This window comes from Scleropages formosus, chromosome 10 (assembly GCF_900964775.1).
Source record: "Scleropages formosus chromosome 10, fSclFor1.1, whole genome shotgun sequence".
Taxonomy (NCBI): Eukaryota; Metazoa; Chordata; class Actinopteri; order Osteoglossiformes; family Osteoglossidae; genus Scleropages; species Scleropages formosus.
Window position 1 is genome coordinate 17066123 of NC_041815.1, and position 267416 is coordinate 17333538.

The following is a 267416-nucleotide window of genomic DNA, read 5'->3' on the forward strand; positions in this document are numbered from 1 at the left end:
GGAGCCTAACCCGGCAACACAGGGCGTAAAGCCAGAGGAGGAGAGGACACACCCAGGATGGGATGCCAGTCCATCGCAAGGCACCCCAAGGCACCCCAGACCCACCAGAGAGCAGGACCCGGTTCAACCCACCGTGCCCCCGCGTCCCCGCATCCCCACGCCCCCCACTGTGTAAACCATAGTCATTCATTTTATAGGTTTGAGATTTACATTTTATAAGTTTATGCAAAAATAATGACTGCCCCTATAGGGTTCACATACTTGCAGGCAGCACTACATACAGACTGACTCTCACACACACTGACACCTGCTACATAAACACTAACACTTCAGCTATTATGCAGTTATTAGGCACTTGTCTTTTATCATGCAGCAATGCAAAAAATATCATAGATCTGGATGGCTTGTTCTGATTTGTAACAGAATGCAGGCTCTTGCCATTGATGCCTACCTGGCTGTGTCCAGCTCATTTCATAAGTCAGAACTGGGAAATGGACCGGTCCTTAAATAGAGCCCTGCTTAGTGATGCCAGTGTCAGTCACAATAAAGAGCCTCATAGCACCCCACCCTTTGTACCCCAAGGCATTCACTCCCGTAATGCAAAAATAGTCCGCTAGAATCCAAGCAATCCTACTCACAAAGACCATTGGGTTACTAAGCTTATTCAAGTTCCCAAAGACAGTTCTGAGTTTCTCCTTGACAAATTTCTACAGGGCATTTTTTTGTTAGATAACAATCACTTTTTTTCATTGAAGATATTTATGCCCAACAGTGGAATTAGTCCATCACGCATTCAGCGATGAAAGGTGGGGCCTTTTAGTTTTGATTTTCAAAAGTTGTGTGTAGTTTTATATTACACACAGAGTTACACAACAAATTTTAGGGAATAACAGATGAGCAGTTCTCTTTTAATACAACAAAACTGTCATTCAGAATTGTTTAATCGCAAAGCCACAGAATAAGCAAAATAGGAAAATTAAACTCATTTTTCAAGTCAAGTGCCTAACAGCAATGTGTATGAATGACAATGATCCAGGAACTGAGATCAGAGGGATTCCACTCCTCCAGTCCTTTTTTTAATGATGGTAAGTCAAAAAGTGTCTGTAATATTTTTAAAAAAGTTACATTGTTGGAAATACTTTTTGACTTACCCTCGTATTTACATTTGTTAGCGGTCGCTACTGAGCAATGATTTCAAAAGCTAACATAAGGTCATCAAAAATGTTAACTGATGTGAACAGGAAGAATAACCTGATTGCATGTCATATTGAGTGGGTGTACTTTCTTGCATTAAGTCATTAAAAGAAGCTGTTGCAGACAGTTGGTAGTGTAGTGGTTAGAGACCCAAATTTGCACGTTTGAACCCCCCCCCCCCTCTGGCTCTCATACCCTTGAGCAAGGTAGATACTCTAAATAGCTCCAGTAAAATGATTCAGCTGTACAACTGGGTAAATAATTGTATGTTGTTCTGGAGATTCTGAAATATTGACAGAACATGGTAATCTAAACAGTCTCTGAAGTGGCAAAGACCCAAGACCTGAAGAAGAAACCCTATTCTGTGGGAAATAAACTTGCACTGCTAACATGGTGTCATGTCCCATAAGGTGTGACATTTGGAGGACAAAAGAATTGTGTGTGCTCCTTATATGCCCTTTTCAGCTGTGTTTATTACATTTGCATGTATATTTATTCATTTAGAGGATGCTTTTCTCCAAAGCAACATAGAATGGATACTATGTAGTGTTTTCCAGCCCACACACCTTATTCACCAAGCTGACTTACACTGCTAGATACACTATTTACACTGGGTCACTCATCCATATATCAGTGAAACACACTCTCTCTGTGTCACTCACACACTTTGGGGGAACCTGAACAGCATGTCTTTGGACTGTGGGCTAACAGTTAAGACGGGAATCTAGTACTACTGTTAGCCCTAGGCTTTGGCTAGGCTTTGACTGAGGATGGTCAGTGTATAAGCAAAAAGCTTGCAGGCTTATTAATTCCAAATTTAAATTGGTTACGTTACATGGCGTGTCATCTGGCTCTGGTTATTGCAACTCATCTCAACAGAAGCCTTGCATTAGTACAATAAAAAGTCCATTTCAACCCATTCCTATAGTTGTGGATTCCAGTGAGGCTGACAGCAGTTTTGAGATACTCTGCAAATTAAGTTTAGGGTTACATAAGTGTGTACCCAAGAAATACAGTATAGTAATAATTCTAAGAATATGAAAATCTTGATCTGGTTCCTAAACTGCTGCAGCATTTGTTGCTCGGAAATAGTCATTTGATTGTTCAAGGAGTCTTTGCTTTAAATCCAATTACCAGTTGTTTTGAGAATCAGATGGCAAAACACTGTCTTCACAGCAAGTCTAAGACCACCACCTTACATCATGCATTTAAAAATGCAGTTTACTTAACGGGGCCAAAGAACACCGAAGCAACGGATTTGTAGTCAAAACCCAGGGAATTATATCTGAAGGATAAACACTACAATGACTCACATTGCTAACTGTTCAATAGCTCAAGAGCACCTTTCCATGACCAAAAATGCAAGGTGGAACTTGATCACACCAAGAAATTAGACTAGTCACTGTTTATCACATGTAGGGGTGGGGAAAAAAATTTTTCCTTTGAAACTTGGAGACAATGTGACACAATATCCATTCAAATAACTCTATACTCAGAGGATTACATAAATTCCCTCCTACTAAAAACCATTACAAGACCTGGGGACAAGTTGGCAACCAAACACACTGCAAGATACTGATTCATGTTTTGAACAGTATTAAGTTGATATGAGAAATTATTCACGCCAAAACAACATGCGGGCTTCAGGTTGCATGTTTCCACTTTGCCTTGGAGAAATAAGTAACCTTTCTTCAGAATTTAGGGGTGTGACATAGGAGTAAGTGTCAAAGGATACTCATTTTCATTGAAGAAAGGCACAAATCAGTGTTTTCCACAGAAATCCTACCTGTTCACACTGAAACACACAAGCTGAGAGAAAGTTAAGCGTTATGTATCCAGTTTAATGTTTATGCACTATAACTTGATCATCCTCGGATAAACTATTACGCAGCTACTCCTGTAATGTAACGTAAATGTTTGTATGTATCTTTAAAAAAATAATTACAGTGTAACCCAATTATAACATGATCGTTAGGGTCCATAAAAATGTCATCGCGCTGAATCGGGGTTCAAGAAAATAAGTGCTCAAACTGACCAGCTGTTGACCGAACATCCTAAAATAAATCACCCCTATTTTATTTTCTCCCTGTTTGACCCGTTTTTTTACACATTTACTTCCTGGATAGTATATTACCTTTGAATAAAAAAATTCTGCAAATTAATGATTTTTACAGTAGAAATTAAAACAAATTATTAAATCATTTTACTTAAAACAATTTACAAAAAGTTCTTCGGGCCTAAAGTCACGTTTACATTCAAGTTATAAAAATTCGTTTTGCTCTCATTCTACTCAGTTTGATAAGAAAAACATTCAAGAACACATGTAGTACTGTATGTGTGAACACTAACTACTATGGTGTCGTATCAGCAATCATTACAGTTTTTTAAAAAAGCAATCGAGTGTTCCTTGCTTGGACGTAGCATGTCGCTGGCTGGACGTTTTAAAAAAGTTGTTTGATATCAGTTTAGAAGTCTTTGAGATTAACATAAAAGTGTGGTAAGTGTGATTTGCCGACAATGAACTGATGGCGTGTACCAGACCGCTGAAAGACTACAAGGTATTTCAGCATTTCTAACCCACTCGCGCTGTAACATGGTTTGTTATGTTTCTACACTTTGCCAACTTTTGAAATTGTCAAGGTAGTTTCGCGCAAAAGAGGTGGAATAACCCATCACGTTATACATACATACACACACACAGTCTGAACCACTTGTTCCATACAGGGTCGTGTGGAGCCAGAGCCTAACCCGGCAACACAGAGTGGAAGGCTGGAGGGGGAGGGGACACACCCAGGATGGGATGCCAGTCCGTCACAAGACACCCCAAGCGGGACTCGAACCCCAGGCCCACCGGGGAGCAGGACCCGGTGCAACCCACTGCACCACCGTGCCCCCCATCACGTTATAGTGCTGTGGAAAAAGTATTTGCCCCCATCCTGATTTTTTTGTGTTTTTGCATATAGCTCATATTAATAGTTTCAGATCTTCAAACAAAATAGAACAGAAAACAAAGGCAACCTCAGGAAACACAGAATACAGTTTCAATTTTTTTTTTTTTTATTGAACCAAAAAAAGGTTATCCAACATCTATCACTCATGTGAAAAACTAATTGCCACCTTTAGCAGCAATAACTGCAAGCAAATACTCCCAATGACTGGAGATCAGTCTTTCACAGTGCTGTGGTGGAGTTTTGGCCCACTCTTTTTTTTTCAGAATTCCTTTAGTTCAGCCACATTGGAGGGTTTTTGAGCATGAACTGTCCGTTTAAGGTCCTGCCATAGCATCTCAATTGGGTTCAAGTCAGGACTTTGACTAGGCCACTCCAAAACTTCAATTTTGCTTTTTTTGAGCTATTCAGAGGTGGATTTACTTCTATACTTTGGATCATCGTCTTGCTGCATAATCCAGTTGTGCTTGAGTTTCAGCTTACGGACTGAAGACCAGACATTGTCCTTTAGGATTTCTGGTAGACAGCAGAATTCATATTTCCCTCAATTATTGCAAGTTGCCCAGGCCCTGAAGCAGCAAAGCATCCCCACACCATCACACTTCCACCACCATGCTTGACCGTAGGTCATGTTCTGGGTTAGCAATGGTTTTCGCCTCAGCACTCTTCCATAGATGCCATTTTTTCCCCAGTATCTTTCTGATAATGGAGTCATGAAGAGTGACCTTTATTGATGCAGGAATTCCTTCAATGTTGTCCTTGGCTCTTTTGTGACTTCCTGGATGAGTCATTGTGCTCATGGTGGAACTTTGGAAGATTGACCACTTCTAGGAAGGTTCACTAGTGTGCCAAGTTTTTTCCATTTGGAGATAATGGCTCTCACTGCAGCTCTGGAGTCCCAGAGCCTTTGAAACAGCTTTGTAACTCTTCCCATACCCATGGGTTTCAATCACCTTATTCCTCATTTCCAGAATTTCAGCTTTACGGCAATTTTGGCATAGCGTGTTACTGGGTAAGACTTTATGCTGTTGACAAAGTTCCAGTTAAGTGTTGATTTGATTGAACAGGGCTGGCAGTAATCAGGCCTAGTTGCAGCTAATCCAGCTGAACCCCATTATGAACACAGATTTGGGGAAACTATGGGAACAAATACTTTCACACAGCAGGCCCCATTGGTAGGTGAAGCTGTTTTCCTTCAATAAAGATCATTTGTAAACTTGTTTTCTTGGGTTGCCTTTGTTTTAATTTCTGAAAAAATTTAGTATGAGATAAAAATGGAAGAAAGCAGGATGGTGCAAATGTTTCTCACAGCATTGTTTATCCAAATTCACAGTAAGTCTGTTTACTGGGAGATAATATTCTGGAGAATTTTTATGCAACCATTCTTGAATATTGGTGCATAGGGGCAAAAGAAACTACTCAAGAATCACATCTGCAGCTATGTCTTTTGCCTCATGTACACATTTTCTCTGAAATGTAGATCACTTTGACAAGAAGGGTCTGCAAAATAAATGTGCAAATTGTGTCCAAGTGCTTGCTGCCATCTGTTGGTCACCAATGGACTTGACCTCAAATTTTAAAAATTCACTTTTATTTTTCAAATCTCTTTTCAGGGTCACATTTATAAAAGTTTAGACAACATAAAAACGAAGTTTAATAAAACTTGATTTAAAAAAAGCACGTAAACAGCAGTCTTAAATTCCATAAATAAGCATTTAGAAGTGACATTTCCATAGATGATCTATGGGGCCCAAAAGTACAAGACAGGTGAATGGGGGAAATTTACTATGAACGGTTCTTGCTGACCCAGTGGTATCGGTCAACACGAGGCCCAGCAAAGACAAAGGAGGGACGATAGTTCTTAAAGCTTTTGCTCTGCGAGTAGTACCCGCTAGAAGGCTGATGTTGCTGGTAACCATCGCCATGGTAGGCCTTCCTCTTCTGGTACTGGGCCCAGGGCTGCATGGCTGGGGCTGCGAACTCACTCACCTGTGGTCAGAGTGGAAGGATTGAGCTATGCTGCAAGTAGCTTTTGATACCACCAAAGAGTAGTAAAGTCCTCCAGATTTGTGTGTTTATTGCATTCAACAACTGCACTATCATCATGTTTCAAAATCATGATTTGCCACCACAAACTCTGCTCGAAAACCCGCACCAAGCCACAGGGGTCCCGCTCACCTGGTACACGCTGTTCGGGTTGCTCACGGTGGGGATGCTCTTGGGCTCTGGAGCCGAACTGCCGCTGCTCAGGCTGCTATTGGCGCTGCTGCTACTACTGCTGCTGCTGCTGCTACCGCCGCCGATGCCGGACTCCTCGTCCGAGGAGGCACCCGATAGGTAGTCCGAGGAGGCCCTGTCCACGGCGCTCGCGATCCGGCGCGAGAACTCGCCGTGGTCGCGCCGCTCCTCCAGCGGAGCCACGCAGAACGGGCTGCTCTTCTCTCCGTACCTGCACGAGAGAGAGAGTTTCAGGAACTCGCCGAAGGGAATGCGGCTGGATTCGCGGGGAGCGGCGCACGTGCGCGCTCACCTGCATGACACCTCCAGGGGGTCCACCCAGATGGTCATCTCCCTGGGCAGCCCCAGCTCCTCGTACTCGATCTCGCTGCGCCGGCATGCGCGCTCCAGCACCGGGTCCCTGCTCTGTGCCTTGTTCATCCTCAGACACCTGCAACACACGGACACGCACAGACTCGGCGTCAGGAGCGCGAGCACGCACAGCCGCCTACTCGCGCCAGCCGAGACGAGGTCAGTCCGCGCTCAGTGACGCGCGAGAGTACTGGGGCCGGAGGCAGGTAGCTCACCGAAAGGCCTGACCCCTGCTGGGCTCCCCGGGGTACCAGTGGCTCTTGTAGCGCTCGAAGAGAAGCGCCGTGAGCTCCACGGCGAACCTCTCGCGCCGGCGGCGGTCCAACTTCCCGCGCTTCTTGGCGAGGCACGTGATGAAGAAAACGGCGGCAGCGATCTCCTCCTTCATGGCGGCTTCGGTCCCGCACTAAACGCCTATCACGCTAAAGTTTAATACGCCAGTAATTAAAAACAATCCCTCATAAGTTTATACCGACAAGTTACCCCTCCTAATAAATAATATTGATTCCTATACTCACTGGTACTGCTCTAACCACCCACCCAGCTGCCCTCCTGCAGCCCCTCGGTGCCATCTCTGATATAGGAGTTCAGGCAAACATGGGTCTGCTGGTCACACTCACAACAGGTGGCACCAATAATAGGGTGTACCACCTGCATGCTTTTACTCTATCCATGTACAAGCATTGTTATCAAGTACATTTTGGCCCAGCTATTCTGCTTTCCAAATATATGACCCTGTGGTTCAGCAACTGTGCTCTCTAGGCCTTGTCTGTGTTTATGTGTATGACGTGTGGTGTGTTTGTTTCCACAGATTGTGCCTATTTCTTTAATTTGATGAAATGTAACTGGGAATAACTCTAGAGTAACATTCCAGTGGTTTTGGAGCCAAGAACAAACAAATACGATGAGGAAAATTCCTTCATTTCCATGTTATTGAACCATCAACTAAGTTTCTACGGGGTGTAGATTTGGGCTGTGTTTGTTATACCAGGCACTTGAGAGCAGGTCATTTAGTGCTAAAAATGTTTTTTTTTTTTTCATTTATTTTTTAAGGTCCTAGAGTCACAAACAGGGATCAGTAGGTTTGTAAGCTAACTTTAGTGTAATGCAACTGAGTCATGACAGTGGCTTGCCTTCACACATTGTTTTTCTCCGCACCATTGTGTCTTCTATGCAGAGCTAACCTGCTCTAAGTAGCCTAAGTGGAAAAACAACTTATAAATGTTCTTGTATTTTACCTTAACTGCTGCAAAGACCTCTTTGGACAGTTTGAAATACAGCTATTTACCCATAGCTATCTCTGTTTAATCATAATGAAGACCACAATATCTATTATCACATCTAGGCAACATATCCCTGCTTGTAGTTACATTATAACTTGTCCTCAAATATGACTGCAAAAAGTGTCATGGAAAATCAGTTCTTATGTATACCGTTTCTGTTTTGTTACTTTTTCTAGAAGGTTTTTTTTTTTTTTTAACATTTTCTGTGAGGCATAGACAACATATGCATATCTTTATAAAAAGATATTCATGTATATTTGGGCCGACTGCAAAAACCAAAGTTGGATTGCTTATGGTAATTGGACTTGTGTCCAGCTTAGCAATATTGCTTAACCCTGATTGGGAATGTTTGACCTGTTGGACATAGCTAGCATAAAGAAATGTTGAACATGCTTTGTAGTATCCCCCAAAATAACAGCGAAAACACTCATATGTACACATGTAAAAGGTAACAAATCTGGGTGGAACTGATAACAAGAAACAGTCAGAACAAAAGGGAAATCTGAGCTCGGATGGTTGCGTGACAAGGAGGCCATTGCATGTAGTGACTCGTGTCCATAAAGAAGAATCAAAATTCCTACATTCCAGGCTGAAACACACAGAAGCCTGACCCCAGGCTATTTGCTCTCACAGATACCCCGCACGTCCGAACTCTCAGTTAGAAAACACAGGCTGGTTTGTCTGACTTCTTTGCCTTTTCCAGGAAACAAGCTTCTCAGCTTCTTAACATCTGGTGATTACAGTAAAAAATGCCTCTCTGATAAGCTCTTACATCTGCCTTACATCTTAACATCTGCCTAATTTTAGCCACTTTTTATTTTGGAACACTCATGGTATTGTACTTGTTAAATAAAATGAAATAATACTCTGAAAAGTTACATTATGTTGACACTGAATCTGCCTCTAGGGCTTTATATTCTCACACCAGCCAACCTGCACTGAATCCTGTGCATAACCGATGTGGTTATTCACTTTACTTTTCTGTGCAAAATTGAATTTATTGAAAATGGGAAACAATCGGGGGTCAAAGACCTAGAAACAGAATGCTGGCCTCCCCCTTGTCTTTGTGCTTTCTCTTCACTGCGAAAAAAGGGCACTGAGGTGTTGAAACCAAAGACTGTATCAAGACTGTGCCAAGACTTTTCTCTCCAAGGCAATGTTACACTGTGTGCAATGGTGCCAATCTCTCTTCTAACAGCTAGATAAAGAAAGTCAAAGGTGTTTAGTTAGGAGTAGGGGCAGTGGTGTAGTGAGTTTGGCCAGGTCCTGCTCTCTGGTGGGTCTAGGGTTCGAGTCCTGCTGGGGGTACCTTGTGATGGACTGGTGTCCCATCCTGGGTGTGTCCCCTCTTCCGCCAACTTTATGCCCTGTGTTGCTGAGTTAGGCTCCGGCTCCCTGCGACCCCACTTTGGGCAAGCAGCTTCAGCCAATGTGTGTGCATGTTTAGTTAGAACATATTTTGTTCACTCTCATATTTAAGTGCTCAGTGGGAATACAGACCTACACATAGTTTATCATCCATTGGCAGAGAGCAACCCAAAGGCTACACGAGCTAAACTGGTCTGAAACAGTCTAATCCTGGCATCCATTGAGCTCTCTGCTTGTGCAGAGAACAAAACTGCAGTGGTACCTGTGATTAAATGAAATTTGGAAAGTCAATCTTTAAAGAAGGATGAAATTATATCAGGTGGTAAACTGCACAATCAGTTTTTATTTAAACAAACAAATTAAATTAAAAAGTAACTGTAAAACAAGTGTAACATGAATTATGGTAAATGGGCTACTCATATTTCTTTGCACATGCAAAACCAGCGACTGACAATGTTGATATGCCAGTTTTGATCCCATTGTAACACATACAACCAATATGTGCGCTTAAATGTCCCAAATATGCAGACATAAAAAGTGGAAAAAATATTCTTAATATTCTTGTTCAATGTTTTAACAGAGATCATACTGGAAGGTAATAAATGACTTATGAAGGAGTGATTTTGTTTCACAAAAAAATGCAATAAGTTTGGATCGTTGTACAGAATGGCAAATTAGTCCACTTAAATGAGCTGTCTCCTTTCTAAAATGTTCTTTCAATCCTCTTTTTAGAAATATATTAACCAGTACACCGAGTGCTTGATTTTTCCCCCACACACCATTGCTCTCAAAGGTGTACTGTTTATGAAATGTAACACTTGCCTTTTCTTAGAACTTGCTCCAAATGAATGTAACACTTTTTAATTCTAAGCCAATAATAACATTATTAAAACTTTTAACATACAATGTTCCTTAAAAGTATGCAAACCCTATGGGAATGCTTATGATTCTTGTTTAAAATATTACAATACACTTATAATAAAATATAAAGATAAAATCTTTAATCTTAAAAAGACTTATAAAATGAATAAATGATTATGATTTACATAGTTGATTCTACTTACCTACTTAGTTTTACCAATGCCTCTTGGAGTTTACTTATTTTTGCACCTGATTACATCTGTTTTTCTACTACACACGATTTCCTCTAATCCAACATATAGAATTGGTCATTACACAACTATTATGTCAGATGAGAAATAATGGTTAAATAACGATTTTGGGCTAAGTCTAAGGGGCACAAGTGCCTCACATAGTTTCAAGCATTGCTGTAATTACTGAAATAATTTTTGTTTTTATTTTTTTAAATTTGTGTGTTAATATGAATTTGTGTACGTGCTGTTAACATGCAATTAATTGTATTTGCCAAATGTATATAAGCACCAACAGTAATACAGAGCTATCACTTAAGTTCTCTCAGCTTTTCTATTATGGTCACAGGAGTATAAATTATTGTGTAATTAATTATCTTAAGAAAAAGGTTAAAGATTCACTTAATTGTCATTCCACACATACAAATGTCCAAGAGAAAACAAAATAAACTTCTTTAGCCAATACAGAAACAGACAACAATCAGTGCCATTCACAAACTTTTGGAATCACTCAAAATGATTCCAGTCCCTATATTTGCTTTCTCTGGTACAGAGCAGAAAGGTCACATAACTTGTCAGATGACAGAGATGGACAGGAAGGGCCTGTTCCCTCCCCAGGAGCCATGTTTCCTGTTCCCCTCAAAGCTTAGTGCCAACACAGAGTGTCCTCCAAACAAGCAGGCATTTGAAAAGGCCTCCATGGCCTGCAGTGCATGTGATCCCTGTGTACTCTGTGCCCACAGATCTGTTGCTTTTCTACACTGACCTCACCCAGGCATGATTTAAACACGGCAAATTAACTATTTAAAGCTAAGGTAAATAACCCTTCATCTCGATTTCTTCCCTGTAAACTGTGACTCGGGGCCGGTCCTCGTTTAAGGAGATCTCACACACATTTTGGAATGTGAATGATGTCTTGTAATTGAAATGACTTTGCATGAAAAGGCCTGGCAGCTGGGTTCAGAGTGACACTGCTCCTTCCTTAAGGCTGTTGAAGCACCCTTGGAGTAGTTGATCGTGCTAATATCTTACAGTGTGGAGGTTGTTGGTTCAAGTCTCACTCCTGCTATAATACTGCTGTTGAAGGTATTTAACATGAATTTATACAGTAAGAATATCCTGCTAGATACGGTAAATCATTGTAAGTGGTTTTGTATAAAGATGTCAACTAAATGAATAATGATAATAAAGTACTTTTTTTCACAGAGAGCAGATAAGCTACTCTCCAGGGTGGGCTATGTCCTGCTGCTGTTTTGTTTCCTGCGGACATCCCTCATTTCTCCCGACACCCACTTCCTTGGATCCTTGTTTTCTCTGTAAGCAGGAGGAGTTCTGTTCCTGGAAGACTAAATATGTCGCTTACAGTAACCACTGTGCAGAATTTCACTGTGGCTCACATGGTCACTGCTGGAGATGCAAGTGAAGGACTTTTCAATAAGTGTTTGACAATCAGTACAGACATTAAAAGACACTTTCATCACAGTTTGAAAGGCTTAAATTTCCCTAGTGATTTTCATGGTTTCTTTTTATGGTGAAGTCTGCAACTGGTATGGCACTCCACTCAATACTCGTATGTCCAACAGCCTCTATTTTTATTAAAATTCATACCGATAAATCCTGTCCTGGCACCATTTCTTTAAGCCCAAACAATCCCGAGACTGATAGTAGAGGTCATACACGAGCCAGCAGGTGGCGCAGTGGTTTGAGCACCCGCTTGCACAAAGACCAAGGTTCGAATCCCACCTTCTGTTGCAGTACCCTCGATCAAGGTATTTACCTGAGTCGATAGAGTGACATTTTACCAAGCGGAACAGTTGCGTAAATAGTTGTAAGGCAGCACTATAGGTCGCACTGAAGAAAAAGAGTCAGACGACTGATTTTATAATCCATCACAGTGTGGGTAGGAAGCACTTTTGGGAAGAACATTTCAGCTCTTCTGTCACTCAACACAAGAGTAAACTACATTTACACGTATTCATTTAGCAGACACTTTTCTCCAAATACATTAACAGAAAGAGTTAGTTTGTTACTTTCCACCTGAACCAATCACACGAGTAGCTGCATAAAACGTTATCCGAATATATCGGCTATTCCTTCCTAATTTTTTTATATGTATGTATAAACATTTACATTACATACAGGAGTAGTTGCGTGAAGGTTTATCCATTGTTTGACAGCATGATGATCTCAAAGTAGAGCATGAACAACACTACTACATGATCATGAATAGATATCATGGGCGAAGATATATATTGACACACTTCACTCTTATTCATTATTACACAGATTTTCACTTGAGGATGCTGAAAATACTTTAATGATCATCCGTGTTTGAGCTTTGTTATTTAAACATGTACTGCTTGGTTACTTTGACAACGATAGAAAGAAAGATTTTTTTAACAAAAAAAAATTACCCGATGTTCTCCTTTTACTTTTGCTAAGGTTTTGGCCAAGTCGGGGCGCTCGAGAGCCTATTTCTGAATCACGGGTAGGGGGGTTAGCCACACACACAACGGGCAGTTTAGCGTCACCAGCTCACAAGAACTGCGTATCCTTGGACTGTGGGAAGAAACCGGAGCGGGACTGGGGATTCTGGGGATTCCCACGCAGACACAGGCGGAGCCGGATTCGAACCTACGCCCGAACGGTCATTCGCTGTGGCGACAGCGCCACCACGTTGCCCAAAATGTCATATCCGCAAAAGTGTCTTTGTTGCGTTTATGGTGATATTAAGCAATATGCCAATACTGTCCAATCTTGTTCTGATTTTGAGGCTCTTATTTCGAGTATTTTTGTTCCACTGGCATTTGATTTGTTCCGTTTCGTTTTAATTATTTTATTGTTCATTATGCTTAGTGTTGTTGGTGACGGTTTAATTTGGGAAAACATGAAAAACATGTTACCGTGAAGCAGAAGTACATGTAAAAAAGCGCACAGTCCTGAGGGGGCGCGCAAACACACACACACACACACACACACACACACGCAGAGTGAGCTCAGAATTCAATCCCTCCTCCGCTCCGCTGAGATGGACTTGGTGAAGCTGCTGACAGCTCTGTTCTGCGTCTCCTTGGGCTCCAGCTGTGCGTCGCGACTTCTCGGCGGTGAGCGAAAAAGCGCGACAACGCGGACGGGACAGTAAAGTGACCAAGAGCTAGAGTAGCGTGTGTGCGAGCTGAACATTGCGCGTCACGTGTCGCTTCTGCTCAGTAGAGGTGGGATTAATTGCTTCCAGCACGGAAAAAGTTACACACATTGATTGCAATGTTGCTGTGTGTATTTTCCAGAAGAGGGTCTCCTCTCTCTCTTTCTAGTGCGTGTGTCAGGGAGCAGTCCTAATCTCAGCCGCCTCCGCAAATGCAGCAGCCGCAGCGTCTCCTTGTTTCTTCACTGTTTTCCTCCAAACGGACTCACTTTTCGTTGGGCGCTGCGCTCAGAGGAAAGAGCAAATCATTGAGAGCTTTGCAAAAGAAACGTTCCTGCCAGCCTGTAGGGTGTAAGTTGACAAAGGGTGCTTAATTGTCATTGGTCAGTTCTTGATTGAAGCTGGAATTTGTTAACGGGCTGCACTGGATCTAAGGCGGGCTTTTGGCGCGGGAGCAAAAAAGGATCCGCCGAGAAATTGTGACACGAACTGCTGTTCTTAATAAACTCTTCTTTTGTGAACTCAAAGCGTTCCAGTGCCGTGTTTCTGTAGCGCCTCTAAAGAACGTTGTACCTTCCTTTCGGACACCACACCAGTATATTGCTGCTTGAAGGGAAAAGCAGCAGGTCTGTTTAGGGAGAGAGTGTGAACACGTCGAGTGGTGAAACGAGTTTAAATCTGTTCCGTTACATGATGCATTTCTTCAAAGTGAGTTCATTTACATTTATTCATTCAGCTGAAGCTTTTCTTTCTCCAAAGCAACACTTACAACTATTTATCTAAGAGAGCTAGGTAATTTACCTTGCTAGGGGACTACAGGCAAAAGTGGGGATTGAACCTGCAACCTTTGGAGCCAAAGGCAGTAGTTTTAACCACTACACCACCAGCTGCCCTCTATTATAGTGCCTCTAATTCTTTGCCTTGAAATTTATAGTCTTGAACACACCTGGAGCCCATGCACTTGGACTGTGGGAGGAAACCCACATGAGCATAGGGAGAACATATGCAAACTCCACACAGACTGAGCTGGATTTGAACCCATGTCTGCCAGCCCACACAGTTGTACAGCATACTATACACATGAAACCAGTAGCCTGCGCTGGCTCAGGATGCAGTTGTTTGTGATTTCAAGAGCAGCTATTGGCTTTTTGGATTTTACATAAAAAGGTTTTGTGTTTTTGGGGCAGCTGGTAGCGTAGTGTTGGAGTTGCTGTCTTTGGACCCAAAGGTTGCAGGTTTGAATCCCACCTCTAGCTGTAGTACCCTTGAGAAAGGTCCTTACTCTAAATTGCTCCAATAGAATTACCTGGCTGTAGAAAGAAGCAAGTAATTGTAAGTAGCTTAATGCTGTAAGTCCTTTTGGAGAAAGGAGTCAGCTAAATGAATAGATTCAAGTGTGGCTGACAATCACAGGCCCTTCATGTTCAGACAGATGCAGACACCGGGGTGCAGTTCTTCTGGGCATCCCCTCACTGGAGAGCCCTCAGGCTGCGATGTGACCTCCCTCCTTCCCTCCCTCCTGTCAGGTCAGCGTATTTGCCGGAGGGGCACAGACCTGCCATGCTACAAGATCGCCTACTTCCAGGATGGGGGACACAGGCTGACTTTCGACGAGGCTAGAAATGCATGCCGCAGTGACAGAGGCGAGCTCCTCAGTGTCGAGACAGAGAACGAACAGCATCTGATCGAGCGGTTTGTGCAGCAGCTGCAGGCCACCCACGGGGACTTCTGGATCGGTTTTCGCAGGAGCCACGGGTACCTGGAGTCACGCAGCAACTGCTCTTGGCAGTACCGTTGGCTGGATGGTAGCCTGGCAACCTTCAGGTATGGAGTCAGGAACAGGTGACCTCCTGGTTAGTACACTGGACCAGCTACAGCTGGCGTGCTCAGATCCAACAGAGGGGACCTGCTTTTGTATCCTTGAGAAAGGCGGTTAAACCGTTTGACCTAATTCTTTCTCTCCTTGTCGCATTCACCTGTCTGCCGGTTGATTCGTAGCCATCCCGTTCAATGTGTTTGCTGCCACTGTGACTGTCTGACACCTGTGTTCCAGGATGTGGCACACAGGTGAGCCGTCCTGCGGCACTCAGGTGTGTGTGGCGATGGGCAGCCAGTTATCGCGACCCTCTGATGGCTTGCGCACACTTCCGTGGAATGACGACGACTGCGGCACCAGGAATAATTTCATCTGCAAGTACTCCCAAGGTGAAACTGGCAACTGAAGAAAGCTTTCAGATATGACATAGTTCTAAATTGTTTTGGATGAAATGAAGCACCAGGGCGTAAAAACACAGCGAATTCTCTTTAACATGTTTCAGAACTGCCACGGGTGCCTGCTGAAAGATCTGTACCACAGCCAGGTAAACACACAGTAAAGTAACAGCAAGCTACGCGAGACACCTGATCCATTCAGATGTTGTCCGCTGCCCTGTATTAACACTAATTTCACAAATAAATCGGAAGGTTTGGATGCACAAACTGCAAGTAAGTCCTCAAGCATTCATGCAAACACAGTAAATGTGGTGAGCATCTACAGGCTCCATCATGTGTCATTATCCTCTTTACTCTCATTAGTGTCAAATCAGGTTGCATGATCACCCTTCTCATTTAGAAGTACATAAAGATGCTGTTGCCCAGCATTGGAAATTAATGTTCTTCTCTTGTTTTTGCAGAGGGAATTAGATGCACTATGCCACTAATATGGGAGGTGGTGTCCTTTGCTCACCTAATAGAATTAACTTCCAGCCCTTTTCCACTCTTGTGTTTTGTCAACGCAAGTGTCCTCAGATTGCCTGCTTCCCTCCCCCACAGGAACGTTCAGGCTTTTACACAGCCCTCTAACAGTTTCCATTCGCCAGGCTTTATACATGATGTATGGCGTAAGGGGGGGTGGAAAAAAACACAGCACGAAAAGTGAGTTTAACTTGGAAGTAACCAAATGACGATTGCAAACACAAAGGTGAATCATATGAGGTTGATTGCCGATGAGCAGTATGTCTCAGCTGTAAAAGTCTGACATTACCACATTGATATGAGGTATAAAAAAAGTATTATATTCTAATGAATCATCTTTCACTGTATTTCCTACGTCCGGACAAGTTTGTTTGGACGATGCCAAAGGATACCTTTTAATCAGCAATGTCTTGCTAACTGTTAAACATGGCGAAAGGTCCGTGATGGTATGGGCAGCCGTCGCGTGGGAGTCATTAGGCCCAATGATTGTTCTGCATGATCGTGTCACGGCCAAGCAATACGAGGGCCGTTTTACAGATTCAGGTGCCCCCTGTGGTGCAAACACTGTTTCGTCAAGATGCCCCAATGCACACTGCTTAACAGATTCAAGAGTGGATTCATGAACACCAGGATGAAGTCAAATGCCTTCCGTGGCCTCCATATTACCAGATCTGAACATCACTGAATCTTTGTGGGAATTCATGGAGGGCTGAGTACAGGGTAGATTCCTACCTCCTTCCTCCCTCAAGGAACTGGAGGCTTTTCTTTTTCAAAAATGGTGCAGTATCCCACTACACACAGTCCAGGACTTCTATAACAGCTTTCCAAGGAGGGTTGAAGCTGTTTTCAAGGCAACTGGTACCGCTACACCTTATTACCTCCTAGATATTAATACATTATGTGTTTGTTATTTTGTCCACTCCCTGTATACCATTTTTACATAAACAGTAGTGGAAAATTTGCCTTGTTGAAATTATCAGCCTGTGGGGCCCTGAAGTATGATCATGTAGTCCGTTCTTCCTGTCTGCTCTGTCCTCAGATGCTCCCATCATCCCTACACCATCAAGGAACCCACCAGTCACACTGAGCGACGAGGAAGGTAAAGTAAATCAGTGTGAATCAACAGGGATCTCACTCAATGTTCTTATTCAATTCAATTTTAATTTGATCCCATTTATTAAGTCTATAACTATTCTATACTGTATTATATAACTAAGCTCTCAGCTGAATGTGCCGACTGTTATGCACTGGTATTACAAAAGTGATAGAAAGTAAACCCAAAGACAGTATTTTGCCAACAGTAACTAAGTGGCAATAGTGCCGGAAATGAATGTAAAGTAAGTAGTGCCATTTTGCTTATACGTCATATGTTTGTCCTTGCTAATATAGTTTTGCTGAGTTTCACCATCTCCTTCTGCCCCAGGCAGTCACCTGAATGTGGTCTACATCATCTTCCCCATTGGCTCTCTCCTGCTGCTCCTGCTGCTGGCTTCAGGGATCATCTGCTGCAGGGCTCTCACCAGAGGGTAAGAGTTGTCTGCTTACACACAGTCCAGCCTGCGCATGTCTATGTTTTGTGTGTGGAGTGTGAAATTTGTGTCTGTGTGCACAGGTGGAAGGAACGAGCGCCGCAAGCCGCAGAGGGGTGTGGCAGGACCTTGGGTCAAAATGTTCACAGGGACATCTACAAGCACCGTGATCCCAACCTGTTAGCGACGTACCGTCCCTTCTCAGGCGACTACGAGAACCTGCCAAAGAGGGACCTGGACAGTGGCTTTGTCACCAACATCATATACGAGACATGTCAAGGCCAAGGGCGATCGTGTCGTGATGCTGGCTGGGTGGAGAATGAGATCTATGGCTAGTGGAGGCAGTAGATTTTCTTTGTGCCACATCCATCTCTGCTGTCCACTGTGGGCCAGTCCAGACTTGGAGTCATATTCCCCTTGGGTGGAGCCCCCGTCATACTGGCGGCTGTGGGACTGGTTTATCTGGAATGGCAAAGCTAATATAAAGGGGCAGTCACACTCAGGTGCTCTCCGTTGCCCTTATGGAAGTGGACATCTTAGTATCCATCCCAAAGGGGACTGTGTTAACCTTAGTGCATGAGCGCTGGATGAGTTCCTAGGACATTAACCACTTTCTTGAACATCCTCTGAAACAATGACAAGTTCTTCTGTAAAAGAGGCCCTTACGTTCCCTTTGGTGGGACCAGCTGGTCAGGGTGCACCATCTCAGCTTTGCCTTGCACTGCAGTGTGGTGCATGACGGGCACATGCTGTTATGTGGTTTTGCAGTAGATCATGCCAATGAACTCATGGCATGTTCTCCATGACCAACCCATGAACATGCAGCACTAATAAAGCTGCAAAGTGAAATACAAGTCATGACTAGTGCTTTTGTCCATCATTACAAACTATACGAAATTAATACAGCAAATACAACAGTCATTTGCAAAGACTTCAGTGCATGAGGCGAAGACCATTTAGATGAGAATCCCAAAAGACGGGGGGCTACTGATACAGTATCGACTTTTTTAGCAGTGAAGTATTTCCAAATGATAGGTGTGGAAGACAATGTTTGGCTGATGTTTCGGTGATACCCAGGAGGTGTGCTCTTACAGTCTTCGGGAATGTTTCTATTTTGCAAACTCTCTGATCGATAATCCATGGGTGTGGTTCCATATCACACCCAGAGGACTGCTGATATTAAAGGAAGTATGCGTATCATAATACGCAACCCTTATTATAATAGAGGAAAAGGGTGGAGTGCTGTATAGTTGGAACGTGAAATGCTGGTCTTGCAGGAAAGTTGACATACGACAATATTCAAGTTCCCTACAGGACTAAGTGCTGAATTGCTTGTTGTGACACATTCACTGTTGACAGACAAAATATCAATACAATATTAGGAGAAAAAATAAAAGAGAAAAGGAAATGCTGCATGTTTGAAATGAATGAAAACATGGTAATGTGTAGGATGTGCTGTAGATCAAATCTCTGCTTTGCAGGGTACAGAGTAGGGAAGGTGACAGAAGCTCAGCCATCACTGCTCGAAGTGATTTACTTAGGTTTTATACTCTGTGTGTGTGTGTGTGTGTGTGTGTGTGTGTGTGCCTAATATTAGCCCATGCTGCCTTTTGGACAGTAACCGAGCTCAATCAATGTGCCAATCAATTTGTGTCGTTTTTGTTTGTTTATGCAATGCCAACTTCAGCCGATGGGGGGCGCTGTGTATTCAGTGAAGGTGGCAGAACAACAGGAAATATGTGAAAAGGCCTTGGAGTCTGGTGGTGTTCTGATTATCACGTGGGGGATGGTTTCTGGGGGAAACGTTTGATTTATCGTTATTATTTCTTAAATAGTTTCTCAGCTGAACGTGCAGCAACACCTAATGAATGCACGGAGACAGAACTGCGGACGGTCTATGCTGTACTTTGCTCAGAACAGCCGTGCAGTTTTCAATAAGTCTCATTGCATTACTAGAGCGGCGTGAAGCAAGTATTCTTCCAGAGGAGAGGCCGCACAATCAGACACTGTACTGTGCGTCCATCATGAACTTAGTGAGAGAGAGAGAGAGAGAGAGAGAGAGTGAGAGTGTGTGTGTGTGTGTGTGTGAGGCCCAGAGAGCCGCTGTGGGCCTCACGCACTCACTCAGTGACCATGAAGTTTTGTGGGTTGTTGTTTAGGCTGCAGGAAGCCAGATACACTAATAAATGTCGTACCGTCTCCGCAGAGTGTACATGATGGTACAGTACAAGCGGATGCCGGACCGGACTCGGAAACAGAGACGAGGAAAGGAGCCTCGCTTATTATTAACCTCTGTTGACATTTCGCTGTTAAATGTTCGGCTGTCCAAGGTGGCTTACAGTGTTAGACATTAACCTGAGTATCATTCACACAGCTGCAGGGTGTTTGTATCAGGGTACCATAGCGGGGCTCGAACCTGCAAGCTTAAGCAGGGCTTTTCCTGCTGGGGAAGAAAAAAAAAAAAAGAGAAACGTGCTGCGATTCAGTATGCGCGTAGTTGTGACAAGTTTGAAGTGCAGCTATTAAAAAACTGAACCGAAAAGCCCTGCTTTTATTAGAAGCGCAAAATACGTCAACGTTTATTTCAACTGTTGGAATTTTTTTGTGCCTCTCTTCATTTACAAAATCACACTCACACAGGAAGAGTTTTGAAGTGTCTCGAGCCCGCCCCCACCACCGGGGCCCTGTCCCCTGTCCCGTGTCCTCGGCTCGCGCGGACCTCGAGGACACGCGCGCTGACAGCTCGCGGCACAGCTGTACTGGTGGCGCTTTGACGTAAGAGGCGGGTCCCGTTGCCCCGGAGACGGATTGGCACCGGAGCGAGCGGTCGCTTCGAAAGCCCCGCCCCCCGTACAAATACCTCGGTCGACTCTGACGTCAATGCGCGTCAGCCCGAGAACACGATGCCTCCCGCGAGTCGGCTCGCGGACACCTCGCGAGCTCGGCTGAAACGTTATAGCCCGCTTTTGTATGGGAAAGAGGGGCTCGCGTGACGGACCGCGGCGCCCGCTGATGTCTGGCGCTCACGCGGCCGGAGCGAGCGCGCGGCCAGCCGGCATTCGACACACTTTGTTTGTCCGCGTTTAACACACACACTCTCTCTCCCGAGCTCGCTACCCTGAAGCTTGTGTGTGTGTGTCCGTGTCCCCTCTCTCAGCTCGTCTCTCTCGAACCCCGAACTCCAGCAGGCAGCAGGGCAGCCCAGGACAGCATGGTCATGGCGGACTGTCACCAGAGAGCGACGCTCCGGGGTCCCGTCCGGGTGGGCTTCTATGACATCGAGCGCACTTTGGGAAAGGGCAACTTTGCCGTGGTGAAGCTCGCGAGACACCGCATCACCAAGAGCGAGGTGAGCGCAGCCCGCGAGGAGGACCTCCTGTCTCACTTTGAGTTTACCCTACTCTGTCCGTGTGTGTATATACTCATACTGTGTCTCGCTATACCACTGTCTCACTGTACCTACTGTGTCTCCCTCACTGTGTGTCTTACTTTACCCTACTGACACTTTACCCTCTGTCTTACCTTGTCTCACGGTACCTGTCTCACTCACACTGTGTGTCACTTTACCCTGCTGTGTCTTACCTTGTTTCACTGTATCCTGCTGTGTCTCACTGTATAATAGTCTGTCTCGCTGTCTGTGTTTCACTTTGCCCCCTACTGTGTCCTCCCGTGTGTCTTTGTTTGTGTCCGGCTGTGTCTGCATCTCTGTGTCTCACTGTGTCTTTCCGCACTCTGTCTCCGCGTGTCCTCGCACTACCCTCCCTGCGACGCGGTGTACCTGCTACGTCTCGTGGCAGCCAGGTGAAGGCTGCCCGCTGCGCTGTCCCCGGTACCTCAGGCTGTGCGCTCAGGACAAGTGGTCGCTAAGTGGACGGGTGTAGGGCACCCCTCCCTGGCTCAGGTGTCCGCCGAGAGGTTCCTTCGACCCCATCCGCGCTCCGAACGCTCCGATCTCGTGCTGTCGCCGGTGCGGTGGACCGGACTGCGGGGCCGGGACCCGAGGAGTCGACGCACGACCCTGGGAATACAGATCACGCCGTGACACGCGCCGCTGCTCGGTTTACGCTCGTGTTTTCACACGTTTTTAGGTCGGGTGCATTTCTCCAAAACAACTTAAAATCTTGAGCCGCTTAAAATAATTCACCCATTTATACAGCTGGGTAGTTTCTACTGAAGCAGTACAGGGTGAGTAGTACCTTGTTCAAGGGTGCTGCAGCACAAGGTGGGACTCGAACCCTTGCAGCGAAAGGCGGTGGTTTCGACCGCTACGCTACCCGCTGCTGCTTACGTGTAGTATAAAATTCGAAAATGTTAACTGTGTGCCGTTTTGCAGAATTTCACGGCGCTGACTTTCGGACACGCCATCGGTGATGCTCCGCACGGGTGGCACTTGCCGGGTTCTTGACGCGCCGAGCTCCAGCGCCGTCCACGTGTAGGACGGGGAGCAGCTGCTGCCAGCGCAGTGGGGGTTTATGTAACCACGCCAGAACAACGTGACTTTGGTGTTGGACCTTGGTCCTCCTCTGGAGGACGACGGCATCGCTGCCGCACAGCCTGGCTGCGGCGTCACGGGCCGCGCTCCGCGTCACCTTGGGTTCATGGCGGATGAGCGTTTTGCAGGAGACGAAGGGTTTTAAAGTTGAATGCGGGCCGGCTTCGTTTTGAGACGTCCTCGTAATTTCCCGAATGCGTTGGTAGACGTGTTTCGGAAGTACTGCGCACCTCTTCCAGACTAAAACGTACTTTTACATTAGATTACAGTGACAGGTGAGCATCTTTACACTGATTTAACCCAATTCATATTGCAGGATATTCCTGCTATATCAGCTCAAGGAAGTGCCTTGATCCAGCAGGCTGCAGCAGGAGAGGGATTTGAACCCAACAACTGAAATGTTACAAAGAGACGGCCTTAATGCTGCCTCTGTCAAACGTGCTCGTTTTGGGTGACAATGTGGTAAACGCACAAAACAAAGTAAAATTAAGGCACTGCTGCCGGTGTGATAAAAAGACAGTTTCAAAAGTGCTGCACTGTGAGACGAGGGCCCTTTAGAGCAGGGGCCACAGTCACCTTCAATGCAGTAGGCCTTTGGACCTTTTCATCGCTGTCCTCCGGGAATTATTTTGGAAAGTGTAAAAATTACAAATATGAAAATGGGAGATGAGCCGCAGGACCGGTGCTACAGAGTCACACACGTCTTGGTTTTATTGTATAAAATATTTTATTTTGTTGTCAGTGTTTTTTTTTTTTTTTTTTTTTGGCACCTGGACCAGTGGGCTGTGCAGTATTTAGAGATGTCAGCTTGTAATCCTAAGGTCCCAGGTTCGAAGCCCACTTTTGCAGTACTAACATCGATCGGGGTCCTTTCCATGAGCTGATAGCAGTAGGAATACCCTGCTGTATAATGGATAAATCGATGTAAAGTTGATTATCCAACACTAAGTAACCCCGGGCAAAGGTTTTGAAATAGTTTAGTAATAATATTGGGACCTAGACTGCGGAGAAGAACTTTATGTTGTGTTTAAAAAAAAAAAAACGGGGGGGGGGATGAATCTGCATTCATTAGAGGTAGTGGTGGGACTGGGGGATTTTGCTGATTTCCCAGGGGTCACCGGATGAGGCAATGTGTGATTACCCAGTGTGCCTCCTGCTGCTTACCTGCGCCGGTCTGCTGAGATACCGTGTCTCCATTAAGTGCTGAATGGAGTGTACAGCACTGCCTTCTGTAAGGGCGTTTTAGGTCACGCTTTGAGCCAGTCTCTCTTTCTCTTTCTCACGGGCTAAAGTGGGGGGAGAGAGAGAGAGAGAGGATGTCAGAAAGCAGCAGCAGCAGCAGTGTCAGGCTGCTGCACGTGTGGTTTAGCACATGGTGCCTTTCGGTGTGAGATGTATGTTCCCACACTGTGTGTCTGCCGTTGCCCTTTGGAGAGCTCGTGCTCTCTGCGGGTCCATTCTGAAGAGCGCATAGCGGGGCTCCTGTGACCCGCCTCATCGAAAACCTCTCGCGTTTCGGGTGTTTTGACCTCATTTTTCCCATCCCTTTTATTCAGTTTTGGGAGCAGCGCGGGGGGGCCGGCGCGGTGATATGGCGGGTAGTGCTGACATCTCGCAGCACCTAGGATGTTTGGACGTAGGTTCAATTCCAGCTCGGTTTGCGTGGAGTTTGCACGCTGCTCTCGTCTGTGTGGGTTTCCTTCAGGTGCTCTGGTTTCCTCCCACAGGCCAAAAACATGTAATTCAGGTGAATTGGCCACTCTACATCGTCTGTAGCGTGTGACTGTGTGTGCGCACGTGGCTACTCCACGATGGGCTGGCACACCGTCCAGTGCGTATCTCCCCCGCTTTGGCCCAGCGATTCCAGGATAGGCTCTGGACTACCGCAACCCTGAAGGGGGCAAGCGTTTAGCGAAAGCGATTGAGTGAATGGCGCAGTGTCACAGATAGACGTGAGTACGTAGAGCAAGTGTTCAAGGTCAGAAGGTTACAGTACATCACGGATACGATCACATACCAGGGAGATGTCCAGACAGAAGGTGTCCAGAATTCTTTAGAACAGTCAAGCAGCTCTTATCCATTTTTGACAGCTTGTTTTGTGATAGCCTTGGAATCTGCAAATCCAGCGATTTCCCCATTTACGCAGCGGGTTTATTTTCGCTGTATGGATTCAGGGTAAGTACCTTCAGGAACGGTACGACAGCAGGAAGCGGGCTGCAAACCCAGCTCTTTCAGCTGCACGGCAACAGCTCCAACCGCTATGCCACCTGTGGCCTATCGGTCGGTTTGCACGAGGTGAAGCCGCACATCGAGCGAGCGTTTCAAGTTTTCGACACTTCCTCGACCCTATTTTATCTCCCGGCTGTTTGATCGAGGCGACGCACCGCGCTACCTGGCGCTGTACAGGGTGCGAGGGCGGCCGCCTGCACCTATACGTGGCAACAGGTGTGCCTAATGGAGACGTGCCGAAGGGACCCCGGCAGGCGCGCGAATAGCGGTGGAGCCGTGGGGGTGGGGCTGCAGATGCAGCCTCTCACATCAGAGCACTTGGAGCAGTAGGGAAACGGTTTGTGACCTTCACACTTCCTAACACTGTGCCGCCCCTCCCCCCGGCCGCCCATCGCCCGGCTGACAGACACTTGAAAGTGTTTTGTTGCTGCGGTGGTGAAAGGGCACCTGTCACAGCGATAGGGATCACATGTCCTGGGTGGGGCTACATGTGCGAAGGGGCCAGCTTCCTTTATCGGTCCCAGCCTGCCACGTGCGGCGTCCTCGATGCACTCGGCCATGATCCCGGTGACTGGCACGGCGTGGGCGTGCGGTGTGGACATTGTCTTCTGGTTGCGCAAAGCTGGGCAGCGAGCGGAATCTCGCCTGCGGTACACGTTTGGAGAGCGGGAAGCCAAGTGGCCGCGCAGCGGAGTCGGTTGAGCTGCTGTCCTCTGTAGCGGAAAGGAGAAGTGCGGCGCTGCACAATAGCTGCTCAGCCGTGACCTCCGGCTCGGGCCGCACCGGCGCAACACGTGTCCCTTGACAAAGCATCCAGAGCAGCTGTGTTTTCAAGTCAAAAAAATTAACCGCTCGGGTTCCAGCCTTCGTAGAGGAAGCGCTCTCGTGCTGGTCCTTGCGACGGATCCGGTGAAACATGCAGTCGCGCACACGCGCGTAACTCTCTTGTGGATGCACGCGTTTGCCGAGAGGACGAATAATTGCAGAAAAACACCTCTACCTTCTTCGTAACGCTGTATTCTTAGTGCGAGTTGCCAAGACTTGAGCGACGAGGTGCGAAGGGAACGGTCCTCGCCTTACGTAGGTAGGCTTGCGTGTTCGGAGTGATGTCATACTTGGCCGATCTCAAACAGCACATTAATATGAACCTTTATTCAATGCAACTGGCAGCATTATATGACTAACTTTAGGGTGACGTACGCGCGCATTTATGCAGCAGGGTGTTCTTGCTGCCTATTTAGGGTAAGAACCGTAATCGAGGATACGGCGGCAGGAGAGGGATTCGAACCGACAACCTTCAGACTGCAAGGCAACAGCTCCAACCCTTCGTACCCTTAGGTACTCACGCTGGTGAATGCTGTAAACCGTATGTGCGCCTGTCGCGACCGCAGTCTCACCGTGTTCCCCGACCTGCAGGTCGCCATCAAGATCATCGACAAGACTCAGCTCGACGCCGTGAACCTGGAGAAGGTTTACCGAGAGGTGCAGATCATGAAGATGCTGGACCATCCGCATATCATCAAGCTGTACCAGGTAAACGGGCTTCGGCACGTTCTGTAGCGAGAGCAAAGGGCCCGGTTTCCCTGCAAGTCTCGCTGGGTCCACGACCGTGAAGCGCATTCATATTTAGGGATGATTGTTCTTCCAAGAACAAGTGGCACTGTGCTGCAGTACATGCTGGGTTCATCAGCTGTACAAATGGGGCCTCCCATACCCTGGAGCTGGAGTCTGCACGCTGCAGGCCTGAATTAATGGCTAACAGCCCTCCCCCCTCGCTTGGCGGAGAGCCAGCCAGCCCTCAGGACAGAGCCGGCGATCATTCGCACCAGGCTGACGGGCTCCGGCAGAGAACTGGCCCGTGGGCTGCCCCGGAGACCCCCCATCCCAGGCGCCTGCTCCATGTGGGGTCTTCACTGCATTATATAAGCCTTTAGGTCACTCTGGTCGTGAGGAATGTGGACAGTAGTTGGTCATTACGCAACCGGATGGCATCGGTCCGAGCGGCGCTGTGTAATAGCTGTGCAATCACAGTTTCCAGAGGCTCCCGCACTCAGTCCCTGGGCCGGTTACTCATTTCCTCTCTGGCCTCGTAAACAGAGGGCAACTCTGAAAGGCGTACACCCACACTGGTTCTTCTCAGCCGGGCCAAAGCCACTACCTCAGTTCCTCCACCCGACAGTCCCTCTGCAGTCCCTCCCATTTAGGGGGAGGGGCATAATTTCAGGCTCCTCCCACAATCCCCGCAGCTCAGTGCCTGACGCTCCTCCCAGAGTCCCGAAGGTGGATGAACTTTCAAGGCTGCTCGGAAACACCGTGTTCTTGCAGACGCTTTCATTCAGAGTACTGAGCCTGCGTGCATTTGTGTTTACACAGCGCCCTCTCGGTGCCCACGCAAACACATGGGCCGCGCCGTTGACAGTAGGCGCGCGGCAAATGAGTCGAAATGTACCGAAACTTGCAGCGAATCATTCGTGAGTCATTTTAACGGAACGTAAGTTTCCGATTTATTCGTGCGGCGCCAGTCAAAAGTTTGAGTACACTTGCTGAAATACCAGCGCCCCCCCCCCCCCAGTTTGAGCAAGAAATGAGTCGATTTCTTCTGCTGAGTCGAAATGAGTCGATTTCAGCTGTTCTGCAGCAATCCCCAGAGGTGTAGGACACTTGTGGTTTGCTTTCTTCTGTCCAGTCTGTCCCATGGAAGTACCGGTACAATTATATTTACTTTTTTTTTTTTTTTTTTTTTTGCTGGCGCCTCTCTCTAAAGCAACTTGGCGCTCAGCTACTTACAGTTATCTACCACCAAGAGTTTTTACCGTATTAGTTCAGGGTGAGTACCTTGCTCAAGGATACTACAGCAGGAGGTGGGATTGGAACCTGCATCCTTCGAGTTCAGCTTCTCCCAGCTGCGCTCAAAATTTGGACTGGTACTGTATGCAAAAGAAAGAAGAAAAAAAAAAAAAAAAAAAGACTTGCATTGTACATATTGAGGTGATGAGTGCAGGATTTAATTCGCATTCATGCGGACAGAAAGCGGAGTCCTCGTGGGGCTGCACGGCCCTCTGTGTCGCCACTCAGGTTTTCTTAACTTGTCGAGTTGGTTTTCTCTTCTGAGGTCTTGATGGGTTTGGGGAAGTCTGTGTGCGTTTTCCAGTGATGTAAGGTGCTAGAAACTGTACAGCTGGACTTTGATGCAATGTTTACTGTGGCCGTGTACCTTTGCGGTAGCTAACAACCCAAAACACAAGTAGGGCAGCACTCAGCTGTACATACTGCAGTGTGAGGCTTTTGCGCATTGACTGACTGAAACCGCTTGTCCCAGCGGGGTCGCGGCGAGCCGGAGCCTAACCCGGGGCGCAAGGCCAGAGGGGGAGGGGACGCACCCAGGACGGGACGCCAGTCCGTCACAAGGCACCCCAAGCGGGACTCGAACCCCAGACCGACCAGAGAGCAGGACCCGGCCAAACCCGCTGCGCCACCGCACCCCCCCCTTTGCGCACCTACAAGTTATATATCGCAGTAAAAACATCTACATCCGTGAGTGCCGTCCGTGTGTTTTGTATGCCACGGTTGTTCTGTGAGGATTCGCCACTTGTCGCAATATTCTTTCGGCTGGTTCGGTTTCCTTTCCTGCCTCTTTTCTTTAGATGACGACCCAAACAAGCTCCGCTACACATTTCCCCATTTGCTGTCCTTTGGTTATTTGATGCGTGGCACCTTGCGGGGCAGATTTTCCCCAGTATCGCAGTTTTCCCTTCCCCTAGTTGGCACCGGTAGGATTTAACCCCGGGACGGTGTGAATTTGAATATGGCTCTATGAGGCTACTCGGGACGGGCCATTTGCATATTCGACAGGGTAGCGCGAGGGAATTGGGAGGAGTGCCGGAGTGCAGCTGGCGTGCCGTGAGAGAAGCCCCGAACAAAGCGCCTCTGTGCTGACGAGGTTTTGAGAAGCGCCGCAAAGGTAACGCGACGCGGCAGCGACGGTCGGCGGATGGGACGCGTGCTGCCGAGCCGAGAGGCTCCGCCGCGAGAGGAGTCTGTCTCTCGCGGCTCTTGACAAACGCCAGGTACCGCGGTCTGTGATTCGCCTGCTTTCCTCCTCAAATACGTACGCTATAATTTTTGACGGGAAGACACCGAAGCTGTTGTCAGCTGCGTGGCGAAATAAACAACCTGTCTGCGTGAAAGCAGCGATGTAAGGACGCACGCGAGGCGTACCGTGTCCTCGTTTTGATGGTTTTGGTCATGTGCTGGCTGACGGGATGAGGGATTTCGTTTGCGTCACGCTCCCTTTCGCTCTTTTCACCTCCGCGTTCTCCGGCGCCTCCCGGCCTTAAGGTGCGCCGTCAGGCCCCGGCTGCAAAACGTGACCTTCTCGAGGGGGACTGAAGGCTGGCGGCATAAATATGTTGGTCGTCCCTGTATAATCTTGCAAGAAAGTGGCACTTACTGCGAAATCATACTTTCTGGGTGCACCAATTCTCTCCCTCTGTTTTTGTGACCCGCTTGTGTTCTGTTTTCATTATCAATTTAAAAAAAAAAATAAAACACAAACAGAAATGTGACTAGGCACTGAGGGAAGTAATGATCTTTTCTCTGAAAGCGTACATCAATACCAAGATCTGGCACTGTTGTTTGTTCTCCTCAGGTCATGGAAACCAAGAACATGCTCTACCTTGTGACGGAGTACGCCAAAAGCGGGGAGATTTTTGGTGAGTGCCTCACGCTCGTGCTCATCTGCATCACGCGACCGGTGCTGCGTTCAGTTCGGTTCCCCCGGGCTTCTGTGCGCGTGTGTGCAGCTGTCACCGAAAAGCGCGCTTTTACACACTGGCCACTTGCTGTTGCCCATTTAAAAAAAGAAAAAAATGCATGTTAAATGAACAGCCATGATTGTTCTGGAGACTTTTCTGCCTCCTTTGCAGCTGGAAGATGAGCGAGGTCACAGCTTTAGTGATTTTAACGAAGAATAAAAATATACACAGGCTGCCCTCTTGTTTAAATGTGTTACTGCACAGACATTCTGTCCCTTACAGTTAAGTGTGTGTGTGTGTGTGTGTGTGTGTGTGTGTGTGTGTGTGTGTGTGTGTGTGTGTGTGTGTGTGGGGTTGCTGGTCACATGAAGGTGTGAAAGGAGAAGTCAGAGTCATATGGCCCTTTGCACAAGGAACAGAGATACGCAAAGGGCATTTTCTCACACTCTCTCCTTAAGGTTTTTCATGTTCTCCAAACTCTTGACACTGGGGCAGAACAAAACTGAAAAATTAACAAACATGGGGGAAAAAAAGTAGTTCTTAGAACTTGGGCTGCCGCGAATTTTCTTTTCTCAGAAGCAGGTTTTAACGAGAAGCATTATTAGATTTAAATAAAGCCGCGTACAACTTTTTTTTTTTTTTTTTAAGTCTGTCCAACACCATATGCTCGCATACACCTTGTGCGTGTGTGTGGAGGTCTGCTGTCCATCGAAGCCCCGTCACCCATCTCCAGATGCCCAAGGAGTATCACAGTCCATTTATTCCCATTGATCACACGACGTGAAGGAGGTTAGACCTCAGCAGGAGTGTGAAGTGCTTGACCTTGTCCTCTTAAGGTGACGGACGGTTTCCTACAAGGAGCCGTTTTGGCCGTGCAGCTGTTTGCCATGGGACGTTTTAAATCAGGCCGCTGTCCCCCCGCGGCGACTCTCTTTATGTCACTTAGACATGGTGATGATATGCCTTCATAATTGGAACAGACTGAGACCTGCATTGTCTCCCGGACTGTATCTATATCTAGGTGTTGGACGAGAAATAGGGGCGGATTGTTAGATGTCCTGTTCACCTGGGGCAACTGGGAGTATAGGGTTAGAGCTTCGGACCCAAAGTTTGCAGGTTCAAAACCCACCTCCCTCTGTAGTACCCTTGAGCAAGGTACTCACTCTAGTTAACGTTACCCAACTGTATAAATGGGTAAAAAACTAACTTCAAATTGTAAGTTGTTTTGGAGAAAAGCATCAGCTAAATGAATGAACGTAAATGTAAAAAAGTAAGCAGTCTGGTAAGTTTTGATGGGTCTCCAGTCTCTCACACACAAACACACACACGCTGTCTGAAACCGCTTGTCCCGTATGGGGTCGTGGGGAACCGGAGCCCAACCCGGCAACGCAGGGCATAAGGCCGGAGGGGGAGGGGACACACTCAGGACGGGACGCCAGTCCGTCGCAAGGCACCCCAAGCGGGACTCGAACCCCAGACCCACCGGAGAGCAGGACCCGGTCCAACCCACTGTGCCACCGTACCCCCCATGGTCTCCAACTCATACAGGTATATAGATCTCCATATCATCTGCCAGATTTCAGCACCTTTACAGTCCAATTATAACTGGCCTCAGAGTTCAGGTCCATAACAAGTAGGGACCCAGTGGTTAAGGACACGTACTTGTTGCATGTTGACAAGGAGATTTGGAATTTACCCTGGAGCACGGTACTTCGCTTCCATCTGGGTACACAGGCAGCAGTTGCTGTGGGAGTTGCTTCTAGTAGGTGACAGCTTAGCAAATAAATTTAAATGAAGCTAATGCATATTGACAGGTGACGGCTCCTGTTTCTGCCTGGCACAGGGGATGGGAGGGGCCGGCGGGGGCGCCGTGTCTCGCGGCAGCAGACAGGGAAACTGGGTCAGCAGCGGGTAAGGAGGTTAGAAGAACAGCAGTAGAAGGGCAGTGAAGGGTGTTGCTTTGGTGTGGCTGCAGCGTGTGCCAACTCGCTTGTGCCGTACGCTGCGCGGACCGGGACGGCCAGGATCAAAGATCTGAAAAGAAGAGGCGCTTGGTGCACGGACCGCAGGAGATCCGTGAGAAGAAGAGGTGGCGCCCCGTCCCTCCGTCCCCTGGACCCGGGCCACTCGGAGTGCGTCGCCGGCTCTCCCGTTGGCAGCACCGCTGAAACGCAAGCGGCCGACCAGAGATTAGGATCCTTTACACGGGAGCTTCTTGTTAACATGCTCGCTGTGTTCCTTACCCCCACAGCTGTCTTCCACGTACACCTCTGCGCAGGTGTGCTCTGCTTGGTGTGCTGTGCTGAGCGAGTCCCCCGGTCGGTCAGGGAAGCTCTCGCGTACCAAGGACGGGTGCGAAAGGGTCAAGCGCAATTGACGGAAAAGTCTCGAGAAGAAGCCAAGGCTGCTGCCGCGCTGAGCCTTTGCGGCACGTGGGTCTCTGACTTGTGCCTCTGCGTATACTCTGTTCATTCGCGCTACAGCGATCCGCGTGTGGCTTTTAAACGCCGCAGCTGTATCACTGTAAAGGAATAATGCATCACGTTTAGCCAGCAGACCCCAAGGTCTTTCTCTCCCTCAGCACTGAACGAAGCCCCACCTGCTGCCCGACAGCCCGCTACATATGAGGAATTGAAAACGAAGAGCAATGCAATACGCACGCAGTTCAGAGAGATCAGTTTGCCCGAAACGCACTGTGAGGGGAAGCCCAAGTGAACGCGGGGAGAATGTGCGCGCTCCACAGACGGAGCCAGATTCGATCCCACGTCCAAACCCGCAGCCCAAAAGCTGCGAGGCACCGGCGCGACCTACTGTGCCACCTGGTATAGGCTGCATCGTTTTTCCAGGAGTTCGCAGCGCTTTGTAGGTGGACAACCCTCCCAGGTTTGTACATTCAATGTTCCTGCTGAAATAGAGATTAGCGAGCGGTCGGGGTTAGCTAAATAACGGTGTGTTAACTTTGGCTCGGCTCACGATGCTGTGAGGTCATTGACTTCACGCCGAGTGAAAGACCCATTTACAGTTTGAGCGGCGGAGAGTGGGTGACTACGCTGTTGCTCACGCTGCCCTGCGCTGGTGCCACCTTGCTGAAATGTCCCAGACGTCTCCAAAGTACTGGCAGCATCTCGTCCGGTAGTGCTGAGCATGGGTTTGGTCCGGAGTCCAGCGATGTCCCGGGGTTGGGGTTCAGGGGTTGGGGAGTTGTGGGGGTTGGGCGGCCTGCTGAAGGGACTCTGCCACACGGTCCTGAATGCACAGCACTGTGACACATTCCCACAACCCTCTGTGGTTTTACATTAGCATTACCACACAAGGGCGGTCATCCAGAGGGGTTTGGAGAGGAATGAGACACCTGTTGTGTAACCATTGCTGTGTGTCTTCTGTCTGTAAACTGTCCACTGGAGAGTGTGTGTATACACACACACACACACACAGCCCTATGGAGGAATGGTAGTGAATTATTATAGGACTTCACCCCTCCTCCACACTTCTGTGGAATATTTCTTCCTTCTTCTCTTCTTCGTCACTTCATTTCCATTGCTCACACACACACACACATATACGCATGCCTGCCTTTTTTTTTTCTTTTTCTTTTCCTCTTCACCAAAGTCTGATGATGCGTGTGCTTTCCACAGTTATACATAGTCCCGGAACCTGAGCGTCCCTGCCTCACCCTCGGCGGTGTCGCTGCAAGTTGGCAGGGTGCCTGACGATGATGCGTTCCTCATTATTCATCTTCCCCTGTCCTCATGTGAGCGGAGACTGACTGGGACGCCGGGTTCCGCACGCCAAAAGCACATTTCCTACCGAGCCTTGAAATCTAGGGCAAAATTCTGGCTGTTTTTATCGCGCAACAGCTCTGAGATTGATGTCTTCGGTGGAGGGTGCGAGTCGCACCGTGTGTTTGCCTAGACTTTTCGCAGAGGTTGTGAAGGTACAGAGGTGTAGCGGCATTCCTGGGAGTCGGCACAGCACGGAGTGGCGTGCGGCCAGCGGGTGGCGTGGTGGCGAAGGACCGCGGGTGTGAAAGATACCTGCCGGTCCGCTTGTGTCCAGGGGATTCGGGCGATTAACCTGAATTCGCGTCGGTCACTTGTCGCTCCGAGGGCAAAGCATGTGCAAACAAAAGCATGTGAAGAATGTGTTACGTATGGTGAGAAGACACCGGAGCTGCCGTGACCTCGGTTTCCACTCTGAATGGGTGTGGCCTTACCGCACCGGTTGACATACACGCCTGGAGGCTAATCGCTGCTAATCAGGCCTACGGGTGTTTGCATGAGGACCCAGCGTGGCCATGGAGACAGGTCCCTTCCGGTGATCCTGCGGAGGCGCTGGCCAGCTGGGCTCTAATAGGGCAGCGAAAGCAAACGGCGTCTGGAAGATTCCGCTGTTGCTCATCGCACACTTCGTAGACCCGTTGCCTGTTTTACGTCTTTCCCCATTTGTACAACTGCAAGTGACCTAGTTACAGCGCAGCGGCTCCGGAGGGATGAGAGTGCGTGACGCTGCAGTTCGTCACTCGCGCATTTCGCGCTAACTTTTGTGCTCCAGGGCGCAAAACCCACTGAATGCAGCGCTTGTTTCTTAACCGCTGTTTGAGTTGGAGGGCCGTGATTTTTGCCGTTACGCACCAGCCGTGTGAGTTGGACGCTTTAGAGAGAGGGTTGTGATGCATTTAGATACATTTTTTTTTTTTTTTTTTTTTTTTTAAATCTATTGATCCTGAAGGAATTTGCACTTTTATTCAGATTGGGGAACATTACCAGTGTTTCCTACTTTATCTTGCACATTGTGCACAGGTGGATGAAACAAGCGCCCTGCAGTATGGGGGCAGAACGCGCACAACTTGGATATTGGTTGGCACTGACCTGCCCTAAGTGTTTCTGCATGAATTTCTAGTCCATATCTGGTCATTCCGTGGTGCTGTTTCAGGGAGCGGTTCGGGACAGAGATGTATCCCTGTCGGTCGTGCTCTGATTTACCGACGGCGTCCGTGCTCGGAGGCGCAGAGGCGATTTCAGCCATCTAAAGATCACATCCGCCAGCACTTTGCTGTACATTCGATACGTCTCGAAATGACCTACTTGCAGCGCCGCGATTCTGGCACGGTGAACAAGGTGGAGAAACAGAAGCCTGGAGCATCCAGGCAAACCGGAGTGTGATCACGTGAGGACAGCACGCCGCGAACGGGGGCCGGGATCGGTCGTGATCCTGCCCCTTTCTGGTAACGGGGTGCGACGGGGTGCGCTGGTCCTTTTAGCACCGCACTGCCCCTTTCTGGTCATGGGGGATAGGGTACGCTGGGTATACTCAGTCCCTCGTCATGTTGCTTAGTCATCCTTGCAGCCTTTGGCCGACGCCGCGCTACCTAAGACGTCTTTGACAGGGTTAGATTAGTGGGATTTTACAGAATGACTCACACTGACCCGGCTGTCAGATCCACACGGATTATGGAATATTCTTCATTATACAGTAGCGGTGAAAAGTCTGCGTGCGCTTGCTGGAGTCCGGTCAGGAAACGAGCCGACGTGTCTTCCCAGCTATCCTGGAGTGCTTCCCACAGACGTAGGGCGCTTGTAGGTTGCTTTGATTTCGCTCTTCTGTCCAGTTTCCGTAGCCAAGTATTTCCCAAATTGTCCACGTGCGCTCAAACTACTGACCGGTACTGTACGCCCGGGACAAGCGCGAAAAGCCAGGAAGCGCAAGTTGAGGTTCCGAAGTACGATTTTGAGATCGAGCTCTACTTTGGCTTCCTGCCATCTTCTTGCCAGCCTGTGTTTTGTTGTGTTCATGCGCCAATAAATCAAAACCTTTTTGAAGCTGGCAGAGCAGCGCTAAGTGAAACTGAGAGAAGAGGAACGCAAAGCCCCCTCTCCAGCAAATTGACTTCTCTGGCCACAAATGGCCAGGTGAAGCTGCGCAGGTCTGCGTTTATATCCCAGGGGACGGACTCCTGTCTCCGTGTCCTGTTTACACGATTCCGGAAATAGGGGCTGTGCTCTTCAGGTGGTGGACTTTGCTTGAAACGAGGAGCCGATGCCGTCAGTCAAAATACCGCATAAGATTTTCCTGGTGGTCTGGACCATGTGCCCTGTGACTGATATCCATTTGCCTGTACTGCGTAGTGCTCGTCATCTGGTTTTAACCCAAACCTCCCCACATCTGTGCAGACTACTTGGCCAGCCATGGGCGTCTGAGCGAGACGGAGGCGCGGAGGAAGTTCTGGCAGATCCTCTCGGCTGTGGAGTACTGCCACAACCGTCACATCGTCCACCGCGACCTGAAGGCCGAGAACCTGCTGTTGGACGGACACATGAACATCAAGATTGCAGGTAACGGAGCAAGAGCGGTGGCCTGATCCCGACATTTGTGCGGAGAGCAGCTTGAAGCAGATGAATCGGTGTGGGGTGCAGCTTGGCGGGGAGGAGATCTGGGGCTGACGCGGTGCACTCGTGGTGCGGATGGTGTGGAGAAACCTGCAGGATTTGTTGGTGCAACTCTTGGCACTGTGACGCCCATTCCCCACAATGTCCACAGTGCAGACTACAGAGCCTTTAAAAAAGATCCTGCACGTGACTGCCGTTTATGCGGTGTGGGCTTTAGCGCGGTTTTTTGGGATGCTTTGACTTCTACAATGGGGGTGCGGTAGCGCAGTGGGTTGGACCACAGTCCTGCTCTCCGGTGAGTCTGGGGTTCGAGTCCCGCTTGGGGTGCCTTGTGACGGACTGGCGTCCCGTCCTGGGTGTGTCCCCTCCCCCTCCGGCCTTATGCCCTGTGTTGCTGGGTAGGCTCCGGTTCCCTGTGACCCTGTATGGGACAAGCGGTTCTGAAAGTGTGTGTGTGTGTGTGTGTGTGTGTGGCCTTTACACCAGTGGACTTCAAAGTCCTGCGGAACCGTCTGACCGCTGGTTGTGACAGCAGACCCCGAAAACCTGCAACCTCTTCATCTCCGCAGCCAAAAAAAAAAAGGCCTTTGAAAGGCTCTGTTCCTGGATCTGATCTGGGATCAGGTTCTTGACCAGCTCTGGGTGACACCACTCCTGTATTGCAGCATGTTTTGCGAGTTAACTCTGAGTGTAGATGAGACAATGACGTTTAAAAACATCCTGTTCCTTCAAACAACTACTTTCGGGCCAAGGAGTCTTCCCTGCGGATGGCACCCTCAACACTCCGCCATTCTCGAAATGAACTCCTTGTCTGCGGGGAGACGTCCGGCTTCTGACGGCGAGGGACTTCGGCAGAAAGACATGTCTGAAATGCGTCAGAGGCCCAGAGCCATTGCCCTCCTGCCTGGAGATAAGATTCCATCAGCACCGAGGAGTGCTTTCTCACTGCAGCACACACACACACACACACACACACACACCTTTACAAACATGTCTTATACTGCCTGTCAGACCTTGATTTCGCACTGATTACAGCAATTCAGTCAGTGATAAAAGTGCTCAGAAGATGAGATGATTACATGGTGGTTCATGCAGAGGAGGCCAAGAGATTTTTTATTTTTTTTTTTAATTTTTAAATTTTTCAGTTTACCAGAAGGTGCTTTTCCTTGCACAGTTCGTAAGCATAAGTTATTTGATGCCCACAGAAGCTGTAGAAGTGTTGTGGAGCTCCATTAGTAGCTGCGGAACTGAGAGCAATAGCAGGAGATGAAACAAACCCGTCAACAGCATAAAGCCTATGTACAGTAATGATTGCTACCTGCAAATATTACGGGATCGGGTGAGACACCACGTCAGCTTCTTAAACACGTCATGCAGATAAGTGTCTATTGTTTGTCTTTCACCTTTGGTTTTGCTAAAGCCACCATTTGCCTTTCTCCTGCCCTTTTGCCCCCCTTCCCCTCTGCTGTCCTGAACTGCTCGTGCTCTTTGCCCTCTACCAGTTCCTTGTGGAAACGCTTTTTAGACACACCACTTCAGACACTGCCTTCTACGTGAGCTTGTCTTCATTTTGTAATTAACTGTGTCCCCTTTGACAAATCTTACAGAGATTGCACATCAGCATTTGAGAGTTGTGTGTGTGTGTGAACGAGATCCAGAATATGAGCAGGGATCAGCACTGTGGTCGAGGTCTCTTCCCTCAGCTACTGGAATGTTGTGTTGTCTGGTTGCTGCTGGCATTGCTGGCTAGAACATTCCTGTGGTCCACGCTGGGAGGCAGGCCTTGTCCATAGGCACACAGGGACAGACGGACACACTTGCATGCGCAGATGTGGAGCAACTCTGCCCTCAAATGAGCCCTGACCCCCCTACCCCACCCCGATGAGCAGCTCTTCGATACACAAGTACAGAAACATGTCTAATAACGGAGACACCCATGAAGAGGGTGATGCAGTCAATGGTGAGAAGGGAAGGCAGCGCTCTGACTGCTGGAGCCTCTAGTGCCCCTCTACCTAAACCGTATGATTACAGCATCTGCCACAGGCCTTATGCAAAGCAGGGTTTGGGTGCCATTGCTGTCCTCCTTTTCCCCAAAGCAACTTGCAATTATTTACCATTTACACAGCGGGGTAATTTTACTGGAGCAATCTGGGGTAAGTACCTTGCTCAAGGGTACTACAGTTGGAGGTGGGCTTTGAACCTGCAACCTTTGGGTCCAAAGGCTCTACCTGCTACACTACAGCTGCCTCTTTAACCTCTGGTGACCCTTGACTTCATACCCCCAGAGGAACAGCAAACATTCATAAGGCAACTGCATTTGGAAGCATTTTAGGGCACAAGGGTACAAGTCCAAGAGATGCAGAGCGAGAGCGAAGCGAGGCAGACGTGAGCCGACCGACATGACTAACTAGCGGTAGATGTGACCACCCAGGCGCATCCTGTGTTAAAATCGCCCGGTGTGACAGGCCAGCTGCAGCTCTGGCCTCAAATTGTTACGATTACGATCATGTACGTGGCTGGAGTGGAGTACTCGGTGCAGATAAGCACACAATCATGTCATTACCGAATTTCGCTCTCAAGTGAGCTGAGATCATGTGTATTTTGTGCGCTGTTTACTGCAGGCTGCTCGTCACAGTTGAGAGGAAAGGAGGGAGAGGAGGGAGAGTGCACCGCCTCCTCACGACCAGTTTGGAGCCTCTGGGTAATAATGACAACTTTCCTCCCCCAAACCCTCAACTTTTACAGACTTTGGCTTCGGGAACTTCTTCAAGCCCGGGGAGCCCCTGGCCACGTGGTGCGGCAGCCCCCCCTATGCCGCCCCCGAGGTATTCGAAGGACAGCAGTACGAGGGTCCTCAGCTGGACATCTGGGTAAGATGACAGGCAGCGTGGCGCAGAGCTTGGGGGACGACAGGGACTCTGACCGAGCGCATCTGCTTTTCATTACGCATTCGCAAGCTCCCCGATATCTTTCTGCTGCTCTTCAGCTGTAATGAACATCCCTGGTGGCGGGGTGCTAGGACTGAGAAAACATGTTTTTGGCATTCTCGCCTCTGGGTGTCAGAGGGGGGGTGCGTGCGTGCGTGCGTGCGTGCGTTTAATGTTCCAATCCTTCCCCTTCCTCCCAGAGCATGGGCGTGGTGCTGTATGTGCTGGTGTGCGGTGCTCTCCCGTTCGACGGGCCCTCGTTGCCCGTCCTGCGCCAACGAGTCCTGGAGGGGCGCTTCCGCATCCCTTACTTCATGACGGAAGGTAAGGCCCGTAGCTGATCAGAGGTCAAAGGCCAAATGCATATGCCTGCCTTGTGCCTCGGTGTCTCCTGCAGTGCTGCCTTTGTGCGACACATTTCTCACACGGTAATGCTGTGTTGCTACCGTGAAAAACACCCAAAACTGTTGGAACAAAAGTCAGAAGGCCGGCAGCAGGAGAGGGGTACGAATTCCTTTCCGAGGGCACAGTGCCAGGTTTTGCAGGATCCAAAGAGGAGCAAGGGTATGTTTGATGCAAGAGTCAGGATGTCAGCTGAGTTTGCGCCTGAGAGCTGCTCGCAGAGATTAACACTGAGCCTCGAGTGTTAGCAAGCGGGGAACAGGGTCAGGGGTGCAGGTCGGCACCTTTATGCAACATCTCAACAATAGGTGGAGAGGAGCGTCGCTCGGGCTCCCAGCAAGGCCTTGATGTCATAACCAGAAGGAACGGCGTGTGCAGATTTTTCCCTTTGCTTTCTCTCTCCTCGCGTTGCCACCACGCGCCTGGCCCCAGTGCAAGGCGTTCGCTCGCTGTCGTTCCACGGCCCCGAGAATCCAATTCGAACAGGTCATCGTCCGCGACTGACCGCACTCGCCTGCAGTCAGCGCTATTCAGTGATGGGTTTTTTTTTTTTTTTTGCCCCAGACCACATGGCCAGAATGCAGCGATAACTTCAAGGAAAGGAGAAGTTGTAGATCCTTACAAATTCGAGCAACCGGGTTGCGACCAGTTCTAGTCAAGCCAGGCTTACAAAAAGAACACGCTTGGTCACATGTTCTCGCTCCTATCACTTCTCCTGTGTGTGTCTCCCAGTGGAGGTGTTCGAAGCTGGAGTGGCGAGCAGTCTGGCTGGCCGGCGAGAAAGCTGCCGAAGCCCATGCTGGCAAACCGAAGGAAGTCAGGAGACGTAGCCCAGTATGCGTTACTGTAGAGGTAGACGGGAGGTGAATGGCTCTTGTTTGAGGGGTCAAGGGTTCGGGGCTCAAGGGCATACTTCTCAGATAAAGGCCCGGTACTTTCCAGCATGAAGTCATCTGTTTGACTTTCCTCACGTAAGCACTCAGCAGCCAGGGTGGGGATGTGGAAGGGACACTTGTGAGCGTAGAGGGTTTCAGCTTCCCACACCCCCAGGGCCAGGAGGAATGCTCCGTCATGAAGCCGCTCTGCGCCACTAGGCCATGCGCCCCCCCGGGGGGTGCCTCCTGAATTACTCGGACTGTCTTCAGCCTTTTCACTAACCACAGCGAAAGGTGTGTCCATGGCATCTGATTTTGGATCCAGAATGTTAGCTGAGCTGCCTCTTGAAGAGGTGGAATAACAGCATTTGTTACTTTACATCAACACTTACCGTACAATGTTTGATATAATGTGCAGCGACGAGACGATCTTGAGCCTTGCTATAATGTAAAAATCTAAACTTCTAATGCTGTCACAAGTATTAGTGATAATTATTGACTGAAACTTGTTATAAGTTTAATTTTTTTTGTTTATACAAAACTCCAAAGCCTCAATGTGCATATAGGCCAGCCAAAAAATGTATTAATTTGCGCAGAAGCAAACGGGTACTGGTTAGTGAGCCGTAAATTCAGCATTGCAGAATCTCTTTGGTGCTCATTTCTCTATTTGATTTTTGCAAATATCTATGTTAACTTCCCATATAATGTCTTCATTTTAGCAAGCATGAGAAAGGTTACATTTTCCTTCATTTAGCTGATGCTTTTCTCCAAAGAGAAAAAAAAGATGTTAAGATGAGTTATTACATGCTTACAATCATTTACACAGCTGGGTAATTTTACAGGAGCAATTTAGGGTAAGTACCTTCCTCAAAGGTACTACAGTTGGAGGTGGGATTTGAACCTACGACCTTTGGGTCCAAAGGCAGTGACTCTAACCACTATGCTACCAGCTGTCCCACAATATCTTTAAATTGTTTATAATCCTGCATCTGCCAGAATGGTCAGCAAGTGGCCCTCTCCCTTGCCAGCCCACTGTCTGAAAACAACTTTGAAAATTTTATTCTATGTATAGTGTGCACCTAGATGTAAAAAAAATGGGTAGACTGTGCGTTAATTTCAAGATTTATCAGTATGCTGAATGACCAGTGACCATAGCGCTACCTCGGTTCTACATTTGTGAGCGTATGGCATGTCTCCACCCCCAGACTGTGAGCACCTGATCCGGCGCATGCTGGTTCTAGACCCTTCCAAGCGGCTCTCGGTGGCCCAGATCAAGGAGCACAGATGGATGGCGATGGAGGTGCCCGTACAGCGCCCCCTTCTGTACCATCAGGGCACAACTGTTGAGGGTGAGGCCAGCATGGGCATGGCCAGTCTGGGCGGGTACAGTGAGCAGGTGCTGCGTCTCATGCACAGCCTTGGCATCGATCAGCATAAAACCATCGAGGTGAGACTTTCCTCTTTCGGCGGCTACGCTGAGCTGTGCCCAGTGGGCCCGAATGCACTACGATTAAAGTACTGGGGAGGACCGAAAGAGGGTACGTTTGAGGCTGGGCGGGTGCCTTACCTGCCTCGGCCTTTCTCGCACAGTCCCTGCAGAACAAGAGCTACAACCACTTTGCTGCGATCTACTTTCTGTTGCTGGAGCGGCTCAAGGCTCACCGCTGCAGCTTCCCGGCCGAGCAGCGGTTGGACCCCCGCCAGCGCCGGCCCAGCACCATTGCCGAGCAGACCCTCGTCAAGGTAACCTGCTCTTCCGCGTCCGTCCTGTTCGTGTTATAACGAGGAAGAAGCAAAGGGCACGTGTTCTCCGTATGGCTTCCTTGTTGACCGCTGGACTATAGTGCAAATGTAACTGAAATGTAATTTAAATGTGTTTAGTTGTGACAAATGTACAGCTTTACATGCAGGACAAGTCGAACTTGCACCGTTTGCTTTTTTCGATCAAGTCCTTTACAAAGAGAGAGGGCCCTTACCTTTTCCCTTCTCTTGGCCTTCTTATCCAGAGTATGCGCCTGCTTCGAACCCCTGGCCCTCCTCAGCCTCCAGCAGACACCTATGCCTTCCCGCAATCCCCCTGTCCGCCTGAGCTCGGCCTGATGGAGGAGGACGTGGGCACGCCCAAGGTGGGTGGGCGACTTCTGCTCGGGGGGCGTCCCGGACCGTTGCCGCGCTCAGACATTATGTAAGGATCCATCAGACGCTGGCAGCGTGAGCAGCCGAGCCAATCCGCTGACTAATTAGAAGGACGTATTTTTTCATTATTAAATGAATAACTGTGATTTACTCTAAGATTAGTTGAGTATTTTGGCAACATAGGAAATAAAGTACGCGTGCTAGTTGCAAGAGCCTTTTAGACAGACGTGAGGGTATGCAGCGAGTTGGGTAACGGAACAGGCCTTCAGCTCGCCTGGTGCCTGGTCTTCACTGGAGACCCAGCGGTCGTCTTTCTAACCCAGGACTGGAGCTTTGTGGTCATTACTGCCGCTGGTTACCCTAGTGCTGCAGAGTAACTAACCACTTCTTCTACAGATAGGTACCGTTTTGCCGCTAGTTAGAGCGTTGCTTATTGGATCGCCATTTCCCCCTTAAGGACTTCACGCTCACCAACAAAATACAAAGGAGAGAGATAAGACTGTTTCAGAGAAAGGAGGGTGGAGGTTTACTGTAGATTCCGGGCTCAGTGCCTCTCTCTGGAGAGGCCAGCACACCACATGCCTTTGTAGGATCAGAGCCCAGCCTGGTGAATCTGTAACGTGACAGATCTGCCTCTAAGCCCTGGGCAGCGAGTGGTTCGGTTTGAAATAAAGGTACCCTTTGCTCCCTGCTCTCTGGTCTGCTGCAGCAAGTTTGCTTGCTTAACACCCTCAGCGCAGACCTGTCAGCCACCCAGACACATATCTGAGCTGGCAACTCTCCAGGCAGCAGACTCCGCAGTCGCTTCGAGACCCCCGGACACCCGGCTCTAACCTGAATAGAGACCGGAGATTGTCAGTGGTCACCAGTGAGCTTCAGCATGGTGCAGTGATGTGAAGCCTCTTGGTCAGTGTGGTAATATAGTGAAAATCAGTACTGCCTTTACCGCTTGTCCTGAGCTGTGTAGTTGTGGTTGGTGAATAACGGCTCCCATCCGAACTGGGTAGTGCACCGCCGGTCCTGACCCCTGGTGAAACCTCCAGAAGGCTTGTGGCTGCACTGGTACATGCGTGTGTGTGTGTGTGTGTGTGTGTGTGTGTGTTTGACAATGTATGTCTGTTTCCTGGTGCTTACGTGGCTCTGTGTGTTTGTCCGTACGAGCCCAAAGCCACCCTCTCTGCCAAAAAACACTTCCTGTCCCTGCATTCCAGACTTCCTCCTCCCTCTCTCACAGGGTCGACAGAGCAAGGGAGACTGCTCACGCTTGTTCGCTCGCTCAGAACAGCTCCGTTTCGCTGAAACAGTGGACGGGCCTCCCCAGGGAGATGCCGTGTACTTAAGTGGGCCATCCACTTTCGATCTGTGCAGCACAGGCCACGTGGGTCTCACTGGATGCCAAAGGGTCCAGTCCAGAATTTGCTTTTTCTGTGTCCCCAGGTCACCGGCTGCCTCCTGGACCCCTTGCCCCCTCCGGTGCTCCTGCGAAAGTCCAGCGCCTCGTCTCCAAGCAGCATGATAGAGACCTCGATCGACGAGGGCATCGAGGCCGAAGGGCCCGATGCCGAGGATGACAGCACCCACGTCTTTGCAGCGTTCCAAACCGCCCGATTCGGCCACCGGAGACACACTTTGTCTGAGGTCACCAACCAGCCAGGTGTGGTCTCCAGCGCAGGTACATACTGGTGTGGCTCTCTACAGCAACAAGGTGATACTGTCAGATGCAGCTGCACGTTCGGCTGCTAAGTTTGAGCTTCTCTATGTGCGCCCCTTCTGCAGCAAGGCTGGCGAGTCTGGCCCACAACCCCTCCCTGGGCAGCATGGACTCGGAGTATGACGCGGGCTCCGTGCACAGCGACCTAGGGCTCCTGGAGGACCAACTGTCGCTCGGCGACGTGCCGCAAGCCGACATCCCTTTCACGAGGAAGGCCTGCATGGACGTCGAGCCCCCCGACCCCTCCGTTCCAGCGCTGAGTTTGCAGTGGAGGGAAGCCCACAATCGCTCTCCTGTGTGCTTCCGGGAAGGCCGGCGCGCCTCAGACACCTCCCTCACACAAGGTGCCCCCTACATTTGCCCTTATGAGACCAGTCACGTATCCAGTGAGTTTTGCACGGGATCGGTTGCGCTGCAATCCGATACCCGTGAGGCTCCAGTCTGTATTCTTCGCCCTGATGCCTGTTTCAGGTTCTTGTTTCCAATTACGGCAACACATTTTCTCCTGCTGCAGCTCGTTCGCACCCACGCAGATCCTAATTTGCAAGCCCAGAAACAGCTTCTTTGCGATGATTCATTGCGTGACTCTGCTTCTGCTTTCGGGAGTCATCCCACGTAGTCCTGTTTTATTTACCCCCCCTTTTGCTGTGCAATTACTTTGTCACTAGAAACCTTAAAATAAGAGGAGGTATTTGGAGCAGGCCGTCATGTCTGTGCACGACGAGTACACGATGACGTGTTCTCCCGCGTGTTTCTTGGACGGCCGTGTCTGCGCTCTGCCGAATGCCTCCGCCTTACTTGCTCTTCGGATAGTTTCATTGCGGGGAAGATTTAAATACACAAAAGAGGGATGAATCACAGCTCTTGTCAGGGGGTGATGGTGTAACTGCAAGGGATTGACTGACTGTCATACACACACAGATCCCAGACGTGCGAGATGTCCACAGTGGGAGTATCCAGCTAGGAATTAGAGTGAGACTGCTGTTATGAGGACAGAGGAAGGCAGGATTGTTGTTGTTGTTATAATTAGTATTATTTTGCCACTTCTGCACAGTTGGGGGTTCTTTGTTTTCCTCTCCTCAGCAGACAGCTGACTTGTCCTAATATTTAATTATAGTCAGTGCCTTTATCGGCTGTATCTCACCCTGTAACTTTGTTCAGTGCTCTGTGTGGCCCCGATGACAAGAGCACTAAATAATAAAACTATTCAGTTTATTCTTACAGTCATTCATTCTCTCATTCATTTAGCTGAGCCCTTTCTCCAGGCTGCCTTTGTGTTAAGCTGTTACGTATGGTAATTCACCCAATTTTAAAGCTGGGTAATTTTTTTTTTTTCTCCCGCTGTGTGTAAACTTGTACCTGAGATTCTCTCGGTGTCTCCGGTTGCTCTCGTGTTCATTACCTTGGACCCCTCGTTGTCCAGGGCTCGTGGCGTTCCGGCAGCACCTGCAGAACCTGGCTCGGACCAAAGGGATTCTGGAGCTCAACAAGGTTCAGATGCTGTACCAGCAGATGGGTTCCGGAGAGGACCCCCTCGCCCACCCCCAGGGCCTTCACTTGCAGGAGTTCCTGGACCCCATGCTGCAGGTCAGTCCTGGCTGGGAAGCCTGTGGCAGTGGGACAAAACTGTGCTCCCCATCCCCCAACCTCCTGACCCCTGTCTCCTGACTCCACCAGCGGTGTGCCAGCAAATCGCAGACACGGCCCGTTATGTAACCCCAGAAGAAGTGGCCGATTGTGTGCTGTTTACTGTCTGAATGCCGCCATTGTAGGGGCAGCAGTGTCTGTATGCGCCCGGCGGAGCCATCGCAGCAGTTGCCTTCACACACGCACACGTGTTGTTTGTGTGCGCTGGTCTCACTGTCCCGTGTCTGCGTTTGCCAGAGTGACACATCCCAGCAGCTGGACAGCGTAGCCATGTTCAATGCCGGAGTCCCACCGTCACTGCTGTCCCGCAGACAGAGCCTGGAGACGCAGTACCTGGCCCATCGGCTGCAGGTAAAGAGCTGCGCTCGATAACAACCCGTGGCTCACGTCCCGAAACGAACCGCTCTCTCACGTTTGCGTAGTCCTTCGAGCGAGTCTCCCACCTCTCTGGTCCCAACAGAAAGCCAACGTTATGGTGAGCGGCCCCAGCAACTGCCAGATGTTCTGCAAAGAGGCACCACGGAGTCTGGAGCAGCAGCTACAGGAGCACAGGTACACTTCACCAAGCCTACCCAGTCTCTGTGCCCCTTTAATACACCTGCTGCGTGCATGAATTTATGAATTTTCAAATGTTTTCTGGTTTTGTACATTTGTTTTTAATGGCATTTTCTAAAAAGTATGCTGTGGAACAAAAGCGATAATTTTCCGGCCCAGGCTGCATGGGTTAGTAAAACACGATAGACTGTTTAATACAGTTTTATGAAGTTTTTACAGAACCTGGCTTGCAAATAAACTGAGGGGGATCTTTATTATGGAACTTCCATCGGTGGCGACGGAGTGGGGAAAGCGACTTCGGATTTACGAAGAAACGGGAGCCGACTCGTGGCCCCAGCGCGCGTACTAGTTGCGTGTCTCGTTTCATCAAACTTTGGTCCTGCTTCTCCCCAGGCTGCATCAGAAGAGACTCCACCTCCAGAAACAGTCCCAGTTGCAGAGCTACTTCAACCAGATGCAGATAGAGGAGGGCTCTTACCCCACGTGCCCTGCTGTGGTGCCTCAGGAGCCTGCCCCCCCACCACAACAGCACACGCCCATTGTGGCTCTCGGCCCCCTAATGGAGCCCGGCACGGAGACCCCGAACTACGATTGCTACGTGGGGCAATACGCGCAGTTCTGCCCCCCACCGCTGCACCCAGGCGCGGTCGAGCCGCTGGACTACAGCTACGCCCCCTGCGAGGTGCCGCTGCTGGCGGCCGATCCGCTGTATGCCAGATCGCTTCAGTACCCGCTTGAGCCTGGGCAGCCTCCCCCACCCCCACCGGCCCCACCCTGTGCTGATCTCCACAGCCCCTACCAGGGTGCTGAGATGATGGAAACGGCGGACTCGCAGCAAGGGTTTGTCCTGGTTAACTAGGTGAAAGCTCCCGCACCCGAAAACGGGGGGATGGCAGGTTGGGGGAGGGGTGACGGACATTGGTGCGGTGTCTGTGTTGCTAATACTACTCTGGATATTGTGTACCTCAGAACCTGTTTTTACCAAAATTCCCCCTTACCTCACCGTGTTGAACCCCAATGCTCCGTGATGGCCCAGTCCCTGATGGAGGCTGGGGGCACGGGAGAGCCTCGCTTAAGAGGGCTCGAGTGAGCGTCAAGAGCGATATTCTTCTTCGTGTGGCCGAGCGTAGCGAGGGTTTCGTGGCATGCGCTCCGTGGAGGCTCGGCTCCTCAGCCAAAAGCACAAAGCGCCACCATGTCTGGGGGTGACGCAGGACAAGCACTTTGTGTTGAAGTGACTTTTCACACCAACGCAGGTAACAATGAGCACAACGCAGGTGCAGCGACAGTGGAAATTTTTTTTTTTTAGGTTGTCCAGCAATATTTGAGCAATATTTTTCTCTCGAAGTGAATGAAGCCTTAATACTCTCTAGGTTTCAGAAGGAATGTCCTTATTCTAATGACCTGCGGCATTTGTAACGGTTAGAGGACACAAACCTAAGTCACTTGGCACTGGATTGAGATGAGAAGCCTCATCACAGCTGATTTTCAACAACCTTCAAGTGGAAGTCCCCCCCCCCCCTCCTTTTCACACTTATTAAATCTACTTGAAACAGAAATTACTGACTGCACAAACACTACTTTTCTGGAGAAACAGGATGGCAGACATATGTCAATATTTGCAGCGAAAGCCACACTATAATAGACTGGGAAGAATAAAGATGCACTTTGAAGGACATAAAAAGGAAACGTGGAGGAAGAGGTTAGCATGAGCTGATGAGGGATGCTCTGGACCAAACGGTCTCTCTCGTCTTTTTCTCACGCACACACTTTCTCGAAATGACAGCGAACAATTCAGTTGGTTTGTACACATTAGGGTAGATTCCTGAACTCAGAAATTCACGAGTGATGTATTCATTGTACTAGTGCTGTGCCTTTTTCTTTGAAGAACTAAGTAATTGTTTGGCTCCTCTTTGTTGTTTTTTGTTATCCTTTATGGAAAAGAAGATTTGACTTTATACAAAGGTACAAAACCAAAGTTCTTGCTGGAGTTTCCCTCTGTAGCCCACTATGTGGAGTTCGGGGCTTCGTAGTTTGATTCTACCCAGTGCTGTTCTGATCAGTATAAGCCGTACAGAAGTATTATAGCAATATTTATGAATAATAGTATGATGAAAATAGGGGTAGTGAATGTGTTACAGTATCCCTTTGTACCATATCTACTGAAGTACCATCCTTTAGAGGTCTACTTTCACATTTACCTTCATTGATGTTGACCACATATAAGCTAATTTAAAGAGAGGTTTATCTGAGCAAATGCCATGTGTGCACGAGTCTCTTTACTTTCTGCATGCAGCGTCCTACCTACGTGTCCCAGTAGCCAGAAGAGCGAGGTCCCTGTGACTGCAGGAACAGGTGAGGCAGCCTCGCCTGCTTCTCGTGTATCGTTTATGGTCAATTACTGGTGTTTAATAGCTCTCTTGCAGTCAGCAACGATTTACTTTTGGGACACTGAGGTCACTTCCTGCTCTGGTAATATTAGAGTGGAAGGAGAGGAATCCCATTAGTCTCTCCCTCTGAGCAGGTGTAGAACACACCTCTACAGGCTCCAGCGGGAGTGGATATCCGTCCTGGAGGACCTAAACGCAGGAACTGGATGAAAGCACGGCACAGCTCAAACGCATGTCTTACTACCCCTGCTGATTCAGTCCTCAGGAAGATATTTATAAAGCCTCTTTGGAGTACGCCCTTGACAGTTAATGTAAAAATAGGTGCAGTACACCTCCGGTTTAGGTAATCAAAACTATGCTCGAACCATCTCATTGTATTTCCTGAGCCACTTAGTGATTAAGGGAACAAACCTTGGCTTGTGACGAATTTTACTTTAGCGCTCTATAGGGTTCAGCGTTTAAGATTCTCCCCCCACTTGCACTAATACATTCAGTCTAACTGCATTGGGTGCCCAACTCACTGTGGATTCCTCTTGGAAAGGATTTAATATTGTATGCTAATAAAATGCTGCCTCAAGAGGTGCTATGAAACAGCAGTTCATTGCTCTTAAATTGTTTAAAAAGTTGTTATACCTTGTTTGAGCTCTACAGTAAGAGCAGGCAGAGCTTCTAGGCTCCTCTGTCAAAGTGAATCTGAGAGCGACCCTTCCATCAGAATTCTTCACCCAGTTGGACTGCACGTGGCTCCCGCCAGCAGCGTGGGGGGCATGGACCCTACCCCTCAGGACTCCCTGCTGCCAAAACAAGCCCAAGCTCCACCTCCACTGCCGTTGCATAATACTGGAACATGAACCGCAACATCTGAGAACAATCAGCCAGAGTGGCTCTCCCCTCTCCTCTGCTCCCCTCCCCCAGCAGACAGGATGTAGCTGGGCTGACCACTGGAGAGGCAAGGGGAAGAAGACGTGCCCCACAGCACGAACTCACCACATGTTGGTACACAGCGCCACTATCCCACACATTCCTTCGAGGCCTTTTTCTTATCATAGCTTCAGAGCCATTGCATAACAAGGAGGAGCAGCACTAAGTAGCACCATCTCTCAGACATTGATGCGCCAGGCTGGTGGAATACAGTTCACACACTAACTACACATAAGCTCCAAACATGACTCCGATTAAGATCCAACACTGCATGGTTCCCAAAGTAATGCCAATCTGTCTTGCCACAATCATCTCTGAGGTACCACACAGTAAGAACTCATTGTATTTTTACACCATTTTATTAAGTTTGTGTGGGAAGCTATAGCGAAGTGCCTTCCTCCCTTTCTGTAGGGAAGCATAGGAGAACTGAATGACACAAAATCAGAGCACAGAGCAAAAAACAAAGACACAAAGAGTGGCCCAAGTCTAGAACTAGACAGAAGGGGTGAACAGCTGTAAACCGAGTCGTATGTTAGCTTACATTCTACGTTATATGCAGGCTCGGCTCTCTGCAGCAGCGGAAAGACACCCCAAATGCCTGGCTTCCTACTCTTAGATTCTTACACAATGAACCTCTCTACCGAGATGCTGTTGCACAGGGCCAAGGCATGCTAAAAAAAAAAAAAATTGATACAATTGATTCGTCTGTTGGACGGATTTAACCAATCTCCTAGTCTGAAGGTCTCTAGTTCAAAGGCCCCAACCTGACCATTGTCTCCACACTCACGGACTTGTGCAGAGTCCTCAGGAGCAGATGAATGAGAACGACTTTAGTGTTATAAATATAGAAACTATGGTGTGCAAAAGGCACAGTGTGATCAACAGTTTCCTCCTCAGAGCAACTGCAGAGAGCAGAGAACAGGAACACCCTGACAGAGGTCTCAGAAATGTGCTTAGAGTGGTGTGTCCTGGGTGTGTGCAGAAAAGAACCTCTGACTGATGAAGGGGTATGTGATGCTTCACTGTACACTGATGGAAAGGGTCCCTGGAGGCCGAGTGAATTGTTGGTATGTGGAAAGTTGGCAGGGGGACAGTTTGAGTCAGTACACCAGGCACACCGTGCACTAAATACAGGGGCGTAACAAGTGTGGCTATTAAGGACCTGCACTTCCTTTCAAATGGAGGGAAGACCATTTTAACTATTTGAGTCTCTCTCTGGATGTTGTCAGCAGTTCCTGGGTATCAATAAATAGATTTCCAAGCCTTGTAGGGCAGTCATTCCGCAATGGCTGAACATGGGTCTGTTAGGATAAAGCAAGAACTGTGGAGAGAAACATGAGCCATAATCAGAAAGTGATCACGGCTGAAACCCTACATCCCACCAAACAGCTTACTGGTCTTAATAGCATACAATTCTACATTTATGAATACTGATGTTTCACTAAATAAGTGCATTTTTTCAGACCTGATCCTGCATCTTTGTAGGCTCATGTCCACAGTTATAATCTATAGTGATTTCAGGCAGCACATTCATAGGAAGACATACCATTCATGGCTTCCTGGGCAAAATATCTGACATCTATGTCTTGATCAGCAACCAGTTTCTCCAGGACTGGTTTCACCTCAGTCTGTAGAGTACTGGAACACACACACACACACACACACACACACACACACACACACACACACGTCAGCAGCCAACCGCAGCACAACCACTAGAGCCAAACAGCAGTACTACTAATGCAATCACCAAAATAGACAGTCACACCCAATGAAGTCTTATTTGGCAGTGTTACCTACAAACCGTTGTGTTTATGTAGCCCTACATGCTTTTTAAATGGAGAACAAAAGTAATAGTTTGACAATTTTTTGTCCACCTAAATGCTGAAATCCAGTGTCTTATGCTTCTAAGTCGTAACATCTGTAGCGATCATGTACAACCAAGAGTACACAGATGAGAATGCCTCTACTGTCTGTGATGGATGTGAATGGTGAAGGAACATACTTGTTGTCTAGGACTGGGCCAACTTTCTGCAAGGTCTTGGCCACGTTGAAGCGCACATTGGCCACCTGGTCATTGGACATTGTGAGGACCACAGGCAGCATGTGCTTACACGTGATCTCCTGTCCACAGGGCTCTGACAGAGCCTAAGTTGGACATGACAACAGAGAAATACTCAACATCCTGTCTGACAAATCTTGGGTATGGAAAATACAAAGTGAATCAACAATTTTACATTAAAATCTTTATATGTCTATATTTTGACTAACAAAAACATTTTGTGTCGAGGGGGAACTGCACTTACACTGATGCAGAAGAGGGTAGTCATCCTATGCAGGTAGTTAGGATCATTGGACATGGCCAGCACCTTGGGCACAATGGTTGTCTGAGCCCAATCTGCACCAAATTTCTCTACCAGCTTCATGAGGTTATTGGTGGCGGCTTCACGGATGGCATACACTGTGGGCAGCAAACACCACGATTACTGACTGTCCTGCAGCTTATACATAGCATGCGCTTACCATGGAGCACAAAAACACCTGAACATGAACTACAGACCTCCCCAGGTCTCCCTGGTCTTTTCTACATTCATGTGGTATTTTGAAAAAGCTACAAACAGTAGATTAAGGTTCTAGGAAGTGTCTGGCAGTCATGGGGGGTAAAGCATTTTTTTCTGGAAATGGAGTTCATTGCAAGGACCGCAGTGCATCTGCCTTTCTGTAAATGTGTATGCATGAGTGAATGCATTTGTGTGCATGTGCGTATGTGTGGGGTGTGAGAAAGTGCGAATGTGTAAACACATCCTGAGAGAGCCTGCCCATGTAACCATAAGACAACACCATTCATGGAAAACACTACTACCCCCCCCCCTCCTGCTGTCGCCATGTGGGGTTATATAAGGGGCTTCCTAGACACCAGCTGGGCAGCATGAACATTCAATGATGTAACCCCCAAACCCCAAACCTCTGGCTGGGTGCCAGCACACGCCACACTGGCTGACTGCAAGCTGCAGAACGCACCGTGGTCCACGAGCCAGGCCATGCACAGGGAGTTCAGTTTCTCGTCGAAGAACTCCACACCCTGCCATAAGTGGGACATATTAGTGCTCTAGTGCAAATCTATACTGCATTAGGGGTTGATTTGAAATTAAACATTTTAACATTACCTGATATGCATGTGAAAAATTTCACTGTTACAATTACATTTGTATGCCATCAAAAACAATGGGTCATAAAACTTGTTCCTGAAATGCTATGCCTCACTGCATTTGGTCAAAGCCATCCCCATGTTCACATGGTGTGCAATCAAAGCCACCCCCATGCCGCACCCTGACAGGTCCCTCACCAGCTGTCCCGCCAGAAGGGGCATGTACTCGATGATGGCCAGGCGAACCCTCCACTTGGCATCCTCAGCCAGCTCCACGATGGCAGGGAGCAGCGACTGGGACAGCTGCCTGATGCCGATGACCTCATTTACGCAGTCCAGGTTGGAGATGATGTTGAGCCGTACCTCTGGACACTGGGAGGGGGGGAATTCATTCATTCACTCGTCTGATGCTTTTTTCTAAAGCAGCTTAAAATGTTTGGTTGTGTATGAAGCTACTTACAATAACATCCATTTACAGAGCCGAGCAGTTCTTATTGTAACAATTCAGGGCTAAGCACCTTGTTTAGGGACACTGCAGCAGACATGGAGATTCAAACCCAGGTCCCTTGACTGCAAGGCCACAGCTCGAACCACTATGCTACTTGCTGCCTCACACTCAAGACTGCAGAATGTGAAACCTTCAGGAAATTGTCATGCAAGTTCAAATTTAGATCTGTCCAGAACATCTTACAGTATCTCTCAGTGACCAAAACAATATTAAAAATGCAAAAAAAGCCTGAACCAACAAGAAGGGCTGTTTTAGCCAAAGCTTGACAAACTCTTCTGTTGCTAGGATGCCTCTGATGTGTCCTGCTCAAACAAAAAACTCAACTGAAATCAAGGACTTTTGCAAGACTGTCTCAGTGAGTGACATATGGTTCTATCTCCAGATGCTGATCACAGCGTTAAAAAAAACAATCCCCTAGGAACAGAGTCGTACTTCAGCTTTCTTTACTTTGCCAACCGATGAAACAAGTCCAGGATGTTGAGAAAACAAAGCAGAGACCAGGAACAGCTGCTGCAGGCACGCTGATGCAGTCGTCTGCAGAATAATTTACTGCCATTTCCTGTGAACGTTCTCCAGGCTAACGTCGGACACTCAGCATGTCGCCAGCAGAAGTGGAGAAGAAGTGAGCCAGGGCCGTCTGGCACAGAGAGAGACGCAGCAGTCCAAGAGAATTTGGAAACTGCTCCCTCCTTCTGTATAGACCACAGGGTCCCACAGGGAATGGCTACCAGACGACCACCTCTCCCTAGGTTCTACTGCATTGCAGATGCACACAAGCAGCTTGTGTATGGCAAGTGTAACCATCTGCCCCACAGTGGGACACATTACTAAAGCACTTGAGTAGTACTCAGGGTGCATTCTTTTGGCAAGACCTGTGACTTTCCACACCAGCAGACCCAAGACCAAGCACCAGAAGGGAGCCCTCATCCCTCACCTCGTCCTTCAGTTGGGCCAGAAACAGTGGCAGCAAGTGCTCAATGGTGTTGTCTTTGCCCAGGATTGTGGACAGGCCCATAATGACTGATGCCAATGCTGACTTCACATGCTGGTTGGTATCAGTCACCAGCTCCTAAAAAAGATGGAAAGGAGTGCATCCTTTTCTCAGGCTAGGGAACCACACAGAGACATAGCTGCCAGCATAAAACACTCCTAAGCTATACACTGACTGCAGGGTGTTAATTGACTTCCAGCTCCTCACCTTCACACAGGACAGAATATGGCTCATGATGATGTTCTCCCTGCTGTCTTCTGGCAAATTCTCACAGAACTCTGCAGCACCAAAGGTACCAGTTAGCAAAACAGGAACAAACAGAGAAAGATGCAGTAAACGTGCCCTGTCAGGTCTGCTAGTATAGGATACAAAACATATTTGCTGGATGTTATACATTTAGGACTTTCCATCTCACTAACCTTTGACCTTGTTGGCTGCAGCAGCCCGCACCTCAGCCTCACAATCCTTCAGAAGGTTCTGGAAGGCTGGTACGAGATCTGCTTTAGTAATCTCTGGGCCCACTGCTTTCTGGAGCTAAAAGAAGAAATAGACCGGAAGAAGGCATCAGAATTAGCTGTGTGAATTTAGCATTATTAAGCCATACTAGGGGAGAGAGAAAGAGAAAAAAAAAAAAAAAAAAAAAACCACACACACACACACACAACATTGTGATACCGGTTCTCTACTTTAGAAACACGGCAGTCAGACCCACAGACTAAAAGGGGAGCGCAAAACGCAAAGATATACGGTATGACTGGAACAAAGGAGCCACTTCTTGCACTTTTGAGATCACCAACAAACAGGGAGAGTAATACTGACAACGTAACCAACAGCGCAGTCACCTGACTTCGCTCACCTCAGAAAACTTATCGGCCACCATGTAGCGCACCCTCCAGGACTTGTCCTCTGTAGCTTGACGTAGGGTGGGCATCACCAAGGCCTCAACATCTGGTTGGGGCAGAAGGGTGGCGATGCTGACGCATGCCTCCACAGCCAGCAGACGCACCGAGTCCTGTGGGGAGAAAAGCTGCTGCAAATACCCTTCCCCACAAACCCTGCTCCTAACCCCTGTCCATAACACACTTGCAGCCAAACAGATTCTCCTTCCACATGTCTACCAGAGATGCTCAGATGCTGACAGCAGAAGTTCTGTACCTGTTCATCAGAAGCCAATGCAGTAAAGAGGGGGATGATGTCACCCTTGACATGTTCCAGCTCCAGGACCTTGGCAAACTCTCCCAGCTTGGCTGCAGCTGCACGCCGCACCATGGGGGTGTCATCGGAGCAGAGTGTGCGGAACAGCCTGTGGACAACAGCACAGTTGTCACTCCACACACTGAACTACCCTCCTGTCCTATTTATTCAAGCAAAGGTTCTTTTGCATTTGACAGTGATGCGGTACACTTACTGGCGAATCTCTGCCTTGGTGGCGCTGGATACACGGGGGTAGCAGACACTGAAGAGCCCACAGGCAGAGGTGCGAGACGTGAACCAGTCCCCGCTGGCCAAACGTTTCACAAGGGGATGGAAGTGTAGTTCCAGATCGGCCGAGGAGTGCTCCTGGGAGATGCGCCGCAGTGACTCCACTGCCTTGTCACGCACCACTGTTTCCTCCACAGTGGCCAGGCTCTCCAGGGGAGGCTGGGTGTGAAGAAAGGCAGACAATTTAGGCCACTAGCATGGGGCAGCTATGTCTCTGCTGGTAGGTGGGTGGGTAGGTGAGTGTGTAGTTGTCTTACCAGGAGGCAGTGGACATGTTCAGGTCCACCAACCAGCACGGTGAAGTTACCCAGCTGCTCTGCAAGGGCCAGAAGAACCTCATCCTCATCGTAGATGGTGTCTGAGGAGAAAGTTGTAAGAGAAGTTAATAGCCCAAGTCACTGACCAACATTACTGAAATCACTTAAGGAGAATGGTCAGAGATTAGACATACCGGTGAGGAAGGGAAGGAGTTCAGTGCGAGTCCTCTCGACCCCCAGGGCCAAGGCAATAGTGGAGAGCTTCTTGATGCTGTTCAGACGCAACTGGGTGGCAGAGGCGCGCGCACACACACACAGGTCATTTTGCATTTTGTAAACCAACACATTTTCTACAGAACAATGGATTCACATAAACAGAAGAGAATCAGCATCATTAAAACAATTCTTATTTAGGAAGACCAAGATGCATGCTGTGATGACAGCTCAGCTTTAATTTGTGTAATTACATTACAAACAACAAGTGAATAACTATTAGTAAGTTATATCCTGCTAACTTTTTTTCTGTTTTTGAAGTTGACAACTAGCTGCTGACAAACACCTGCAAAAAACCCACACAACATAGATGCTGATACATCATGTGCATCTAAATGTGAATAAATATTAAAATTTAATAAACAAATTTTTTTAGTCCCATAAATTTTAGTAACTTCAACAAGGGCAGTTCTTTGAATTATTCTGACCTGCGCAGGTGTCCCTCAATAACCACTACATGCTACATGGGTGGGAGTACGAAAAAACACAGCTGGGTGCTCTGAGCTCTCTCACTCACTGTCACTTGACTTGAGCGACAACAAGACGAGTATTTTCTCTCTCTCTCACACACACACGTTCACGGGGACTGCAACAACTGAACTCGCCCGTACCGGCGTCTTTCTGCTCTCGTATCCACTAGACAGCGAAATAAAAGCAAAGAGCAGGGCGTTTGAGGTGCCGCTCTGTGTCAGAGCGCCCATCCACTTTCGCGCCGACTTCCTCTTTGTACCTTTAGCGAGCAGCCGGCGAGCGGCGCCACTTCCTCCTTCCGCCTCGCTCAACATCCCCTGTCCGCGCGCGGTAACTCCTGTTTAAACCGCCTCGCGCAATAACTACCGTCATTGGGACGCGTCGCGCGCTCGGACACTGCAGAGCTCGGATTCGCGGCACGGGTGACGAAGCAGCGCCGGGCGGGTACCGCAAAGCCAGGCCCCGGGCCCGGTGGTTGGCCTGTGTTGGTCGGGCACGAAAAGAAAGCGCCCCTTTAATTCAGTAGGATAGAGTACGTTCGCGGAACCGAGGCGTTTTGGAGCCTCGGAAAAGGCGCTCACCTGCACGTCTTCATTACGCAGCTCGTCTATGAGCACGGCGATGGGGTACAGAGAATCGTCTCCGTCCGCTCCCGCCATGTTGAGCGACCGACCCGTTCACGGCTTCTTCCGCCTACTTCCGGCTACGGGGTTTCTACCGCAGGGGCCGATAGAGGCAGAAGCGGGCTGTCAGTCATCGATTACGTACCGAAAAGTTTAAATACAGTCAAGAGCTGCAACATGTGTATTGCACAAAGCCGAAACTGTATTTAACAGGGCATTGATATAGGGAGAAGAGAAAATAGAATTATGAACAGTTACTTTTTATGCCGTTTACGTTGTTTTTACGTATCTAACAGCCACAGTCGGGAGACTAAATGAAAAACTAATATGAAAAACTAGTATCATGTGTCGATGTTCACAAAGGTCAAACATTCATCTAGTAAGTGTTGCATATACAGCAATATATCTGGAACGTCCTGTGAATTTATTATGCTTTACGACACGAAGTACAGAGCAAAATGTGCAAAAAAATAATTTACACAGTTTGGCGCTTTAGGCCATCCCCCCCATGTCTTCATTATGAAATGTTCTAGAGAATTGTCCTGGAAACCAGTCCAGCCGGTAATATTGCTCCAAAACAGCTGCAGAAGCATTTTCATAAACCCATATATCGTGAGTATATATATATATATTATATGCGAGTAGCGCTGCTGTCTCACACCACCTGGGTGGTGCAAGAGGACATGGGTTCGATCCCCGCTCAATCTGTGTGGAGTTGGCATGTTCTCCCCCATGTCTGCGTGGGTTTCCTCCGGGTGCTCTGGTTTCCTCCCACAGTCCAAAGACATGCTGTTCAGGTTCATCCATAGTGTATACCTGACACAGAGAGAGTGTGTTCCACTGATGTATGGATGAGTGACCCAGTGTAAGTAGTGTATCTAGCAGTGTAAGTTACATGGTGAATAAGGTGTGTAGGCTGATAACACTACATAGTTCATTGGAAGTTGCTCTGGAAAAAAAGCATCTGCTAAATAAATAAATGTAATATAAATGTGATGATATTTAACTGATGCAAGTTTAATGAAAGGATTGATTGCATTTTATTAGGGTTCGAATGTACTTACTATAATGGGTAGAAATAAGATACTGCATACCTGAGAACTTCTCAGAATTAATCTTAGTAGACCTTACAGCTCAAATAAGTCTGAATTCATGCCTTAGTGCTGCCATAAGGTTTATTGTCAGTCAGCAAAGGCATTCTTTTCTGGAGCTGGAGGAAAAACAAGTCAGCTAAAAGGTGATGGGAAAGGTTAAAAATGAAAAAGGCTAAATACTGTGGAAATGAGAAATTATTTAATCTGTAGCTATTTTTTAAAATTGAAACCGAGTCAGTCTTTAAAAAGCCACTACATGAGAAGAATGAAGTTATGGAAGGGGCAAGGAGCAGTCACCTGATATTAATCAAGTAGCTGGAGGCCACAGCAAATGACGTCAAACATTCCTTGCTCACAACAGGCTGTCTCTGATCTACGCCTGCTTGAAATTGACCGTATGCCCGTTCCCCTTAGACAGCCCTCTCACATTTTCCACCGCTGGCCTTATTAAATGTTAGACCATTTTTTAGTCCCCTCCCCCCAAGTCCTCTGTTCTGTGCTCCTTGCCTGCCTTTCAACTCCTTCCCCGGTGTTTTGTGAATAACAGCTTTCCTGGGATTTGCTAAGGCTTGGCACCTGGAGAGATGGCTGTAGAGAAGACAATTAGACGCCTGCTGTGGACAAACTGCCCCAGAAGCAGGCAAGACACTTGATGATGCACCATGCCTTTCCCCCCTGAACTCAGAGTAAGCATGAAATAATTTTAACAGCTGGTGCCTGCATTTTTCAGGTCACTATGTATTAAGCAAGGTGTGCCAGATAATTAATCAGGATAACATAATTGTTTAAGAGCTCTGAGGCTTATTAATTTATATAGATAAACAATGAGGACAGATGTCTTGGACCATACCTTTCGGCTTTTTTCTTTTTAACACAAGCTTTCCAAACACCGTTAATAGCTCAAAACAGGTAGTTCTAGTTTGTGCATTTCATCCATATATGCTGATTTCTGAACATACCACATTATATCACAACTGATGTTTGATAGGCATTGATTCAAAGTAGTCCACCCAGCCAGCAGTTTTAAGCTGTGATTTCACATTAAACTGACCTTTTCCACCCAAACAAATATAACATAAGAGTACATGAAGTGAGATTATCACATGATTTTACGATATGTATTCCAACAGGTGGAGATTTCTGTAGAAAAAGGTCCTTTCAACTGAATGACTTTTGGAGCTCAAGCGCCTAAATTTAATTAGCGCGAACACTCCCATGCTGCCCTCTAATGTTCACACTTATGCATTGCGTGGAGGCGACTTAAGGGCTTTCTGGGAAATGTAGTTCAGATCATTGCCGACAAGGGACCCTCCTTTTCTCTGCTTAGGACGTGATGTATCACGGCAGGTTCCTCTAGCACACAACAAAGAGATCATAGAATATAACCTAAAAATATATCACCAATGCCTGGATTGTTTGTGGAATATCTATCAGTTTAAACTGTTCAGGGGTGGAAAAAATCATTTTTTAGGTGTATTTTTAAGACCGCTGATTGAACAGCTTCTGCTTTTGGACTCAGGTCCCAGATTTGAACTACTGCTTTTGTACCCTTTGAGTAAGGTACTTTCCCTAAATTGCTCCAGTAAAAATGATCCACCTGTATGAATGAGTATACATGCATGCATTTATTTATTTAGCAGATGCTTTTCTCCAAAGCGACTTACAATGAACTCTATGTAGTGTTATCAGCCCACACACCTTGTTCACCAAGGTGACTTACACTGCTAGATACACTAGTTACAATGGGTCACTTATCCATATATCAGTGGAACACACTCTTTCTGTCACTCACACACTGTGGTTGAAGCAGAACCTGTCTGGACTGTGGGAGGAAAATGGAAGAAACCCACACAGACACGGGGAGAACATATAAACTCCACACAGACTGAGAGGGGATCGAACCCATGTCCTCTCACACCAGCACTACTTGTATAAGTTGCTTAACACTGTCACTTTGAAGAAAAGCATCAGGTAAATGTATTAATATGCAACACTCAATCACCTGATCATTGAGGAAATCTGGCTTTATTTTTGAAAACACTGGCTACTAATAATTTATAAAAGTTAAATATATGTAAAAAATAAAAAATGGGACATATAGATCTCACCATTTGCATCAGTGTCTATAAAATATCAATGACCATACACAAGTCATTAATAGGTACAAGTTCCAAATCTTTCTAATTGTTGTAGTTTATTTAAAAGTCTCACAGGGAGGAAGAACCCTGGTCTAGTTTTGGTGGAGATATAGTTGCAAACCCAGTATTGGTTTAAAAAAAAAAAAAAAAAATCCTGATATTGCAGTTTGCACCCATGAATACCAGTTTACTTCAACAGTATTCATGTACCTGGTTTGAAATTATTTCCAGACACGAGGAGCTCATGAACCTCTGACCATAATCGAGTAGACACACATGAAGTGAGTGCGAACTCCGGCGTTCTGGCTCCTCCAGCAGCACTGCTGCGGTGCACTTCAGCTCTCCAGGTTTGAAGACTGACAGAAGCAGGAGCCATCACTGGCACGAATGCCTCTGTAGTCAGTCCTCAGAGCTGTCCTCTGACTTCTCCTCATTAGTCACTTTCCAGTTTCTCCGCTTCCTCTGCGGCTGTCCGACAGGCTCAGGGCTGCCTGTAGCCTCCTTTGCTCGTTTCCTGGGTATACAGATCTGTTTCTCTTTGCCTTCCTCTGAGTCACTGTCTGCAGTGCTGCCATTGTCTTTCCTCTCTCTTTGCTTCTCTCTTTTCTTCCTCCTATGCTTGGCCTTTCCGCTGCTTCGTTTCCGCCGCTTGGGCTTGTGGCCCTCCTCCTCACTACTGCTCCCATCAACTTCTGACCCTCCAGCCCGTTTCCTTTTCTTCTTTTTTTTCTTCTTCTTCCTGGAGGACTTCTTGGAGTGCTTATGTTTGTCTGACGATTCCAGGCTGGCCTTGCCCTTTCTCTTTTGGTGCTGCACATTCTCATCATCGCTGCATTCTTTCTCTCTGGAAAAAGGAAAAAACCATCAGGTTAAAGGAAAAGAGAAAAAATATGAAAAAACAAAAAGGACCAAACTGCCTGACTCACTTGAAACACTTGGCTAAGTCTTAAAATAGGATATTCTGCACAAGTATTAACAGCATAACACCATGGATGATGTACTGCACTCTGTGTATCACACTTGCTCAGTTACACTTACAACATATCGTACTAGAGGAATACAAGTGGATGTATTTTTCCCCCCAGTTCCCAGAAATGGAAGGTTATATGGTACTTTATTCTGCTAACATAAACATTTATCAAGAATCCCACTGATTTCTCTGATTGCAAATAAAAAAAAAGATGTTGCAGTTATGACGGGAGCAGTGATTTTAATGTGACCTTACCCATCTGTCTGAAATTCCTCAGGGTAGAGTTCCTTAAAACCACTATGCCCCCACCTGAAACAGGCAAAGTAATACCATTCAGCATCTGCCTTACTCTTACCACATGAGATCACGTTAAGATGTTATGTGACAAGCACCTGTCAGGATCATTGGCCTCAAATTCATATAGTTTACGTGTCCAGTAGCGTGCCTCCCGCTCTTCTCTCTCAGAGACGTGTCCAAGCCGGTCACGTGCAGACACTGGCCCCTCCTCCAGCACTCGGTCACAGTGCATGCTTCCTCTGGGTACACATGACATTCAGTCACATATGTCTCACAGTAAAATATACCACACATACAGAGGGGCCTACCCCACCTGGCCAGGTGTGCATCGTAGGTTCTTCCATGAATTGAGTGTTCCTGGGCCTGCTTCTCCATATCGCGTAGTTTCCACATCTCCGACTCTTCCTGAATCTTAGTCCAAAACACAGGCACAACACAAACATAACACGATAGAGATTTTGGCTATTTATGCAATTCACCAGTAAAGGCCCCTCCAGCCACATTTAGTATACAGCTTGTATGGAAGCAAGGCATTAATTAGCAGCATAAGTGAATACAAACCTTATTGTGTGCATCTGTGTGTCGAATCACATTTCGTAGTAAAACCTTACCCATGGGCATTCGGGACATGATGACCCCTAAACAGAGAAAGATGTACACATAAAGATATGCACAATATGTATAGATTGGCTGACCAACCCTGATCCTCAAAGGCCATAGTATACTCTTGTTACACTGGTTTTTGCTTTACCTCATTTAACAGCTTTACTGGTGTATCTCTTTATAAGAGAAGTCTTGTCATCTGAAATTTCAGGTGTAAATATACCCTTATATATATACACACACACATTTTCTGAACCTCTTGTCCCATGCGGGGTCGCGGGGGGCCGGAGCCTACCCGGCAACACATATACCCTTATATATAAATACATATTTTAATATATATTTGCAGCTCTTAAGGAGCAGGGCTGGGGTAGACCATGAAACAGAAAAAGGCCTCCGCACAGCAGGATCCCAATTATTACATCTGTGCGTTTCATTTTTGGTGCCAAACCGCAACCAATTCCAGTATTCTATATACTACCAATAAAGAGTTCAGAATTCTGTAGTGTTTCACCGCATACAGTAATTGCAGCTGAAAACCTTCAGCATTTGTCCACAGCAGCTTACAATGAATGAGTGACTTTACAGTAATTTATCTACAAAAACAGCAGCATGTTCTAACTATGTTTCCATTCACGTTCATTCATTAGCAGATGCTTTTCTCCACACAAACTGCATAGACTGAATCCATGTCAAACTGTATAGCCCAGGTCACCTGGCAGGTGCTGCGGGACACTAGTGCTGCACGCTGGGCCACATATAAGGCGACATCTCTAACCACTTCGCCACCTGGTGTCTTTAGAAATTAAGAAAGAAATATTCTGTAAAATCTGTTGAAACACAGCATACAGTGCAGTTAATTAGACTAACTGGATAAGAAGACAATCAGTAAGAGGGTAATAATAGATGAGGAAGACCCCTGTTACTAAATACATGGTATATTATGGATATAAAGTATGAAAGCAGTTCACAGACTTCAGCTACGTTCAGAACCGTTCCAGTTCCTAGTTTAGTACCGGTAATGTCAGTTGTTATACAATAATATTATTGTCACAATCATCATGTCAGTAGTGAGATGATTACGTGGACGACAAGTATGATATGTTTACAGGGGGAAAAAAGTTACGTCCCACGGCCTGTTCACTGTGTTTTCGAGCACAACACAAGTCATTTTTTTAAGTGTTCAAGGTTTAACTAAACTAAAGTAGTAAGTAACGGACAAGCTGCTTAGCCCTAGGCTAACAGCAAACGTCCAAGACTACTTCCCCTTACTTGGAAACGTTCTGGTGCGTTTTCTCACCTTTTAAATGTACTCGCATCCATGGAGTGACTAATTTTGATTATAAATTTAAAGAATGTGATATATATAAATAAGTCTTACCCTCTGATCAGACTAATGTTTACAGGTAGGTATCCAGTAACAGAACAAGACCACACTTCCTCTCGGCTTGAACGTTGCGGAACCACGTGTCAGGCATTGCCCCGCCTACCGGGAGTTCATTGGGCACCGAATATTTGTTTTCTTATTGGGCAAAGCTGGTGTCAATCAAATTCCTTTGGGCAGTACCCACAAGAAATGATGGAGGAAAATTAAAATATCCGTATAAAGAGTACGTGTGAGAATGTGATGGCAGACTGTAGTTCCTCGGTGTCAAAAACAGTGTGAGATTTACAGAACTAAACGCACAATTTATAATATATTGTAATGTTTTAGAGGGGGTGCGGTAGCGCAGTGGGTTGGACCACGGTCCTGCTCTCCGGTGGGTCTGGGGTTCGAGTCCCGCTTGGGGTGCCTTGTGACGGACTGGCGTCCCCTCCTGGGTGTGTCCCCTCCCCCTCCGGCCTTACGCCCTGTGTTGCCGGGTAGGCTCCGGTTCCCCGCGACCCCGTGTGGGACAAGCCGGTTCTGAAAATGTGTGCGTGTGTAACGTTTTATGGAGACAAAGCAGAATACAAGGTCGATTTGCTGACATTGTTTATACACAGTAATTAACATTACTTATTAGCAGATGCTTTTTCCAAAGAGACTTCCAATGAGCTGTGTGTTCTCAGCCCATACACCTTGTTCACCAAGGTGACTTACATTGCTAGATACACTGTGTCACTCATCCATACATCAGTGGAACACACTCTCTCTGTCACACACTATTGGTGAAGCTGAACAACATGTGTTTGGACTGTGGGAGGAAACCCACACAGACACAGGGAGAACATGCAAACTCCACCCAGACTGAGTAGAGATTGAACCCACATCCTCTCACACCACCCAGGCATTGTGAGACAGCAGCACTACTCACTGTGCCATCATGGCACCTGTCACTACATGATTAGCAATTAACAATGGGCAACACCTTGAATCCCATAGGAGCACCAAAGTATGAACATTTTAGATGGGAAGACCATTCCTCATGTGAGCTTCTTGTCTTCCATGTGGTTGTAAGGACCACTTATGGTCACCGCAGTGTCTTCTTCCACTGTTCGTAAGAGTGAGTCACTGAGCGACTGGGTCTTTTGCATTACTCTGTAACCCACTGCATTCTACAATAATATTTACAGTATCTGGGATTGCATGGTCCCACCAGCATGGGGAACTTCTCTATAACCTCTTTACAGAAGTTATTTAACATTTTACACACAGTAGATAGCAGTAGCAGCTATAGTGTAGTACGGTACAATACAGTGATATTGTAGCAACTACGTTTGTTATAACTCTAGTTGTAACAGATAATAATACTTTTACCTGAAAATGAAATTTCAGTGGATGCAGTTTTCAACAAAGTATGCAAAACATTTTTATTTATAAGCATTTTTATTTGCACATGGGTAAGTCCCTATAACTGGCTTGATGTTAACCCAGTTTTAAGTTTTAAGACAGAGAATAAGAGAAGACAATGAGCTGTGAATTATAATAAAATACTACAGAGTCACTTCTTTTTTTTTTCCTTTACTCTTAGTGATTATTCTGTAGCATTTGCCAACAAGAGGAAAGAGGAAAGGAGCAGAGAAGGGTGTCATTGCTGGTGGAGGCTACTCTGCACAGAGCCAGCAGAGTGATCACAGCACAGGCATAGACACAAACAACGTCTGTTTCTTCTTCTTGAAAATGGCAGTGGCTTCTTCCTCCTTCACCACCACTGGGAGAGGTAAGTGAAAGTGATACAGGTCCTCTACCTCCACCACAACGTCATCCTGAACACAAGAGTAAGGGTTATCTGGTTACACCCACAGTATGGATCCGTACTGGATAGAGCACAAAACAGTCAAGGGCTGCTTAGCTTATACCAAGAAACACCAGCTGTGACCTAATGTTTGTTTCAGAAAAGCACTTAAGTGCTGAAATGAAGCAAAAACACCCCTCCAGGACCAAGGCTGACCACACCTTACATAAACACTACAAGGTAACACTATAAATGTAGCAGCACAAGATCACGAAGAAATGTACTGAGCCTCATTGTGTAATGCAACAGAGAGGCAAGACATCAACACATGCCTGGTTGCTATGACTCTAGAACACACCTCTGCATGTACATTACTCTACACATACATATGCTCTGCATCTAGTTGCTCTGCACATGCGTCTGGGTGTCCAGATACCATGACTCCCGATTACCTGCTTAAGCCCTCTGTGCTCTAACAAGTAAACCCAACATTTTACTTCAACAATCTTGAATCCAAGTGTCACTGTGGGTGAAGAATCAGGAAAGTGTCAAATACAGTACAGGCATCCCTCAAATTACGAAATTAATCTGTTCCTGAAAACGATGCAGATATTGTGAACAACTTTCTAAAACTGTACACTGCTGCAAAAATACATACATAACCCAAAAAAATGGCAACTAAACTTTTCCTGCTAATTGCTCTGCTGTCTCCACAGTCATTCAATTAAATAACACAGTCAATATAGCCAACAGACACAACTTCAGATTTCATACACTCCCCATTATGCCCTACTCTCTTAAAGCAACGATCCGACATTCCTAATATACCAACAGACAGATGTGGATGCAGATATGTGAGCTACAGTACATTATTGCACCTTCTCTTCATTCATGCAGCTTTTAAAATGTTTTGGACAAGTGTGAGACAAATTTCGTTACACTGATTTTTCTTCCATAAACTGAAATTTGGGTATCAAAAGCTAAGAGCTGTTATGCTTAAATTTTGGACAAAAGGATTTAGTAAATCCAGGGATGCCTGCAGATCAAAGAGATGATGTAAACCTACATACTATGTAAGCTACTTTTATTTACAGCTACTGGTATATGACTAGGGGGGTGTGGTGGCGCAGTGGGTTTGACCGGGTCTTGCTCTCTGGTGAGTCTGGGGGTCGAGTCCCGTTTGGGGCGCCTTGTGACGGACTGGCGTCCCGTCCTGGGTGCGTCCCCTCCCCCTCCGGCCTTACGCCCTTGGTTGCCGGGTTACGCTCTGGTTTGCCGCAACCCCGCTTGAGATAAGCGGCTTCAGCTTATACCTCTACTGCACAGTTATTATGTAAGTACTTGTATTGTATAGTTAACTGTTTATAGTATATGTATATTTGCACTAATTTCAGATTATCGACTTAGTAAATTAGTTATGTAGGTCTAAAAGCTGTCCTTAGGTCTAGTGTTGCATGTTTATATTTATGCTTATTTTACACAGCACCGTGGTCCTGCGAGACACGACATTTCGTCCCACTGTATGTCCACACATGTAGTGGAATGACAATAAAGCTTGACTTGACTTGACTTGACTTCAGACAATGTGTGTGGGTATATGACTAAACCATGGAACATAAACTGGGAATCCTTTAAATGCATTGCTACTTTTTGATGATGGTGTTGATGTAATACAGTCGTAATTTTCTCTGAGATGTATGCCACTTTGGAGAAAAGTGTCTGCTAAATGAATAAATGTATAATGTAAATAAGTGAGGGTGAGCACCTGGGAAATACTGAGCTGGCACTCAGATACAGAGTGAACACCAGGTAGGTGTACGGTCAAGTGAACACGCATTGGTGACCCATCTGGACCAGCCACTAGGGTGAGCTCATGGTCCGGCTGTCGAGGCTGTGTAGTCTCCGTGCTGGAGATAACTTGAATCAGAGCTTTTCCCTTCAGCCTGTCCTGTTGTTGGGCTGTCAGGGCTACAGCAAAGTCATCGCCGTTCTCCGTCTGCCTTCCTCGCAGGGTTGAGATCTGCTGGAGGAGGGTAGGACCTGGAGAGTGGCCGTGTGGTAAAGATCCTTCTGGTTTGAAACAAGACCATAAACTTTCATTACTTTCAATTCCACAGTTTTAATGTGCTTTTGTTCTTATGAATCATGCATTTAATCATGGAATTTAAGAGATACATTTGAGTCAAACCTGAAAGAATGACTTCTTTCAATTAAATCAATTCTTTTTTCATTCACCTTAGTCAGGGTCCCATCAGTCCAGAGCCTATTTCATTACAGGGAGCCACACACACACAAAGTTTCTCAGACATTCACACACTACTGAATATTTCGACTCACCAAGCCACCTGAAACACGTCTTGTCAGAAAAAAAGAGTAACTGGAGGAAACCCACACAAACACAGGGTAAATATACAAACTCCACGCAGACTAAGCATGGCTCAAACCTACATCATCCCTTTGAGACCGTGAGGCATCCACTGTACCACTGGACCACCGTGCTGCCTCAGTTCAGTTCAGTTCAATTAGTTTTTATAGAGCACTCTCATGAACACAGTGACACAGAGCATGGAAATTCAGGTTCTAGTCTAACTGAAAGAGCTCTGATCTTTGGAAATCTGAAACTTGCAGTGGTCACACATGGAGGCACATCATACCTGGGTCAGTGGGCTTCTGAAGGAAGGTCAGGCGGTGCCATAAGCTTTTCAAGCTGCCCTTCAGGCTGGCACTGTCAAGTGTGTAGTGCTCGGACAAACGTAATTTGTGCTGCTGCTGGGCATAACTCAGAGCCAGCTGGGGAAGCTGACCATCCTCTCCATCCTCCACTGCTTCGTGTATAACCTCAGGGTTGAAGGCGACATCCAGCACGTGGTATGTATCTGAGGAAGGGAGTTGAAGCTGGAAACTGCATGACTCAACAAACAATATTGACATTGGCAAGGAACTGGGAGCAGATTTGTGGCCCACAGAGATCCCAGAAGATCCCTGAAATCAGTGTCTTTACAATGTGTTGTTTATGTATTTCTAGAGATAGGAAAAGTCATACCCTGGCCTTCAGTGACAGTCTCTAGCCTTCCTCCAAACAAAGGGACTGGGTGTGATGGAGACTGTGGTGGAGGGACCCGCCTCCAGCCACACACATTAATGTACAGCCACCCCTCCTCCGGTTCCTGTTAAACACAGAAAGGATTTGTTACCCTCTGCCCCACAAGCGGGCCAGTCACAGACTTCCAAAGCCACAGGGCAAGCTCGTCTTTGTTTTGTCTGACTGAAAATTAGGGAATGGTGGGTTACTGAGACAGGTGTGATTTACCTGTCTTGCTTTTCCATGGGAGGTAAGTTTGTGTGTAGTACTGTACCAGTATCCTAGTCCGCAGGCAGTAGTTTGGTTGAGGAGGTGAGTAGAGATCCGCTCCCTCCTTCAGCTGGTGCTGGATGAAGGTACGGTAGCTCTCTGGGTCGCTCTGCAACATGTCATCCAGCATGGCCCACAGCTGCTCTACCTGTTGCAGGGTGGCTTCTTGGCACTGGGCTGCCATTTTAATTATGCTGGATAAGGATGCAGGTGCAAACTGAACTGATGCTTGTCTTGTATATAGTGCTGCTTGAAAGTATATGAATCCTTTGTGTCCCTTAGTTTTAACCAGCAAATGTTATTTAATCAGAAGCAGTCTGTCCCATCTGACATAATAGGTGCGTAATGAGCAATTTCATTTGTTGGATTAGAGGAAATCGTGTGTAGTAGAGAAACGGAAGTAGTGCAGGTGCAAAAATAAGTGAACCACAAGTTGCACTAGTTAAACCAAGTCGGTATGTACAATCAGGTGTGTAAACGATAACTATATATTCATTTTATAAGTTTATTTTAATATTTAAGATTTAGATGTTATAAGTCGCGGCCGCGACCCGGCCCCGGATAAGCGGAGGAAGATGGATGGATGGATGTTATAAGTTTTTTTTTTTAATATTTTACACGAGAATAATGACCATCCCTACAGGATTCACATACTTTGAAGCAACACTGTAATTACATTAATTCAATACTGTCACAACTACATTACTAGTATGTTAATAGTAACCTTTATATAAAAGACTGCATTGCTTAAGGTGACATATATAATCACTTTAGCAATTATTAACCTATTTACTGTACTGTAGTAATTAAGGGAAACTACCTTCATGAAGTTAACAGAGCAGGACCCCCCCCCCCCCGCCCCCCCATGACACCTTTAACTTTACAGTTGTTGGCGCTTCTTGTTTCACTCACTGATCAGCTGAAAATGAAAACACATTCTTGCTCAGCAGGTAGATACTATGTCAACTAGTCCTCATAGTCAGGAATTTTTTAGGAATTCCTCCAGACCAGCCAGGTAACGCGCACGTACGTAACCGGTAACTTACGACGTGTCCGCCGAAGGAATGAATCTGCGTTTGCGCGCGCGGTGCATCAAACTGGCAACTAAAGCAGCCGCTGCATCTGCATCGACACGATATTACACATTAAACCACGAATTTCCGCTTACGCTTATTCGTCGAATAATGTTCACAACTCTTACCTTTAACACGTCTCCTACGCGGGCTCTGCCGTGTGTTTCACGTTTCCATGGAAACGAGCAAGCGGAGGGGAATGAGGCTGCGCGAGGGACACGTGTCCCCTTAGTACTGTGGGCATGTCCGTGGTTTTAATCATGTTTATCAAAATAATGATAATTTCGTGGAAAATGGATTGGTGGTGCATATTATGCGTTTCTTCAGCATTTTTTCTGCTGTTCCCTTGTTTTATACATCTGTTAATTTTGACGGAAGACAACATGATTGGGAGTGCGAAGAACATTGTAAAAACCGGTTTAATTGCCAAATTGGTCTCGCAAAAATCAAAAATGTACCATGATACATACACACAGTATTTCTAAATATTCTCATAGCTGATAACGTTTATAATAAGAAAATAAACTGGATACTACTTTAAAAATCTGTATTTCCACAGTTAAAACTGTCTTAGAATATAAAAAACAGACTTTGATGATAAATAAAATGGCATGATCATGTATTGTAAATGTACAATTCTTGTTTGAATATAAATATAAAATACTATTACATTGTATATACATACAGCAGTTAAAGTCCAGCTTTCACCACAACCAATGAGCACTTTAATTATCCGAGGTACATTTAAAAATGAAACCGAGTGCCTTATGTCTGCTTTGTGCTTAGTATACTTGATACGTTTCCATAGGTATTTTGCCCAAAATTTTATAAAGCATGAATATTCAAAATGATATTTACTCTGTTTACCATTAGCTGTCTGCCACTTTGGAGAAAAGTATGTGCTAAATGCATAAATGTACATGTAGATGTAATGAGACCACTGTATGTTGGAGGAAACAGCCCAGGAGCAGTGTAGAACATGTCTGAGACCACTTCTTCATCCCAGCAACTGATGTCACTATAGGTAGCAGTGGAGTCCCGTTGGCTCAGTGAGGTCTCCCGTAGTTCCCTCTCTCCTCCTTCTCTCTTTAGTGACTCTGACATCAGGACCGAAAAAGCAACATGCATCACGGCATATCATCCTGCAGCAAAAGGCATATCAGATGTCAAATGAAGCAGATAAGTAAAATCTAGATAGCTGGAGAAAAACTGAGGATAAAGCTATTCAGCTGTTGATGAAAGGCAGTTAGCCCAGGCTTTACCTGAGCCCGAACCACAATAATTACATTTATTTACATTTACTCATTTAGCAGACTCTTTTCTCCAAAGCGATATACATCTAAGAGAAAAGTATGATTGGTTATGGAAATGTGTTTTACCTCGATCATATCATATATCCAGCCCAGGAACTCAGCCACCTTGGTGTATACGCCAGGGTGATTGGGCTCAGCACAGCCTGTCCCCCAGCTAACCACACCGACAAGCCTCCACACATTTTCATCTTGACATACCAGGGGTCCACCACTGTCTCCCTGGAAATGGCACACAAACCCACACTCATCTTCAACCTTAACAATAGCCTGTGGTCCACTTAGATCCAAGTGAACCTGCTCTTTCACTGAGAGGTTAAAAACATGTTTTTTTAAATTTCCGTTTTGTATTCAGTATTCACAGGGAAAAGGTTGCCTTAGACAAAAGTGGCAACCACACAGATGGGGAAAAAAAATAAATAAATAATCACAGAAACAGACTAAATACAGTATGATGACCATTTATGCTTTCATTGAAAAGCAGACTTTAGAAAAATTCCACTGTTGTCCTGACGGACGTTGGAGAGAACTCGCCTGGCACGCATCCATCTTTCCTTCAGTGTACCCAGCGCAAAGCATCCTGGCAGTTATCTCACCATTGTACATGCAGGAACTATTGCATTTCTTTGTGCTTATCAGTGGCACCGGAGCCTCCCTGAGCGTGTCAGGAATATGAACTGCAGAGAGGGACAAACAAGAGAAATTAACACAGATGGACCCTCTTCCTCATTTGGCTCTTAGCGTCAAGGCTGAGCAAAACTTTAACACTATGATAACATTTAGTCAATGTGTTATACATTTATTTTCATACCCAGTGACATTTGTCTCATTGCAGACTTGAAAAAGAGCATATAATAAATAAAAATCATACCGAGGTAGCCAAAATAGCATAGCAAATACATAAGGCCCCCTCCAAGCACTCACACATACACACAAAAGTCTGTGACCAACCATCATCTGGGCTGGTGTAGCCCCAGCCCGAGATCCAGCACTGTGTGCCCCCTGGGAGGTCCCGCGAGTACTTTGGCAGGCACACTGGCTTCACCGCATCTGCCGGACATGTGAGGGAACACTGTTTCACTGTCACCTAACCATGTAAATTGCTCAACTCAAATGAAGCGTGCCGTGCATCATTTGGTGTCGTTTATATTCTCACGAAGTGACCAAACCCAGCTAGAGAGACGCCTGTACAGCGGCACATCCACAGAAGCCCTCTGACCTGTGAAATTCAGCGGGGTCTTAAGCTTCATCAAGGCAATGTCATTGTCGTGGGTCTTGTGGTTGTAGTTTTTGTTGTAGACGATCTTCTCCACCACATGTCCACTGTGTTGGGCTACTTTAGCTGAACTTCGGGTCACAATACCAGCGTACACAACCCAGCTGGAAACCTGAGGCAGCCTGTAACTTCAGAGAAAAAGACACCTGGATTGGACAGGCGCTGTACCTGTAGACCTTGCACGAGTCACAAGCACCTAAGATGCCAAACCATGTTTTGAAGAGCATCCCCTTACTTGTGCACGCAGTGTGCAGCGGTGACCACCCACCGACTGGTGATCAGGGCGCCTCCGCAGGTGTGTCGATTGCTGTAGTAGAGGCTCACCTGCCAGGGCCACCTTCCCAGGCGGGCTTCATCTCCCCCAATGATCCTGGGCAGCTTGGCACGTGTCCCACACTCTCGGGAGATAGAAAAACAAGCACAGAGTCACCATGTCGCCAGTGCGCGAGTCTTCGTGTATAGTCTGTGTGCCCGAGGACTGCGTTTGCTGTAAAAACTTAATTTTCCCTCCCCAGCTGTTCTATTTTTTTTTTCAATACTCCCACTTACCAAAACATTTCAAAGCTATAACTTTTCCCGTAATGCAACTTCCCCTAAAGAAAAAAAGCAAACAATTTAAGATTAAAGTATTTAAATGAACCGTTAATTTCATTTAAACACTCCTTTTGTGGAGTAACTACAAAAAGGTACCTGAACTGCCATATATTCTCCAGACTTCTTTGGTGCTCAGGGGTGATCTGAAGGAAACCATCTGTGTAATTGGGCCCAATGTCCCTCAGGTGAACACCTTTGTGTTTGGTTAGTCTGCAAAGAACCGGGTCTTTCATTTAATCGGCCAGCAGCGGCAATAAGAACACACGGGTGTATCAGTTAGCTCACCTGCGTACTTGAGCTCACCTTAGGTAGCCCAGCTGCCGACACACCAGCGTCCCCAGGGAGGAGTTCCAGTGCTCATAGCACACTGGCAGCCATGTCTGGAGTTTCTCCAGCTGGATCTCCAGGAGCGAGTTCTCTGGGCTGATTCTGTAAAACACTGAAAGGCAGCAGCTGAAGATCCCTTCCTACAGCAGCGGTGTTCTTCTGCTCGAGTAACAGTACAGATGACAGCATCGTGAATGGGAAAAACTGAAAGCAAAGAAGTTTTGATTTATTTTCCATCAATGCTTAGTTGCTTCTCCTGGCAGTTCCACGAAATGATCTGTTAGGGCCCATATTGACATTAATAGGGGCTCCTCATGTTACAAATGTTTGAGCTACAAATTTTAAAAGATATAATTTTTTCCATATTATTAATTCATTTTTATTAGCATTTTCTTCACTTATCTGTTTTCCAAAACTTTTGCGTGGAGTGAAAGTAAACTGCGTTTCCGCAGACCGCCATTAGTTGGCAGTAAAACGTAAACCGGAGCAGGAATGTAGAAGCGCATTCATTCAACTCCCTTTCACAGTGTTTACTGTCTGATTACTGTATGTGTAACTGACTGTGGTCAACAAAAAGGTGAGGAACATTAATCACGTTAATGAAACTAAGTCAACCTGCTTTATATAAGTTTTTTTGGCCAACGTATTTTTCATTTTAAATCAATTCAAATTTATCTTCATTTTAAAGCATTCCGAAATTAACAGAAATGTTTCTAGAAAAAGTATAGCGTTATCCAAAACTTTTACAGAACATAACCCCCTTATTGTGCAAATGACAGCTTTTTATTTTTCTGTAATTTTTAATTCGTTTTCATTTTAATTAGCTAATTAAAATAACGTTATATGTTTTACCAAGATTTTTTTATTTAAGGTTTTATCCAAGGTTTTTTCAAAACCAAACCAGCAAATAAACTGAGGGATGACATTTTATTAAGTTTTTATCGATTGTGACTTAGTGGTAAAAGTGACTTTGAATTTATAAACAAATTGAGTTATGAATGGACTTCTAGTCCCAAGTGTGTTTGTAAGTTCAACGGCCAGTGTATAGGGTATGTATGCATCCATTATTAATAACCACTTAGTCTGTGCAGCTTCATGGTGGTCTAGAATGATCCTAAAAGCATAAAGTGTGAGGCAGGCATACACTCTGGACAGGATGTCACTCCATAACAGGGCAATCCCTCACACACTCATGCACACTCACAAACACACACTACGGGCAGTTTAGTTTCACCAGTTGACCTGAAACACACGTCTTTGGACCATGGAAGGAATCAGAGCCCCTGAAGGAAACCTCTTGTGAACACAGGGGTGAAATGTAAACTCAGCACAGACAGAGCCTGATTCAAACCCACAGTTCAGGAGCAGTGAAGCACCAATGCCACCTGCTGTGCCACTGTGCCACCCTACATATGGGATGCATAGTAAAGCATCACGTGCTGTTAATTGATCAGGATTGGTGTTGCAACACAGCATGCAGCACTTTTTGTGGCTGAGAAAGGAAAAGCCCACTGACCTTTCCTGTGGTCTGCAACAGAGATCTCCTCTGTCACGTTGCAGAAGGACGTCTCCTTTGTCTCTCCTAGTCCAGCCGCACTTTGTGTTGGGATGGGCTGCGCAAGGACCTTCACTGGTGGCAGAATAACAGCTTTAGCTGTTGTACCGGTTTCTGTGCGTTCCTCCTTTTAGCATCTCTTACTTTTGTATCCTGCTATAGTGCTTACTCCTATCTGCATTGCCATTAATGTATGTGAATGAGTCGTGTCCTATGTTTAGAATCCAAATTAAAACATCACCATCTATGAAAAAATTTACATAGACATTTACTGCTCATTTATACGTATGGAAATAGTTTCTTACCTACAAACCAGAGACCCACAGCTACACCAGTTAGCAGTGTGACCACACACACTGCAGCCAGTGCCCTGGAAAGCCCATGGGCCGTCACTTTGGCACAACCTGTGGTCAGATGGGCACAACATGAAGTCCACTACTGTCGACAGTGAGCGGCTAGCTGTGTAGCCGGGACCTCAGGATCCCTTTGGGTTTGATTTACCAGACCACATGCCACTAAAGTTCCACCCCATGTTATTGCTATAAGACACCTGCCTTGGTCTGGCGCTGGGGACTCTCTCAGCCAAGCCGGGTCTTCTCGGGCCGTCCTGGTCTGGTCCGGTCCAGTACGATCCACGCTGATAGGAACCCGGAGAGCTGCTGGGTTCTCAATCACGGACAGAATGTCCTCCATTCTCTGACGGACAAAGACAACCGCTCTGCTGGCTCTCAGTCTATATTTCCAGCTTGCTGTGTAATCAGACTAGTTTAATTAAGGTCATCCTGGACCCTGATGAAAATCGGTCTGTCATTCACCGAGGGAGTCCGTTCACAACAGGCGCGATGGCCTGTCAGTGAGGCTCTTCCATAGGCCGCTTCTCTTCAGATGCACTGGAACGGGGTTTAAACCGGCACAATAACGTTCTGTTTTGTCGGTGACAGGTGACGGCTCTGACATTTGCTTCTGCAAAACTCACATGCGCCGCTCGACAACCTGTAACCGAAAGGTGACTCAGCCACATCCAGAGCCTACAGCAGCATGTCTTCTTTCAACCAGACGTACTCACATGGAACGAACAATACAGAGGGCCACTCTTACGCTTACCAGGCCCAGCACCTGCTCACAATCCGATATGTGTTACGCAGGAAGGAACAAAGGTAGAACTGCAGCACATCTGAACAAACGGAAAAGCAGCCCTATGATACATCTAAAGCCAGAATAGACAGAATGCCTCATTTTCATAGTGGTCTTAACAAATCTGGCTTTTTATAATGATTTGGTTGACGTCTGTGCTGTTTTTTTTTACTGATTCTTTCAAAATAATATTCTTGTAGAATATTGCTCAAAATCAAATATATGGACAGTGGAAATAGTGGAAACCAACACATTTATAACTGACAAGTGAAACAGATGTGTAAGCTGCACGGAGTGAGTAAATGAAGAAAGCCTTTCAAAGGATGGAAGTGTAACCCCGGTGTCCAACGTTTGTCCTAAAAACAATGGTAAACACTCAAGTTTTTAGATGCGAGTAGACACACGGGGGTGGAGAACCGAGGGACGCCGGTGCCGACTCACCGTCCTGTCGTCCCCGTGCCTGGGGCCTCCTCGGCGCTCATCGACGGGCTCTGCGAGGGGACGAGGTGCTCCGTGTTCCCAGCTGTCTGCCGCTCTGCCATTGAGCAGAATGCAACGCTGGATTTTCACTTCACAAAGGGACAATGAGGTCAGCAGTGGAGTGCAGAATGAACCTGTTGTTTTGCCAAGAGGTCACGGGGGCCTATCAAGGCACGCTGAACGAGTTCTTTGTAAGAGGCAAACATCTCCAAAGATGCTCCGCCTGTCAGTTGTAGGATCTGTTGGGAAACTGAAACGCCCCTACCTGCAACAGAGAGCGCACTCTGTGTGAGAAATTGAACAGCTGACAATTTGTTGGTTTTGAGAAAAGGTCGTAATTGCACATTGCTGAAAAGGCCCAACTCACATCATTCAAAATCTCTGCAAATCACCTAGCATCATCTGGCCAATAAAAGAGCTCAAAGAACAAAATAAACATTTTTCAGCTCACCCGCTGACAGATGCGCACAGACTTTTTTTCCTTTTTACAGAAAAAGTTCAGCTCTAACCATCACACCACCTGCTGCCCCTAATGCTAAATGACAGCGGTTTCACGATATGAACACTGTGACCATCCTTCATTCCTTTGCACATTTTTCAGTCTTCACCTTCAGTTCTGTGCTCACTTTTCCTACAGAGTGTTTCTCACCCCACTCATGCCTTACAGACAGTGAGATTAGTGGTTTACAGAAGCCCTTATTTGTTCTTTTTGGAAAAAAAAGTGTTCATGACTTAAAGAGCAATCAGATTCTGTCTCCCTCTTGGCAACATATGTACGATATGGCATCAGGCAGGTGAAGAAGGGAACCAGGTAAGGGAAGATTATTCCAGAAACACATCTGTTATGCGTGCTACTTTTGGAAATCTGCTCTTTCTCCCAGTAAGTGAACAGGAAGGAGGAAACGTTGACACTGCGTATAAAACACAAGTGCTCCCTCCAGTGGCTCTTTCACATTTGAAAATCATGCAGTAAAGGAGGTGGGGTTTCTTTCGCCTTTTTCATGTTTGACTTCCCCGTTTCAGTGCAATCATCACACTCCACTTTGGGGGTTCTGTCCATACCCGTTCACATTCGTGCAATAAGTCACTATGTTTTCTGCCTCCATCATGCGTAATTCATAGTGTCTTTTTTCCTTACAGTTAATTACAGCAAATTTTAGCTGAGATGCTCGTAACTGAGCACTCCCCTCAATGAACAGGAACCATTCAAACGATTTTAAATTAAAAACTCTAGACTAATTGTTGTGATTTGTATTAGTCTTGAAATACCTCTAAGAGAAACAAAATAGCTGCATATACTGGTTTAAATATACACACACACACACACACACACACACACACACACACACAGCATATATAGTACATAGAATAAATATATTCTATCTGCATTTTTGCCTACACTGGATGCCAGTCCATCTCAGGGCAATCACACACAAACTCATACACTAAAGTACTAAATACACACACACTAAAGGCAGTTTATAGTCACCAATTCACCTGAAACATATGTCTTTGAACTTTCTTCAGCACTACTTATATTTTACACAGATGACAACCAGTGCAGTTGCTTTCAATTTGAATCAAATATACTGTATATTGAACACTCAACATAACTTTCATTAAAAGATCAATTCACTGCATTCATATGTAGATTTATTAATTTGAATGACGTTTTACTTCAAAGTCACGTACAATTCAGATGAAATGAAAGTGCATTCAACAACAGATGGAGACCTTTAGATACTGACATATTAAAGCACAGATTGACACCATTTTCCTGCATAGATATTCAAGCAGTTGTGTAACAAGTAACATACACACAGAAAAATATATCTAAATATGTAGATACAAATAACAGATGATGAAATACTAATTTACATTAAAAAATTTAAAATTAAAATTTAAAATTAATTAATTTAAAATTTAGCCCCACAACTGTCACTGGCTTCTTCCACTTTTAAAAAAAATGAGATTCGTTGCAGAAAAGTGCAGGATCTACAACTAATAGTAAAAATAATACCCACTTCAGTAATGGGAATTTTTGTTTTTGGGGCAGCATGCAGTGCAGTATGTAGAGATCTTGTCTTGGAATCTGGAAGCTCCTGGTTTGAATCTCATTCCTGCTGCGGTCCCCTTGATCTAGGTACTTACTTTGAAACGATACAATAAGGATAGCCTGCTTTCTAAATGGGCAAATCATTGCAAAATTAACACTGTAAGTTTCCTTGGACAAGGGCTTGAGATAATGTAAGATTAATAACAGTACTAAATACAAGCCCCAATTTCAATTCATAATATATTATTTGATGGAGGCTGTACAATGTATCAAAACACAAATCTAAGAGCATGTACAGGAAAATTAGTTATCTCTTTCATAATCTTCCAACACACTGTAACTTAATTTAGTCTGAGTTCACTTCTCTTCCCAGTACTGAAACACCACTTTATGCAATTACATTCTTTGGCCTTATCAATAACATTAATGGATGATATTGTGAGGGATGGATCTCATGCACTTAAGATAACAAATGGTTTTTGTGGGAGCGACATGCTGAAATTTTTTTTAACAGATCTGTTTGTGTACTTCCCTCTTTTAGTCTCAAAACGAAAGAGTGAAAAGACTATCCACAAAACATGTTGTTGATTTAAATATTGCTAAAAGATGGTTCAGGAAAAGTGAAAATGTGAGTACTTGGGTAGAACGGGAAACTGTCTGTTAATAATGTTACTGATTTAAAGTTAATCAATGTTCGCCAACTCCTCTCAATAAGGCAACTTACACACACACACACACACACACACACACACACACAGCCTGAAACTGCTTGTCCCAAGTGTGGTCGTGCTGAACCAGAGCCTAACCCAACAACACAGGGCGCCAAGCTGGAGGGAGAGGAAGGACCCACCCAGGACGGGACACCAATCCATCACAAGGCACCCCAAGTGGGATTCGAACCCCAGACCCACCAGAGAGCGGGACCCAGCCAAACCCACCGTGCCCCCGCAAGGCAGTGTTAAATAATCAAATTCACAATTATGTACCCATCTATACTGCGGGGCATTCTTACCATATTTATGCAAGTTAAGGGTTTTGATCAAGGAACCACAGCAGGTCTGACTTTTGAAGAGGGACCTTCCAGCTGCAAAGTGGCAGACCTCACCACAATGCCACCTCCTGCATTGGTTCATTTGATCGAGCCATCCAGATGCACTTCTCGGCTCTGAAGGGTAGGCTGCTCTGGAATGCCGTTTCCTTTTTTACGGTAGCTCAATGAACCACAGCACCGGGGTAATGAACCAGCATATGAGTGGCAAACGCATCAGAGACCCCCAAGCCCACAGTGTCTGCAACCTGTTCAGACGGGGGGATCGGATCATGCGTGATAACAGGGAAGCTGGCATTCAATACATGAAATGAACAACACTGAGGTTTTCTAGTATTTCTAGAGATTGAAGAGAATATTTACATAGAGTGCAGAGGATATGATCTTCTGCATTAAATGTAATGACAAACACGCAGAAGCCATACCTCCACGCAGAACAGAGAGACAGGGTTTCGCTCCGGATAACATTTCAGCTAATGGATCAAATGAAAATTTTATCTCGTGTTTGAATTGCAAATACTGTGCATAACCTTAATGTCCAATTACTGGAAGTATAACCTAATTTGAAATCAACCTTGCGTCCACTGCACAGGAAAACCAAATGAAACTAAATGCTTAAATGGAGGCAAAATATCCATTATACTGTTACACAAACAAACCTCAATAAAATTTGACTTGTGATATTTTTAACCTCATTTGCCTTGACTGAATCCCATGTAAACAGTAAACAGGGTATTCCCATGTGTCTCACAGATGAAGACGAAAGTGAAATATAGGAATATTGGGTTGTTACATATTATTAGAAGCCAGTGTTCAGAGAATGAAAAATTGAAGTGGCTTCTAATGGGTGATAAATCACTGCAAAGACATTTGCTAATAAGTTTGCGGGTTTTGTGCTTTTAAACCACTGTGGCACTGATGAGATCAATAAACATGTCTATGCAAAGGCTTAAGTTGGAAAATGTGCCTGCGATTTGTGAGCGCACGGTTTGCTCTTATTACCTTTGAGACCCTGGACAGGTAAAACTTATTGTGGAGACACTGAAAGTTTCAAGTTTATTCAAACAGCTTTGGAGACATAGAGGTTAGAGTGGTCAGAAGAGTACTGTAAGAGTGAGAATAGCTTTCCAGAGCAATATATCCTTCAGATCCAACAGGTGAGTCTCAGTGGCTTGGTCTATGTACTGTGGGGCACTGAACCAAGTACAGTAGGTAAGACAGTGGTTAGGGCTTGATCAAGATATTTGCCTTGGATTGTTCCAGTAGGGATACAATGCTGTATAAATAAATAAATAAATCATTGTAATACTGGGTATCTAACATTGTAATTTGCCTTAAACAAACATGTCAACTAAATACATTTTTAAAGGAAAATATTTAAAAATGCTGCAGGTCATCAGATTGGCAAATGACTGGAAATTTGCCAAGATTTTCTAGATGGAAAACACAGAACCACAGGAAACTGCTGCATGTCCAGTGAGATAGATACATAACTGAACTACACAGAAGTGCTGTTTGTCACCCATTCCAACAGTGCAATGTTTGGAAAGTGATCTTTCTGAAAAGGTTTTTACTCAGATCTCTGATAACATACAGCCAGTGTGTGAATTTGTCTGTATTAATGTATCTACAAAAATGAATCCTTGATCCCATCCATCCATCCATCCATCCATAATGCCCTCCACTGCAATTCACCTGTATCCAATCAACCAACCAATCAACCAATTTAAAGAACTGCTTGTTCCAAGGGGCGTCGTGGCGAGCCGGAGCCTATCCCGGAGGCATTGCGCACAAGGCTGAAGTTGTGGGGGGCACACCCTGGATGGGACCAGTTCATTGCACCTGTATTCATTGATCTCAGTATCACCTGGACATAATAATACCCTCCTCTGCAAATCGCTTATATCCCTTAATTTTAATGTCATCTGGATAGGATAATACCCTTCACTGTAAATCACCTGCATTCACTGATCTTAGTATCTCCTGGACATGTTAATCTGCTCTGGTGTTCCTCTCCTGTTCACGCTGTTCCAATCATCTGATTGTTCAGTGAATGCAAGCGATTAATTTGTAGCGAATACAGTTGGATACCTGAAGTTTTAAAAGAGGAATGAAAAATGTATTTTAGTAATCATGGCCGATGAAAGAGTCACCGCATTTGGCCGACCTTGTATTGTTTTATTTCAGTACAGCTGACATTTTTGTCCAAGGTACTTCTGATATTGTACAGTGAGCATTACAACAGTTTACCACCGGCTCCGAAGGTTCGCCCTCCGGATGGGTACCTGGATCTGGGGTACTAATTGCGGCAGTGGGATTCGAACCAACAGACTTCATACTTTAGACCAGCAGCCTCAAGCATGACCTGCAGGCCCGTTATTTGGCAGAGGTGAAAATGTAAGTTTTAACAGGCATTCTCTCCATAATGGCACTGTTGTGTGCGAGAGACAGATGAGCCGCACATCCCTCCCAAAAGCCCCAGGGCCCTGGGTTCTTCGGACACGCTGATCCATCACCACTTATTAGAGCTCCGTACGCGTCCCCTCAATTCAATTAATGATCGCATCCCACCGAGCTCCTTACCTCCTGCTCGTCACACGTCGAGCTCGAGTCGCGCTGCTCCCCGAGGCGGTGGAGACGCGCGCGGCAGGGTTCGACCGCACGCACTGGCAACGCGGCACACCCTGTGACACCGTGCGGCCCCCGAACCCCCGACGCGACTGTCATCGCACAGTCATGACATCAGTGTGGGCAACCCGGACTCGGCGCGCTCCTATAACTACTTGATCGGCCTTCGAACAAGTCTCGGAAAGTCAGTGGAAGGAAGGAAGGAAGGAAAGAGGCTCATCATCTCTCAGTCAGTCTGAGTCTCTCTCTCTCTCTGTCTGTCTGTCTGTGTCTGTCTGTCTCCGCTCCCACCCACACAGAAGGCAGCCCCGGCTCCACGGACACCTGCGGTGCGCGTCGCGTCGCGTCGCGCCCAGCCAGGCCAGGGCAGGGGCAGGGCAGGCAGGGGGTGGAAATGAGGCTCGCAGCACCACTGTGGACAGCGCTCGGCGTCGTCGGACTGCTGCTGGGCGACTCGCGCGTCTCCTCCTCGGGCCGCTGCGCTTCCCGTGAGTGGAAGAACTCCGCTCCGCTCGGCTCCTTCGCTCCCGGCGAACTCGCTTTCTTTTCCATCCTTCCCATTATTAGGTGCGAACCGAGGCGCGGGATCATCATGGATGGGACGGGGACGAGCGGCGCTGGACTGGGCGTGTCCCGTGTCCCGTGTGTCGCCCCGCCACGGCGCGCTGCGTGTTTCTTCAACAGTTCTTCTTGTTCTTCCACGCCGCGAAACACCAGCGATGCGAGCGGCGTTTTCCTCACTTAGTTTGCGCGTTTTCTTCTTGTGCCGCTTCTCTTGCCAATTCCGCTTTTCTTGTCGTTGCTGCCCTTCTTCCTGTGTGATTTGAGCTGTCCGTGATGCTGCTCTTACTGTAACACGAGCACTATGACTATTCGTACTGTTACTGTGCCTGACCGACTGACTGCTTTCGTTCAGACCCGCACTGTTCCTTCACACCATGATTATTATAACATTCACCACAGCTGAGGTTTGTGTCTGAGACCTATTTATTATATTTTATTTGCATTGATTTATGTACATTTTATTATATAAAAATGTGCATCTGCAGAAGCTTTCTTGAGACCTTCCCTTTGGTTTGAGTCCAAGTGAAAGGTTGCGCGTTGCTAAAATGAAAATTCTTTGCACGTGGAGTGATGGAGTGCCCTTTGTGTCCCAGCCAGCAGAAAAGAAGCAGGCCGTTTCTCCAACGCAACCCTGGTCCGACTCTCGGACTACCTGACCGAAGGATACAGGAAAGGGGTTCGACCGGTGCGGAACTGGACCCGGTCCACCACGGTGGCTATTGACCTCATGGTATACGCCATTCTCAGCGTGGTATGTAAGCCTGCTCGCGTGTGTCAGCTCTCAAGTCACGATCAGCAGCGCTGCATATACATTTTATTCATATTTTTTACATCACTTATGCCTTTCTTTTATTTATTCTGTCATGCAGGACGAGAAGAACCAGGTTCTGACAACATACATATGGTACAGGCAGGTAAGAGAGACCCTCAGCTTCATGCTATGCCTGTAGCATATTGGATTTCTGCACCGGATCAGATTTACCCTCCGGATAGTTGCTTTATATGTCTGCTAAGAGGGACTGTGCATCAGCACTCCCAGGCTCTCATTAGAGCATTAAAGTGAGTTACACGGCTGACGTGAGTGCGGATGCCAGGTGTGAAATATACTGTGGCGCACTCTGAAGGAGCAACCTGGCACTGAGTGTGCACTCTGCTCCGTGGGTCTTCAAGGAAATGCCGGGAAATAGATGTCCGGGATGCTGCAGACGCTCTTTTTTTTCCCTCTCTCTGATCTTCCCCTTTAATGCAAGCAATGGACAGATGAATTCCTTTTTTGGAACCCAGAGGATTTCGATAATGTAAAGCAAGTGTCCGTGCCCATCAGCAATGTTTGGATGCCAGATATTCTCATCAATGAGTTGTAAGTAGAGCACTTCAGTGCGATTTGCTTGCACAGGTGACCTTTTCCTCTAAAAACTGCTAATGTATATTTCTTTGAAACTCTTTCGGAATGTCAGCGTGGATGTAGGGAAATCTCCAGAGATTCCCTATGTTTATGTTGGGTTCGACGGGGTGGTGCAGAACTACAAGCCCATCCAGGTGATGACTGCATGCAGCTTGAACATCTACAACTTCCCCTTCGATGTACAGAACTGCAGCTTGACGTTCCAGAGCTGGCTTCACACCAGTAAGGGCTCTCACATACTAAAAGATCATACTTCTAACATACTTTTAACTGTACAGTAGATGCACTAAGTTGGAGACCTGCTGTCAAGGCCAAAACATTGTTAGCTGACGTTCCAGGATGCAGCCTTAAGGAAGAATATTTCCGAAGGAATTTCACATAAATATCCAGATGTACAAATTGGTAAATTTTAAAACAGAAGTCTGCGTAGCCTTGGAAAAAAGACAGATAAGCGATTAAATGCTAGATAGAGAAATTCATCATATGTCCTGCAGTTAAAGACATCAACATCTCCCTGCTGAGGACTCCTGAAGAGGTGAAGGTGGATAAGAGTGTTTTCATGAATCAGGGAGAGTGGGAACTTCTTCACATTCTGTCCAAGTACAACACCTTCAGCATCGACGAGGAGGACTACTATGCTGAAATCAAGTTTAATGTAAGTTTCCGTCATCTGGTTTTTTATGAATATCCTTAGAGCTGTGCAAGTAATCAGTATATAAAATCTAATTTTAAAAAGACAAAAAGCTTTAAGTTTCACTAGAAGCTTTTAATATTGTAATATTTTGTAATATAATATGGAATGTACATTGTTAGAGGATTGGGGAAGAGGTTTACTGTGAAAATCAAGACAAAATGTACTGTATCACATTACCGTATCAATGTACTGGAGATAGTGTTCCACATGGCACTTCATCTTGTAACAAGAAAATGTTTCAGGTCACAAATTTTTATTTACACGTAGTTGTGGTTGGTGAGATCAGGTATCTTGTCTTGGCAGGGGCCATGGTTGATTACCTTTGTTTAAAGGTGTATTATGATTACATGTTTGGTGCGTTGTTGCACATCCATGGGGTTTGGTTTTTCCAGGTGGTGATCCGCAGAAGGCCGCTGTTCTACACGGTCAGCCTGCTCTTGCCCAGCATCTTTCTCATGGTGATGGACATTGTAGGCTTCTACCTCCCCCCTGACAGTGGAGAGAGGGTGTCCTTTAAGATCACGCTGCTGCTGGGCTACTCAGTCTTCCTCATCATTGTCTCGGATACGCTCCCTGCCACCGCGATCGGAACACCGCTCATTGGTGAACAACAGCACTGCATTTCAACACTGAACATCAAAGCTTCAATTATATTGCGCCAATTAATTATATTGCACCAGTTCCGCCTGCATGACAAGAGCTCACGTTACAAGAACTCACACTTATGGGTTCATGTGATGTACACCTTAAAATTCCCATAACAAACTATCAATTCAAATTTAATATAGAAAACCTTCATTACACAAGCCCAGTTGACGTTGAGCACCACACAGGATGAACAGGATCCCATGTCTGGAATGTCTTCTCCTGCACATCTGATTTGTCTTGTAGCTTTCTGCTCCTCACAAGCAACTCACGGAAATCTTCTGACTTTCTAGAATATTATAAAACTACCCTCTGTCATAATGAGCCCTGAACAAAAAACTATTTGAAAAGAAAGTGCTAAAAGAAGTTGGAAAGGCAAAGGAAAGCCTAACCTATCAGTTTAAAATATGTCGTGTAAAAAAGCTTAGACGTAAAAGGCAAAATCACTGCAAACGACTTTAAAATAAAGGCAGGAATTTTGCATGCTCATTGAAAAAAATTTCTGTGTTTTGAGGCTCTTGAAGGAATTATTTATTTTTCCTATTCAAATGAATAGTAAACAAGTGTCTGTTTTATCGGAATTCACCTTCTGAGCAGACCTTCACCAATGAAATGCACTTGTTATGCGAGAGAAACTTTTTCACTCAGAAATTTAAAGCAACTCACCGTTGACAAAAGTTAACGCAAAACCAGCATTTCAGAACTCACATGTTGCTCATGACTCGTATTTCAGCAGTCAGTTCACACTTGGCACTTACGTGTGACCTCTGACACGGGAATACTTTGAACTGTTACCACAGGAGTCTACTTTGTGGTGTGCATGGCTCTACTGGTCATCAGCCTCACTGAGACGGTTCTCATCGTACGGCTGGTGCACAAGCAGGATCTCCAGCCCCACGTCCCAGACTGGGTGAAGCGGCTGGTGCTGGAGAAGGCTACGGCGTTACTCTGTGTTCGGAACCGGCACAAGTTCGATCCCATATCACCCAAAGGGCACGATCTGCTGCACGTGAAAGGGAATGGCATGAACACGGGTAGGCACTATTACTAGAGGCACAGTGCCAATCCCTGTGTAAAAGGTGTAAAAGCATGGAAGAGGCTCATGCTTTCCATTGCTGTCTCCTACAGCTCAATGCAGCCACCAGAACAGCGAGGTGAAGATGGATGCGGGGAGCAGAGTAGGGGCATCTTCGGGCACGAAGGGCTGTGAAGCAGTCTTGGACACCCTTCTGGCAGAGATTTCGTCCATCCGGCAGTTCCTGGAGAAGCGTGAGGAATACCGCGGGATCGCTCGGGAGTGGCTGCAGGTGGGCTACGTGCTGGACGTGCTGCTCTTCCGCATCTACCTGACGACCATGCTGGCCTACAGCGTCACGCTTGGCATCCTGTGGTCCGTGTGGCAATACGCCTGAGCGCTGGGCCAGAGAGTCGGTGGAGCGTGTAAGGAGACGCTCTGCAGCTGAGGAGATGGGAAAGAACAAATCTGTATAGTAGAGGGAAGAATGAGACACAACTATAACTCACTTAACTGGAAAAACTATGGACAAAAAAGCCACAGTGCAACATGGAAAATCCTATAAAAATCTCCTCTCCATATTAAAAAATGTTGTTGAACACAACTGAAAGAGTCAGTCGTCAATACCATAAAACCATTTTTATTTAGACGGTAGAAAATTAGTCCCATCTCCAGTGCTGTTGTAAGATTGCACTACAAGTGGTAATGCCAATAATACAGAATTTTGCTTTCTGCAAAATAATATGGGCAGTGTAGGTAGCAGGAATTTCGTGTTGCTTTGGCGTCTCATGTTACTGTAAGGAAGACAAGTGCGCTCTAGAGATAGATGCTAACGTGGCCATTCTCTGCAGTACTTGCTCCGCTACGTATATAGTGTTTAAAATTTTAGAGACGACGAAGTGGCTCTGTCACTAACGTGTGTGAAGTATATAGAGCAAGTTTATTGATATCATAATTTGCGGTTATTCTTGTAGAAAAACAGCTCTGGAGTCAAGCTGTATCCATTGCATTATTTTATTATATTAAAATGTGTCTTTAAAACCCTCTAGTCTGTTGTGACCTGTTTTTTCAAAACCATTTTCGTTTGACTTCCACCTTTCTGACACACAGACAAGCAGTGTCAAACTTGCGTTTCGTATTAGAAGCCCGTTTTGCTGTTGTTCCGGCGATGTTTGTTAAATCCTCGTCGTCTTCTGGCTCGCACAGAAAATCCACTGAACCGGGAAGGAATGACCAGAGAGAGCGTTACCATAGAATGTAAAGAGAGGAAACAAATTGGATATTGAGGGTTTTGCTCATCTCAGTGCGATGAGTGACACCGTGAAGCGAAGGCTGCGGCCTCTCTGGTCTTTCCTTTCATTCTCAGCTATACTCTTGAATCATCACTTCAGGGCCTCCGAATTGGAGTCCCATTAGCTGTTTTATTCGATTAGTTTCTCGCAGCTTTATTAAGCTATTGTCTTCCACCTTTGTTCACACTGCGTTACATTGAATAGGGTTTCCCAGTCCTGCTCCGTGCTCGTTTTTTCCTCCCCAAAATGACTCCGCAATTAATTAGTCTTTATTGAAAGATTCATTCATTGAACAGTGCAGTTCATCCAGAGAACAGGGTTAATCAGGGTTAAGTAACTGTGAGCTCATAAAGCAGGGGAAGGATTAGGATGCACTGATTTATTGAAATTACCCTTAACTCTGCATGGTAACTGAATAGATAGATTCTGAGCACACTTGGCACAGCATTTAACACATCTGAATGCTCTCATGCCCGTGTGCACATTTGTGAAGAAAGCCAGGGAGCTTTGGGGGCAGGTGAGCAACAGAACATGCATTGGATCCGTTCTGAACTGCGCAATAGGCACTGTGTCCCCTGCACACTGGGACCAGGGGCTATGTGTGGGTTACTTTGCAGCCTACAGTGCTGCTTGAAAGTATGTGAACCTTATAGGGATGGTCATTATTTTTGTGTAAAATATGAAAATAAACTTATAAAATCTAGGTCTTAAATTATACACATAAAATGAATGAATGATTATGATTTATGCACCTGATTCTACTTACCTACTTGGTTTAACCAGCGCAGCTTGGGATTCACCTATTTTGCACCTGTACTCTTTCCAGTTACTAGTTTATTACTCACACACACACACACACACACACTGGCTGAAACCACTTGTCCCAGGAACGGTCGCGGTGAACTGGAGCCTAAACTGGCAATACAGGGCGGAAGGATGGAGGGGGGGACACACACCCAGGACGGGACGCCAGTCCATTGCAAGGTACCCCAAGCAGGACTCAACCCCAGACCCGCAAGAGAGCAGGACCTGGCTAAACCCACTGCGCCACTGCACCCCCGTGCCCCCAACTAGATTATTACTGGTAATTCTAATTAAACAAATACATGGGCAATTGTATGAAAAACATGAATTGTATTCAAAACTGTTTTTCTACTACACACATGATTTCCTCTAAACCAACATATGGAACAAGTCACTACACACCTATTATGTCAGATGACAAAAGACTGGTTCTCATTAAATAAGGATTCTGTGGTAAAATTAAGCGACGCAAGGGGTTCACGTACATTCATGCAGCACTGATACATAGAGCCCATGTAGGACCTCCTGCGCAGTCCAGTGTAGCTGAATTTGATAGAAAATAGATAACTTTCCATTCCTCTCCGCCTGGTAGCAATGCAACTTCCTTACCTGATAACAGAAGAAATCAATTTGCTGTGGAACAATTTAGCTGGAAATTCAATAATGAAAAATGTGAGCATAGGAGCAAGAGTAAAAAAAAAAAAAAGAGTGATGGTGCTAACAATCCTTATATTTAGGGGGATGGCTGTGTAATTAAACCGTACGAGACAAAAATAATTACACTTTGTCATACGTTGTTAAACGTTGTCTTGACCTATATTTTCAATATTTCTCTATGAAGTCACATTATGACAAATTTAATTATAACTCTACAGACAATAAAATCACAATCCGGAATTTACAGCGTTGCGCTGACGGAAAACTGGACCACACTAGTCAGACTTTAGTAGACTCTCCGTGAACTGTTTGCTATAATGGGCTTTAAAGTTAGACTACCTTCCTGAATAAGAGTGGACAGTAACTGCCACTGATGTAGTGATGATTCTGAAATTGTCACAATTAAAATATTTCAATCGACAGCCATTCTATGTAGTTCCGCAAGGGGGCGACATTTTCAGCAAACTAATTTTACTTTTGCAGTATGTACAGAGATGGGCAATAATTTTCAGGTAAGCAGAGGTGGATTAGTGGTCAAAATACTCAAGTAAATGTACTTTTACTTTCAAAAAATTACCCAAGCAAAAGTAGTCATCCAGAAGTATAACTGAGCAAAAAGCATGAGGTAAGAAAAGTAAAGTATAAGTTATGTTGAATCATATTAGACATTTTAATATTGTGAACCAGTAGAAATATTAACAGCTTCAATGTAGTTTTGACCCATACAAAAATACATTTACATATTTACTTTTCTATAAATTGTCTGCTGCTGTAAATATAATCACATCTTGTCAATAAGACTTGTTTACTTAAGAATCACAGGTCTGCGACTATGTCTCCTTCTCCTAATGTAATGCACAAATTTGTATTTTCTCTGACACGTATGTCACTTTGGAGAAAAGCATCTGTTAAATGAATAAACGTAAATGTAAATACACACACACACACACACACACACACAGAGAGAGACAGATAAAACTTCAAAATAGCCTTCTGTTCATTGGGTGTAAAAATATCCTCCTCTTCCATAGATGGTACCGTACACAGTTCACTGTAAGACAAACAAGAAGAAAACTTGCAGCAATTTCAATCACTTTTATTTCTTTATTTTGTCCACATGAAGGAGAACACTGGAAGCTACACAGAGCTGTGCTGGAAATGACACTCAGTGGGAAACAAGGGCCCAGTCACTGGTGCTGGACGCCAGCAGCATCGACATCCTAAGGCAAATGAGTTCAGTGCTAGAAAGCTACGATGGACATGATGTTTATAGTGATGACCAAGGGCACACTGAAGATCATCGCTTGGGCACCCTCCACGGCTAGCCGATGAAGAAGCGCTGAGGTAGACGTAACTATGGCATCCGTCAAAAAAATACATCTTCATTACACAAAATAGCGACCAGCACTTGTGCTGTCTTGTAAGTACCAAAAACAAGCCAGAAATGGAAAACAAAACAAAACCTACTGACATTTAGTCTGCAGGAGATAATAGATTCCAGAGATAATGTCAGACGAAAGAGTCTTCTGGCAACCGATCAGATTCTCTTCTGTGGAACACATGCACGGCAGCACTGCATGAAACAGGTACTCATTCTAGAAATTTCTACAACGTCCCAATAGAACACAGTGACCTTGGCAAAAACATATGCCACGAAACCTGAAATTACTCTCATCTGCATCTCAAAATATCCTCAAATCAAAAATATCTCCAAAACTGCAAGAAAATGAGAGAAAACTCACTATATATTTACAATCCTCAAAGCCTTTCATCCAAATGTAACTTTCCAGCAAAGGTGAAAGCCAATGAAGCTCGAATGCTTTTTTTTTTACAAAAGAAAACAGTAATTTCACATCAGGGAAAAATCTTCTTGAGATTTAATCAATTATCAGGTAATTAATTTCCAAAAAAGCTTAGTAGTTTGTTTTGCCCTTTTTAAAATAAAAATCGAACACCAATTCAATTCTCTTTAATGGAATGTCAACACAAATGGGAATGAGCAGGTTAAACTGCCCTCGCTGGTCATTCAAGAACAGCCATAGATCCAACGATTCATTTTAATTTAATGAATTAAAACACATTTTTATGCATCTAGCCCAAGATCTCTTCAGCTGCAAGTTTTCATTAACACACTTATATAATCACAAATGACATATTGTGTGCAGCCATCTTTAATAGACTGCAGTAAAAATATCAGCTGACATTTACTATATCATTTGAGGCACAGTGATGCAGCTTAAGTCAACTGAAGTGAAACAAATGTGCGCAGCCAGGATGCTTACAGGAGCCTTTAAAGTGACTTCCCACCCTCTCGTCTCCACCATGACCTACGTCTCTTCCCTCCAGGAGGTACATCACCAGTTCACAGTGTTGTCACCATTATGAGGGGGTCCAGAAAGCCAGCTGTCCTCACCCCTCAGAATGTGTTGCAATCCCTTCTTTGTAATTATTTCAAGTAGAAAGCTCTTGCTGTTTCGTAAACAGTCGATCACTGTCAGTTCCTTCTTAAACATTCACTAGACGTTTCAGGGCACGTAGACTGAAAGCGAAAAAACGGAGACCTTCACCGACGAAGCTCGGGATCTATCACAACTATTAATGTCTACAAACGCAACGGAGGCGCTGAGCAAAACAAGCAAAGAAATGAAAAGTACAGAAATACAAAATATGGATTACAGAAATAACTAACAACCTCTGTGGGCTTTTATTCAAGAATAAATGTTAATCATAGCCTTTACTTCTTTGGATTGCTGGAGCCGAACTGTCCACCGACAGTAACACTGCATTACTTGATATGTGACTGACTGTTACAGAAAACACTGTCATGTTATAAAAGATAATTCACACATTTTCTTAGTGTAATTCTTTACTTGGATTATTGTTCAGCTAAAGACACAGGCTGCTCCAGCTATTCGTCAGGCCTCACGGTCTTTGCCGTTTCTCTTGTAAGATGGGGAGGGGAAGCAGAGAACTTAAATTTTAATATTTCTTTAACTTGTAACCTTTCTCATCTTTAACACAAAAAAGCAAAAATTACTCTTGAAGATGAATCATTAGATGAAGTTGCTACGATGCCACAATGATAAAAATTTCTTAGTAAAGAACAAAGAACGCGTATAAGCATAAAAAGAGAGGTAGCTTTCAGAACAATAAGCAACCTTTAAAAGGTGATGTTAATACAAATACCAGTTTTGGTAATAACACCACACTGCCATACATTAAGGTTTTAATCTGAACATGAAATCACACCTGAACTGCACAGCATCTCACACTTTCTTCCTTATCCAGACACATGGAAGGGGATCTAGGCGAAGGTCATTCAAGTACAATGTGCTGCAACACACCAGCACACACAGGCCATGCAGACAAGAGTAAGAAATGATGTTGAACACAAGAAATGAAACGGATGCAGTGGCAGCTGTCTGGGAACAAAGGTGATTCTCCAGAAACTGAATAAAACACAGTCCTCAGAATGTGACTTTTCTTCTGCTGCAAACTGAAACTGTGATGCGATTTTCATTTAATCAGCATGAAGGAATCTTCTGACTTTTTAACAGGATTTTCATGTAGAAACTTAATAAAGCTAGCATGATGCTTAGCTGAGAAATCAACATGAAAATGTGGATGATATTCCTCCTTATTACCAAGGAGTCGTACAACGTTTATGTAATTCCGGACAGCATGAAACACAGACATTACATTGCAACAGTTGTTTGCATGTTTCTAATATGCAGCTGAGCAAGCAACTGTAAATTACTGTGAACTTTACCAGGGTATCATTACACATGAAGACCCCAGCAGTCCCACAGAAAGATCAAAGTCCTCTGAATTCAACTGCCAAAGAGGCTATAGATGATAAATCTGTAGAAACAGAAAGAATCTGAGACCAGTAATACTTGGTAATTACTTTTTTACGTTATACTCAAGAAATGTTCGGGTGTAAAATGATTAGTTTTTTGTGTCCTATTCCATGAATGTCCCTTACTTCCCTTAATCAGAGGAATCTTTTTAATTTACAAATCATATATCACTGCTGAATTTCAACTTATTTTTGCTGACTTCTTGGTGTCATGTTTTTAATTTACCTCGTTCATTTCTAGTTGAAGAACTATCACTACTTGGATTCTTGTTCTTATTCTAACGCTGCCGAATTCTGAATTCAGAGTGGGGTCCCCTCCATATGAGATGTGATCGCTAGTTTCTGAATCCATTATCAGAAGCCATCCGTAAGGATGGAGGAACCCGTCGTCTGTGTAGGTGATCAGTCAGTCAAGTGCCACTGGAAAAGAGGCTGATCGTAGTAAAGTCTGCTGGGGTCAAGCCCTGGGAGCTCCAAGGAAGACACTGAAACAGCAAAGATAATGCGTGACAAACAGATGACACCACAGGGTGTCAAACTGGTATCGCACCACCGACGAGACGGAAAAGGCAACTGTCACTCAAGTGCCACAGAAGAGCTGCACATGTGCCACAGAGAAGACATATTCCATGTTAGAAACTGGACAATCTGTGATTCCGTTAAAAGAGACATGTGGAGACATTCTCTGTAAAGCCTGTATTACACACACTGTAAAAATGAAGATAAAAGACCCTAATGTTGCTCTCCTTTCCCCACTGGCCTTTCTCATCCTGTCTCCCATTCATCCTCTTGTTCATTCCTCTTCTTGTCTGGTAGGCCTGCTGGGTGTTTGTGTGCTCTGTCTCACTGCCTGGCCCCCTTTACACGTAGCACAGGTACAGGTAACTCTTCTCTATCCTCCAGTCTGCAGGAATGTCCTCAGGCCTATGGCTCTTCATGTGCTTCTGCATGGCGGAGAGGCTGGGGCAGTACTCAAGGCAGACAGTGCACTGGTAGGGTGAGGCGCCATTGTGTGTGCGAAGATGCTTGATCATGGCTGAATAGTCCCGAGACCGCTGGTGGCACAGCTTGCACTCAAAAGGCTTTTCACCTGTGTAAGGTCACAAAAATGAGGGGAGTAGAACACACTTGAAGTCTTTGCTGAATTGGTGCTTATTATAAGAATACATACAAAAAATACTCTGGGTTCTCAGCTTTTGAACATAATTGGGACTGGAAGTCTGTTCATAATTCAATTTGTTCATGACTCCATGTGCAAGACTTTTAGCCTTAAAAATGATCAAGGCTAACATTGCAGATATCTCTCAATTTATTCAGAAACTGCAGTAGCGGTCAAACAATTGGCCATGTGCTGTTAACCACACAAGGCTTTCGTTAATATATTTGAGGATGAAAACAACTGACATGTCTTCCCAGCTCTGCTGCACCTATTCCCAGAGATGCAGGACACCTGTGGGTTGCTTTGATTTCACTGTTCTGTCCAGTTCATCCCAGAAACACGTGCATTGTTCCTCAACAAGTTATTGATCGCTAACAGTCATGATCGCCGGACATGAGCTGCAAACACTGTGGAGGTAAGTCAGTTAAGGTGGTTCTACACTCCTATGTGGTAAAGCAGGTTTAAGTCCCAGTCTGTGCCCCACCGTTGTCCCCCTTGGACAGCTTTGAGGGCTTTGTCTCACCTGTATGAACACGGTAATGGGTCTCCAGCTGGTGCTTGAGACTGAACTTCTTTCCACAGCCATTGCATTCGTAAGGCTTCTCGCCGGTATGGATGCGCTTGTGGGTCTTCAGAGTGGTCTCATCACGGAAGCAGCTCCCACAGAACTCACACTCAAATGGATGGTCACCTGTGAGACCACAGTGAGGTTCACAAGGCATGAAGTAGTGAGAAAACAGAGTTATACTGCTCTTGTATCTCAACAGTTTACTGATATAGCCACAGGTACACATGTGTGCAAGCATTCTTAATTAGGTAACAAGCTTTCGGCAACATTTGAGGGCTGTGGAGCAACATCAGCTGAGCAAATTAAGAGCATCACACGGGCCGACCAGACCTAAGGGGTAGATGTGTATGAAGACAAAGGAAGGATAACAGGCAGTGAATAATGTTTATAACACGGCAAGGGGACGGGAAGCTGCAGTTCATTTTCACCCCATAAACTCTTCATTTATGGAGCAGCGTTTATGGTTCCAAGGGGTGACTGTACTTTATTCTCTACACAGTCAGGAACACAGAGGTGACCTTTCCAATACTGTTGGAGTCCGTGAATATAGTGTGCGCAATGGCCAAGACAATGAGTGACAGCACAGTACATGAGCCACGAAGCCAGGTCCCTCTCTGCCTCTCCACTCCACTGCACCACTTTTTCAAGCTTTTATTTCAGCTCAGAATATCGATTAACTCTGATATTGTGACCGCTGTTTAAGGTCATGGGCTGTAAGTTGAATCCTAATGAGCCAATAAGGTTCTTTTTCTTCTTCTCTATCCTTGGGGGGGGTAGAACTCATGGTGAGAAACTGTCAGGAGAGCACCTCTACTTTTGGCCACTGGCTTCCTTTGGAGTTTCCTTCTGCATAATCTTACTATGGTACCAGCAAAATCAATGAAGCTGTCACTCTGATGACCACTTATAGATGGGCACCAATGACTAACGGGCAGCCCCAATAACCGAAACGGTTTGTGAATGAATTTGTTCTGCAACAGAAACTTGTAACATGACTTCAAACATGACATCTGCACCCCCTGAAGTTTGAGCTCATGTCTAACTCCTACACGAACACAAAGCATCACTGCTGACTTGTACATAATCTGCAGCCACTGAAGCACAGAAGACTGGCATGGCATCTGAGTGGCTAGATAACATCCTGCAGGTGGGAAGAGTGAGGGATGAGCAAAGGGGCAGGGTCTCACCTGTGTGCGAGCGCAGGTGGCGTCGGAGCGCTGTGTGGCTGGGAAAGGTGCGCTCGCACTCGCTGCAGGTGTAGCTGTGCACATCGGCGTGGACCTCCATGTGCTGCTGCAGGGACGTCTGAGTTTGGAACCGTTTGCCACACAGTAGGCAGAAGACAGCCATATCCGGGCCTGCAGACACACACATATAAAGACACAGAGTTTTTAAATATCTGTGCGATTAGAGCTCAGCTCCAATTACAGCAGTCATTACGGCATCAAACCGTCACATTTAAAAATCCATGACATGCCATTATGCTCATATGTTCACAGAGAACCAGAGGTACCCTCCCTCCTGTACCAGTTGGAACACACCTACATACCAGGAAAAATGCCAAAAATGAGTCACTCATTATTGGTAACCAATCCAATCCAGCTTCCATCAAAAGCCAGCGCCAGGCTGTTTCCTCGTTGCTTTCATTATGATAGATTATTCATTGCCGGTCTAGGCCCTCTCCTGGAAGAGTAGAGCAGTACGCTATACAGGGTACCCCCACTGTATGGCATGCCAGTCCATCACAGGGAAGCAACACACACAACACAATTTAAACTCCCCAGATAGCCTGAAACGCATGAGGAGAACATGCAAACTCCAGACAGACTGAGCTGCACTTACTGTGCCACATGGCCCCTCATTACAAAACTCTCAATAGATAATAAGACAGTCAGTGTTTGCTGGTATAAATAAGGTGCAGGTAGTTTATAGTTCAAGATACTTGAGGTCAGATGGTTGTAGTTCCAGGTCTAGGATGTGTCCAGCTGCTATACCCTTAAACACTGATGCAACACATCTTAAAAAATGTTTTACAATCCAGGCTCCCTTGATCAGAAATTATTTGCTGAAAGAAACAACTGCTCGCCGTTCAGTATACCACAAACTCCCTTCAAAAGATCGGTTTATCTGCGTAGCTCTGTGACGTGAAAGGAGTCATTTGGAATCAGAGCATTCTCATGGCCACACTGACCTCCAGGCATGTTGTGAATCCCATTTGAAATGCTGCTGGGTGAACTTCAGGAAACCAAAGCATTTTCATTGATGATGAACATGAGAGTTTGACCCTGGAAAGGGCTGTAAGGTTCAGCATACGACTAGAACTCATTAAATCCATAGGGTAAACAACGAAGGCCAACAAAGTCTTCATGAAGGACACCAGAGTCAGTGGTGCCCACCAAAAGACCACCAGACCCCAATGAAGTTTTCAGGAAGACCACTGGGGCCCAGTGAACTCCACAGGATGACCAAAAGAGCCCAATGAGTACCAGGGGATTACTTTTTTATCCCATCCTGCTGCACTCATGACCCAAGATCAGCAGATCCTGGTTAAGCAGGACCCAGTGCTCAGGATAAGAAGGAGCCCATGTTATGTGAACACAAGCAATCATTAGAGGGCTTTGCAGACAACAAGCCATATTTTAATGAAAATACACTTACAGTTGTTGTGAGACTGTGGCATGTAATAGTGACTACATGACTGGGTGTGCATTTGCATGAGAGAGACAGGAAGGGAGAAATGTGCCCAGACTGATATCTTCTTGTCTAACTCCTCACAAGCTGCCATCTCCATTGAGGTGCGCTGCTTAGCTCACAATGTTTAATATGTGGTTAATATGGGTTCCACTTCTTGACATTTGCAGCTGATGGGATGAAAAAATCTATGTACAGTACCAGCCTAAAACTACGTGTGGGCCATGTGGGTAATAGCTGTATGGGACAAAATAAACGAAAGAGTGAAAGCAAAGCAACCCACACATGTCTTACACCTCTGAAAACTGCTGCAAAAGAGCTGACGACATGGTGTCTGATTTTCTACTCAAACCCTTTAACCAAACGTTTCGTTTCCACCAAGGGTCCTCACACTTTCCACTGGTAATGTATAGATCACCTACCTCTGAACCACACGGTCAGATCGAGTGACTAAAGTGTGTATCTCAGTCAGCTTCCTGCTAAAGTGAATTGACATGGCTTGGTTTGTTTGGGCAAGAACAGCATCGTCCACAGGCATTCTTAGTACCACAAACAGCCTGTAGCCTCACATGTAGCGATAAAAAGATGCAATCGTTTGTGTAGAGTAAATGATCCCTGTCTAATACGATGATATTGTATAAACACTGTGACATAGTCGGAGCATTTCTGCCATCTGTACTTCCAAACAACTGACAGTGCAACTGTGGCACTGGCAAAATACCTGCATAATGGAACGACCCACACGGGGGAGAAATAAATCAATACGCGCTATACATTGCATGAGGGACTGAAATGGTTTATCTTGAAAATGCTAAAATGATCACTCCACCCCCCACCCCACTATTCTACCCTCTGCTGGATGCTGCTGTGTTCTGTCCTCAATTCTGAAGCGCCATTGCCTCCCACCCAATACCCCTTCTGGGAATTCATCTCTGGAAAAAAATCAGATGTGTATCTACAGTCCTTGATGCAGTCCCAGCATCAGGTGCTCTATCACTCGCTCCCCTTAACAACAAGAAACAAAAGAACAAATTTAATGACTCATGAAAGTTTCACTGTTGCTTTTTTAGACTCAGACATTCTTCTTCCGTCAAAAGCCAGCTTTTTTTTCTTGTTGCTTTCATTGTTATAGATTATTCGGTCTGCAAATTCTTTTAGACAAAGTGTCAACATTTTACACTTCACACGGTTGGATATTTACTGATGCACTCTAGGTTAAGTAGCCATCTCAAGCTGCTCAACCGTTTCGAAACATTTTTTCATTACATTAAACACGAAGCTACTTGTGACCCGCCAGGCTCTGCTGTAAAAAAGGTTTCCTGATCCACGATGGTCACTGAATCGTCCAGGTGCATCACAACAGATACTGTATGTAACAAGTGCTGCCTGCCATGATCTGTTGTATTTTTGTACAGGTCTGGGCAGCTGCCCCCTCAGAATAATAATTTGTCAGTGAAAAAGGGATGGGATCGCTTTAATGTCTTGTCTATTCTTGAGAACATAAAGAGAGGAAAGTCACGGGGCATTAAGTGGCAGGAAGTGAGTCTTCACACGTCTACAGCTTTATCGCTGACAGGTTGTCTCTAGCGGCCAAGAGACAGAGCTTGTCACCGTGGACAGTTGTGGCAGTTTTTCAACCATCATCAGTCACAAGAAACCACTTCAGTCCCTTTCATCTTTTATTTAAATTCGATGCAGAGGTTGGCAACAAAAGAACGCTGAAATGTTAAAAAAAGACTAGAAGTTAATGACTGAACTCCCAAAGCACAGTGGTCTCCTTTCTGAAATCCCACTGAAAAGAGAAGCTACCTGAACACAAAACACCCTAAAAATCCAAGTTACAAGATGCAATAGTGCACAGCGGCCAGCAGGGGGTAGCTCCCTATTGTGGTGACCTGTCCCTACCACACACACACACAAGAACATTGGGGTTTTGCAGGGTGAGCACGACAAACAATAGCATGGAGAAGACCTGGCTCATACGCTCATCTCCTAAATTCACACTCCAAGTCTGATCTCAAGGCTATTATACTTATTATTTCTCAACATGGCTTTCTTTTCTTTTTCAGCTGCTCCATAAGGAGACACTTTCAACCCAAAATCGTGTGTCATGTCATCTAACCATAACATAACGGTACCTTTCTAGCTTACTGTAAAATGTAAAGGCAGTGGTGGGGAGTAATGCTGAGGGTTACCAAATGGCCTCTGACACTGGGGATCACCAAGGAGCCAGGACATCCCTCAGTCCATCACAGTCCATGACAGTTGCAGAGGTTGGGGAACCATGACTGGCAAGAGTTATTACTACTGTAGAACACAGCACACCATGTTCACCCAAACACTGGAGACACTACTTCACAGAACAGGACAACAGCATGATCTCGCCTCCCCATTTCAGGACAGAGACATTGAGGGTTATCCATAACTGGACTCTTGAGTTAATGGACACTGGGTCCTCCCCGTGACTACAATGGACAGAAATGGTATCACTAGGCAACCAGACCGATCACGCCATTGTCCAGGCTGAAAGCTTCGATACAAGTAACCTTAACCCTAACCCTGCGTTCTCCAAGTAAGAGGAGATTATTTTCTTTTCTTCTTTTAAGTGAAGACAAATAGATTCCCTCAGTGTAAAAAAAAGCAGCGTTTGCACAGTAAATTAAATGAAGAGCGGGAATCTGTGCTTAACTCACATCTCTGCTGTGGCTTGGCTAAACAGCTGGGAAACCTAATTATGGGCGATTTATTTCGACTGGTCTTTGGACAAAGGGCCCCTCCCACTGTGATGTGCTCCTGAGAGTCCCGAGAGCCTTAACCCCAACCCCAACCCCCCCACACACACACACACACGTCCAGGTTGTGCCAGGTCTTGAGTTTCCACGCACAGGGGGTCAGGGACTGGGGGTGGGGAGCCAGATGGCCTCCAGGAGCGCACAGCTCTGCACGGAGCCCCACACAGGCAGAGGGCAGCTGTGCTCTTGAAGAGAGACCTGCACAGTAAAAAAAAGCCTCCATCCACAGGGAGACCTCAGCTGCCGTCCTACCCCTCCAGCTTGGGACGGCGCTAAAGTAGGTCAGGGCGGAGGCGGTGACAGCACTGCTGCGGACTGTAAACAAGAGCGCATGATGTTGTTTTTCTGGGAGTCCTGGCACTGAACGCCGCCAGACACCCCCTTCGCAGAGACCGCACTTCCGCGGCCAGATTACACAATCCACCTCCTGACATTTTCACAGGACCAAAATCCTCGGCAATTATGGTCAGCTTGTAACAGAAAATGACTCTCTCTCTGTCGTGGAGGAAAGCAGCTCCGGCTTGGCCTGGCAAAAGGCATTCAGCAAAGATGAGCGGCTCAGCCACAGACGATAAAGTTTTTTAATCTGAAGAGCAAAAATATAACCGGCCTGTCATGTTTCACGCTGAGTTAATCAGTGGTTTATTATGCACAGCATGTGGAGGGAATGTGTTATAAATACCCTGTTAGTGCCAATCTACATACTCAGTTTTGGGTTCCAAAATAACAGCAAACTTCTCGGCTTTAAGGAACTCCCACATTGATCTGTTAATGTAGATGCATGATAGAAGGAGAAATACTTATATTTACAAATTACAGAACTCCAACAAAGCTGGGCCAGTAGATGCTTATAAAAACATAATTTCTTACTCGCATCTGGTTCGGGTCATGTTCACATGCAGCTCGGTTGCAAGCAGACGAGCACATTCCCCCGTGCTCATCACCACTACAGATGATCATTCGCAGAGTACAGCTCGCTGGATGTAACTGCTGTTCCTTCACAGCATTTCCGCAGGTTTGTATGATTGACGGCTTACGCACCTACTTTGGTGACCTGCTGCTGAAGCCGGGCCCCATTCAGCATGTGCGAAGGACTGACACGTGCATGGATTCACGGTCAATAGGAAAGAATTAAAAAAACTAATACTTTGCAATCTTGAGCAAGACTCCGTAGAGGCAGGATAAACACATCTCATTAAATGGGAATACCGTAAGTCCAATATAAAACTAATTTAAATAAAAACGAAAAGATGAACAAACAAAGAATTCCTATCAGTTCTTTACAATTAAGAATAACTAGCTGATGAACTATGTCTGTCACGGATGCTATGGTGGCGGAGGCAGATAACATTCCATCGTCCAGCTGCCTTACCTGGGTGTGTCCACCTATGGGACTCCAGTGCCTCCTCCTTTGCGAACTGGGCTCCGCACTGCTGACACTCAAAGGGCTTTGAACAGGCTGCAACAGATGAAACAGGAATACAGCCTCTGGGTTAAAGTCTAAACTGTAAAGGCTCTGAGGAATGCTTGCGGAACACAAATAAATACGACACGATACCAGTTAGGCACATGCGTATGAAGGGGAAGTTATTATGATAATGCAGCGCTTCCGTACGTGTTATGATTGCTATGCCGGTAAACTTAATTGTATACACCACAGCAGATAATAATAATAATAATAATAACAATAATACTGAAGGACTACATTGCAGTGCAGTCCCAGTGGTCCTGGCAACTTAAGTGGTGCCAGATAAAGTGCTCCAAAGCTCTTCTGCATACCACGATGCACGACTGTATGTACATTTAGGAAGGCCATAAAACTGTGGCACTGAGCCAAAGCCTGGAAGGCCAAACGCGAAATCACTGGCAGCGGGGGGAGCTGCTCCGCACTGAGCTCAACATGCTCGCTGTCACCTGCTGTTCTTCGAAAACTAAACGTCTGACATCTTCTCGGTAGCATTACACAAGATTACACCAGCCCCAGCCGGCAAAACAGGAAGTTGCTCTTAACACGGTGCCGTGGGCTTGACAGAAAAAACACTCAGACTCAGTAAACCTCAGAAGTGCGACCAAAAAAAAAAAAAAAAAAAAAAAAACCCCTGACAAATAAGAGAATACACGCAACTAAAAGTATTAGCACGCTACACTCAAACACACAGACAAGAGGGCACAAAAACCCTGGTTATCCGCTACATTAAACGTTAACGCTGACACATAAGACACTGCGGCTGCTTTTACAGAAAAGGAGTTAATGGAATAAACATATGTACTATAATTTTATCACGAGATCCCAAACAAAGAAAGCAGATCTCTCTCTCTCTCTCTCTCTCTCTCTCTCTCTCTCTCTCTCTCTCTCTCTCTCTCTCTCTCACACACACACACACACACACACACACGTAGATTTCCCGTCTACAAGAACTTTGGGGTGGGGGGGGGGCTGCATACTTTTGCTTTATATCAACACCCTCCCATTCCAAAGTGCAAAAATGATCCCAGAGCGACAGGCAGGAGACACATTAAAGGAGCAGATGGTGAGCCTGGCCAGCGCTCATGTGCCAAGTGCAGTTTCACTTCTCTCAAAGTACAACAAAAAGAACACGGTGTTCACAATAGCCTGGAGATGTGCAGCATCATCACTTTTATTTGCCCTCTCTCACACATCACGTGAGCGCAAGTATGCACGCAAGCACATGTGGGCTCATACGGACCCACAGACACACGCACGCGTGCACGCACGCACACACACCTATCTGAAACGCACAGATCTTAATTCTGAAACATGGGATGGTTTTCAGCTCTGACAGCAGCTCCATTCATGGTCGCTTCTCTGCACAGCATCTCTCCTTTGGGCAGTTTAAAATAAACAGCAATCAAGTGAAAGCTGACAAATTTAACTGCACATCATTCGCTAATGGATTCATGATTTTAGTGCTTCTCTCTCAGAAGTAACTTGTGCTGTGCTTTGCGATAGTTTCATGCACAATTTTAATGAAAGGTGTCACGTTACGTGAAATTGCACCCATTTAGCGCGTTGCGTCGGTTTCGGCTTTTTCATTCCCGACGGCACAAATAACGACAGAAACAAAACCACGTCCACGGCTTAACAGAGTACACCGAGTGCCAGAAACAGAGTGATACGTGCGGGGGCAGCGTCAGCACCGTGGGTGCAGTGGGGCAGACTCCAGGCCGCTCTTCCCTGCGCTAACAGGCTGTGCCGTATGGTGTTATTTACAGTGTCCTTATCAGCCACAGGGCAACGGTGAGTGCCAGTGGAGCTCACCAGGCTGGGACTGGATGTTCCCTTTCCTCGTCTCACCACACCACATCTCCACGCCTAACCCCCCTCCCTCCCTCCCTCGTTCTGCCTTGCTCGCCCTCTCTCTGAAGCAGGCACGAACCGCAGAGAAATTCACACGACTCCCCCGACTCCCCCTCCTCACGGATGACACAGGAGAACAGGCCCGTGCCGCCTCAGGCTCTCGCCCCACCCATTTTCTGCTCAGCCGCCTTTAAATGAAGTTATTATGACTCATTAAAATGCCCGCAAGCCTGTGGAAGTCAGCCAATGGCCACTTAAATTTAGCCTTCTGCTCCCTCCATCCTCCCTCTCTGCACCGACATCATGCTGCCACTGTCCCTCCCATCACAAGCGAAACTCATGAAGACAGACAGACAGAGGGACAGACAGAGGGACAGACAAACAAACACTGAGGACTTCCTTCCCATGGGAGCAGGACTGCAGGCCCTCACTGAGCTGATGAGACACTGCAGTATGACATACAGCCTTGATCTTCTGTTGCTGTAATTGGAAGCAGTTCTCTAGATGGACTAATTACTTAATGATGTAGAAAATCGACATTCTGCATTCTGTTGGCAGGGCCTAAATGAGCAGGTCTTGTATTAGCTGTTTGTTTTAATTGGCAATGACCGCACAAACAGTCTCGGCATAAGCAGTCTTGTTATCCGCTGCTTTTCAGCGCGCTGGTGTGTAACCAAACGGGGAAACAGTACAGGAAGTGTCACATCACATTTTGCGTGCATGTTTCTCATTTCTTCTTGTTCTGTAGTGTGCTGTCCAGGGCCTCTCACACATTATGATGAGCCTCATGGGCAGAACTCTCAGTACAGGGTAGGTACTTGCTTTTCTTGTCTGATGAACAACGTGTTTCTCGAAAACTTCTCTCCATCTCCCTCCCCTAATGTGGTATGTAATAATGTTCTATTAACACCAACCAGCAAGGCAGTGGAACAAACTGTATTTCACCGCATCTGTTCAGGCCTGCTAGGAACAAGCAAGGAATTGAATTTTTTTACCCCTGAACAAAAAGAAAATTTTGTCCCTTCTCCAGATGTGCATGTGGGTACTTTCATCAGCTGCCCTTTTGATGCGTCCCTACTACCCGTCGCACAAAGAAATCGACACGCTGCCAGCGCACATTGCCCATTTGGCAACATCAGCTCAGAGAAAGCAGTAACTCCACCACAGGTCTGGCAACACGCCGCTTCATTGAGCGCATGGTGGCCCGTCCAGACCGGAGATGTCTCAGCAGTCTCCAGACATGGCCTCGATCAACTGCCCTCACGCAGAAGGAAGGTCACGCAAAGCTCAACCCTGAATCAGTGTGTGGGAAAGGACGGTGCTCACTACTAAGTGCCTATAGTGTCTAGGAGGAACACAACCTGAGGCCGGAGGAACGGGACTGAGACCTTTTGTGAGGAACTAAAGCCAGCATTCTGTTCCACTGTAAACACAAGCATGACAAGGCTCAAGAGCAGCCCGAAAGAGATAAATAAACAGATGAAACCGATGCCCTAAAATAAGCCATTCTCAAGATGTGACTCAGTGTGTTATTTTTGGTGGGTGGCTGGGGGGGCAGCTGTCATAAATCATTTAAAATCAGCGACTGAAGCAGCGGTGTATTATAGCACGGGCTGCGATGCTTGCCAAGCAAATGGCTGTCATTAGGACTCCATCTTTCTGATCTTCTGCTCATTCTCTCATGTCTGCATTCTTGGCCATGTGGCTGAACAGAAGCTCAGGTCATTCTGGATGCTGTGCCCAGCATGCCATTGGTGGGTGCTGAAAGAACTGGAATTAGGAGTGGAATTTTGCATCTTTCATCTACTGTAAAACGGTAAAATGGAACCGGACAGCAGGTTAACACCCCGGAACCTGTCCCCGGACCCGCCCCTGCCCACGCTGCTCTATTTTGGAAAATACAACCTGCGAAGTGGTCAGGTCTCAGTAATTTTGGGTTTGGGTACAGTGTGTTCCCGGACACACATCTGTGAGGGATCATAAGCGGAACGCTCCGAAATGCTGGCAGAACATTCAGACCCGCCGATGATGTCATCACTCCGGGTGCCGGGGAGGTGGGGGGGTGGTAGGAGGGCAGCCAAGCGATCTGTAAGCTCTGCTCCAGCAGGCCCCGGGACAGGGACCAAAACGCTGAAATGCCTCAAAGTGGGGTGATCGGCTGCCACGGAGCTCTGTATTACTGCACACCATACACAGGCCAGTATACACTTTGTGCTGTTTATCTGCTTGGCGGTTGCAATTTCAAAGTACCACCAGCAGAACACAGTATCTAAACTTTATCCTTTATATCGGGACAGCTGGTAGCATAGTAGTTAGAGCTGCTATCTTTGGACCCAAAGGTCACAGGTTTGACTCTCACCTACAGCTGTAGTACCCTTGAGCGAGGTACTTAACTTATTCTGCTCCAGTAAACTTCCCCAGCTGTGTAAATGGGTAAATCATTGTAAGTTGCTCTGGAGAAAAAAAAAAAAAAAAAAAAATCAGCTAAATGTTATATTGTGTGTGCTGCACAAGTATTGCGTCTCTGCACAACTGCTTTAACCATGGATTGCAAATCCAAGGTCTGAACTCCATCTCACAGCAGTGAGCCAAAATCACAATGAAACTATTACTTTGAAAAATTAATCTGTCAAGTTTAAGTATACTTTGTTCAAGACAACAACAGCAGTCCTCTTTCTGGGAAGCGAACGCGCAAATTTTTGGTGACAAGCTCAAATCTTTGTTCTCTGTGTCTCCTGATGCCTTTCGGGGGTAAGGTGGAAAGCAGCGGGCCAGACAGCTTTGAACAGTTTCGCTTCCTGGCCCGGTTCGAGCACACAACAGAGTGACGGATTCTGGAGGAATGGTAATAACTTCCCCTTCCTCCCCTTCCTACAGTGTTGTTTACAGCACTTTCACAAGGTCAGTGCCCCCGGGATGTGACTGACTCCGCTTGCCACCACAGCCGGCCCAGTCGGATGATAAGGGACTGGCGCAAGCCTCACTGTACATACTGTACCCAGAGCGATGGCAGGCTGCCAGCTTGGGCTCACCGCCAACGCCACAGCCAGACCCACGGGGAGCAGCGGCCAGCAGGTCCGAAACGCTGTGTACGGACCCGATGTGTCCGAACACATCTGTTGCACGCAGACGTTCTGAACTCTCACAAGAACCCCACGCTGGAAGAAATCAAACATCAAATTAAAAAACTGGGAACAAAAAGTGTACTCAATTGAGCTTACCACGTGCACCTGTTTCTCTCGCTTTACTGTCCTTGTTTCCGTCTGTCTCGCTCCCCCTTTATAATGTGCAATCACGCTTCTTTCCAAAGAGGGCGCACGGTTAATTCGAACACGCGACAAAGCCGCGTACGTTGCGAGTGTCGATTTCTGCGTTTACCTGAATGGGAGAGGCGGTGCATCCGCAGACGAAGGCTGTCCAGGAACCGCTTCCCACAGAACTCGCAGCCGTAGGTCTTCACCCCACTGTGAGGCTGCCTGGGGAGGCACCAGAAAACACCACAGCACGGTCACTCAGCAACGGTGCCGAATCCAGTCAAACGTACCAGACGTTAGCTGAGTTAGACACCTGCTATGCTAAAACCAGTCAAACGCATCAGACATTACCTGGGTTGGTGCCGTGCTAAGCTAAAACCTGTCAAATATACCAGACATTACCTGAGTTAGTGACTTGTTATGCTAAAACCAGTTAAATGTACCAGACATTACCTGAGTTAGTGATCTGCTAAGCTAAAACTAGTCAAATATACCAGACATTACCTGAGTTGGTGACTTGCTATGCTAAAACCAGTTAAATATACCAGACATTCCTTGTTTTGGTGACCTGCTACGCTAAAACTAGTCAAATGTGCCAGATATTACCTGAGTTAGTGATCTGCTAAGCTAAAACCAGTCAAATATACCAGACATTACCTGAGTTAGTGACTTGCTATGCTAAAACCAGTTAAATGTACCAGACGTTACCTGTTTTGGTGACCTGCTACGCTAAAACTAGTCAAATATGCCAGATATTACCCGGTTTAGTAATGTATTGTGCTAAAACTAGTCAAAAGTACCACGCACATTAGCTGGAGTAGCAACGTGCTTTGCTAAAACCAGCCGAAAGCCCCACAGACATCACCTGGGTTAGTAACTTGCAACGCTAAAACAGGTCTACAGTTCCACAGACACTACCTGCGTTAGAAACTCGGAACGCTACTGAACAGCTGGTAATACCACAATGCCTAGCACTGTTCAATACATTGTTGTGTTTACCTGTAATACCGGAAAACACAAATTTACTTTCGTACTATTGTGGGGTTTAGATTAATTATCAATCATCCGGCACTGTGTGCGCAGGTTGGGACTGCCTTGGAACTGATTTTCGATCTAACAGCAGGGCAGAGGTGACCTGTAGCCACTGTCAGCGCCAGCACTTGGGCTCAGTAAGCGAAGGTTTTTTTTACCATTTTACTGGTTTACTGGATCTTATTTAACAGCCCACAGTACAGTAAACCAGTTTGGTTCACTGACGCATTTGCAGGATTTGGCAAAAGCTCTGAGGAAAGTAAATGAGCTCCAAACACTCAGGAGGGAAACCGAAGCCGTATGGACGTGTTCAGAAATGTTTTCACCTAAAAACAGGAAATCAACACACAGTCCTTTGTAACTGTACACCAAACACCAACAAGTTCATAAAAGAATAGCTAAAACAAGAAATCAAACAGACTACATAGCCTACAGTCCTGTGCTTTTATTAAAAATACAGTTTACGAAAAACATTAAAAATGTAAGAAGTGCAGCACCTTCAATGGAAGAGAAGATCTGTTGGGGAAAAACAACTTATGGATGAATAGTGAAGCAGGGCTTTTGGCAGGATCGAGGCAACTCAAGAGTATTTCAAATGTTTCACAAAGTAGAGCCCACTTCAGCGGACACGAGACAGACGGAGAGAAGGATAGCAGAGGCTGAGAATCCACTCTCTGTGGCTTTGAAAGCAATAAATACAAAATTAAATTAAATATCAATAATACCAATAACGCAGCGAGGACAGCTATGTGGCCTCGTGTTCCATCCTGTGCTCTGGGCTGTGTTCTGGCATCACACTGGGGCTCTGGCAGGATGTTGGGCTAAACCTGACAAAAGTTACTGTCCTAATGCTTCCATACACTCGTCGTTCAGCTCAATAGTTCTTCACTCAACCTAGAGAAATAATGCTCTTGAGCATCTCCACATGGTAAAGAAACTGATAGTACAGAAAATGTGTTTTTTACGCCTAAATATGAATATATAGGGGGGTGCGGTGACGCGGCGGGTTTGGCCGGGTCCTGCTCTCTGGTGGGTCTGGGGTTCGAGACCTGCTTGGGGTGCCTTGCGATGGACTGGCGTCCCGTCCTGGGTGTGTCCCCTCCCCCTTCAGCCTTGCGCCCTGTGTTGCTGGGTTAGGCTCCGGTTCGCCGTGACCCCGCTCGGGACAAGCGGTTTCAGCCAGTGTGTGTGTGTGTGTGTCTGTGTGTGATGAATATATCAGCTGTCCACAAGTGGCAAAGTGAAAGGGCTAGGTGTGTTTATGTGAATGGAAGGTGGATTTCAGCTGCAGGGGAGAAAACACAGGGGTGAAAACACTAGCTGGCAAGGTGCAGGAATAGGATTCAGACACTTTTGTAAGAGCTGGCATGCAGATATATATTCCCAGGCAGGTTATTAAAACATCAAGTTTAAAATGCATATGCTCTCTTTCATTCAGCAACATAACTAAAGGTTTCTTACAAAAAAAAGAACCAAATTATTTGATACATATTGAAGGCTAATGGAAAATACAGAAAACATTGTAAAGATAAAAAAAATCCAATTCCAGTAAAGCTATTTTGAATAACACATTACATTCTTGCAACTCATTCTGAATCACTATTGTATGGACCTAGTTGACATTCTGTTTATAGAGCAGAGTTCCTCCTTTCAGCCTGTATCCATTCTCTGGTTAAAAGTTCTTACTTGGCTTGAGCTCCAACCTCAAAACATTTTGAGCTGAAACAAACAAGCCTTCTGATTCAAAACATCCCAGAAAAGTATTTGTTTACAAGCCTAAAATGTCCAACAATGCTAAGGTTAGACAAGAGAACATTCTGCTAAGTTGTTCGACAGCCAAGTTCAGCTCTGTTGGAGAAAATTCCAGATAAATAGTGCTCTTCCCTGCATTAACACTGCTTTGATATTTCTCTTTGCAATGACAAGACATCCATTAGAATGAAGTGATTTTTGTAAAATTTAAAGAGAAAGATCTGGACTCAAATTAACTGAAACAGACAAGAGCTTGAAAGAAATGTGTCAAATATGGAAAAAAAAGCTGAACATCTTTCAACTCAAAGCTATGTGGTGGACTGCTGTTCTTGTTATTTAATCTGCACAGAAACAAGCAGGAAAAATGCTATTCTCTAGAGGCGCAGAATGCAAAAGTCTGGTGTATGGTCATTCATAATGCCAGCAAGGTAAAACCAGTTGAAACCTGCTACAGGTTTCATGCTCTACACCAGCCCAAAACATCGCATAGGGACCACAGTGGCAGCCAAGAGAGAAGCTGAATTTTGGTAATCAGTCCTGACACTCAATTTACAAACCTGGTAATCCTGAAAAAATGAGTCGATGGCCATTTCAAAGACATTGTATTGTCAGGGCCAGTTATAAGCCATTTCCTCTGCCTGTTCATTACTCCAGACCTGCAGCCTCTCCTGTTTTAACATTGCTCATCAAACCAAACAAGGGCACTGAGATGGGATTTCATTCTCGTTGCCCTAAAATGCCCTAGAAATGTGCACATCCGTCACTCAACAGTCTTTAGTGGTTAACTAACTAGGCAATAACACATTGTGGTTGATGTTTAAAAGGGTATATGATCCCAAGAGAGGCTGGATGTAGCCATGCAGCACCCTTTAATGTTACTACTGTTTGTTTTTCTTCTCATACCTCCAACCACAACAGTACAAACTGCGGTTATTCTGTTTTTGTATCATGCTCACATCTAACCCGTAAAGAGCGACAAGATGACACGACCTTTGCACTTCTCCAGCTCCCCTTGAACACACATTTAAAAACCTTTCACTTCTTCCCTCATGGCATACAAAAGGAGCCTGTAATTAATATTAATAATGTATCTCATGAACACAACGCAAGAGAACACAAAACTATTACGGCTAACGGCACAGGTTCATCTTGTTGCATATAATGTTGAAAAGTAAAAGAACAAAGAAGCGGTTTTTAAAACATTATACAAACAGCAAAAGCTGACTACAGGAACATCCTGGAGACAGCAGAATCAGTAACATGGAAAGGAGATCCCTTCTGAGCCATTCACCACAACGGATCAGCCCAGTACTTTTCCAGCTGAAAACATTTCTTTCTCAGTGAGCCACATTTTATGTCATTCTTTATATCAGCATCATGGATACATTAGCTAACTTCATGTTACTGCTGTTTAAAATTTTGCCGTTAATGGATTAAAAACTTGCATCTGTCAGAGATAATAGCTATTGTTTGTTCATGCACTTGGACAAAGAAGCATTTCCATAGCAACAGAGAAGGAAAAGGAATTTGCGGAGAGGGTAGAGGGCAAAGGGGTAGGTCAGAGGTCAAAGCTAGCACTCAACAAGGAGAGCTAAAAGCCCTGATAAGACCTGGAGGCATCCGGTGTTTGGTTGGTCCACATCTTAGCACAAACAAATACTGTAAGGCTCAGTCTTGACGAACTGGAACCCTGAACTCCGACCCCTTAAAAGTTACCTGAGACAATGGAGGCTGAAGCTAAAGGTCTCCTGGTGGATACGGCATAAAATAAGAATTTATGAGAGAAGCCTATTCCTCATCCCTAATGACTGTTTTAATTTCATTCTATTTCAATGACGTGACCTTTGTTACGACAAAAGGGATGAAAAAAACAACATGCACCGGATTCATGAACGCCAATTAGAGTCCAATAATGGGCCAAAGGGTCATTTTTCACTAACACTCTGTGAATGGTGCCGAAGCTGTGCGACGGCTCCGCATGTTCACACACCGGGAAACACTGGGGGAAAAAAAAGAGCCGCGATTCCTGTTCAATTTCATCAGGAGGGATTTTCACACCGCTCTGCCTGCTGGTGCTCATCCAGAACCAGCATCCATTCTGTGACACGGGTCTGCGGGGGCCCAGGTGACAGAGAGGAAGCAGGAAACAACTGGTCTCAGACATTAGAGCGAAGCATGCAGTGAGACGCATGGCAGCCTCAGACGCTATATCTGTTTTCTGTGCAAGCATGGTACTGGTACATGATGCACATACATATAGTTTCACGTACCATTCTTGCACAGAGAAGCAGGTGCACTGAGTCTGAGGCTGCCATCTGTCTTATTGCCTGACTCCCCAAATCTTTCCCAGAAATGCTAAACTTCCACATTTTTTCTCTTGTATGTCCCTTGTAATAAGAACCTAGGCAGATGATCTATGGTAGGAAAAAATAACTCTAACTCGTTCATTAGCTCAATTTGTCCTTAATACCTGTAACAGTATTCAGTAATATGAGTGACTCTCGATGTGAGACGTACTTTTCCAAAGTGCTCCTCTAGTCATTCATTCCCGTTTGCTCTTGTGTCTTCATTAGTCCATCTGCACCACTAAAGTGTGACACAGGAAGTTTCACTTCAAGCCACAAATGGTGTATCCTGTTAAGGATGACGTCAGGCAAGGAACTGGGTATTAAAACTGAAAGTCTCCCAGCGCTAAAAAATGCGATATACGTCTGTATCCCCCCCATTGTAGATTCGCTGTCTCCAGGCCATCCCAGTTTTAAACCAACACTGTGCCTTCGAAAGGCAGGTGGTTCACACCATTAACCCCGCATAACAACACCATCCCCTCATCAACAGCACTTCCTCACTTGATTTCACAGTGGTTGTGGCTCACTCCATTATATTTCACAGTAAGGTCTTTCATTTAAGGAGCACATTTCCTCTACTTGCTTCGCAGAGACTGCTCCATTCACCGTCCTGTTCCGAAACTGAGCGTGAGCGAACGGACGAGGACCTTGCCTCTCAGGACATTTCAGCTGCCAGTTGCATAACTCTCTCTTCTGAGCACATGACGGTGAACTTTTTGCTTTCTTGGATACGCTGCTTCACACCTCAGACCCTTCCAGTGGTCAGGCAGCCCAGAGCTTCAGTAACAGCACAGGACAAAAGGAGAAGTGACTCCAGTGGAGCTGCGGATCATATATGGATCACTCTTCTTCACTGCGAACAATTCAAATGGTTACTGGCATGAATTTTGGTGTAATATTAAATAATATCCAAACAGACAATTAATACAGTAGCATATTTCAGCACACTTCTCTGCAGAGGTGGAAATGCAACCTTAGTGACATCAATCATTTGACCATTTTTTAAATGTCAATTTGTCTTAATCGTCTGTAGCTTCATTTGTGGTCTGAAGCCTATCCCAGAAACACAGGGCACGAGACAGGGTACAGCCTGGATGGGATGCCAGTCCACTGCAGCACAATCATACAAACACACTGCTTTACTAAGATATACACACAATACTGGGAACGTGAAGCCACAAATTCACCTGAAACACGCCTTTGCACTGTGTCAGGAAACCAGAGCACCTGAACGAAACCATCGCAAACACAAGAAGAATACGCAAACTCTGCACACGCTGAGCCGGATTCAAACACACATCGAACCCCACAGCCCAGGAATTGCGAGGCACCCACACTGCCACCATGCTGAACCTCCACAAAGGATCAGATGTACAAATCACTGACAAACTTTGGTCTCAGTGATAAAGTTGGTCAGTTTTTCCCATCTGAACAGCCGTGAGGATTTATTTCATTACCATATTAATGAGACTTCTATGACCAAATTTCAAAGTAACAAGCAGAATATTTATGAAATACATGTCAGCTGTGTCACATGCAGGCCTTGAAATGGCATTCTTGTCAAGGATCTAGTACGTGTGCTGCAGGGCATTTCTTTGTCTGCATGAGATGAACCGTACCAGTGACCACAGGAACTTTTCCCACAAAAGGAGTGCCCTGTCATAACACTGAGGAGGTGAAGGCTAGTGGCCACTCATGACGCAGGCATGTAATTTTTAACCACTTGGCAAATCAGTCTAGCTGACAAATCATTGGTTCATCCATAACAAAAGAAACATTATGCTTCTGCATCTTCAGAACGATGCCACAGAAGTATATGGACTGCAACTGTTTTGGTTCGTAATCGTGTCTTCCATATTCAGAGGTAATACTGGGACTGATTAACACAGCACTCGGAAACTTAAATCTGACATTACCAGATGTCAATATGACAGTCGCTATAAAAACTGACGTGAAAAAAAAATGGACTTATCATCAACTCTAGATGATAAGTACAACTAACTCGAAATGTTAAATGACAGATAAATTCATACATGAAATAATAAAGCCCATATACACTGCTGAAACGGATGCAAGTAATGAAAAATCAAACATCCTTAAATCCTCAGAGTCTAATTTCAAATAAATTTGTAAAATGTAAATGCATTGTATTAATGTAAATACACTGTTCAAACAAAACACAAAGAAAAGAATTTAATTAGTTAACGTTAAAATGTAAACACCTTGTATATTCATCCTAGAAGTGTTACTGCTTACTCGTTCACTGAACTCAAGGCCTCTGACCCCCCCATACCGAGCGAGCAGAAAGGGGAGGCCTACTTTTGTCCTGGGAAAAAAAAACACTTGTTTGAAAGCTGGGGTCAAACCAAACTTAAAGATGCTCCCTCCCCCCACGGTGAACGGCTCTGCTACATAACCTGTGACCCCACAGCCATTGTGTACAATAACACAATGGCATTCGCTCGACTGTGCACTGCTGAGATGCTCTAAATATACGTACAACCCGTCCTGCTGATAACACATCACTTGCCTGGCCAGAGTTTTGAGTGAGATCACATTTGCGAATGCGCCGGTATGCGCCGGTATGCGCCAGTGCTTTTTCATCACACCAAGACACCTGGGGTTTTATGCGTGCTTTAACTTACTTCAGAATATTTCCAAAGATGGTATTTATTTTCTTTTGGCAATCACACCTCCAACATCTTTAAAACGATGTTCACGTCCAGCCGTGACACACGAAGAATTAAGAGTTTCATAAACCGATCCACAGATGGTTCCAGCCTTTTAAACTCTTTAAACACCTGGAAGAGTTCTTATTTTACAGTAAATAATGCAAATATATTAAAACCTCTGAACTTCAGACACATTTACTTTCAACTATATTTATATATTCAAATATATTTTAACATCAGCTCTTACTCTGTGGCTTGTATACCACTGTGCATTATTAAAAAACAGAATTTTAATCAGCTTAAATACAAAAAATGCAGCACACGAACGTCAGAGGTATGCTGAACTGTTTAGACAAAAGGCTCATAACACGCATACATACAAGCGAACGTGAAAGTGTGCAAGTTACAGTTGTTTTTCATTTTAAATTTTGTTCACCCACATTAATACAAAGCAGTGTAAACCCTTGTGTGAAGGACCTGAAACCCCAAAAGTCACTGGGCCCCACCCACCATGCCCTCTGACCCTTCCCAAGAGGCCCAAGGGGCTCCAGTTTCACCAGGGCAAAGAAAGGGACTACTGTAAAAAAATGGGGGCCTGTTTGACCTGGCCATTATAGGAGGCGAGACCCCCGCATCTGCGCCTCTCTAAGGGGCCACCCGCCTGTGACAATGGAGGCTCCCACAGCCCCCGAGATGCAGGCCTGATGAACAAAACCGTTAAAGAACACGCAAGTTAATGTCCGTTTCACCTAATAGCAGGTAACTGCATGTTGAAAGGTTATCTTTTAAAAGATAAGGTCATTAAAAGCAGAGCTGAAGGGGCTGTGGGAAGGCTGGAGAAAAGAAAAGGCAACAAGCGCTCATCTCACGTGACCCTTTACGGCCCTGTGTCCCATGTTAGAGGAGAACCCAGCGGCTGCCACCCAGAGCGCACGGAGAAGAACTGGAAGCTTCTGCTTCGGGAGCAGGACTCAACACGTGACTCCATGGCAGACGACAGCCTGGGAGTAAATAACGGCACGAGATGCATAACACTGTTTATAGAGATACACACGTGAACGCTAACACGCAACTGCAAACACGCAGCTCTGTCTGGAAACACTTTCCTTAGGTCGGGCCGAGCCGCCTGCCACCAGATAGCTTCACACAAAGAGATTCTTTCCCTTGAAACAGGAGCTGGGGAGGCCCTGGACCAGCATGCTGGGAGGGAACCTTCGGACGTTAATCACAGTGCTCCGTACCCCTACACACCACCTGACTCGGAGCACAAGGCTTTGCAATGGCATGCGAAACATCGCCCGATTCAACGCGACGCACACTTTCGCACTCTGCGTTTTCGAGAGATCGAAAATGCCGGCCACGTGCGTTCAGAAATCGGCAGTTCTGACACTAAATCGGTTGTGGCTTTCGCGCGACGGTCACTGTCACTCTACGTGGAATAACAGTCCACACTCGGACTCACGTCGGCCAACAGCTTCCGCCCCACGGGGATTAATCAGAAGCAAAGATCTCTCAGTCCACAGCTGGACAGCCTGTAGCCAGACACTGTGTGGAAAATGCAGTCCGTGTCCATATACAAGAACCTGTTAATGAGTGGCTGACAGCTGAATTTGAAATTGCCGGGTTGATAAGCCAGCGCGACCCGCAAAGACAGAGCCGAGCAGTACCCATGTGGTACCCTCTAGCAAGCGAGATCCTTCCGTTTAAAGCCGACAGGGAACAGTAACAATCTTTCAACTTCACCCTCCAAATTAGCACGCATTAATTAAAGCCCTTGGCCAGTATAACACTTAGCTAGGAAATTAAATCCCTGTTCGAATGTATGGGCTTTATCAAGTCTTATGCCTTAGGATGAATGGGATGCCAAAGTTGTGTCAACAAATCCCGGACACCGGGTTACAAATGACCACCTCATCCCCTGCCTGTCAAATTCATTACCAATGCATCTTCTAAAAATAAACTAAAATGAAGCAACTCACAGCTCCACATCTTTGTCTTCACTGGCTTGAGGGCCCTTTTGTCAACTCGGATGTTTGCAGATGGTGTGATGTGTGCCACGCCATTATGCTACAGTGTACATTACCTGTCATTTTTAGTCGCTTCGCTGTCGAGCTGTTCAGAGCCACAGACGTCCCATCGGTTACTCTGGGTCATGCTTTCACGGCCCACTCCGTTGGCCAACTCCCCCAGGCTGAATATCTCCCTGGGGACCAGGCTTGGTGGCAAGAGTGTCCCATAGCTCCCCAGCTCCATGGACATGGCCAGGTGAGGGGACATGTGCATCGAGGGGACCAGCAAGGAAGACATCGAGTCAATAGTTGTGCTTCTGTGGTTTGGGGTGGCAGAGAACAGAGAAGGGGGAGGCACCGTGCAGTCCAGCAAATGGGTGCCAGCACTGGCACTGCCACGGCTGTGGTGCATCTCTCGAGCACTTGTAATTACACTGCCCCTGGTGGGGGTCCCAGGATCCCCTGTGCCCCGACATGCCTCTGTGCTCATCTCCCCACTGCTCGATGAGCTGGCTTCTTCCGCCTTGGGGCTTCGGTGGCCCGCAGAGGCCCCTGCATGCGTCACCTCTATGAAGCTGCCAAGAGCTGGCTGGGGATCCTGCTTTCGGCTCTGCAGGAGTGACTGGCCGAGGCTCATCAGGCTGTCCACGGCAACCTTTGTGGGGCTTGTTGGGGAGAGGCCCAGGGATGTGGTCACGGAGGGACTCTGCTCCATCCTATTACCTCTGCGCATATTCTGACCGGAGCTCCCCCAGCTCTGCTCCTCCTTGGGGCACCTCCCCAAGGTGTATGCGTCCCTGCCAAGCCTCTCCCTGGGATTCCCATCCTCCTCTGTGCCACCATCATCAAAGCCCACCTCTGTGTCATTCTCCTCCGTTGTCTGGATTGTTTCCAGGATCTTCAGGCACTGCTCCTCCAGGTACTCTATCTCCAGGATCTCTGCTGCATACAGCAGATCGTCCAGGTCCTCCAGCCTCGCCTGCAGAGAGGCAGTATAGGCATACTCCAGAATTTGCTGGAAAGTCTTTGGTGAGAGGAAGTCCAGAGAGTAGTGTTGGCTGTGGCGAGTGAACAGGATCTGGAACATCTTGCTGGTACAGGCCAGCACAGTGCGGTGGGCGCAAAACTCCCGACCGTCCACCACGATGACCACGTCGCACAGCATCCCGGCCTGCCGCATCTGATTGGCTTTCTGCAGGAGAGCCATGGGGTGGGCCGGGTTCTGCAGCTGGACAACACCCATTTTAGTGAAATCCACAATTCCCTGGATGGCTAATGGACTGACTCATTAGGCTGCCGGTCCCCTTGCTGTGGTTTTATGGTTAGAGATAATCTCAGTTTAACCTAAGCAGAGAAAGACAAACAGGAACATTTAAAACCTCCCCAACATATCCTAAAATGTATGTTCTGGGGACACAGGAGTGTATTTCACAGATCCATCCATCCATCCATCCATCCATCCATCCATCGTCAAGAACCGCTTGCCCCGAGCTTGCTTTTCAAATGTTATTTGTCTCAAGTTTGTTTCTTCACAATATAAAATTAATATTAATCTTGGAGAAGCTCTTGGCTGAACATATTTCGGGTTGTATTTATTGTAAGCCTTGCACTTAAAACAGAATAACCCTAACACGAGACAAAACAGCGCAACATTTGACACGTCAGGGAAGAGGTTTCTTTCGACTACAAAGCACATAAACACGAGTCTGGTCTTTGAGGATATTGTGTTCATCTGCTCAAAGAATCCACACGCTTGTGGGTAACTGTTTTGTGTTACAGAAGCTTTGGTCATGTTTAACTTACAACACTTGGCGGAGTTACTGGTAACCTGTGGTTTTTCCGCACAGTTTTGGGTAATTTAACACAAGGCGTCAGGCTAAGAAATAATGTCACATAACGTTACAGTCAGTCTGGACACACATTTTTTAAGTAGAGAAAGACAAAGCGAGCGGAGTGTTATTTACTTGCGTCTTAAATCATTGCTTATTTGTTCAAGGAGAAATTGAACAGGTACTCCCTCGCTGCTGGATGCCACGGCTATGGACCGGTTTATTCTGCAGCAAGAGAACCACGTGAGTCCTGTGTGTGTACTGGACTTTTAATACTTCATACGACCAAAGAGATCATCATCATCATCATCATCATAATGATCATTCCCCAAGAGCCATACACACCAAACGGGGCAAGTGGGAACACGTGACGTCCGCGGTAGTAACTCGCACTTTCTCAGCAACCAAATGTGACACTTTTACAGGTAACAGTTAGTTGTGAACCGACGGAAATGCGAGCGCATCTTTGCACACGCGGAGCTCCGAGTGGCGCCACACGTGACGTGATCCGATCATCGGCGAGAAAAAACTACTAGTAAAGGGAAATTAAATCATGACAAGTTTTTTTTTACTTTACTAGTTTCTACTGCCCATTAATACACCAGAGGGGAAAAAAACAACAACGGTCTCAAGAAGATGTCATTTAAAACAAACTCGATCGGTATAATTTTGTCCGGGATGTGAACGCCATCCCCGAAGTCCTGCTCAGAAGCTGATCGGAGGAGGAGGAGGAGGACGCGAAACGCCGACCGAAATCTAATAGCTTCTCTCCATAAAAATCTGGTTCCTATGACAAAAATAATGATGCGATCGCTGCTGTCAAGTTTCTGATGTCCTGTGGTGTACGGTTATGTGAAAATATATCATAACCTCCCTTTCATCCCTGTTTTTCCAAGCTCTCCAAACGTTGAAAAGCACGTGCGTTTACTTCTAAAAACACTGCTAAAAATATCCCGTTAAAGGCGTATTTTTACCGGAGAGGAGACGCAGTAATTTAAAGGATTCAAGAAAGAGTGACATGAGGTGGAGGATCATCACATGCCAGTCCTCTGACCCATTAAGTGATGATAAACAGTTATCATCATGATCATGTTCCCCCTGTTGCTCCTCACTCCCTTCGGGGACATTCTCGACTGCGCATCTCCAGATACACACCTTACACGTGGGAGACGCGATCAAAGTCCCGTCCCTAAATTATTACATACACTAAAAAATAAGTGCTGCTGTTTAAATACTAGGTAAATTATGTAAAGTTGATTACCTAACCTGTAGGTCACCTGTGACAAACAAAGGCGCAATCCTTATAATAATAATTTTAATAATAATAATAATAATAATAATGACTCAACACAACTCTGCAAGCCCCCTCGGCTCCGGCAATCAACAACTTACAATTTGAAGATAAAAATGCTTAAGCAAGTCAAGAACTAATCCACAATAATTATGCTTCCAAAGAACAGTAAAACTTTCCTTTTTTAATTTTTTTCCATCGTAACTTGTTATTCTGCTCGTGGTTGTTCGAAATAAATGCGAAAAACAGACGTAAGAGTCTCGCGTGCGACCAACCGAGCTGCTCGAAGTCTTGCGGAGAACAAACGTGGCGGCGGGTCCGCGCGCACCTACCTGGGCTCGGCGCGTGTCGCACACCCTCGCGCCTTGCTCTCGGGACCCCCTCGTGCTGTGACGCCGTTCGCGGAACCCGCTCCGCGCGCGCCGCCTCCTCGTGCGCCTTTTTACCCGCCGACGGACGGAGCGGCGACGTCACGCACCTCCTCTCTGCTCGACTGCGCGAGAGCTCCGCGGAAGCGAGACACCTAGGGGAGCGCGCGCCCTCCGCGTGCAGGGGAGAGCGGCTGTGCACTTGACGCACGCACCGAAATGCGTGGTTAAGGGGGACTTCGATGCTGACGCAACGCGCTATACATGCAACGGGCCGGCAGGTGGCGCAGTGGCGAGAGCTGTCGAATCCAAGTTCCAGAACCATCTCGTGCTGAGCCGCCCTGGAAGATGCCATGGCACTTAACGCAGAATTGCTCCAGTAAAAATTGTCCCGCTGCGTAAACTGACGGATTATTCTAAGTCATGTAACAATGTCAGTCTCTTGGGAGAGAAGTGTTGGTTGACAAACGTGGTAACTAAATGTGTAAATGACATTCTAGGAGAAGTTCTGGACAACTGCTACATACATGTCATCTGCACAAAGCAATGGTGAAAAACCAGCCAACACAGTAGTGCGTTGCTTAGGGGTATTGCTTCACAATCTGAATGTTGCCGGTCTCAATCCCGTTCCCACCATCGTACCTAGGCTAGTCCAAGGTACTTACCCTGAATTGATACAGTAAGAATACTAAGCTGTGTAAATGGTAAATCGTGATAAGTCCATAATCTGAAGATGCAGTGAAAATAAAACATTGCTCCCTCATTCTCCGTGTCCTTTCAGGTCCCATATCTCAACGTCTTAACATGATGTTGTTCCTCGGAATGACAGAGTGTTGAGGACTGCTTGCAGCAGGACGTCTCTTCTGTCTGGTTCCTTCTGTAGTCTCAGGTGTCTGAAAGCAAAGACCTTGAAGGACCTACAGCTCAAGTTTGGAGTATGAGAAGAAGCAGAATAAGGGCAGCTGGTAGTGTAGTGGTTAGAGCTGCCTGTGGACTCAAAGGTCACAGGTTTGAGCCTTGCTTCTGGCTGTAGTATTCTTGAGCAAGGTACTTCCCCTCAGTTGCTTCAGCAGAATAACCTAGCTCTCTAAATGCATAAGAACATCTACATTTATCAGACACTTTTCTCCAAAGCAACTTCCAATGAACTCTATGTAGTGTTACCAGCCCACACACCTTATTCACCGTGGTTACTTACACTGCTAGATACACTACTTACAATGGGTCACTCATCCATACAACAGTGGAACACACTCTCTGTGTCACTCACACACTATGGGTGAACCTGAACAGCATGTCTTTGGACTGTGGGAGGAAACCAGAGCACCCAGCTAAACCCACCTAGACTTGGGGAGAACATGCAATCTCCACTACTTCTTTAGTGGGGATCAAACCCATGTCCTCTCGCACTACCCAGGCACTGTGAGACAGCAGCGCTACTCGCACTACTCGGTATGCCACTTTTCTGCCCGGTAATAAGAGTAAGTACCTTAACATTGTAAGCTGCTTTGGAGGAAAGTGCCAGCTAAGTGAATAACTGCAAATATAAGCAAGGTCTTCTAAGCAGCACTGTGTGCAGAACCATATCTGATGTCAGTGAGGGACAAACCACCTTTTCTCTCATCTTAACACCATCGTTGCTGGGAACTATGGTGGTGTTTGAGTAATATTAAAGTCAATTTGCAGCAGACTAAGAGTGTAAGACAATAAAGAGGACATGCCACCAGAATCTCCAGCTAGGCGTTGTCCAGCAGTCAGGTAGTGATGTAGTGCTTGGCCAAAGACAATGTGTTGTGAAGAGCACGTTCATCCCAACACACATGGGTCATTGTTAGTAGCAGCTGCTTGGAACCTGTACAGTCCCCACTGGAGTCCTACTGGGTGCTCCCAGAGTGCTGGAGGAGTGTGTCAAAGCGTACCATGGTCACGTTGTGTCTCATGCATGAAGAACCACACTGGAGCTGCTCTGAACCTCTTCGCTGAGCCTCCCCGTGCATCTGTCTCCCCTCCAGCCTTCATCCACCCCGCAACCTTATTGACACGGTCAGCACCTGCTGAACTGTGTCCACTGGCAGGCGCTCACCTGCACAATTGTCCCTCCTAGCAGGTAGTCAACGAACAACAAAAGGACAGTCTTTGGACGTGGACACTCTGTTTGTGTCATCGCTGTGCCAGCAGCCAGTGCGTTAAGATGCAGGTCTCTTTCAGAAACACCCCTCCCCTAACCCCACTGATCCCACTGGCTTTCCCAGTGGCTGTTTCACCCGAAGCTGGCGGGAAGTACAGTGCTGCGTGGTGGCTGCTCTTCAGGGTGATCCCCCTCCTCGGCATGCACCTCTGGATAAGGGTCTGTTTCCGGACCCTCAGGAAGATTATAAAGCTAATCCAGTGAAATCCAGCTCCCTGTGGGTCCCTTTTTGGCAGAGATCTTACAAACCTTCATTTACATGCTTCCCCAGACTGAGGAGACCATTGTGCTCATCTCAACTGGGGTCAGTGATCCCAGTGTTATTAAACCCATGGATGTGATGGACACCCATGTGGTGAAACGCTGTAGCCCTTCTGATTCCCGGGACTGATTTGGGTGCACCAGGCACGTTCACTCCAAAATGTACAAAAAAGTGGGGTAAACGCCAGTTGAATCACATCCATTGATATGACACACTTTAAACTTTTCTAGTTCCAGACCACGTGACTGATGGAGAGACTGAGGAAAGAAACTTCGTTAGGAAATTCCTAGAAATTCGGCAGTTATGTTTTTGAAATGCAATTTTGAAGTTTTAGTAGCGTCAAGTTTTGGTCTCAGTCTTTTTTCCTAATTGTTCTGCTTTAAATTTGTTCTCTCCTAGGCGTTCTGCCTGCAATGGGGAATCCGGTACTGCCGATACCTCTCTCTCGCTGCGGTTCCCGTGCCTCCGGTCACAGGCGTCGCAGGGTATGCAATGTCCCAAATTTTTGGAAATGTGAAGGCAGGTGCAGTGCCATCATGAAGGATTTAGGCAGCGAGCTGACCACAAACATCCGAGTAATCGTGTTACCGCTCCTGCGGAGAAGGGACAGCTAGTCTTGGGGGTGGCAGTAGGGGCGCAGCTGGTTACCTTTAATTTACCCAACCGCAGCTGCTGCAGTGGTGCACCGCGGTGATGCTTTGGGTTCCCACTGACTTCTCCTGTACGGTAAAGCAGAGTACGTACTGAGAGGAGCCGCACAGGAAGACCGAGGCCCGGTAACGGCGACCGCCCTGGGGTTGGACGGTGGAACGCGCAGGGTGAATTTCCATTAACGAAAACTGACTCAGAAGAGATGACATTTGAAAATAATGTCAAAGCAATCACTCAGTCCCTCTACACAATCTTCTCCAAGCTTGACTGTTCTCTCAAGTGTCGAGTTGGTTGTTCCTCTGGTACACTGCTCTGATCGCTGTATGTCACTGATGAAAAAGGAGCGATTTTAAAAGCCCTTGGCTGGAGAGGGTACCAGCTGAGCCCTCAAATGCTTGAGCCCACAGGTGCTGAGCTGGGAGCGGTCAGCGGTAGGGCCTGTGCTTTGTGCTCTGTGTCACACACCTGTAGTCTGTAGCTCGTATTTTTCCATACTGTTCCTGTCCACATGTTAATGACAAAGGGGTTGAATCACGGCCCTCATCCTGCGGGGGGGGGTGGTGGAATGGCCTTACGTTTTAAAGATCTCCGTTTTACATTTGATAGAGTAATTTCACTTGTATTTATGCAGTTATATATAACAAATTTCGATAGCTGAGGTTTGAAATATAGCAGAGCAACACATTAGTGGGCACTTGGGCTAAGGGTCTGGATGTGGGGTTTGAAACTGTCTCAGTCTGTGTAGAGCTTGCATGGAGTACTCTGCTCTTGGGTGAGTTTTCTCCAGGTGCTCCAGTTTCCTCGCGCAGTCCAAAGACGTGTTTTGGGTGAATTGGTGACTAAACTCCCCGTACTATCTGTATGTGTGGGTGAATGAGTCTTTGTGATTGTCTTGAGACGGAGTGGCATCCCGCCCAAGGTGTACCCTGCATCACGCCATACGGTTCTGGGATAGGCTTTGGACCACCACAACCCTGCATTAGAACAGCTGAGCAGTTACTGACAATGAATGAATTGATGAACAAAGCCCCGCATCCCCAGTACACTGCCATGGAGAGTAAGGTAGTGCCTTGTTGACATGATCCCGACAGAAGGAAACTACCCACTTCTCAGTAGGACAGCTCGTAGTGCTGTCAGCCTACAGTCTGAAGGATCTTGACTCAAATCCCTCTATTGCTGTAATTCCCTTGATCAAGGCTCTTACCCTCCGTTGGTACAGTGAGAATGCCCTGCTGTATAAATTGGTAAATCATTGTAAATTTGATTATCCAACATTGAGAGTCACCTAGGGCAAATGCACCAGCTAAATAAAGGTTAATATTACTTACCTTTATGAGCCCACTGTAGAAGCGTGAACACGATGTACGTCTAATTTAAAAAAAAAAAAAAGAGTACTTTGCTTCCATCTACTGTTTAGGAGGGTGAACTTCAAAGCTCGTATAAGTTTCAGTGTGTATACAAAACCAGTTCATGAAACACATGGATTACATATGTTCAATCCTAGATGCCTATGAAAACGAGTTATAAATGAATACATGGCTCGGGATATTATGCCATAATGTATCTGCCTTCTGGAAAAAAATACCTGAGTGCTAGTAATTACCCTATTCTAGATAGAGTGGTAGTGGAGCACTCAAAGACTGGCTCAGTGGGTAGCAATGGTACCTCTAGAACTCTTGGGCTATGGGTTTGAATCAGACCACTGTGACCCTACACTGGCCCAAAGGTTATTGATTATGAATGAATAAGCGTAAGGATTTTTTAGATATTAGATTGATAATTGAAAAATTATCACTTTTCAGCAAAGTAGAACTGAAGGAAGGCGCCCCTAGTTTAACTTTCCGAGGAAAGTCAGTTCACACCAGCGTCACTGATTTTAAATGACTGTTTGCTTTATTGAATACAGCTGTGCCTGACAGGATGAAACTTGGGAACGGTTGGTTAGTAATCAGTATTTACACCATTGACAGCAGAAAGACAGGGCACCAAGGTGTACACACCTGAATCGCAAGGAATTATGGGTACGAACGACAATGAACGCAGGCCTTTGAAATGAAGTAAGGCCCCTATTCTATGAACATTCAGACTATAACTGCCCTTTCAACTTTATACAGTATTTTAACTTTTCAAGCATACTTCTCATGGCACAATACACTGATTTTTTTGCAAACTCACAAAAAACTTGGTCCCACATTTTATGGAAAAAACTGGCGAAAGAAATGCACTACAGTTTAATGCAACATAATACTTTCAGATATTACTGAGAATTGCATGTGTGTCATGTCAAAAGAAGGTAAAACTTTTCTTCATCCATTACTTAACACTGATGATTAAAAGCACTTTTTTTTTCCTATTATTAAAAATGTTCTGCAACATCACAGCACACAGAACAGGTGAGCAATGTACACAATGAAGGAAAAAAAACTTTTATCTTTTTTTTTTTCTTTTTTTTCTTTTTTTTTTTAACAAAGCACAACTTAGGCTTAACCTGAACACTGAACAAGAAAAACAATTTATAACGGAAATTCAATTTGCATTCGCAAGTTTGTTCCCTAAAAAAATCGTAACTGGACTTTTACAGCTCAGATGTCTTATATGTTACAAGCAGGTAGCTGCCAAACCATCTGAGGATGGTCAAAGTGAACTGGTTGCAAAGTCAGTCATGTCAGTATGTGAATGTTGCCACGGCTGAACACTGCATTATGGAACGGGCGTCACAAAGACAGTCTCCGGGACAGACATCCTGCACTTTCCAAGCAAGCTTTCTGCTATACACGTAGGCACATACCAGGCATGCTCGCCACGGACGGCGTGAACAGTACGGACCGTTGCTGCGGTCATCTCCTCAGCGCAGCGTCGGACCAATCTACCGCCACGTCACAAAGGCGGCCTTTTCATCCAGGGCGGTCGTGACGGTCGGCCTCCCGGCAAACAGAACAAGACCAGCTTTGGTGGCGTCCTGCGGGGCCACAGGAGAGGGGCATTCTCCGGCGGCGAAAAGGAACAGTCATGGCGCCTGTCGACGCCACGCGATGGCGACCTAGACTGACCTCATATCCACGCTGAAGGGACCATGCTGAAGGGGCAGTTACAAACGACAAACTCCTCCAGCCGCTTCATTTTCTTTACACTATATCTATAGCAAGTACACTGAAAAATCGTAGGAAAAGCATTGACACAACTGCTTCTTTGCGCTCGCTCACGTTTTTATTTGTAATTCCTTTAAATTCGCCTTGAGCCGGCGATTAATTGTTATGCAGGTCGGCTTTAAAGTTGATTTTTCAACTACGATACTTGTGATATTTCAGGGTTCGTCACGTTATTTGGTGGAAAACTGGCGACATCTCCCCGGTCCTACCGGAGAGGCGAACGTCCCTTTCAGCAGATGACCTCCAGCCTCGCACCGTAAAGGGTTAGAGATGAAGTTCTGGAGCGGATTTAATAGCCTCTCACAATGACACAGAGCAGAAACGCATAATCTGCTGAAATCAAACCAAATTGTGCGTACTTTTACCCACGCATTGCTCTCTGCTATTACTTTGTTGGAGTCATTCAGTTAGTAGGTTTACATAAAACAAGTAAATGTCATAAACAGATATAAAGCACAGGGAAACGATGTAAACATTTAAGAATAGCTTGAAAACCCGTTTTGAAAAAGGGAATTTCTCTGTCCGGTAGAATATACCTTTAATAAAAATAAAACCAATAAAAAAGAAGAAAGCAAAAATATAACACATTGCATACTTGTAATGGAGATCATTTTTATATGCCAGAAATACATTTACAGAAATTCTACGAACGCTATGGTACTGTGCACAGTAAAAGTGTTCGAAACGGGACACTTCCATGGGTTCTCTCCAGCTCAGGTACCAGGAACCTGTTTTGCAACAGTAAGCAATGCAAAGGTGAAGTTTGCTCTGTAAGAAATTCCTTTCGATCTCGAGAAACGAACTGATGCTTTACTGAGTACCGGATGCTGCGAAAACGAAAAGAAAGCAAATGAAGAGATCCAAGGCCTATGAGGAAAGTGCAATCCCACTGGACGGATGGACACCGAATTGTTCTCAGCAGAGACGCTGGTTCGAGGGAGACGAATGTCGGCTCTCGCTGGGACTCGAGGGATGGGAGCTGCAGTGTCATGCTTGGCTCTCACTGGCGTTGGGCTGTGTGGCGTCGCTGGGCCTCAACTCCGCCTGCGCGGCCTCAGGTTTGTGTCTGTCGGTTACTGGGACTTGGCTGCAGCAGGAAGGGTTACAAGAAGAACAGATGTCAGTGTCACAGAGTCGTGTGTACCCAGTGTGGCTGTTACTCAGCATCAGCAAAAGTACACATGTACGTACACACACACATCTTCGGAACCGCTTGTCCCATACGGGGTCACGGGGAACCGGAGCCTAACCCGGTAACACAGGGCGTAAGGCCGGAGGGGGAGGGGACACACCCAGGACGGAATGCCAGTCCGTCACAAGGCACCCCAAGCGGCACTCGAACCCCAGACCCACGGGAGACCAGGACCCGGTCCAACCCACTGCACCACCCCCACTCAGCAAAAGTAATATGTGCATAATTAAAAATGCCATTGCCATTGGTAACTACTCTGAGCACTTCATTTGTTGATGAGTGTCATTCAAAGGTCGTTTGGAAATTATTTTCGACGCAGGTTTCTTGTGTTCGGCACGGGGCCGATCCCCGACTTGCCGACGCACGAAAAGAGCCGGAACACGGAAGCGGAGCAGCCAGTCTGATGACTCCCCGTGAGCCGAGCGAGCCGGATCCCGCCGCTCGTCAAGATACAGAGACGAGCGGTTGTGGGGGACTCGGCTTCGGAGTTTATTTAGTGAGAACGCAAACGCTGGAATCAGTCAGAATTCACGAAGAGTCCGTCAGCTCGATTGTCGCGGTGAAACGAGGCAACACCCTGTGGCATCTCTCTCTGTCGGCTTCCTCACGCACTCTCCCGCCGAGGGTGCGGCGCGAGGCCGGTGCGCGCGGAGACATCGGTCCGAGGCAGAGCTCCTTCGGAACGCCGTTACACGCCTCCCGCGGTTCGGTACGCTGGTCTTGTTAGGAAAATGTGTCATCATTTAAACAGCAGTACAGTCTCTTGATTAGTACAGTTTCACCCAGTGATGTCTAATCTTATAAAATATGCATACAATATGTAAGACGATTTGGGCTATTTTTTGATCCCAGCACCATCTGGTGCTGCAGAAACACAGGGTTTCATTAGGAGAAACAGAAAGACAGCAGGTTTGTTAGCAAACAAACATGAACCACCTGGAGAGACAAACACGGGACACGACTCGTCCTTGTCGTATTCCCTGCTTGCAGCCGCTCTCGGTACGCTGGCAGTAAACACGCTGTTTGCTGCAGGGGGCGGAATGGCAGGACATGCAGAGAGTAGACAGGTGAAGCTGGGGGAGCGGCGATGGAGGGGCAGCGAATGGCGGGCAAAGGTGTGAACCCCACACCAACAGCCCCGGGCGGGGCAGGTCATACTCATGCTGGGCTGGTAGGGACGGGTCACCCCAGGTTTGGCAGGGTGCGGTCTCTAGCAGGCTTCAGCGGGAGCTTACCTACGGTCTGTGGACCGCTGTCTGAGAGGATTTCCTGACCCTTGGAGGGGGCAGGTGCTCCGCTCTTGGGGCTGCTGGGTTTTTTGTGGAGCTCGGGGGGTTTCTGCGTGATCTCATTCTTCTGGACCCGGCTGGATGACGGGGCCACCAGCGAAGGGGGCTGGCTGGAGGTGCTAGACGATACGGGTGCATCATCCAGGTCTACGAGAGGCGCCACCCTAGGGATGGTTTGGGAAGGGGCGGCGGCTTTCGGCGTGCTGGACTGAGGGACGGGAGCAGCCGCGCTGCATGCGAGACCACCCTGCTTGCTGGGACTGCCCTGGCCGGTGAACAGGGGGTCTATCATGGTGTCAGAGTTAGTGACGGCAGAGGGCAGCAGGTCCACGACGGTGGCGCAGATGTCAGCAGCTGGCCTAAGAAAGGAGGAGAAGGACAGAAAGGAAGCGACAGAGCCAGGGCCCACGGAAAGACGGGAGAGAGACGGAGACGTTGCTGCAGGGAGAGGCGCGTGGCAGAAAAATCAGTAACGCTACGAGTTAAGCCTAAACGTTACCTCAACACTAACAGAATGAGCAGAAAGAAACAACGGGAAGAAAAAAAACTTCCACACGGAGAACACATTATTTTTATTTCTTTATTTTATTCTTATATTATCTTTTTAAGTTTTTGTGGTGAATCAAACTTTATAAGGAATCACGCTACACAACTGGACGGGGTCCTTGTCTCGGTAAACGGATCGCTACAGATGGTTCCCGAATTTTCCTTCCTGTGCTAGACACCATCGTGGCGCTTCTCGGCGGTATCCAAGACGACGTGAAAAAGTTACATCACCAGTCGCATTTATTTGAGAGGGAAAAATGTAAATGAAAATATCTTGCAACTTAGACATTTGTTTCGAAGCTAAGACTGGAGCCGGAGTGCGGAATGGAGCGGGGGGGGGCACTTACTCTGACTCTGTGAGCGGGGTGGTCTCGCTAGGCTCCATCAGCCCAACCCCATCGTGGTTCTGCGTCTCGTCCTCCGTCCGCACCTCCACGATCGGCTCTCTGGATTCGTCCTTCCTGCGATCGAGTGACCCAAAGAACGCAAAATCATCCATGGGGGAGCAACAGGAAACAAAGGCAGAAGAGCCCTTGCCAAGACATGAACAGATACGTCAACAAAAGCAGCTCCGACCAATCAGGACCAAGTATTCATCCAGCGTTCGGTGAGTGTAACTAACACTGTCACAGCTGCGGGTTTTTTTTTTTTTTTTTTTTTTTTTAAACCAAATGCCAAACAGACAAAGCATCTCTATTAAAGCTTAATTAAGGAATGTCACAGCTGGGTCATGAGGATGAACAGGCTTGATGAGTTTCTCAGCATCAGCAAGTAACAAAAAAGGCTCTAATTACACACCCTATTCTATTGCGAGACAGGCCCAGACAGAAATGTCACAGTGAAGTATCGCCGCAAATTGTGAAACAGACGCGTAACGAACCTTCTGTCGATATTTCACTCGCTGCGCTGTTATAACGGGACGCCGCCACGTTTCTCAGTAATAACTGCATCCTCTAACAACTTACAGGTAATGCAAGATCATAACCTAGCCGTACCCCGAAGCCCATCGCCACCCTCAACCCGATTAATCGTGTTAAAAGGCAAGCGTCAACAAGAAAAATGCCCAAACACAGATGCGTTTCAAAAACAACGTTGCTCCTCAACAGATGAAACGCAAAGTCCAGACCGTAGCACCTTACATGCCTATTTCGCATTCTGACACGGCACCGCATTTGAGCGTAATCTAAAAAAATCGCGAAGCGTTCACGATGAGCTCGGATTTGCCTTTTCATCCTCCAGTTCAAGAAGCGGAGCGTATCTCAGGAAACTTTTTCACTCGTGCGCTCGACGCCGAGCATTCACGCAGGGGCCGCACTCACGAAAATGCCGCGATTCCCCCGTCGAAGTCCTTGGCCTTGGCGCCGGCCCCCTGCTTTCCGCACACGTTGACCGCGAGGCACATGAGCAGACCGCACTTGTTGAGGAAGAAGCACGCCACATCCACGGCCACGAGCACCAACGCGAAGACGACCACCAGTATTCCCGCAACGGCCCCTGAGCTGAGCCCACTGGGCGAGAGGGAATCTGGAGGGAAGGTAGAGAAACAGAGAGCGCTCGTTGTCGTGGGTAGAGAGACACGTGAAGCCGCACACGAAACCCTTTCCATCAAATAAAGCTATAAAATGAAAATATAGACCCGTGTTTCATCTGTAAGGATAATTTCCACATTTCACGCACTGTCATATGAAACAGGCGATCTGCCTCCAACCTCCCCATTAAAATTGTTCCAAGCAATAAAACACATTTCTATACAAATAACATGTTTATATCTGTATTTCGTCAGAGGAAAGAAATATAACAGCGGCAAATCGACAATAAATTAATTTTCATCGTAAAGAAATGACATCGAAACCGGAGAATTCAATTACGAAGAGAGCCTGCAATAATTGCTGTTATGATTTATTATGACTTCGCTGATAGTTTTATGCAGATTGACTCACAGTTTTGAAAGTTACTTGTTACCGCTACGGTACAATAAATGAACAAACATGTATTTAAGCGTTTTTATAAGCGCCAGAATAATTAATTCCAAACAGGAAGAAAAAGCCCAGACCTACCTGTTAAAATATTGTTAGAATCAAATACAGATATTAATTAATGCTTGTGCTAAACGTTTTCTTCAGGACTGGCACTTGGTTTAACAAGGTGAAGTTCACCACCCTGGAGAGCGGTTCAGCCCTAACGTGGTGTTTCAACAACACTACGTTGTAACTTGATGAGTTCCAACAACGTGAGTCCTAAACCACGGACAGTGGTTCGGTGCCAGTTTCAGTAAGGACACTTCTATACAATGGGTTCCAGTTTATCACAGCTCTGATATGATGGAATGTAAAAAAAAAAAGAAAAAAAAAAAGACTGTGCTTAGAGTCATGCATCTGTGTGTGTCTTTGTCTTTCTGCTGATGCGATGCACTCATTGTATTTTTCTGCGAGATGCAAGTCGCTTAGGAGAAAAGCATCGGCTAAATGAATGGATGTAAATGTAGACGTCAATATGTGGAAGTTCACACTTAAGCTCTAATGCCAGCTTCAGAACCATGGAGAGCGGTTCATTGCCAGCTCCAACGAGGGGAAGGCACGCATTCCGGAGAGCAGGGGTACGGCACGGAGCCGTTATAGCCACCGCCTTGCACTTGAAGAGCAGGGTTCATATCCCACCTCCCACTATATTACCCTTAAGCAAGGTACTTACCCTAAATTGCTCCAGTAAAAATGACTCCACTGCTTAAACGGGTAAATCACTGTAGGTTGTTTTGAAGAAAAACAGCAGTTAAATAAATGAGAAAAAGGCAGAAGAGGGGTCATATACTGGTTGACATATAGGCCCTAAAGTGTAGCTAGACAGTAACTAGTTAGTGGTCCACACCTCTTCAGCTCAGCCATCATACGCGCGCGTTCCGAAAGTCGCACGCCGAAAGATTTGCACTTTACGAGGTCTTCTGCTCTTTTTGACGAAACGCAAAACGAAAGAAGGCCGCAGGTTTTCTCAGACGCTCCGCTTCGGATCCTAGTCCCACCGCGCGCTTGCTTTTCCTTTAGTGTTTCCGAGCGTTTTGTGCCGATCCTCTTGGGCCAGCTAAACTTTTTGTGCTGCAAAGTCCAAGACACAGTTCTTTCTCTCCAGCGTTTACTGCGGACGGCAAGTACAGAGGAAGGGAGCGGTTAGTGAATGAGCCATGAGGTGGGCAGGATCCAGCTGGGGGGTGGGTGGGGGGTACAGAAACAACATGCTTGAAGCGTTGAAGTGAAGCAGAGTCCAAACCGTGTTGCTCGTCCTTTATTCCATCGCTTGGCAACCTACGCGCCAAAAAGCGCGGCCGAACGATCGATGTTTTCACCGGACGTTCGCTCGGCGGACAAGCCGGCTGTAAAAGCACTCTTCCTGATGCGAGGTTCGGTTCGGTGACCGCATCTCACGTACTGCGGCGAGCGAGGTGAAGGCGACGCGTGTTAACGGTTCCTCGGGAACCGGAGGGTCTAACGACACGGTGGGCCTCGGGACACGGCGGCGTTATCAGCGCTCTTCTACTGGTAATAGCACACAACGAGCTCATTAAAGGTAGCATCTCCCTAAGAAGTGGCGGCGAAACACTCCAAAGGTCTCAATATTGCAGCTTCGCCTTCTGCGACACGCAGCTGGCTCTCTGTATTTATTACAGCCACGGTGAGGAAATTGAGATTCGCGGAACGAGGTCTCGCTCGAGGTGCCGCGGCTGCGCTACGGCAGCCTTCTTCCTGCATTTTAACAACGCTGTAAATCACGAGCTTCGGCGTGTAAAGCCGGCCTCCGGCTCACAAGAGAAACAAAGGAAAGCACGGAATACAATTACGGGCCAATATGAGGACCGTGTCCCGCAATATACGATGAAACTTGAACTGCTCTTATTTTCCAGGTGGCTGGTGGCTGGTGGCTGGTTCAACAGAATTTAGCTGGAAGGAGTGGGAGCGGTAATAAAAGTGACTGAAAACAAAACGAAACGCCTCCTTTGCCGAACATACGACGACACGTTTCCACAGTTTCCTTTTTATTAAATCCATATTCAGATCATAAATATGTCTCATGACACGTGAAGCCCTTCATGGGGGGAATTCCATCCATAAACAGTACGCGGAATTTCAGTCTTTTGCCTGGCATAGCTAAATGAAAGATGTGGCTCGCATGAAATGTGGAAAGCAAACGTAATTAAATGTGAAAACAAATGTACTCCAGCAGCCCTACCACCTAATTCTGCTCATTTGACACCCTGACTTCACATCCGTTAAAATTAATTTGCATCAGTCGACTCACAAGCGAGCGCGCTGCCCACCGGAGGGCTGGAGAATATCACACTCTTACAGAATAGTCATCTAGAAAGTAGTTTTACAAAACATCTGCGTTTTTAAAATGTCACTATAAATATAGTTATTCAGTCAAAAAGCACACTTTCGTCACAGTATTGTTTAAATCCCCATTGCCTATATTTTAGAAAACACCAGCTTGTTCACTAGAGTTAATGTTATTCCAGTTTACAGTCAAGAAGCAAAGAATGAGTACAAATAAATGCCGTTTCTGTAAAATTAACAATGCATTGTGTTAAAAAATTCCTGCTCTGACACATAAGGTGTGCAAAAGATGGAACTGCTACGTATGCCGAAAAGGAGAAACGGAAAGTGCGGCTTTTGATCTACAAAAATGTCGCGGATGGAATCATCCTCCGAGGCTCCGCACGCTCCTCCCACGCGCGGCGCCTTTCCCGGCATAGAGGGAGGACGTGGCGAAGCGGGGGGGAGGAAAGGACGCGGGCACACTGGCCGCTGCTCTGTTTCCTTAAAGCGCACGGAAGAGTGGACAAAAAAAAAAAGGAAAAAAAAAAAAAAGGGCGAAAAGCAGTACCCTCAGATTTGGTACGTCGAGGTCTAACTCAAAAATGTGCCTTGTTTCAAGTGCGACGAAAAACTTCAACGATATAAATACCAAGCAACCGCAAAATGCTCCTGCCATTCTACATGAACCCGCAAAACCGTTTGTCTGCTTGTCTGCAGCTTGGCAGGTGCCAGCAAGCCAGCCTTTCTAGCGTGCCGTCGGGCCTCCGGGGCCCTGGGCGCGGGACCCGGCTTATGAGAGCAAGAACACGGCGAGCGCGGAGAGGACGAGAGAGGCCGCGGCGTAGGTCACGGAGAGGCAGCCGAGAGTCGCTGAGGAATGCGACGAACACCGAGGAACCGTCAAAGAAACGTGACAGAAAGGTTGGACAAACGGCGCGCGGACCCAAAAAAAGCACACGGGAGTCGACGCGCGGGTGTTTCCCAAAAGCCGGACGAACGATGGAAAAATATCCAACGGACGGAATAACGGCGCAGCGCCGGACGAGCGTCACGCGGTCGTGGGACACGCGATCGGACCGTACGGTAATGAGCCGAACGCAACGCGGTCGCCAGACGTCACGCGAATTGTCAGGTAGACGTCGCGGCAATTGTCAGCGAAACGCAGCGGTTCGCAGAAGTGATGGAAGAGAATGATGTCCGCGGGGGAACGGAAATGATGGCGTGCGATTTATTTTTTGTTTTTAATATGTAAAACAAACAAAAGTTTGGCCAACGGACCCCACACAGAGACACACAAACACACACACGCACACACACACACACAAGGACAGACAGAGAGAGAAGGCAGGAGGGGAAAGAGAACAAGAGGGAGGAGAAAAGAGAGAGAAAGATAGAAAAACAGGTCAGAATTACAGGAAAGTAAATTTAAGGCAAAAAACATGTAGAATCAAAGAAGCTTAAGCAAACTAAAGGAAAGTCATCTCTCGGTATGGAAGCAAACGAACAGGCAAAATAAGCGCAATGCATCAGAAACGGAGGCGGTGGCACGGGTGAGCGGGGCAGCCGGAGGACGGACAGGTGAGAGGCGCAGGAGCGCACTGGGCATCACACCCGGTTCATTCCGCAAAAGTATCGCCTGCAAAGCGTTTCACGTAAGGTAATAACATGCGCAGCGATTGCTGCTGTTGCTATTGCTCTTCGGCTTCTGCCTTTCCGACAGCTGTCGGCCAGCTACTTGAACCGGGGGATGTTGCCCAGGCAGAGCACACAAAACGAGCGAAGTGGGTTTAGATGTGCAGCCGTGCTTTCGTTTAACGAGCGTCTGCGCGTTAGGAAATATGAGCGGATCGGTTCAGATGGATGGGTGCTGGCAGCTCCGCGGATCCCGCTTCTGGACGGCAGCCATTGCGAAACCCAGTCCGCGTTCCCGCTATATCGGCCCTGGAGATCTGGGCCTTGCGGAGCCCCGTTTCTGGCCGGCAGTCGCTAGGTTTCAGCCGAGCGTTGCGGCACGAGCGCAGGTCTGAGAGATGCTGGGATCGTCGAGGTCCATCCGCTCATCTACCAGTACAAACGGCCTATTAAACTCGCCGAAACGCCGATAAATCGATAGACCTCCACCAATAAACCTTTCTACGTGGAGATATACTGTCAGGAAGGACTTCCGCCTTTGAGTCGGCCTGGGAAAAAAGACGTGACGCTACGAGCTGCGGAGGAGGATCCTTGTTTGCGCTCCGACTCCTACAAACGTCTCACCGCTGCTGAAATTAATGCGCACCCCTCCCAGGTGGGGAAAACTGCAGGCGATGCCCATTTGGAGGCTCAATCGATGAAAACCCCAACTACCTTTCCCAAGTTGTCTCCAGGTTAGTCCAACCCATTGGCTCAGGTGGACTCCACACACCTGCATTTCCCCACGCAGCCAGCAGATGGCCCAGGTGGGCCAGAGTCGCACGGCGACAGCTGCCTTGGTTCGACACGCTCTGCACTAAGACTGCGTTTCTCGCCGGGCGGTGGCGAACGCAGCCTTGGCGCAGGGCCACTGGGGGGGGGGGGGGGGCGGGCGGTCATCTGTGTTCTGAGTGCTTCACGCTGAGCCCACCCTTCGCTGGGGAGCAGAGCAGTGTGCAGACTCTTCGCACGGAGGAGGAAGGTCACGTAGGCTAAACGGGCGGTTAGGACACGGGCAGACGTGTCAATCAAGCGCAGGACGACAGGAGCGGGGGTGAGGGGCTGCTGGGGTCTGACTTCCATGCGGTGTGTTAGAAAGCAGGGGTGGAGGGGCTGGTGGGAGGTTCGACACAGGCTCGCCAGGAGGGCTGCTCTCTAAGAGTGCTGGGCCACATGGAGCAGACCAATGGAGACTGAGACGGGGGCAAAAGGCCAGTGTCAAAGTGCCAGCGACAAAGGGCTGCTTTACACACGTGCTACGAATGTTTATTTTCAGGGTGGACGAAAAACACCGTGCGTCTGCACCCCGAGACTCCTGGAGCTCAGCCCTCGCGCGGGGCAGCGTGACAGGGCTCTGGGCGGTACCTGGGGCGGCGGTGGGCGCGGGCGGGGTCCTGAACGACAGCGTGCCGGGCTGCGACCTGCCCCGCTGGTTCTCAGCCACCACGTACACGTGGTACTCGGTGTCCCAGTCGAGGCCGCTGAGAACGGCGGACTCGGTGGCGCTGGGCAGCCGGATCCCAGGCCTCCAGGCCGACGCTTGCTTCTGGGGACACACACAGAGAGGAGCGCGCTCAGCCCCCCAAATGCGGGAGACTGGGGGCTCTTCGTCGGTGGGCCTCCAGCGCACGTGGAGTCACCCACCCACCCACTCCCGAGCAACGAATTAACTTTTATTTACGTCTTATTTTTAATGGATACCCCTCCCCCCCCGACCCAAAACACAGCCATCTGGGAAACTTTACTTCCAGCTGCGGGTGTGGAAGAGCGAACGAGAGGGCCCGATACTCACTGCCTTGTATTTCACTATGTAGTGCGTGACCGGAGAGCCCCCATCGTCCTGCTCTGCCCAGCGCACCTGGAGGGCATTGCCGGCGGGCAGGAGGTGGGCTTCCAGCTGTGGGGCGCTGGGCTCCCCTGAGGACAGATCGGTGACAGGGCGGTTAGCACTGCGCCAGGGGGGCCAGTCGCTCGCAGCACTTCCGTTACCTAAACCTGAACCTGAACCTGAATGAGAGCGGGTGTAACCTTGGCCTGAACCTTATTAAGAGTCCCTGCTTCGCACGCCTTTGCACGGTCTTGCTCGCTTCGTTCCCGGGATTGTTTTTCCAGGTGTCATACGGAAGCCTCCGGCGAAGACGCGCGAGGCGCTGACGGAGGCGGCACCGAGGACTCTAGCGACCGGATCTTCTACACGGCCGCGTTAGCCTTAACCGCACGATGGGGTCTGGGCGGAAATGGGCGGCATCGAGGGACCCGAAGCTCGCGCGGTTCCTCGCACCTCCACGCCGAGATGGAGCGTGTTCTCCTTCCGTTCGGAAGCATCGGTTCATTAAATAGCGCTGACTATCGACACGAACGCGGTGGTGTTGCGCAATCAGAAACACGACCACGTCGAGAGGTGAACTCGCCCTTTACGTCGTACCGAAGGCACGGAAGAGTTTCGGCACTAGGTAAAACAGACGCTAAGTACTAGGAAAGACCGGCGACAGCTATTCACAAGGGGTGAGGTGTCATTTCTGGCTGAATGGAGCTTTCAGATGCTGGAAGGGGAAAATGTGGTTACCATATGAAAAACACCGCATGTGCTTCTCTACTGATGAGCAATGTTCAAACCTGGCTGAAGAGTAATGACTTAACACACCAAATGCAACATTTAACAGCAATCATTATACTAAGCAATACATTATAAAGCCGATGCGGAACCCCAGGACAGTTTTTTAGCTTATGTAATTAACAATCCAATAACTTGACAGAATTTTCATTAAGATAATGGAATTTCCGGAGAAAGTCGCCTCTTAAAAATGACCAAAAACAGCAGAGACTACAATATAAAAATAGGGACTGCTGATAGGGTGTAAAGATTAGTATAATAATAAGGTACGACAACAAAATATAACGACGGGATGTAATGGGACAAAAAGACAGGGTACGACAATGAAGTACAAATGCATAATTAGAGGGCAAATGAGCGTACAAAAGCAGGGTTATATACAATATTCAGTGACAGCATTGAATAACAGAGTTAAACCGCAGGGTACGTGACTTTATGATATCCAGAAGAGAAGCCCACGTAGCTTGCGGTGTGTGTGAACACCACAACACGTGTGTAAACTTCAGGAAAGAGCACACGCGCAGGAGCTGGAACGCACGTGGAACACACGTGTCAGCTGCCAACACAGAGCTACGGGACCGCACGAGGGGGCGACGGTTACAGAAAGACAAGATCATGCACACATTTACCCCATCAAATTATCATCGCTAGTCCCGTACCGAAAGTGGCTCCGCCACACCCTTTGGTTAGAAATAATATTTGGAAAAAAAAAAAAAATCACTGCAGGAGGGAAGAGAGAAAAAGCAGACAAGAGCTGCTGTCCTTCGCTCCGTTAGTAGCTTTGGCTGAATAATTCAGCAAGCGTGAAGCGGCCGCTTTTTCCTACGGATGAAGAGAACGCCTTTCGAAGCCGCACCGTGAGTTACGCAAACCAGGTGACGTGCGTGGGCCTCCGAGTCAGGCGGACAATTTGACCGTGTCATGCGTCGCAGGCAATGTTAGTATAACGATGTCCGTTTAGTATCGTTTCTCCTACGTGCATCTATGCGAACGGGAGCAATCGGAACAAAGAGTTTACCTTCTGTTCATCCGTGACGGCGACATCACCAGCGCCATGCAAGCCACACGACAGAGTCACACGGCACACACGCACGTGACAGGGGCAAAGAAAGTGGAGGAAAGTGGAAGCCACGTGAAAAGTAATAAGAGAAATGAACTGGCAATCATGGACGAGGGAAAATAGAAAGAGTTAAACAGAAAATTATGCATTCACAGGGCAACGGAATACTTAAATAAAAAATTCAGAACATACAAAAAAACCTTTCACAGTGGTGAAAAATATCAGTACAAGGGCACCGAAAGCGTATTTCCTCTAGCAAAAACTCATTACAACAGAAAGATAATTACTAACCGCAGCCCAAACTTTTTGCATTATGCTTGTTACAACTGATAAATAGCAAGTAAATTTTTCCATTCCGGAATAATAAATTACAACAGAAAAGAAGAAAGTGTGCCGTGTTTAATCATCTGGTAGACATATTACTTGTATAACAGTTCGGGTACGGCATCCCGACCACACGCTGAAGCCACGCTGGACTGAGGGAATGCAGTGCGTAGAGAGAAGATTTCTCATACAAAACCACAGGTGTTGCTTCTGCTTTCAGCTGCCAATCCTGGACCGAAGGGCTCTGCCAGTTACCCAGTTGCCGGGGACATCTTGGATCGTCTCGTTTGCGGCGAAAGATGCTTTCGTACACGTCAAACGGCGACGTGTCGTGAACGCTGACATTCGCGCCTCGCGTGTGCCCGTCACACAAAGCACAGAAATACAAAACTGTGCACTGAGTGGAAAAGTGGGAGGTTTCTATACTGGACATATTACTAGAGGAGGGAATAATTATTATTGAAAAAAAAAATGATAAAAGAAAAACACAAACCCGATTAGCCTACTTCTGTTTGGAGCTGTAAGAATAGTCAGAGACACATATTGCTTTTGTATGCTCGAAATAGACTGACCGACATTGAGTAGCAGTCAAAAGTTTGAGCACAGCCAGGCAGCTTGGGCGATGCTTGTATGGGACAGACAGGACAGAAGAGTGACATGAAAGCAACCCATAGGAGGCCTACATCTCTGGGACGTGCTGTAGAAGAGCTGGGGAGACATGTCAGCTCATTTCCTGCTCAGACTTGTTAACCGAACCCCTTGCGGAAAAAGGTGTGCCGAACTTGTACTGTGTATTGAACCTTGACCTTGCAAACAAACTGTGTTATACTACAGAGTAAAACTGTTGAATCACACACACACTTTCTGAACCCCTTTGTCCCATACAGGGTCGCGGGGAGTCAGAGCCTAACCCAGCAACTCAGGGCATAAGGCTGGAGGAAGACGGGACACACACAGGACGGGATGCCAGTCCGTCACAAGGCACCCCAAGCGGGATTCGAACCCCAGACCCACCGGAGAGCAGGACCTGGTCCAACCCACTGCGCCTCCACTATTGAAGCAACTCCCGGAAAGTTTATACGATCTCTACAGAGCTGACTTACGTCTGGTTATTTAACATGGACAATTTTACTGTTCTCCTGCAGCGTCCACACAGAAGAACACTTCACCACCACTTGACCTCTGAAAAGACATCGTGTTTTGAATCTATACATAAATTTGCATAGCACCTCAAAGCCCAAGGGCATAAACTTTTGTAAAGGTCCATGTTCTTCATCCCCTCCAGACACCCCCATATGCCAACATTACCTGATGTCTCACAAGCAAATTGGAAGAGGAAATCACATTAATGGGGAGAGAGGGGAGTTCTAAAGGCAAGCAGAAGGCCACAGTGATCTGACGCACACACACACACACACACACACACACACACACACACACACACACACACACACACACACAGTTGGGTTGGGGGGAATCCTAACACGGGGCTGAATGAGGGTCAGACTGAGCAAAGGACACCTCACCTGCCACAGCTCCTCACTCTCTACAATGAGCACACAGCACAATCAACCTGACATGTGCCATCTAGACGGAATATGAAACAGAATAACAATGAGATTTCAGAAACTCAAGATGAAGACGAAAAGGAAAAGGGTGGAACAGAGATTACGGAAGGGAGACTGACGAAAAAAGGGAAGGGGGGAGTGACACTGATACGGAAGTGACCTGTAAAAGAGCAGTCCAGCGCAAACAACACAGACGGAAAACGTCAACAGAATTTTAGAAGAATCAAAGAAAAAGTGAAGGAGAATTGCAGCAGAGGTGATTAAAATAAATCACAGCGGATGACTACATGCCTAGGGTTGATGACAGTTCTACTGATGAGTACAGTCCTATTGTTGAGTACATTCCTGGGGAGAAGTACGGGCCTAGGGATGAATACAGTCTTGGGGATGACGACACTCCTGGGAATGAAGACAGTCCTGGGAATGAATAAGTCACTAGGAAAACAGCCGAAGGGATGCGCAGATTGAGAGCATCTCCGCTCAAGGTGTGCGATTTTGGATCCGGTTGCAGCTACTGCCAGACTGTTTAGATTTTGACCTGAGAACTTAGTTGAAGGGAGGAAGCTCAAGCATAAGAAACAAGCACTTTTTACCCTGATGAAAGGAACAAATAAACCGGTTTGAAAAGTGAGAGGATGTAGGTGTCCTACTAACAACACTGTGCTGTTTACCTTGTTTTCCCCCATGGCCTTGATTTATTTAAATAGAGAGAAAAAAAGCAGGTCTGAGTTGTCACACCGAGCGTTTAAACTCCGAGGCTCTTTAATAGACAAACCCTCTGAACTCCTCAGTTGTACTGTATCAAAACTGAAATTTCAATTTCAAGGAGAGCGCTGGCAAGTTTTTCTCTGCAGCCTGCATACATTCCGACTGAATTTGTGGGAACATGAATCATGTACCTGGTAGCAGCTGCCTTGCTGGGTGTAGCGGTACCATGCGGCGGTACCATACTGGAACAACTAAGGCACCGGCCTCATGGCGTTCCTGGAGTAGCTTTAGAAGCCCAGCGTTCCTGGGACTGTTGCTTTTAACTCATATACTCCCCTTTTTCTTCTAGACCCCTATAAACGCTCAAGCTGTTTCTTTCTGTGTAACGGCACCTCCCGTTCAGCCATCCTTCCCGATGGACCCCGGCTGGACCACCACACCTGCTTGAACCCATCTCTCAGTGCAACGGTTACAAACTCCGTTCCACGCTCCAGTTCAGACTTTATCAAGAGCCACAAAGTCATTTTTAAACACCAAATCTTCCCAGTGGATGAGGTATAAACATAAATCCCTCAACAATAACATCCCCTGATAATATTTACTTCAAGCTCCACTGTTACAAAAGAGCAACAGCTTCTGCCTATGCTCAAAGGTTGTGCAGTGCACTGGTGGGACATGGGATTAATCGGCGCACTGGTGTATGCAGAGCACTGTACACTGTGGAGTGAACCTTTCATCAGTTTTGAATACTGCAACTGAGTACTGTAATCCACAAGTGTCCAAAAGCAGAGCTCTTCCATGAATTTAGGAGCAACAGCAAGACAGCGGAACACACACACACACACACACACACACACACACACACACACACACACACACACACACACACACACAGGCACAGAGCAGTCCAACAGAAGCAGAGCCAGGCCACCGGGGGGGTGCCCTTATTCGCCACGAAAGGCCTGACTTGCCGAGTTTGGAAGAGAACCTGACGGAACACAGTTTCACCGTGACAAGGCAGACAGTCCAGCAGGGTCTTGCGGAGTTGTACTTACGGAGCGGCTCCGTCACGAAGCCCAGCAACTGACTGCTCTCGCCCTCGCCCTTGCCATTGATGGCAACCAGCTTGACCTCGTATCTAGTGTCCGGCTTCAGACCTGTGATGGTGAGAGTGTGGTGTCCTGCAGAGAAACACGAACACGGCGGCTCTAACAGGCGTGGAAAAAAAAACCCGGGGCAATGCAAGCGTCAGCGTGCTGATGCCAGCTTACCTGACAGATGGAAATGCCAGCAGTGCCGACCGGCTCACGCAACATCAGCAGATCGCACTCCTGTCCCCAGCTCACAATTCTGCTACCAAAGTCAGGAGTAAACTAGTTTCCACTGCTCTTCTCCCTGGGCTCAATTTTTGCACTTGACAGACCTCCCTCTAGGTATAGTATGGGAGCGTCAGGCCTGTAGCTGTTGATGAATGTAAGTCCAATTTCCTTCTTCAATTCCCCCAGTCCCAGCAGTATGAATATGTGTGGCACGTTCACCTGGGACTACCCAGAAGCCCTGGTGCGTTGCACTGCTCTGGTGTCATGAAAAGACCTACTTTACACCTTTCTAATTTAGCTTTGCTGGCCCCCTTTCTGTCTCGGGCACTTCTCCGTTTGCTCCGAATGTTACTGTAGAGCTACTAACTGGTGGAGGAGTCATTCCCATTAACCGCATCTCCACGGTGGACTCACCATCCACGGTGTCGTAGACCCGCCTGGACCAGGCTTCTCTGCCCACCGGCCTCCACAACACTTTGTAGCGGAGCACGGGCACCCCCCCAGTGGCTTCGGGCTCCTCAAACTGCACTTGAGCTGAGCTGGAGAAGGGCTTGACCAACAGAAGCTCTGGGGCGGATGGCACATCTGGAGGCGGGATCACACACGGCACGTTAACCAAAAGGTGTCAGGGTGCTCAGCGTAAACAGGAAACACCGACTAGATCAGCATGTCCAAAATAGCTCTTCTTGGCAATGAGTGAACTAGCACAGGTGAGTGGTCTTCTGCTACAGCCTGGAGCTTTGGTTTCCAAGTTGCCCATTTGTCCTACGGTGACTTTTTTCTTCAGTAACTGTCTGTCCAAATGTAGGATCGCTGTGGTCCAGAGTGTATCTCAGAAGCATAGAGAGGTGCAAGGCATACCCAGGACAGGATGCCAGTCCATCAGTGTGAAATCTCTCGCAAACACACATCCACACACTCTGGGCAATTTAGAGTGACCAATTCACCTGAAACACATGTCTTTAAACTATGAAAGGAAACCAGAGCACCTGGAGGAGACTCATGTGGACACGGGTACAACATGCAAACTCCACACAGACGGAGCCAGATTCAAACCCGTGTCCAGACCAGGAGGTATGAGGCACTAGCGCTACCCGTGCCGTCGCCATGAAGTCCCTCCTGCAATGATGATGAAGTGAAATACTCAAATGAAATAAAATGTTCTCGTCTCACTCTGTACGGGAGTCTCGTAGCAGACAAATGACAAAAGAACCTCCCACTCTCCCAGTGAACTCTGATAATACATCGAATCTAAATCTGATACGATGAACACACATCTAACAGCACAACAGATTTTTCCTGTATTGCTCTCAAGGAGAAACACGTAGCATATTGTGGAGATCTGAATTAAGGCAAACACGCATGCAAATAACACACGCATAACTGACCTGCCTGGATGAGGAGGAACTCCTTGGACTCCGTGCCAATGATATTTGCAGCTGTGCAGTTATAGCTCCCAAAGTCATTCTGTGACTCAGGAGTGACCTGGAGGGGGACAGTCAGCATGCATTAGCCTCTCCTCTTCAATGATAAGAGGTGACATCTGACATGTCCCGTCAGTCCCTGTCATGCTGAGTTTTATACGACACTGGCCTTGAACTACAGGGGAGCTGCTGTGGGACTGCAGTGACTAACAGGGGGTGCAGGAGTGAGCTGCTCCAATCTCTTCTGCAAGTCGTAAAAAGCGTAGGGGGCAGCCGACCCCGTCTAATGTCGGGGCGTTTGGTTGACCGCAGAAGAGCACGGAGATCCATACCCTTAGATCGCGAGAACGTGGTAACAGTATGATATACCTCCAGGTAGCTGGCAGCAGTGGTGGTAAAGATCCGGACATTGGAGGCGTTGGAGCTGGGAAGTGGCTGGCCGTCTCGGAACCAGGTCACAGAGGCCGCGGGGTGGGCCAGCACCTCACAGCTGATGTTCGCGCTGTTCCCCTCCCAGGTGTACACCGTAACTGCACCCTGGATCTTGGGAGCATCTGCAAGAGAGACATAGTTATTAGCATTGTTCTGCTTCTTGTTTAGAGGCAGATCTCTCTTCCTTGGCTCATGCTTACATTGGCCCAAAGAAACTGTAGTTTCCTCCAGTACTTGCTCCAATCTATCTGCCGTCAGCCAGATCACTAAGAAGTAAAGTCCTACAGTAGCAGGCAAAAGTGCGGGCACGTTGCTTGAAATGAAGCTCGTCTGGGCGTAAAAACGCAGAAACTGGATTTCTGAAGGGTGGAGGTCAGTTTTTTGGGCCGAAGAGTCAAAGTTTTGGATATCCGGGTATAACAGCTAAGTATTTAAAAGATACAAAGATAGTGAGTATTGTTGTGGTTCTCACCACGCAGCAAGGAGAAGCAGTGTCAAGGTCCCCTTGCATTGCGGTGACGGAGCTGGCGATCTTTAGCACTCCGTCGAAATGTCAACCGCTACGGCTATCACGGCCTACTTCACAGGCATGCCATTCCACCAGGATCATAGCTACTTTTACAGCCCTTCGCCGTGCAACAAGCGTCAAAGCCGTGCGAACACTAATGGCCTGGATGTAAAAGTTGTCAGTTTCGAAAGAAACTCCAGTACGTGTACTCAAACTTTTGATCGGTACTGTAAATCTGCGAGCCATCGAAAACGGTTCAAAATCGTTTCCTGTTTACAATGTTCCTGTCAAGAAGTGAACCACAAAGTGCTGGCTTTGGGGAGCAGAGCAGATTAGATAGCCTGTTATTACCAGGAACATTGTCTCGTTTTTACTTCCATTACCAGGTACACTGTCTCGCTTTACTTTGGGAGGTTTCCTGCAAATCACATTTATTGTACGTCTATAAGCACTCGACCGCTCTTTTGCCAGCCTACTGAAGGTAAAGATGCATCATGTGCAAAAAAAATGCATCCGTAAATAATGTAATAAAACACGTAGCCTTACTTTGCATTGGAAACCTCTAAGTGCCTTTAAATTCAATCAGTGACCACTTCTGATCCAGGAACAGAGCTACTCAACTGCTCCATTTGTCAAGTAGAGGGTAATATTCCATCTTTTCTCAAGGATGAGATTGCTTACACAATATAAGCTTATTTATAAATACAGGGGAAAAAAAAGAGCCATAAAAATTCAAGTCACAAGCCACACCAGCGAAGACACGACAAAGGAAAGTTCATCCGCCGAAACCGAAATTCTACAATTCATCCTTAAATAAGCTGCTTTTCATGACTAGCCAGAGGTCACAAATCTGAGATTTACAGACCCGCTAGGCTATATTTATTAAATACTGGCACAGAACCGCCAGATCGGTATGACTGCTGTGATTTGTGTGACCTCTGTGAACTGTGGGACCTGTGTGGCCCGTGTGAGTGCTGTGAATTATATGAGCTTTATCAGTAGGTACAGGCAGCGGTCGGGGGTGGGGGTTGCGGGGTAGGGGAGGGCAAAGCACGGCTCTTACAGCGCACTTCCAGGTACATGGCCTCGGCGTCCTGGCCCACGGAGTTGCGGGCCGTGCACACGTACTGGCCCGCGTCGGTGAACTGGACGTACTTGAGGGTGAGAGAGGAGACCCGGGCGTCGCTGCGCACCACCACGTTTCCGTCCTGACTCTGAACAAGGGGAGGAAAGGGTCGAGGTGTAAACATACCGCACGTACCGACAGCGCTGCTCCTAGACACCGTGTGCCGGTGAAATTCACGGCGGAAAAACGAACACGTTTCGTCGACGATATCGCGCACCTCCGGTGAACCGATGTAAAAATTAACAGCGTACGAGCTATAGTACAACACTGTAATTATCATTCTGGATGTTCCCCTATTATGTCATTAAATATTTTTCCCCTTTATAATGAGTGATCAAACTCAGCGAGGCTATAATTACACGTGACGCTGTTCGGAAAAGAAATGCTGACATCAAACAGAGACAGACGGCGATAAAGAGAGCGAGGGAGATGGAGACAGAGCGAGAGAAAGGGGAGACAGAGAGAGGTCCTTTGTGTTGAGGCAGCTCTGGAAAGGAGATGTGAGGTGCATTGTGGGGCACGGAGAGAACACGCATCAATAACGCGGCGCTTCGGTCTCGCTGCGTCTGGAAGGCAACTAAAGAGAAACCAAGGGCAGAACTTCTACAAACAGCCCTTCCGCGAGGTTCTGCTCCGCTACCACCGCCACACTTTGTTAAACACACAGGAAACAGCAATCCCATCATGCAACAGTCCAAGCATGCACCTCAAACACTCTCCTGCTCTCACCCGCACAGGCGAAACACCTTCGCTTATCAAGCTCTATAGTAGCGTGTTTTCAAACAGGAGACTGTTTGTTTAAAAATTTAGTCTGAAGTTCTTTCTGCGGCTCACAAAACTCACATTTATTGGCAACGTAGTACCGCGACTCACATACACGCATGTTGCCTGAACTGCTTGTCCCATACGGGGTCGCGGGGAGCCGGAGCCTAACCTGGCAACACAGGGCGTAAGGCCGGAGGGGGAGGGGACACACCCAGGACGGGACGCCAGTCTGGCGCAAGGCACCCCCAGCGGGACTCGAACCCCAGACCCACCGGAGAGCAGGACCCAGTTCAACCCGCTGCGTCCCCCCCGAACCACATGCAAAGTAAAATATTGAGTGAATAAGGGAGTGTAAAACAATGACCGTTCCATATGTGAACACAGAGAGCGTAGCTTTTTATAACTGACCGTTACTGCAACATACTTCAAAGTAAAATTAAGAACAGCAAAAAGTTTCAAGTTAATATGTGGAATGAATGACATCAATGGCAGTCAGTAATGTCAAAAATGGTAATGTCAGTGTCTCAAACCAGTCGGAAACGAGCCTAGAATGGTACGGTTATTCATTCGTCCAAGAAGATTAATGTCAGCGAGCTATAATGCAGACATCATCTTCTATAGCTTTAGAAAAACAAGTCTGGCACTTACATTAACACCTTACGTAAGCACACCGCATTTCCTTTGCATCGCTTCCCTCCAATTGTCCACCACGCTGTGATATGGCACAACAACAATTTCCATTTATCTTTGGGAATTGGAACAAAGGTGACAGTAAGACACTGATTAGGCCCTGCAGAAAAAGGGTGACCCAAGGTTATCGAGGAAGCAGCGCCAGACACGGCTGATATCCCCAGGTCTGCTGTAATGGAGCCTTAACAGGCCTATGAATCAGAATCAGCTGAACAGCTCTGGAGATAAACTCCCATCAAAGGGAGGATCTGCAACTACCCCTGTGATCTGGCTCAAATGGTTGTGGTAGTATGCAGAACGCAAGTCCCAGGTCTTATCTGATTCACACGGACCTACAGCATGCAGAGCAACACAAGAGCACGACCCCATTCTGGTGTTTTTTACATACATACACAGAGTGTGCGTGTTGTGACCTCATGTACATGGATCTGCAGCATGAGCATAATTCCGTTCTCATCCAGCGTACACATATTTACAGAATTTTCTGTTTACACAGATCTGGAATATTTGCATATTTCAGTTCTCGTCGGGTTTACATAGATCTAGCATACTTGCACATTTCGTTTATGATGATTTTTTTTTTTTTTTAATTAATTAATTAGGCTTTTCTTTGGGGAGGGGCATGGTAGCCCGGTGGGTTGGACCAGGTCCTACTCTCCGGTGGGTCTGGGGTTCAGGTCCCGCTTGGGGTGCCTTGCGACAGACTGGTGTCCCGTCCTGGGTGTGTCCCCTCCCCCTCCGGCCTTACGCCCTGCGTTGCCGGGTTAGGCTCCGGCTCCCCGCAACCCCGTATGGGACAATATGTGACCGTATGTGCATGTTCCCATTCCGATCATGGATTCATAGAGCTAAGTATTTGCATATTCCTGTCCTGATCTTATTTTCTAGTGTGGTTTACATATATTTACCATATATGCATGTTCTAGTTATGATTTGCTGTTCACATAGTATGTATTTTTGGTAGACTAGGCTCAATCATGTTTATGTTAAAACGCTCTTGTGAAAAATATGCACACACGCTGAAGCTGCTTGTCCCAAGCAGAGTTGCTGCGAACCAGAACCTAACCCGGCAACACAGGGCATAAGCTGGAGGGGACACACCCAAGATGGGACACCAGTCCATCACAAGGCACCCCAAGGGGGACTCGAACCTCAGACCCGCCAGCGAGCAGGACGCAGCCACATCCGCTGCGCCGCTACGCCGCCATGTCCCCCTCTTCGTAAAAAGTAATAAAACACAATTACTTTATAGTCATCCATTAAAACATTGTCTTGATAAAACTCAATTTCTTTAAAGACATCCACAAAACCTGTCATATAAAATGTTTTCTGTTCAAGGATCTTTAAATATTTTATTTGTAGATTTTACTTCTGTAGTTTAACGCTGCAAGGCATCTAAATAATTCCAAGTCTCCTTGCAATGAACCATCAATTAATTCCTGAAGCATGCTTGCCACCTGTGACGCTGAAATCACACTGTGAATTTATCTATCCTCTCAAGCCAATTCAATAAAACACACCACTTTTGCATACGCTAGTTGATCACGCCACCATAAAGAGCCTCATGGGCTAAGAAAGTGTAGATCACAAACGGCCCCTTCATAATGCTGAGGAATACACTGGGAATGAAGGGATAAAGAGTGAGTGTACAGACTAAGACACATTGACTATGGACACAGAGTAATGCATGAAGACACTCCGCATTGTCATGCCTTAAATATCGAACACCCATGTATCCCCTCTGTCTTCCTAATTTTACACCTATGGTTTTTGTTGATGTTTGTAAATCCTTTATGACATGCGCTGTCCGGGTCAACGCAAGAGAGAATCCACGTCCACCAAAACACTAGGCGGCAATCAACCAAACAAGCAGATAGTGCACTTGAAAGTTCTTAATCAATATGTAAGTTCTTGACGGCGAGAGCAAGGACAAAGGCTGAGGCCAATTCCAGAAGGAGCCAGGAAAGCCGATAAGCATCTCTGACTGCCACCCTGTTCACTTTCTTTCTGTTTTTCCTTTATTATAGTCACAAGTTTTTTTTAAAGCTATTTTTTCAGTCAGACTATATTTCTAGTCATTGTGCTGAAAAATAAGAAATTTTTTAATCATCCCAGTGTGTTAAATATGCCTGTGTCACCGAAGCAATAAAAACCGTTTTCTTCAGCATCACTATGACACCTATGTCCGTTGCCTGTCTGCCCACACTGGAATTCCTCGGTGAATTTTTCTTTTTCTTTATTTAGCTGATGCCTTTATCCAAGGTGGCTTCAATGTCACCTTGAAAATATTCAGTAATGGTTCTGATTATGAAACTTACCTGGTACTATTGTGAGGACATGATAATTTACTACATCGGTTAAAAATGAGTGAATTTTGGTGCGCAGGAAATCATTATAATTTTCCTTATTTTAATTAATGGTATTTTATGCTCCGATTTACAACAATTCAATTTGCAAGCACTTCTCAGGAAGAGATTATGCTAGTAAACTGGGGTATGGGAGTACTTATTTTAGACGTATGTTTCAGCATATTCTCATCCTTCATATGTTTAATGAGTTTCCTCGATTATGAAAGAGAAAACAAGGCTCAGTATAAAAGTGAATTATTTTCTTCGTATCAACTCAATCCATTAAGAGAAATGGCTAATTAAAGAAAACGGTTAAAAAGGGGAGTTAAAAAAAAAAAAAAAAAAAAAAAAAAACAAAAAAAGAGAAAAGAGGAAATTCTGCCTCGGTACTTATCAAACTACTGCGCAAGCATCGATGTAGCTAGTTAATTCGCTGTTCTTTTGCGAGCGGCCAGACGATAGAAGTTGCTTCATGAAGTGAAGACGCCCTTCATTACACCCACGCGTAACCCTGACAAACACCCACAAGCGACCCTGATTAACACCCCCAAGTAAAACTGCCATTAGCGCAAACGTAGGCTGCTATTCCTCTTTATTCGTCTTTTGAAGCACCGGTGCAGCACTTCCACGGTTCGCCATTAATGCGTACTGGATGGTGTGCAAGTTTCGAACGAATGGCCTGCGTGACACATTAATTATGCCTGCGGCAATTCTGGACACTGTACTTGCTTATATAATTTAGCACCCAATCGTGTGCGCTGCCTTTAACTATGTATCTTGTTTTTCCCCAAAGAAATGTCAACATTGCGAGGCAATATGTGATTACATTTGAAACCCAGCCGAACTTCACATTCCCACACCCAGAATCACTCCCTTTGTACATAAATTAACTGTCCTGCGTCCATCTCTACATTCCCTGCAATTACATCCTCCGGAAAAGCGGTCTGGTTGAAAATGTGTCGTGATCAACAGGGTAACTCACTGTAATGAGCGCAAAGAATTCTCTCTGCGGCAGCCCCTTAATCAACATTGCCAACATTATTTACCATTTAGCAGAGGCACAGCTGGACTGGAGATCTCTCAGATCAGTTCACCTACTCCAGTGGCCCTCTTGGGTTAGTTCTGGATGAACTGCTCAGTCCTCTCTTTCTGGGACAAACGGAGCATCCCGATCCAAAGCGCGATCGAAATAGCAGAGCATGAACATGAGGATCATCACCTAAATTTGGAGTGTTTTGGCGTTGCTCGGAGCGTTGGCCATTCAGCTACCGGGGCTCTTCAGCGAGGGGAATGCAAGGAGTAGCCGAACCCAGAGGGAAGCCGGCTCCGGCCACCGCAACGTTAGTCTGGACCGGTTTCATTCGCTCTCACATCAGCACGGTCTGCAACGCCGACTGCAGCATTAACGCGGACCGGTCACGCCCGCTTTGGCACAGGCGAAGCCCGGCCGTACCCGCAGAAGCATTAGAATGGACCGGCCACACCCACTGTAGAGTTGGCACGGTCTTGCTCCGCCCACTCTAGCATTAGCACGCGAGTTTAGTAGCTGTACCTTGTGCGTTTCGGGCCGAGTCCAGGAAGCCTGGAGAAAACAGACAAGGACACACACCACAACACAAATGGCAAAAACAAACACAATGAGCTTCCGTCACAAAGCAATGCGCATGCACATGACAATGCATGTTTTACCTGCTCTAGTCCAGAAAAATGAGCTAAGTCTAAAAAAACACATAGAGTACATGCTTTCAGCAATTAGCAGTGGACTATTTAAAGATTCACAAGCATAAGGAGAAAAAAAAAAAAAACCCTTTTATCTAAAATGTTATATTAAGAGCTGAAAACTGTACTATGCTTTTGTAACATATGTGTTAAATGGCTTGTCTCTCTATTTAAGCATTTATTTCAATCATGCAGCTACAGACTGAAGTAGAACAGTGATCTGCCCAGCCACTGGATTAAAGCTAAAGCCCGTATTGGTTTTTCCAGACCCTTCGGCAGGTGAGTCCCACGCAACGGTCTTGCGGTTCAACGACAAGAGCGCGCAAGAATATGCACGGCTCTGTTCCTGCCGCAGACCGTACACGCAAGGCTGACAAATCAGACACGTGAGCGGACGACCGTTGATGTCCGCAGCTTTGGAACGTCAAACGGGTGCGTGTGGACAACCGGCAAGCTTGGCACACAGTTTCGAGAAGTAAGAGATGTAAGTGAATGACCAGTAATACAGGGCAATACTTTCAGATTGGAGAGGCTTGATGGGATGAAGGTTTGAAGACCATGCGACAGAGGTCAACACAAGGTGAGATCACTTTGAAAACAAAAAGGCATGGTAAATATTGAGGGTTCCAGTTTTGCTTCAGTGAAAATGACCGAATTCCTAGACACACCCTGTCTATACTGCGGTTTAGATTTCTCACATCAATGAAGAGGTACACAGTACGGAACCAGTCAAAAGTATGAGTACACTTGCTGGAAACTGGTTTTTGTTCACGAGGCATTTGGGTAACAGGTCTGAGCAGTTAATCGGCTGACACGTCCTGCCCAAAGACCGTAGTTTAGACATACAGCAGGTGGCATGTATCTCACTGCAGTCCAAGATGGAAGGTGCTCCTCTGCATATCCTCGGCTGTTTTCAATGTGTCTCAGTCCTCTGTTGGCACTCTTGTTCTGTGTGATTTTAGGATGACACACACTGGATATCGAGCGCCAGGTTACCATACACTCGTTCACTCAAAGCTATTTTCAAACAATGCATGAAGAAACAAGGAGCAACACCGGAGAGGGAAGACCATGCAGAAAATAATTTTGTTCTTTAATTAAAGGAAGAAAAAGAGCAACACCCTGGACAGAGACAATTATTCTCATGTGTGCTGCAACATGCAGAAGACACGCTTTGAAGAGTGGAGAAGAAGGCTTAGAATGAAGGTGTCCCTTGAACGTGTACATGTAACTGTCACATTCTGCAGCATCGAGACAGTCCTCTTCCTTACCCGTCAGGCTACTTTCCCTTTCTCGCTCTGCAACACGCCCCATGCAGTATGAATCTCTAACTACATGCTGCCCTGTGACAGCCTGGTGGGAATTCAGGCAATTATGCATTCAGTGCAGCAGAGTACTAAGAATAAAAGTTCCTTCAAAAGTAAATATAGAAAGAATCTGGCCATAACGGCTTGCTTTTGTGCAATCTGAAAGCAGTGTTCGTTTCCAAAGCCAAGCGTGTGACATCACAGCCGTGTGGAGATGAGCAGGCACAGGGGAACAGATTGTTAGTGGAACCCTTCAGATCCTCCATGCTCTGTTCACTTCTCAGTGCTCCGTGTGGCAGCTCCCTGCCGCCGGGGGGGCTCTGAGGGACCCTCTAATGAGCAGGACTCGTCACAGGGGTGGGGGAGGGGAACCATGGCCGCACAGGGAACCGCATGCATGGGGTCAGGCTTGCTCCACTGCGACAGTGGTGTTCTTCATGGTGTTTTAAACTGGGCTTAACAAAGGAAACATTTCTCTCCACATAAACCCAATAACTAAATGTAATTTTCACTGAAGCGTACAGTACAGGTCGAATGAGGAAAGAGAGGGAAGAACGAGTCTTTACTTGGGTAGAGGTGTGCAGTATGCTCCGAACAAGGAGTTGTAGGGTACAGTTGGGTTTTACTGGGGTAGAAGAGTGCAGTGTGGATGCAGCTTAGAATTAAAGGATACAATAGGGTTTTACTTGGGTTGAGGCATACAATGCAAATGAACAATAATACAGAAGAACAGGATTTTACTTTGGTTGAGGCGCACGAAATACGTAATAATAGGGTTTTACTTGAGAATAAGGGTACAGTGTAGCTAAAATGAGGAATGATATAGAGGAACAACTCAAGTGTGATAGCAACCATCTTGCTCAGTGTCTTGACCCATGGTCGAGGCCATGCCCTGCTCACCCTGCCACTGCAGCTGTGGTGCGCCTACGTGTGTGATGGTCGGAAAGAATGTACGGTGGAGCGTCGCCTAAACGGGCAGGGGAGGTGCAGGAGCTCAGGGCAGGTTTCTGGAAATTGCAGCACATGTTCTGACCGGCCACTCCGCGAAGATGGGCACATAGCAACACTGACACATGACAAACCCGGTGGTGAGGAAATGACGTGGTACTCAACAGGCTAGCATCATTTTGCAGACCATTTCTCTGATCTGGGCAGGGAACCTTAGGAGGACAGGGCTAACCATGGTCATGCAACATCCAAGCTGTCAACCCTGATACGATCAGGTATAAGAGGTTAGGAGAACATATGTAAGAGGTCACTGTGCTTAAGAACAAAAAAAATAAAAACCAGTTCTCACTTATACGATTCTATCAGGGTTTCATCAACTACAAACAAGTTTGAGTGCTTTTACTTCTACTGTACCTGATGGGCTCATATCATACCTGATAGATCCTGTTATGGGGCTCCTGTGAAGGAAGAGACCAGCATATGAACCGAGCAGAGGAAAGCAGCATTCTGCTGGATTGGTGTGTTCAGCTAGTTCACCAAGACTATTATGAATGGATTTCGGCTGTGCTAATTTTGCTCCTTCTGAATGGTACTCAAGGAGGATCAGGAAGAAGGAAGGCCCAGGCTGTGACTCTGGGCGGCCCCACCCACCGAAAAGTCTGTACCTGCTCCCCCTCGGTGAAGACACGGCGGCCAAAACTCCACACAATGCTCGGCGTGGGGTCACCTAGAGCCTCGCAAACCAGCGTGACCTGCTCCTCCAGCTCAGATGCCGTCTGGTTCTCCAGGTAGGTGATCTTGGGCTTCACTGTAATTGGAAGCATAGATATAGTGACAATGAGTTATACTGGAAACTGAACCACTACTACAAAACAGTCACACAAACACAAAACTTCGGTCACTTCAGTGTCTGTTAAATCTGTATGGTGTAAGCCAAGTTCATTAATGGCCTGATAAAATATGTGTTTAATGTTTCCTTCTTCAAACACACCTATAAGCGTCTGCGAAAAGCTACTGCTCATTACCGAACACATTCAGGCTGATTTCCTGTTTCGCCCCGCCCGCCTTGTTTCTGGCAATACAGGTGTACTCCCCTTCATCTGTCTTCGTAACGTCTTTAATCGTCATTTCGGAACCGTCTTCGTTGAAGCCGTACTTATTTCTGGCTTCAAGGACAATGTTATTACTGAGGAAAGGGAGGGAAAACACACAAAAGGTCAAAGGAATTTTGCGCACCTCACTTGACAGTCCTGAACATCTGAAAGCACCTGAGTCATGGATGCTTAATCACTATCCACAGGGATCCGACAGCTTCCCAGAGGGAGGAGGATATAAAACACCCATTTCTGGCAGTAATTTAAGCAGAAGGAGTGAATTCATTCTGCCTTCATATTACAGCAGCCTGCATACATTTCTGACTGAGAAATGTCATGTGATCAATCATTCTTCTAAGCAGATCACATCTTCTAGTCTCCCCAAAAAGGCTGCCCATTCTGATCTGCTGTGCACCACAACTTACTTACAGGGACCCACTGCTCCCTTAGAGAACCACACAGCTTTCTTAGAGATTTACTGATTCTTTAGAGACCCTCTTCTCTCCTTGAGACAGCCTGTTTCTTCTTCTGACGCATAAAGCTACTATATAACCCTACTGCTTCCTTCGAAACCCAGCAGCTCCTTATAGACCGTCTGAAAGCCCAGGTAATACAGGTGGTCTGGACTTACCGCTCCCATGCAACAGTGGGCTCTGGGGAGCCATCAGCATCGCAGGCCAGCATCACAGTCAGACCCATGTCCGCTGTGGCATTCAACTCGGCCTGTCTGGTCCTGATGGTCGGAAGCACTGTAACGTTGACAACGTTCAAGGAACGTATTGACACACGTTAATGAAACACAGTCACATAAGGTAATGAAACACGAAACCTCACACCTGCGTGATGACTGCTATAGAGTGAGATGGCAGTGAGCGAAAAGATCAGAGGAAATGGAGGTACCAGTAAAGTAGAGAGGAAGTGGAGGAGAGGTAGACAGGAAGAGAGAGCTCACCGTTGACCACAACCTCAATGGGCTGCAGGCTGATCTCCCCCCGCACCATGACCCTTCCCTCGCAGACGTAAGTTCCCTCGTCGCTCTTCTTTATGCCCCGGATCTGGAGGTGGTTGTTACTCTGGATCTTATAGCGCACTGAGCAGAAACAAAGCAAGCGGTATTTATGTTGCCATTCTGCTGAACATGTTGCTGTAAATTAGAGGTTCCCGAAGTTGTTTCCAATCGACTCAGAGCAAATTATTGTTTTTAATTCAAATTCCATTTATTTTGCGTGATAGTCAAAGACTATGGAATCATTAAGAAAACAATGCCGCAAGCGCTGAAAACAAATCACGAAACAACTCAACAAAAAGCAGCTAAGAAGAGCTTGTGTCTGAATTTATCACCGTCTTTATCTGGCTTTATCCTAGTGCCTTTGTGTCTCCAGGTGACCATGGGTGGGGGTGAACCCACGACGTCACACACAATGTCAGCATTGTCCCCTTCCGTGAACTCCTGGGGAGACGGGGCATTGCGGATCTCAAGCTGTTCTGGAAAGACAAACCCCAACACCTGTTTATACCTGTTTACACTTCAAGCAGGTGTCTTCTAAAGCGAAGAAACAGGATTGGTAACTGAAAGTTTCAAGGTTCAAATCCTGGGAGGTGAGCTGGAGTTCCAGTCTTGTAGCCTTTATCTGGATATGCTGTGTTATGTCACTTTGCATAAAGAACCATAGTCGTTTGAGTATTTACCTTAGTTTAAAAAGCTGTTTTACTCTATTTAGGAGATATTCATGAAGTCAAAATGACATTAGGCAGAACAAAAACATAATTAAACACTGGCTGCTTTTGGCTTTACGCAATGAATAAAATCTGAATAGCTCCAGAATTGGAGGCAAACCTCACTTTCAAAGGGTCACTCATTCATTCAGGCAGTCTGCAGGTATTATTATTCGTACTATAAGCAGAGCTCTTCCAGGGATTTGAAGCCGCAGTATTCAGGTTGCAAGTCCATTCCCTTAACTATCCAGCTATATATTGCCCTAGGGTGAGGCCAAAGGCCTTGTGGTCAAGCACTGCGTTGAGATTCATTTTCTGACCACACTTTTCAATGCACTTCACCACAAAGGCATGAGAATAAAATCAGCAACGCAGTCGCTAAACTTACGAAAAACGAATACTTTGACGGTGGCCTGTGCCTCTGTATCACCGTTCCGGGCGACACACTTGTAGTCCCCTGCCTTGTCCACGTCGGCATTGTAGATGATGAGTGTGGAGTTGGCCTCATCATTGCGCGTGATGCTGATATCCGGCCTGTTTGGCGAGATCTTCTCACCATTTGGTAAGAACCAGTCAATGTCTTTCGCTTCACCATCCACTAGAGAACAGAGACAAGTTTCGAACAAGGGCAAGGTAATGAGCAGGCTTCACATACATTTTCACTGACATGAAAAATATAATGTGCTGCTTGAAGGTATGTTGACCCCAAATGCAATTCTGTTAATGTCACTGATGTATTATGAAATCTCGTTTATATGCACAAGACAATACGCGTTTTTAGAGAACCTGATCATGTTCTGACTGATCACGTATGAGCAGGTATCACAATTACTGGGCACCAAGTGAACCAGTCAATTTCCCAGAGAAAGTCTGGATAACCTTCACCTGTACAAAGGTAAGAGATGTAACCAGTTCAGTCTGGTCCACACAGATTGGTATAACAACACAGTGACACGGTCTAAAGAGACCCGAGACAATCTCAAGAAGACAGTTTAGGGTTCTCATCAGTTTCATGATGGTTAGTCTGCAGACTGATGTCAGTCTCACATTCTGTTTGTCTTCAGTGAAACTGCACTGCAGAGAAATGTAACATTAAGAAATAAATATAACAATTGGGATGGGGGTGCGGTGGCACAGTGGGTTGGACCGGGTCCTGCTCTCCGGTGGATCTGGGGTTCGAGTCCCGCTTGGGGTGCCTTGCGACGGACTGGTGTCCCGTTTTGGGTGTGTTCCCTCCCCCTCCGGCCTTACGCCCTGTGTTGCCAGGTTAGGCTCTGGCTCCCCGCGACCCCATATGGGACAAGTGGTTCAGAAAATGTGTGTGTGTGTGTGTGTATAATAATTGGCGCCAGTTTCTTACTTTCCCCTCCTATGACGTATCATAGGTAGGGCTCTTTTGATCTTAATCAGGCCCAACCTTTAAGTATTAATGAAATGTGATGACAATCACATATATAATTAAATTGTTGGAGATACATACACACACACCTAAACACACCTGGTTGTGTGCTGTTTAATTCCTTAATCTTCCATGTTGTTGAGCTGCTTAATTTATCTGATTGCCAAAGGAGTTTAGCAAAGCATAACATAAAAATAATCACTTTAGCTATGCATTCGGTGACAGAAGGGAGTTTGCCTTCAGGGGAGTCTGATGCTCTGTCTTGGCCAATACAATCTAAAAGATCCAATAAAACCAATAAAACCAAACTGTTCCCATCACTTATTACTTATTCTTTCCATTTTTATCAAGATGAAACTGCTTTTGTTTACAATGGAGTGGGGTGGCTTTATTGAATTAAAAAAGGCTCAGGAACCCAACAGGTGAAAGCTATGTACTTGACTTTAAACATGGGAATAGTTGTCAAAGCTTTATTTACATATTCACATATAGACACGTGGTGCATATTTATTATTTTTTTAAATTACTCTGAAATATCAAACCCAGAGGGTCAACCAAGTGTAAGACATTCATTAATATTTATGCTCAGGATCTAGGTGGAGGATCCTTGTATTTACATAATCATAAAGTCACAGGTAGACGGTGCGTGTTTATTATTAGAAGGAAACTACAGTAAAGCTGAAGCGTAAGGCATCCATTTATATTCATGACGCCGCTGTCCAGATGTTGGATATACCACCTTGGAAAATAATGAATAAAAATACTTCGGCAATCTGCCACTTCACAGGTTACTTGCTTGATGCTTCTAGCAAGGGTAAGGCAAAGTCATTTGAGAACTTGTCCCTTTGTTTGACATGAAGTGAAAAGAGTGTGAAGGGAATTTACTCCCTGAGAAATGGCACCCGTTTGTTCTTTCCCGTGGCTCTTTAGCTCCTAATAGGCTTGAGAATAATGCAAGTGAAGCACCAATACTCCAGGGGAACAGGCAACCTTTTTACATGATTAGAAAGGCAATTTGTTTCGAAACTAGCCGAACAACAACAACCTACGTAAGAAAATGTATGTAAAGCGCACACTTCCTCTAGTTGTGTCACGCATTTTACTTTTTTTTTTTTTTTTTTTTTTTTAAGATTTAGGGACTGGCTCCTAGGCAGACTGCCTGGGGCCTGGAATGACAGATTGACAAAGCACTAATGAAGAGACATCGGGAAGACACGTTATATAGATCTGAGCCGCGCGCTCCTACTGTACCTCGACACAGGAAGAACTTGGACTGTCCCACGCTGATCTCACTGTAGGGAGGAGTGATATTCACCTGCAGGGAAGCTGAAAGAGAGAAGACAAAGGTCAGTGAAGTATGGGCTAGCATGAAACAGCTAGTGTAGGGCTTTCATTTAAGTGTGTGTGTGTGTGTGTGTGTGTGTGTGCACATTAGGTCTAAAGGACATACGCTGGCTTCTGTACTTATCCAAATCGGGTAGATCGGCCTTATCTAAGGTTAATTCATTTTAATTCATTCTCTTGCGCACAGTAATTCCTGATTAAATCATTTATCAGCAGTGACCTCTTCCTCTTATTTTCCCGTGTTGCCGCATTTGGGGAGGAGAAGCTTCGCTGGCAACAGAGGCTACTGGAGAACAGGCCTTAGGCTTGCTCTCTGATGCTGCTCCGAATCTCATGAAAAACACACCGCGGCTCGGTCGGCGGTCCAGCCCGACAAGCCGGCATCCAAAATCTCGGCCCGGGGTTCCGACCGCGTTCGGCCAAGGATACGAGCTCTACCTGCCGCGTAGATTACAGGGCGCAACATGCCGTCTGCAGATTTCGCAAGAGCTTTAACTCGCTTTCATCAGCTGCGACTCAGTCCACATCTTCTCGTGATCTATGGGTGGATGGCACTGCAGCTACACGAAGTGTGGGATAAAGAACTGCGGAGCCTTTGTGGAGGAAATGTATAGATGTAATTAAGAAAATCAATTTGAAGTGTTCCATATTTTACAAGTGCCATTTTTCCCAGTGACTGAAAATAACAATGGCGGAAAGCAAATTGATCTCCCTGTCCTGTATGCCGTGCGTAATGTATTTTAGCGAAGGCCCTATTAGGAGGTGAAAGAGTTCTTAGATGACTTCATAGTTCAGGGAGAGGGCGTTTCATTATAAGTTATTTACAAGTGCCCCGAAGCATCGCGCATTCATTTGCTGTCTTTTGTTGTTGTTTATTCAGGATCAGCTAGAAGAGCGAGGGGATGTGTGTGCGTAAGCCCCTGTGCGTGTCTGCAGCGGAGGGCGCGCAACAGCCTGCAGGTGGCCGTTCCTCAACCGCTGGCTAATGGATCAAACACAGCTACCATATGGGGTCCCGCAACGCCGGTGCGTCCGCTTGAGTCCGACTTCAATCTGCATCGAATCAAAAAATTGGAGCGCTAAAGCCTCGCTCCACGGCGCCCTGAAGTCCAGTGAAGTGAATTCCAGGAACCTGGGAGCTGCAGAGCCCAAGGCACAATGGCCTTTTCATGCTTCTTCTTTTTTTTTTTTTTCTTTTTTTTGCCTTACAGAAGGCACCTCCCCGCTCACAGCCGCAGTCTCGTCCACGTGCAGCACCGGAATCCCACCTTGGGAACACCAGCTACAGCTGGCTGACTCCGAATCCGGTACCAAAGCGATGCGCATGGCTGCGGCACAGAGCAGCACGTAGCCATGGAAACGGCAATGCCGTCGTAACGGCTGTCATAACTGCCAGTTGACTGCCTCTGTCTCTGACAGGTAGGCTGCCTCTACTAAATGCGGCCATTAATTTTGTACGCCCGACTGCTGGGGGCAGCGATCGCCCAACCTGAGGCCCCTCGCAGGCTTCGGTTCCACTTCAGCTCGTCCGCATGCCCCCGACGGCGCCACGGAGCTGCACTTTGACTTAGGGACACATTTTCCGTTGCCTACCTAAATTCATCCGTGATAGTGACAGTCCAGGGAAAGGGTGTAAATGCATAAATCAAAGACAAACGAGCTTCTAAACACGACGTTTAAAGTTCCGTGTGGGCCGAGCGCGACATTTTCTGTACGTTCTGTCCTCGCGAGGCCTGTTTGTATACTAATAACTCATTACTCATTTCCACCTAGCAGCACACCGGAAAAGGAGCAAGACCAAGAAGAAATGGATTTATTCTTCAAGAATACGTCTGTATTATCCAGAAGCGCAGACGTGCTCTTTTTTTTTCTTTTATGGCAGAAGCGGGCACAAAACAAATCAAGTTAAATCACATTTAATTAAATCAGATCATTTTTAGAGAAACTTTACAAATGCGACAAAATCTCATTAAAAGGATGCACCATCTGGTGGGATGCATGTAAAGACGAGTGAAAACGGCAGCGGAGCGAGTCTAGCTTTCACATTTGACAGACGACCTACCGCTAAGCAAGGTCTATAAACCTGTAGGACTCCGCATGCTTCGCGTGTCTCGGGGAACCTCGGAACAGAGGGAGCACCTTCACCAGGACGCTTGCGCTCCACGGGAAAATGCGCGAGAACAAGCTTGTTTCCGCGACGTCTCTTCAGCTCTCCGGCCTTCGACGTGTCGCGTGACAGCGGTGCGTGTTCATGCCCGTTTGCACACGATCGCGCCGCGTCGCGCAACGCCGCGTCTGCACACCTGCCGCGGCTCAACCGTTTAATATTGCACGAGTTAGGACGTCCGCATCTTGCTGCTTGTCAACCCTTAATGTGAGAAAGCGTGCCCTTCCAGCGAGCGCGCAGAAAGCAAATAAACAAACCGAGGGGTGCGGCGTGGGGGCAGATCGATGTTCCTGGCTGTGAAACTTATCCGTTTAGGAAGGCACTCGATTCCAGGGCCAGAGCACTTCTCGCCCAAAGGGCCATTTCTCCATTTTAATGATCGGTATTTATTTATCAGGAATCTGCATTTGTTCTTTAACCAGCAACACGCAGCCCTCGTGCAAACAAAGCAATCTGGCCGGCGCACAAAGACACCATAATCTGGCTTGAGCTGCAGAGCTTTTTCGAAATAATCCCTTTTACCTTATCTGAGGAAAGAAAACCCATTATTTCTGAAGCTATCCAGACTATCTAGATCATAAAGGAGTCCTGGAAAAGGAGCGAGGCACGTTTTCAGCTATGAAACCTGAACTTGACAGTTTGGCTTCAGCTTCGCGAGATACACCGATACCCAGCGTTATTAAAATCACGGTGCCGGAAACGAAACGAAACAAACAGCCCTTTCTTGTTTTCTAAAGTAATGGCTCTCAGCGCCGGTCCAGACAGGCTGCACTGACGGGAGGTTTTCCAACTCCAACTGTCTTTGAAATGCTAACAACCTCAGCGCTCCGAGGGAAGGTCAAATTAGTCCAATTAGGCTAATAATTGGTCTCATCGAGCGCTCAGGTAGACTGGCCACCTGCAAAGTGTGCGGTGCGCTAGCGTCAGGGTTGAGAACCTCCACTTCGGAGAGACCCGAACGAAACGCTTCGATGCGGGATATTGTCGGACAGGATTTCATTCATTCAAAATTATGCTGGAGATTAGACCCCCGGTCTGAGTTGCTAAGTAATGTTCTCGCCGGATAGCTTGGCTGAGGAAACAAGGTTTTTTGAAGTGCTACGAGAGCCTGAAAGATCAGACGGAAGTCAGACAAAGCTGGCACGGCGGAGGGCTGGGACCGGGACGGAGCCCGCAGATTTAATTGCGCGCAACACGGTAATAACGCAGTACCGACACCTACGGGGGAAACGGCACCGCCATCAATAACTACGCCACCCAGCGCTCCAGCAGCGCGTGTGAACATATGACGGCGATAATAACGCGAACGCGAGTGTCGTCCCAGAACGAGGGACGTTCACTCCTAACGGTGCGCCTCCAACGTCCATCGGCCGCACCTGCTCAAGTCCTCTTCCGTCTCCGCCGCGAGGTACCACCTCCGGCTGCTTCTCCTTTGCCCTGAACGCCCACTGCCTGTCAAATATGCCAATGTTTCATTTAATCCCTGTCTTTCAACCCCTGAATCAAAGTGATGATCAGCGCTTTGCATCTTCCTGGAAGAATCACAACAAAGTCCACAGAAATCGGATTTTCTTACCCCCCCGTCTTATCACCGACAACAAAATCTTATTATAAAGGATGGTAAGCGTGATAGTTTATCGTGCTGGCTTTTACAAAAATGTCACGACGTGCTAAAATCATTAGGCATCGTGTTAATGTCAGCGGAATTAATTTATTCTCGTTGTACAATATACTCCGAGCACATGCCCTGCGGCGTTCGCTACGTACCAGTTTACCGAAACAAAGTTTATTTTCTGAAAGGAATGGCCACAGGTCTCCGTGGTTCTGACAAAGTGATAAAAAGAAGGAACGGTGTGTAACGGAGCCCCTTACATGTGATAACACCAGCTAGGTGAAGGTGTGATAATGCGCAGTGTGCTCGCTGCAAGATTACGCCTTCACCCACCCATCAGTCCATTTTCAGCAACCGCTTATCCAGTCCAGGATCACGCTGTTCCCGGAACCAATCGCAGAAATAATAGGGCAGGGTACACCCAGGACAGAAGCCGAGTCTATCGCAGGGCAATCGCGCGCACTCTGTAACTCACGCGTATACACGGTATGGGAAATCTTCATCCGCCAATTAATCTGCAACGTATCTTTGGACTGTGAGAGGAAACCAGAGCGCTCAGAGGAAACCCATATGAACACGGGGCAAGGATGGAAACTCCAGACAGACTGAGCTGGGTTGGAACGCAGGTCTGAACCCTGCCCCCCCGACACACGCACACGCATTATAGAAAGACAGAAGGCAGGTGCTGCTTACTGAAAGGGCCTAATGTTTCGCCACTCTTCTCCAGACAGAGGCTGGTTCTGCCCTCGCCCCATGGAGCCCCCCAGGGTCTACCGGTCAGGTGCCGCAGCGGAAATGTAGGAGGCATCAGCCACAACATGGACATTCTCTCCCCCCGGCAATTCTGACACCGCAGGCGAACGAACTCCGGCACCAATGCATAAAAAACCCAAAATAACAATAATAGAGGCCCTCCGTGTCTCCAAATGTGCCTCTCCCAGGGCATAAAGCAGCCCTTTCCCTGCGCTGCCATACAGCCTCAGCAGGGCCTCCAACATCTGTCTCCGCGCAGTGCGGGAAGGCAGCGAGAACTGCGTGAAAGAATGATGGCCCTCTTCCCTCGTCACGCAGCCCCACAGACATTAAACTGCGAGGAGGAAGGAGGAAAGGTGTTCATTAAGAACGATTAATCCCTAAAGGAAATGACAGAGAATGGATTAAAGATAAAGCTTGCAATGTCAATTATTTAGGTGGAGGTTTTATTATAATTAATTAAAAAAAAAACTGTCACACATGATTCGCACAGATTTCGCAAGAATAATCTCATTTTTTTACACAGGGTAAGCGTCGCCTCTGCTCCTCTCTGCGATGGCAGAGCTGATCAAGCCAGGGGCCACGTGCTCCCCATGTCTACGGTTGCTTTACCCACGGTGTGCAACAGGAGGCGTGGCGTTCGCAGCCCTCGCATCTGGATGGGAACGGAGGTGCGTGAGCAGGAATCCTCTGTGGGCACCCCAGATGGGCAGGGGGCGGGGCTAAGCGCACCGGCAACATAGGCTCAGGTGTTCGTGTCGTAGACGGGGAGGGGCCTCGGCCACGGTTACGTGCAGAGGGTGACGTGAGCGAACTCCATCTCCCCTGAGGCAATGTGCCTTTGCTCAGTCATTGAAACATACGCTCCTTTAGCATGCCACATTATGACCGCTTTGCAGCTTAATCTAAAATTTAATTGTGAAGCCTTTGGAGAAGAGACGGGGGGAAAAGAGCACCAGTTCCCACCAGACACGGCCGTGTCTGATCTTCACAAGACGCGAACGTATGCCATTGTTTAGGCTGCCGACGTGGCGATTATCCACCTGCGGGCCCTCTCGCGAGCATCTGAGGACACGCAGCTTTCAAGTGCGATCCCACGTTCCTCGTGCTCCGTCCGACTGCTGTAATCCAGATCACAAAGCCACCTTCTCTCTCCCTTCAAAAGTGTTGCGCGAAGCGACCTTCGGTGCGCACGAGGGCTGTTTGGACCGCTCCGTCGCTACAAACATCCACGTTTCAGATACTGCCGCGCGGCACACGTGCTCCGAAGGTCTCCTTTCAAGGATTTTTCCATTACGGCGGAATCACGCCGATTCTTCGCGAAAGTTTGCGGCTCTGAAGTTTCCCCAGGAAAGCGGAAAAGTGTCAAGAGGGGCGCGTCGGGCTTCCCGACGGTGACGGCTGCGGGCCCGCTTCCTCTCGGCCGACTCCGGCTTTCGTCGACCGCCTGCGGCGGCGGCCCACCCCACGGGCGTGCGCGATCGAGGGAGGAAGATGCTGGTCCACGTGGGTTGGCGCACATCTTGGCACAGCCAGCGAGGAGGGGGTGGCTGACTGAGCCTTCCACCTTGAGAACGCATCCGCCCACAGCCCTGCCCAGAGCGTTTTTCCTTCCTCTCTGACTCCGAACTTTCATTTCTCCCCCTCCGGCTCCATTTCAAACCATCGCTCCGCTGGGTAAGCGAGACATTGGAAGCGGCAGCAATTGCCAGGCTGTATTCTTCAAATGCGCGGACATGACGCGATGAAGCGCGGAGAATGTGGCGGAGGATCATTGGACATTAACGGGCGCTTTACCCGGGAATCCGTTGACGGGCCCCTAAGTGACAGCGTGCTGATCGGCAGCCTGCCTGTACTCTTCGGGGCCCCATTAGGGTCTCAACTCCTCGTTGAGTGCGGGAAAAAAGATATTTGACTTGCGCTCGAGCTGAAACGGTAGACCTCGAGGGAAGACGATCCATTCCGTCCATCCAGCTTGGAAACAGATGTTTTTATTCAAAGTCACTTACACAACAGCGGCAACAGACTAAAACCTCAAACTGTGCTGGAATCGGCGTCCGGCCGGTAACCCCGCAGCCCCCCCATCCCCCCACTGAGGCATACAGAAGGGCAAAGGTGGTGCTGCAGCGAGCCAAGCCTGACACTGTTATGATCCAATCAGGAGGTGGGCGTCTAAACAGACAAGATTGTTCTAGAAATCGGCCAGACATTAAGTAATTCCCTGACGCTGACGCTTGCATGAACTCAGCCCGGAGCTCGCGGTCACCGCTCGTGCACGTCAGTCGCAGAGGCACAGTCGCCTTTCCATGGACAAGATGAGCATTCATCGTCTGAGGTAGGTCAACCCGGAGTGTGTTTACATCTATAGCAGCTGTAATAAGAGGTCGGTTGTAGTCGGGCGCAAAGTCGTGCCCTGCCATGATGTCTCTGGCGCACTGCGTCTAGCACTGTTCCAGCTCGCTCCCATTTTACCAACGCGGCCTTATAAATTAAGACACGCAGCCTCCCGGCCAATCGCACTGTGCTATTTATTCCTATAATAGCATTATTATTACGTTAACTAGTGCTGATGCCTTTTGTCCAAGGTGAATTAGGACGCTTGATATCCTGCACTGAACTCCTAGCAATAACTTACCCCTGTACACAGCAGAGCAATGTCACACGCAGTTTAGATGCCCAAGTACACGTCTTTGGAGTGTGGGAGGAAACCAGAGCATCTGCAGGAAACCCATGCGAATAAGGGAGGGAGCGTGCAAGCTCCACGAGACCGGGCCGCGCTCAAACCCACACGCAAAGCCGCGGCCCGCGAACCGCGAGGCGCCAGCGTAGCTCACCGCCTCCCAGCCACTCACGAGGTACTCGCATGCCGAACGCACCGCGTCCTCACCGATGGCAGCGAGCCGCTTTTCCGGAACGCGCTCCCTCGCGGTGAGTTCCAGCGCGCCGCTCCCTACGCCACGCCGCTCCTGCACTATCACAGCGTTACACATCATGGATAAACACCTCTGTGATCACTCTCTCTATAGCAATATTCGGGAACAAAGGGAGGGAAAACAATGGAGGCAGCGATGAGACGGATTGGGCGAGCAAGCTAAAATGTATAAATGATCAACTGTCACAAGTCTATTATATGTTTTTCTTATAATGAGCTATTGTGACAGCTTAAAAAGCACCAAATAAACTGCTCCTAGTTACTAATCCTCACTCGCAGTCTATGAAAAGCAGAACGAAAGTCTCTCGGGCGCTTTACACGAATGTTGGGCTACACACACTCGCGTACTGTAAGGACACTGCTGAAAGAAGCCGAAGACTTTTTTCAATAAAATTCCATTATCGGCCCAAGCAAAGGATTATAAGAGAACCATTTATAATTCAAATGAACCCTAAATAATAAATGAGGTTTCTTCTGTTAAAAGTCCTGGTAATTTCTGCGGATAAATTAAGGAAGGGGAACGTCACTAAGTTGCTATTAACTCGCGCGGTCCGTCCAGGCCGTCCAGGCCGTCCACCCTCGCGATCTCGTTCCGATGCGGCTGCTGGGCATAGCGCTCGTCCCTCCTCCGCGTCGGGTTTCGGCCCGTTTTCTGCGCCGCTGTCGCAAGCGGTTAGTTCCCCCGAGCCGCAGCGCTTGTGACTTTGTGACAGTACGAGGAGCGCAATGTTCGTTCCGGCCGAAGTTCACGTTTCGAAGGAGACAGGACTGTCTCTGGACTTGCATTCTCCGCACTTGAGCGCCGAAATTTCATTTATGATCCTCCCGGTCGCTCCAGCGCAGAACAACGGCGAATGTAAGTGAAGACAATGCGAAGACCAGCACCACAAGGGACAAAAGCGAAATGAATTGTTGGCACTTTGGTTGTAGAGCGGCGGTTTGGCTGCCTTTTACTCGTTTTACTCGCTGGCTTGAATGAATTGGTGAATCGAAATTTCTTCATTGCATAAACAGCTGAATGACGGTATGACTGTTTGGTAGAGTACATTTATCAATGTAAAATGCCTTGGGTAAAGGTATCAGCTAAAGACACACACACACACTGTCTGAACCGCTTGTCCCATATGGGGTCACGACGAACCGGAGCCTAACCCGGCAACACAGGGTGTCAGGCTGGAGGAGGAGGGGAAACACCCGGGACGGGACACCAGTCCATCGCAAGGCGCCCCAAGCGGGACTCGAACCCCAGACCCCCCCCAGAGAGCAGCTAAAGACTAGTTAATCATAATTAAAATAATAAGAGAAAGCTGCCATTTACAAATATGGAGATAATTCCGTGAATTACACTCCACCGTTTACCCTCGAGGACAGAAGCTTAACCCTGTTACACCCCCCACCCCCAGGGCCCTCCTTTGCCCACTAGATAGAGCTACCATATTGATGCCGACAACTTATAGGGTTCAATCACGTGGAAGACATGTGATCAGAGCATGAGCTTGTCACAAGCCACGCTAACAGACGTGCGTAGACACAAACACGCACGCCTCACGTGACACAGTCTCCATCAGTTACGTCAAACATAAGTTGGTGCTCTCCGCATGCAGTTCATGTTCGGTGCTTCTTTTTTTTTTTTTTTTTTTTTTTTTTTTTTTTGCCTCGGACACACACACACATTTTCAGAACCGCTTGTCCCTTACAGGGTCACGGGGAACCGGAGCCTAACCCGGCAACACAGGGCGTAAGGCCGGAGGGGGAAGGGGACACACCCAGGACAGGACGCCAGCCCGCCTCAAGGCACCCCAAGCGGGACTTGAACCCCAGACCCACCGGAGAGCAGGACTGCAGTCCAACCCACTGCGCCACCGCACCCCCTTGCCTCAGACATTCTGGCTCAATTCTGATTGGGCTCTTTTCAAAAACGTCAAAAAGGAAACCCGAAGACAGATCCGCATCGTCTCGCGTTACAGCCTTTGAACGAATTGCCAGGAAGCGACACCTGCGCTTGGAGCGGCGGTCAATTGCACGAAACACTCATTAACCGCACAAGAACCATCCATTAATCAGAGAGTAACCGTTACCAACGTGAGGACCTAAACGCTACAAGACCGAGACAGAATGCATCTCCTACAAGGAAAAGCGCCCAGGGGAAGCGTCAATTAGCCAACTATTTGACATCAAAGGCTGACGCAGGGAAGCAGATGGCACAATGTATGAAAAGAACACTCTGGGATTCAGACTCTCCCCGCTGCCATTTCTCTACCACGCACTCCTGCGCTTTACTATACGGAAGGGTTCGAGCGATCTCCGAAACGTGCGGCAGCGCAGCTCTAGCCACCGGCTTTAAGCACGGAACAAACACCCACTAGGGCCGCCCGGATTCAGAGATGGAGAGGGGAGCCGCTTATCGTCATTCGGACAACGCGTCCCGGGGAACGGTGACACCGCCCCGGGAAGGATACGAACAATCGGTCCGAAAATAAACCGCGGCACATTTCGGCTCGGGCTCAAACGCGGTCATCGCCGGCTTCCTTGAAAACGCCCGCGGCCAGAATCGCTTCTGCATTTCAGGTCAAGAAACTGAGGGGCAAATGCACTGACATCTTTATGGTAATTTTAACACCAAATAATTTTCTTAGGAATAACAATCAGCAGCATGAGCTGGGACTGTCGCAACAGTGTGCTTGTTTATTATAATGTCTCCATGTACCAACAAGCCTGCAGCCTGATCCTGACTGAACACGCCCTTTCCTCTCTCTCTCTCTCTCTCTCTCTCTCTCTCTCTCTCTCTCTCTCTCTCTCTCTCTCTCACACACACACACGCACACACACAAACAAACACTAACGCGCACACAGACTAGGCCTGGAGTCACAGCCTCAATGGATGTGCCCTTTACTCTCGAACCTCCGCAGTGATTTCGTGAGGCTGTGTGTGAGGAGGCCGCTCTCTCCTGCTCCTTCCTGCTGTCACACTCTGCTCTTCTACACATGAGCGCAGGTCCATCTTCTGAACGTATCATGCTCCATTATTTCAAATAGCGTTCTCATTTTAGACATGTTTCACACCATTGTGACTCTCTAAAATATAAAGAATATATAATGAACTGTTCACCCCAAGGCGGGGGTGGGGGGGGGGGGTGTGGTGACGCAGCAGGTTTGACCAGGGCCTGCTCCCTAGTGGGTCTGGGGTTCGAGTCCTGCTGGGGGTGTCTTGCGGTGTGTCCCCTCCCCCTTCAGCCTTGCGCCCTGTGTTGCCGGGTTAGGCTCCTGCTTGCCGTGACCTCGCTCGGGACAAGCGGTTGTACACACTGTGTGTGTGTGTTTACCCTAATGTGGGGTCACATCACTCCAGAGCCTACTATTGGACCATAGAGCATTAGACAACACTGTGTACGACCTCAATGGGAAACCACTTCATTTGGAGGGCAATTACGCACTCATTCACTCACATACACACATCACTGGATAATAATCCACCTGTAATACAGAACTTTACTGAATAAATTGAATAAATTGATGGGAACTGAACTCGGGCGCACGGGAGGATACTGGAGCACGCGGAAGAAAGCCACGCAAACAGGGGCAGAAGACAAAAACCACAGACAGAATGAACAAGGATCAAACCTCTGCCTCTCTGCACTGTCCAGGTGCTGCGAGACACCTGCGCTACTCCACTGTGCCACCCCCTGTTGTTTCATTTTATTAAAATCCTGTTTGTTTTCCATGGACGTGTTGCCCGAGTTGGCGCACGAAGCTGAATCCGTTACCCATATGGGTCATTTATGAAAAGGGAGGCACATAGAGCCCGGGTTTGCTGGGTAGTAGTAGTCGGTGCTGGTAAAATGCGAACCGTACGTCCTTCAGCAGCTCATGAATCCAAATCAGCTCACTGTACGCGGTAGGTGTCGACGCACAAGAGGCGCTAATTAGAGTCAGGCACACACCGCCGATGTGTCATCACATCGGCAGGGGAACTGGGAGGGACCTGATCAGCGTACATGAGATGCTTTCTAAGCAAAGCGCATTAACCCTGCTTTCTGTGCTGTTGCTCAGCAACGCTTCAGCGCGAGTAACCAGTACTGGTCTACTCACTGCTGGCGAGTACTCACTGGTGGCGCACACTCATTCCTCATGAGAACTTACTGCTGGCCTTCACTGGCTGCTTGATAAGAACTCATAGGTTATACGTCCGCTCGGTGCCCATGAGTACTCGTTAGTGGTGCCTACTCAGTATTGGTGAGTACTCATCGGCGGTGCAAACAAACAGCCTTAATGATGTTCTTCAAAAAGCCATCTATTTTAACCGCGTCACAAATTTTACCACGTGCGTTCGTTCGTTTACACCAAGCGCTTGTCCAGTGCAGGCTCATGGTGGACCAGAGTTATGTTCCAGAAGCATGGGCTGTGAGGCAGGACACACCCTTGCTGGGATGCCAGTTCTTCGGAGGGCAAACGCACACTCATTGACGCACATTACGCAGACACACTCATTACGGGAAATTTGGAGTCACGTTTTCGGAAGAATCATGCCTTTCCACTACGGGAGAACACCCGCGGAAAGAAAACATGTCAACTCCACACAGACCGAGCTGGATTCGAACCCACGTCCGCCACCAGCTGTGCCGCTGTGCCACCCGTAGCTAGCACATGTGGCCAGCTTGTCTTCGGTGTACGAATGGTGAATCACGCTGTTCTACGAAATCAGTAAACGCACAAGTTGGCCCAAGTGAGCTGCAACACTACGCTACCGAAACGTCGGCCCTGGACAAACGTGCCAAATATATCGCAAGCATTTCTCCCAGATGCGCACCCACCCTCAGTTCAGCGTGACCCAACCTGGTCACGACATATAAGAAATGACTGCAGTCCTCCTGCGGAGACCGCCGTCTTCGCTTCCTTTCAGATAGACCGCCGCACTCCACGGATCACAGACTCAAAGCCGGACAGATGTCCTGCGCTCTCGATCCTATTAGTTCCCACAGCAGGACAGAGTACTTCGGCAAAGGGGAGGCCTCCCTGTTCCACTCTCAACACCATTGTGGATGCTGTTCGATCAAGCCTGCGCTACAGTGTCGAGGATGACGTCTTCGCAAAACCCAGCCATCGAAATGAAAGCGCAGGGTCTAAAGAATATTAAAAATGCACGATGAAAGAGCTTCCTAGGCACATGTGACCCTGCTTGACTCTCATGCTGCAAACCACACAGAATCTCACCGACCTGAGAAAGCGCTCGCTCTTGTGCCGCATTCAAAAGGAAGAAGTTTGCACCTCTGTGCCATGATCACTATACCCTGATAAGTCAATTAAAGGCCACGCAACAACTTACATTTATCTGACACTTTTCTCCAAAGCAACTTACAATGTTAAGGTTACAGTCATTACAAGCTTACACTTATTTACCCATTTATACAGCCAGCTAATATTACCGAAGCAATTTAGCATAAGTACCTTGCTCAAGGGTCCTACACTCATAGGTAGGGATCAAACCTGCAACCCTTGGATCCAAAGGCAGAAGCACTAACCTCTACACTTCCAGCTGTCCCTAACTGAAAGCATACCATATAATTTACTTTATTCATGTTTGCACCACATGATTATAATCACATCCTGTTTCTGGAGCTGCTTGACATGATGTTGTGATTGGCTGCCATCATTGACGGTATACATATATATATATATATATATATATATATATATATATATATATATACACATACATATCCAAGTGACAGGAGGTACAGTAAAGACCCTGATCCAACGGGGGACCTACTGGAGGATATATGGGGTGATTCTCACTGGCTCATAAAAATGCAGGCTTTACTGCAATGATAGCACCCTTGTGACATGTCATTACAGTGACCATGATTACACATATCATCTACTGGAACCAGACGGCATGGAGATGCAGTGGGTAGCATTCGTACCTCAAAGCTCCAGGGCTTCGGTATGCATGTGGGTTCAAACTGAGCTCAGTCTGTGCTGAACTTTCATGCTCCATTGATTTTACGCGTTTCCTTACACAGTCCAAGGACGTGTGTTTCATACAGACCGCTAACTCAGAATTGCACTTAGTGTGTGATTGCCATGTGACTGAGTGGCATCACATCCATTGTACACCCCCCACACCCAATGAATCTAGGAGAGGCTCTGAACTGCTGCAACGCTGTGCTGGACTAGCAGACCCGATAATGAACGGATTGACCTACAGGACCCCTCCCTGGGCGTCCTTGGAATCAGCTGCTCATGTCTGTTTTTCAGTTTCTAAGAAAATAGTATTTTATTGAAAGGTCACAATGCATGCGCTAACTTTTGTTTGCCTGATTCTTAGAAAACATGTTGACAAAGTAAGAGCATTACATATTAGTATTATGCAGAGGTGCTATTATGACACATTTTTAAGGAATGAACTTGTGGGTTGCCTGTGCGATGAACCCCGTATCCGGCTTGCAGCTCGAGCAACGGTCCGTGGGGCAGTGTCTCTTGCGAGTTTACACGGCCTTTTACACTAGAATCCTCTTGTGCTTACATCCCCCTTTGAATTCTGAGCATGTCCTTTAGCTCGTCTCATGTTCCACAGGGTTCTCGATGAATGACGCGTGAGGTAATTGCTGTCTTTTAAATGATATGCATATGAACAATACGGCATAATTAGCGAACCACGAGAATTTTGCAACTGCAAAAGAAATCGCTGTCCACAAGTATTGATCCCATCTGTATTTCTCAAGGTACTAAATTTAATTGATCCATATAAGAGATTATTCACTGGGGTGTCAGCAGTTGAATGTGAAAAGCCAGCCCAGCAGCGCACACAGTGGAGGTACCATCTCTGAGCACAGATCGTGACCTGCACAAGTACACTCGGGTACAGTGAGAGAGAGCAGGAGGGAGAAATTCTTATTATTCATAATTTTTTGTTTTCTACTTTACATGCATAATTTTTAGATGTTATTTTTATACGTACGTAATGTCACCGTTATAAAAATGTGTTACAATACGAGTGAGGTAAAACATTAAAACTGAAACAGGGAGAGAGAGGATGAGTGAGACAGAGACTTAGGGTCTCCTCCCCAGGTGCCCAACCAACATCAAGCCACACCCATTCTCGCGTTCCTGCTTTGGTTTCCATGGATACGCCGCCAGACACCACTCCCCTCCGAAACCAACTTGATCTGAGCACATGCCCCAGTACGCCCAGAATTATTTTTTAGCATGTATGGTATTTGCAGTTGGTCAAACAAATGACCGAAAAATAACGTGACTGGGTCACAGAAACAGTCGTGCCATGTTACGAAAAATGCACCACAGCAATTTAAAATAACAACAACAAAAAAAAAAAAAAACGAGAGAAGCTCGGTCACATGACCCCAGCAGCTGCTCACAACTGGAGAAGCAGCGGGAGCAGTTCCCGGCAGTGCTTCACCGCCACATAAATGGGCACTATTTTTAATTAAATCAAAGCCTTATCTTCACATGTCTGCGAAACCTCGGCTCTAGACCCTCTGAAGAGCCCGCGTATGTTTCTGTTGTGCTTCGAATCCTCCGTACGCCATCTTTTTGTTTCCATTTTCTTTTGGCGCAGACAAAGGAGCAAGAACACAAAAGTGAAAAACAAAGAGCAGATTAGCATTTGGTAAAAGCTGAGCAGGATCTCTTCAATAGGAGCTTCTACAACCACAAACAGATCCATCTTCTGGCTGAATGGGGCTGTATTCTTTCTGGGCAGAATCCGGCCAGCGGAGGCTTCGCCGCTCATTATGCATCTGGTGACGGGAGAGAGAGGGAGAGGGAGGGAGAGAGCAGGAGACACTGACACCAACAACCACGGGACAAAGGGAGGCTCTGCCAGGACCCCGGTGCAGCCAGCGCGTCTTCTGTGGCTCCAGCCGAGGGGAGCGGCTCGGCCACTTTTAATACCGCTTGACGCTCCTCGTGGCCTGTCAAGAAACCCTTAATCACACGTGACAGATCGCCGCGCTGCTCTGTATGATGAACTGAAGTGCCATGTGAAGCACAAAGGAACAAGTGCTGCCACTGGTTCAGCTAAGAGGGGCACAGCTGCTCCCTCTGAACTGCGATCTCGCTGGTCCACGTGAACACCGACGGTGCTGGTCCGCCGAAACCATCGGAGACATCAGTTTCGTGCGCGGCTGGCCTCGGCCTTGAGGCGCAAATCAACCGAAATGGGTTGCGAGGCCGTGCGATTGTGAAGCGTCATCTTCTCAGCGGGACAGGGTTCATCTGATGAGTCGGGGATACTGCGGCCATGTGACGACGCTCTGAGCTCTGCTCCAGTTTGTTTCCCTACATCTCTGTTCATCCACTCAAAAACGAGGCAGCTCTGCCGCTTGCTAGCCGTCCCCCAAGCCGTACGCGCCTTGCGGGTTTCGCGCTGAGGTGCGGGCGACAATACGCATCGCCCCATGTGCCTCTGCCCAGAGGCTAGTGTAGGGTTCTGCTGCAATCCAGCAGTGACCTTCTGGTGAGACGTGATGAGGGTTTGACTGTTTGGCCATCATCGTGTGAGACAGCCCATGAGGTGGCAGGTGTCTCACCACACTAGGGTACGACACCGGAAGTACCTGATCCCCTGCGTGTTATTAAGCAGCCGAGCGCTTCGCCTCCCCGCCTTTCTGTAGTACCTGTAAGTGTGCGGCAACGAGCGCCGGTAGACCGGGAGCAGCTGATTAGCATTCTGCAGAGACAAAGGATCACGGCAGTAAAAGTGGCTTCTTCTCCCTTCGTGTAAAATAGGTCAGCAGACAGAAAGACAGCTTGAGGACGCACGTCGACCTCCACGCAGGGCTCGCTGGCTCCAAAGCAAACTTAATCATTCAGGCCACACTCTGTTCACCGTTTGAGTCATAAGACACTGCATTATTCAAATTTACTGCTCAGCAGTAATGCTCTTTTCATTATTCAGCTCAGCAATTTGGAGATCCACATAACCATGGCTGCTAGACCTTGTATTTCAGATGCACAAATGTACCAGAGAATTGCAAAGTTCTGCTAGAGACCTGAATAATATTGTCGAAAGGTAGTATTTTTTTTTTTTTTTTTTTTTAAATAAAAAGCTCAAAGAAACAAGAAAAGTTGTGCAGGTCTGTCCAGCTACTGGCAGATCCAGAGTCTCCAGGCTTTGTTTACCGTGCTCTGTGTCCTTGTTAGATCTGTGCCTGGTGGAGAAAGATTGACAGCGAAGGCAGAAAGTGCAATCCCAGCAACCGGGACCAGCAGCCAGACTCCTTCAGAGGCTGCCGGAAGATAGAGACATCAATATATGTCCCTAACAACCAGACTTTGGGAATCCAGCACACACTTATGTCCTCTCTGTGCTCACAGCGATATGGTAAATCTGCATAATCCACAGGATGACCGGGTTTCCGGTGCATTTGTGCACTTATCTGACAATTAGAACAGCGGCATCAGGATAAAAAAGACAGGGATTCTGCACAAGCTATTCTGGTTGAACCGAAGTCTCCAATTAAGCTTCCTCAGCCACAAAACCACCCACTGTGCGTGTCATCAGTCAGATGGATGTTTTCTTGCAGAAACAAACATAATAGAATAAACGAGCAAAAGACACACAAAACAAATAAGCAAAATCTGGATAGAGCAGCAAGTGAGCAGAACTCTGAGCTCACGTAGAAAGGCGTGGGGCTCTCTGGCCTCCACTGTACAGCTAGATCCCTACAGTACAGCAGCTGGCATCATCAAAGCCCACTTCAGCCTTAAAGACAGCAGGTCAACTGGATGATGTGGTAAAGGTTTTAGCAAACAAACTTGAATGTGTTGGCAAACAGAGCCTAAGTCAGAGTGAAATGTATTGTCTCCACAACCCTCGCACAACCCCAGTATGGAACAGACAAGATCTGCTTCTATTTCGAAGTCAAACAGAAGAAAACTTGGCCCAGAGCTCTGTATGAAGAGGACACGACCTTTCTTGAAAACAAAATCCAGTGCAAAGCTTCAGTCTAAACATGTGAATCCATTGCAAATGGCGAGTCTGAACTAGTGAAAGCTGTGGGCAGATGTTGCTCTTGCTGGACTTGAGAGGGTGGAAGTGGTATATGGGGTGGCACGGTGGCACAGCGAGTAGCACTGCTATCTCACAGTGCCTGGTGGTGTGACAGGACATGGATTTGAGCTCCACTCCGTGTGGAGTTTGCATGTTCTCCCCATGTCTGTGTGGGTTTCCGCCAGGTGCTCTGGTTTCCTCCCACAGTCCAAAGACATGCTGTTCAGGTTCCCCCATAGCGTGAGTGACAGAGAGAGTGTGTTCCACTGATGTATGGATGAGTGACCCATTGTAAGTAGTGTATCTAGCAGTGTAAGTCACCTTGGTGAAGAAGGTGTGTGGGCTGAAAACACTACATAGAGTTCATTGGGAGTCGCTGTGGAGAAAAGTGTCTGATAAACACACACACACACACACAAACACACTGAAACCGCTTATCCCGAGCGGGGTCACGGCCTACCCCGGAAAACAGGGCGTAAGGCTGGAGGGGGAGGGGACACACCCAGGATGGGACACCAGTCCATCGCAAGGCACCCCAAGCGGGACTCAAACCCCAGACCCACAAGCAGGCACAGGCCAAACCTGCTGCGCCACCGCGCCCCCCCCATCTGGTAAATAAATAAATGTAAATGTATTTTTCCAGAGCCATGTCCACCATTTTCATCACCATCTTGTCCGAGAGTATCAGAGAGCGCACTAATTCCCCAGCAAACAGTTTAAATAAAAAAAGGAAGTCACAACTTAACCTGCTGCAACTTTGATGGCCATGAAAAGATAAAATTGGTATAACTAATTAAGGGTGAAGTGAAAACGTGTGATATCTGTAACCTAATGAGGAGATGAGCACCCTTTTGACTGCACAAATGATATGCTGTGACTCGGTTATTGATTAAAATAATACTTCAAGCATGTGCCATCAGGTAGGGTTTGGACAGCACTGGGTGGCAGAGCTGAAAACGAAAATGAACACCCAGGAAAGCGGGAGCTCTCCACCTCCACAAGTCATGAATAAACATCCATGGGAACCTCGCACTGGAAAACAAAGAAAATCCTCCTCAGTTTGAGAAATAAATGGAGCGGTGATCCAAAGAAGAAAGGCTTCAGTCCTCAACAGAGCTAGGGTGAAATGCACAAAGAGAATCTCTTCTCCTTGGAATAATAGATACACTGTGTGCCATTCTTATGGGGCGCCTGTCCCTCAGCCCACCTCGCCGGGTTTACTTTTAATCACCCGCAGCTGCTTTTCCTGGGAACAACAAAAGTGGAGAGCAGAAGTAACTCGCCACGAGCGTGATTTCAGCAGACGGGGGTAATGACGTTATGGCAGATAAGCCAACGCAACGGGCACGTACGTTTGTATGTGACTTAACCAAACAAGCCCGTTATCCCAAACATTTGGCAAATTAAAGATGGCACAAATCTATGCTGAAAAAAATCTCACGGACCAATTTTCATCTGCTCAGGCACGCGGATCCTGTTGGCAGAGTCTCTTGAGTGCATCCACCCCTCCGACGTCTCGAACCCACAGACAGACCCAGACGGGGCCCTCGGCTGCGCTCTGCTTGCCTGGCTGCCTCTAAACGGGGATCTGCACGCACATGTTGCACACTTTGCATGGGCAACAATAACCCAACTTGCTGACTTGGGCTACACAGTGTATGTTAATGTGTAATCGATAAACATCGCAGCTGCTTTGCCAACTCTTTAGTCTTTCTGTTTTATATCCCTGCAATCAATGGAGCTCTAAAAACGCCTTCAGAACAGACCTACTGAGAACACCTTAACTCGGTTAACCATCTATTTATTCTTAAATAAGACAGATGTGGCTGTGTCCTTTTCATCTAAGAGTGCTATTAACTGCTCGGCTGAAAACAGATGGCGGGATTGTGGTCATGATCATGGACATTTCGAAAGTTTCTGCAGACCTTCAGGTGTAGTGGTAAGGCCAGCTATGTGGTTCACTAAGTGACTCATCCACCTGGCTTGAAGAGGTCTTCCATGCGGAGAACAGGTGATGTGGGCAGCCGGCTGATTTATCCACCTTTGCGTGAGGGTGACGTGCAGGGAGGAAAAGGTGATTTATTGCTTTAATTACCAGCAAGCATTGGTGTTCAGACCAGCGTTGGACCCCCATACGCTGAGCTCATTAATCAGCGACTGCGGCTTATTGAAAGAAGGTGCAACGAATCCCGTGCTGTCAGATCTGCTCGGCGCCGGAAGCAATGCCCAATTCACCACGTTCACTCTTACCCACCTCCTATGAAGTCAGCAGGACACGCTGGATGCCGGATTCCGGAACATCCACGGAGAAGTTTAGTAGGACGTGGCCCTTACTGAGGTACTCCGCAAAGGCCAGCATCACAGTTTCTACAGATGCTGAGATACGGAAATTGAAAGGTGAGACAGAGAATCTGCTGGACAATGTGATTAGCCTTCTACTCGCACTGATCTCAGATGGGAAACCGAAGCAGTCAATACACCACTCAAAGGGTGACATAAACAGATTCGACACCAGATTTACTGAGAAATTAGAGGGGCTGTGGAATGACCATTGTTCCATGTGACCACTCTTCTTTTGTCAGTATTTAATGGCTCAAACTCTTCCACTTTGCTTTTGTGCAACCAGGTTTAGCAATCAGCTGTTTCTAAAAAAGCCCCAAATAATTGTTCTTTGATATTTTTAATTTATATATATATACATAATATATATACTACCAAATCCCTTCCTGCTCTGCAAATTTGCCTGATTTCCACAGATGTTTAGAAGATGAATTATTTCCCTTCTACTCTGTAACTCACTAGTAATGGACTAATTTATGCAGTTTAGAAGTGATGGCACAATTGGTTTGCTTCTATCACATAAAGCAGGAACAGTTAATTTCTCTGAGGTAAGATTACTTAGGGCCTGAAGTGACAGCTGCAGTCAGCTTGTCTTAGGAAAGGTTGTCAGCTGAGGCAACGCAGTACTGTTTAAAATCAGCGTCCGCTTTCAATGGCACTATGCTTTCTGAGGCCGGATGCAAATCACAGTCACACCGCAACATCACATTTAGTGGAGATTTTTTTTAACCATTATTCGCACTAATTAGCACATTTTACGCTAGGTCTAAAAAAATATACTGAACAACTGGCGGGGAGAATGCATGTAGTCAAGACTCAGACAAGACTCAAAGGTTGCAGATTCCTTTACTGTGTCCTTTACTAAAGCGCTTCCTTTACTGTGGTACTTACCCTGAAATGGTAAATAATATGCTGCTGCACATGAAGATAAATCATTGTGAAGTTAACTATATTATAACTGTAAGTTATGCTGTGACAATGGTGTCAAATAAATAAAGATCAATAATAAAGGGTGTGTGGTGAGAAATGGATATCTGTCAGGCAGAAATGACTAGCTGTACCTGTACTGGTAGTGTAGTGGTTAGAGCTGCTGCCTTGGGCTCTAAAGGTTGTTGGTTCCATCCCTACTTCTGGCTGTAGTACTACTGAGCAAGGCACTTACCCTAAATTGCTCCAGTAGAAATTACCCAACTGAATAAATGGATAAATAATTGTAAGCTTGTGATAATGGTAACCTCAACACTGTAAGTTGCTTTGGAGAAAAGCATCAGATAAATGTAATGTACAGTTAGTGCTGCAGGGCACACAGGGAAACTTTGAAATAAATACACACATTGGCTGAAACCACTTGTCCTGAGTGGGGTCATGATGAACTGGAGCCTAACCTGGCAACACAGGGTGTAGGGCTGGAGGGGGATGGGATGCCAAGCTTTCACAATGCACCCCAAGCGGGACTTGAACACCAGACCCACTGGAGAGCAGGACCTGGTCAAGACCACTGTGTCACCTCACCCCCCTTGAAATAAACAAATGAGTCAATAAAAAAAAAAAAAAATAAGAGCAAGATGATATACATTCATTCAGCCAACACATTTCTCAGCGTTATGCTACTTAGAAGCATCGACTAATTTATACAGCTGAGTCTTTTTTACTCCAGCAAGTACCTTGCTCAAGGGCTCGACAGTAGGAGGTGGGATTTAAAGCTGTGACTTTCGAGTCCAGAGGCAGAAGCTCTAACCGATATGCTACCAGCTGCCCCTTTTCTCTTTTAGACCTAATCAAAATGTAATTTTTTCATTCACGTGATGAAGAGCATAGGCTTTTGTCTGTGCAGGAGGAGACTAGAGCCGAAGACTGGCAGTCATATTTCCAGCCAGGTGATGGTGGTGTCAAGTGCACACCCTCCTTCACAGCTCTATTAGTACACACCCCCAAAAGACACCCTTTCCCACGCCCATCCTGCTGCACTCTGATCGCCTGGAGATGACACTTCTTTCTCTCAGTGGCACATCATGCATAACCCATGTGGTGAATTCTCACTTTCCAGGCTTTGCTCAGCTCATGTTGGCTACAGCTTCATATATCACCCCAGAAGTTAAAAAAAGTCAGCAATAATAAAAAAAAAAAAAATAAAAAATAAAAAAATTGTGCTGGCTTTTCTTTGGCACCTGCAGGTTGTGGGCTGTGTAATGTGTGCAGCTGTGGGGAACCTGATTGGGGAAAGAAGCACTGTTTTCCAGGAAGCGAGTGCTGGTGCTGAATTTTAAGCTCATTAGCAGTCAGTGCGATGCCCTCATTCCTCTCCAGCAGCCCAGCTCGCCCCTCAAGCCTGCAGTGCAAAAAGCAACTAGGAACGCACAACAAAAACGCCAAAAACTCCGCTGGGATCAATGACCGGAAGGGACTTTGATTTTCTCCAGGGCTGCAGTTCTGAAGAGCAGAGAATTGAGAGGATGTTATTTTAGGCTGAAGATTCACAGTCTGAGCAGGTGAGAAGAGCTCCGCTGCCTCCCGTAGGGGGCAAACCAGCACCTAGAAAGCTGTTCCCTACCTGAGTTCAGCATGGTGTGGCCCTGGCACAAACACCTGAGGGTGTCCCTCCTGAAACTGCACCTCTTTTCCAAAAGGTGCTTTCCACCACACCCTACAGGATGCATTCAAGAGCAGCTGTTGTCCTTGCATCATGTCAAAAAGGAGCTGTTGTATAAAGTTGATAAAACAAGCAAAAGCATACCACCATGTCATTACCGTGATGTACTAATAAAGCCTGGGGGCGATGCCATGGGGCTTTAAGATTAACATTAAAATTTAAGCAGTTGAAAAGTAATAAAATTCTAGTTATTCCAGCACTGTTGCCGAGAAAGCCATAAACAACCCTCATTAGCTGCTTTGCGCCCATCTGAAAACTGAACAGATGACCAGATAAACGGCTCACTGTGTGCTATAAATCCCAGGACCATTGTCTGAGCTGACAAAACTAGCTGATAGTACATAAGGTGCATGAATCACTGTGCCCACCGGAAAGTGGTGTAGAGGTGCGAATTATGCATTGACACGTTTTGGTGCTGAGCGAGTCTTCGTCAGAGCGCCTCCTGCATGCTGATGACAATTACAGCAAACAAGGCTGCACTTCTGCTGTCGCCACACAATTAAACACATCACCAAAGCAACATATCTCATAGGACAACTAAAATATGGTACTTAACCCGAATTTCTGAATTAAACACTGAAGTTGTGACGAGGCTTGCACTGGACTCCAGTGGCCGTGGGTGATAACGCCACCAGCGCTCTCACAAAGAAAGGCCTTGATCAACACCAAAGGGAGCCCTGCTGGTTGCCAGGACAACACGTTCTGGGTTGAGGCAGATGGCAACGTGCAGAGTGAGCATCAATGGTCCACTTGTGTATCTGCGAAGAAGGTGGACAACGTTCTACAAAGCTACTCCTTCCTTTAGCCTTCCTGGAGGGTTTATATGGTCTAGAAGTGCAATATGTCAGGCTTGGGGACACTGAAGAAGTCATCTGAAAGAGTGAACAAAGTACTGTTGACTTTTCTGGGAAAAACAACTTCTTTCAGGTATGAGAAATACCACATTAGCCCACTGGTTACAACGACCTTGAGTATGAGTGCCATTGCCTGGCACAGCATTGGCTGGGGGGAGCTGCTGGATGGCAGACCAAGCAGACCTCCTGAAGTGGATTTGACACGGGCCATTGTTCCCAGGATTGAACTGCTACAGCAACAACAATAAACAACTTGTTTCAGCACGGGGTCTTGGGCCACACCATTCACTTACAAGAAGCAAGGAACTTCTTAGCCATAAACACAACGCAGCTATTACCGAAGCAGACACCATTAAAGACCTTAAATGATTCCATTTCAAAGACTGAAGCTATAGTGCCTATGCACGATAAAGCTGTACAGGTTGTACATGCAGACAGAATACAGCAGACAGGTTACTTTCTGCAGTGCCAGCGACACTCGCATACCGACAAGTTGGAATTTTTTACAACTAAATGAAATGGAGCTCTGTGTTCCACGGCTGTCCTAACAGGGATGAGGCCCATTGATTCTGCTTTGACCAAACCACACCACAAACATCATTCTACATTCCAGAGCTTTCCAATCTACCAAGCCTTGCTCCTTGGAGAGAATGAGGCTGCTCCTTACCCTCTGAAATGAATGCAAAAACCCTTTCCCATTTGACTATTTCCGCATTTTTTCAGCTTTTGATTTTCTTTTCTGGTTAATGTGGCTTTGAACTAAGCATCTATCCAACCAAAACTGGCTCTGCCTCTGAGTGCCGTGTCCCCCGGCAGTCACTGCCACTCAACTCTGTAGGCTGTAAATCTGTACCTTTCTCTTCGATGATGATAATTACACCTACAATCATAAAGTACTCAATTATCTCCATCTTTCATATGGTGCAACAACACATTTCCCACGGGGGAATGATCTAAAACCTCGTGATGAGCTGCGCGTAGGATCCAAATAAAGACATATCTTAACTCGTGTTGGTGGAAAATGATTCCGGAAGAAATACAGGAAGCCAGAAAGTTATTCAGTGAGATATATCAAACATGCAAACACAACGCAGATAAGGTTTATTATTAGAAAACATCAGGACTGGAATTAACTGTTGACACCACAAAAGATCACATTGAAAGCTCTGTTTAGTGTACTACCCAGCAAAACTTGACAGAAATTGTCCCAAATCAATACATTTCTACCCACGAATTGAATATTGACAAGACTGGCAGGCTCCGAACCCGACTCAAGTATGCTGTCTTTCCAGTGTTGGAGTAACAGAAACCAATTTTTACAGACAAGATGTTCACAAAGTCAGCCTAGCATAAAATAAAAAAGAAACAAACCCATTAATAGACAGCAGAAGTGATTGCATTTTAAAAGGATTGGGCCAGCAGGAGAATAATTTGCACATCAAACAGGCGTAGGGCTGATGTAGGCCCCATACCTCGACCTCCAAGCAGACGCTACACTGAAGAGCACTTACAAAATCAGTCATACACTCAAACCTCCGGCATTCACAACGAAGGGCCCAAGGTCAACGTGCATTCACAGAACAGCCGCGGAAACACGGTCAGGTGTCCCGGAGATGTAGCTGTTTCCGTGCTGCCGATTTGCATAGTAAGAGTCCTTCTATCTTTTCTGTCATTCCATTTAAGGTTTAATAACTCCTTCTGCTGTATAGAAATTGCACTGCTGTAAGACAGACAGATACGGGGAAAGCAGATGCGAAGGTCCGAGCATTAGACACGAGCAGGGCAGATGATTAGGAGCTCTAATGATTTCTGAAAGCGAAGGCACACACAACAGAAGTATTATTATTATTCTAAGCATGTGTGATGGAAATCAGGGTTGTGCACGACAATCAATCAGCTCTCTGCTCGCCACATTGTTTCACCTCAGAATAACAGTATTCTCAATCCATGTACACATTTCCTCTTACTAGAAAATAGCTAAATCAGCTAAGGGTTTTCCCCAGTGCTTTCTAAGTCTGAATTTTGCAGTTTTGAAAAGTGAGTGTCACTTAGTTAACTGATTACACAATCAAGAAAAGCTTGATTTGAATAATGGCTATAACAGAGTTTAAGTGTAGGGAACCTTGTGGGATGGAACCCAAGGCTAGCATTTAGAATATACATTGTCCAACATTGACTGCCTTTCTTTATGGTCTTCTCGTGATAGAGGAATATCGATGCCATGGCTCACTTGTTTCTCCACTCCGGTGTTGTCCTCATGTCACTCTTTGTAGGAGCAAGTCCAAGTTCTCACAACCCGCAGTGCCGCAGCTATGCTAATTCTAAAAAGAATGTCCTGAGTTCTGAGGTTACGTAGCGTTTCTGGAAGACTTCTTAGCCAATGATCATCCCTGCACTTGTTTAGCTCACATTCCTCCCTACATTTCCAGATAACCAATGCTCTCCTCCAGGGTTCTGTGGTTTGTTAATGTTCCCCTCTAATGTTCTGGTTAACCAAAGTTCTTATCCACAGTTCTGTGGTTAGTGAACAGGTCTAGTTAACCAATGGTCTTCTTCATGGTTTTGTGGTTCATGAACATTCAGTTCAATAGTTCTGGTCACCCAATGTTCTTCTCCACCTTTCTGCAGTTAGTCAACATTCCTCTCTATAATTCTGGTTCAAAGTTCTGTCATCGGCCAACATTCCTCTCAAACATTTCTGTCAGTGTGCTTCTCCGCAGCTCTGGTTAGCTAATGTTACTGCGCTGAGAAAAAGCTTGTTTATAAGAAATATTGAAGTTAGTGCCTAGATTAGAACACTGACTGGTGTAAGTTGAATAAGACGACATCTCAGCGCAGTCACCATTTGCACGTCTCTCACAAAACGTTTACTACACTAATCTGAGTCAATCATACTTTTGTATATGCGCTACTGCTGAGGAGCACATAGGGGATTCATTTTCACATACAGTGACAAAAGCTCCTGAACATGAATATCACTTTGACAGAAAGCAACAAAACTCTCAGAAGGATGTAAGACTACAACCCGAAATTACAACCTGAAATAACGGGTAATAAGTCTCCCTTTGCAACTAAGCTATCAGGTATGAAACTAACAGGACCAAGGGAGGGGGGACTAGAGTCCTGTATTTGTTTTTTCATCTGCCTGGAGGTTTTCATAGATTTTTGCTGTTCTATCAGCAATGCTACCATTAATCATTGCAATATTACATTAGGCCACCAGCGCACCAGTTCAAGAATTGGTCTCCATTTCACTCCATTCCATTTGGGTCCATTCATGCCCCACACATACACTGCAGTTGAATCACCTCAAGCTAAGCTGAAACTAAGAAATAACAATGCATTGAATGCATTAATTGAAATGCCAATGTAATGGCATTCATGGAATTGGTGGGACAGCTTTATAAAGATATTAATGGAGCAGGAAATGAGGATGCACTCCCTTGACTCTTCTGCATTAAGGAATTTTAACACAGCAGACCATTGTCTTTTATGAGAACATTACGTTACCTTGGCAGCCCAGTGAACCCATACTCATTTCAAGATGGGTCAGGCGTTTATGGGCAAACAAGCAACAATGAACCATGTTATACTGGTGATAAGGTCTCCTATCTAACGCACAATAGTCAGATTTTGGAGAGATTATCAAATAGCAATCAGGAGTTCTCTACTGACCACCTTTTATATTATTCACTCTATGTCTGAGTGTACAGCACTGAGATCCGTTCTCCAAAAAGTCCCATGATCCCACAGAGTTCAACACTTTTGTAAAATCATTATGCTCTAGCAATTATTAGTCTGCCCAGCAACATAGTAAGAAGCTCCAACTAGGGGGGGAGAAATTCCTTACAGATAAATAGTAAAGTTCATCATATTAAAATATTTACACTTTACAGGTGATACAGAACTAAGCAACCAGTAAAATTCATGTTTCAAACATCCACTTAAGAGTTAAACCTGAGTCTGAACAGAGAGTATCCTTACAGAAAGGGACTTCTATTACTTCTCATGAGCTGGGGAGCTTTTAATGTCCAGCCCTAAGTGGATAGAGCATTACATCCTTTTACTCCAACATGCATGCATCACTTATGTTATTTAAAAGCAACACTGAAATTATTCTGTAAGTATGTACTGTAATACTAATGATTTAAAAATACATAGACGGTACTACAAACATTCATGTTTAAAATTAAATAATGCACTTTAATGCACTCCAGCAACTTTGACACATTGAGGAATTCCGCCAGCAGCTTTGACACACTGCAAAACGGCATCCACCTTCCCATACTGCTCTGCTTCCCGCCCCTCCATCAAAGCTGTCACCACCATCGCCTCCTGCTGCTGTAGTGAGTGTGGGTTCGGCTGTACTTAGCTGGCGAGCAGAGAAAGTGAGGGTGAAGTCACTGCTGTAGGTGTATGGGTGCTGTGCTACGTCATGGAAACATGCAGCTCTTGGCCCAGAACTTCCTGCTGTGGACATCAGTTATGTGGCTTGCGGGCAGGAGATAAACACTGCTGTGCTTCATTCATTTGCTCCAATCTGTCCCCTAAATGTGTCAACAATGGGATTTAACTGACAACGGTCCCCTGAGGCTCTGGATGATAATGATCAGTCTTGAAATCACCTGGAATGATTAATCTACAGGCAACAATTTAATTCCTATGCTTAATTAGGTGGATTAAACATTGTGCATCATTTTACCAATACCGGAGATGGACCATTATACAACTTCAATGGTAGCTTTGAACTAAAAGACACATTAAGTTCTAATAAATCACACATAATGTGCAACTACACTAATAAAATCTTTGTGAAAATTCTCGGTTCAGTGCAAACTGACAAGTGGAGCAAAAACGAGAGCTGGAACAGTGTTTAATGAAGTGTCTTTCTCTGCACTCCTATTGCTTCTTTTAGGCAGTAACTAGAAAGGTAAAATCACATCCTAATCCCTTATTGCATGTAAAAGCATACATCAGTTCCAAACGACCGGTCACACAGCTTCCCAGACTGCTCATTCTGCTTAGACCGTGTTGTAGAGGCATTCCTTCTCCCTCAGATAACTGTTTTCTGTGTGTAGAGCGAAAAATCCAGCTGCGTGGAATATTGCTAAGAGGGCCCAGCATCCGTCAAGCCATGATACCATTCACCAGCTCGTTCAACATATCGTTCGTTACGCTATTCCCCACGCACTTTAACACGCCACTTTCTTCTCTGTTCATCACACCATTTCCCATCCTCTTCATCACACTCTTGATTACTCCATTTACAAGCCCTTTCATACCATTCTTCACCACACCATCTGTTTTCCATATTGTTTATCACACCATTTACCACATTGTTCGTCAAGCCATGATACCTTTCACCATTGTGCATATTGCTCATCGCACATTCACCACCACAGTCATCAGTGTTCATCACATCATTTGCTACCCCACCGATCACAATGTTCGTCGAACCTTTACCACCTTTTGTCATCACACTATTCACCACATTCATCACACCATTTGCTACCACATTGTATCATACTGTTCATCACTCCCTTCACCCCCATGTGCATCACACTGTTCATTACATAATTTTCTATCCCAGTAACTGAACTCTTCATGACACATTTATTATGCTGCTCATCACAGTATTCACCATTCTGCTTACCACGCCCTTTCACCGAATTGTTTAGCAAACTCCTCACTGCACCATCCACCACCCTTTTCATGACACCAATTATCACCTTGTTGTGCACATCAACTTTTTAAGCACATTATTTGCTGTATGAAACCGTCCAATACAGCATCGACCAAATCCTTCCCCTTGACACTCACCAAATAACACCACTCACCCCTCCATGCAAAATCCCAGTAACTACGCTACCCAGTCACCACCTAATACATTGAGCCACTCTTCACACATATCAACAAAATGCACGAGACATACCGTTACACTCTTTCAGCAACGAGTTCGGGAAACAGCACCAAGTAAAAGCCACATGCCATATCATCCTGCAGATTATACGAGAAGGAAAATCTATAGTTTATTGCTATTAACAGGAATACAGCAGTGATCATACAGCGCAGGCTAATCACATACCCAGGAGCATCCACCCTGCCCTTCAGAGTTCTATAAAAACACTTTTACAGAAGTATTCTTCAAATTCACAACCTCCTGACAGAAAATCAATATGCTTTCGATCTCAGAGATCTGAAGTTCATATTTGGGGAGAAGCAATTCTGTTCTTCACTCAACAGCTGGAAAACTACTGTTGCAATATTTATAGATTTCAAAAAAGCTAATTACACATGTTCAGTCAGTTATCTCATATGGAACAGAAATACATTTTTTAGAATATATGAATATTTGAAAATGGTCTGAAAAACACGTGCGGAATGTATGAGTAATGTATTGAAGTACAACCCATATAAAATAAATGATATTGCCAGAATACATGTCAATAATTTCAGGGCAGTTTTCAAATATGCAAATACGTTTCTCACTGGAATTCATTGCTGCTTATACCAAGCTTTCATTATCTTCTTTCTACAAATCATTATCAGCCACTAATAATTAGCTCCTCAATCTGTACCGAGAATTAATAAATTAAGAAAAAATTAATAAATTTGAGACCATGTAAGTCTCTCTAGATCAGTATGAGCTTCAGGTAATCAGCGAAACGTAAAACTGAATAAATATGAATAAATGAACGTACAGTCAATGAAGTTTACTTCATTAAGGTACAACAGCAGTTCCCTTCCTGGAATCTGAACCTAAAATCTTTCTTGGGTCCCGCTGGTGGAACATTTGTGGAGCGAAACTAGTTTCTGCCTGTAATTATGCACGCTTTTGACTACATGGAGTGCAGTTGTTTGATGTTAACAAGCTTGTCAACTACTTGCTTCTCATGCATAAATTCCACACAAAACTCACACAGAGTAGTTTTTATGGAGCTATTATTTTACAAAATCTTTCACTGATGAAAGCGTCCTATCCATACATATTTAGTAACCGATTATCCTTTTAGGATCGAACTTCCAAGAATCATATCAGAACAGCTTATTGGTGGGCGGACACTGGTCTGGACACCCGACTCTCATAAATGCTGTGTCTAAATACAAATTTACATTTCATCTTAATAAGTCCTGAAACAACTGATAAACCAAACGAACCAGTTCTAATCACAACACCTAACCAAAGGCAAAAAGGTGATGAAAACATGACCCCAATAACCTGTAGCCCTGAGCTGTATTACAGCAGCTCCTGAAAGTCCTTCCTCCAGAGAGTTCCTGTTCTGTTGATACCCCGTGATGCTTTCAGATGAAGCAATTGACAGCTGGGGGTGACTAAGGTCCTGTCTAATATTCCGTAGCGTAGAACCTGGTGTGGGTCACAACAGCCCTGCAACCAGTGTCTGTCCGGCGGGGGGGGGGTGGGGGTGGCACAGAGGGGCATCCAGGACCTCCTTTGTGACACGGTCATGTCTTGCTGGCTTTCACCACACTTTCAAAGTAGACTTCTAAAAAGGCAGGAAATCAAATTGCACCTTCTGTGCTCCCATATGTCCTTCCTTTGACACGCATACAATGTGACCCTCGACTGAAATGTCAGCTAAAAACTCCTTTGTTATATCAAACATACAATCCTCGAAAATTCAGAGAAAGGTGTTCACAAACCATCTGAACCACTTGTCCCATACGGGGTCGCGGGGAGCCGGAGCCTAACCCGGCAACACAGGGAGGAAGGCTGGAGGGGGAGGGGACACACCCAGGATGGGACGCCAGTCCATCGCAAGGCACCCCAAGCAGGACTTGAACCCCAGACCCACCAGAGAGCAGGTGTAAAATATACGGTGACAAATATATGTATTCATTTTTGGATTTTTTTCAATGGGGTATCAGCAGAACCGGAAGAGAGGAAATGCATTGAGTTTGCCCTATTATCCTTTTTGAGTGACAGACTGACATAGCCACTTTCAGCTTTAGCAGAACCGGCGAACCACGGTCTTGAGGACTTACAGGCATCTAAAGGCATCAACAATTATACCTGTCCTCTGGAACACATGCCACTTACAGTCCATTACACATCTCCGGAATTGGCGTGAGTGAACTCGGCGCTATGCCTGACGTCTGATAAGAACACGGTCAAGGATCAGTGAAAGTCTCCTTAAGTGTTTCATTCAATTACAGAAATAGGATCGAGACATTTTAAAGGCTGATGGAGTTGTCAGAAAGATGCTTCTCTCAGATGTCTTGCTTTCCAGAATTTCATTTCTCATTTTCTTAAGCTGATTTACTTAAATTGCAACAGAGCTTTTGAATCTGTTGCCAGTAAAGGATGGTTACTGACATTTGAAGCCAGCAGCTACAGGGAAAGCCATTAGCCACAACAACAGTGAACGGTGTAAGTAATGAGGAGCACTGACACTTGCGCACGTTATGTAATCAATGCAATCAGCATCGTGAACCATGAAATGGATGGTCATTTTTCTCTTCAGGGTATCTGTATCAACACATAAACAAAACTGCTAACAAAAATCCCATTATTCTTGATGAGTACTAATATTTTTATGCTCCAACAAGGATTCAAATGAGGTCCTGTCCATTGATAGACAACGACTGACTGATACTTTGACAGAACATACGTAGTATTCTAATATGTATTTGAAAGATTCAACACACAAAGTTAAAAAAGAGCAATGGTTTTGCCATAATTAATTTTGAGCCAGCTCTACTGTATATTAATGCTAGCACAGACTTGGAAACAGCTCACCGGGCAAATAACTGCCATACACAGTGCATGGAATATACATAATGTAAATGTGTGGATAAATCAGCAATTAAAGCAGAGAAAAACCGGAGCTGAGCCAGCTATATAGTACTATTTTGCTAGTGATGTTTGCTTGCTGTATGGTGTACGCACCAAATCAATGACAGACACTATCAAAAACAGTGCAACATGAATGCCATAAAGAGAAAACCTAACATCATCCTAGATCATCTATCTTACTAGAGGCCGGAAAGACGGGTGAAAATATATTTTACATCTTACTGTGAATGTAAAAGCATGCTGTGCTGAAATAAAAGCGCAACAATTTTCAGCACCAAGATAAAAGTACGAAAGAAAAGCAAGGTCTGAGGAAAAATACGGAGGGAACTAGCTACTATATTTGTAGCCGCATAACCAGCTTAGCCTCTGAAGCTGATGCTGCTCAGTATTACTGCTTTTATTAGCCATTATTTTGTGCTTTTAGCCAAAATACATAACAATGAAAGGAAAGAAAAAGGAAAAATCACACTAATCTAAAACTACTTAGCAGAGTAATGTTTAACAGAGGTGTAGAGCCATCACCGTCTGAATGCTTACAGTGGATTCAGAATGGGAAACACTGCTATATGTAAGTGGGGAGCATAACAGATTTCTAGTGTAGTTTAGTAAGCCTGTATGGCCATCACGAACCACGTTCCCCGACTGCTTTCAAACACTATAATGTTGAGCAAATTCGGCAGCCAAGATTCCTGTGCTTATGTGCGTATACATACTTCTGTGGTTCCAGCCATTATCATTGCTAAAGAGTAAATTCTCTTTTCAGGAAGGAAAAAATGCTAACACGACTTCTTCAAAAGTCTGCGTTAGTCTATAGAGTTGTTACGAATCTGAGGTTGCCCCGCCTCGATGAGTATGTTAAAAGAGTGTGCAGATTTTCTTTAAAAACTTCGAGTAGGCCCAACAGAGACAGGTGAGCGGGATGCGCTACAAGAGGAATGAGGAACATTTTAGTTCAGGTGTTCCCACCGGCAGAGGAAACCTTGTCTGACTGTCAGCCAAGCAGGCTTTTGAAATCCAAATGAAAGAGCTTATTCAGTTCTGCTGAGAGCGTCTTCTGGAGACAAGGTTCTTCAGGCTCTCCTGGGAGCCACTGGAAAGGTTCAGCTAATGGCTCAGACCTTTAACGACACCACAGAAGGAATACAAAACCGGGATGTCTCGGCTGTTAAGATCTGTGACGGAAAACACAGAACAAGCATGGGTTATAAATTACTTTAAAAAGATGCTGTCATAATTGTGCTCCAGCAGATGGAGAGTACAGCTCATTAAAGAGTACCTGGACTGACTCATACAGACTTTTTATTACATATTTACTGTCTTCTGATCCTAATTTTTCCCCAGGGCCTGCTCATATTCTGTCTCCACCCTACTGTTTTTCATCCTGAAAAGATTTAAGAGTGAAGATGGCCTCCTTGGCCCCTTTTATCCAGTGGTCTGAGCAGCTCTATAATTTGTATTACTTCTGACAGCAAGCCAATGAAAACAGCCATCTGGTCAGCCGAAATGCTCAATGTACAGCGGATATCTCGTCTTTCAGTAAGTTTCTAAAAAATATCAGTCCTTACAGCAGAACAAATTAAAGTCATAATTATCTACGACAGACAAAAATAGTACTATTAACACACACTTCACACAATTATGGCCCCACAGTTATAACAGCCTTAGACATTAAAGCTGTATTATTCCGGGTCTAAAACCAAGTAGGTTGCATAACCACAATACAAATACATTTCCAGAGAAGAAAAGCAAGGTCGTTAAATATGAAACACGGTCTTCATGCTCCAGCGGTCCAGAGCTCAAGGTAGGGTCCTGAAACTGCTGTGTACATAAATACAACACTTACTGTACATGCTCCTTGTGACAGAGAATAGAGGACAGCTTCTGTCCTTGAATATCAGCAGTTGTGATATGAATTGTTCTTCATGCAAAAATGCAAAAGACACTGAGGTTATAAAAATGCAAACCATAGGTTTGGACTCTTTTGCACTGAGAAATAAAAACCACTGGTAACAGGCAGTAAAAATATCCAAGTAAATGTTTCTATGCAAGGGTACGATGTGTACCTAAAAAAACAGCAGTGTAGAAAGGGAGGCGTGAGATGCCTGCTGGTGTGACCTTTTTTTAGACAGACAACGAATATGTCATTTCGGCCGTCCGTGTCCCACAGAGCCAGCGTGTGGCATCAAGAGAAGGTGACATCAAGCACCCACACGCCTGACAGCTTCTCCTGGGAACTGCTACAAATTAGTGTCACAACTGCGGCAAGTCTAATTAAACCTTCACAGCTTTATCAGTCCGCAGCATGTCAGCTCAGCAGACAAAAATACCCCCAGACACACACGTCTCACATCACCCGATAGGGGGAAAAGTGGTAGAACTGCTATCAGTGTATATTTGGATAAAAGCATTCACTCAGCAAATGAACGTTGCTGTCAGAGACATAAAATGAAGCGAGGAACAACATCTGATTCGCTTTAACATCTGTTCCTGCTAACATCATAACACCTGTTAATGTAAATAATTGAAAGCATGCACAAAAGACAACGGTCGCATACGTTGGACAAGGTGTTACCTTTTACCTTTGCCTACAACTCACAATACTGCTCCAGGTGATTAAATGTACCTGTTAGCAGTGTTTTAAAGTTTTTCCTTTCCATGAAAAATTTGGATACTCCGAAGAACAGTGTAGGCTTATCTTCTTGACAGCCTCATAAATATGAAAAAAAAAACACAGTGAAAGCAATTGACAGAAAAATACTGTGTATTGGATCCCTATCGCATATTCTGGGCTGGATACTGAAACAACATTGCCCATTTATCATAAGTGAAGCACAATACGAAGCGCTTACAAAACTGTCCATTCCTGTTTTGTCACCTAGGCAGTTAAATTGTAAGCAACAAATTCAGAGAAGGCAAAAATCAGATAAAAGGAGAAAATTTACGCCTAACCTGTGACTTTCACAGCAGGCCCTCGATTGATCCTGCCGACTGCTGACAAAAGCAAACTTGCGAGATCGAACTGCCTTTGCTGCATATGTTCAATAAACGCCAGTGCAAATGTCACAAACGGATATTTCAGCAATTTCAATACCTTAAATATGTTTCTTTTGAAGACCAACATAAGCGAGCAACACAAACAGTAGACTTTGTGGCGGGAACATGTGACCCCTGGCTGTCTAGAGGGACGTCGTACAGCAGGCTGGTGGCACAGTGCTTTAGGAACAAAAGGAAAGGAAAAGACTGTGGCTTCAAATTTTGGGAAGACAGTTGCTGCTGTACCGGTCAGCAAGTTACCTGAAGTGTTTCATCAGAGTCTCCAGCTGTATGCAAGCTAGTCCGGATGTTCATTAAACTAATGAAATCAGTAAGTGAACTGGGTCTCATTATCTTATCTCGAAGCACTGACATGCGGTGCTATCAGGTCAGCATCACTCATGTCTCCGGGCAGTTAATGAGGAGGATAAGCGTGTGGTTGAGAGAAATGCTGAAAGTGCAGAAAAGAGTTCCTCCTGGGCATTTATTCAGAGATGGACGAAACACAACAAGTAGGTCACGCTAAATTGTAAAGCATATAAATGATTTAAAGAAGGGACTGAATATGATCCAAAACCATTAAACCGAAAACAAAAATCAAGCAGGGCAGCCCAGTACGCTTCTCCATGACCCTGGGATATTCTTGGCCCGAGAAGGTCTGCGGGGATGGATGTGGGTGGAGGTTCCACGTGGCCGGTCTTCACAGAGGTTGGTGTAACGGGCGGAGGTGATAAGCAAGGCTGTCAGTGGGAGTCTTATGGAGAACGGCTGGGGAGTCAAGTGCACAGGAGCTCAGCGGAAAGTATGAAAACATACAAACCAGAGGTGAATCCCCTCTATTCACTCTTTTGTTTTTCTATACGGATCACACAAAACAGATCAGAAAAAAATAAATCTACAAATAAAAATTCGACATACAAATAAAACTGCAAATATAAACAGTAAACATTTTGACTCGGTTTTGGAAAAATCAGGTACCGCTCAAAAAAAATTTAAAGTACAAAAAGTTGACAGCATAAGGGCACAAAGAGACTTCAGAGCGAAGTTCTCTAACAGCTCTAAAATCTTCTGTACTTTTATGACAAGTAAAAACAAAAAACGAGGAAAATTATACTTCAGGGTTTCTACCTGTCAGTATTTTCTGAAAATTATATAAATTATCTGTCATAGCATTCACTGCACAAGCCTTGCAGCAATGAGGTCGTAGCATGACTTGGGTAAACCTGGTCTACACTGACTACTGGTGCACCCGTCATCGGCTAAGAGAGACAAACAGGATGACTTGCAAGTAACTCCTTCTCCGCTGCGCCATCGCTGTCCTGGAAAGGACAAACAGGGTGATATCTTATCCTGGCCTGTCTGGTACTGGGGAACATCTTAAACATATGGGCTCTCCTCCAATGACAAGCTGACATGAAAGATACGGGCGCTTAGATAAGTAATGTACGTGCAGCAGGAGAACGTCCAGCCCTGCACATAGGACGCGTCGGCAGGCCGCAACGGAGGTCTGCTGATCAAAAGCAAAACACCTCAAAGCAGGAACCTAAATCAGAGTAAACATCCGACAGCAGAAGAGGCAGGCTAACGGTCCCCAGACACCACATCCAAAAGATGGAATATGAATCAGAGCATAAAATGCTATCACCACGGCAACATCAGATCCGTTTTGCTGCTGAGTGCGACTGGCCACTTTTCACCACCCTCGGAGACTTCTTCTGCTCCGTCTTCAAGCTCAATGCGTTTTTGTTGCCGTTTAAAAGACAGGTGACCCAATAAAATACCAGCGCGATCTGAAAGTCTGCGCTCGTAACATTCGAACAAAAATCCTGCGATCGCTTTTTCAGGAAATACCTGCTGTTCAGTGGCTCCAGGTGCAGCTAATGAGACAGTTAGACAGAATCCTCTAATGCGAAGACTGAAACAACTGAGGTCAAATTCAGGACAGTTAAAGGGTTGAACACGGGACAGGAAAAAAGCTTGCTGACACATTCTTATAAACAGCAATTATGGAGACGTACAGTAACAGAGTGGACGTAGAGCAGCAACTGAAATTTAGATGACCAGAAGTCTCTCTGACCTCCACACAAATCATATATCATCCCAGACAAAAAGACAAAGATAATGTGGTTAAACCGATTAAAACAATGGTATACAACACAGCGCTATGAATTAGGTTGTGAAAACAAGATTTCCTTGAGCAAGGAAGAGGAAGCTATGATCTATAAACTTTCCATCTTATACATTTTCCCAAGAGAAATTACTTTCCCCCACATCTTCTTTCAGCATCAGGATGTGCGCAGAAGGCAGCCGGTAGTGTAGTGATTAGAGCTGCTGTCTTACAATCAAAACGATCCAGGAACGGGTCCCTGCCCCTGATATCGTACACTTGATCAAAGTACTTTGAACAAAGTACCACAACTTTCCCAGTAACAAGTACTTGACTGTATAAACGAGTAATAATTCCAAGTACAGTAGCTTAGTATACAAACTACTGCGAGTTGCTATAGAGAAAAGTGTCCACTAAATAAATAAATGTAAATTTTATGTAAATGCAGGTAAATTGAGAATAAATCCTCAACATTATTCTGCTCAGGAAGAATTAACTGGTATATCCAGTCTGACCTTTACATTTTCCAGGCACAGCACACTCAAACTAGTTTTAAATGAGTCAAGAACATCCTCTGAATCACGTTAATCTTATTCTTAGAATTATTTATCAGATACTGCTGATAACCCCTAAGATATCTGCAAAACAGGTTTAAAATTAAAAGCCAGATGAAACCTTAAAACAGAAGACAGGATTATCTTAAAGTCGGTTTTAACCTTCTTCACCATTTACTATATTGTACAGCCCATTTAATTTCAAACCTTTGTGTAATTACAGGGAACATGGCATGTTTGCAGTAATGAAGAGTAGCCGTTGCTGAGGTTAAAAATACAATCTGAGATTATTACCGACATGAAATGATTAGCCAAACTCATGTGAGGATGGATACTGACAACAGAGGTGAATAAATCCCACAGGCTAATAGACTTGTATCCTTCTCCATGCACAGTTAAACACAGTACAGGCCCAGCAGGCCTAATCTCGCATGTTCCAAAATTCTTCTAGTTAACAACAACAACAATAACAGCAACTCAAGAATCCGGCATCCGTCCTGAATGTTAATTAAGCGTAGAGACACATTATTGCGCCTTTCACTACACTTCAGGAAATCATCCTATCAGCTGCTAGACACAGACCATCTGGCACGGGGAGTCCTCGACTTCGCTTCTATCACATCGGAACTTTGGCGTTGAGCAATATCCAATTCCGACATTTCTGGATTTGGAAACGTGGTTTCGATGCTGCCCCTCCTCATTTCACTCTGCTGAAAGAAGGACGGATCCCAGGATGCTTCCGCAGAGGAACAGGGCAGGACGCGCCACGCGACTCTGCTACGCGTGCTGGTTTGGGTCGCGGGGCGATGCGCCAATGCCCCAAGGAACTGTCACACAGGTCTTCCTATGCTTGGTGGTAAGGCCAGCAGGGCGATACACCGATACGCACCCACGCCACTTTAGGGTTCTACCACATTCATCACAACCTAATCCCACCGTCGGCCTCTGCTGCCCCACTCAATTTCCGAAAGAGATTTCAGCAGCTAAAAATTCAAGGTGGGTATGAGGTTGCAGGGAAAGGTTCTGGCTACCATGACTGGCTTTTTAAATTTGTTGCCCTGTTGCAAAATTCAGGCCTGAAGCAGTGAGGGAAACCTGCAACTCCACCATTTAATTTCAGGCTCCGGGTGCTGGTCAGTGTTGCTGCCTCTACCTGGAAAAGACGGCACAAAACCCATGACCTGAGCAGGAAACAAAGCAGAGCGGCGTTGTGGCTGAGTAATAACCTCATGCCTGCCTGCAAACAGGCCTAAGTGCCTTAACTTAATGCATTTCATTATCAAGCTTTGCAAATTGAGCACTCAGCTGAAGTAACGTTTCATTCGTGATAAGTGAGCTTAAATGTTCCACTTGCTCAGGGCTGCTGGTTCAGCAATGGTGGTCTGCAACCTCGAGATTATTCATGGCACTGTGAACTCCTATTGCTTGTTATTTATTAACGCAGGTTATTTATTTATTTATTTTTTTTACACGTACAATTCCTTTATTGCCTTTAGACCAAATAACAGTTGTATTAAGCCATTGTGACTGCCAAATGAAATTGCCGAGAACATTGGAAAAGTGTTGAAGAACAACCGGACTTAGCTTGAGCGGTCAACGAGGGGCTGGACGTGATGGGAGAATAATCGTGTGTGGAATGAACTGGAGCGCGGCCATCCAGTAATCATAGAGTCTGCTTGACAAATCCATCGCCATGACACTAAAGCTGTGAGGATTTCAGTAGTACCTACACTAAAATACAGGAAGGTGTATTAGTGACTGAAGTCCAGCGGTGGAAGCTTCTTTGTTCTGCCGAGCTGGTTAACTTCCCTTCAAACTGGTTTGACATTTTCCCACATCACAAAGTAGAACTTCGCAATGTGACGGTAAGTAGACTTCGAGGGCGTTCCTTCGTAAATGAAGGAATTTAGTGTAAATACTCCGCGTTTATTGCCACACGGTCCAAAATTGGCAGGACAGTCGAGGAGCAAAACAAAGAAGTGGACAGACCCGAAGCGGTCAACGTGCTTCCACTTCCATACCTGTCTGGGTCAGGAGAATACCTGATTAGAAACAGTTGCCCACAAACAACACAGTGTGCAATCACAAGTAGCCACGGGAGACTTTTCCGCCAAGAGAATTTGCTACAGCGCCCCCTGGAGCACAGGAGGTCATCGTGCAGCTCTGTTCTGCTCTTACATTCTCTTCGAGAACAGCCAACAGAACGCCACCGAAACACAACATCCTGCTGGCAGAATTCTGTGTCTCCATGCAGCGCTGGCCTTCATGTTGATTTCTGCCTCGTTCGAAACTTTGAGTAGATTAGCAATTAGGGATTATAGGCAGGTCAGTCAAGATCTCAGCCATCACCGCACACTATAAGGGCTGCGCTAGAGGCGAGAGGGACCGTGGAAAGAGCATGGCGCTCTGAGGGAATTCTATCCATCAGCTCTGCTGGAAGGAGGAGGATTACAAGCAGACTCCTTTGTGCCGAAAACCCACTGCGCACGCAGTCAAACATCAGACACCGCAGCGGTGCTGCAAACAAACCTGTGTGTAAATGTCATGCTGGAGGTAAATCCACACAGCAGGCAAAATGGCAGCAACTTCAACACAAAACCATGTGGTATATTTAACTTGAGGCTCCCGTTCCTCTTGGAGTATGGACCGTAAAGGGCCGAAGAGTGCGCCTTCGTCATAGCAGAGAATTAAGACAGCTGCTTGCAAATAGGAGCAGATATGGGGGGCTGCCCCTCCCATGCTGTTTATGACTCATTTCCACTTGTACTGCCCCCATCCCCCACTGGAAGATGCAACAATACCACATTTCAAAGGCAACAATGCAGCATTTCAAACCTTCCCGCGTACCATACCACTTGAAGGCATTCTTTAACGTCGGATTTGCGGTCAGTACAATTGTATGGACTGTGGAGCATTTACAGCTGAAGAAAATAAAAACGACGTGAGAAATTAAAAGTTTTATTTTTTAAAATCCATCCACAACACAATGGCATACTACTAACTACTAGACTGGAATTGAACAAGCGGCCTCATAACGTATAATGCTAAAGTTACATCCATTATATCAGAACTGCCCATTTGGGAGAAACGTACAAGAAACATGTTAATGTGGTAAAGCGCATGCTGTGAATAGTGCATAGGACTGGTTAATGCTTAATTCATGCTGTGCAAAAGCTAGAAGCAGTTTTGTAATGTTTTCGGTAATACTGAAAGCCATTTTATCGACAGCTCAGATGGAGATTTATTCGACTCTGCATGAGAAATGGTGTCATAAGTTTAAGGGATCTGCTATAGACGCAGCGAGTGGCTGTGAGCAACTGATGTGCAAAGTGATTATAGTAATCTCATATCAGAGATCACAATTGGCTGTGTATTATTGTTCAAAGATAAAAGTAAATAACATTAGACACATTAGAGGAACTCTATGAATGTGGAAAAAAAAGACAAACAGCAACAGAGCCTGCTCTGAACCATGTGTCTAATCCCACTAGGAACCTCACTCAAGAACACCCCAAAATTCACATAGAGTACACATAAATTCCATAATATTACTTAAGTCTGCAAAATAAAATCTCTGGTAATTTTCAGATGATCTTTAATATTCCAAAATCAAGGTCTTTATTATTAAAATGGTGTGAAGATTGCAAAAGAGAAACTAACTTGCTTTTACCTTCATCCATCTATAGTGTAAATTGTACAACTCGGCAGATAGAAATAAACACATTCCAAATAAGGTTCCTTCTGCTGTGGTGTTTTTGCTACATACTTTCAGACAACCATGGTTAAAAATTTAAGGCCAGCAGAATGGAATCTGGATCATTTGTGAAACTTGTTATTATGAAATGCAGTCTATGCACAAACCAGAGTAAATCCCACAAACAGATGCTAATTTAGCACATCTTCTTTCATGCCCAGGGAGGAACAGATGTTCTCTTGGGACTTACAGGGTAAATGTCAAAAACAGCTGTACGCAAAGGTATCAGGCGACTCATGGTCATCCAAGCTCCCCCGCTTTGGATTCCCCTTCAAAAAATCCACTGCTTTGAAAGAGCCAAATACAATAGAGAGCCGACTCCAGTGCATCCTTATCAAATCTGGATATTCACTTTTACATTAATATTCTTTACTGAACCATGTATATTGTGATCTGGAAATCCCAGTCTCACAGTCCTGCTCAACATATCCCTCATTTCAGAGAAGGTGTGAAGAAGTGTTTGCTATGTCCCTACTTCATCCCTACTTCTGCCAGTGGCATCGTGTTATTTGGCTGCCATCACCCAGAGAACTAGAGATGACCGGTGCCCATCAGAGAGGATCCAGATGGCTCCCGGCTCTGTGTCGCAGTACCTTGCACAAATCTGCAAAGTGTTAATTCTCCGGCGATCTCTGTTGACTTCACTGTGCAACTTTTCGCCATTCACCTGAGCCATTGGAAAATGGTGCAGCTAAATTGAGAACTTCAGCTATATTAGAAGAAGAGCAGAAATCCATGCGTATTAGAGCTCACGCAAGCAGACCAGTGCTTGTCTGCCATCAATCCTCATCAAGGTCCAGTCGCCTGACACACGCTTACAGGTGACACGGGGAACGCACCAGTACGCAATCTGATTTCAGTCGTTTGAATGCAGTAAAGGTTTCTGGTATTCGTCTGCAGATAGGATCTATCTGAAAGCGTGCAATTCCATGACCTCCAGGTGTTTAAGGGATGCAGTGTTAAACACATCTCCTGAATCAGCCCTCAAGTATCGGCAAGCCCTCTGAAGACGGTGCAAAGATTCCACAAGTATCCCATGCTAGAAACAGATAATGACACATTAAAGTGGCCTGTAGGATTATTCCTGTACACCAACTATCCCTTGCTAGAATCTGTCAAGAGCCTATAAATGAATGACTTGTGGGAAGAATGAATTGTGCAAGGAGCCTAAAAATAGCGAGCTACATATTGTTCGCTAACCACTGGGATCAATGAATAACATCAGGAGTCTAAGAGTCAATTAATGGTATTGCTTCATAAAGTATTTAGGTTGAAATTCACTATTTAGGAGCAAGTACTTGGAACCAGAATTTCTTCAGCTGACACGCTCACACTTTACAACCCAACACATACTGCATCAAAAGTGAAAAGCCTGAAGCCCACAGCAGATACTGTACAATGAAACACCACAAAAGATGCACAGCAACACCACGGAAGCGCTAGTGCTGAGGCAGGCTTGTTCTGAGCATTCCTATAATCCACAGCGGTTCTCCTCTTGCCTTTAACTCTGAAAAAGCAAAAACTACAGAAACCCTTTTCAAGATAGCTAAATCACAGCTACCTAAAAAATGACCCAGAGAGTGACCTGTAAAGCTGAAATAACAGCAAGCATACTCAGCAGCGAGGGACCTTAAACTAAAAAGAGGTAATAAGGTGAAATCAAAAAAACTGTGGTCGCTGATAACCTTTCGCAGCACAGCGTTTTACTCCACTCAAAAGCGGGAGACGTCAAAATGGCAAACAAAGCAATTCAACGCAGGTGAAAGTAGACACCCTCCATGTAAGGAGTGTTAACCACTTGCCCACTGTTTTTTTCCATGGTTCTGTGCATGTTCGAGGGCAGTGCCATAAGTCCGCTATATTGTTCAAGTGCAACGGTGAGGGCTTAAACACGAGGAGCAGACTTCTGCTCCAAAGAAGCCAACCACAGCAGCTCATGTTAGAAAAGCGAGAGAATACAGCTTGACTGAAAGGAAACCGGAGGAAAATTTTTCACGTAGTACATCCAGATATAATAAATTCCCTCTCACAAAAACCCACATGTGTGTGCACAAATACACATACTTTCACACTTCTCTGCAGCCTTGAGACAGGAACATCATATTTAAAATTGTGCAACACTTATTTTGCCCCAGGAAAAGAGTCACAAAGGCATTAGCACAACACATACTTGAAGCAAAAATGTCAAAACATAATTTGGTGAAACTGCCCACAGTTAATTGGTAAAAATACAGTTATGAAATGGGAAAACATTCCATGCCGTAAATTCACTGACTGTGAGAGCAAATACAAAAATGACGGAACCCACAGAAGCATCGAGGCCAGATTCTAAAGTGAACCAAAAACCCAAGTTTAAAGAAGGATGGAAAGAAAAACTTCAGCATTAGGGAAAAAAAAAAAAAGTGGTGAATTTTTTTTTTCGTAAAATATTTATTTGCATTCATGTTTCTCCAAAGCAACTTCCAACAAAACTCTAAGTAGTGTTATGAGCCCACACACCTTATTCACCAAGGTGACTTACACTGCTAGGTACACTACTTGCAATGGGTCACTTATCCATACAGCAGTGGAACACACTCTCTCTGTCACTCACACACTATGTCTTTGGACAGAGGAAGAAACTAGAGCACCCAGAGAAAACCCACACAGACAGAGTGGGGATTGAACCCCTATCCTTTCGCACCCTCCAGGCCCTGTAAGACAGCAGCGTTACTCACTGTGCCACTGTTCACACATAAAACCCGGGCTGGTCTGTGATGAAGTGGTCATTTCTTTGAGCAATAATTCCATGTAATTTTCTTCAACGCCACAGTGGGAAATGGATGTAGCAGTCTTCAGGGGGTGACTGCTCCTCATAAATGAGCTAAATCCCATTTTCCTCCCAATCCCACTGTGAAATTCCACTGGCTGCAAGCACAAGATGTTCTGCTTAGGGATCACTTGTGAGCTGGATGGTCCTAATATCTGCGGTCACCTTGAAAATTGTTCCCGCTGCAACAAATTTATACAGAACATTGTTCAATACACGATCACATTTTCCCCTCTCAGAGACTAAGCGTTTAGCGTTAAGCTTTTATGTGGTGGACAGCCATCACATGCCAGTGTGTCTCCTGAGCAGCTTTTCCAGGCTAAGGCAGAAGGTTATCCCAACGTGCTCTCTCATGGCCCTCCCATCAGGTCATATAGGAACAGCAGCAGCACATCATGTGTCCCAGAAGGAAAGCTCCTGTGCATGAAATGAACTGGCTTATTTTAAGAACACACTCTCCTCCAAGAGGGAAAACACAAAGCTTGGGGTGAAAATTATATTGACGGGATTAATGGTGAGATGTTTCAAGTGAATTGCTATAATGGCACAGCTCTACTGCACCTACACTTACTTTCTATGATGACTTTGGTTCGGTTATACAGGGTACACATATACACCTATTATTTTCTGAACCCATTACTGAAGGTAGTCTTGCAGACAGAATAGGAACATGTAATGTAAAACTGAACTTGCTTCGCCTTCTTAAATTGCTAAATGTACAGTCTAAAAAGACTTGACTGCACTTTCATTGTGCGCTCAGCGTTACACCTTCAGAAACAGGGACAGAAGCAAAGTCCTCCTGATTTATAATCAGGCCACTGGGTGCAGGCAAAGCACCTCCGCCTGAATCATCACTCTGCTCATTTAAACTTGATGAGGGGAAGAATGTCAGCTCTTCAACAGCTCCATGGCTGCCCTGCTTGTTATAACAGATAACATTGCAGGAGAGGAAGCCAGATGCAACAAATGTGGCACCTGAACTGTTTAAAGACCACCAAATTATGGACGGAGGAACACACTGAAATACTGGTCTGCAATAAGAATTGCATAGACGTTGCATGCATGAACGAGATCCAGTGTCTGGCACAATATGCTTTAAGAGGATCACTTAGCTGACCTCAATGGACATCTCCCACTGTGTCCCCCACCCCCAGCCTGAGCATCCTCTGTCACAGCTGGTTACAGGCTGGCATCTCACCCCATGATGAGATAACCGCCATAGCTGAGGATTACATCACAGTGTGATGAGTCACTGCAATGGGGAGATGTTGCACATGTTGGCCCGCTAATACATATATTTCTATATTCTTCATGTCTAATCTCCAGCAGAGTGCCCCTTGTTCCCTCTGAGCTCCCCCTGGGCCTTCAGTGAGACCCCCTAGGGATCTGCATAATATACACTGCACATCCCAGGGGTATGTAACATGCAAATGCAGCCCTCTATCCACAGTGTTTCTTTACATAAAAAGGCTCAGAGGGACCCTTAAAAACCTGTTTAAAGGCCAGTCCTTGTGATTCCTGCACTTATTTATTTACTGCTTCTGGTATATCCATATTGATTGTGTTCACATATCAGCGTCTGTACTTTTGCAATATTGATGATCTTATATCAACCTGAACAAACCCGTCATTTAGACAGCAACATGAACAATACCTTCTCTCTCAATTCATTAAGATATATGCATTTTTGATCTTAAGGGAGGAGAGTATAAGATTATCTATCCATTTAATTTTCTTTTGCCAATCTCTCTGAGTAATTTCAGACGTCCTCTCCGGACTCTTTCAGGCTGAACGAGGTGCGAATACGTGGCTGGCATTATGAATGTGTGGCGCCAATTGCTGGTGTACTACAGCTTGGCTAGCTGTCAAGCATGCATCAAAACTCAAGTGTGCTACTGTACATCTGCAGCTAAACAGAGCAACACTGTATGCCTTCCCTTGCATAGGCCTTCAGGAGAAACAACCTCACTTATGCAATGACATCACCTGTGACATCACAGCGACAGTCAGCTCTTATAAATATCATTTCGGCGAGGATATGAAAAATCTGTACACTTGAACCTGCCAGTTGTTTGTTTCGAGAGGCAGAAAAATGAGAACTTGGTGGCGTGTCCAATCATCAAAAAGAAAACATCTCTGAGCACTTCCCCATTAACAAACGAAAATACATATTTAAACAGAGCAATCAGAATTTTTAAAAAGCTGAACTCGGAAAGCACCTCTTACTGTTATGCGAATTACCAAAGGAAAAACAAACATTAACAGAGCAGGAACTGTTTTCCCCCTCATATGTACAACGGCTATGTCTGATCCCCCAGATCCATGCTGTCAATTCCCATGGTCTCATCTAGAAATCTGCCAAGAACCACACTGCTTAGGTTTCTCAAACCCTGTGGAAGTCGCCTGCAGACAGAAGCAAGTTTTAAAGAGCGTATGAGTGTAATCAGAAGTCAACATTCTACATCCTCCTTCAAACAATTTTATCTTTGGAAAATGGCCAGGCCGCTGTCGTTACTGCTGCTCCTCCGAAATGGTACGCAATGACTTTTCTATGACTGGCAGCCACACATTAATGAATGAATATATTAAACCGATTCCAAAACTGTTAATATTGCTTTTTGTCAGCAGATGGAAAGCATCGATACAACACCGTTTAATCATATTTTCCCAATCATAACTTTTGTAATGAGTTATAAAGAGAGATAATTTCTGCTAAAGGGCTCGGGCTCAGTTTTAACTGATGTAAATGGACAACTCTGGGTAATTCATAGTGCCAACAGCACTTTAACAATATCCACCTTGAGCTCACGAAAGACCTCTACAATTAATCTTCGGTAATTATGTCTCTATTAATAGCAAAAATTAAAATATACAGTTCTTCTTGTAATTTGTGATTCAGATGACAAGCACCTATAAGACGAAACCTCAAATTTTCAACAGAGCTTGACAATACAATTTCTACATTAGAGAATTTCCATATTTCGGCTTTTCCCGCCTAATTACTCTGCTCTGATTGGACGGGCGGCCGTCGACCTACTTTCTCACACCCCCATCGTGGAAAGACCGCGTCGCCCATCTTTGACCTGGTCGCTTCAACCACTTTTCTGAACGACGAATAAGGATCCGTCCGACTGTTCGGAACAATTTGAAGCCATTAATCCGTGTCTGTGAAGGAAGCGGAGCAGCGGTTCATGGCTCAGGGGTCCTAACATAGATAGGTTCTTTAAAAAGCCCATAGCATAGCTCGGCTTCCTTCCTTCAAACATCTTCTACTTACGGTTTTTAACGTTGCAGTTGTGTTTAATGTCTTAAAACACTGTTTTCTGTTTATTGGACAATTACTATAACAATATCTCTGACCGAGAACCCTATTACTTGAAGGATGAGTTAAAATGAAGAAATAACCATCGTGATCTCGTGATCTTCTCGAAGACAAAGGGGTGCCCTTCCGCGCTGTGGAGATGTCGAGCAGAGTGCGGACAGTCCTCATTTTATCATCGCATCATCACACACACACACACACACACACACACACACACTCATCATCACTCATCACACACCTCGCGCCCTGAGCTGAGGTTGAGCCTTTGGTCCGAATCTGGGTCACCATCATTAACCGTGACTTCTGTGAATGGAATAAATAAACATTAACAGCAGAGCTGCCAAGACAGCGTCGCCCACACACACGCGCGCGCGCGCGCGCGCACACACACACACACACACACACACACACACAATGTCACAACAAAAAACGTGTGCCGGGGGCGGAGCCCTTGTGTTTCTTCGCATATTTGTGACAAAGTGCGCAGGTACATTGCTCCTTTTCCCGATACACAAAGCTCATGTTGCCAAGGTTCAGGTTGTGCAAAAAAAGAAAAAAAAAGGAACTCAGCTGCCTTACGAGCACGTGAATCGTGCCCTAAAACTCAACCTTTCCTGCAGTTACAACTTGAGAGTCACGCTGTTTCTGGTGCGTCAAGGTTGAGATAATTGTATTAAGGAATAATCCGCAGCTCATTTTACAGCCGTTGTTACGGTTACTCCCACCGTTTCAGCTGCAGACTCCGGCGAAACTGCTTTACTTGCTGACAGCTAAACAAGAAGTTTAACACCCCCATCTCTTTAGGAGTCCTCTCTGGCGATGCTGGTGTTGTTGTTGCACATTTCCCGGGGCCGAAGCACACGACATGATTTCTTTAGCCTTATTATATTCTATAATTAGAGCCTTTTTCCTTTTAACTGCGCTACAATCCAACGCGAAACATATTCAACGCTGCCGTCCAGGAGGTGGCTATTAAAACCTAACACGTGTTTGTACACGAGAACGTCGAAAGGTGAGAAGATGTACGATATATGTCATATGGACCATGATAAGTTGGTAACCTCTGAAGGAATGCAAAATCAAGGTATCTAGGTCCAGTGACATTCCCCTGCCATCACCACCAGTCAATCCTGCTAGCCTAAATAATTCAGAGTAACAAACAGCATCTTCAGATGATTTAAAAAAAAAAAAAAAAAAAAAAAAACAGTCGTCATCTAAACAACGGGATCACAACGCAAATAAATGTACAACCCCGGACCGTGCGTGAAAACTTGCCATAAATCTTTGGCAACACATGTTAGAATGAAACATCTCACCTGCGGTGCCGAACAGAAGCCAAGTCCAGATGAATCCATTGGTTTGAATCATTGCCATTTTTTTAGCGATGAGGTGCGTATTTTTATTTTATCTCTTTAGGAGTTATTATTATGTCCCTTGTGCGATGATCACTTTTCAATCAGCGGCTTTTTATTCACTCAGAATTTGCTTTTTTAAATTATTCCTTATTTCTTAATTTGCTGGAGCAGTGCACAACCTCAGAACCTGACCCTTCTAGCGTCTAGCGCCGAGCAGCCACCAAGAAGAAGAAGGCAGTTTGGAGGTGAGTGAGAAGTAACGGGCTCTCGGCGAAAGCAGGCGACACGAGTGAATCCGCTCGGCTGGACGGAGCCTCTCCTGGACGGACCTCCAGCAAGAGCGTTAAATAGCCCCGCAGCTCGATCGATACGCAGCTCCCGGTCGCCGCACTAAACCGCGCACGGTGTCTGTGGAAAACGTGGGCATGGAGTCCTGCAGGAATTGGGATCTGACATCTCGTTGGGTCCCTCCCCAGGATTTGCTCCTGTAAATGTGTCACATGAGCGATTCTTGCGCTCGCCCCACGTCTACGCGCTGCTGCCCGTGTGAGCAGCGAGCGCCCCGCTCCTGCCCGCCATCGGAGCGGAGGCGGTTTCGCCGTGCAAAAGCGTGCGGGGACAAGGGATCGGCGAAGAAATCGATGTTAAATCGAAGACAGCGGATTTTTTTTTTTTTTTTTTCTTTTGGATTTTGCGTGTGACTGGAACAGCTTGACATTGGAGTGTGTCTTTCTTTTTCTTTTGCTCGGCTCGGAACGCAACGCCTTGTGCCTCCACTGACGTTCAGTGAGCCACCTGACATACGACGTTAATCAATTATGAATCCGTGCGACGCGCATACGCGCCTTTTGTCCCCGAACACCCGAGTCCACAACTGCGCAGAGCAAGCCGCGTTTCCCACTGTAACTCTTATTTTAGCGTGAATATCTCAATGATGTTTTTTTGGAAATCCTACCACCCACCACACACAAACAGCCTTTGGCATCTCGACATTAGGTTTGATGGCAATGCGTTTTCTTTACCCAGGAAAATAAATCTGTGCCATAGACTCGTAGAGGGATTGAAAACAAAGCCATGACACACATTATACTGGATACACAACCCTGGCACACATCTTCTTACACTGAACGCAGAAAGCTGACACACACAGTTATAACAAACATACTGTATTGACACACACAGAAATCATGGTGTTAGCACACTGAACACGCAGCCAAAGTCAAGGTGCTTTTCCGTCTGTTTGGTAAGACAGTTAATTTCTAAAAGATCCCCATGATCCGATAGTTGTCAGGATCCTGTTGAGATCTCCTATTGTGTGAAGCAGTCTTCTTACTGCAGCCATTTAGCAAATTAACTTCTTATTTTCATTTATTTATTTAGCTGACACTTTTCTCCTAAGTGACTTGCTGTGATTACATGGTTATTATGATGTAGCGATTTATACAGCGGGGTAATTTTTTGCTAGAGCAGTTCAAAGCAAATACCTTCATCACGGGTACTGCAGCAGGAGGTACAATTCAAACCTGGGACTTTGAAGTGCAACATGTCAACTCTAACCTATATGCTGCCAACTGCCTCTGTTAAAACACACCCTAACATACTGCTGTCAGATGGGCACAAAATATTTCATAATTGAACTGCCCTGCTCTAGTCTTTAACTGGAACAGTGTCCAGAACCAAAAGTTTTAGCAACAACACTGAATGAAATTATATGCAAAAATTAGGTCAGGGGGCAAGTTAAGTTGGCTTTCACATCCATTTTCAAAAGTTGTATGGTGTTTGAAAGAAATCTGTTTCAGAATAAAAACAAGCACATGTAATTCACATGCCTGTCATCATTACTGAAACATGCATGTTGTACAATATACAAAGTAAATATCATCCCTTTCGGTGTCTTCACGGCACTATGGCCAGCTTCTCCATTTAATTTTTCAGCATAGATTTGTTCAATTCCAATTCTAATTGAATAGGCTGCAGTGTTGAAAGGCAGATAAAGGGTCGAGGAATTTCAGGTTATAATAAAGTTGCTGCAGTTACCTCACTATAAATACATTTTTATGGCTTACCTTGACTGTCTCCTTTCCAAAGACCTCAGGTTGAAAAAGATAAAAATTACACCAATGTAAATATTTATTTTTCATTGCTCTTTTCATTTTTAATTCCTGTAATAAATTTTGAAAGATCAAACTACTGTAATATTTACAAAAAGGGCCAAAAGCACAAAATAAGGTTATTCAGAAGATGGCGCCGCATCGAATCAATGCGGTGTAAGGACAAACTGAGTCTCTTAGATCAAACTTTTATTTTTTATTTAGAGCTGCTCTTTTCCTTGATATATGCCACTCTCATACTAAGCAGAGCAGACGTTAAAGGCTGTGAAGTGAGCTGTTGTGGAAGAACTTAGTTGCCTAACTGCTGTTCACAAGAATATATTATTATTGGCAGAAGCCTGGAGCTACTACTTTCTGTACTCCTTATTACTCCCTCGAGAGGGAACCCATCTTCAAATTTAAGTTGCTCGTGTTTAGTTCCAGTCCCAAAAGCTCATCACTATCCAGCTGTATTGTAAGACAAAGCGAGTTCCTTAACCACTATGCAACCTAGAGCCTCTAATACCAGAGTGGATCTTGATACAGCGGAGACACAGGAGGCAGCTTGTTTACTGAGACATTCACAAGCCTACCACAGTTATATTTTTCTGTTGTGTAACATCACATGTAAAATCCATTTGTTGCTATGGTAATATGTACATGGGAGAAAGCTGTACCAGTTCATTTTTAACCTCTTTGAAAAACTGCTTTCAGCTGCTCAATCTAAATGATCCATTTCAGGCTTGCTGCTTAAATGATGCTTAAATAATTAGGATGCAAAAGTTAAATTAAACTTCTTGTATCTATGCCTATTAGCTTGTATTTCCTTCTCTTAAATGCCCTTTAATACTTAAGTATGTACACCACGATATTCCATAAATAGGGGCATCAGGCAGTTGGGTCACGTTACTACACTTACCGTGTTGCACATTTAAACAAGGGCCGTACAATATATATTGTCTTATGTACAGTTAAGTTTCTTTTTTGATTCAGAATAAAGCAGCCTGACTCTATGATAGTCCTCATCTATCTAATGTGCCCTCAAACAAACGGACCTTAGTCCAAGTGAAGGTGCTAGTTTCCCTGTCAGCATGTTTCCACTACATTATTCAGGCTGTAATCTCTCGCTGCAGTGACTTGTAGCATGCAGCCATTTACATGCGCCCCTCTATCATTTCACTCTTTTGTATATGGAAAGATAAGAATTGTGCTTTGGAAACGAATCTCCGAACGGCATGCGTTTCAGCCTCACTGCTTCCACGACGGGCACCAGCATGCACAGTTGCCTCTGAGCCAAAGCAGGCAACTCTAAAAGCATCAAAACCAGAGGCCTCAACAACTCAGAGTCCCCAGGTGGGGGCTACGGCTCGCAGAATTGTTGGGGGGGGGGGCACCGCTCTAAAGTTGTTACCGAATGACGGTCCTTATCTCTGCTTTGCCACAAATCTTTCCCGGTCCCATACCTGCCAACTACACTTAGCCCCCTAGCTACAAGCAAACACCTGCTGGATGAAACACAGCTCAATAAATTGCTTGAGCTTTCATCTTGACCCTGTTCCTCCATTAGGAAAATGTGGAAGGAATCTATTTACTCTGATCCAAATATATTCATGTATTCACGTTAATCTGAACGTGTTCATGAGCTCACTTTGATCTCATTCATATCGAGGCTGTCACACAAAACAGTCAATGTCTGTCTTCAGCATTTGTGTGTATCTATGTGGTATTTAGAGTCACATTTAAACGTAATTAAAGCAATTTCTTGATGAAACTGGGACATTTATGCAGCTAAACACCAGACGAAGAGCTTCTGAACAATGGGCTGTCACACAGGTTTGGTTTTGAACTTGAGGTATGGTTTAATTGTGTTGTTCCTATCAAAAGGAGCTGTCTTCATGCATTTCATCGTGAAACAAATAGGCAAGTTTGTCTCATCATCTGAGGAGAAAATTTCACACCAAAGGCAGGAATCATACACCTTGGTGATGTCATCATCGTGGTCACCTGTGTGTTTAGCAAAGCTTCTGCTTACACTTGCAGTCTTTCCCCTTCCTGTGTTGTCTTCACATGACACTTTCCAAAAAGCTTGGAGATACTATTTTTGTGGCTCACATCACACACTTTGCAAATTAACATTATGAGGGAAAAAATCATGCAAAATGGCTTTATTCATGGTTTTCTTGAATCACCTATATTTCTCTATTAGCAGAGAGAGAATTGTTCAGTGTTTCTATATGAATGCTAGACCATGTACCTCACCAGCCACGTTGATGTGATAGCTCTCAAGCTTCACCATCCTCTGTAATCAGTTCTATTAGGTGTATAACAAAGATCTCATTAGATTATAAGTCTGATAATGTTAATAAAGCAAAGAAATATAGCCTATGGATCAAAAGATAAATCATAACTGATAAGTCTTGTCAAACTCACACACTGAGCCATCTGAGAGTTTACAATAAAAGACAGATAATATGTAAAAGTGCATACATGGACAAACTAGATCTAAACAATCATGGTAGCATTGTTTGAAGCATCTTCAGAACAGAGTGCTCTTTCGTGTGATTACAACAGTATTGCAAAACCGAAAACTAGAACATATAGGAATGTTTTTGTGTGCTTGCATCACAGTGTCAGTCTTCATCACTTAAAAATGAAAGCCTGACCTTGTCCTACCTGTGGTATTTCCATCCCCTCCTGTTTGAATTGTGTGATCAACTCCAGCAACTGTTCAGCCCATCAACCCCTGTTTCTTCAGCCAGTCAGCTGGTTGTGTGATGAACCAATCAGGTCCAGTAGCTATTTGACCCATGAACCCCATTTCTTTGACAATCAGGTGCCTCATGTTCAACCAATCAGTTCCACTAACCTTTCAACCATCAGTTGTTTTCATCAGCCAATAGTGTACAGCATGGTGACTCCTTGAAATTTACAATTCACATTCTGTTGACCCAGCTTTACACTTTTACCACAGTAATGGTACAATAAAGTGGAAAAAGGAGGATGGACCTGAAAAGTTCTTATTTTTCTATGATCACCCAAATCACAGAAACAATACGATATTCATAGGGTAAACAATTATGGCATTTTAAAGAAGAGCAAACGTTTTCACTCTGTAGGAATACTTCTATTGTATTGCCATATCTCCATTGTAGTGGTGTTACTGGATGTTAATTATTGCATATTAGCACATTAATTTCTCCACTCCTGGTGTCTTTGAATGCATTGGGACGTCAGAGTTTGGCTCATCTTGCAAATCTTAACCAATGCTTCTTAAATATGTGCATCCATCTGGCAAACCTGATGCTGGTGCAGACTGTTATGGTCTTGGAAATTAATAAATTATGGGAAAAAAGTGATTTTTTTCCTGAAGCAAGACATCTGCGCAAGATGTATTGCAGTCGAAGGGAGCACCAGAGGGGGGTGGTCTCTCGCTTCAGAACATTGAGAGCCAATTGTTGGGATTCCTCCAAACACATTTTGGGCAACAACCCCATGTGAGAGACAGCAACCAAGCCTGGCTGCGTCTTTGCTGTAAAAGCTCCATCAACAGAATAAGCTCGAAGCCACAGTGGATTGCCTGTGTTGGACTCTCAATCCAAAACCTTACTTCAGTGTTCTCAGCAGACGCTCCTGAGTAATCATGGCTCTGCTGTGTTGGTGCCCAAAGATGTGCTGGATGCAAAATTAAACAGACCCTACTAGAACCTAGAGTGCTATGGTGGAAGAAAGGGCTGTAAAAGGATATCATTTCAATGACAGTGGATGCTAAAGTATATCATTTGAAAAACAAAAACATTTTGCTGTATATCTTTCTCAAGAGCCATGATTCCTAATGAAAAATTTCCTCTAAAACTGGAAGCACAGATCTTATTCTGGTTGTATTAATTTTGCCAGATGTTTGTTCATAATGAATTAATTAAAATTCATATGTATGTTTTCACAATAGTCTGTGCATTAGATTTCACTTGTTCTAAGGAAAAATAAGTGAGAAGTAGATGGGGGAAAAAGGAAAATTCAAAGCATTTACAGGTAGGTCACAGCTCAGTGGGAGTCTGGGATCCAGGACTGAAATACTGATGTGAGGCATTGTCGTGGAAGGTGCATGGAATAGGATGGTACTATCTCAGGGATGAAAGCTCAACACGTTTCACTGAGAGCAGCAGTTCTTTTAGGCTGCAGAGCCCTTAGAGAAAGGTATCATCTTCTAAAAGACTAACAACATAGAATTAGACTTTTTCCTTGTTTTACAATTAAGCAAAATGCTGACTGCATTTCCTCTCATAGGAGCACAGAAGCAGTACATGCCCAGTGTTTCCTAACAAAAGAGCTGTTTGATTGCTGTACACCTCAGGTGCATCAAATTTGTTTTTGCTTGAGGAATCATATCGGCAGAGTTACAATATAGCCTTAAAGGAAACCGAGGAAATGAATCAGATAGACCATGAGATGCCCTGGTTTCTATTTCTGTCACAAGCACCTTGCCTACAGTTCAACATCATGGATACCTAGAAAATTATACCACTTCATCACCCAGTGAAAGATGACTAGGATGTCAGCCTATAATTCATGTACACAGGCTGTACCATTGAGTGCCAGAAATGCACGTTTCTGGTTATGCACAGACACTGCACGATGGTCAGGAAAGTGGACCTGCTTGTCCAGGTCTCAGGAGTTCTCAGGAGATGACCTGCTGCTGTACCTTTATTTGCTTCAGTAAAGTATCGTGTGAAAAAATTTTCACTTTGAATCAAAGCATCTGCTCTTGAACAGGCTAATAACAACATATTTATAAATAAATAGGACTTTATAATTTAAAATATTAATACATTTCAAACACTTGCATGTGCTGTCATGCTTTTTAAGTTTCTACACTTTTATCTGACAGGTGGTCTATTATTAATGAATGGAGAGAATGACGAAGGCCGGGTCGACTACATGCACGGCTAGATGAATGTAACTGGGCAGTAAGCAGAGGACTTGTCTTCTTTCCATCATTTTTTTTTTTTTTTTTATTTCCTGTCAACTAATGAAAATATAGTCTGCCAGATTTGAATTTCAGTGCACTCTCAGTTTTCAGAGCTGCAGGGATGAGAGCTTTAGCGCATGAAGAGTCAGTGTAATTCCCCGGCCCATGAATAGGATGTTTTAATAATCTATACTTCCAAAGCAGTGGGGACCGTTCCTGCAGCTGTCAATGCAAAGTGCGGTCCACTGCTGGAATCCCTGATGAAGGCAGAGACCGGAGGCTTTCCGAATAACATTAAGGCAGTAATTACATATCGAAATTCAGACATAATTCAGGCAAAAGTGGACCGGTGTACTTCTCCAATTTGAATCATAATTATTTATCAGATCAAACTAATTTCTGCTGAAAAGCATATATACTCAGGAGCACTTTCAAATCCCTTCAATGTGACTGTTAAAATGAGCAAAATGCAGCATGGAAATAAGTGTAAGCTCTACCTCTTAGGCTCTCACGAAGCATGGCCGTGACTGACCTGGGTTGGTGACACGGAGCAAATCTGACACTGCTCCAGAGCTAATTTTAAACACAGCGATCTTCTGGAGAGATTTCACTGAATCCAGGATCCAGTATCTGTCTGAATGTCTAGGCCTTCAAGCCCATTTCCAACATCATCTCGATTTGACCTTCCGAGGAGGCGTCCCGCACACACTTCTGCCACTCTCCTCCCTGGTGTCTTTCAGCTGACACAGATTTCTGTGCAACTGCCATTTTTATCGCAGCCATTTATTTCCGACGCAGATGGAAACTGAGACCTGTGTTTAGCATCAGCTATGCGCAGCACCCAGATTGGGCAAGAGCTGCACACCAGTCAAAGTGCAGCATCCTTTTCTGTTCTAGATGGGTCATTAGTGCTTCTCGTTGCTGTAAAAAGTAGGTTAGCCATTTTTATAGTTCAGTATCAAACTTATCAATTTTGCTTCTGAACTTCAGCATGAGGGATATCTCACATACAACATGAAACACCAGACTTTTCAAGCAGCATCAACATTTCAGCATTAAAAGGATTATTTCAATAGCAAAATTAGCAATTTTTTTTTCCTAAACATTTTAACTGTAAACATTACGTAAAGTGCATGTCTGTGGTATCAGAAAACTTTGAAGTAGAATTCTGTGAAATTCACAGAAATCACCAAGACTTGTTATGGTTCTGATGCATTTTTACAGTATTTGGGGATGTTTAGCTGATGCAAAAGGACCAGATTGTTACATTAACATAAACTTTGCTCTTGGGTACTTAATCAGTCTGCGGAGCAGGAAGGACAGATGAAAATTTACATAACATCTTTATGGGAGCACCAAGTTGGTGCAGAGAGGATGTTCAGTATTGCACCCTGGTAAAATGTCTCGCTATATTAATTAAATGCTAACCTGAAATCATCTAAACCCTTCTGCATTCAACAAAATGGTACAGAAAACATGACAATGCTGCATCTATGATCGTTTCACTGACGAATGGAATCACTGCTGACCTATGTTCAGTCATGGCCATGGTAGGTTTTGCCATATAGATGTATGTCTGTATATTGTCCTCTCAGTCATGGCCCTTGGGAGTTCTATACCGTAGATTTTGTTCCAGCCATTTACTGCACAACACCATGAGATTTAAATAATTAGCTTACCTTGAACCAAGGCAGGTAACTAATTAGATAAACCATGTGGGTGTTGTGCAGGGTCCATACAATTACAAACAGGATATGTGCACTCAAGGATTGTAATTGAGAACCTCTGTAATATAGAGCATCAGCAACAATCATCACAGTGTTATTAATTTTCCCCCACTGACTTTACTACTGTTTGCTGTTATCCAATTAAGTTTCTTTCCACGTAGGTAAAGTGTCTCAAAAGTGATGTCGTTCAAACATGTGGAATGAAATCAGTTCATGCGGTGATTTGGGACACATCATCTTTCTTCCAACCACATTTCCCAGCGTGTGCTGGGACCCCGTTTGATTCTGTTCCAACCTCCCAATGAAGTAAGTGTCCCTTAGGGGTCACGATAGCCGGTGGTCGTGTGACTGCAGGCAGTAGGCTTGCCACAACAAAAGCTTCCTTTAATTCCCCCAAAGCCTCCCTTTCTTCCATCCAAGGGAGTCTTTGTCAGCACTTCCTAAAAGCCTCTCTAGACATCAATAACAGCATCAGAGAAGGCAGCTTTCCTTTCCTTTTAGGTGTGGGCATAAAGTAAACACATGGAGTTTAACAGGAACGAAGGAGCTGTTTCAATTTTCTGGAACTTCCACAGATATCCAGAATGAAATGTTCACAAGGGATCATTCTTATCCTAAATTATCGGACCAAAAAGTTATGGAAGTCACATATTTGAAGAACACCTTGAAATCTGGACTATGGTCTGCTGTTCCCAAGACCAGATCATTAATCAGCTCAATGAAAGGCACTCAACTTTTATCATTGCAAGCTTAAGAAAAGCTTAAGAAAAAAACTATTTTAGGTACGTATGAATACTTTTAGTAAGATATGAATACCACGGAGTCAAGGTAACTGCAATCGAGATGCCATGTTTAATAACTATTAAAAATGCCTTATTTAAAACCCATGAGTTTAAGGCAAAAGAGTCATATTTTTGTGATTTGAATGCGGAGGACTAAAGTCCAATTTCCACCATACCAAAATTTTTATAATTGGTGGTTTTATGTCTAAATGGGCCTCCACACTTACGTCTGCTTAGTTAACACGCCTAACCCGGAGCGGGGTTGTATATTTCAGGTGCCGCTCTCCTTTCCTGCTCATGGAGGGAGGTGCTGTTCTCCTCACTCCTCCTGACCCAGATCTGTGCCCAACCTCAGGCAGAGGAGATGTATGATTCACAGCTGACGTCTGCGGGCCTTGCGCTCCCCCTCGAGAGCATTCGGCTGGTCCTGCCTCTTCCGCTGATGTGTGCAAGCAGAACTTGCGGACGGACACAGCCTGCTCCCCGGCGTCAGAGTGACGACACACAGCAGGCCCGTCAACGGCGTTGTTACCTCATTTATCTAAAGAACAGGACAAGCCAATTCTACGTGTTCTCATGTGACAAATGTGAATTCGTTTTTTAAACAAAATCTACCATTTCCATCTTACTAAATGAGGGAAAACATCTCAGGCTAAAACAAACGGCCGTGTGGAGTAACGGATAGGATGTTAGACCTGAAAACTGAGGACGGTACGTTTAATTCTCAGGTGCTTTTCTGAAGAAGGCCGTATCTTGAAGTGTAGCAGAAAGCTGTAAACATGGGTTAATAACAAGATAGAGACGGTGGTCTAGATAACAGTGTCTACCAAGCAAATGAACAAAAGGAAAATTCATGTGTGTGAATTTGGCTGATGACATCAAGGAGCAATTTGGTTGAAGTTTGCCTCTTCGCCCTCACGGGTTCCTCCAACACAAAAATAAACATTAAATAAATAAACACTCAGGATGAGAGAAACGCTCCTATTCACCATTTAAGGTTGTTTCTTCAACGCTTGCAATTTGACAGGGCTCCTCTGGGGCAGCCACACGACGCTTTTATCGTGAGTTCACCAATGCAGCATCTCATGAGTTGCACGTGGAGAAGCCATACCCTCCCTGTGACACCATCCCACGCTGCTGGAATGAGGGCAGAGAGATCAGGTCATAGAAGGCTGAGAAAGACCATCTATGGCATCAGTGTGGGATGGTACGCAATATGGCAATTGACAGGCTGGTGCTGGACCCCTTGTGCGAATGCCCATTGGCCTGGTCCTGCATATTAATGCCATGATGCCACAAAAAACACTGTTCTGCACTGAAAAAAAACCCCACACTTTACAGTGTTTGTGGTAAAACCATCCTTTAGAGCTTGAACAAACACAAGTAAAATATTTTAACACCTGGTTATTCCATTGTGAAACATTACCGAAATTCATAAGCAGCATAAATTTCCAGTACACAGTTTTTATTGTAAGGCACAGGTTGCAGCTGTCAAAGAAACATAAGCATCTGATTTATAGATTATGAATGAAGAATAAATATAAGCAGACAAAACATACAACATCATTTCAAGTGTCAGTTTAACGCAAAAGCCGTACATGCAGTCACATTCGTTGAGCTGTTCCCTGAAGGGATGTTTGTGGTGGAAACAGACAGTCAGTCCAACCTACGACATCCAACAGGAATATTCATCACTACCCAAAAGCAAGTAGAGCTCCACATCTCCTGAAATTTGAAATGTCCTTGACCCTGAGCGGCCATGGCATGACCTGCTACAGCGATGGGTACATTTAGGACAGAGAACGAAACGTACTCCTCGCTCACAGTACGAGTTTCACTACAGCTGTCCCCTTGGCCGCGTAGCTTGTCCTATTTCTTGATCACCATCTCGGGCGTGTGATTTGATCATGTTATGCAATTGCACCGGAAAGGCAAGATTGTAATTAAGGCACAAAACGTGTGGAATTACCACTTTAGTTGTCAGAGTGCATGTGTGTGCGCTTAAATATTTCCTGCAAAAAACAATACGGTGTTTTAACACAGCTGATTTCCTTGCATTGTTTTTATCCTAAGGAAAATGATAGGGTGATGCTTTTAAGATTACTGACTTATTGCAAACAACTGGAAAACGCAGACAAAATCGCTGGCTGCAATGTCGTGTCACTGGAGAACCCTTTCTGATAATTTTTATAAGGGTAAATTGTTACCTGCCATCTAAGTGGTCCTTGTAGGTCAGCTGCATTTGAATGTTTAATAACCGGTTATATTCAGTTAATATAGCAGATCTCACCATACTGCTAATGTGGTCATTTCATAACCACACACACTTTGCTCTTCCGCAATGAACTTTGATATGACACTTGTGTTGGAAATTTAAAAAAAAAAAAAAAAATTATATATATATATATATATATATATATATACTAAAGAGGGGAGCGGTAGCACAGTGCGTTGGACCGGGTCCTACTCTCCGGTGGGTCTGGGGTTCGAGTCCCGCGTGGGATGCCTTGCGGCGGACTGGCATCCCGTCCTGGGTGTGTCCCCTCCCCCTCCAGCCTTGTGTCCTGTGTTGCCGGGTTAGGCTCCGGTTCACTGCGACCCCATTTAGGACGAGCGATTTCAGACAGTGTGTGTATATACTGAATTACAAAAATTAAATCTATACTGAATTTTATATAATCGAATAGTTTTTCTTTTGCATTTAATTGAATAAACTGTCAGAAATAGTGTCTTATACCTGCTATACTGACCCTCATATGTTTGCCTTCAGATTCATGAAATATTCATGCCATAAAAGTAGAGCATATTCGTGAGACAGTGAAGCTTGTAAAACAGTGAGCTCTCATTCTCTGGTGGGAAGCTACAACAACAGGAAATATTATATCCACTCTCATTACAGTCTGTCACAGTCCAGTGGCTGTGAGTCGCAGTGTCTGCTGATGTCCCCTGCATTTGGTGTCCAAATGACAGAACATTGCTATGTTCGGATTGCCGAGACCGCGCCACCATCATTTACACACCCCGGTCATGTCCCAGTCGGTGGTTAGCTTTTGTAGGGTTGTGAGAACAATAACACAGCAAGTTATCGTAAATTCTATAGGCTAAAGCTCTGTGCCACCAGTTTTCCAGAACTCGTAGAAAAATAAAATTTTTAACAATCACTAATATTATTCTAGGTTGTGTCCACAGGCTGGTACCGTGGATGAATACCATGCAGTGAACGCAGCTGACAGTTTGGCTCAGAACATATGCAAAGAGCTTCGTTATTCAGTTTCCACAGCATTTATAACTTCTGTAAAGTACACACTCCCAGCACTGAGCAGCTGTTGATCCACTAAGACAGAGATCGGCAGGCGCCAGTGGAGGACGAGGCGCACAAGCGCTTCTTTCTTTGACGGGAACATGTCTCTCTGGACGCGTCCTTGTTGGCATGTGGTAAATGAGTCTGTTCAGGAGAGATGCTGGCCAGTGACAGGTCACTACCGCGAGAAGAGGCAACAGCAAGGGCATTCAAAACGGAACCCTCAATGTGCTCATTGTGCTCACTATTAAAACTAAAAATCAATTAACCTCTCCTCTGAACCTTTCACCTCATTTACATACGGTAGATCCCTCTATGCACATGGAGACGCAAATCAGAAGCAGCACAAGCAACCAGCAGGGCGGATGTCTGATGAGAGCTCACTTTTGTTTCCATGGCTCCACACCGGTGAGCCGGACAATGAGACAGGATGTCATTTCCTTCGGAACAATCTGGCCCTGCAAGCGTGGCACGCTGGACATTACACCCTGTCTGGACAATGTGGACTGGAAATGTTTCTCCTTTTCAACATGCACAGACTTATAAACACAAATTTAAACATTTAAGATCTAGTTCATCAACCTGGTTTTCAGTTTTATTTATTCAACTGTTTAAATATTGACGACGGTGATGAATGACCTGAAAAAGTAAAAAAAAAAAAAAAAAAAAAAAAATTACTTAAGAAAACTGCCTGGGTAAAGACAAATGTTGCAGAAACAATCATTGATAATTGTCAGCCTATATATATATATATATATGTTTTACAAACATACATACATGTATATGTGTGTATATATACTGTATATATAACATCAATGCGTTTGTGATATAGTTTTCCTCAGAACAATGCATAACTCTGGATAAAGAAAAGTGTATTCAACAAAAAGATTTCGATTATAAAATGCAAATGATTATTAGAGTAGAGTTTGTCTATTTAATGCTGCCGTTTTGCTGGTATACTGTACTCAAGTAGCTGCCTATAGGAAATAACACAGGAATAACAAATGTGTATATAAATATAACAGCTGGTAATCTTACAAAGCTGTCAGGAGCATGGGGAGCAAATTGATCCAAAGGGGATGAATATTGATGAATATGGTTATTTCTACAATTTTCAGCTTTTTAAGCAATTTAAACAATCTTTGAAAGGAGGCATAACATGGTATTACATGAGTGTAAGAACAGTGTTGTACATAGTCTTTGCTATAAATCAGACACTACTCTATTCTTGTTGTTTATGCCCATTATATGGATATTTTCAGCGCAACCTGAAACAAAACCATGACATGAAATATTGCCGCTCATCAAAACATCCTAGACCTATGAAGGTTCCACTGTGGCTGGATTTGAACAGTTCTTCATCTGCATCTCCCAGGGGATGTAGGGGAGAAGCTTTCTCAAGGAATCCATACATTGACAGAATGGCCTGCCCATGGGACCAACCAAAACCTGCAAAAAAGGTAGCAATTAATTGAAAAAAATTTTATTAGACAGAGCAGAAGTAATGGAAGCGTGCCATAAGGTCCAGACCTGAGCAGGTTTGATGGCTTGGGCATGTTTAATCTTTAGGTAGCTCAGGGCATAGAGAAAAATGGTCCCACCCTCTTCGAATTCATAACACTTTGTTTTCCTTAACATCCAGAATCTGTCCTGCTGTTCACTGGAGCATCATTCACATGCAGAACGGGACGCGCTCTGAAATAGAAGTATCCGTATTTCCTAACTCATTTACGAGGAGCTTCTTCGTTCTGGCTTCAGTGCTGATAAACATCATGGGTAACTGGACATTAACATGTCTTTAATCTCTGTGACTTCTCCTTGAAATGTAAACATGCATATAAATGAGTAGCAGCGTAGAGTTCAGGTCACGTACTGCGCTGTTTTACTGGTGTACCATAAGTGAAAAATCACCATGCCTTTCCAAAACATACAGGGCCTAGGGGAAGAAGACATTTAGTAGGAACGGCTTAATGTAACAGTGGCTTGACCTAAGGGGAATGGCTTAATTTAGCTGAATCTAAAAACTTAATGAATTTACAAGTAAGGAAAAAGGTTAAGATGAAAAATAAGTTTTTAACCAGAAATGCTCATTTGCATAGAACAAAGTACCCACAGATCAAAACTAACAGCGAAAGCAATATTCATTCTTTTCCTATACAACCCTTCTTAAATTCATGTGCATAATGTATTCTTAAAAACTGCTTGTAAATCAAATTCTTGAAAGCGGAGGACTAAATCTCCATTAATTTAAAAAGGAAATATTATTATAAAGTTACACACCCAAAATACTTGCAAGATTTTTTGGACAAGGACAAACACATTTAATAGCACTTGTTACCATAACAACGTAACATAGCAGCTTAAATTCCTCATGAGACTCTTAACCTGCCACAGATGAACTCATTTCCTTAAGAATGATTTGTGGGAAAATGATAATCACCATAAACATTTACAAAAGCATATTTATAATAGGCATTTAAATTATTCATTAAAAAATCAAATGCATAAAATAAATTCCTGAGACAAATCTCATCTAGAGGATGCTTCTGCATGGTCACATGGACACCTGAGATATGACAATGGCTCCTGCAGCGGCTCAGACGTCGCACACCCCGTGTGGTCCTCCGTGTTTTTCAGTTACAATATTTTACCCATGAGGAGTGGGGTAGGTAGTCTGTAAATCAAACTTAGGCACAAATTTCACTTGATAACATTTTTTTCATGCATTACATGCAAACTGGTGTAGGGTATACCTGTTTATGTCATTTCAAACATGGTTACAGGTTATTGGAGTTCTGACAGACAATCCTAGATGGATTAATAAATGTATTTAGGCACATTGCTGAAACATCAGGGCCCAGAGAGAAGAGAAAACTCTGCGTAATCAATACATGGTGTGACAAGCATGATTGACCCCATCTGTCTCAAAGCAAACAAAATAAAACAACAAAAACAGATTTAATGAAAAAATCTTTCCTGTGCTTGTGGGAGACTGATCTGATGTGGCAAACAAACATTACACAGGACACCAATCAATGAAGGGTGTGATGCATAGCAACACACTGTGATCCTTGTGCTGATACCGCATCCTGTTAGTATAATTAAAACCTGTAATGCACTTATCAGCGATGTCTCAGGAACCATTTCTCATCAGCGAGCAGCAAGGGAATCATTTGGACTGGGGAAGATGCCGCAAGTGTCCTGCTTACTCTCATTTTTGTCAGCGTATTGCATTTGAGTTTTCCAAAAGTGGCATGTATAATTTTTCATTACTTTTCTTTTTTTTTTTTTTTTGCAGTATAATTTCTTTTCTGTAGGAATGACTTTGATTATGATGAAACCAATAAAAAACTGTTAGGTTACAGAAATTATTAAAGAAACCAGTGTGACAACGATGACGATGAAGTAGATTTTATAGTGCGACAAGAACCTCAGACAATTTGGAAGTAGGTTACAGGTGGACAGTGCTGGGGAGTCCAGTACCTCAGCAAAACTACATTTAACGAAATGCAATCATATGCCAAAATAGATTCATTCAAGTTACAAGATTTGATTTGACATAGATTTTCATTTTATAGCATAACTTTGGCTTAGGAGGCATTTCTCTACAGGACCAAATTTGTATTTTGCTTGCCACTTGCCTTTTATTCATTTAGCAAACACTTTTACCCAAAGTGAAATGCAATGACTATTAAACAGTACTTAGCTGACACCTTTGCCAAAGGTGACTTCCAGTATTAGTTCCACTGGACTAAACTCTTTACGGTCACTCACCCATTTATACAGCAGAGCCACGTAACCCAAACATACTAAGGGAAATTTAGAGTCATAGATTCACCTCCAACACTTATTTTTCTACTCTAGGAGGAAAAGTAAACCTGGGGAGAACATACAAACTCCGCACAGACTGAGCAGGGATAGAAGTCGCATCACATTGCTGTGCGGCAAACACACTACCCGCTGCACCATTGTGCCACCCATCCAGACATCAGTACATATAGCTGTTAATCTCCATTGGCCCTTGTTTGTTGGTTTCAGTTGTTACAGTCTCTACAGTGTTTGAACTGCCAGAATGGTACTTGCTTGTTCAGCGGGTAGAAATTCATTAGCATTGTTCTCACAGAACTTTATTGCTTTAAAGGTTCAATTAATGCACAAATATTGATTATCATAGCAGTGTGTGCTTTGCTTGAGGGTGCTTGTTAAATATATTGTATATTTACTGTATTTATTTAGCAGACAGTTTTCTGCAAAGCAACTTCCAGTGAACTCTATGTAGTGTCATCAGCCCACGCACCTTATTTACCAAGGTAACTTACACTGCTAGATACACTACTTACGATAGGTCACTCATCCATACATCAGTGGAACAGACTCTCTCTGTCACTCACACACTATTGGTGAATCAGAGCAATATGTTTGTAGACTGTGGGAGGAAACCAGAGCACCCAGAGGAAACCCACACAGACACAGGGAGAACATGCAAACTCCACACAGACTGAGCAGGAACTGAACCCATGTCCTCTTGCACCACCCAGGTGCTGTGAGAGAGCAGCGCTACTTGCTGTGCTGCCCAAACATAACAGCTACAAGAAAGCTGAACAGGTAGACAGACGCAGTATAACACAGTAATTAATAAAAGGAAACTACCTTGTTATACTTTATTATCAAAGCTAATATTAACTATTGAAGTAAATTTGTCCATTTTAATAGAATTTGGTAACAATCACACATAAACGGATGTCGGTTCTGGGTTTCAAGAATGCATAAAAATTTTAGAGTTTGAACTAATAGTAGATATGTCTTCACCTTATGAGAATTCACACTGCAAAGTGTTTTTTCGGGAGCAAATGACCTTGTAAGGTGGGGCTAGACTGTAGTTCCACTGAGCGTTCTCATCCAACACAGTCTGTAGCCTGGTGCGAACGATACAGGAATAACACATGTAAATATTCACACGCACATTGCCCGTTTATTATCTGTGCGCCACCAAATGCATTTTCGTTTTCTCAGAGTTTTACGCCGCTTTGGAGAAAAGCGTCTGCTAAATGAATAAATGTAAATGTAATCGTAACATGTAACGCGGTGCAATCTTTTCGTAATTAGAAAAATACATGTTCAGTAATTATACACAGGTGCACATGCACAAACAATCAGGTTTATGTTAAAATAACATAATGTGTATAATAAAATCATACATATAGGCTTGTAAAACATCGCAGGTCCCCCAGGGCAGAGCAACGCAGATTCATACAGAAACAGTAATTCTAAAATCACGTTAAATAAAATACTAAAGCTAATAAAAGAGAAATGAATGATAACTTGTGAAACCCATGCTACCCACATCATGAATATTTACGCGTGCCCATCTTCGCAAATGAGCCACATATTAGTTTTGGATTGTTTGTTTATGTCCCTTAATTCCTCCCATTGATGCAAAGTAAATACTGTCCCATGTGTTTCTGAATACATGAAAGTATTTGTTTTCGCGAAAAGCCCGTGGTGTGCCCAGATAAAGTGCTTTAGAGCCAGGAACTCAGTGTCTGTGTTAATTGGTGAACAGACATTCCCTTCAAGCCATAGACTTTTACAGTAGAAATGCAAATGAAAAGATTGCTTGTACCACTGGGTGTGTGTGAGGATTGCAGTGTGTGATTTATTCCAACTGACGGGAGAGGAATGAGCTGGAGTGTCTTTAAAACGCGTAACGGTCTGACAGTCTGTACAAATGCCAAGTCTCTGTGCGAGTCGCAAGGCGGTAACCTCTCGTGTCGGATGAGTTTGCATCTTCCTATCCAGGGAGACAATTATCCGCAGGTCTCCAAAGATGATATTTTGCTTTTATCACCCGTGGAGGTGGCCTGCAGATATGTTTTCGGTAATTAAATGATCATTCTTCAGTTCCTGAGCCAAAATACATTTATTTAAGATGAGAATACGAGACCCTCGTGTAATAGGTATTACAGAAATTTAGCTGAGTAAATCTGTTTTAGATTATGAAATTTGCATTAGCAATATATTCACTATCTTTGTGATAATACTAATGCTCTCCAGCAGCCCTTATCTAACTAATGTAACTTCTTCTCTTCACGCTAAGGGTTGTCTAGTGGAACATGCTTTTGTTTCATCTTTTATATTAAACCTTGCGCTTTTATGTCGATTCTCGAACCAGTCCAAATATATCAGCAGATGATTGTTCTTAACAAAGTAAAAAATTGTAATCTGTCAGTTTCCGCATATCATTAGAGTGCAGTGGCCACTTATGGTAATAGCCTTTAAGGAGCATGTGTTGTACAGCCTTAGCACTGCAGTTCTGGCATCGTAGAGAAGGGTGACACGGTTCTGCTCCAAGCATTTTAGTTGAACAGATATTTCTATTACGTGCCCCATATTTCATGATTTGCCTCCACGAGCTCCTTGCAGAATCCCATGCGCTTATGGGAAGATGCACACTGACAGCAGCAGGCCAACTGCGGAGTCCAGCATGGGTCGATAGCATCTCGCGTCTGCGGGAGGTGAAGGGAAAATTACAGGCAAACAAGTGGAAAAAAACAAAAAAAAAAAAAATGAAGAAAATGCAAACTACAAAGAGAAATGGTGCAAACTAAAAGGAGAAGACATGGGAAGCAATAAAGGAAGCGCTGCAGACTCAAGTGTGCTGAATGCAGGTTGATGAGAGTTGACAGTGATGTAAGTGTGGAATAATCTGTACCTGATTTTCACATCTAAAGCTCTTAATGAGAAAAACACTTAATGAGGCTTAAAATGAAAAGCTGCAGATGCAAAAATTTTGCATAATTATTGCTTTTCATTAGTACTTGCTGAAAGCAAAATCACAGATACATCCTGACAAGGATCCCATGTTAAACATGTCTATTTTCAATATGCGCTGTATATTTCTACAGTGAGCGTGAAAACTAAAGGAGGGACTATGTGCGGTTTTTGCTCTGGAGGTCGCAGTCCGGCCCAAAATGCACGAGTCTGTGTACCCATCCGTTCTCGGTAAGCGCTTGTCAGACACTGGATTTCAGTGCTCTGAAATCTCTAGGCGTGAGGGTGTGGGGTAGGGTACGCCATGGACGGGATGCCAGTCCATCGCAGGATAATCTCACACACACGCGATCATTCGCTCCTGCATCCGCACACCAGTGACAATTTAAAGTGACACATTTACCTGAGATATGTGTCCTTGGACTGTGGGAGGAAACCCACAGAAACACTGGAAGGACGTTCAAACTCCACAATGAGCTGGACTGAACCCTACTTTCGAACCCGCAACCTAGGAGCTGTGAGACACCAGCTCCACCCACAGCGCCACTCTAGTCTCAAGATCATATTTTTATATTTGGAGATAGCCTCTTTTACTTCGCTTCTTCTTTTGGACTAATTTGCATGTCTTCTATTAGTAGTTCACCTGCCTTCTCTCTGTAAGCGTTGCGTAGCGTTTCTCCTTCCAGATTTCACGTGCTCACTTTCAGGTTTGATTGTCCCCTGGTTTTTTTTAAACACCGTTTCCACTTTTCACGTCCTCTTTTCGAAATTTGCAATATGCATGTGTCCGCTTTCTAGTTTTCTCGCCTTTTGTGCTCGTTGCCCACCCCATCATGCTTCAAGCCACAAAAAGCACAAATACATCATTCAAGGTTGTTCCCAGTCTGTATTTGCACGACACCACATTATTATTTTTTCTGACATTTGTGTTGAAATAATACATAATTCAAATCACCAGTAGTGAAAAGGTCATGAAAAACTATGAAGAAAATGTATCTTCTGGAGCTCAGCCTACAAAACAAAAGAAATAGAGCAACGCGAAGAACGTTTGTTAACAATTAACCTCCGAACATCAGATGCTCATCGTCGTAAGATTTTCGCCGTCTTTGGTGTGTTTCACTTAATTGACTTAAGTGTAGAGGCAACAAACTCATTATTCCACAATGTCATAGGCAGTGTGATTTCCTGTTCGGCGAGAGCGCTCAAAAAAGATTTCATTACAGCAGCATCGCTGCAAAATGAGTTATCTGCAGATCAAAGCTGTCCAAGATTAAATGAACCAATGGAAAGTACAGCACCTTCACTCTTCTCAGCACATCAACATCTGTGCCCAGTACTCCACACATAATGACAGCTTGAACACTGCAAAGCAATTTCTAAGAGGTAAAATTTAATAGAATCTATTGTTACCATTTATGGCAGCACACTGTATTGAAGGTAGTATATTGCATTTTCATTTCTGCGGCTGCGGGCTTTATCTATGATGCATTTAACAGTGGATGCTTTCAGCTCTTTTTGACCATGGGGATCTGGAAGAGTATGGTTTGTAGCTTGACTTTTCTTCCTGGAAATGGAAATGCAGCAGCAGGTAGGCTGTCAGAAGCATGCTTCGCATTACACCGAGCGCCTGTAAAGACGCCGTCGGAAGAATATGGGATGCGGAGAAAAATAATGAATCGTCAATGATGACATTAAAACCGGGGAGGTTCGTTCTGTGATGCTGCCACGAAGAAACGCGCAGCTCCGTGGTAAAGATGGGGAAATCGCTCTTGTTCTTCTCCACGCAGGCCTCTGCGGATTGAGCTCTGCGCACGTTCTCTGCCCGTGGGGGGTCCTGATGCAGGGCAGCGACGCGGAGCTACGTGCAGATGCGAAAGCGTTCCTGATGCAGCGTGGATGCTGCTTCTCCGCCAGAATCCGGCGTGAGCTCCTCGCTGCTCTGCCGTCGGCGGATGCACGTGACGGCGTGATGCTGGAGTTTGAGGCTTTCCTGACCTGAATAAATCATCAAGGAATTTTCCCTTGCCAGGCCAGGGCGAACATGCACATGTAAGTTAGATGTGAGTTCCAGTGGATGTGACTTGCAGAAGTAGCGGCGAAAGGCTGCACAGTGGAAACACACTGTTGCACGAGAACCCCAGAGCCAAGGAGGGGCCGCAGCCAGACGTGCCATTTTCTTATTCTAATACCGACAGCAAGGTGACTAAGATTTTCATGGGCGTTTGAATAATGCCTTTAAAATAGGGCTCTCTCCATTGTGCGGCAAAGAAAGGAATCGCTGCGGGAGAGGGAATCTCATCAGTGCACCGCTGTTTCTCGCCTCCAGCATGAAAATGCATTTGTGGTTCCAAACAAAACGCTCGCTGGGACCGCAGCGGTGTGGCTAGCGGAGTGGCGATCTCCGCCGGGCCACGTTGCCTCGCCAACTGCCTTCACGGCCACAATGGATGCAGCTGCCCGGCAGCCTTTCTATTCATCATTCTCAAGCTCCCCCCCCACGGAGAAAGGTGCTTCAGCTGACACGCGTTCCCTCCGCCTTTAATGTGTTTCTACTTAAGCTGGCTGTATCTGTCAAGAGAATGCGTCTTTCAGCAACAAACGCGGCAGCTGATACGTACCGTCACTGAACTGTCACAATCTGCTCCAATCTGTGCTGTGTGATAGGCGGTGATGTATGTCAAATTACAGCAAAAGTAAGAGGCCATTTCAGCGCCGCATTCGGTAATGCCGTGTTACTTACTGTCGGTTTTATTCAATTTCTGGCGAAAAAATGAAACGAAAGCTGAATCTGGGCATCTCAGAATGTTAAACCAATTTCAGAGTTCTTCGCTAAACGGTGTAAATGGGCGAGGATGGAATTACCGGTTTGTGAAAGGACTGCGCAGACGCTGCGTTTTAGGCGCAATTGTCCTGATGCGAGAAATGGAGCTATCGTACATTCGCACCGCTGCCACTGGCAATTACCCTCCTGCAGTCATTGTCTGGTTGAATCGCGTTCGCCGCTGAAGCCCCTGGAAGCTAATAAACAGAAGTGCAACATTTTCGTTCTGAGGCTGATCTGCGGACGTACGGAACGAAGAGCGGCCGGGGAAGCGGGAGCTGCTGGGAAATACTTTCCTCATCTTGTTAAGATCGTCGTGGAGAGCAGGAGACGCAGCCCGGATGCTGGACTGCAGACAGCTGTGCTTCTGACTATCAGCGATGTGGGGTGAACGCCATTCTTGCGCTGATTACCACGGTGAATCGTAGCGATGGATACAGTGAATGAGCGCAGTGCACCACAGCAAAGGGTGCAGTGAAGGCAGTGGGGCAACGCAGAGCACAGTGGTGGCATTGCATTTATTTATTTGGCTGATGCTTTTCTCCACCGGGATTTACGGTGTTAATCTGCGTACGGTGATTTACCCATTCACACAGCTGCGCAATTTTTACCGCAGCAATTTTAGAGTAGGAACCTTGATCGAGGACGGCCCAAAATTTGGACCTGGGTTCTTCAAGTGCAAGGTAACACCTCGAACCGCTACGCCACCTGCTGCCCTGGTCAGAAATGTTTACTCCACGGTCCTGAAAATATGACTATACTTTCTTATTCCGATTGGTGTGGACTTTGTAACGTGGAAAAAAAAGTTCCCGGAGATCCGGTTTTCGACATTTTTTTCATATAGCAGAAGCTTTTGTCCAAAGCGACACGCATCTCGGGGAAAAATGCAAAGAGCGCATTACATGAATGCACACGATGCCTATAACTGTCCCAGCAAACCGGAGCCTAACCGGGTGCAGGACTGGAGGGGGAGGGAATACACCCTGCACGGGATACCGGTCCACCCCAAGGCACCCCAAGCGGGACACAAACCCCAGACCTGCCGCGCAGCAGGTGCCGACCAAACCCGCTGCACCGCCGTGCCCCCATGATATGAATAGAAGGACAAATTTGGATGCATAAACACAATTCCACAGTGCCGTTAATTTGTCACAATCCCCCATATGAACCAGTGTACATCACATGAGTAGCTGCCTAAGTTTACCATTATTCTACAATCCAAAACATAGAATTATTGAACATAAACATTTGCATCACACAAGTCGCTGCATAAGGGTTTATCCACAGTTCAACACATTTTCCGTGACACATTTTGGAGTTTTGGTTTTTGTTTAGCTTTCGGTTACATTTGGTCAGCGTATGGATAGATTGCCATTAAATCTAAAATTCTAGGAGTCAAATTTGAGACAATTTTAACTGCAGGACTAAAACAGCTCATTACTTGAGTTATGTGAGTAACCTGACACTGCCAATAAGTTACCAGGGGCAACAGGTGGCATAGCTGTTAAAGCCACTGTAATCGAAGGACTTGGGTTCAAACTGCTCCTCCTGCTGTATTGGTGCTCAACAAGGTTCTTATCCTAAACTACTCCAGTAAAAAGTACCAACCTGTATCAATGGGTAAACAACTGGAAGTTATCAAGAGTACAAATCTTACATTGTAAGTTATTTCAGAAGAAAAAAAACTTTAGATACGTGAATACAGGTGGTCACCGATTTACGATGATAGAATTTTTTCGACTTTACGATGGTGAGCTGACGATAGGCGTTCAGTAGGAACCGTACTTCGAGTTTAGAATTTTGATTTTTAATTTTGGACAGAGACAGCGATCCACATCTCCCAGTCTGTCACTCAGAGGTGTGTAATAGGTGCATTAAACGCATTTTCGACTTCCGATATTTTCGACTTATGATGGGTTTCGCAAAACGTAACCCCATCGTAAATCGGGGACCACCTCTAAATACTATAATGCAGCCGTGCATTAAAACTTTGCGAAGGACCTCAGTGGTACACGGAGACAGATGCAATGAAGCACCTCAGAGGGACACGGTGACTGGTGACAAGAGACCACAGTGAAAGGTACCGAAGGACAATAATTTGCAGTGAACAAAGTCAACGCAGGCAAGAGCTTGGATCCAATCCATCCCAACCAGCTGTGGTGAGATCCCACATAAGACTTTTTTTATGCCTGTGCCACTATAAAGCAGAGTACTGAAGACCAGCTGCGTTTTCGGTGGAATCGAGAGCCCGCCTGTTCGGCCGCATGAGGCACTGTCTTCTAACGTAGACAATCCCTTCAGCAAAAACTCATCGGCAAGCATGAAAATGTCCTTTACAAGTCATAACGGGGAAGTGCAACAGAGAGGATAACACATAAACACCAACTGGTAAAGATTAACAGTGCGGAGTTATATAAGCACATCTAATAAGGCCTGATTGAAAGAAGATTCTCTTAAACCACACCCCTACCCTCAATTTAAAAAATAAATTAAAAAAAAACCACAAAAGCCATAAATTTTGCTTTCAGTCTAAACGCTGATGAATGTATATATCTGGCAGTAAAGTGTGATTTATCTTTCTCCGTGTTGCTGAAAAGAAGGAACACCCAACTTGGACCATATACAACCGCTGGAAGATGAGACGAGACACACGGGGAACAGAGCGAATACATCAGTGAAATGGGGTCGCAGCGCTTGCCATGTTAAATAAGATTAAAACGCCACTCTTATCTACTTCTCTATAATCAATTTCGAGATTTAAATTATGATTACTATAGCCGCACTAAGTCACTTTTACTTATCTCGATTCTTGGCTGGAAACACGACTCACGCATACACGCACGCCCACCCAACCATATACCCGTCCACAGATAGAGAAACGCACACTAACCCTAAACTGGCCGTAATGTGAAGCGGAGCGGCCGAGATGCAAAAGGGTCTCCTTCTCTGAGACAAGGGGTCCTCCTTCCCGATAGCGAGACTGACCCCCGGGTCCCGGCACCGCTGCCCGCCTCCCTCAGCCTCTAATTGAGGTCCTCCCCGGCCGCCGTTCCACGCGCGTGGGTGACACGAGGCCGAAAACCGCTCCCGTAGGGGTGGGCTCGAGTGCATCGGCTGGGAAATGAAGGTCCGCTCCCTGACATCTGGTACACAACCAGCCTGGAGGATTAAACCCTGCAGTTTGTCTGCGGTGAGGGTTTCATCCATCACTGTCCCCCGGCGCAGGTGCAGTGTGGGAAACCTCCGGGCTGCTGCACACGGTCCGAGCCTGCGAAGTCCGCTCCCTCGCAAAGGAACAGTCCCAACCAGTTAAAAACGGCATATATAGTACAGGACCCCATCGCAACGGTCCGACTGGCCGCGTCATAGCTTCATAAACACACTTTGTGTAGCACCCCTGGTTTGTAAAGTGACAGTCTAAGGTCTTACAGGGTGTACTATTATATTTAGAGTGTTTTTAATAAGGGGGTGTGGTGGCACAGTGGGTTGGACCACAGTCCTGCTGTCCGGTGGGTCTGGGGTTCGAGTCCCACTTGGGGTGCCTTGCGGCGGACTGGCGTCCCGTCCTGGGTGTGTCCCCTTCCCCCTCTGGCCTTACGCCCTGTGTTGCCGGGTAGGCTCCGGTTCCCCGTGACCCCGTAAGGGACAAGCGGTTCTGAAAATGTGTGTGTGTGTTTTTAATAAAAACATCGGACAAATGGTACAAGAACACACGCCTACACATGTACATACACACACACTTTTTCTGAAACCGCTTGGCCCACGCGGGGGTCACGGGGAGCCGGAGCCTAATCCGGCTCGGGGGGGGGCAAGGCACCCCAAGCGAGACTCGAACCCCAGACCCACCAGAGAGCACGACCTGGTCAAACCCACTGCACCATTGTGCCCCCTGTCTCCACATACATAGTGCTGATTAAAGTATATGAACCCTATAAGGATGGTCATTATTATTGCATAAAACATTGAAATAAACAGAAAATGGAAAAGGTTCTTGCCTTTTTATTTACAATCCTGATTTCTCCTCACCTACTTGATTCAAGCAATGCAACCTGGGGTTCACTTATTTTTTCACCTTTTTACTACACATGATTTCCTGTAACCCCGTGAGTCCTTCGATGGGGTATTGAACCGCTATTGCTCCACCCGACGCGTCCGATGATCCAGGAGGTGCTGGAGCGCCACTTAGCTTCGCATCTTGGGACTAAATATTTCTCGCTTGCTCTCCTTCCATCCATTGAAAGCCAGCAGTCTGAAAACAGGACATAGATGTTCGATGCTTCTTTTTTTATGAAAACAAGTTTCCTTGTTTCCTCCGCCGGCCCTGGACCTCTTCTCTGCTCCCCGTGATGTAACCCGCGTATCTTCTTTTATAAGAAATCATAAAAAGGAAGTTCAGTTGAACAACAGGCCTTCAGGTGTGCTGAAATACATTAACTACCTATATCTCAATTTGTCTCCATGCATGCGCACATAATACATTTTTTACATTTACATTTATTCACTTAGCAGACGCTTTTCTCCAAAGCGACTTGCAATGCATTTTTTGTAGTGTTATCAGCCCACACACCTTCTTCACCAAGGTGACTTATAATAGTGAATGAAACTATATAACGATGTGGCACAGTCAGACCGGCAGTAAGACCGGCAGCTGCATGACACTGCTGAGATGATGATAGAGCTCTCACACCATGACATGTAACACGCATGCGCCCATGGCGTCCAGTCACAGCAGTACCACATGGCACCCAGCCCTGGAATTTACTGCCTCTACTACTATGCAGGGACAGCTGTGAAATATGATAATGTGTGTATTTTAAATGAATATGTGTCTTTTCTGAGGAGGGTGCAATGGCACAATAGGTTGGACCGGGTCCTGATCTCCCGTAGGTGTGGGGTTCCAGTCCCGCTGGGGGTGCCTTGCGACGGACTGGCATCCCGTCCTGAGTGTCCCCCCTCCCCTTTCGCCCTGTGTTGCCGGGTTAGGCTCTGGCTTCCCACGACCCCGTACGGGACAAGCGGTTTCAGATGATGTGTGTGTTTTTTCTCTGGGTCTTGCATGTACTGGACTACAGAGAGTTGGAAATCAGAACGGTAAACCCCGGTACGATGAAGGAATGCACACCCTCCTGCTGGGTGCTCATGTGTTTATGGCACTGGGAACATCTTAGGACCACCATCACGAGGGACTAGCGCCTCCAGGGACCCCCACATGCTGTAGGACCACTCTCTCCGGGAACCTTTTGCGGAAATTCCCCCTCGTAGGATCTCGCGCACAGAGAACTGCTCTCTCACAGGTCCTCCCGCATAAAAGAAGGGCTCCTGCGTAGGAGTGACCTCCCTCACATTTCACAGCCCACGGAGGACCCGGAGTCACGCCGAGCTCCTGCTGGGAAGGAAAATGCATGGATGCAGCCGATATGTCCGAAGTGGAGCGAGAAGCAGCGTGGCGCCGGTATAGGTGCTCCGTCTGCAAGCGTGTGCCTTCATTACCACCCTGGTGTGATTCTCCACGCAGCTTGACAGCTGCGCCTCCGCGGCCTGTCTGTCGAGTCCGCTTGTCGGAACCCGGTGCGCGGATCTGATGACAGTTATCCAAATGGCCGTCCGTCCGGTTCATTGTCGCTTCTCCTCTTTGCGCCTCTCCGGCGAACGGCCCCCCACCCCCACGTTCCCGGCACCTCGCGCCTCTCGCAGCGAGAGGCTTTTCAAAGCAACGGGAACAGAACCGCTCAAGGAAAGTGTTATAATTAGATATGACTGAAGGCATAAGTAAAAACTGCGGATGAGGAGCGGACCGGATCTGAACCCGGCCGATGGAAGTCGGACGAGGATTTGAGGAAAAAAACATTTTATCTCTCGCGTCGGCCAGCGATTAACTTCCCGCCGAGAGAATTTATCAGTTCTTTCTGGAAGCTGCGCTGTTGTGCAGAATCTGTCTTTACTTCTTAATGTCTTTACCAAGAACAGTCATTTGTATCCGCTTCAGCTGTAGTTCCATGTTTGAGGCTCACTCCCCTTGGCTGTAGAGACGGTCCGTTATGGCGAAAAGCAGCGTTTAAAAATAGGTAGCAGGACATGAGAATCTAATCAAGGGGTGTGTGAGAGGGGTGATGGCCTCAAGGCTGAGTAGTTGGAGGGTAAAAATACCACCAGACCCAAAGGCAAACCCACCCTGTGTGTGCGTCACCCAAGATCCCTGTGCTCGGCTTCCAGGCAAGGGGCTCCGCCCACCGAGGAACTAGTAGAAGTGCTAGTAGAGTGGAGGGATTCTGGGATTCAACAGGAATTTAAGTATTTAAAGCCATGGCCCTGCATTTACATTTATTTATTTAGCAGACACTTTTCTCCAAAGTGACTTCCAATGAACACTATGTAGTGTTATGAGCCCACACACCTTATTCACTGCGGTGACTTAGACTGCTGGATACACTGCTTATGATGGGTCACTCCTCTATACATCAGTGGAACACACTCTCTTTCTCTGTCACTCACACACTTTGGGTGAACCTGAACAGCATGTCTTTGGACTGTGGGAGGAAACCAGAGCACCCAGAAGAAACCCACACAGACATGGGGAGAACATGCAAACTCCACACAGACTGAGTGGGGTTCAAACACACGTTCTCTCGCACCACCCAGGCACCGTGAGACAGCAGCGCTACTTGCTGTGCCACCATGCCGCCCGCATTGACGCAGCTCGGGTGCGAATCCTTGCTCCGGCTCTAGTCGCCTTCATCAGAGTACTGACCCTAATTTTTTCCTCCTGGTGCAGTGAACTGTAACTGTCATCAGTGGTATGGAGAGTATACAGATCTCGATTTTGTCCTCTGAGAACCGACACGGCAGAATTTCCTCTCGGAGGAAGTCGGTTGTTTTTGCTTTATTAAAACTCGTTGTCTTTATGTGTTCCCTACTGCACCATCGCCGTTTGTTGTCAACATTGTCAGTAGAAGACAAGGACACATGTTCTTCTATATTGTTAAGATCCAAATGCTACTGGCAGCAATAACAGTCAGTCAGTAGTTGGGAGCCAGAGATTATTTAATCCGAGTATTTGCTGCCCTCTGGTGGTAGTAGTTTATATGACAGTTATGCGATTGAATTGCAGTGCTGTACCTGATTTACTCTGGTTTGCCAGGGATTCAAGTCCACCCTGTTCAACAACTGCAACAGAAATAATCCAAAGACACAATTCCATGTTTCGATGGTTGGAAAACACTTTGAAACTGATGTAAGAGCGATCCTCGTTCTTCGTGGCCTGTTAGAGATGTTCAGAATTCCAGTCCTGATCTTTGGGGAGTGTGTTCTGTTCATCGGGCTGGAGACGGAGGAACGTACAGAACCTCCACACACCACATGACCTTGCGTGGCAGGTGACAGGTGGGCAGCCCAGGACAGCTCATCAATCTAGCACACATAAGGCTGTGCAAGAGCCCTGATTTACATAATGTGTGGCTCATTACCTGCATGATGTAAATCCCTAGAGTCCAGCACCAAAAACTGGCCTTGAACATCATTTTCGCTCATAAATGATACCATATCTAACAAAAGGCCTATGAGCATTTTGGCACAAAGCATATTTTTCAAGAAAACCTCTGCATGAAGCTAAATCCTAAAAAATGCTCTGAATGTTTAAGGTATAAGAGAATTCTTCCATATAATTTTTTTGTGCCCCAACATTTGCAGATTAAAGGGGACGGAAGTAGTGCATGTGGTCTTATTTCTCTATCTAAGGAAATATATGTAATTGTAATTAATTAATGTAATGTCTTCTATGTTGAATCCAAACATACATACATTTATTTTTAATGTGTTCAAAACCATGGCTGACAGTACCTTCTGCGTGGCCCCAGGGGGCGCTACTGCTTTACATGTTGATGAACTTCTTCTGCAGTATTTACAGATCAGTGTATTCAGGGTGTTCTATATCGAAGGCATTGAAATACTCGGGTGCACATTACTCTAAAGAAGAGATGCTAGTTGTTACATAATCAGTTTTACTGTGATTAACCCATTCATAAAGCAGGGCATTATGACTGTGTCAATTTTTGTGTCTTCATTTAGCTGAAACTTCTCTCCAAAGCAAGGGTAAGCTGCTCACAATGATTCACCTATTGTTACAGCTGGGTAAGTGTACTGGAGCAGTTTCATGGTAAATAGAGTCAAGGGTACTGCAAGTAGAGATGAGACTCAAACCCGCAACCGTTGGGTTCAAAGGCAGCAGCTTTAACTGCTACGCTACCATCTGTCTCGATGGAGGGCAAGTACCTTGATCAAGGGTTCTGCAGCAGGAGTGGGATTTGAACCAAGGACCTTCAGATGACCCTAACCACCATGGTAACGCTATGAAAGGCCCCGCTTGAGAGCCTCAGCGGCCGACACACAAGCCTTCCCGGACCCTCACTCTGCCCTGCCCTGTCGACGACTTCCAGGACAGCGGGTTCCTTAGCGATGTCTTTCTCTCTACGTTCAAGCCATGTGATCAGACTTGCAAACGGCACGGCAGGGCCTTCCCTTTGCTCCGGGGCGCAGGACGACGGAGCGCTCGCCGCACGCAGCTTTCGGCTCGCGTACCGGACAAGTGGCTCGCCACTCCTGGCTGGCATTTACCTAAAAGCTACTAGAGAACGCTCTCGCGCGAGTGTGATGGCGTCAGCTCGTCCCCACGCAGATAATTAGATAAGGTTTGCTCTGCGCGCGTCTAACACAGCTCATTACAGCCTGTGACCTTTACTGTACAAATCGCGCGTGGAGCCGAGGCCATTATCGCCATCGACACCCAGTTAGGGGAGCGCCTCAAATTAATTACTTATTGAGACCAACTGCAAATGAATCCACACTCATGTCAAATAAAGAGCACCTGTGAGATCTCCATTCTCTGAGCAAATTACATGCACTCGCTGTTTTTTTTTTTTTTTTTTACCGTGAAATGTTCCCGTTGTCCTCTAAACATGATCTATAGTATCGCTGAGGAGCACGGTGCTGTGCTGTCGAACAAAGAAATGTCCTGTAGAGAAGTTTTAATTTAAAAATGGCCAATGAGTAACTGTCATAATTATTAATAAAGTGTTTTCTCTAAGCCCAGAAGGAAATACAATCCTTCTTTCCTTGTTTTTTAATTTGCTGTACAGCGAATTGTTTCTCACGTGACCGCAATCTAATCTCGCTTCCCAAAAATAATGTCCGTGGAATGAGAAATGACAGAGACTTGCGCTGAATTAACTCTGCCTAATATAGCCAGTGTCATTTGTTCAACCCCAGAATCACTGAAATCCATTATACAGTCTAATTCCATCAACTTCAAAGTAAATTAAATAATTTTCATTCCAAAAACTATTTTCATTTGGTTATTAATCAAAGGCAAAGATGATTTTCCAACAAGTTATCTAATTTAACACATGCCCTGTTGCTCTCCTGCCCTTTTGTTCTTGTCAATTATTATTTCAATAATAATAATAATAATAATAATAATAATAATAATCCTGGCATAGAGTATGGCTTGTGTGAGCTCTCATTTAGTCTGTGTGGAGTTTGCATGTTCTCCTCAAGTTCATGTGGGTTTCCTCAATGTGCTCTGGTTTCCTCCCACAGTCCAAAGAAATGTGTTTCAGGTGGATTGGCGAATCTAAATTGCCTTTAGTGTGTGAATGCGTCACTGATTGTGTGTGTGTGTGTGTGAGATGTGTGGCCATTCTGATCTGGCTATGGCCTGCCCTGTGCTCTGCTCTTCCAGGACAGACTCTGGACCACAGCGGCCTCGCGCCGGACCAGCGGTTATTCATAATGGATGTACATTTATATGCAATGGCACCTTTAGTGCTCTCAACAACTTTCCCTTTTCCTTAATAAAAATGCAATCAGAAAGTGTTTTGCTCAAAGACGTTTCCCACAACCTCCACCTACTGACTTAATTTCGACCCACAATTTTCCTTTGTTGTCATCTTCAATCTTTCCCTCCAGGCATTTAAGTGCAAGTATAATTTTTTCATAACACGAACCGAGGGCTATTTTACTATCACAGCAGCAAAACCAGCATCTCTCTCTGTTGTCGCAGCAGGATTAACGAGTTAGTTATTAACGGTAAATCCCCCATCGCCGCGAACGCCGTTCATCACACATGGAACGGGCCGTGGGAGTAGAAAAGGCGACCGGCGAGGAACGGCGAGTGCGGTTTGTGCTGTTAGTTAAGGGAGGGAGGTGTTGCTCTCAGCATGCGGAGGCCTCTCCGTGGGTCCGGCCCGCTGAACCGCGTCGAGCCCCTTCGGTCCCGTAGCGAAAACGGGGCCGAACCAAACCAAGCGTTGCTGGGAAAATCGCTTTAGGGACACTTAATACCAGCTGCTCGGTGAAAGCAGATGGTAAAGAGCTGGCGAGCATCACGGAATTGTCAAAAGATTAAATGTCCAACCTGTTGTCCAAATGTTTGGGTTAAATGAATGAGGAACATAAAAGAGATTATGACGCGCAAACAGTTTAACGGCTTTAATCCGTTTCGATGAAAACAACATAATGTAATATTTATCAAATTGGCCTGTAATTATGTTAAATGTTTGCAGTTGCCGTTCATTTGTTTAATTTCTTTACAACACTTTGCGAGGCCCGCTGGGACGGGGATGGACTAAAAGTAAACTCCCTCACCAGAAGGCCCGGCCAGTGTTTGCTCAAGCTCGGTGCTTTCGGCGCATCTCAGGTGGAATTAGAGCCTTCCCACTCCGCTCGCCGTCGGTCCCCAGAAAGCTTGCTTTACGGCTCCGAGGCGGCACCGATCGAACCCGCTCGAAGCTTGATTACATTTAAAATGCCATTATCGGCCCTGCAGGTGGCCACTTTCCTGTCGTTTCATTTTGTATTCCTGCCGCTCATTCAAATTTTTGTCTTTTAATTCATTATATTATCGGTGACAAAGCATTGCGATCCAACATTTATAACGTACCGTGGGTTGCTGATTGGAAATTACATTTATTTATCTGTCTGGCCCATTAGTCCAAGGTGACTGACACTGTTAGGTCTGAATATTAAGCTACTTCCAATAATTTATGCATTTGTACATGTGGGCAGTTTTTGCCGGAGGGTAAATGCCTTGCCCAAGCGTACTAGAGTAGGGGCAAGGATCAAACCTGGGTCCTTCGATTGGACAGTCACACCTCAACCGCTATGCCGCCTGCTGGAAGTATGATGCAAGAGACCAAGACCCCTCACCCCTCAGCTGGTCTGCCCACCTGTCTGCCCACTCTCCCTCAAACTGGACAACTTCTTCCTTTTACCTGTTGCATTGGTTCATAACCGGGAAGTAACGATATCCCAGTCCTCCATACCATTCAGTGGGCCCTTATCTCACAACAAACTCTACGCAGCTTCTGGTCCAGGCCATGGTGATAAATCCCGCCCGGACTACTGCGAAGCTCTCCTGTCTGGCCTCCCAGCCTCCGCCATTAAACCTCTCCAGTTGATACAGAACGCTGCTGCACAAGTGGTGTTTCACCTGCTCAAGTGTTCCCATACGTGCCCCCTCTTCTCATCTCTCTCCATTGGCTTCCTGTAGCTTTTCAAATCAAGCTTAAGACTCTGGTTACAACTGTCAAGAGATCCTCCCAATACCTACAGCACCCGATCACTTGATACGCCCCATCGTCCCACCTCTGGCCACTCGGTGGTCCTGCTCACATGAAGTTCAAAATCAAAAGTCTGAAGGTTCTTTCTTCTGGTTGTAATGTGGTATAATTCCCCCTTCCTCACTCAGATGTGCTGAATCCTTCAAAGCACATCTCTTTTGGACCCATTTCCCTCCTCATCTCCTACCTGCTCCACAAACTTTCACTAAATTATGTGTTGAAAAACCCAGAGGAGCTCCACATAAAGCTACTTGTGTGATGTATGTGGAACTAAGTGACTGTACTTCAGAAGTTGTTTATCTGTATCTGTCTCTCCATCCGTTCTCCATCGATACGCACTTTTATTTTCCCTGAGTTGTGTGTCGCTTTGCAGAAAAAAATATCTGCTAAGTTAATAAATGTCTGTCTGAAACTGTTTGTCCCAAGGGGGGTTGCGGCGAGCCGGAGCCTAACCCGGCAACACAAGGCGTAAGGCTGGAGCGGGAGGGGACGCACCCAGGACAGGACGTCGGTCCATTGCAAGGCGCCCCAAGCGGGACTCAAACCCCAGACCCGCCGGAGAGCAGGAGCCGGCCAAACCCGCTGCATCACCTCGCTCCCCTTGGAACGTGAATGCCAGCTGTGAATTTACCTTTACCTTTGACTATTTCTGATAAGTGATATCGGTATGGCTCATGCTACATGAGACAGGCACACTGGAGATCCGGTAAGGATCTGCAGGGCTGTGGGAACAGCGAGAGTCCGGGGCTCCTGAAGGGAACCGCGAACAATAGATGTCAAGCACATAGAGACGTGTGTCCCATTTCAAAAGAGTAATGCTTTATATAAGCTCAAGAGAATGGATAATTTGATTTATGAATTCATTTGTCCGTGTTTGACAACTCGCGATGCAGTTCTACCGACCCTGCTCTTGATTCCAGTCCACCACGGACATTGTCATAAACCGCCAGATAATAGGAACGTATAAATTATCATTAATGTTGGCCAACAGAGGAATTTATATCTTAACTGTTGCTCGCTGACATTATACCGCATGTTGCCCACGACAATGGGTACTTTTGCAGCCCAATAAAGCATCTAATTTCTTACAGGCACTTTTGAAAGATTGAGTTAATGAATCTGCAGACAATGATTGGTGGCATGTTTGGTTTAGCATAATTTGTTACAAAGACGCTTTGTAAACATATTTGCATTTTTAATTGATTGCTGACAGCGAGCCGCTCAGCACAATGTTGCTGTTTATGAATGCGTCGACTCCCCAATAGCCTTTACGGAGAAAAAACAGATGCCGCCTAAATAAACAGAGTGGGCCCGGCGACAATGACACTTTAAACAACCGGAGTAATTACACCGTCAGTCAAAGGTTAGATAAATGATTTTGTGCGCGTCTCAGAAGCTACGCATTATTAGTATACATCGCGTGTCGTTACGGAAGCGCTCCGCGATGGCTCCGCGTCTGCGGTTCGTCTCTTCCCCGGCTCGCAGTCGGTGCGCTGCGCCGCGCCACCCTGTGCTCTTTCGCGCCCGCCGTTTGTATCCGGAGGAGGAGGAGGAGGAGCTTCTCCGCTAATTGCTAACTGCTAACATCAGCCCGTGAACCGCAGCGGCCCGGGCGTGCGTGCGATACACCACCCCGCTGTAGTTATTCCTCAGTCTCTTTGGTCCCTTCCAGCCCTTTGATCCGCGGACGACGCTCGCCGGTGATGGACAGCCGAGACACCGGCGCGCTGCGATGCTGCGCAACAACACGGGCCACCGGCGCCCGGAGCCGGCGCGCGAAGCGGCCTGGCAGCGGGGAGCCGCCTTCGCGCGCAGCGCCGTTCTTTAATTACTGCGATCAAAGCATCTCGCCGAGAGGTGATGGGAAGGAAGGTTCGGATCGATTTGTGTCAAGTGCCGAATTCGGACCGTTCCCGTGCTCTCGGATCAGGCCGCTCTCGCAAGATGTGGCTCTCCCTCCAACAAAGAGTGAAACCGAAACAGCGGCGCAAATGCACCCTCTTTTATTTCCCCTACTGTGTTCCAGGGTTTGTGCGTCTAAGAGACGGAGTCGGCGCCCAGCTCGGGCCCCAGTCGATGGACTTTGAGCAAGTTTGCATTGACTCGTCTAGCTGACCTTTGTCAATAATGCAACTTCAACCGTGAAACCACTTACAATTATTTATCTATTTATAGAGGACGGTAAATTTTACTGGAGCGGTACCTTGTTCAACGCCACTAGAGCAGGAGGAGCAGTTTGAACCCAGGTCCTTTGATTACAATGGCTTTAACAGCTATGCCACACCTGCTGCCCCTGGTGACTGACTGGCAGTGTCAAATTACTCACATAACTCAAGTAATGAGCTGCTTTAGTCCTGCAGGGAAAACGACCCCAAATTTGGCTCTTAAAATTCTAGATGAACTGGCAAACTATCCATACACTGAGCAAATCTAACCAAAAGCCAAGCAAAGGTACATTCCCGAGGGTACTATACCAGGAGATGGGATCTGAAGCTGGGTCCTCCATGTGCAATACAACAGTTTTAACCGCTATGCCAGCTGCTGTCCTCAGTTATTTCAGATTGCTCCCGTAAGTGATGAACCACGCGAGGCTGTGCCTCCGTAGGAAGAGACCCACTTGCCGGAGACACCGGGCTCGAACCCATCCAGTCGTGGCCCTTGCGTGCAGTGAGATCTCAGGGGAAAGAGGGGAGTGCTGGGAGCGCTGTTCCGGAGGCGCCGGCGACGCCTGCCACACAGGGGTCACGGGGGCGAACGGCCTGGCAGCTGAGCGCCTCCCAAAACACGAGGCGCAGCCCTGGGCTGAGAGGCCAATGGCAGGGGTGAGCGGAGTGGGGCGTGGGGGGTGGGGGGCCCGTCGTGCCACCAGTCACACAAACACAGGACCTGTGTCCCCGAGGGGTCGGACTCTGCCCTGCGGTCGGTGTGTGGAATATACAAACATGCTGCTGTCGCACAGAACCTCCACTGGGGAATTCAGGTGCTTCTGAGAAATAGCTAGAATAAAAATGTAACACTTTGAAAAATCCCCGCACTATGTAGGTGTATTACTGCTCTGAATGCACCAAGGGAAAATAAATTAATCATTCAACGGATGACATTAAAGCAATTAATAATGAATGTCTGTATACTAAACAGAAGAAAACAAACCATTAGACAGACACTTCATGAACCGTCCCAGTCTGATGATGAACCGTGTTTCACTGACCATGGAGAGTTTATTTAATGTACTCTGAAAGTACATTAATCTGATGCACGCTAGCATTGCGTTTAAGGCCCCTGTCCCATGCATTTAGAACTTTCCTTGGAAATATTTCCCTGTTCTTGACTAAAGCCACTCTGATCCTGCGAAGAATCTGCCTGTCTTACACCAATAAAAGTCGCAAATCGGATAAACGCCTTGTAACCACCCCCCGCCAAGGACCACTACCTAGGAGCGGCACGTGAAGGATTTTCGCTCTTTGTTTTCTCCATTGGCAAACACCTAATGAGTGAAAGCCATGTTCTGTTGGAGGCTAGATGGTGGCACAATGTTGTGGAAACTGGTTCTTTTCTTCCAGAGACCTCTGATGATTAAAAAAATACATCCCCAAGTGCTTTGCTGTAAACCTTCAATCCTGAACACTAAATCAGTTACTTGTGAATTCCACCTGAGTAGGAAATACAGCTTGGGCTTCAAATTCACCAAATATTTAAAATGTGAAATAATAATTAGAAAATAAATGAGGAAAAAAAATAAATGTTTATTTTGACGGTGGTCTTTGAGCCGTTAAATGTTCTTGGAAGGAGCTTTTGCCAACTTTTAGCATTTCCAAGCTTTTAATAATACAGTCCCCAAGGAATCCCACCAAATGATTTCACAGCAGGATGCCATAACGCCCGTATTTAAGTAGTTAAAACCCATTTGGGAAATAAGGAAACAAATGAGATTTATTCTCTGGGTCTTGTGCCTTGAACAATGAAATGGTGTATATTTATACTGCCTGAATACACAGGGACTCACTGTTTAATTATTCTGGCGGCAGTGGCGTTCTCCTGTACCACCACGTGCGATTTTATCGAACCTCTGCGTATAAACAGTCCTGTTATTCATTGGGATTAGGGACGCTTTTTAGTCCTGCACTCCGAGCTTCAAACACGACAAGGAAAAAGGTAAATCAAAGCCACATCAGCATGGTGTCAATAGCATTGTAGGCTGGCCTTATTCTCCCGTGCTCTTTCCTTTCACTCTGTTTTAGGTCTAATTTCTTTTGTGCGTATGTTGAAGAGCGACGGCTGCGTGACTGAGGAAGAGGTTTTCAGTCAGGCAGAGAGAGAAAGCTTTTCTCACCAAAATAATTCTCAACATAAAATGTGCTTCTCTGCGTTCATTGAAAGCCCTGATTGCTTCTCCCACTTGCTTTCCGCGGTTTTATTTGTAGCCAAGTCCCACATACATTTACACGGAGCACCCTTTCATCGCAGCTCCTTGACACTGCCACAGGGTCTTATTTACTACTCTTTTATGGCTGTTTTGGAAGCACAGATTTTTGGACTTTTTCCGGAACCTACCGCAGCCCCAGGACCAGCCTGCCCCGGGCCCTGAGATAAACAGTTCGTTGCTTTGCTGACGTTTTAACCCCAAGCGATTCAGGGTACACTGTGTGACCGTTTCATATAGCTGGATATTTTATAAATATAAATATATTTATGTAATTATATAAATATAAGTATTTTATAAATTAGGCTTAGTTCCTAACTCAAGGGAGCGAGTTTCAAGCTGGCTAATTCATGACCTTAACCACTTTGCCACCTTTTCCCCCCAACATTACACCAGACCAGTGGACCAGCTGTGCTATTGTCGTTAATATTTATTCTTTCACGCTTCTCTCAGAAGTGACTTGCACTGTGAAGTTTGCATACTAAGCTACTTAAAATGATTTACTCATTTACATAGCTGGGTAATTTTTACTGTACCAGTTCAGGGTAAGTAGCTTGTTTAAGGGTACTAGAGCAGGTGCATGGATTCAAGTTCAGGTCCTTCAAGAGCGAAACGTCTCCACAAGGACCCAAATATGGAGAATTATCCATCTACAGGTATGCTGTATTTCACGCATCATGGCAGAAATTCCATTAATTCATATGAGGAAGAAATCCTTCAGGAATTATCATAATAATTCATGCAGAGGTAAACTGATGGAGAAAAGAAGCAACGTTAATTAAATACTCTGAAGATGATCTCTTATCGGCATAACGGTATTCCAGCGTTAGTATTGACCTGTTCACTCTTAAGGTGGACAAGCACACAGGTGGAGCTGGGGAATCGACAGGAGGCTAACGAACAGCCTGATGTTTGAGCAGATTAACACTTTATTACCAGTTGCCCAGGCTTTTATTTGCGAGTATGAACGACTGGCAGGATTTCAGCTCTGGGTGGATTTGAGCTGCTCCTCCGGAATAGGAGGCATTCACAGAACAGGTGTCCATGTGCTTCGTTGTGCTGGCACGGGAGGCACTGTGCATCGCATTTGCATTTCATTCGCCTCCTGTAGATGGGTCAAGGTACTGCTGCACTTCTTCACCTGGTCATCCCACAACTGCCACCCAGGTGCAGCTCAAGTGCAGTAAATCCAAGGGCAAATAGAAGCACTGTGCATATTTGGATGACTCCACTCGAAATGGCAACAGCAAATTACAAGCGCTTACAATAGCCTCTGTTAAAACCACGACTGGGCAGAGGGTTATACCCAAATCACAGCTTTTCAGTGAGATTTGAAACGGCCAATAACTGAAACACATTTACCAACGCGTGTTTAAATGAATTATAGTTCTTTTCTGTGTTCTTTTGTATAATTGGTTGTTACAAATATAATTCTAATGAGTAGCTAGAACACTTTCATATTGCACTTCATAATTTCAATTAGCATGCAACTGGTTGTCTCGATACTCCAAAGTATGTGCTTTTGTTAGTAATCTTTATCTGCACAAGCACATCACTCCACAGTGCATGCTAATGAAACAAACAAGTGCAGGGTGCTTATGGAGAGGGATTTAAATGGAATCATTTCTTTACTCAGCCATCGCAGCTCTGAGAGTGGACTTAGAAACAGCTTTCTTCTATCCTGAGGGATGGATACTATTCCATACTTCCATTTTCAAGATTTTAAAAAATAAAACAAATTAATTATTGATTCAGAATGTAAGTCACTCAATGTAAGATCTTGCATTCGAAGTACACGCAAGCAGCCCGAGCAGAGAGACACCCTCACCGTGAATTTATTTTGAAAAATGGAGGGATATATTTAAATAGGAAACATGGGGTAATCTCTACAGGGAATGATACAGTGTAACTGTCAAGGTAACTCCTGAGGGTGACGGTACAGTACCACCATCATGGTGATATCCGAGGGTAACGGTACGGCAGAGCCGAGGTTGTGTGCTTCCAGGAAATCAAAGTCGGATAATACAAATTTGGAATCCGATGACGCTTACCCTTCTAAATACAAGCAGAATATTTTTAGAACACATCAAAGTTCTCAAACTCAGAAATATCAATGTGAACATTTTAAAATCAGTGCTGGCTGGATCACTACTTATTTTTCTCAAGAACTAATCAGCCCACTGTATGAGACTCTACATACAATGTGACACTTGAGGGATGAGTTAATCAGCTCATGATGGTTTCAGCTGTTGGCAATATTGACACTCGTATAAGTTTAAAATAGACCTTGGTATAATTATATTTGTCACTCACTTGCTAGTATCAGATGGGAAAACAAGCTCAACAGCAGCAGGAGACAAGGTAGCTAGTGCTTTGGACACAAGCCCATAGCATTAACTGTAAGAATCACAGGCAAGTGACTATAACACTCGGTCTGGAACAAAGAAATCGGTTTGTTCAGTGGAATAAAAACCGTCATAAAGTTTCTCTATCTACCTGAGGAGAATAAAAATGTACACTACCCAGTGAAACATTATTTGATCAGACCTCCTAAAATCACCCGCTTGGTGCAGTAACATTAAATGGGCTCGTGGTTAACTGCTCAACTTAGATGTTCTCCTTGCAACCACAATGAGAATTTATGGATATTTGCCCCTCTATCACTGTATATGGCACAATAGCATGTATTTAGAGAAATTCCGAAAATGAATGATCGTCCAGGGCATAAAACACCTAGAGTTTTATCTTTCGAATGTTTGCTATAACTTGTTAAACTGAGCCCAGCTTCAAAGCTTCTCTTCAAAGTGCGGTAGTTCATCCGGGCTGCTGGAAAAAAGAACATAACTCGCACAAGCAATTAAATTTTTTTTACATTAAAACAATTAAATGTGTTAAGTGCCTCTTTTAATGCTTGTGTTTAAGCTCTAAAATTTGTCTAATTGAGAAGGAACTATTTGAGAATGCATTTTTAACGTAATCCAGATAAGTGGCTCATTTCGAGTAATGTAGCTGAACACATCAGGCAGAAATGTATAGTTGGGAGGATTTGTTTTTTGACAAGGTGTTTATGATACTGAAAGTGCTTGTTCGTACTTGTGTATCTGTGACATCGAGCCCGCCGGGGAATCGCACCCGCTGTCGAGTGGGTTCTCGACCCCCCTTCTGAACATGTTGACCCGAACAGAGGGTGGAGGTGCGATGTTGTGATCAACTTACTGCAGCAGTATGAAGTCACAGCGCATTATTAGTGCTTTTTGTTCTCTAAAGGGAAGGGTCCAAACTTTCCTGTGCAACTGCGCTGGAAACTCTGCTACACTATCATTAAAATTTGCACACTGTTTCTTTGCAGTCTTTGTAATCTCATCATACATTGTGCAGCATCTTTATTTTTTCGCAAATTTCATCATACTTCACTGACATTTATTCATTTAGCTCACCCGTTTTCTAAGGCAACTTTCATTACTTGGTTTGCATGCTGAAATATTTCTTATTATTTACCTATTTATTGTGGTTAGTTGCTGTCGAGTATATATCCACTCTTTGTGACTACGTAGTTGAGTGTCTAGAAACGTCTGTCCTCTTTTGGTCTCCATTGTCGCTTTGACTGACTTCTTCCATCTGGGTGCTGCTCATTCTCTTTTTCCTTCTGCTTTCCCAAGTGTGGCTCTTTCTATGATCCAATCTAATTTTCTCCTGATGTTTCCAAAATACAATAACCTCGGACTCATCATTTGTGCTTTCGGTGAGCGTCCGGGGTTGATTTGATCCAATATCCATCTGTTTGCTTTCCCGGCCATCTACAGTGACCACAAAAGTCTTACCCACACAAATGGAGCCATTTAAACGGCAGTGTACGTTTTACTGGAGCAATTTAGAGTAAGTACTTTTACTAAGGATACTACTGTGGAAGCAATTTATAGTATTAGAAGTACACATACACACACAATCTGAAACCGCTTGATCCAAGCAGGATTGCCGCCTAACCCGGCAACACAGGGCGCAAGGGAACGCACCCAAGACGGGACACCAGTCCATCGCAAGGCACTCCAAGCAGGACTCGAACCCCAGACCCACCGGAGAGTAGGACCCGGTCAAGCCTGCTGCACCACCGCACCACCCTCTTGTATTAGAAGTACTATAGTTCATAGTATTTCACTATAAGCTCTTGCCATTTAAACAGCTTCTGGTTCTCACACTACAATGTTGTGTTTTACTCAGTGACACTTTATGATATATGACTTCAGACTTATACAACTGTTAGTCAGACACCTGCAGTAAAACAAACACCTACGTCATTTCAATCCGCTTTACTGAACGCACCAACTCCATCTCCTCCGGCATCATTAACGCTGCGTAATAAGCTGTAACAAGCATGGGAACGATGACTAATGCCAGATGAGTAAATGATGCAGGTTGTACCTATGTACAGTAGATGATGTATAGAGTGTTTCCAGCGCGGCGTCCTCAGTGCGGAGAGAGCAGCTTAACATTCCCGGGGAACAAAATCGATGAAAGGATCCCTTCTTCCCAGCACAAGAGTCCAGCCCACCTTTGAAGATAAACAATGAAAAATACCAACAATGACTTTAGTTTAGTGGTCACCGCAGACTGACACAGAGGCTTCCGATGGCGAGGGTGGCATGTGATTTGCATTTCAATGGCTTTTCATTGTCTTTCCCACCGAGGGAAAAAGGGCGAAGAAAAAAACCACCGTTTTACAGTGAAAAAGCACTTATCTTTCTAATTATTTCCCTTCCATCATATGTGCACTTACTTTTGTTAAATTGGGGTCACCTTTATCTTGGGGGGTCTTGTTTCATTTCCTTACTGATTACAGTTTGTAATGAATTAATGTAATCCTTCCATAAATTTCCATTCATAGAAAAGCAAAGTGTGACAGTCCATGTGGCAGAAGGTTGTTTTAAAGTCAAATGTGAGACACGTTAATACAGCCTTTGTTCCACCGGGCTCACGGTACATTCAATTAATGCACTCGGTCTAGGGGTAGGTGGGTTTACCTGCGCTTCTGTCCCGCCGCTCTGTCATGTCCTGAGACGGGTTTGAAATTTCTACTTGACTTACATGACTTCATTGCCTGTGGAGGTTTAATTCTCCAAAAGTGTGTCGCATTGTTATGCTGCAATGGAATTAAACTGTCAGTATAGGGCTGCAGACACAGCGCGATGAAGGCATCCTTTGACTTTCCCCGAACAAACCCATCTGAAAGTAGGGGAAAAAAAGCAGTAAAACGAGGACTCATCAGGCCGTGTTATTTTTCCCACTGCTCGGGGGAGCAGGTTTTGCTCTCATTACTCCGGGTGATGTGTCTGTGGGCACTGTTTTGGATAAAAACAGGTTCCAAACAGCAGCCCTGCCATAAATACCACCGCCGTAATGCCCACGATACACTGTACAGTCTTAAAGGCTGGGTCACGGGGGTCGCGATTCAGTCTGATTGCAATTGTCAAGGCTGCTTTTTTTCTGGTCGCTTTAAATTATTTTACAGGTTTTAATGACCTGCTTTTGCAGTCTGGATACCATCTGTTTACCTGCTTTAAAACTTATACATTTCATGTTGCTTTAGAAACCAACTTATGAAACTGTTGATTGCCAGGTACCTTAATTAACCGACATATATCGGCATTTGGCATTTAATTTAATTTGATTGATCTGTGCAAACAGCTTTTATTTAGTTGTGTTAAAGATGACTTGTCTTACAGTGGTTTTCTATGTTCATCCTCCTTCCCCCAGCTGTTTTTAATGCTGAGAGAGTCCTGTCTTGGTGCATGAAGTTCAGGCTGACTAGACAGGTGTATAAAGCTTTTTTTCTTTTTAAATCTTCACATTGTTTAAACAGCTATTGAAATGTGCATCTCTTTAACACGCAGTTTCAGTTTGTGCAGTTAATGCACCAGTAGATTTTGGATAGATTCTTCTGTTTGATAATGAAGCAGCCTCACCGAACAACTAGGAAGTCTTTTAATAGCGCCAAATGATTTGGTTCCCAAAACCGAGGAGAAAATAACATCGTCTCGGAAGAAAAAATCTGACAATAAATAATAACCAAGCCATTTAACTGGAAAATGTATCCATAAATGAATGATCAAAGTAACAATTGAAATGTCTCTCTCTGCAGGTTGCTGGTTCCCTGCAACCTATGTACTACCTTTCCAGTAAAGTATTTACCCTCAGTTGCAGCAGCAAAAAAACCATGCTGTATGAAATGGTTAAATACTGTAAGTCGCTTTGGATAGAGGTGTCATCGGAACAGCAATGTGATATTTTTCTCAAATCATGAACATCGGAGTGTGAACTTCTCTGCTGCTGTCAAAGCAAGCAGTCGGAAGCACTTTTGTCACACAGCTGCTGTTAAGATCAGTTTTCCGTGCGCAGTACAGGACTGTGACAATTTCTCACGGAGCCTGAACCCTACCTGCGGAACGTCCGTGACGAGTCCGCTTCAGAGAAACGAGGGCTGCGCTGTCAGCGGCGCTTTCCGAAACGTGCTCACCTGGGCGCTGAAGGAACGCTACCCTATAACGGGGAGGCTGACACTCCGAAAGCACACACCGCTGGCAATACAACAGCTGACCCCACACCCTCTCCTGTCATGAAAGTAGAAGTGACTTGGTGACCCCCAGAGAGTCCTTTGTACCAACAGAGGGTGCTCACGAGTTGCTATAAATCCAGTGCTCTTCCATTACACAGTATATAGAAATACATTCCTCCTTATGACAAGCCAAAATACAAATAATACAAAGCTGTATGAAGTCGAAATACAAAATGCTAATAATTTAACAAGTTCCATAGATATGAAACATCAAGACTCAGTTTACCGTAGACCTTAGCATCGCTATTGATCATTACAAAATCATTGCATTTTGCCCTGTAATGTAACGCAATCTGTTGCGGTATTGTGTATTATCTTTTTTTTAAATATTAACCCAATCTAGAATGAGTGAGAGTAGAAATGATTTCCCTTTGAAGCGCGTGATCACCTGTTTGCTGTTTGTCACGGATGTTATTCCGATATGTTTTACAGTCAGCAATGATCCTGTAAGAAGAAGAGGGTCCTGGAGAAGAGCGTTAACAAACCACGGTTGCGTAACAGCTTCTAAAATCACTCAGATCACTGGACTAGTGCTGGAACCTAAATGTAGGGGTAAGAGAGGCATTAACATCATTTCATAGACAGCTTTTCTCTGTCAATGGCCTGAGCTGGACCTGAACGGCACCCAGCGAATGTCAGCTCAAAGTTTGCATAAGAGGTATCAGGGTGAAACCGGCGTAACAGTCAGAAAGAAGCAAAGCACAACAAAAAGAAGTATTCAACATAAGTATAAACATGATGATCTGTTCAGAACAACTGCAGAGGGATTTGAAATTCCATGTAATGTGTTTCAGCATGTCTTGTATCCGGCCCCTAGGTTGTCCTTGGAGCAGATAGTCCTCGAGAAACACCAAGGACATCAGCGGTCGACAGAGACACAGGTTTACCAGCACAAGGTAAATCTCAATGACACACCGAGATAAAGCAACAGCAGCGCAACAATAGCAGCCATCCACAAATTACACACCTTCGTCTGAAGCTTTGTTCCTTTGAAATTATTTATTAAAAAATAAATATATGCAAATTAGGACTTGTTGACAGCATGTTGGGAATTATCAGGAGTGAGTAAATCCTCTTATAGGCAACTGACAAGAGAGTCTTGCATCCTAAAATGAGAAAAGGAAAGAATGGAACATTTTCTGAAAACGTTTTTGCTTTGATCATTTCTGCGAGTTGGAGCCGCAGCTGCACTTTTGGTGGTGGCAGCCAGTAGCCACCCAGGTTTTCTGGCTTGGCGAAGCAAGGTCTTCGGTTCAAGGTAAATGAGGAACCTGGAGAGTTGAAGGATTGCTCAGACCAGAGCATGGTCCAACAAGGCTCTTTTTGTGGATCCAATTTCCTCCCTGTTCATGCGATGGGCTTTTGAGTTCAATCGCTGAAAGGTGACACGAGGCTGATTTAAAGCTTGGCTAATGGCATAAATTAATCTGAATTCTTTATCAATATTCAGCCTTTTAAAACAATGCCCTTCTGTGCATTGCCAATACCTGCTTGTCTAGAGTAGGGTTGCGGTGGTCCAGACTCTATCCTGGAAGCACAGACGATGAAGTAGGGTACATCAGGTAGAGCACCTCTCTGCACAGCAATCTTAGACACACGTGGCCCCAATCGTTCCTACATACACAGATTAAGGGCAATTTAGTGTCACAAATCCACCTGAAACAAGTGTTGGGTAGAAACAAGCATGGGGAGAACATGCAAATTCAAGATAGACTGAGTTGGATTCAAATCCACCAGCCAGGAGCTGTGAAACTTTACCACTGCTTTCCACGGCGTCATGCTGCCATATAAAAGACTGTGTTCAATGCAATCATGATTTTACTTTCCACTTCACCTATATGATAGAATGTTTGCAAAAAGTAGAAGTAGATCCAGGAAGCATCCCATTTTTTTGTGTCGCACATGTGGAAAGATTCCGCACTCTAAGAGGAGACTAGAACTGTCATTTAGCAAAGGCTGGAGGAAGATAAACTCCCTTATGTATTTTTGCAATTTTACACTACAGAAGTCAAACATAGCCGGAATATTAAGTGCAACACAAATTTATAGGTTTGGAAATGAAATAACTGACACTGAACGCTGAATTATTAAAGCTGTGCCTTCTATATACATTAGAAAAACCCACAGTCAGGTAAAAATTCTAATTTTGCCCAAGGCCAGAAATCTGCATAAATAAACGTAAGTGGAGGGATGACCTTGCATACTTTTACCTGATGAATTCTCACTAGAGCAAATTTCTCAGAAGCACTTACATGACGCTCCATATCAACGCACCAAGTTATAGAACCTTGAGTAGATTGATGTCTTACTTGGTCTGTTTGAAGCACCATGCTGAGATGAGTTAAATTGGAATGAAATTGGGTGTTAAATAAATATCTCACTGAATCTGACAGTGACGAATGAGTGGGCCTCACAAAACCAAGGGTTATTATTTCTTAAGCAACAGGAAGGAGCACTTGTCATAAGAAACCTCAGTAGTGCCAAAACAAATTAAAACAATCACACCCTGATTAACAAGAATATTTCACTTGTTTATTCACATATTTACATAAATTCTATACTACGTAGCTTAGAAAATATTAAATTGTACAGCATCTAAAAAATTTTTACCAACATGGCCAGTTTGCATTATTTAAGCATTATTAGTATAATATTCAATTTTGCAACCATTTTTTTTTAAGCATCAACTTAAACATTTCATCTAATTGACGTCCAGTGCGCACTACATGCGTATACGTTTACTGACGTACAGTATATTAAGAGGAGAAAGTAAGGAACAGTTTTTCATTTGCAATTCATAAAAAAGTAATCAACAGTCTTTCATTTATTTATGGTGAAACAAAAAAGTTGCCTCATCCTAAGGAGTTGCTCTCTCTCCTACATATATGCACTGGGTTGGAGACAAGATGAATTTTATTAAATCTGAAAAAGACCACATTGTGTAGTCTCCCTGTGGAGGTGTGTGGTATTTGCTAGTATCCGCTGTCACACATTGAGAACACAGTGCTGTCTGACTATGGAGACGTGTAGGTTTGTCGTTTTGACAACTTGAACCTATTACTTTGACTCCATACATCCACAGGGGGTCTGAAACTTGTGGAGTTGTGCTTTGAAATAAGGGGTTAAATAATTGCATTTCTTCCATGCATACAAAACATATCCCATATAAAATCTAAAATATTGTATAAACAGAAATCAGTTCATATAAACAGTACAAGTCCTCACAAAGAATCCCTGATAAATACAGTACCAGTCAATAGTTTGAGGACACTTGCTGGAAAATAATTTCTCCTTGAGGTCAGCATGTTTGATCAGGAAATGAGCTGACATGTTTTAACACATCTTCTGCAGCACTTCCCAGAAATGTCGGACACTTGTTGAATGCTTTGTTTTCACTCTTTCGTCCAGTTTGTCTCATAAAAGTACTGCCCAGGCTACCTAAGTCTTCTGAAACAACTAGGACCGGGACACTGTAACTCGATTTGTCTGTAACTCCGAGATCAGTTTTAAAGGGACATTCAAGGAAAGGTTTTTAATACAACCATTCCTCGGTTTATTCAGCAGTTAAGCTTTGGAAGAATCTGAGATATAGCCTTTATGACTTCATACTTTATGACATACTGCTATTTATAATAACTTCAAGCTACTTTAGATTTGTAATGATTGAAAATGAAAACATTTTGTCCACAAACTCCTATTCCCTGCATATTGTTACCTGTTTCATCCCATAAAATTGTACAACCTTTGCCATTTTGTACTGATCACAGACAGCCAAAATCAGCAAACAGGAAAGCGATGTGAATTAAGGCAGCCCTACACTCCCTCTACCTGCGTACATTTTATTGACCCCTTTTGGCTGAGGGTATAAATTATGGTGACTTGCTCTGTAATATACAGAAATTCTACAAAACAAATGAGGGAAGATGTATTTTCAAAAATGTGCAACTTGACAATTTGTAACACGAGGAGCCAGTGTATTTTGAAATTTTTATTATTTTTTTTAAATATGAAGGCTTTCTGCTCTAATCACATACAAATCTGGTAACTGTGTTATTTTATCTGCATCTGTGTCTTGTTTCGTGAACAACAAAACTGAGGGACCATAAAGGGCAGTGACGGAGGTCCACCTGTTGACAGCTAGAACCTGCTCTAATTCAAACACACACACACACACACACACACACATTTTCAGAACCGCTTGTCCCATATGGGGTCACGGGGAACCGGAGCCTACCCGGCAACACAGGGCGTAAGGCCAGAGGGGGAGGGGACACACCCAGGACGGGACGCCAGTCCGTCGCAAGGCACCCCAAGCGGGACTCGAACCCCAGACCCACCCGAGAGCAGGACTGTGGTCCAACCCACTGCACCACCGCACCCCTCCTAATTCAAACACATTGAGCATTATCATACAGGCCAATGAGTACAGGTTGTCATGGAAACAAATGCAGATATCTAGAAAATTCCAGCTGGGTGAACACTCTGATGCTCTAAAAGAGGATATTATGTGGTATCCCCCAACATCCATGTGTAACTCTCATGTTTGAGGAGTGTTCCGCACCACATCATCATGAAGTTGCGGTGTTATGGCAGATGAATACAATGCTGTCAAGATGCCCCATATCTGAAAATTCTATCCATTTATACTTTCAGAAATTTTCACAGTTTTAAGACTTTGGACATAACAACATAGCTGATTTTTTTTTTTTTTTTTTTTTTTAAATAACCGATCTCCCCTCAGCCAGTGCAAGTTTCCTTAATTTCTAGGTTTACAATAGGGGTTTTGTGTAAATGCTGTTTCACAGGTGTGAACTAAGAAATACAGTATTTGGAATTACTATTGCTCTCCATTTCACATACTGCTCCCCTCTAATTAAAGAATGGTTTTCAGCTAAAATTTTAGGCAGTCATCAAAGCCTCTGCAAATGAACAAGTAGTCATTACTTAAGCACGCAGAAATGCCGGAGTAGGTCTGCGCTGCCCAGCAGCTGGCATAGTGGCTAGAGCCATTAACCTTGTGATCTGAAGGCAGTTGGTTTGAATCTTGCTCTTGTTGGAGTAATTCTGATCAAAGTACTTACCCCTCAACCAATACAGAGAGAAGATCTTGCTATGTAAATAGGTAAACCATTGTGAAGTTCATTATCAAGAGGTGCAAGTTGCTGTCGACAACGGCGTCAGCTAAATTAAAACATGTAAATGTATACGGCTCTCTGAAGGGGCTGCATAGTGTGTAGATGCTGCTGCTATCCAGGGTGCTGAAGGGGCTGAGCTCGTGGGCTGCTGCTGTCCATGGTACTGAAGTGCCCCTGCTGGGGGGCTGTCGTTGTCCACGGTGCTGATCCAGTGGTGCTGGCCTGAGGGCCACAGCAATCAAAAATATAGAACTCATAGTGTCAAACCTACGTGTTGCTGCTGTCTAAGATGCTGAGCTGCCTTAATGCACACAGCATAATATCATAATTACTTGTTTGTTTAGCCACCTTTCTCCATTGCCACTCGGTGTTAGGTTTGTATACTAGAATACTCACGGTGCTTTCCCCATTTATGCAGCTGGTTCATTTTTACTGAAAAAGTGCCTTTCTCTGTGGTAGTAAAGCAAGAGCAGGGATTAGAACTTGAGTCCTTCGATTGCATTACAGTGCCACTTGCTGCCCCAGGTAGCTTTCTAGCTAGCAGGTTGCTCATTTTTATCAGGCAATGAGCTCTTTTAGTCCTGCAGGGCTTGTGCCCCAAGTTTGGCACTTAGAATTCTAGATTTACTGGCAAAGTATAAATACACTAAGCAAACCTAGACAAAAAGCTAAAGCTAGAAACCTTGTAGATGGAAGGAAATTGGTCATCTATAGTAATACCCAGAAACCACAATCATCAAAAGAATGAAGTATTATGGATCATGGGGCAAATGTTGGTTTCTGTAGTGAGAGTCCGTTCCCTTGAGAGGAGTCTGACCCCACTCTGCCTTCACCCCCTCTTCTACTCCCACTCGTGTGCTCTGATGAGCTCAAACGTTTAGGTAGTGTATCACTGTGTTGCCATGGAGACACAGTGTAGCTAGCTAGTTCATGGACTTGCTACAAACAAAAATACTTGTGTCCAAATTAGGCATGCATTCAAAAGCAAAAAGGCCATCTGGAGTGTAGACAAAGGAGAAAAAGGAACACAAACTCTGTGAAAATCTCCTCTCTGAATTGAACAGCTGGTGCAAAGAGCAGGATGAGAGGAGTGATTCGGTGATGATTCCGGATCTGGAGAAACGTGAAGGGAGAGACCAGTAGGGGCCCAGCCCCAGATCTGCGTACCATTCTGTTATCAGCACCAGCTCCTTGCTAAGAAGTGGTTTTATAAAGATCAGTGCCATTGCAATGTGTGAAGGTCCCATGTTGTCAGAACTTGAAATATGAGTCTTACCCCTACTTACTGGTTGGCTTTAGTCAGTCAGTATTTCTCAAGTGTTCCATCTTCCAAAAGAGTGGAAAAATTCGGTTCTTCGACATTTATTCTGCCCATCAGCAGTCTTGCTGGGTTCATTTTATTTGTTTATTTTGTGTAGCTGTCTCCTTTCTCCAAGGCCAAGTAAAATATTATTCTTTAATTTCATAGAGAGGTATTCTTACTGCATCGGTTGAGGGCAATTACCTTCATCCAGTCATTCGTACCTGTTAAGTCACAGTCCAAGTCTGTTTTTGCCAAAGATATTCTTTGTTGATTATTCTTACATATTTGGCCTGATGAGGGGGCACGGTGGCGCAGCGGGTTTGGCTTTTGGGTGGATCTGGGGTTCGTGTCCCGCCTGAAGATTCTTCTTACTGGGATTGTCCACATCAGAAGCTTGAGAAACTTTCTTCAGCAAGAAAAGCCAAGACTCAGCTTTCATCATAACTATAATGAATGCTGGATGATTTGGCCACCTTTTTGAGAACATTTCAGAAGTGACACATTACCACTCCTGATAAATATTTTAAAATTTTGTGCTTCTGCTGTATTCATTAATACTTGTACATATTTGCATATTCCTGGTATACTGATTCTGTCTGTGTTGCTGTGCCCCAGTTCTGTGGTTAACTTTAAAATAACAGTGGGAGTAGGGATTCAAACCCAGGACCTTTTGATTGCCAGAGGAGCAAATCAAAGTATAAACAAGAAGTTATATTGTTATAAGGGCATATTGTGACCCCACCACAAATCCACTGAAAACCTAAGGTTTGGCCGAGGTGGAGCATGCGGTGCTGTGACTGATGTGTGCCGTGTCATCTCCCAGTGAGGACAGGGAGCAAAGGCCTCCTTACGGCCAAGCGTCTGCAAGACAGAGGGGTTTTAAGGGACTTGATAAATGTGCTCTTATTCAATCTCTGCACATTCATCAAGCATTGTCCTTAAAAAGTCTAGAACTCAGTCTTATAATTCACAAGTAACTATATGATTTTAGCTCTGGGCTAGGACATGAAGAATAAAATTGGAAAATGGTAGTAATTTATTGCTGACCCAAACACTGTTTTGTCTCATACTCTATCAGTGATCGAGGTGGAGGACGATGTCTCCCAAATCTCAGGTTCACTGGGAGATAAGGCGCTTATAGTGTCTCCAGTACATTCACCTTATGCCAATTTATTCACCTTATACAGTTTGTTCTTAAAAGAAATCATTTTTGACCTAAGCCAGTTGCCTATGAGGTAACAGTTTCCATTTCCATAAATTACACGTGCATTTAAAAACCCAGCTTCCGTGCCGTTTCAAAGTATGTGAACCCTTGAGTCCCTTAGTTTAAAAACAGAAGCAGTCTTTCCCATCTGACATAATAGGTGTGTAATGACCAATTCCGTATGTTGGATTAGAGGAAATCGTGTGTAGTAGAAAAACAGAAGTAGTACAGAACCACAAGTTGCACTGGTTAAACCGAGTAGGTGAGTAGAATTAGGTGTGTAAATCATAATAATTTATTTTAGAAGTTTATTCTAAGATTGAAGATTTAGATTTTATGAGTTTATATTAATATTTTATACAAGAATAATGACCATTTCTGTAGGGTTCACATACTTTCAGCAGCACTCTATATAAATGGGAAAATAACAAGTAAGTAGCAAGTAAGTAGCCGAGTGTGCAAGCCTAACGGTGTAGGTTGCCACAAAAACAAAACCATCACTTAAAAAACAGTAATAAATGCACAGGTATCTGTGTAAAACCAGTAAATTCCTTGTACTGTTCTTAGGAACATCACTAAAATGGGGCTAATCATCCTCCTGTTCCATCAGCTGGAGGTTTTTGCTAATACAAGCTGAATTATGTGAGAAGATTTTATCAACAAGTCTTCCTCTAAATATAGAGATAACATAATGAAGTAGACAAGCTCAACATCCTTAAAAAAAAACTAAAAACCAATGTGAGACATAGTAGCAGGAAGAAGATGTGAAAGGGCAAAAAGTGGTGAGGGGCTTGCACTCCTTTCTCTGTGATTGATGCTTGCGTGTGTGCATGCGCACGCGCGCGCGCACACACACACACACACACACACACACACACACACACACACACACACACACACACACACACACACACACACACCATATGAATGGTCTGAGCCTGTCTTTTCTGCAGTAGAACAGATTAGTTTGTACAATTCATTAACAGCAGTGGAAGGTCAAACCAAACATCTGGTTGGAGAACAATGAAACAGGAGGAACCCAAGACTCTGGTCTGTGTCTGAGGTTCAGCTTTATTGGGCAACAGAAATGAATTTTATTTCAGTTTCAGAAATTATAAACGGAGATTTTCATGCTGTCCTCAGAACACCACCGTTGGAAACAAGCAGTAAATAGCAGGCACCAGGTGGCGGAGTGGCTAGAATTGTCGCCTTCTATATGAAGTACCTGGGTTCAAATTCCTCTCCTGCTGTTCCACCTTTAAGCAAAGCACTTACTCTGACATGATGAAGCAAAGAGGTCTGACTCTATAAATGGGTAAATCTTTGTAGGTTAACACACACACAAACTGTTTTAACCGCTAGTCCCATACGGGGTTGCAGGGAGCCGGAGCCTAACCCGGCAACACAGGGTGTAAGGCCGGAGGGGGAGGGGACACACCCAGGATGGGATGCCAGTCCATCGCAGGGCACCCCAAGCGGGACTTGAATCCCAGACCCACCGGAGAGCAAGACCTGGTCCAACCCAGTGTGCCACTGCACCCCCCTCTAGGTTAACACCAGCCTAATATTTATAGCATAGTACAGTTAAAGTAATCAGGGCTCAGCCAGGAGATGGGTATTGCTTGTCACACAGCTTGAAATGAACCATTTGCATCCCATTGTCTTCCACTGTCTTAAGGCTTTTGAGGGTAGGGAAAAAAAAAAAAAAAAAAAAAAAAACTAGTCTGAGATGATTAAGGAACAACTTTTCTTTTTTGACACAAACAAAAATACCAACATTGTACATGTTTATCATTCATTTCATTTGAGCAATCCTTGGTTTCAGAAGAAAAAAGTTCCACTCTCAAAGCTTATAATTAGTTTTGCACTGCAGCGACCTGGTGAAAATGTAAATATAATTGGTTTATGAATCAACCATGCTTCAATGCACATCTGATTAAAGAGACAGCGGCGTGTGGAGTCGGGGATTCCTGTGTTTCTACCGAGGCCTTCGATTACCACGGGGAAATACCAACCAGATAAGGGCTTATGAGGGGAAACATTCCCAAAGCACCAGTAACTTCAATCCACTCGGTGCCAACTTGTGGACGGATCTTATCGCGCTTCATTTAAAAGGAGAGGAGCAAGCCAGACACTTCGTCACGAAACAGGACACTTGGAAGCCACACAGAATACATTACTGGATTCAAAGGCCTTGCCATGAATTTGTTATCATGCATATTCTCTGGACAGGAAATGAAAGGCTCTCCTTGGCTGCCATGTGACTTTAAGAGTATGTAAATCTGTGCAGGGGGATATAAAACTGCCCACTGCATTCTCCTTTTTATAACACTGTTTACCAACTTGGCCGGTATTTCTGCTCTGACGGCAGATAAAGCTGTCAAAAAAAAAAACACTGTGGTCCTCAAACTGTTTACTGCTACGTGTCGCCAACTCAGCCCGAGTTACGCGAATCAAACCCAAGGGATGCTTTAGCTTGTTCTTCCGCTTCATGTTTCCCAGTATTATACAGCTAACTGAAAACTGCTGGAAAAACACGGATCTTAATTCCTGAAATCATGCATATATACTTTGCGGAAAGAAAAGCATCCCAAAGCGGGACCTGATATGATTACATTTTTTACAGAAAATTGTATATTTTCTGTTTTGTCAAGGTATATAAATAGACGAATAAACCCGGTGCCTGAGTATTTCAGTCTGAAGCGCTGTTAGAAGTGTTCACAAAAACCGTTGCCTTTCTTCGGTAGGCTGAGGAAAATGAAATCATGCCACATACCTGAAATATCGAGTACATTTCTGCCTGGAGAACCTTGGGCCCAGACAGAGCATGATGCAACTGTCTAGCAATATAGTACAGACATCGCAACACAGGCTTCATTTACAGGCAGCCACATCGCAGCCTGCTGTGATGGCAGACGTTTACTTTGCCTTTTTGTAAATGAAAATGTATTCAATATTGCGCAGAACAGAATAAAAACAAACAATTTCTTTCCTAGGATTAGGGTTTCCTGTGTTTGTCAATAGGGGTCACTGTTTTGCAACAATGGAAAAAAAAAAGGGGGGCCGGGGAGGGGGGGGGATTTTAATGTATCCGTAGTTCTCGTCCAGTTCGAAAGAATTTCTGTGTATAGCAGGGTTTTTGTCAGTTAATGTCGTAAATACCTCCGCACCTGATTGCTGTCCTCAAAACTGTTTCATTCTTCCAGGAAATTGATGCAGAATTAGAGGCTATTGTTAGCAGACCCTTGTAACAATTTTTAGCGACTACATACCGGAGAGGCAAGCAAGGCTGGAGAACTCCTTGTAATGGAGTCAGGCTCATAACGTCGTTGAGGGAAAAACTTTATACGACTTTATCAACGTATCCTTTTCGGGTGCTCGGATGAGCTGGAACTCTTGAAGGTGACCCCAGGAAGCCGGAAAGCGGTGGAGAGAAACGTGTCCTCTTTCGTCAGAAAACGTGCGGTCTTTTCGGAATTATTTTGACTCGAGCGGTTTCCGCACAACCAGACGCTTGTTTGTTCGTTCCCAGGGTCTGACCGACCATGGATGAGCGATTAATACAATTAATCCACCGTGATGATTGAATAGCCTAAATCGAGTTAATGGAACATATTAATCTCAGCAGCCCAGTTGCAACTGTTGCAGCTTTCTTAAAGGACCTGTAGCTTGTAAGCGCTATTAGCTGTGACCCGCCGAACAGCAGTTTGGAGCGCCGCAATCAAGCCTAATTAATCGAGAGACTCGTTGGAAAGGCTGAATGGAAAGCGGGTGCCCGGTGCTGTGTTCCCTTCGCCGTGGCTTGGTGAAAACCTGGGGGAGTGGCAGCTCTGCAAACAAATGACTGCTCTCCGAGAGTAATGAACACAGTTGAGCAGAACCCTTATTGACTGTCAGAGGTGCTAAAAGAAGAAAGCGCTCGAAGTCCTGAAGAAGATGCAGCGCACTTTCAGCCCAGCTGGCAGGCCAAAAATGCCCATGTGAGAGCTAAAAATAATCTCTAAATAATAAGTTAGCGAAAAACGTTCACCAGAATAAGAATCGCTACTGAGAATTCATCATGGCATTTAAGATGTTGACATTAAGTGCCTGTTATTTGCAATATATTATTACTATTAATTTAGCTGATGCAATTTTTCTAAGAAATTTATATTACTACACTTGTACACTGAGCCATTTATTAATTTACAGAGCAGAGAAACTATTTCTAGAGCAATCCGGGATAAGTTCTCCGATTAAAGGTACAGGACCAAGGATTCAAAGCAGGTTTCCTGATTGCAAGGAAACAGCTTTATTTGCTCCACTACCTGTTGCCCTCACACACATCCTCTCTCTCTCTCTCTCTCTCTCTGTGAAATTGCTTCTGAAAATACTTACATTCATTCATTTAGCTGACACTTTCTCCAGTGCGACTTACAATATTAGTCTACCTACAATTATTTACCCATTTATACAGGTGGGTTATTTGTTGGAGCAATTTAAGGTAAGTACCTTGCTGAAGGTGGGAGTGTGGCAGCACAGTGGGTTGGACTGTGTCCTGCTCTCCCGTGGGTCTGGGGTTCAAGTCCCGCTTGGGGTGCCCTGTGACGGACTGGTGTCTTGTCCTGGGTGTGTCCCCTCCCCCTCCTGTGTTGCCTGGTTAGGCTCTGGCTCCCTGTGACCCTGTATGGGGCAAGTGGTTCAGACAGACCTTGCTGATGGGTACCAGAGTTGGGGATCAAACCTTTGCGTCCAAAGGCAGCAGCTCTATTCCCTACTCTACCAGCTGTCTACTACTAAGTACTTATAGTTGGATAAAGCTGCTATTTATGACATGTTTGTTAATAAAGTTAACAGTACCTTCACGTGAAACAGTCTACTTATTTTGTCATGAATACATTGGACTGCATGGTGTGGCAGGACAGAGCGCTGTCTGAAAATAAATATTAAATATCTTGGGTACGGCACGGTGAGATGGGTGCACGAACGAGCTTCATGAACACTTGATAACGGCAGAGCCAGTGACCAGAGGTGACGGTCAGGCGGGGGGGTTGAGGGGGAGGTGACGTGCGGCGGAGAACCGGGAAGAGCGATGCTCTCCGAGAGACAAAAATCTTGCCTCTTTCATACATCAAACCTGGCCTCTCTTTCTTGCCGGTGTGACGTCTCTCCCCACCGAAAGGCAGGCCTCGGTGCTAATGCGCGGGTAAATTACACAGCTAAGTATGTTCTCTGTGTGTGCTCAAACGGCTGTCAGGTGTCTACAATGGGGAAATAATGCATTTGCTGTGCTCTCCGTCTGTCAAAACACGCATGAGGAAAATAATGCTTATTGTGCGGGACTCAAACGCACGCCCACAGACACCTGAGTTTAGGTGTCTAATTACATCCAACAGGTCCCTTCCTGCAGTTTGTTTTGGTTGCGTCATCGGTGCACTGATCAAATATGGCATTTCACACCTTAGAACATACATATTATTCATTCTCCGACTTTTCTCCACCGCTGCTTGAAATAATCTACCCATTTACACACCTGGGTAATTCTTAATGCACAGACTCAGGGTGAGTATGTTGGCAAAGGCTGCTCACCTACAGCAGAAGGTGAGATTTGAGTAGAAGGTAATGGCTGTAAACCCTGCGGTAGCTGCTTGCCCACACATAAACAGCATGTTTGAGACAACAGAGCGATCCCTGTGTAAAACATCTCTCCAAAAGTTGCTGCAGTTTTACCGTTGAGGGGAACCAGACGGTGTGTGTGTGTGCAGATTGTTCATGTGAATCACCACGTGAG

General features: G+C 45.7%; 10 protein-coding genes across 19 annotated transcripts; 3 read left to right on the top strand and 7 right to left on the bottom strand.

Annotated features, from left to right (window-relative positions):
* Positions 1-5756: 5756 nt before the first annotated feature.
* btg4 (B-cell translocation gene 4) lies at positions 5757-7277 on the bottom strand. Its single transcript, XM_018742777.2, has 5 exons — positions 7250-7277; positions 6947-7153; positions 6673-6810; positions 6321-6591; positions 5757-6131 (listed from the first exon to the last, which is right to left on the bottom strand). The coding sequence occupies exons 2-5, from the start codon at positions 7117-7119 to the stop codon at positions 5928-5930; spliced, it is 786 nt and encodes a 261-aa protein (XP_018598293.2). The 5' UTR covers positions 7120-7153; positions 7250-7277; the 3' UTR covers positions 5757-5927.
* A 6176-nt stretch (positions 7278-13453) lies between these two features.
* LOC108928710 (layilin-like) lies at positions 13454-18918 on the top strand. Its single transcript, XM_018742773.1, has 7 exons — positions 13454-13577; positions 15145-15442; positions 15672-15823; positions 15937-15978; positions 17391-17450; positions 17775-17877; positions 17964-18918. The coding sequence occupies exons 1-7, from the start codon at positions 13502-13504 to the stop codon at positions 18214-18216; spliced, it is 984 nt and encodes a 327-aa protein (XP_018598289.1). The 5' UTR covers positions 13454-13501; the 3' UTR covers positions 18217-18918.
* Positions 18919-20776: 1858 nt separating this feature from the next.
* LOC108928736 (serine/threonine-protein kinase SIK2-like) lies at positions 20777-49992 on the top strand. Its single transcript, XM_018742807.2, has 15 exons — positions 20777-21229; positions 26018-26134; positions 29250-29313; positions 35526-35687; positions 38487-38611; positions 38869-38992; positions 41151-41392; positions 41536-41688; positions 41952-42071; positions 43519-43753; positions 43858-44136; positions 45216-45379; positions 45677-45790; positions 45900-45991; positions 46388-49992. Exons 1-15 carry the CDS (start codon positions 21092-21094, stop codon positions 46851-46853), a joined length of 2595 nt encoding a protein of 864 aa, XP_018598323.2. The 5' UTR covers positions 20777-21091; the 3' UTR covers positions 46854-49992.
* On the bottom strand, positions 49651-57124 carry LOC108928737 (serine/threonine-protein phosphatase 2A 65 kDa regulatory subunit A alpha isoform-like). The gene is made up of 15 exons (XM_018742808.2): positions 57017-57124; positions 55886-55976; positions 55692-55792; positions 55361-55593; positions 55108-55255; positions 54809-54964; positions 54372-54486; positions 54160-54230; positions 53896-54030; positions 52652-52825; positions 52327-52387; positions 51612-51766; positions 51311-51453; positions 50852-50943; positions 49651-50626 (listed from the first exon to the last, which is right to left on the bottom strand). The coding sequence occupies exons 1-15, from the start codon at positions 57092-57094 to the stop codon at positions 50610-50612; spliced, it is 1770 nt and encodes a 589-aa protein (XP_018598324.1). The 5' UTR covers positions 57095-57124; the 3' UTR covers positions 49651-50609.
* A 3313-nt stretch (positions 57125-60437) lies between these two features.
* nkapd1 (NKAP domain containing 1) lies at positions 60438-63619 on the bottom strand. 3 transcript variants are annotated; one of them, XM_018742753.2, is made up of 7 exons: positions 63542-63617; positions 62876-62956; positions 62119-62195; positions 61871-61968; positions 61653-61796; positions 61516-61569; positions 60438-61134 (listed from the first exon to the last, which is right to left on the bottom strand). In XM_018742753.2, the coding sequence occupies exons 3-7, from the start codon at positions 62185-62187 to the stop codon at positions 60690-60692; spliced, it is 810 nt and encodes a 269-aa protein (XP_018598269.1). In that variant the 5' UTR covers positions 62188-62195; positions 62876-62956; positions 63542-63617; the 3' UTR covers positions 60438-60689. The 3 variants fall into 3 exon arrangements, with proteins under 3 accessions (XP_018598269.1, XP_018598270.1, XP_018598268.1); XM_018742754.2 differs by lacking the exon at positions 63542-63617 and adding an exon at positions 63461-63475; XM_018742752.2 differs by lacking the exon at positions 62876-62956 and having other exon boundaries at positions 63542-63619.
* Positions 63620-65058: 1439 nt separating this feature from the next.
* On the bottom strand, positions 65059-70107 carry pih1d2 (PIH1 domain containing 2). Of its 3 annotated transcripts, XM_018742761.2 has the most exons (7): positions 69872-70105; positions 69717-69792; positions 68675-68864; positions 68362-68485; positions 67973-68194; positions 67084-67388; positions 65059-65349 (listed from the first exon to the last, which is right to left on the bottom strand). In XM_018742761.2, the coding sequence occupies exons 2-7, from the start codon at positions 69761-69763 to the stop codon at positions 65215-65217; spliced, it is 1023 nt and encodes a 340-aa protein (XP_018598277.1). In that variant the 5' UTR covers positions 69764-69792; positions 69872-70105; the 3' UTR covers positions 65059-65214. The 3 variants fall into 3 exon arrangements, with proteins under 3 accessions (XP_018598277.1, XP_018598276.2, XP_018598278.2); XM_018742760.2 differs by lacking the exon at positions 65059-65349 and having other exon boundaries at positions 66877-67388; positions 69872-70107; XM_018742762.2 differs by lacking the exons at positions 65059-65349; positions 69717-69792 and having other exon boundaries at positions 66877-67388; positions 69872-70107.
* A 375-nt stretch (positions 70108-70482) lies between these two features.
* tmprss5 (transmembrane serine protease 5) lies at positions 70483-76655 on the bottom strand. The gene is made up of 13 exons (XM_018742737.1): positions 76381-76655; positions 75360-75798; positions 75111-75209; positions 74767-74880; positions 73227-73362; positions 73020-73133; positions 72879-72922; positions 72565-72727; positions 72273-72457; positions 72005-72103; positions 71588-71730; positions 71123-71275; positions 70483-70885 (listed from the first exon to the last, which is right to left on the bottom strand). The coding sequence occupies exons 2-13, from the start codon at positions 75496-75498 to the stop codon at positions 70871-70873; spliced, it is 1404 nt and encodes a 467-aa protein (XP_018598253.1). The 5' UTR covers positions 75499-75798; positions 76381-76655; the 3' UTR covers positions 70483-70870.
* A 5461-nt stretch (positions 76656-82116) lies between these two features.
* Positions 82117-87485, top strand: LOC108928660 (5-hydroxytryptamine receptor 3A-like). The gene is made up of 9 exons (XM_018742703.2): positions 82117-82639; positions 83309-83466; positions 83585-83629; positions 83966-84075; positions 84173-84342; positions 84615-84775; positions 85207-85417; positions 86260-86493; positions 86588-87485. The coding sequence occupies exons 1-9, from the start codon at positions 82546-82548 to the stop codon at positions 86869-86871; spliced, it is 1467 nt and encodes a 488-aa protein (XP_018598219.2). The 5' UTR covers positions 82117-82545; the 3' UTR covers positions 86872-87485.
* A 2763-nt stretch (positions 87486-90248) lies between these two features.
* On the bottom strand, positions 90249-117960 carry zbtb16b (zinc finger and BTB domain containing 16b). 2 transcript variants are annotated; one of them, XM_018742801.2, is made up of 6 exons: positions 116757-117960; positions 106994-107091; positions 101669-101755; positions 96001-96171; positions 94769-94936; positions 90250-94176 (listed from the first exon to the last, which is right to left on the bottom strand). In XM_018742801.2, the coding sequence occupies exons 1-6, from the start codon at positions 117923-117925 to the stop codon at positions 93947-93949; spliced, it is 1923 nt and encodes a 640-aa protein (XP_018598317.1). In that variant the 5' UTR covers positions 117926-117960; the 3' UTR covers positions 90250-93946. The 2 variants fall into 2 exon arrangements, with proteins under 2 accessions (XP_029111377.1, XP_018598317.1); XM_029255544.1 differs by lacking the exon at positions 101669-101755 and having other exon boundaries at positions 90249-94176.
* A 7203-nt stretch (positions 117961-125163) lies between these two features.
* On the bottom strand, positions 125164-209496 carry ncam1b (neural cell adhesion molecule 1b). Of its 5 annotated transcripts, XM_029255493.1 has the most exons (21): positions 208866-209495; positions 159743-159817; positions 157481-157690; positions 156718-156861; positions 156329-156466; positions 156008-156125; positions 155308-155468; positions 154948-155090; positions 154717-154740; positions 151861-151890; positions 146443-146593; positions 144809-144993; positions 144404-144500; positions 143430-143600; positions 142752-142877; positions 137215-137339; positions 136788-136968; positions 130767-130971; positions 129795-129908; positions 128848-129260; positions 127406-127507 (listed from the first exon to the last, which is right to left on the bottom strand). In XM_029255493.1, the coding sequence occupies exons 1-21, from the start codon at positions 208921-208923 to the stop codon at positions 127494-127496; spliced, it is 2883 nt and encodes a 960-aa protein (XP_029111326.1). In that variant the 5' UTR covers positions 208924-209495; the 3' UTR covers positions 127406-127493. The 5 variants fall into 5 exon arrangements, with proteins under 5 accessions (XP_029111330.1, XP_029111326.1, XP_029111327.1 ...); XM_029255497.1 differs by lacking the exon at positions 128848-129260 and having other exon boundaries at positions 125164-127507; positions 208866-209496; XM_029255494.1 differs by lacking the exon at positions 154717-154740.
* Between the last annotated feature and the right edge of the window lie 57920 nt (positions 209497-267416).

Excerpts from the sequence above, each read along its gene's own strand:
- LOC108928736 (XM_018742807.2), top strand. The coding sequence starts at position 21,092 with ATGGTCATGGCGGACTGTCACCAGAGAGCGACGCTCCGGGGTCCCGTC. Across the intron at positions 26,135-29,249 it reads ATATCATCAAGCTGTACCAG|GTCATGGAAACCAAGAACAT; the intron begins GTAAACGGGCTT and ends TGTTCTCCTCAG. Across the intron at positions 38,993-41,150 it reads CCCTTACTTCATGACGGAAG|ACTGTGAGCACCTGATCCGG; the intron begins GTAAGGCCCGTA and ends CTCCACCCCCAG.
- ncam1b (XM_029255493.1), bottom strand. The coding sequence starts at position 208,923 with ATGGCAATGATTCAAACCAATGGATTCATCTGGACTTGGCTTCTGTTC. Across the intron at positions 157,691-159,742 it reads CAAGTTCTTCCTGTGTCGAG|TGGATGGTGAAGCGAAAGAC; the intron begins GTACAGTAGGAG and ends TCTGTTCTCTAG. Across the intron at positions 129,261-129,794 it reads ACCCCGCTCACAGAGTCAGA|GCCAGCTGCTGACATCTGCG; the intron begins GTAAGTGCCCCC and ends CTCCTTTCTTAG.
- LOC108928710 (XM_018742773.1), top strand. The coding sequence starts at position 13,502 with ATGGACTTGGTGAAGCTGCTGACAGCTCTGTTCTGCGTCTCCTTGGGC. Across the intron at positions 13,578-15,144 it reads TGCGTCGCGACTTCTCGGCG|GTCAGCGTATTTGCCGGAGG; the intron begins GTGAGCGAAAAA and ends CCCTCCTGTCAG. Across the intron at positions 15,979-17,390 it reads AAGATCTGTACCACAGCCAG|ATGCTCCCATCATCCCTACA; the intron begins GTAAACACACAG and ends CTCTGTCCTCAG.
- LOC108928660 (XM_018742703.2), top strand. The coding sequence starts at position 82,546 with ATGAGGCTCGCAGCACCACTGTGGACAGCGCTCGGCGTCGTCGGACTG. Across the intron at positions 83,630-83,965 it reads CATACATATGGTACAGGCAG|CAATGGACAGATGAATTCCT; the intron begins GTAAGAGAGACC and ends CTTTAATGCAAG. Across the intron at positions 86,494-86,587 it reads AGGGAATGGCATGAACACGG|CTCAATGCAGCCACCAGAAC; the intron begins GTAGGCACTATT and ends TGTCTCCTACAG.
- LOC108928737 (XM_018742808.2), bottom strand. The coding sequence starts at position 57,094 with ATGGCGGGAGCGGACGGAGACGATTCTCTGTACCCCATCGCCGTGCTC. Across the intron at positions 55,594-55,691 it reads AACATGTCCACTGCCTCCTG|CCTCCCCTGGAGAGCCTGGC; the intron begins GTAAGACAACTA and ends CTTCACACCCAG. Across the intron at positions 51,767-52,326 it reads GGCCTGGCTCGTGGACCACG|TGTATGCCATCCGTGAAGCC; the intron begins GTGCGTTCTGCA and ends TGCTGCCCACAG.
- btg4 (XM_018742777.2), bottom strand. The coding sequence starts at position 7,119 with ATGAAGGAGGAGATCGCTGCCGCCGTTTTCTTCATCACGTGCCTCGCC. Across the intron at positions 6,811-6,946 it reads AGCAGGGGTCAGGCCTTTCG|GTGTCTGAGGATGAACAAGG; the intron begins GTGAGCTACCTG and ends CGTGTGTTGCAG. Across the intron at positions 6,592-6,672 it reads CCCCTGGAGGTGTCATGCAG|GTACGGAGAGAAGAGCAGCC; the intron begins GTGAGCGCGCAC and ends TCTCTCGTGCAG.
- zbtb16b (XM_018742801.2), bottom strand. The coding sequence starts at position 117,925 with ATGGGTGTTGTCCAGCTGCAGAACCCGGCCCACCCCATGGCTCTCCTG. Across the intron at positions 94,937-96,000 it reads CCACCTGCGCTCGCACACAG|GTGACCATCCATTTGAGTGT; the intron begins GTGAGACCCTGC and ends GTGGTCTCACAG. Across the intron at positions 94,177-94,768 it reads CCATTACCGTGTTCATACAG|GTGAAAAGCCTTTTGAGTGC; the intron begins GTGAGACAAAGC and ends GACCTTACACAG.
- nkapd1 (XM_018742752.2), bottom strand. The coding sequence starts at position 62,187 with ATGTCCCGAATGCCCATGGGTAAGGTTTTACTACGAAATGTGATTCGA. Across the intron at positions 61,969-62,118 it reads ACACAGATGCACACAATAAG|ATTCAGGAAGAGTCGGAGAT; the intron begins GTTTGTATTCAC and ends TTTTGGACTAAG. Across the intron at positions 61,135-61,515 it reads GAGGAATTTCAGACAGATGG|AGAGAAAGAATGCAGCGATG; the intron begins GTAAGGTCACAT and ends TCCTTTTTCCAG.
- tmprss5 (XM_018742737.1), bottom strand. The coding sequence starts at position 75,498 with ATGGAGGACATTCTGTCCGTGATTGAGAACCCAGCAGCTCTCCGGGTT. Across the intron at positions 72,923-73,019 it reads GAGAATATATGGCAGTTCAG|GGGAAGTTGCATTACGGGAA; the intron begins GTACCTTTTTGT and ends TTTTTTCTTTAG. Across the intron at positions 72,458-72,564 it reads GCTGCACACTGCGTGCACAA|TTACAGGCTGCCTCAGGTTT; the intron begins GTAAGGGGATGC and ends TTTTCTCTGAAG.
- pih1d2 (XM_018742760.2), bottom strand. The coding sequence starts at position 69,763 with ATGCACCGCGCGCGCAAACGCAGATTCATTCCTTCGGCGGACACGTC. Across the intron at positions 68,195-68,361 it reads GACTGTCACTGAAGGCCAGG|ATACATACCACGTGCTGGAT; the intron begins GTATGACTTTTC and ends TCCCTTCCTCAG. Across the intron at positions 67,389-67,972 it reads TCAGAAGCCCACTGACCCAG|AAGGATCTTTACCACACGGC; the intron begins GTATGATGTGCC and ends GTTTCAAACCAG.